Below are 268,383 nucleotides of genomic sequence, written 5' to 3'. Positions count from 1 at the left end.
TAGCCCTGGGCTCTGGCTGTTCACATTCAGCCTCCAGGTACTGAGCCTCTGCGGTCCAGCCCTGAGTGAAGCTTTCACACTTCCCTTCACAAATATTATGGCGTGTACAGCACGTGGCTATAAGCATAGGAATATTGTCATCAGCCAGGTCCAGCTTCCCATAGAAGCAGCACCAACGGGCCTTTAAACAGCCAAATGCACACTCAACAGTCATTCTGCACTTGCTCAGCCTATTGTTGAACCGCTCCTTGCTACTGTCAAGTTGCCCATGTATGGCTTCATGAGCCACAGCATTAAGGGGTAGGTGGGGTCTCCCAGGATCACAATGGGCATTTCGACTTCCCCTACAGTGATCTCCTGGTCTGGGAAGAAAGTCCCTGCTTGCAGCTTCCTGAACAGGCCAGTGTTCCGAAACATGCATGCGTCAGGCACCTTTTCAGACTAGACTGCGTTAACGTCTGTGAAATGCCTATGGCGATCCATAAGTGCCTGGAGAACCATTGAGAAATACCCCTTGCGATTAATGTACTCGGTGGCTAGGTGGTCTGGTGCCAGAATTGGAATATGCGTGCCATCTATAACTCCTCTGCAGTTAGGGAACCCCATTTGCACAAAGCCATCTACAATGTCATGCACATTTCCCAGAGTCACGGTCTTTTGGAGCAGGATGCGATTAATGGCCCTGCACACTTCCGTCAACATGAGTCCAACGGTCGACTTTCCCACTCCGAACTGATTAGCAACCGATCGGTAGCAGTCTGGAGTAGCCAGCTTCCATAGTGCAATCGCCACGCACTTCTCCAATGGCACGGCAGCTCTCATTCTCATGTCCTTGCATTGCCAGGCTGGGGCGAGCTCACCACACAGTCCCATGAATGTGGCTTTCCTTATCTGAAAGGTCTGCTGCCACTGCTCCGCATCCCAGATGTGCATCGTGATGTGATCCCACCACTCAGTGCTTGTTTCCCGATCCCAAAAGCAGCAGTCCACTGTGGGCAGCACCTCTATGAATGCCACAAGCAATCTCGTTTCGTAGCTACTATGCATGGCAAGCTCAATGTCACACTCCTTTTGCCTTTGTAGTTTAAGGAATAACTCTAGTGCCACTCGTGACGTGTTGGTCAGAGCGAGCAGCATGCTGGTCAACAATTCAGGATCCATTCTTGCAACCTAAAGAGGCAGGGCACGCAGTACGCAAACCGTTAAAAGATGGCGCCAAATGCGGACAGAAGCACAGGTATTGCTGGGATGTGAAGCAATGCATCACAGGTAATTGGGACAGGACCCAGGATCCCGTGATCCCCTCCGTCTTCCCACAAGTCTCAGCGGCAGAAGAGAAAGAGGTGCTCTGTGGGATAGCTGCCCAGAGTGCACCACTCTGAATACCGTTGCAAGTGCCGCAAGTGTGAACACACTATTGTGCAGGCAGCTGACGGTGTGAACACACAATAGCAGTTTCCCTTCAGCGTTCTCTAAGCGGCACTGTAACTCCTGGCTCTGTAACTCTGCCAGTGTAGATGTGCCCTGTGTGTGCAATGTGAGTTTATCAGTGGAGAGGTGCTGGGCTCACCTTGTGCTCCAGCGGCAGGGAGTCAGCATTTTGTTTACAAACAAAGGCAGTGTGAATAAGATAAGAAAGGGCTGGCAATTAAATTAAGGCTCTGGAAGTGAAGACAGAATGCAGGGGACTCAGACGAAATACAGCCAAGCCCTCTCTGAGCCAAGATTACATTCAGAAAAGAGGGAGATGTGAGGGGATAGGTGAAAAGAAGGGGCCAAAACCCAGAGAAGGGATAGCAGTAGTATGGACAAGTTCCCTCTCTACCTGTGGTACTTATGTGGCCCCATCACAGTAGTATCTGAGCACCTCAGAATCATTAACCTATTTCTCCTCACAGCTCCTCTGTGAGGTAGAGCAGTGCTGTTATTCCCATTGTACAGATGGGGCACTGAGGCACAGAGGGACTAAAAGTCAGATTTTCAAAGGTTTGTAAGCCCCACTAGATTCCTAGCTGCATCCTTGGATGCCTTTGAAACGCTGTCCCTAAGGCACTGGCCTGAGGTCATACCGGAAGTCCATGGGGTGGCAGGGAGTAGAATCCACATCTCTCAGAGCTATCTCCCTATTCACTGGACCAGCCTTTCTCTGTGCTGCATGTTGCAAAAAATGAGGACTCTGATAGATGGGAGCAAAAGCAAGAAGGCCAGTTCTCTGAGACTCCAGCAAACAGTCCCAGGCAATTGGGAAGGCTGTCTTTGTTGGCAGCATAAAAAGCAGCAAAGTCAGGAAGGATGAAGAATGAGAGTCAGATAAGAGGAGGTCACTTAAACCCCAAGGGGTGGCAGGTTCTGCCCCATGCTGGGCTGTAGAGCAATGGCTGCTTGAAATTTTATATTTTAACTGAAAACCATTTTGTTTTGTCATTTTTTTTATCTGAGTTTGTGAAAAGGAAGGAATGAGAAAGTGTCATATGAGTATGTGTTTATGCCACAAATTCTTAGTGTTTCAGCTGTATTCAAGCCAATTTCAGAACAAAGAATAGAAATTGCATCCATAGCATCCATAAAGTCAATGATTATTGTCATGATTTGTATTATTCATGATATTGTATTATCGTGTTCCTAGCCTCTGTTTGCCAGAAGCTGGGAATGGATGTCGGGATGGATCACTTGATGATTAACTGTTCTGTTAATCCTTCTGAAACACCAGGCATTGGCCACTGTTGGAAGACAGGACAATGGGCTAAATGGACCTTTGGTCTGACCCAGTGTGGCCATTCTTGTGTTCTTATTCAGTGGCACCATCTGTGTGCTCAGCACTGTTCAGAATATGCCAGAAAATATAGTCCCTGAGGCGATGCGTATAAAATGTGTAGCCCTAGATTAGATGGCTCAAAATATTTAAGTATGAAGTGTATAATTATTGAGCACATGTTAATATCCATGGCTGCAGGAGCTGATGGCAATAGAAGTTTTACACGATTAAGGATTAGAAGACTTGACCCTCCGACTTTTTTTCAAGTTCAAGAGCTGCCCAGACATCCTGTGCCTCTTTATTTTCCTTTCCTGCCCGCAGTGGCCCTGATATACCTCAGAAGACTCAATTTTTTACTCAACTTTAAAAAGTGGAATTTTCTTGGTGTAGTGTTTTTTCTTAAGAGCCTTCTGGAAAGTAATTAGCCTTTAAACAGAACTGAAAGCAGTGTTGCCAACTCTCATGATTTTGTCATGAGTCCCATGATGATTGTTTTCCTTAAAGCCCTAGCTCCTGGAGTCAAATGGATATGTGATGATTTCAGCCTTCATTCTTAAAGAAAAAGTAAGTTTCTAGCCCTCTTGGCTGTGTAGAAAGCTTCAAAATGTGATCCCAGTGCACCTTAAAGGCTCAAGAAGCAACAGGCAAATAAAAGGAACACAAAATCTATTATTTTTACATAATCTCTTGATTTTTGGTGAACCTGACTCATGATTTTTGAACATTTGGGGTTGGCAATACTGTGACAGTAACCTGAAAGTGTCAGTTTCACTCCAGTTTAAAGTCAGTTTCTAATCTATTATTTGTAGTATGGTAACACCCAGGACCCCAGGCAGGTGCAGTATAAAGTCACGGGGTCTTGCCCTAGTAGGATGTTTCCAAAAGTTAAATGATCTATTCCAAGCTTGGTAAACTGCAAAAGTAAGTAGCATAAATTATACAAAGCAATCTAGATGTTTCTACAATTTGTTTCAATGGTCATATTCAAGAGTAAGAATTTCTTTAAAAATTGAAACCTAACCAGTGTCCCTTAAGTGACATGACACAAGAAGTCCGAACATGTTAGTATTAGAGTTGAGTATTAGAGATTCTTTATATATGAATTAGATACCGTTCTCCTGTCAGCTAATTTCTAAGTTATTGTCTTCAAAAATAAACAGATTTCTGTTGCCCAAGTAGCACCCGGAATCACAGTTAAAGTTGACCCCTCCTATAAAAATCTGAAATGGTGCCCCCAGGGCCGCCCAGAGGATTCAGGGGGCCTGAGGCCTTTGGCGGCGGGGAGCCCCCACCGCCAAATTGCTGCCGAAGACCCAGCACTTTGGCGGCAGGACCTCCTGCTGCGGGTCTTCGGGGCTCTTCGGCGGCAGGTCCTGGAGCGGAAGGACCCCCCGCCGCCGAATTGCCGCTGAAGACCTGGAGCAGAAGAAGCTCTGGGGGCCCGGGCCACGTGAGAGATTTCTGGGGTCCCCGGAGCGAGTGAAGGACCCCACGCAATGGGCCCTGAAAAACTCTCATGGGGGCCCCTGTGGGGCCTGGGGCCTGAGGCAAATTACCCCACTTGCCCCTCCTCTGGGCAGCCCTGGGTGCCCCTAGTTGTCTCCATTGAATATCTGACCAGAGCACCTCTAGCTGCAAAGAGCAGTTGTCTGACTGCCCAGAAAAGATTAACACTATTTGAGGGAGTCTCTCTGGCTTTCAGAGAACAGATGCAGCAGATGCAGGCAATCATTACATCCTTCTCACGAATTTGGCCCAGACTCCCACTTGTACATCTCTTTAGCAAGTGCAGATGGGGCTGTTTTTCAGCTATCCTGGCGATGTCTGCAGGAAATTGGAGCCATTTTCCCATCCTGTGAGAATTTTTGAGCTTTCAAAATGTTTCCTGTTCTGTGCTGGGATGAACCTTGGACAATTTTAATTAAAAAAAACAAAACAAAAACAAAACCATCCCAGCAAAGCCAATACTCCACTGTTTAGGTCATGTGGGAGACCCACATCAAGGATTTGAAAGTGGGTCTACCATACCCCAGGTGCATGCCATAATCATCAGGCTATAGAGTCAGTCTCTCCTAGTTGACCTGTTTCACTTCGTATAAATAATTAACCATTAATTGAGCCAGAGAGAAAGAGAGAGCAAGACTGACTTTGTAGCCCAGGGGTTAAGGCACAGATACAGGAGACCCAGGTTCAAGTCTCTGTTTCTCCCACATACTACATGAGTGCCCTAACCACCAGCCTATGGAGTCAGGCTCTCGCTCTGGTCCTGTGAATATTTAATTATTTATACAAAATGGAAGAGCTCCAACAGGAGAGTCTGAGGAAGACAGGCCCCAGATGGCCAATGGGTAGGATGCTCACCAGGGGTGTTGCAGACCCAGCTTCAAGTCTCTGTTCTGCCTGGTATGGAGAAGGGACTCAACCATGGTGTCTACATCCCTGGTGAGTGCACGACCCACTGGGTTATTAGCTATTTGGGGGTGGGCTCTAGCTGACCAGAAAGTCATCCTGGACCAGAAAAACCTTCCTGGCTCAAAGCTTTTTCAAAAAAAAAGTTGTGCTGAAAAATTTCTGACCAGCTGTAGAGGAAAGTGGCTGATACAAACGCTCATCTGGGAAAAAAAGAGATGATGGAGCCAGCCCCCCAAGAAATCGGTAGAAGCTGGCTACTCTCACTCTATTGCTGGCATTGGTCCCACTCAGCCTTAAATTGACAAATTGTGTCTTAATGAGCTGGGCGGGGGAGGGAAAGTAAGCCCCCATCTTGACTAACGTCTCTTGTTAAACAAATCAAAGTTGTCAGGACTTTCCTGGGAAGCTGCTAAAGCACTTGGCCCTGCTAACTGTAAATCTATTGGATTCCAGGGTCCACTGACTGTAAATCCATCTGATTCCATTTCACACCACCACTCATGAGTAACACAGATAGTTCTGACTCATGTAAATGGGTCTTGTGTGATAACACTGGCCATTCTATGTGTTATACGTATATTCAGAGCTGGTAGCACTTATATACGTATGTGGGTTTGTCAGTATGTCCATTTTCAACAGTGTTTTTCCTTTTGTATTTTGGGTTTTAACACTTAAATTTAAAAATCTCTGATAATGCAACTGAAATTAGTGCCCTAATCAACTCTTAAGCCTCAGCCCTCTTGATTTCTTTTTTTTTTCTTTCTTAAAGAGAAGAAGTCATGTAATGAGCATGACTTATGGGCAGCCACCAAGGCAGTTTTCTGGAAGCTGTCATCCTTTTTTAATTTTCCAGTAAATGAAATGCCAATAAACATTTCAATAAATGTTTTGCTGATTCCGGTGGACTGGTTCCCGCCAAGTTTTTCAACCACTTTGAAGATGGTGAATTCCTATAAATTATATGGGTTTCATATATCAAGGCAAAGGAAAATCAGGATCTTTATTTTTGTCTGTTTTTGCCTCTGTGTGTGTTCAGGGGTGTTCAGGAACTCTTGGAACATAGAACTAGAAGTGACCCCTGCCTAAGCTCTGTATCCAAACACGTCCATACTTTGAGGAAGTTCAGATTTGGAAATAAATGTTGTACCCTTAAATCAGCTCTACTTATTACCCAACTCAAAAAGGGACAACAGAGCGAACACCTGTTTTTCTTTAAGAAGGAAAGGTTTGAAATCCGTATGGCCAAGATTAATAACCTGGACAGCAGAATTGAAGCAAGTGAGGGCACAAATCTCAAAACAAGATGTCCCATGATATTTTCACAATGAAGAAAATTTAATTATTCTATCAGAGTACATAATCTGACAGAAGCTCTGAAGTGTACAACCAGACCTGGAAGCATGCCAGGGAATCGAGGCACTTGACGAAAATAAGTTTACACTGGAAATAAAAAGCCCCTCTGTACAGTGATCAATTATCTGAACTCCAGGCCAAACAAGCACTATGATTGTGGTTTCATCCAGCAGGGCCGCCCAGAGGATTCCGGGGGCCCGGGGTCTTCGGCGGCGGGGGGCCCTTCCGTTCCGGGACCCGCCGCCGAAGTGCCCGAGACCAGCGGCGGGGCCCCCGCCGCCCGAATTACCGCCGGCGGGACCCGCGCTGAAGTGCAGCCCGGTCTTCGGCGGTAGTCGGTGGCGCGGCCCCACGCGGCTCTTCGGGCACTTCGGCGGCGGGTCCCGGGCGGAAGGCCCCCGCCGCCTACCGCCGAAGACCGGGCTGCGCTTCGGCGGCGGCGGGTCCCGCTTCCCCCGCCCCAACCTCTTACCCCCGGCTCCCTCCTCACCCGGAGTCTCAGCGCCTCGGCTGAACAGCCGCAGCGTGTGGCTGGTGGGGCCTGAGCTCCGTCCCGCTCAGAGCCGCGTGGGGAGGCGGGGCTGGGAGCTCCACGCCGAGCGGAGGGAGCCGAGCTCAGCCCAGAGCTCCCAGCCCCGCCCCCTCCCCACGCGGCTCTGAGCGGGGCAGGGCTCAGGGGCCCCGGCGGAGACTCGGCGCTTGATGCGCTGAGGCTCCAGGAGAGGGGCGGAGGCGGGAGCCTCCGCTGTTCTCTTGGGGGCCCCTGCGGAGCCCGGGGCCCGGGGCAAATTGCCCCCTTTGCCCCCCGCCTCTGGGCGGCCCTGTCATCCAGTGCTTGTGAGACGTAGCTAGGGGTGGCCTTGCTGACAAGAAAAGCATGATTGAAAAGTAACAGCTACATATTAGCTACCCCAATTTAAATGCAATTTCATAGTAAAGGAAAGGAGTATGCATGTAAGTGGCCTTATTCCATGCAGGCCATGAGATCCACTTTTAATTGCCTTGTGGGAGAGAAGACTTTTCTAGAGATGGCTGGTTGTTGATTTGTTCACCAGATTTTTTATTATCTCTGTGCTAAATATCTCTGCGCCTGCTGATTGTGTTGTACTGAATAACCAAGCTACCTTGTTTGGGACTAGGATTTGGAGAAGGTGTCTAACACTGTGTACTTTCCTAAACCCCACCTTAGCAGTACACTGTGAGCTCTAGTCTCAGGATTCCAAAAGACTCTTTGCTGATGCAATTACAACTTCTGTTCTCTTGAGACTCATTTTGTAAAGTTGAGTATGGTATATTCTAGGTTGCTACGTGAGTTTTTCACTTGCTTGGGAATGTTAAACAGGATCCCAGAGCAGAAGGCCAGGACACTGAGGATTCAATCGATGGATGAACATTGCCCAGCTAACATGACAGAGATAGACCGTTGATAAATTCTGCCATTGCACATACTTTCCTAGCTGGTTTGAAAGGTGTGTTTGTTTTTGCTGATAAGTACAGATAGTGCTAGAACTGGCAGCTTAGTACTATGGCAATGGCAAACCCCCCCTCCCCCCAAGGTTAACAGTGATTACTGTTGAAATTAATGATCCAGCTCTGTGATGCCTCTTTTTTCAACATCTAATTTGATAAAATTGCATTGCATTTATACCTTGTATTGCTACTATCTCAAAGGTTACTAAGTGCCTTTTGTAGATTGGCATTTCGTACTTGCTATTATTGCTTGGAAACATGTAGAATCTTATTCTTCAATACATTGCATCTTTATGTAGCCATTTAATCTGTGCAAAACAGATGTAAAATGCTACCAGAGCAGTATTATCTATTCATTCAGACTGGTAGTAGCATTTTATAGCCATCCTGCACTCACTTTACACAGGTGTAAATGACTACACAAGATGTAAGGCAGTGGTCTTTATATACTACAGATCAGCAAAATGAAAATAGTTTGACCTAAAATTATAGAAAGCTGTTTGCTATGAGGCTTTAGTACCAGTACTGAACAGTTATTTAACAGTGAGGGTATAACTATACCCTTGCCTTGTAAGAGGATATGTCGTCTTAGCGCTCTTTGTTTGCTCACACTTGTATAATTATAAATCTTTTTCTATTATGAAGTTTATATATACACACACCTCTGTCTATATGTATATATTTATTTACCATTCGGGTAGGAACACTCCACCACCGAAATAGTTATTCTATTTATAAACACCTCTATTCTGTAGGTTGTAATTTGTTGTCCTGTTGAAATTCTTGCTTATTTTTGTTCGGTTTTCAACTTATGAAAAGATATAATACAATTCATACTTTTAAAATGCTCAAATAACTAGAAACTATTTTTTAATACTTGAAGATTCTCACATACATAGCTACCAAGACGAAATGCATGAATTTAATTTTTACTGAAATTGTCTTCAAGTTAAGTTGGGAGCAATCTAGAATCACATATTGTAAACACAGAACCATATACTGTAATGAAGTAAACCTCACAAATGTGGCATTGAACACATATGCATTGATGATCATGTATCATATCTGGAACCACATGTATTAAAATAAACAGAGCTGTGTTTAATTCAGACTAAAAAGTAGAGATAATAAAAAAGCTGAAATTTTCCTTGTAACAAATGTCAACCATCAATTCTTTGATTTGAAAAACTTCGGCTTTCCCATTGGAAATTTGGAACCAATTCAAAATGTAAATTTTCCAGTTTGAATCCATATTTTTTAAATTAAATGACAATTTTAATTTCAGTGTAAAATGTTTTTGTTTGGGTTGTTTGTTTGTTTTTTGTCATAGTGTTTAAGGCCAGAAGGACCCACCAGATCATCTAGTCTGACCTCCTGTATATCACAGGACACCTCCACATGAAATCCAACAACTGAAATTAGACCAGGTTATTACAGCACTCAGAAAACCAAACAATTATGTGCCACAGACAGGGAATAAGAGGGACCAAGGTACATCACTAGTGCCCAAGGCCCCTGCAATGGCAGGGAAATGATTTAAATGAGAAATACACAGATGAACCTGGCAGGCAACCCAGACCTCCACTGTAAAGGAAAGTGAAAAACCCCCAAGGTCACTGACCTGAGAGCAAATTCACACACATGGTGATATGTTGGAACTAAACAAAAATTAAGCAAGTGCTTAAGTGCTATTCTGAATAGGATTGTTTTTCTGAATCAAGGCCTTGATCCCTCGTGTCTTCTGTGTACACCACAATTTGAGTTCCCAATCTGCAGAAGACAAGATCAAAAATAACACCTCTATATTACATATAGCTTAAATCAATTAATTTGTCATATAATAGCCCTTAAAACAACTTCCATAGCCCTTCCATAACTTACATTATTGATTAGATTTATCATTAGCCTAATGGCTATGGATATCCCTTTCCAGTTACAAAAATACCTATTAATGAAGTTGACAGCTACAGGAATTGAAATTAAAAAAGATTAAAGCTGTCCTTTGTAGTATCTCTCCAACTGTATTAAGGGTAACTTTTTTTTAAGTATTTCCTTTATACCCTTGTGGTTGAGGTGATATTCTCTTACCTAAACTGCTCTTACTAGTTACAGAGCATTCAGAATCACCCCAGTGCACATGTTAATACTGAAAACTGTGAAAGTACTTAATATAGGAAAAATGCAGATAAGAGTGTGGTTTAGGTGTAGTATGTATCCAGATACAAAACATTAGCCAAGATCTGTTTGAATGTAAATGTGAAAGATCAGCAGAACAAGGATATAAAACAAGATATGCTTATCCAACCTTCAAACCTCTTAGCTAATTAAAAATATAGAAGGGGATGCCAATTTTATTACATTATTCTAGTCAGGTTCTTATACATGTTCGTAACAATGTGGTTTGAGCAACTTCCAATTCTGGGTGTTTTTTATAATGGTGAAAAATATCCCCTAAGGATTAGCATCAGGGCTGGCTCCAGGATTTTTGCCACCTCAAGCAGCAAAAAAAAAAAAAGGGGGGGGGGCACGATCGGCGGTAGCTCCACTGCGCCGCTTTCTTCTTCGGCAGCAATTCGGCGGCAGGTCCTTCCCTCTGAGAGGGACTGAGGGACCCACTGCCGAATTGCTGCGGAAGAGCCCGACGTGCTGCCCAACGCACCTGCTTGCTGACCTGGTGCCTGGAGCCAGCCCTGGTTAGCATGAACCCAACCAGCTCACCTTCTCTTGTCACCTAGGCCCTAATTCAGGAAAGGATTTAAGCAGGTGCTTAAATCCCATTTATTTCTGATTGAAACTGAAAATGCAATAGGATTTAAGCATGGGTTAAACTGCTGCCCTGAATCAGAGTGTTAATGACTATTCAGAATTTCTTTCTGGCCTACTGAGGCAGTAGAGGCTGGTTCATTAGCCCTATTACACCATTTAGCATGGCAGTAGTTTTCCCTTTCAGTTACCTTTCTATGGGATTTACTGTTGTTTTTGAAAGAAACAAACCCCCCACACACACACTGGCCAGCAGCCATTCCAGTAACAAGCAAAACAGGGTCAGTTCTTGCTTAGGAACCTCCAAGATTAGAACTTGGCTGCTGTTGGAAGTGGTATTGGTAGATACAAGTGTTCCCTGGCCCCTAGTCAGTATTGGATGGTGATAAGGGCCATTGTGCTGCTGTAAGTGCCATCTTTTGGAAATGGTGTAAAAGTGAGGTCCTAATTTCTCATGGCCATTTTGCAAGTGTTCATGTTGGTTCCAATGTGCTGGCTAATTTTCCATTTCAGCAATTAATTTTAGCATGCCTGAAAAGTTCTCTGCAGGTTCTACTGGATGCAATGTCTTTCTTTCACAGACTACACAAATTGTTGCATAAGCGTGGCGGTTGTGTAGTTGTTGTGTAGATATGGGTGTGTACTGTCAAACTGCTGCTATGTCCCACCCCCAGTGAAGTGATTGTTTTGTTGTAGTCTGATCCTTCAGATTGAAAAACATGTAATTACCAGGCACAGAGGATCATTTAGATTTTAAAATTCCACTTAAGAGATTTACCTGGCAATATTTGTTTGCCTATTTAAGATCCATTTATACATAAGGGCCGGCCTCGTCTCCTACAAAGCTCTTCTGATCTAAATTAAATGGTAAAGACCAGTACAGTTAAGAACACCCTCAACCACAGCCTGCTGCCACAAATCTCCCCCTCCAGCCTAGCAGAGCCTAAAAACCCTCGCTGACAGCCTGCTGCATAGCAGAAAGCCCAGTCTCTGCTGGCTTCACGATGGCAGAGTTTCTAAGGTGCACATGATGCAGTCTCTTTCCTGTGCACTTAAGGAGCTTTTCAGCTGGGGAAGGTTCCTGTTTTGTTGGGTGTCTAAGCACCCCTGGAGCCCACTTTCTTCTCCCCTTGAGAAGCACTTTCTTCAGAACACTCCCCTTAATTTTTACTCTTTCTTCAGCCTCTGCATGGACCCCTTTCCACCAGTCCACCTGACTGGCTATTTAGGCAGCATACAGAATAATTGATGTGCCTGCCTTGACAAAAATGGAGCACGGGGCAGCCGTTTGCAAGACTGCTTAAGTGCATACAGTGTAGGGCTTTGTTTATACCAGACTAATGAAAATACATTTTCAACTAATCGGTACAAGTTGCTACCACTGGAAACGTTTGTAAAATGTCAAAATAAAACCACTGACCCACAAGATGTTCTGAGAAAATGAAATCATCCTGTCAGCTACTTCCTCTGGAATGAAAATGGAAAAAAATGTTAATTTTTAGCAGCATCCACATTACTGAATTGATTCAGTTAGCTGAAGGTCACTGGATTATTCTTAGGTTTTTTTATGCAGCTTCTTGCCTGAATGACTCATTCTCCTTTTTTGTCATCTTAGATGTCTAAAGTTCACAACACATAGATAGACCTGTCTAAACAAGGGCAAGACAGACCTCCCTCTCCCTAGTAGATTGGAAAAATATAAAAAAATCTCCTTTTACAAATACAATGCTGACTACTTAAAAGAGAAATTGTTGCATGTAAATGCAGTCCAACCTTCAACTATTTTCTTGTTCATCGGCATTTGCCATAGAAAGACAAGAAAATTCTGTTAATTTATCAGTTGTAAAGGACATTCCAAGGTTATTCCTGACTTTTGAAGTTAATTCTACATCCTTCTTTTACCTTGAAAGGACAGAGATCTTGGAACAGGACCCAACATTGCATAACTGCCGTAAATCATTATGCAAGGAGACCCAGGGTAGTTATGCAATGCTGGATCTTGTTCCAAACACATCTTCAATTCTGCCTCTTGTGTAACCTCCTCACTGTCATTGGAGTTGCATGGGATGTTAAATAGCACAAAATGCATTCTCATGTGTTTAGTGACCTTGTGACCATTTACGTATCTGTTATGGAGATGGTGATATTTTTTTTAATTGTGCCCATCCATTGCTTACTGAGAAGGCACTAAGCAAGGGGCAGAGCATTTTGATGCTGTCTAGCCAAATAGTTCTAGTTTATGGGATTACCATTTTATTTAAATGCAAACCCTGGAAAACCCCTTTGATAACACTGAGTTAGGAGAACTGTTAAGTCTGTAATCAGGAAATACCTAAAGTAAACTTTCACTGTCTAATTAAATTCTACTCCTTATGCATATGTATGATAAGAATCTTTGATTAATTTCAGATCTATGTGATCATGTAAATTAATAATTAGAGTAACCTAAAGCATCAGATACTGAATTTGCAGAAAATGTTAAGGGAAGTGTGGGGACTGTTGTTTTTTTTTAATTGATTTTCTCTTGTGAACTCTTTTGCTGTCTTTACATATTTGCTGTCCAGTTGATGGTAAATGCTATTTTTTATGTTGTAGACTTGAGAATTTATACTGGATATACAAAACACTTCCTCTACATATTGATCTGTTGGGGAACTGCTTTGTGTGCTTTTTTGTTCATTGTGCATAACTCTTATTGGCCTTGCTCTTCTTCTTGTTCTCATTTTCATGAGTTTACACCTAAAATATTCTTAGTTGCTCTTTCTTCTCTCCCCCCCTTTTCCTCCTTTTTTGCTTTTGGGAGCTTCTAGCTGGGCATCTCTATTATTACTAGTTTCTTTGTCATTATCTTTATAGCAACTTATTAATTTGTTTAAAATACAAACAATTTCAGTCTTATTTTACCCACATTAAGGTTATATCACCTTAGAACAGTGATACTCAGACTGAGGCTTGCAAACCACAAGTAGCTCTTTAATGTGTCTCTTGCATCTCTTTGCAGCACATGAGATGAAAACACTGTGTGACTTAATTATTAACCAATCAGGAGGCTTTTACTGTGTTGTTAACCAAGTGTAGTTGATAAAATAATACTTGGTCAGTCATTTTGCTCTGTGTGTGTGTGTATATATATATATATATATATATATATATATATATATATATCCTAAACCAGAGCTGAAGAATGCCTTTTTGGTCCATACCTAATAGTTCACCAGATTCCATCAAGAGTGCTGCGGTGGGAGGTCTAAGGCAGTGATACTCAGGCCTCAGTGGATCAGGAGCTAAATTAGTAAGTAACATTACTGTGGCTTTTTTGTAATGTTGCCTGTTCATGCCCTCTGGGGCACCTGGCATTGGCCACTGTCGATGGACAGCATACTGGGCTAGATGGACCTTTTGGTCTGACCCAGTATGGCCATTCTTATGTAAAAATTATGAAAAATCTTGAGAAATCATCTGATTTAACAAGGTTGTTGCCAGTCTTGGCAACTTTCCATCCTCTTGTGCTGAACACACCAGTGCGTGCTTGCGTCCCCGGCCCCGCCTCTGCCTCCTCCCTGCCCCATTGGGTGCCAGTGGCTGCTCACATCTCAGCCCCAGCCCAGCCCCATCTCTGCCCCGGCCCCTGTTGGTCCCCTCCCCAAATCAGCTGTTTCATGGGGGAAGCGCTGGGAGGGAGGGGGGGAGCAGGAACTGGTGGTGCACTCAAGGGAGGAGGTGGAGTGGAGGCGGAGATGAGATGAGCTGGGGCAGGGGGGGCAGGGTGAGGAGTTGTCGGTGGGTGCTGAGCAACCACCAATTTTTCCCCATGGGTGCTCCAGTGGCAGTGCACCCATGGAGGCAGCGCCTATGGTGCTGAATGCAAAATGGATCAGGAAAACTGACCCCATCTGATTGTTTTTTATCCAATTTGGAATCCGAAGATTCAGATCTGAAATCCCGTTCTTGTAGCAGGTCTGAGGTTACAGTTTTGAGTCCATTTCTAATGTGTACATAAAGTAGCTTATCAATGTTTTGCAAGCCTGTGTGTGTTCCAAATTGCACAGTTATTGTGCTTGCCTGCCGACCTCCGCTTTGCATTTTTCAGCTGGACAGCTCCTCTCTTGCTGTGCTGCTTGGTAGCTGGAGAAATCTGTAATTGGATGAACAACTCTCCACCAGCTCTCAGCAACTGGACAGCACCTTCTGCAGCTGGATTTTTGCCAGCAGCTTTTGTCAGCCCTGTGAGTCTGTTTCAGTAGCTGAATGACTGTGTGTGTGGTTGGGTGGCACACTTAGAAAAATATGCAGCATGGCCTACTTTAGAAAAAACCACACTGTTTAATAATCAGCTGAATGTTGGAGAAGAGCAGGGGAGATGCTCAAATGGAGAGTAAACAGTTTGCCCCTCACGGCAGCATTTGGGAATAGCAATGTTGTACTGAATCCTGAACATACGACCTAGTAAACGGTCTTCTTTCCTAAGCTGTTTCTCCTGTTATACAGTTTCCTCCTTCACTCCTGACATACCTATGTTAAATCTTTACACTATGAATTCGCTGTCTTATAGCTTAACGTGTCACGCTTTTCTATCATTGCAGCCATCCCTTAGTCTATCTATAGGGGTGCGTGGGCTTATGAATTTACTATGCTATTCTCCTCTTCTTCCCTCCCACCTGCCCCTCTTACAGAGGAATTCTCCTGCATGTCAGTCCTCTTCATGAGTAAGGATTGCAACATTTCCCTTGGCATTCTGCCACTGAGCAGGGGGAGAACATGCCCTTCAGAGCATTAGCTCTTACCCTTTGGGGGGGCACCAGCCTAACCACATCTCTGGTGGGGTATACAAACCCCAGACTGGGCACGAAGGGGTTAAAAGGCAACCACAACTAGCCCCGTCCCTCTGGTCCTGCTGTGCATCCTACAATGGGAGGTGCAGGTTAAAAGGGAGCTGAAAAGCACAGGCAAAGGGTGGACAGGCTGCAGGAAACCAGACAGAAGGTTGAACCTGAGAGGGACCAACAAGGCAGAGTCTTCTGTAATCACCACCCCCTTTGAAATTCTGCAGGGCCCTGCTCATCTGCACTCTTTTGGTTGAGTTCCTCTCTGTTTGGACTATAGGTGTCACACCCCAAATTGAAGGGACCTATTAGTGGGAAGTAGCCCAGGAAAGTGAATGTGAACTTGAGCAGGGAAGACCCTGCTGGGGTTCCTTCCTACTGAGCCATGGACTGGGACCCCCCTGCCACACCCTTGAGGACTGATGCTCAGAGGCAGGTGGAAAGCCAAAGATTCCTGGCTTAATGTCCAAAGGGCACTTCTACCACCCTGAGAGAGGAACAATGGGCTGGAAGTCAGTGTGCTAACCCCTAAGCAGCCCAGCCCTCCAAGCCCCGTATCACACCATCTTTTTTTTGTTTTCTCTATCCTCCTGCACCCTCCACCACCACTATGAATGGCTGTGAAATTCACAGTACCAATTCATGGCTGTGAAAAACGTGTCACAGACCGTGAAATTTGGTCTTTTATGTAATTTTATCCTATACTATACAGATTTCATGGGGCAGACCAGTGTTTCTTTCAAATTGGGGATCCTGACCCAAAAAGGGGTCTGGGGGGAGGGTCACAGAATTGCCACCCTTACTTCTGTGCTGTCTTCGAAGCTGGGTGGCTGGAGAGTGGTGGCTACTGGCCAGGCACCCAGCTCTGAAGGCAGCACCCCACCAGCAGCAGCGCAGAAGTAAGGGTGGCAGTACTATACCATGCCATCCTTACTTCTGCGCTGCTGCTGGTGGCGGCTCTGCCTTCAGAGCTGGGCTCCTGGCCAGCAGCCACCACTCTCCAGCCGCCCAGCTCTGACGGCAGTGCTGCTGCCAGCAGCAGCGCAGAAATAAGGGTGGCAATACTGCAACCCCCCTACTATAACTAAGACCCTCCCCACAATCAGGACCCCTACAGTTACAACACTGTGAAATTTCAGATTTAAGTATCTGAAATCATGAAATTTATGATTTTTAAAATCCTATGACCATGAAATTGACCAAAATGGAGTGTGAATTTGATATGGCCCTATCGATGAGCCTCAGATAAAGGGTTGAGTTTAAAACTCTAATTTGTATTTACTATATCATAGCACAGGGATCAGTAGGAGGAGTGATTGTCTTCAAGTGCCTTAGGATATTTTCAAACATCAACATACAGTCCCCTCATCTTAATTCCTGGCCTTTGCTCGGCTGGCTGGTTATTCAGGCTTGCTACTCTTATTTTACCTGGACAGGGAAGGACCATTAAGAAATGGGTCACAAACCCCCCTTTTAAAAAAACAGACTCTTCCTTTTAAGATATTCAGGATGCATCTTAGGGTTTGTCTACACTTAAATGTTTTGTCACTTTAATGAGACATAGCTAAAATGGCAAAAATAACCCTAGTGTAGATGTGGTTATACCAGTACAAAGGTGTCTCATACCACCAGTATAGTTTATTTTGTTCCCAAATCAAAATAAGCTGTATTGGTACAAAGCATCTTTATACTGTGGTAAATGCATCTACACTAGGACTCTCCCAGTACAACTATGTTGGCAAACATAACCAACCAAGTTATGATGTCAAGTAAAACTTTTTAAATGTAGTTCAGTCCATAACTGGTTGGTGTGTCTGAGAGAATTTGGACTTCACAGCAGAAATATTCTGCCTCACCTTCAATCATGAGTGCAGATTTCAGGGTGCTTCGGGGATAGGGCAGTCATAACAAGGAGAGAAATTGCATTGCTCCATGAATTTGCCTGACAAGCATGTGATCCCATGGCACATATAAATCCCTGCACCTAAAGGAGGCAGTGTAGCCTAATGGAGAAAGTAATACACTTGGATTTAAGAGACCTGGGTTCTTTTCCGAGCTCTGCTACTGCTGGCCTTCTGGGTGACTGGCAAGTCACTTCCCCTCTCTGTGCCTCAGTTTATCTATCTGTAAAATGATGATAAAGATTTGTGAAGTGCTTTTTCAAGTATTGATTTTTAAAAGGTGGTCTTACATTTCTGTGTATGTTTTGTGGTTGCTGCAGGGATATATGTCTCTTTAACAGGTACTCCATAGCACTCAATCTGATACTATGGTGACGAGCATAGAATACAGGCCATCTCAAATTTACTTGGAATTAGGGAGGGGGCTTCTGGGCCATCTTTGATACCTTTCTTTTTGTTATACTCTTTTGTATACACTGTGTTGTATTGTATGGGCAATGCAGCCTATTGGATAGAGACCTGGACTGGGACTCAGGAGACCTGAGTTAGACCTGCAAGTTACTGTGCCTTTGTGCCTCAGTTTTCCCATCTATAAAATGGAGCTAATGATACTACCCTCCTTTTGTAAAGTGCTTTGAGATCTACTGATGAAAAGTGCCATGTAAGAGCTAGGTATTGTTGTTGTTAGTGTGCATGGCACTTTACAATCAAGTAAGGAATAATGTCAGATAAAAGGGAATGAGGGGACAGGAGAACAACTCCTTGCTGCCATGATGTGAAGCCTCTGCTGTATATGCAAGCCAAAAGTAAAAAGTTCTTCACTAGTCAGCTTTGAGACAACAGTTAGAATATAGTATTCACTTATAGAGAAGTACCAGAAAGATATTCATGAATTTGAGAGAACAGAGCAGCAACCAAAATCATTATGGGGCTTGAGGGATAGGGGAAAAAATAAGTAGAATTTAAAGAAACAGTAGCTGTGGCGCATGAGGGAGCATGACATGACTGTTAATAAATATTTGGTGGATGTAATCACCCAGGAGGGAAATTAATTGTTGCAGGTGGCTCAGGCCTGGACTGAAGAGTTATGGGGTGAAAATTTAGGATGAGTATTTAGAAAAACTCTCAAGGGAAATGGAAGAAGCCATACTACTTGGGGCGTTTAAAGTAGACTGGACAAAGCACTAGATAATACTGTATGCCCTAAAGTCTAGAAAGCATATGGACTAGATATTTTAGCAAATCTCTTATGTCCCCGATTCATGTTGAGTAACTACCTGGCTGTCACTGTATAACTGCTGCTAATCACATTCTGAGGAAAGCCCTACATGAAATTTGCATCGTGTTGTTCTGCAAAGAAAAAAAAATCAAAATTACGTGAAGCTTACTTTTTCTAGTCTAACAAATATTATAATTCATTTTAGAAAATGATTTCCACACCATTTAATTCTGTTACAGTTGCCTGTATTCTTTCTCATGATGAAAGAAATTATCCACAGCAACAGAAGCTGGCATGGAATAATTATCCATTATATGTTAATTTATAAGAAGCTATTAATGTAAAATTTTCAAAGCAATTTACAAATAATAAATCTGAAAACATGCCTCTGAGGCTAGTAGCATTATACCCATTTCACTGATGGATAAATGGAGGTACAGAAAGGGCAGCTAACTTGTCTAAGCTCACATAGCATCTCAGTGGAAGACCTGGAAGAGAGAGCCCAGTCCCCTGATTAATACAGGCACAGCAGATCAAAATAATCCAAGATATTCCTTCCCTGCTCCCTGGGGAAAATGAGAACTAGGCCTCCTGTGGGACATTCCTGATAACTTTCTTCATTCTTCACTAAACTTCTCACCTCTCTTTAGAATTTTCTTGAGACAAAATTCAGATAAAATTTAATACCAGAACTTGTTAGACATTGTCCAAATTCCTCCTCATTCTTTTCTCCAGTTTCTAAACTCTTCCTTGGTATATTACCATCCTCACTTCTGAGCTCTCCCTGTGAATCCTTCATTTGTGGCATCACCATTACTTGGGTTTGAGTATTTGCTAAAATTGACTGTGAAGCATAGAGTGCAAACCTGGATCCAATTCATGTTTAATTATTTTGACATCACTGGGAGTTGTCTCAGGCCTGCAATTATATAGTGTTGTCATCACTTGCAGTTTTATCATGAGTCTCATGATATTTGGGTTTTTCTTAATGCTCCCGCTCCTGGAGCTGAGTGAATATGTGAAAATCTCAGTTTTAATTTAAAAATAAAGAAGTAAATAAAACAATCAACTTCTAGCCTTCCTAGTTGCAAAAGAGAAGCTTGAAGACATGACCCAGAGATGACCTGACGGCTCAAAATCCAGAAGGCAAATAAAAAGTACCTAATTTTTTAAAAATTCATAATTTTTAAATGACTCTTATGATCTTTTGGGGGCTGAGTCATGATTTATGGGTGTTTGGGGTTGACAATACTAATTACTGCAGCTGCGGTTACTTTGCTAATTGGAAAACCTGTTGGGTGTGAATCAAGTCAGACTACAGAAATACAGTGAGTGGTATTCTGCTCGTGAGCCTCCCTTGCCAAGCCCAGAGTCCCATCCTTCCCCACTTCCTGTGCCCATCTTGTAAGGGCCGCCTATATTTCATAGATCTATAGGTAGGTAAAATGTTGCATTCAAAATGGGTATTAATATTAAGTATATACTTGCAATTGTTTAATTACAGTAACTTTCACTCATAATTTAGTACATTTTGTCATTTATTTGTATTTTAAAACTAATACTGTAGCTATTTCTTTTTAAATTTCTTGTGCATTGGGTAGAAGAAAATTATAGGATTAATATTGAGGAAAAACTTCCTATCTGTGAGTTAGTTCTTTGTGTAAAATGATATTTATGTGACAGATCTATCACCGGAATAAGTATTTCACACTGTAGTTGGTTTATAGGTCTTTTAAACATGCTCAGCATTAGGAGGTGCCAGAAGTTGACAAAAGCTGTTATTCTGTACTAGAACTGCATGCTGGTATGAATTTATTCTGTGCACAAATATCACGGATGGCTACAATGCCATTGCCCATGACAGGAAACTACGAATACTTCACCTTACTTTCAAATACATCCTGTTGTCTTAGAGTCAGGAGAGTGAGTCAGAAGATCAAACTAGTGAGTGATGCAGATGCAAATACATTAGTGCTCCCACTCTTAGCATCCTTGTAAAGGCAGAACTTTATTCCAATGACAGCAATGCTCATTTACCTTAGATCTACAGGAAGATAGCTACTGTTGTGATGAGTAATATATTGAAGCAGTAAGTGCTTAGTATTTTTAGCATAGCAACATAATTTTCAGTCTAAGTTTTATAAAGGTATTCAGGCTGGCTATGGTATCCTCACTTGGTGCTTACCATTGCTACTATCCCTTCCAAACCAATCCTGAGATAATGGATTGGCACATCTTCCACATAATACTTCCTTTTCTGTGCTCCTTGAAATGTTGTCTTGTTTCTCTTGTTTAATATAACCTGTAAACTATTTGGCCAGGGAATGTATCTTGCTGTGTTTTTTGAAAGGGCCCCATAAACTAACAGCAATGATATTTTCAAAAGTATTTCTGTATTGAAATGAACATACGATGGTTTTCCAGCATATTCCTGCTACGGCTAGGAGAGTGTTTATTCATGCAAATCTAGGCCCTCTTCTTTCAAATGGAGCCATGAAGATAGACCATTGTGATTTTGATTGGACTCCAAGAAGAAACAAAGATCTGCCCACGCTGATCTGATTGCCTGAGTGGGACCACAAACAGTTTGGTACCATGATAACACTTGTCCATTTTATGCCACTGTATCAAGCTAAAGAGCAGAAATTTTAGTCATCTTTTTTTTCCAGCCTGTAAACCAGTTAGTCACGTATGACATTCTATGGAACTTCCAAAGTCCATTCATGGGGACAGACTGAAGAGAGAATCCAGAAGAGAGCAACAAAAATTACGAAAGGTTTAGAAAATGTGACCTGTGAGGAAAGATTTTAAAAACATGGTATGATTAGTCTTGAGAAAAGAAGACTGAGGAGGGAACTGATAACAGAATTCAAATATGTTGTTCAAGGCTGTTATAAAGACAACAGTGACCAATTGTTCTCTGTCCACTGAAGACAGGACAAGAAGTAATCAGCTTAATGTGTAGCATAGGCAATCTAGGTTAGATATTAGGAAAAACATTCTAATTATAAGGATAGTGACTTATTCCTGTAGGTAATTAACAAGGGAGGTTGTGAAATCCCCATCAATGGATGTTTTAAAAAAACAGGTTGAACAAACACCTGTCAGGGATGGTCTAGGTTTACTTGTTCCTGCATCAGTGCAGGGGGCTGGACTAGATGACCTCTCAAGGTCCCTTCCAGCCCTATGTTTCTATGATTCAATGTACCATTGGGACCTTTTTTTATTTCAATTATATAAAAGTGATTTCTTAGTAATGTCCAATACAATATAATTCCTTTTTATAGCTTTGACATCACTGGGATGTGACAATATGAGCAAAGTTTGCTGGAAAAGTATTGCTAGCAATATCAAAACACAAATTTAAATTATTTAAGATCAAAATTGAAAAACTTGGTTATGGTCTCTAATCATGCCTCAGCATGGAGCAGTGGTGAAACACACAACAGAAACACATGCAAGATGTTAAATTCTCTTTCCCTAACTTAATACGATCTAAATTCTATTGTATAAATGTACCATTATACATCTTCCCCTTGAATACTAACTATATCAGAAAGGATATAACAAAAATTGGAAAGGCCTAACAATGGACAATGAAAATTATCAGAGACATAGAAAGATTTCTTTATGAGAAGAGACTAAAAGGATTAAGGCTGGGTAATTTAAAGAGGTGATGTCATAAGGGTAGAAAAAGCAATGTATGTTGCAGGTCACTTCCATTATCTCCCCATTTGTCATTGGTACACAAGATTAAGAGGACACCCAATTAAATTAAGGGCACACTTAAAATTGATGGCAATTATAATTTGTGTAAAATATGTTGTGGAACTCACTGCCACAAGAGATCTGCCTGTGACCATGGGAAGGGAGGAGGTATGACTTGGGGTACATGCTTCGGTCTAACAGGAATGTTTCCACATGTTAGGAGGTCTCAAGTAATGGAGTAACAGGGTAGAGTCAACTGGATGGGAACCAGTCTCTACAATCTCTTTTCCCTTGAAACTTGCATTATTTTACCTTCTTTCCCCCTCTCCACATTGGAACTCAGTGGGAGCAGCCACTAGTAGGATTAAAGCTACTGAAATTACCATCATAGCCAGGAAATTGGATGGAGGGCCTAGGCCTCCATGGATATCCCAAAATCTGTGGGATTTACCTGCTGATACCTGCAGGTTTTAAAGAGTCATACCGCATAGCCATTCTGGAGGAGAGTGGGGAAGAAAGCAAATGGCATTGCCCATTCAGCTGTTGAAAGTCAGAATTTCGTTGTCCTTATCTGGGATTCTGACATAGAAGGAATTAATTGGCTCTAATCCTTCTATTTTTTTTGCTGTGATGTTAATTGGTAGATGAAGGTAGCTAGAGCACTAATCTTTTTCTGTCATTTTTGCCTTTAGGGGACAGAGTATGGCTGTCTAAAAAATATGCTCGAATCACTCGTGGCAAATATGCTGTGTAATATAAATACATCATTTCTGAAGGAACAAAAATGCTACATTTTCTTTTATTTTAGCAATATCTGTTTCTAAAGTGAAGTGGCTGATCTTCAAAGACTATTGTGGGTGATGTCAGGGAAAATAAAGAACTTATTCCCCTTACTTACAAAGCTGATTTTAGATTACTAATAATCAGCATTAAATTCTGGAGCTCCCTTTCAAGGACTTGCTTAAAAATACATTTTTATAAATGAGGATGAGGTTTTTGTTTGTCTTGGATTCAAAGTGTTTTTTTTCTCTCAAAATTGGCAGTAAAACCTTTGGTTTCCAAAAGTTTGCTCCATCATTTTGTATTATCTTCATTTTAGTTTTATCCCCTTCTAACAATAGATCAATTGTCCCTACTATAAAATGAAGGTAATTTATTTTCCAGCAGAGATTGCCGTCAGAAGTCTCCTCATTTTAACAGGTACTGATGGATACAAATTCTGCCTCTGTCCTCTTACTCTGAACCAATATATTAGCTTGCACTATACAATGTGTGTATATGGCTTCCATGAAAAATCCATGCCTAGATTTGGCAGTGCCTAATTCTCTCCCACCTCTGAGTGTTCTCATATCCCAGCAGAAGCTAAATGCAAACCTCCCTTGGAAACAGCTTTTCTCTCTCCAATCTTCCATATTAGTCCTGACACTTGGATTACATTTCCTTCCAACCAGTCTCACATTATATTCAACTATCAAATAGAGGCAGAACACTAAACCTTTGGATGACATCATCCAACACAAATAAGGATTTAGCCATCTCTCAGGCTTCAGTTACTGTCTCCAGCAAGTGGAGGACCTATATAGCAGATAAATGGCTAGGAGAGGGACTACAATCCCTTTAATACATGTATGCACAACTGCAGTTGCAGTCTGCATGAGACACAGGTGACTATGGGCCTTTCATCCCATGTGCTCGGAGATCCCACCACCACTTCCCAGGAACACAGCTGACCCTGTCAAGGGGCTCATGGCCAAATTGTGCTGGCATTGCTATGCCCCAACAGAGTTGAGGCACTTCAGACTATAAAGGATTTGCAGGATAGGTCTCTCTTCAGAGAGTGCCTCCAAGGTAAGTGGGATGGACTCTCTGGCCATGCTAAAGCACTTTGAACTGGTGTATGTATTCTTTCTCACCCTGGCCAGAGTCCAACCAAAGATCGTCAAGTCAAGGAAAACATTGATTCGATTAGTTCTGGAGTGGCTGAGTAGGCCCATGGTAGCTTGAGTTAGTGAACAGGCCTGTGGACAGTTCAATATGACTATCAGTGATAGAAGGCTTCTAATTTAAGATATGAGCTTTCAGCCTTAGGGCTGGAACTCATGAGCCTGAAGAAGAGCAGCATGTCAGACATCTACTGTGCTGCAATCTAGAAAACTAAATGGAGTACAGTAACTCCTCACTTAACATTGTAATGTTCCTGAAAAATGCAACTTTAAGTGAAACGATGTTAAGTGAATCCAATTTCCCCATAAGAATTAATGTAAATGTGGAGGGGTTAGGTTCCAGGGAATTATTTTTTTTTGCCAGACAAAAGGCATTATATACATTTTAAACAATTTTAAACAAGCAATTTAATACAGGTTTAAGTTTTAAACAATTGTAAAGAAACAATTTAATACTACAATCATCACTGCTAAGTATGTAGCTTGGTTGAGGTGGTGGAGTCAGAGGGTGAAAGACGATGGATTGTCCGGCTGCTCCTCTTGCTGTTCTTGCAAGCACAGGCACTGACTTTGCCGGGGGCAGGGGGCTCAACCCTCGGCACATCCACTCCACCTCTTCTCCTCCCCACCTCCTCCCCCTTTACTTCGCACGCTGCGTCCTCGCTCCTCCTCCCTCCCTCCCCCCCTTCTGAACGCTGCAAGCCAGCTGATTGCCACGGGCAGGAGGCAGGGGAGGGAGGGGGCAGGCGCCGAATCCTCGCTCCTGCCCCCTCCCTCCTGCCCCAGGAAATCAGCTGGCTTGTAGCATTTAGGAGGCAGGAGGGAGGGGAGAAAAGCAAGGACTTGGCACGCAGGCTCCCCCTCCCTCTCCCCCCCGCCTGTTGCCCAGGGCAATCAGCTGGCTTGTGGTGTTCAGGAGGCAGGGGAGGGAGGAGGAGTCTGCATGCCGAGTCCTCGCTCCTCCCCCTCCCTCCTGCCTCCTAAATGCTGCAAGCCAGCTGATTGCTGCGGGCAGGAGGCTGGGGGAGGAGGGGGAAGGTGCTGATCTACAGGGTCTGCTGATGGGCAGGAGGCACTGTGTGTGGGGGGGGGCGTAGGGAGGCTGCCAGCTGTGGAGAAAGCAGGCAGCCAAACAACGTCATAGTGGAGCATTGCACAACTTTAAATGAGCATGTTCCCTAATTGATCAGCAACGTAACAACGTTAACCGGGACAACTTTAAGTGAAGAGTTACTGTACTCACGAGGGTACTCAAGAATTTGAAAATCATTATCTGCTTAGTGTGATAAGATGAAGATAGACCCACTAACAACTGCAGTCCCTGCTATCTTCAGGATGGATTGTACATGAGTCTGAGCATCTGCTGCATAAAGTACAATCCACAGTAATGGCAGTGTTTAGAGGTGCAACAGATGCCATCTCCATAGGTGGCCACCCACATATTTCCTGAAAGCCATGGACAACATGTGATCAGTAAAGTAACCCGTCTAGAATTTGCTGAATACTTTCACAATTTCCCCTTTCACCTGATGAAGAGGATTTTGCAATAGTTATTGTCATTAAAGGTTCCATTGTTCAGGGCATTGCTGTCTTGCAGGGGAACCTACATGACTTTCCCTATGTGACGTTATGAGTGTGATATAATATCTCATTGAAAGGTGACAGGGCCAGAAAGAGTTAATTAACTCATAGACTAACCTGACCCATGGGTGAACCTTGAGGACGGGTTAGGAAGATATGTAAATGACTAGAGCTTTGAAATGCAAGTCTGCATTGTTAGAGGTAGAAGGGGAGATGTTTGCTCAGGTCTTGTGATGGCAGCAAACAATTCTTGTCTATTGCTATAGTTTTAATTCAAAGATCAAAAAAGGAATATTAACATTTATGATGATACTTGAGTGAAATAGTATTATTGTCTATGTGTCTCTTTGAAGGTTATGCTAACCTGTATCTGAACTGTTTAATGGATAAATTATTCTGTGCTAATTGCCAGGATATTTGGGAGAAGGAATTAAACCTATTGTTTTCTCAGGCCGAAAGGCTGCTGGAAATGTATAAGAAGCCTGGGACACGGTCCTTCTTCATCTCAGATCTGCTTTGGGTTTCAAGAGGGGGAAACCTTAAGCCATAAGGATTGAGATCCCCAGTCATTGACTGGAGCCATCCTGAATATGGAAATTAGACTATAACCTATGGACTATTTCTAAAAGGACTTTTGGCAACTACAAGCTCATCTCTGCTCTGTATCTGAACCTCAAGAATTGAATTCAAGTCTCTGTAGATTAATCTTTTAACCAACACTCTCTCTCTTTTCTTTGTTAATAAATTTTAGCTTAGTTAATAAGAATTGGCTATAGCGTGTATTTTGGGTAAGATCTAAGTTATAATTGAACCTGGGTATGTGGCTGATCCTTTGGGATTGGAAGAATCTTTTCTTTTATATGATGAAGTAAGATTCTCAGGAATCATCATCATATCTGACAGGTGTGTCTGGACGGAGGCCTGAGGCTGGGCACTTTAAGAGAACTGCGTGGTTTGGACTTCTAAGTGACCAGTGAGGTAGTGTAGAAGCTGTTTTGTGCTGGTTGGTAAATCTAAGTATTGGAATAACCACCAGCATTTGGGGTTTGTCTGCCCCGTTTGGTTTGCAGTTCACCCTGATTGAGTGACCTCAGCTGGCTCCCACAGGCAGCACCGTCACACCCTAGGATGAGGTTGTGCTCAGAACCCTACAAAATTCAAACCAAAGAGAAAACATTTTCTAACTGTTGGAATCAGGAAATTGCCTTTCCTGCTTTGTACCTGAGCCATAATTCACTGAAAGCAGAGTAAGCTTTGTTGCCTGGTCATGCACAAAGGACTGTGGGTTAAAATGGAAAGAGGCGGAATTTAGAGGCTTGACGAGACTGTTTGCTCTGCACATAGGACTAAGCAAAAGCCAAGCAGCATTCCAATTGACTGCCTCTGAGTGCATTAAATAACTGACAAGTGGAAAAGTGGTACCAAAGCCATTTTAAAGGCACATTCAACTTGATGAATGGGATCATCATGGGCAGAAAGAGGGGAAGAGTCTTTGCTAGAGAATTGTAAGGCAGCCAGCTGGATGTTGAGCACAGTTGTTCTAAGCAATGCAGAGTTGATGTACAAGTCTTGGTGGCCGGAGGTTTGTTAGCAGAGATGTATTGCAGGTAGTTATCAGTGCCTCTGAGTCCTGAACTCATGTGCTTTAACTGCTTTGGGAGGTCCCAAATGACTGGTCTGGTATGGAAGGTTGAAAAGAGAGGAAAATTTTCCTATCAGATTTATTTTCTTTGAGATCTTCAATGCCACTCCAATTTCTGTCCCTGTGTAAATTGACCACTCTGTTTATATGTAAGCAGAGTCAGGATGAGCCCCACCCTGACATCTGGTGGTAAATTATGGGGAGTGCGGAAAGTGTTGCATTGGTATTTCGGTTATTTGCATGGGCACTCCCACCCCACTTAGCATACCGCAAAACAGCATGGGATGGTTATTTTCACAGCTGTGGGAGCCCCAATTTCGTTGTTATTGGGGCAGGAGGAATGAAATGTTGTCACCCTGATTGGGTAAATGGGGAACTACAAAATTGTCTTGTGATGGGGGGTTTCATTGTCAGCTGGATAGCGCTTGCTAGATGGGGCACATGGGTTCCAAAACCCATTGAAAAGAGAGAGGCTGGGGACAGATATCTGTACTGGGTGGTGCAGGCTTCTTGTGTGAGCCAGATGCACCAGTTCCATCTGTGCCTCTCTCCACTGTGGAATGTCAGAGTTAATGTTTGATTCCCTTAAGAATCTAGATACTGAGCTGAACTCACTGGGGCTCCCCGACTATGAGCTGGAATCTCTAAGAGCTGAAATCACTAAAGAGCTGGACTTGCTGAGCTGAGAGCACTAAGTACTGTGCTTATGAGTGGGGGAGCCTGAAGAAATACCGTGGAGCAGAGCAGCTGGCAGAGCGGAGTGGAGCAGTTTGTGCAGCCCTGGGTGAGTGGAGCCAAACAGCTCACGAGGACGGCCGGAGCAGATCACAGGACAGCTGGTGGACCCGAGCAGCTGGCAGAGCAGAGCAGCCCACAGAGCCAGCGGAGCTGAGTGGTTGCGGGGACGGCTGGTGGAAGCAGAACCCCATGAAGAGGCAGGGCAGTTGGCCCCGAACCACGTAAGGTGCCCCTTTTCTACCCAGGCTGGGGAGGGGAACCTCTGCGAAGAGACTCTTGAACTCTGGGGCTGCACTGACCCGGGACAGAGACTTTTGGATTGTGGGACTTTTGGGACTGTGGGTGATTTGGGGGTTGCTGGACTCAAGGGCCCCGAGAGAAGGACATGGCCCAATTTGCTGGAGTGGGTCTTTGCTCACGGTTTGACCTATGAACTCTAGCTGAGGTATTTTCCAAGTTTAATGCTTGTTGTTTGTCATGTAATTAAACCTTTTCTGCTACACCAAGACTCTCTGCTTGCGAGAGGGGAAGTATTGCCTCTTCGAGGCGCCCAGGGGTGAGTGTAAGATTTTCCCAGGTCACTGGGTGGGGGCTCGAGCTGGTTTTGCATTATGTTGTGGGGAAGGGACCCCTATGTATTGAACCCAGCCCTTGCTGCTATCGTTTCGGCCCGGCAGAAGGGTTACATATATAATCTTTTCTTGGGAATGTTCATGGCATTATTAAAGTTTATTAGCAAAAATCTTTGAGTACTGCTTTCATAATATTCAGTTGAATGCTGAGAAACAATTAGACTATTGTGGAAAGAATTAAGTCACTAAAAAACAGTGTCCTGTCTTCATCTGCTTTTTGGGAGGAACTGTCACTCAAGTGTCTGGATGGACACCAAGGATCTTGGGGGGAGGGGGGGGGGAAATTCCCTACCTGAATTTTCACTTTTGAAAGCATAAACCCAATGGGTTTACCTCAGTTACCTGAACTGAGACACTTGTATATTAACCAAGATAATCTGTAGCAGCTATTGCCAAAAAAAAGTATGGTAACATTGATTTTTATTTAATTTGGAAGAAAATAAAGATTTTAAATGTGAGCATAAAAATGAGCACACACACTGCTCTCAGCTGTATAAACAGCTGAGATAAATTAACCTCTTAGCAGGTAGCTGTTGTAATTGCCACTAGCTGTAATAATTTGATTGTACTTTTCACCTCATGAGTTTCCAAAGTGACACATATAGGTTGAAAATTATACAAGAAGTTTTGCTCTCTACTGAAGTGCAGCTACCTCAGATATGGAATGCAGCACAGCAGCTGTTTAATAGTGAACAGCAACACTACACCACAGCGTAGGACCGGAAGTGATGAGGAATAATACATCCAACTGAAACTGTAGGAAGAACATAGCTATATTCTGCCTTCCTCCCCAACAGGAATTTGAGCTGCATACTGGTGGATGCTATGGTTGCAGTTATAAACTGGGCACAATAACCTAGATTTTTTCCTTTGTTTTCCTTGGTCCACAGACTGTTATCTGACAGCAGGAATTATTATATGGATGAGATTTTTAAAGGAATTGAAGGGAGTTAGACACCTCTGAAAATCCCAGATTACATATTATGTATCTTTTTTTAAATGTGTATGCTGAAACTATAAGAAGCATTTTGAGTTAAGATCAGTGATGTGTTTCCAACCGATTCTTTCCAAATAGCCTTCTTTACTATTACTTTCTGTATACTTGCTTCCTTCCCTCCCTACCCTTCATATGTTGCTTGTCTTAATAGGCCCCATCTTGAGAATGACTTGTACTTCTGCAGATTTTGAAATCAATGGGGCTCCACGCAGATGCAGGTGTATTCCCATATACACTAAATTTCAGGATTGGAGCCTTAGATTGTAAGTGCTTCAGGGTAGGGGCTGTGACCTTTTTATGTGCCTTTTGACTGGGGCTTTTGGTGCTACTGCTATATGGGGAGGTGGAGGGAAGCATTAGCAACTTGTCAGAAGCCTGAGACTTTGACCAAATTGGTATGTAAGTTTTCATAGTTTAAAAATATTAAATGTGCATGAGTCTAAATTCCTTGAGTTAAAAGGATACTTGTGAACTTAATTTATGGTACACCTCTACCTCAATATAACGCGACCCAATATAACACGAATTACGATATAACGCGGTAAAGCAGTGCTCCGAGTGGGGCGGGGCTGCGCACTCCGGCGGATCAAAGCAAGTTCGATATAACACGGTTTCACCTATAACGCGGTAAGATTTTTTGGCTCCCGAGGACAGCGTTATATCGAGGTAGAGGTGTAATTCACTCATTTGCTAAAAAAGTCTAGCTTTTGACATAGCACTTTTAAATAGTATGTCCTTAATGTTTAAAAATTATGTATTTTATCATGCTTTTCCTCCCCCCCCCCCCCGCTCCCCTGTTTATGCTTGTTTGGAAAAGTCTTTTCAACAAGAGAGAAACTGATACTGCATGGGGAACAGTGAAGGTGACTACACAAAAAGCTGTCCAGCACACCAAGGTGCTACTTGTAACTAAAGCAGTGGTCCTCAACCTTTTTGTGGCCAGTAGCACATTCATATTTTCAGAAGTGTGTGGCGGGCGCCAAAAATTTTTCAAGGCTTATTTTGTATTTGTACATTAAATAATACGAAAAATATCATATTTAATATATGAAACCAGAGAGAAGAGAGAAGCCGGAGAGAAGCTGCGAGGACAGAGAACACAGACGCCTGCAGCCCCGGAGTTCTCTGTCCCCGGAAGGCGCAGGGCTGTGGCTTCTTTCTGGCTTACGCCAAGGCCCCGCACCTGCCAGGGACTGAGAACACCGGCACCCACAGCCTGCAGCCCCGGAGTTCTCTGTCCCCGGCAGGCACGAGGCCACGGCTTGTCTCCCCTGCTGGGCACTAGGTGGGCCCCGCGCCTGCTGGGAACAGAGAACACCGTGCTCACAGCCTGAGTTCTCTGTCCCCATCAGGTGCCAGGCTACGGCTTCTCTACCCTGCTGGGCACTAGGCAGGCGCACATAAATGCCCTGGCAGGTGCCATGGCGCCCACGGGCACCACGTTGGGGACCACTGAACTAAAGTGTTTGCAAAAATTTCAAACAGAAATGAGTCTTCTAGTTCAGTGGTTCTCAAACTGGGGCTGCCGCTTGTGTAGGGAAAGCCCCTGGCAGGCCAGACCAGTTTGTTTACCTGCCCCGTCTGCAGGTCCGGCCGATCGCGGCTTCCACTGGCCACGGTTTACTGCTGCAGGCAAATGGGAGCTGCTGGAAGCGGCGGCTGGTACGTCCCTCGGCCCGCGCCGCTTCCAGCAGCTCCCACTGTCCTGCAGCGGCGAACTGTGGCCAGTGGAAGCCATGATCGGCCGGACCTGCGGACGGGGCAGGTAAACAAACTGGCCCGGCCCGCCAGGAGCTTTCCCTACTCAAGCGGCGGCCCCAGTTTGAGAACCACTGTTCTAGTTGATGGCATCTCTTTAACATTATCCTCTGTGGCTGCAGTCTGTGGGAGAGTAGTATAATACTAACTATTGCTAATGGAGATTATCATTCAGCTTGAGTGAATCAAGAACTGCAGGTTTTGGAGTAGAACATTATGGATTTTATTCCTGCTGCAGATAGAGAATCTCATGAATCCAGGCGTTAGATTTTAGGATGCAGTAAAGTCCTGTAGTCGGAATAGGGTGTCTGAGCAATGAATTCCTGTGGTTTTTAATCCCAGATTTGCCTCTGGCTCTTATTTCAGCCTTGCTTTGTCACCTGGCAGAACTGTCCCCTGAGTTTAGGAAATGTCCTGCAAAATTTGGGATGGGTGACTACCCCACACCAGACTTGCTTTGTGACCTGTAGTAAGTCCTTTAACCTCTCTGTACACCAGTTTTCCCCATCTATAAAAAAGGGGTAGCAGTGAAATTCATTAAATGTGTATAAAGAGCTAAGATAATTGTGTGTCTGTCCCTGTCAGACACACACAGACACAGCTGGAGGGAGGGGGTTGTGGGGACAGACAGATGGAGCCATGGGTAGGGGAAAGGAGCAGTGATGGGCACCCCAGGACTGGCATAAAATACACAGTACAGAGAGGGCTTCCTGAGGGGGCTATCGCAACACTCTCCCGCAAAGCAGACCCGGGCTGCGGCTGGCTCCGTCCATCACTCCCTCCCACCCCACAGAGACCCACACAACCCTCTGCCCCCCCCTTTTGCTTCAGGGCTCCTAGGGTCCAGGGCAGCCTGGGGAGTTAGTGGGGGGCCTGGCGCTGGCAGCAGTGAGTGACCTGGCTCCAGCCCACTCTGCTCCACCTTGCTGGCTCCCGGCATTGCTCAGGGGCGGGAGCTTCGGGGAAGAGGTGGAGTGTGGGTGGGGTGGGAAGAGGTGGTGCGGAGCAGGGTTGCTTGCTGCTGTTGGCACCAGGCACCTTGCTAATCCTCCAGGCCACCCTGGACCCCGCATCCCCTGAAGCGCAGGGCCCTCCAAAGCACGGGGCCCGGGGTGGTTGCCCCGGTCGGTCCTATGGATGGGACAGATCCACTTGGGCACCACCAAAAATTATACAAACCTGCCACCCAGGCACATTGTGCCATGGGGCTTGTAGTGCACAGAGTTATGGTAGGGATGGGGCAGGCCCCATGGAACAGCGAGGCACAAGGTGCACTCTGTGCATGGGGCTCATGGCGGGCTGTGCTGTACATTGTGCTACAGGGCTCCGGGGATGTGACAGAGGCCATGGGTGCCAGGTGCACACTGTGCAGGGGCTCGTGTGGGGATGTGGCAGAGGGCACGGCACAGCAGGGGCCGGGGTGGGCACACTACATGGGGCATACGGCGGGGTGCTGGGTTCACACTGTGCAGGGGCTCGTGTGGAGATGTGTCAGAGGGCATGGCACAGCAGCGGCCAGGGGCGGGCACACTACATTAAAGTGACCATACGTACTGGTTTTACCAGTACAGTACTGGTTTTTTGGACATTGGTCTGGTTAGTCGTGAGATGTAACCAGTACAGTTTAGGACTACAAAATCAAAAATTATTAATTTATCAAAAGATTGAGTACATCAAATCATCCTTGATAAACCAGCCTAAATCAATTTTATTAATTTATCCTAGTTTTAGTTTTATTTTACACGACGGTTCTCGTCGTTGGATCTCGGCAATACTCAGCATTCAGCACATGCACTCTCACTATATTGTGGCCGTGGCGACTCTTCGATAATACTCCCGCGCATTACATACAGCCCGACTCTGGGAACTCGATGATGATGTCATCACACAGAGCCCGCCAAAATCGACCAATTCGGTGTTAGCTTCGGACTATAAAAGGCCCTCCGCAGCACAGGACAGGCACCAGTGATCTGGCAACTTCGGACTGTGACACTGGCCCTCAGAGCTCCGCGCTCTCTCGGTTACTCGAGCTTTTCGCTCCACCGTTTTCACGGCACACCTCGCTGCTTCGCCAGGACCCGATGACTTCGCCCCATTGGACCAGGATCGACGCCTTTGCCCCTTTGGACCAGGACCAGCGTCTTCGCCCCCCTCGATCCTGGACCGGTGACTTCTCCCCCTCGGACCAAGACCGACATCCGACGAAGTTTGTAATAATTGTTTATTTTTGGACACCCATGGCGTCAAAACGATGAAAGTGCGTCTTCAATGACGAGTTGAAATCGAAATATACATTCATCAAAGCAAGTACTAATAATGACAATAGTGAGGTGGAATGTGTAAAATGCAGAAGTATATTTTCTATTGCAAACAGTGGAAAAACTGACATTGAAAACCACATACAAACAGTCAAACATAAACGGGCCGTGTCTGCAGCAATTGCAAGTATGAGTGTGACATCATATTTTAAGAAAAAACAATTTGAAGATGCTGAAAGAAAACTAGCTGCAGCTGTAGGTTTATGGGCGTACCACACAGTAATGCATAATCACTCATTCCGATCAATGGATTGTACCTGCAAACTGATTAAAACATGTTTTGATGCCAGGTTTACATGTTCTAGAACAAAATGCGAGGCAATAGTTACCGATGTGCTGGTGCCTTATGTGAAACAGTTATTGGAAGAGGATTTAGATGCTGCACATTTTATTTCTATTTATTCGGATGCATCAAACCACAAGGAAGTAAAGTTGATTCCCATAATAAGAAGATATTTTTCATACCAGTCTGGAATACACGTCAAAATTTTGGAAGTAAGAGATTTGCCAGTAAACATCTGACATAGTTACTGGTTATATTTTGGAAGTGTTAAAAAAGTATCGTTTAGATACCAAGGTACTTGGATTTTGTGCTGACAACACCAATACTAACTTTGGAGGAATGCGAAGAAGTGGGAAAAATAACATTTTACCAAGCTGAAATCAAATTTGGGTGGAAGAGAGCTTGTGGGAATTGGTTGTGCCGCTCATATTTTGAACAATGCTATACAAACTGCAGCCGACTGTGTACCAATTGATGTGCAAACTTTCATCACCAAGATTTATTCATACTTTTATATATATACAGTGCGCGTTAATGAATTGAAAGAATTTTGTGAATTCGTGGACATCGAATATAAGAAAGTCTTGGGATACAGTGTCACATGATGGTTGGCGTTACGACCCGCGATTGAGCGCGCCCTACAAATATATCCTGCCTTAAAATCATATTTTGCCTCAAACGAGAAGAGCCCCACAATTATCACAAATTATTTTGATAATTCAGAGACAGAGTCTTGGCTTTACTTTTTGCATAACGTGTCATCAATGTTCCACAATGCTATTTTGAAAATAGAAGGACAGGAGATTTCTATTATAGAAACTAGCAATATTTACAGTGACTTAAAAACAAAATTAGCTGACAGAAAAGCAAACGTTTTCTTGCCGTTACAGGTGCGGCAAAATTTGAAGCAGCTTGAGGAAGAAGGCATATTAAAACCTGCTATTTTCAAAGAAAAAGTGGTAGAATTTTATGACACATGTATTCAATATCTAGAAGAATGGGAAGGACCTATTAAGCATACCGAAAAATTCAATTGGGTTTTGTTAAACACTAAACTCACCCATGACAACATTCAAGTTTGCAGTGATTACATTCTTCAGTATTTTTCTGAAATCAATTTAGTAGAAGATGAACTGTTTGATGAAACCTGCTTTGTCCTGCGCTACATTACAGATGAAAAAATTACTCACTGGAGACAAAATTCTGTACCACTATCGAACAGATGGATTGAAATATTCAAAGCCTTCAGTGAAAATGATGTTTCCTACAAAAATATTGGCAAATTGGTAAAATATTGTCTCTGTTTACCAGGAACCAATGCACCTGCCGAACGTCTTTTTTTCTTTGATGAACAATATCTGGTCCAGTGATAAAACTCAAGTACACGTTGAAACTTTGAAATGTTTGCTAATTACTAAATATAATTTTAACCAAACTTGCATGGAATTTTATAAAAACATCCAGGAAAACGAATTATTATTAAAATCAATCCACTCTTCACAAAAATATAAGAAGCAGAATTAGGAATATAGATTAAGTACTTTTGTACCATTTTTTATTAAAACCATTTTGTTTTACTGCTACACTTGTTTCTTTATTACTTGGATCCCAAAATCCTAAATATACAATTATGTACTCATCTACCCATATCAAATTTTTTTTTCCGCAAAATTACTTTCATAATATATAATATAAATAAAAGAAGTACATTTTATTGTATTCTTTCACTTAAAGAAAAAAAAGATAAGCATACTCTGCAATATTTTTTCAACTTATATTCTACGCCAGCGACTATTACTCATGCTGGCTGAGCTATTTTAAATGTCCTGGTTTTAAATTAGAAAAAAATGGTCACCTTACACTACATGGGGCATACGGCGGGGGGCCGGGTGCACACTGTGCAGGGGCTCGTGTGGGGATGTGGCAGAGGGCACGGCACAGCAGGGGCCAGAGGCGGGCACTCTACATGGGGCATTGTGTGGGGATGTGGCAGAGGCACGCACACAGGGGGGGGGGGGTGGGCACACTCCACGGGGCATAGGGCGGGGTGCCGGGTGCACACTGTGCAGGGGCTCGTGTGGGGATGTGGCAGAGGGCACGGCACAGCAGGGGCCAGAGGCGGGCACTCTACATGGGGCATAGGGCGGGGTGCCGGGTGCACACTCTGCAGGGGCTCGTGTGGGGATGTGGCAGAGGGCACGGCACAGCAGGGGCCAGGGGCGGGCACACTACATGGGGCATAGGGCGGGGTGTCGGGTGCACACTGTGCAGGGGCTTGTGTGGGGATGTGGCAGAGGGCACGGCACAGCAGGGGCCAGGGGCGGGCACACTACATGGGGCATAGGGCGGGGTGCCGGGTGCACCCTGTGCCCGGGTGTGGCGGGGATGCGTGACCGTGGGCTGCATGGCACAGCGGGAACCAAGCCGCACGTTGCGCTGTGCCGCTCGGCCCGTGGGTGCGCGTCGGGGAGCACGTGGAGGCGGGGCGCAGCCTTGCGCGCTCCCGCCCGGCAGGCTCAGCCCCGACGCAGAAAGGGTGGGACTGCAGGAGCCGCCCCGCCCCCCGGCCTGGGGCAGAGGGAAAGCCGCGACCGGGTCTCGCGAGAGTTGGGCGATAGCCCCGCGAGATCGCACCGCCTCCCTCCCACGTCATGTTTTCTCTTTGACAAGCTGCCGCCGCTGCGGAAAGAACGAGGCTCCGGGCCGGGACCTGCCACCTCCGGACCCCGAGCAGCTGCCGCTCCGCCTGGACCCTGGTAACTGACTCCCTGCGCCCCTGTGCGCGAGCGCCGCGCGTGCCCGGCCTCGGCGCGTCCCCAGCCGGCAGCGGCGGGGTGGGGAGGCCCGAACCAGGCGAGCCGGGCTCTCCGCGCCGCTTCCGCGGCAGGGTTCAAAGCCCAACTGACTGCAGCCCCCTGGTCCGGAGGGGGCGGGCGCTGTGCCCCTATGGCGCGAGGGGGTGGGGGGCAGAGGGGTTAAGCTGTGTAGAGGGGTGGAGTGAAGGGCACAAAATGAAGCTAAGCCAGATATCCCCCCTTGCGCTCCCCAGTGCCCGGGGCTCAGGGAAGGTAGTTTTCCCTTCCGGACTAGAAGTCTCGTCAAGTCTCTTCTTTTAGACAGTATTAAATATAAGGAACCTTTTTGCTGTATGTTGGGATGAGATCCACAACTCCTCTAAGTCTGCGCTGCTGCCCCGCCGCCCCCACCTCATGGTAACGATGAACTGATTGTAGCATGTGCATTGCCTGTCACTTCCATGTATTTAATTCTGTGTTCTGGGCTGCTCTGGCTGTTGTCATAAAATGAAGGCAGAAATAATTGTGTAGACTTTTGTCAATGACATGTACGACTTTCAGTGTTGTACATATCTCCCGACCTGTTGTCTGAGTTGCATAGCACCCTGTGGCTTGTTGGCTGGCTCCCAACTGCAGTAGAGAGAAAGTATCCACATACTTTTATTTCCAAATTATTTTTTTCATGACCTTAGTTGAATGGTGCCCTAATAGCTCACTTTGGCCTGCATGCAGCTTTTCCTGTGTTCTCTAAATAGACAGACATATTTATCTTCATCTTGCACCCCACTTAGGAGGGAGCAGGGTGTTGAGGTGTAGAGCCTCCTTATCCCTGTTGGACCTATGCTTTCCTGTGTTGATATAACGTGCCTGAGCAGGTTGTTCTTTGCTGGACGGTGTAACTCATGAGTAAGGATATGATTTTGTCATAAATTTTGATTAAATTTCATAGTAGAGGTGCAGGGGGGAAAAATCAAGGAAAGGATGGAGATTGGGGGGCTGGAGAGAAGACCCTGACCCTCACCCTACAGAGGCATCTCCTGTATTGCTAGGCTGGGCCAGGTTTCCCCACTCTGGATGTCCCAATTGGTTGTACTGTTTTATCCTTGAATCCAGTAGCTGTGGAGTTTAGCAGGGGTTACTCAGTGCCTGGGAACTTGCCCAGTGTAACCTCTGGTCATGACTGCCTCTTGTGATTGACCTTCGCATTAAGCCAGTTTAAATGCCTCTATGTGGCTATAGTAGTAGTCCCTTTTTGAAGGTTGGAAATGATTTACTGAAGTTACAAAGAGCCTACAGTATGTGAGGTTTTTTTTAAATAGTAGTGATAGGATACATTGTGAAGATCTTTCATCCTGAAGGATCTCAGTTCTTTAGGAGTCTATACACTAACTTACATGATATAGAGATAAACTTAGTTGTTGTATGAAATATTTGAGGCTGGAAATGCAAAAGTTGAGGTTCATAGTAACCTTAACTTGTCTACATTGTACAAACAGTACCTAATCTATCTCTCAAATACACATGTTCCACACTGAAGTGAATAGGAATAGTGCATATAGGAGGACTGAACTGGGACCCACTGGATCTTAAAGTACAATTAATTACTATTCTAAAATACTGTATAGGTGTAATGTAGGTGAGTAATGATTGCTATGAAAATCGTATCTTTACTGTATGACTCTTGAACTGTTTAAAAGTGTGATTGACATTAGCTTATGTTTTCATGCATTTCAGTTTTTAGGAGGAGGAAAGGGAAAGGAGACTATCTACTGTTTCCTATGCATACTACTGTAGTTGGAAAGCTTTTGACTACGCAGCTGTAGAACCCCACAATGAAACAGGCACAAAAGCGTACAATTCTAAACTTAGTAGCAGTTTCATGCTGCACATGAATATTAGTTTGTCAATTAGTTAAAATTGTTTCAAAATTATCACTCTTATGTAACTTAAATTTTAAAAAAACCTCTTACCTTTCGGATAATGGATGGAAAGTTTCAGCATAAAAGGACCTTTTTTGTTAAAAAACTCTCAACGGGACTTGAAAATTGATGACTCCACTAGCTCCAGGCTGATAAAAGATAAGGGGGTGGGAGGAACCAGTGAATTGTAGTGTGTCTGATTTGATTAAAAGACCAGTTCCCCCGCCTCCAGCTTCTGGGTAGAGCAAGGGTAGTACAATTCTTACTATGGTTTTGTCCTGGGACCCTGCTTAGGGGCTTCATCTTTTGTGTCGGCTTCTGGTTAGTATGTGTCTGATAAACTTGAAGCCCTTTCTAGTTGTTTTCAGGGAACCCCTTGCTTCCTTTCCCCCAGACTTGGGGGCGGGGTGGTGGTGTGTGTATGTGTATGTGTATGGCAGGTATCTCTGCTACTCAACTCTTCTCCCATTCTTCTTGCTGCTACCTTTGGATTTCTGCTACTCCTTTCTGAGTTTCTGTTCTTTGGGTAGTTCCATCACTTTTAGCTTTTCCCAAAAGCAGCAGATTACTTTGAGCTCACTTCCTCCAGTTTTCTATGGGCCGATGGGTTTTTCAAGCCTTGATTATGAGCAGGTGAAAATGAGATTGGGTGTGATAGGAGTGAACTTGAAGATGACACCAAGTTATTTAGGTTAGTCAGGACTAAAGAACTCCAGAGGGACCTTGAAAACTTAGGTGATGGGCCTCGTGAAAGGCAGATGAACTCTTACATTGGTAAGTAGAGGGAATATCTTGAATTGGGATGTCAGTAATTCATCCAATATCTACTGGTCTGTGGACTAAACCTACTAGCCACTGTGAAAAATACCTGGCATTATGCCTTAAGGATACACCCTCTGCAATTTAAACAAATAAAGAACTCTGTGTAAGTCTGGAAACTTGTCTTTCTTACCAAAAGAAGTTGGTCCAATAAAGATATTACCTCACCCATCTTGTCTCTCTAACGATCAATACGGCTACAACAGTAGTGCATACAAATAAAACAATTGTATATTATTATTAAGGCTGTCAAGTGATTAAAAAAATTAATCACGGTTAATTGCACTGTAAAACAATAATAGAATACCATTTATTTAAATATTTTTGGATGTTATCTACATTTTCAAATATATTACTTTCAATTACAACGCAGAATACAAAGTGTACAGTGCTCACTTCATATTTATTTTTGATTACAAGTATTTGCACTGTAAAAAATACTAAAGAAATAGTATTTTTCAATTTACCTAATATAAGCACTGTAGTGCAATCTCTTTGTGATAAAAAGTTTAATTTACAAATGTAGAGTTATGTTAATAAAAAAAATTGCATTCAAAAATAAAACAATGTAAAATTTTAGAGCCTGCATGTCCACTCAGTCCTACTTCTTGTTCAGCCAATCGCTTGGACAAACAAGTCTGGTAACATTTGCAGGAGATAATGCTGCCCACTTCTTGTTTACAATGTCACCTGAAAGTGAGAACTGGTGTTCTCATGGCACCGTAGTAGCTGGCGTCGCAAGATATTTATGTGCCAGATACACTAAAGATTCGTATGTCCCTTCATGCTTCAACCATGATTCCAGGGGACATGCATCCATGCTGATGATGGCTTCTGCTCGATAACGATCCAAAGCAGTGCAGGCTGGTGCATGTTCATTTTCATTATATGAGTCAGATGCCGCTAGCAGAAGGTTGAGTTTCTTTTTGGATGGTTTGGGTTCTGTAGTTTCCACATCCAAGTGTTGCTCCTTTAAGACTTCTGAAAGCATGCTCCACACCTTGTCCCTCTCAGATTTTGGAAGGCACTTCAGTTTCTTAAACCTGGGGTCGAGTGCTGTAGCTATCTTTTTAGAAATCTCACATTGGTACCTTCTTTGTGTTTTTGTCAAATCTGCAGTGAAAGTGTTCTTAAAAATGAACAAAATGTGATGTCATCATCCGAGACTAAACATGAAATATATGGCAAAATGCAGGTAAAACAGAGCAAGGGACATACAATTCTCCCCCAAGGAGTTCAGTCACAAATTTAGTGCATGCGTTATTTTTTAACGAGCGTCATCAGCATGGAAGCATGTCCTCTGAAATGGTGGCTGAAGCATGCAGGGGCATATGACTGTTCAGTGTATCTGGCATGTAAATACCTTCCAGTGCCGGCTACAAAAGTGCCATGCAAATGCCTGTTCTCACTTTCAGGTTACATTGTAAATAAGAAGAGGGCAGCTTTATCTCTGGTAAATGTAAACAAACTTGTTTGTTTTAGCGATTGGCTGAACAAAAAATAGGACTGAGTGAACTTGTAGGCCTTGAAGTTTTACATTGTTTTGTTTTTTGAGTGCGGTTATGTAACAAAAAAAAACATTTGTAAGTGGCACTTTCAAGACAGAGATTGTGCGACAGTACTTGTATGAGGTGAATTGAAAAATACTGTTTCTTTTGTTTATCATTTTACAGTGCAAATATTTGTAATAAAAATAATATACACTTTGATTTCAATTGCAACACAGAATACAATACATATGGAAATGTAGAAAAACATCCAAAATATTTAATACATTTAAATTGGTATTGTATTGTTTAACAGTGCAATTACAATTTTTTTAATTGTGATTAATTTTTTTGAGTTAATCGCGTGATTTAACTGTGATTGACAGCCCTAATGATCGCATTCAGTTATAACATTATCAACTTCGTCTCCTCTTTGTATCTTTCTTTTTCTCTCCCATAATTTCTCCACTGTACTAATCTTTTCTAACATTTTGGAATCAATTGCTCCCTCTTCTGCCCATCTACTTGCCCCTCTAAACTCCCATTACTCAACATTTTACCAGACAACTAATATAGAACTAAAAATATTAGGTAATGATAAGAAAAATGTTGAGGGCAATGCCTGGGAGAGAACCAGAACCCCAGTAACTGGTAACAGATGGGAATCTACTAGGGCAGTGGTTTTCAACCAGGGGTACGGGTACCCCCTGGAGATACGCAGAGAACTTTCGGGGGTACATCAACTCATCTAGATATTTGCCTAATTTTACAACTGGCTACATAAAAAGCACTAGCGGTGTCAGTACAAACAAAAATTTCACACAGACAATGCCTTGTTTATACTGTTCTATATACCATACACTGAAATTTAAGTAATATCTATATTCCAATTGATTTATTTTATAATATGGTAAAAATGAGAAGTGAGCAATTTTATTTTCAGTAACTGTGCTGTGACACTTCTGTTTTTTTGTGTGTGATTTTGTAAGTAAGTAATTTTTAAGTTAGGTGTAACTTGGGATCTGCAAGACAAATCAGATTCCTGAAAGGGGTACAATAGTCTGGAAAAGTTGAGATCCACTGTATTAGGGTTTTATCCCTTTTTGAGCTGACTCCCCTCTTTGAGTTATGCCCCCCAACCTAGATAAAAATAGACACATGCAAAAGTGTGCTTGATAGCCTATTTATAAACCCAACAGAGACTTTAACGTAATTTTATTAAAATTATGTTATACACTTGTAAGTTTTAAATACACAGATACCAGGGTGGATAAAAATCAATGATTTTTTTTAAAACCAAAAAAATTAGGTTTTTTGATAAAAAGGTTTTTTCCCCTCAAAAAGCAATCTAAAGGTAGTTTTAATTAAGATGCATTATAGCTCAAAGATATTTCATCATGGAATAGGCATTATAAATTCTAATTGTGTAGTATGAGACTATATTCATGTAATGTTTAAGAAAAGTTTTGTAAATGAGTTCCAATAGTTCATGGATTAGGGACCCAATCTTATGGGGTTCCAGGGACTTCTGTATAGATTATTTAGGTTAATCTTTCTATCTACCCAATGGGAATCAGTGCGCAGTCTAGAAGATACCATCAGAGATGCTTAATTTTGCAGTTCTTAAACTGTGGATTTGTGTCTCCAGAGATAGCATGCTTGTTAACAGCAAAAATGTTTTTAAATAAATTAAATAATATATAGAGGTGAGAAATAACAGACCTCAACACTATTGTCCCTCTGCAAATTCATGTACACAGAGTCAATCCCTTACCTCTCTCTAAAAGTGCAAAGTTTCAAAACATTCAATGACAAGAAGATTGTTAGGGGCAGAATAAATCTGGACAAGGAGAAGTCTGGAGATAAATGTGAGAAGGGAGGGACAGGCAGTAGAAACAAAATTGAAACTGTTTGAGCAGCATATTCCAGAAATCTTGAGGTCTTTCTGAGTATAGGCTTCATTGATTTGAGATCTACCATACCATTCTCTCACTAGAAGGGAAAACCTATAATGGCAGCAGGCCGTAAAAGAGACCCAGTTTGGGAATATTTTAATGAAGTTCCTTTAACTGTGGGTAAGACAGGCATGCGTGCAAAATGCAAACAGTGCAACAAAGAAATGCAAAGCCTCGTTGCCCAAATGAAACAATGTCATGAGAAGTGTTCCTTCTCCGGAGGACGCTGTGTTGAAGATGATGAAAGGAACATGTCTGAACGTGCAGGATGGTAAACTTTGTTATTTCATACTTCTTTCTTAAGGACTGCTTGTCTTCCTTCTGGACTATTCTTGAATTCTCATGTTTGAGCAAAAAAATAGTTGTTACTCTATGGTACTATCATTTTAGATGCAGTTGTGATAAAAAATAAATAGCTGAAATAGGCAGATCTTCCTTTTACAATTTCACCTTCAAATGAGCAGTATGGTAATAATAATTAAATAACAGCATTGACTTATTTTGTTTAGGAGACTCCATCCTCAGCATACAGGATTCTGAAGACTATCCACTGTCAAGATCACCATAATTTTCTATAGTTTCAGAGTTATCTGCCAATGATAGTGTTTCAGTCATATCGTGTATGTCACATAGCCACAGTACATCACCTGTAGCAAAAAGGAAAAAAAAATCTCCATCATCCAGAAACAACCATAGATAAGTTTGTGATAAGAACCAGCAGATTACAAAAAGAGATAATTTGATGAAAAAATTGCCTGGTTTGTTTATGTAACAAACTCTCCTTTCCGTATGATTAAGAACCTACACTTCATTAACATGGTTCAGTCATTAAGACCAGGATACAGTCTATCCAACAGAGCAGATGTCGCAGGCAAATTGCTGGATAAAGTGTATGAAAGAGAAATTGAGCAGTGAGCAAAAGGTTTAGAGGGTGAAATTGTTAAATTGTTAACCTGAGTCTTGATGGGTGGAGCAATGTCCACAATGATCCTGTTGTATGTACTTGTGTAACAACAGAAGAAGGGAATGTCTTCCTTACAGAAACAATTGATACATCAGGAAATGCACACACAGCAGAATACTTACAAGAACTAGCAGTAAAAGCTATAACAAACTGTGGAAAAAAAATTCAAATATCTAGTACGCAGCTTGGTCACAGACAATGCTGCAAATGTATCCAAGATGAGAAGAAATTTTAAAGAGAGTGAAGAGAGTCCCAAGCTAATAACATATGGTTGCAGTGCTCATTTGATGCACCTCCTAGCCAAAGACTTCAGAAATAAAGGCTAATGTTGATATTGCAAAATACTTCTGTAACAACCACTTTGCAGCAGCTGCTCTGAAAAAAGTGGGAGGAACCAAGCTAAGTCTCCCACAAGATATGCAATGGAACTCAGTAGTGGACTGTTTTGAGCACTATATCAAGAACTGGCCTAATCTGATGACAGTTTGTGAACAAAATCATGAAAAAATAGATGGCACTGTCACAGCCAAAGTTCTCAACATTGGGCTTAAGAGAAATGTTGAACACATGCTGAGTACCCTGAAGTCTATTTCTGTAGCCTTGACCAAAATGTAGGGAAATAGCTGTTTTATTGCTGACGCTGTTGAAATTCGGAGGGAACTGAGTGAGATCTTAAAAAGAGAAATATGCATGACAGAGTTAAATTACAAGCATTAAAGAAACGAATGGGACAAGCACTGTCTCCAGCTCATTTTCTTCAAATATTCTCAATACTCGGTACCAGGGTCAAATCTTAAATGCTGAAGAAGAGGAGTTGGGTTTGACATGGACATCCAGCAATCATCCCTCCTACATTGCTAATAAGTTCAATGTAATCAAGGTGGCCCATTTCAACCAGTTGATAAGAAGGTGTGAGTATCAGCAGGGGGAAATCAGTTTGATTACATTGAACTTATTAGCACTACATAAGTCATTTTCCTCCCTTCTTGACAACTATGAGAATAGCCCTCTTCCACCTTAATTGAGTTGGCTAGTTAGCACTGAGCCCCCACTGATGGGCAACTCCCATCTTCTCATGTCCTGAGTATTTATACCTGCCTCTGTATTTTCATCTCCATGCATCTGATGAAGTGGGTTTTAGCCCAGAAAAGCTTATGCCCAAATACATGTGTTTGTCTCTAAGGTGCCACAAGGACTCCTAGTTTTTTTTGCTGATACAGACTAACATGGCTACCACTCTGAAAGGGTGGGACAAGGTCCATGCTTCAGCTACAAAAGGTTGGAAAATCCAGTCATTCAGGGGTGCATTTTCTTTGGTAAAATATCCAAACTGACTCTGAGACAAGTCAAGTGATTCTTGATTGAGTTCTCAACACTCAGTAGTTCAGATTCTGTTTAGTCAGTAGTGTCAGTTAACAATGGGAATGGACCGCTTAAACCAGTTTCAATCTTTGTTTTCCAGTGAATGTTTCTCTTGAGTGCCGATATCTTGCTGTGCACGTCAAAAATAGTACTTTCTGCTCCTTGCAATGAGACATCTAGAGAATTTAGTTTGTCAAAAATATCAGCAAGATAAACCAAAAACACAAGACAGTTGGGATCATATAGTGTCTGCATTGCTAAAATTCAAATCCACTAGAAAAAAATCAAACTTCGGTTCACAGTTCATAAATAATGTTGCAACACTTTCCATCTGGATAGACACCTGACTTCAATCTGAAACAAAAAGCATCATGCTCCAGTCTCATTTTTGCGCAAAACATTGCAAAGAGACTGTGCCTTTGTGGGCTGTGTTTTGATAAAGTTCACAATTTTAATAGCAGAACTCAGAACATCAGTAAGTTCGTGATTCATGTTTCGAGTTGCAAGAGCTTAGTGGTGTATCATACAATGAGTCCATGATATATGTGGAGCAATTTCAAACACTTTGGCTTTCAAGCCTGTCCTACCTCCAGACATAGAAGAGCTCCATCCATACAGATTCCGATGCAGGCTTCCTACTTCAACTCATGAGAACATTTTAAAATTTACTTTCTAATTTAACAGTTCAGATCCAGTTGCATGCATCTTAATTGGCTTGCAGAACAAAATTCTTCCAATATTTCCTTCATTAAACTGGATTGCAATCAAGAGATCAGCTGTATGTTCATATTTTCTGACATGTCAGAGATTCGACGGCTGACTGTTGTCTGACAGTGGGATCATTTTTAACTTCTCTGCCACACTGTCACCGAGCAGTGACCTGCAAATTTCAATTGCTCTTGGAAGAATCAGTTTTACTCCAGTTGTGTAAGGTTTTACTTTTTGAGAATGTGGTAAACAAACTTGACATGCTTTTTAATGCACTTGCAAGGTGGATACCATTTTTTTTCATTGTGCGTGTGTGTTTAATTTCTTGTAGCTTTTGTTAAAAAATATCTCTGGTCTTTCCTACCAGATCACCATGGTTTGTTTCTAAACGGCATCTTAATTTTGGTGGCTTCAGGCTATCATTTGCTAAAGTTACTATACACACTATACATTGAGGCCTAATTTTTCCATTAACTGCAATGGAAGTGGAAACCAAAATCCAAATATGCTTCATTATATTTTCTTGTTTTTGTAGTTTTTTTCTTGGTAATGACTGTTTCAGCTTCTCCCTTTCGTTTCAGAACATGACTGTCTTTTGACAATATATACCGATCCATTTTTCACCACATAATGATATTAAAAAATATCAAACTCACCAGCGGAATAAGCACAGCAGAACTGCTTGTTATATCATACCCTGTCGTTACATTAAACCAGAAGGTTGGAAAGATGATAGTTGAAATAATGGTGTATTTATAATGCAATTCATTATAACACTCTCCTGTGTACTGTGTCAACGCCTTATATCTGCCAAAAAAGTCGATCTGATGAAATCAGTTGCAAAACACTTTCTCCATGCTATTTCAATGTAATTTCCAGTGTCATATTCTTATTATGTAATAATCATAAAAAATACCTTGTGCATTGTGCCCCCCAATGTTCCTCCACGCACCTTCAGGGAGGCATGCCCCACGGTTGAAAACCTCTGTTGTAGGTACTATTTTAGATGTCTTAGAACTGGTGTGGTTAAACAACACCTATCATTTCATTATATCAATGTAGTTAAAACAGTACAGCCTCCCTCCCACTCCCCAGTGTGGATGCAGTTATATTGGTGTCAAGGTTCGTTAGACTGACATAGCTTATTCCCCTTCCTGTATGTGAATAAAGGCTTGTCCACATGGGAAAGCTTTTTTCTGTATAAGTTTGTGTCCACACAAGATGTTAAAATTTACCTGTCATCTTATCTTATCTTTATTCTGCTTTGCAAGTGACAGAACTATTTTTGAAGGAGTTATGCTGGTATAAGGTTCGTGTGGATGCATCCCTATTTTGGATTAACCATATACTTCTGGCAGTTCTCCCTCTGCTCTATCACGGCATGTTGCTTCACATCTGGATCAGTGTCTTTGTTTACATATGTGTTCTTTGCTGTGCCAGGGTTACCTTGACTGGATGTTGCCTCTCTGTTTAAATGTTGACACACACCAGGGTTTGCCCCTTTTGAGATTCCAGTTTATGGTGAGTTCACACCCCCAGGATCACATACTCATTATAGCAGCCAGGCCCCATGCCTCCACATGGTCCTGTTGGGAGGTTCTGGGCTTCCTTGCCCTTTTAGGAGAGGGGCATGTCCAGTTGTATCTTAACAGCAGTCACCAGAATATCAAGAGAGGAGTGGCTATTTGAGCAACTGTGGGAGAAGGGTCACTCCTGGGACAAGTCCCAAAGCAAAGGAACTCTAGCAGAATTATAAAAAGTCAGACCAAAACAACACCTCCAGTAATGCTCTCACTACCTCCACCTATTCTGAGGAACTGGACTAGATTTTTGCTTTGGTGGACGCAACCAAACCTCGACATGGTGTTCTGGACAGTTTGGTCACAGCACCAGAAGGCCACGTTATGAAATCATGGATCCCAATTGGGAGATTTCCCCAAATAGCCAAGACGTCTCTAGCATGCCAAACCCAGAAGCAGCGACAGTGCCAGAGATGTCTCCCAAAACTCAGGCAGAGAGACAGCCTGAAAGTGCTGTGGAGGGGACTTCTTCTAGTAAGTAAAAGCAGCAAAGAATCTAGTAAGTAGTAGTTGCTGTATTACAATACAACTATATGGGAGAACTAAACAACTTTCGTTCTGGGTACTGGCTGGCCACTATCTTGTTGGGTGAGCTTCACTTGACTGGCTTTTATTCTTCCATCCTACATGTTCAAAATGACATCTGTGCCAGAGACTTTAAGATCAAAAGTATTGTTTTTCTGAAATATCAAATCTCACACCCACTAGCTGAATGTGGTGACATTCCAGATGGCAGTGACCACATGTTCTACACATTTAGGGGAACTCTCATGTTGGTAGTCTACCATTGCAGTTCTCACAGCTTTACAGATCTCACCTGGAAGTAGCTTTCCGCCACCACTGCTTGTTATCCCAGTTCTGCATCACTGTCCAGTCACAGCACTCAGTGCTATTTGGCTGAGCCCAGACACAGTGTTCCAGTGATTGAAGCTGCTCCAGGAAAATGTTGTGCAGAAATAACTGTTCTTTCATCCTACTTCTCTTTTAGCAGTTTCCTTGCGATATTACTGTGGCTGTCTCTTAACTCCTCCATAGCAATCCAGTTGTGTAACTGCCAATATATTCAGAGCAGCCTGTTCATATTAATGACTGTCAGGATCGTGGCATCCAGGAGTTTTAAAATAGTGCTGGCTTGCAAAAGCCAGATGAATTATTGGATGACATGAGGAATCATGGGGGTAAGAGTCCCCAGTCCTGGAATTCCAGCAGGTTCTTGTAGATATCCCAAAATGAACAATGATAAAAATCCCAGAATGCATAGATCCTGGTGGTGGAACATTACATCATGGGATATCTACCCAGAATGCTGGGTACATATTTCAGAAAAATGCAGAGTTGTGTGAACTCAGTGATTCAACAGGGAAGTAGCTTATGCTGACCTAAACAAAGCACTCTTTTGTTTGTGATAGTAATACCTATATTGTTAAAGTGGAAAAACACATACCTATGTATACAGCCCCTAAGTGATACTGGTATAAGGCATCTTTTATGCTGATGTAACTAGGTCCATGCTGGAGGTGGGGGTGGGGGTAGAGGGTTGTACTGGTAGAACTATTTTGGTTTAAAAAAAAACACATTTCTAATCAAAATAGTTATCATGGTACAAAATCTGTGTGTGGACCAGTCTTTAGATCCCCAGCCCCTTTCCCTTTTGGAAGGTGGGAGAAGCAGCATTCGCTTTGCTTCCCCCCCCACCCACTTCAGATCTCTGGACTGCTGGAAGTGTAGATCACACTGTTCTGTCCTTCCTTCTTTCTCATCCTCCTGGCTGCTGCAGGAGGATGTCTTTTTGTTGCTCTGTACCTTTTCCAGTCTGTTTTTAAATCTGCTCCTAGTTTTAGCAACAAGCATCAGTGTGAAATTGACCTGGTTCTTGTTGTTTTCACTGCTGCTACCTTGGTTCTGAAGGGCAGCATAGAAAACAGATATGATTAGTTTTCACATTGCTGCAGCTTGGCAAAGCTATGAGGAGCAGTGACAGTCCTGGAGCTGTCTGAAGAGTATGAAAAATAGTATTAATCAGTTAACTCTTGGTTCACATTTGGAAAACTTATTTGAAGAATTTTTTTTTTAATGAAAGCATAGACCTTAGGTATCTGAGAAGTGCAACTTTTCTGTGTAGACATGGCCTTAGATTTTACACACATTTTTGACACTTATAAGGGAAAGATTGCTACTACTCAAGGGTAAATTGGAGGATGAATTCTTCAGTAACTGATTTGAACTAATCAAACATGTTGTTGGGTTCTGTACTAACAACCATTCAGGAAAAAAACCTGGATGTCATTCTGGATAGCTAACTACAAATATCTGCTCAAAAATAAGAAATCAGTCAATTAATAATGGCTTGTTGGAGGGGTATATGGTTCTCTCACACACTGCAGCTTTTTTATAGCTAACTGTATAACAAATTCCATAACTGATCATATCTCTGTCCTCTGTGTCATTTGTCATCTCAGATGGAAAATCCTTGGAGCAGGGACTGCATAACTTTCCATATTACCACAAGGAGGACCGAATTCTGATTGGGGGCATTTATGCAGTACTGCAGTTTAAAAGCCTAATATGTAATTAGGTGGTATAAAAGGTATATTTTCAAAGCTATTTTCTATCCTACTATCATAAAAACCACTGCTCAGTCTCACTGGAATACTGCATTCAATTTTTTTATGCTATCTTAAATATAACATATAGCATAAAAAGGAGCCCAGAGAGGGCAACCTAAGTGATCAGAGGCTTGGAGAGAATTCCATATGAAGAGAATAATAAGATTTGGACTGTTTAGAGAGAGGAGATGAATAAGAGGGGACATGATTGAAATATATAAAATAATGGTGCCGAAAAAGTAAACGGTGTGCTCCTATTTATCCTGTCTCATCATATAAAAGCAAGGGAATGTTGAATGAAATGAAAAAGCAACAAATATAAAGCTGACAAAAGGAGCTACTTACAACATAACTAGCTGATGGAACTTGTTGCCACAAGAAAGCAATTAGGCCAAGAATTTAGTAAAATCCTAGATAAGGCTTAGACTCCCATTTGATAATGGGATCATCCGTGGTTGTGCTAGTTAAGGTAAAGATATTTTTATAAGGAATATAATCTCATGCTTCAGAGCATAAGACAATTATTGACTGAGGTTGGGGGTCAGGAAGAAATTTTCCTTTTGGGTAGGTTATTCCATAATTGTTCACTTTAAGGGTTCTTGCACCTTCTTCTTACCTGTCAGGTATTGGCCATTGTCAGACATGTTAGATTAAATGGATAACTGGCCTGATCCAATATAGCAGTCTTTTATTTCACTATCATTAGATGTTACTGTTGTATGAAGAAGCTCCTCCAAACCCTGTTTAATGTACAGTATTAAGATTGCATAGTAAAAATGAGTGGGGGAAATGTTAAAATTTGGGTTTCTATTAGAGCAGTCTTTTTCCCAAACTTGGGATGCCGCTTGTGTAGGAAAAGCCCCTGGCGGGCCGGGCCAGTTTGTTTACCTGCCGCATCCGCAGGTCCGGCCAATCGTGGCTCCCACTGGCCGCGGTTCGCTGCTCTGGGCCAACGGGAGCCGCAAGAAGCGGTGGCCAGTATGTCCCTTGGCCCACGCCGCTTCTAGCAGCTCCCATTGGCCCGGAGCAGCGAACCGCAGACAGTGGGAGCCACGATTGGCCGGACCTGCGGATGCGGCAGGTAAACAAACTGGCCCGCCCACCAGGGGCTTTTCCTACACAAGCGGCGTCCCAAGTTTGGGAAACACTGTATTAGAGCATTTCTGTAGAAATGTTAATATAGTCATGTTGCACATCTGTATGCTTTTGGGGACATGAAAAGTGGTAATAAGTTCCTTGTTTTTTCTGATTAAATGTATATAGAAATATTTATTATAGTCAGAAAAGTGACTACAATTGGCCCTTTTTTTTTTTTACTCCAGAGAAACTCTCACCTTTGTGCACTTAATGTCACTGTTTGCTTTAGAGATCAAAAAGAAGCTTTTACCAACTTTTACTCCTATTAGTACTGTAGGTAGGGTGACCAGATCACAGGGATGAAATATCGGGATGCAGTGGGGGAGGGTGCGGAGGGGAAAAAAAAAAAAGGTGGCAGAGCAAAAAAAAAAAAAAAGCAGTTTCGCAGGGGCCGGGGGCATTAGCAGGCCCCAGCCACGCCGCAGGATCGCACACAGCGCCCAGGCCGCGCGTGCTGCATTCCCCATGGAGCCGCCCGCCCTGGGCACATGCAGCGCGTCCCGCCGGCGGCGGGGAGCCCCGCGCCTCTCCTGCTTGGCTGCGCTCCAGTGGCTCCTTCCCGGCGGGGCGGCCGCTGGAGCACAGCCAAGTGGGAGAGGTGCAGGGCTCCCCGGCAGCGGCAGGGAAGTTTATCAGTTTGGGGGACTCCGGGCCACGCCGCCCACCCGGGCCCTGCCCGCTCCGCGCTGCCCTCGGACCCATCGCGCTGCCCCGTGGGCTGCAGGGCTGGAGCAGCCTCTGCGCTGCACTGCAGCGCTCCCGGCCCCAGCCGGCCATGGCCCGTGTGCCCAGGTTGCTGCACAGGGGTGTCTCCTCCCCAGGCCCGGCTTGGGATCCAATGGGGCAGTGAGGGGGCGGGGCTGGGGTGGGGATTTGGGGAGGGATCCAATGGGGGAAGGATGGGGCGGAGTCGGGGGGGGGGGAAGAGCCTGTGCATGGGAGCAGAGGGCAAAATTGTTTGTCCAGTGTCCCAACCGAACATTGGTCGGGACACGGGACAAACAAGCAAATATCGGGACAGTCCTGATAAAATCGGGATGTCTGGTCACCCTAACTGTAGAGTCACTACAGCTTTGGAAGAACGAGTTGGATTGTTAGTGAATCTACAGAATTAACTACATTCTGACTGCAGAATCTTTTTACTCTTGATGTGATAGCCAGAAAGAGCCCAGCCTGACTTTCAGGCCCCATCAGCAAAAAATATTTCTCGCTGTTTCAGACACAAATTAAATTCTACTCTTAGCAACAATAAGAGCTGTCATGCACCCTGGCTGCTGCCTGTTTTAAATAAAATGTCCTCTAATCTTGCTCAGAGCATGACTAATGGACATAGCACTTAAAATACTGGCAACGTGGTCTGCACTAGGACTCCTAATGTTGCCAGCGTTGATGGAGCTGACTTCCATAAGACAAACATAGAATTCAGTCATGTATTTTTCACAGCTACTTTTCAGCATGCAAAATTATGCTTTTAATGTTGGTATTTCCGGCCTTTGATTTTTAGCTATAAGCTTTTAATGCTATTACATTAGCAGTTTTTTGCATTTTTATAAAAAAATAACTTTAAATTTAGGCAGTAATTTTTTTTTTTATCATGCAGTTGTTTGTAGGCTTTGTAATTCTTATCTCATTGAGATGAGATGTTGCGGGAGGGACTCTTCTCTTAAAAATCCTTTTGTATTATTACTTTTCCTTGTTTTGTACCCTTCTTGTTTATATGGGCTTTATCACTTAGTTTAAGTGTGAGCACCTTGCATTACTATTTTAGACACTCAGGCATATTTTGTATGAATACAGAGAGAATGATTTTTTCAATTACGTCTTTGAGAAATAGTCATACAAAATTTGTCAGGAAAAAATACATGACAACCCTTTGCCATGATTGATTGATTTGGGGGAAGTGGGATTTTTCTCTTTTGTAAAAAAGTTACTTTGGGAAAGTGAAACTCTGCAAGTCTGGACTAATTTTAGATACATCTTTTTCATTGAACCTGATATTTAACAAAGTTTGGAATTGCTTAATTTCTTAAGTGTTCCCCAGGAAATCCACTTCATACTTATACTTCCAAAAGCCCATTCTTGTCTGGAACATTTTCAATATAGTCCTTTGAACACCCAGGCCTCATATCACATCTCTGCCTTAGAGAGGTTACATACAATCCTGGCCCACAATAATATATAATTTTTTTCCATTTAATACAAGGGACCCCAAAGATAATTAAACTTATTTCAATAAGGTCTCCCAATGATATTGCAGGAAATCGTCATATCTGTCACAATGATCATCTTAGTTGCAGCACATTAGACTACTACATTATTTTAGCACCTTCCATTCTAGAGGAAAATCACTTCACCTATCAGAAATCCAGCCACTCCTGGGTAAAATGATGCAGTTATCTTTAAATGTGCACAGGGACACTACTTAACAATTTATACAGCAAATGTGAGGTGGTCTTCAGGTATCTGTAAGCTTGAAATCTTGTTTCTCACCAACAGAAGTTGGTCCAGTAAAACATACTACCTCTCCCACCATATCTTTCTCATATTCTGAAAGAGCTGCAACAACACTTTATTCAGTTGACACTGTAAGGCTGTGATACTCATTGGATTTATCTGTGGGCTGATGCGAGAATTTTATGACAAGAGGGTGGCCTAGTTGCATAGAAGGCTGACCAAAAAAAAACCTTCAGCTGCCAATAAAAACCTTGATTGCAACAAATATTAGTGTTTCTGTATCTTAACAAAGGTTATAAATCAAAATTATTACCCGTGTTTGTGGCAGTCTCTTATGGGAGAGGTGACATCAATGGTTTCTGGCAGTGTCCAGGTGAGAAACTGAACGTCTCTCCCTGTTTTGAAGTTGTAACAACCCAAGAGGGCCTGATGGCTTGCTACCTGAAACTGTAAACTGGGTTGGAATAAATTTTCCTCCCAAACAAGTCTAGATGATGCCTCTGTAAGTTTGAGTCCCTCCCACAGGATTTGGCCCAAGAGTTTGATACTCTGGTGCAGGAAGGCAATATGGCGGCTCAGTGCTCCCTGCAAATGGCGTGGGATGTGGTGGACTCGGCAGCCAGGGTGGTAGCGTCTGTGGTGGTAATGATGCACAGCTCCTGGCTTCAAACCGCTGGACGTTCCCAGGAGATGCAGACCTCCATCCAAGACCTCTCATTTGATGGGAATGGTCTGTTCTCTGACCAAATGGATGTGAGACTGCATGGTCTGAAAGACACCAGAGCTACCCTTTGCTTGCTGGGCATACACATACCGCAATCGGCGTGTAAGCAGTTCGAGCCACCTCTGCTGCCAAGGCCATGGCAGCTTTGTCCGGGATCCCCTAGAAGAAGGGACAGAGACACTGACTGGTACCCTTCTCATGAGCAACTCATTCAGGAGGTCAAGAACCTTCTGCGCCTAGGGGAGGTAGAGAAGGTCATGAAAGGGAAGGGGTTCTACTCCTGATGCTTCCTAATCCTGAAAGCAAAAGGAGGCCTTAGACCCATCCTGGACCTGCGTCGCCTCTGTAAGTCTCTCAAGAAGTTGAAGTTTTAGTTTTGCACGGTTTCACTGGCCTCCATCAGCCCCTCACTGGATTCTGGAGCCTGGTATGCTGCTCTCGACTTAAGGACGCTTATTTCCACATTTCTGTATTCCCAGATCACAGGCATTTCCTCCACTTCATAGTGGGCGGGTGCCATTTTCAATTCACTGCGCTGGTCTTTGGCCTGTCTTTGGCTCCAAGGGTGTTCACAAAATGCACTGCGCCAGTGGTGGCTTGTGACCCAGGGTGCCCAGGGCAGCCCTCACTGGCAATGCCAAGGTCAGGGCAGGTGTAAAAAGGAGAGCAGATACTCCCAAGACTGGTGAATAACGTTGACGTTATTCTCCTCAACCAGTCACAGGGCTGGTCTATACTACCCGCTGGATTGGTGGGCAGTGATTGATCCAGCGGGGGTGGATTTATCGCGTGTAGTCTAGATGCAATAAATCGACCGCCGAGCGCTCTCCCATCAACTCCGGTACTCCCACCAGAGCAAGAAGTGCAAGTGAAGTCGACTGGGGAGTGTTAGCAGTCGACTTACCACAGTGAAGACACTGCAGTGAGTAGAGCTAAGTACGTCGACTTCAGCTATGTTTTTCACATTCACAAAAGTCCACATTAATGCCAGTCTAGCTCATAGAATTCATTGGAGCGGTCCTCGTCTCCACATGAGCCAGGGTTTTCCTTCCAGAAGTACGTTTTCAGGCCATGTCAAATTTGATCTCCTGTTTAAAGAACCACTTGCTTACTACAGCCCACACCTGCCTAGGTCTGATGGGACACATGGCCGCGCTCATGTACATGGTCACCCATGCTTTGCTCCATCTATGACCTCTGCAAGAGTGGCTGGCCTTGGTCTATCTCTCCAACAGACATGGTTGGACCGGGTGGTCAGGGTGCTGAGCCACGTCCTGTTATCCCTGTATTGGTGGTTTGGACCCCAAGTCGGTGCTGCAGGGAGTTCCCTTTGCAACCCCATCCCTGTTGCTGACCCTGGTCTGTGATGCTTTGGATGTGGTCTGGGGAGCCCACCTGGGTGAGAGCACCCAGGTGGACTGCTGGCTGCGGGATGATCTAGCCCTCCATATCAATGTCAGGGAGCTCAAGGTGGTTCGCCTGGCTTGCCAGGCTTTCTTGCCCCACCTGAAAGGCAAGGTGGTACAGGTTCTGATGGACAATACCACTGTGATGTATTACATGAACAGGCAGGGTCGTGCCAGGTCCCCGTCCCTTTGTCAAGAGGCGGTCAGTCTTTGGGACTTCTGTGTGCGGCATGCCATTCATCTGGTTGCTGCCTACCTGCCAGGCATCAGGAACGTCTTGGCACATTGCCCCAGCAGGATCTTCTTGTCTTGTCCGAATGGTCGTGCCATCCAGAGGTATTCAACGTAATCTTCCAGAGGTGGGGGACTCCCCAATGGACCTGTTCATGTCCAGATAGAACAAAATGTTAAGTGCTCTGTTCCGTTCTGGGTCTGGACAGAGGTTCCCTTTCGGACACCTTCCTCATTCCATGGTCGGGAGCACTGATGTATGTCTTCCCGCCAGTGCCGTTAATTCGCAGGGTCCTCATGAAGGTCAAGCAGGACAGAGTGACGATTATCCTGGCAGTCTCTGCACGGCTCCATCCACACTGGTTTAGCATGTTGCTGAGCCTTTTGGCAGCCGCCCCTCTTCCACTGCTTCTTTGGACGGATCTGCTGTCCCAGAACTATGGCAATCTGCTGCACCCGTACCTGTCAGCGCTAAGCTTGACAGTTTGGCTACTGAGTGGCTAAGTGCAGATGAGCGGGCGTGCTCGACCCATGTCCAACAAGTCTTGCTGGATAGCAGGAAACCCTCCACCAGGGCAACCTACTTCGCTAAATGGAAATGGTTCATGTGCTGGGCCTTGGAGTGGTGTCTCAGGGCCTCGCTGCAGGACATACTGGATTATCTGCTGCACCTCAGACTCCAAGGGTTGTCCCTCTCTTTGAGCAAGGTCCACCTGGCTGCCATTTCGGCGTTGGATCCTCCATTCCAAGGCAGGTCCCTCTTCGCCCATCCTATGACAGCATGTTTTTTGAAGGGTCTGTAGTGCTTCTATCAGCACGTCTGGGATGTGGTCGCCCCGCCCGGACCTGAACCTTGTGCTATCCAGGATCCTGGAACCTCCATTAGAGCCTCTGGCTTTCTGCTCCCTCCTGCTTCTCTATGGAAGGTTTAGTTCCTGGTTGCCATGTCGGCTCGCCGGATGTCTGAGATCAGGGTGCTCACCTCGGAGCTGCCCTATACAGTCTTCTACAAGGACAAGGTCCAGCTGTGCCCGCATCTGGTGTTTCTGCCCAAGGTTGTTTCTCAATTTCATACTGCCCAGGACATATACTTTATCAGTCTTCTGTCTGAAGCCCCATGCGTCCGACGTGGAACGCAGGCTTCACACCCTGGACATCAGGAGAGCATTGGCATTATACATAGATAGAACGAAGCTGTTCTGTAAGTCAACGCAGTTGTTTGTTGCAGTGGCGGACAGGATGAAATGTTGTCCAGTGTCTGCTCAGAGGATCTCATTCTGGATTATGGCCTACATCAGCTACTGCTCTGAGCTGACAAAGGTGCCTCTGCTGGTGATTGTGACAGTGCACTCAACAAGGACACAGGCGTCATCGGCAGATCCAAGAGATCTGATCCAAGAGATCTGTCGTGTCGCTACCCGGTCATCCATCCACATGTTGGCATCGCATTGTGCGCTGACCCAGCAAGCTTGAGACAATGCTGGCTTTGGCACAGCTGTGCTGCAAGGCACTGAGCTCTGAGGCCAACTTTGTGTCAGCGGTGGGATTTTTTTTAAGAACCAAAGCAGAGAGCTATTGAGAGCTGTTTCTCCTACAGCAGGAAAGCAGGCTGGGAGGGGGAGATTTGTTTTTTTAGGAACCAAAAGCCAGATTTTTTTCCCCTCCTTTAAGATGCTGGGGAAGCAGTGAAGGAGAGAGACCCTGAAGGCAAACAGACAAAGGTTTTTCTAACAAGGCTTGTTAGGAAGGACCCCCACTGAGAGGGCATTAGCAGATTGCTAGAAACAAGTTACAAAACCAGATTTTCTAGTTTCTTGTGAGACAGCAACAATCAGCACCACATTTGCAAATGAAAATTTTTGTTTTCTTTTTATTCTGTCGGGAGTAGAAAGGGGTAGGAACTTGTAATCCAAGCAACTGAACCAAGCAACACAATTCACTGACTGCAGAGAGGTGTGGCCAGCACCAGAAAACAGAAAAAATGAGTGCCAAGGAAGCATCTAAACTGGAAATAAGACAAAGAGAACTACAATTAAAAGAAAAGGAATTGCAATTAAAACTCCAGGAGATGGAAATAACAGAAAAAGCCAGAGAGGCTGACCACAAGAGAGAGATGGAGAAGCAAGAGGCTGACCACAAAAGAGAGATGGAGAAACAACAAGCCAGAGAGGCTGACCACAGGGAGGAGATGACGCTGAGTGGCCTGAAGGTGTCTACTACGAAGGAAAAAGTAATGGTGGTGTGGAAGAGGTGACCCTCTCCACAACCCTGGAACGTCTACAGCCGCAACAGATCAAGGAGCTGCTTCGGCCCTTTGTTCTCAGCCACCCCAGGACGGACTGAACAAACATACCACACCATTGACACAGGTAATGCTCACCCAATTAGAACCCTACCCTACAGGGTGTCTCCTCATGCCCAAGTTGCTATTAAACGGGAGATCCAAAACATGCTAGAGATGGGTATAATCCGCCCCTCTAACAGTGCATGGGCATCTCCAGTGGTTCTAGTTCCCAAACCAGATGGGGAAATACGCTTTTGCGTGGACTACCGTAAGCTGAATGCTGTAACTCGCCCCGACAACTACCCAATGCCACGCACCTATGAGCTATTGGAGAAATTGGGACGTGCCCAGTTCATCTCCACAATAGATTTAACCAAGGGGTACTGGCAAGTCCCACTAGATGAACCCGCTAAAGAAAAGTCAGCTTTCATCACCCATGCAGGGGTATATGAATTTAATGTGCTTCCGTTCGGACTGTGAAATGCACCCGCCACCTTCCAAAGGCTGGTAGATGGTCTACTAGCAGGATTGGGAGAATGTGCAGTTGCCTACCTCGATGATGTGGCCATTTTTTTCTGATTCCTGGCCCGAACACCTAGAACACCTGGAAACGGTCTTTGAGCGCATCAGGCAGGCAGGACTAACTGTTAAGGCCAAAAAGTGTCAAATAGGCCAAAACAGAGTGACTTACCTAGGGCACCAGATGGGTCAAGGAACAATAAACCCCCTACAGGCCAAGGTGGAGGCTATCCAAAAGTGGCCTGTCCCAAGGTCAAAGAAACAGGTCCAATCCTTTTTAGGCTTGGCCGGATATTACAGGCGATTTGTACCACACTACAGCCAAATCACTGCCCCACTAACTGATCTAACCAGAAAAACACAGCCAAATGCAGTTCAGTGGACTGATGAGTGTCAGAAAGCCTTTACCCAGCTTAAGGCGACGCTCATGTCTGACCCTGTGTTAAGGGCCCCGGACTTTGACAAACCCTTCCTAGTAACCACCGATGCATCTGAGCGTGGGGTAGGAGCAGTTCTAATGCAGGAAGGACCGGATCACAACTTCCATCCTGTTGTGTTTCTCAGCAAGAAACTGTCTGAGAGGGAAAGCCACTGGTCCATCAGTGAAAAAGAATGTTACGCCATTCTGTATGCCCTGGAAAAGCTACGCCCATACGTTTGGGGACGGCGGTTCCAGCTACAAACCGACCATGCTGCGCTAAAGTGGCTTCATACTGCCAAGGGAAACAACAAAAAACTTCTCCGATGGAGTTTAGCTCTCCAAGATTTTGATTTTGAAATTCAACACATTTCAGGAGCTTCCAACAAAGTAGCTGATGCACTCTCTCGTGAAAGTTTCCCACAATCAAATGGTTAAAAAGTGTTCTTGAAAAGTGAAAAATCTCGTTGTTTACATACTTAGTAGTATATGTAATAGTGCATGTGTTTTATTAATCTGTTTATTTTAAAGTTCTAAAAGGAAATCACCGCCAGTGTGGTTCCCCCACTGTCTGCGATTTGGGGTGGCAGCAAGAACCAGATCTAAACTAGGATTTTAGTTTAGAGGAGTCCATGCAGGTCCCCATCTTGTGAACGCTAAAGTTCAAAGTGGGGAATAAACCTATGATACGCTTGTCAGTCAACTAGAATGGAGTCAACATGAGAAAGCACTCGAAGAAACAGTTACCCACTTTTTGTAACTATTGTTCTTTGAGATGTGTTGCTCATGTCCATTCCATTACCCGCCCTCCTACCCCTCTGTTGGAGTTGTCAGCAAGAAGGAACCAAGAGGGCGTAGGGCCGGCGGCGCCTGATATACCAGTGCATGGGTGTGACACTCAAGGGGATGCCACACCCGGCCCAACGGCTATTGCTATGGCAAAAATCTCTGCCCGCTCACGTGTGCACGCACACGCCTAGAATGGAATGGACATGAGCAACACATATAGAAGAACAGTTACAAAAGATGAGTAACTATTATTTTTATTCCAGGATAATTACTCTGATTTAGAAGTACATTAGTTATTCTGTAATAAAGTCACTCATTTCAGAATAAAATATCCATACAGAGGCATTTTGGAATAGGTGTGCTGGTCAGTTTCTCTGTGTAGACAAGTGCTCAGGCATTGGTCATACATACAAAAACCAGTCACTGGTTCAGGGCTGGCCTTACCATGAGGCAAACTGAGGCAGTCGCCTCTTGCCAGACTGTGGGGGGGGGGGGGGGCGGTGTGCCACTAGGACCTAGAGTGTAGAAAATTGTGCCTGCTGCTGGTGCATATGTATTTTCTCTGCTCTAAATGCACAGAGAGGGTGGAGTGCTGTGCTGAAGGAAGGAGGGCACAAGAGACATAGCAGGCAGGAGAAAAGGTGAAATAACAGAAAGCAGCAGGAGCTGCAGGGAGAGAGAGGAGGAGGAGGAGCCTTTAATGTACCTCTGTAGCACCCCAGGAGCCTTGATTTAGTAACACCATCTTCTCAGGGAGCTTCTTGTTTCCTGCTGCTTCCCTGAACCCACTTGAGTAGAACAGGCAGTCAACTGAAGTAGTAGGAGCCAGTTAGGCCCTTAAGATGCTGATATCTTCCCTCACTCAGGCTCTCTGCTACCAGCCGGCTTATTTGTCCCCTTTAATTGAGTGTTGAGAGCCACTATAGCAGGCACAGAACAGCAGTCATGAGTGAAAGAAGAAAATGCCCCTCTGGCGCAGCATTCGGAAAAAGAGAGAAGCAAAGGAAGCTTTTCTATCTAAGCAAGAAGGAGCTCTCCTGAGATACATAGACACAAATGTTCACGGTGAGCCTTCCAGCCCCAGTGAGGATGTGAGTGATGACGAGATGCCTGATCTTCCAGTTAGTCAGAGTTCAGGTGACCTGGCAGCTACTGCAGCATCCATATCTCCATCTCAAATGGATGTAACCATGCACATTCCTGAAGAAAAGTGTAGAGAAGAGTGTGGTGGAGGTGCAAGAAACAGCTGTTGCTGAGTTTAGTTCAGGGGTGGGCAAACTGCAGCCTGCGAGCTGGATCCAGCCCCTCAGGGCTTTGGATCCGTCCTGCGGGATTGCCCGCCATGGGCCCCATGCCGCTCTGAGAAGCGGCCGGCACCACGTCCCTGTGGCCCATGGGCGGGGGGGCAGAGGGCTCCATGTGTTGCCCTTGCCTCCAGTCACCACCCCCCACAGCTCCCACTGGCTGGGAACAGGGAACTGCGGCAAATGGAAGTTTTGGGAGAGGAACTTGGAGGCGTAGCAAGGGCAGCTCACGTGGAACCTTCTTCCCCACCCCCCCTGTTCCCCAGGGGCCGCAGTGCTTCCTGGGGCGGCACAGGGCCAGGGACAGAGTAGATATGCAGGGAGCTTGCATTGGCCCCGGTGCGTGCCACTGCCACCCCGGAGCCACTTTAGGTAAGTGGGGCCAGAGCCCGAACCCCTCCTGCACCTTGCCCCCCAACTCCCTGCCCTAAGCCCCCTGCCTGCATTGCGCACCTGTCCTGCACCCCAACTCCCCTGACTCCCCCATACACCCTGCACCCCCTGTACCCCAGCTCCCTGCTCTGAGCTCCCTGCTGCACCCCTGCCTTGAGCCCCCTGCCCCAGTCCGCAGCCCTCCTGCACCCCAGCCCCCTTCCCTAAGCCCCCCATGCACCTTGCACCCCTCCTCTGCCACAATCCCTTGCCCTGAGCCCGTTCCTGCACACCGCACGCCCTTCCGCACCCCAATCCCCTGCCTCGGCCCTGCATACAATTTCCCTACCCAGATGTCGCCCTCAGCCCAAAAAGTTTGCTCACCCCTGCTTTAGTCCCTTAAGCCTAGATAATCCAGGACTGTGGACCCACTTGAGCAGTAGCTTGAGGGACTTCCTTGTACTGCGTGGGCCACAGCATGTGAAAAACTTCATGTTCCCCAAAGACAATGAAAATAGAAGTTTCCATCCAATAGTGACAAAGTGGCATGAAATCCCCAATGGTGACAAAGTGGAGAGGCCATGGCTTATGTATTCAAAAACCCAGAATGCTGCATACTGTTTTTGTTGCAAACTCTTCCAGTCTAATGTTCCAGCCACATTGGGTTCTACAGGAACAAAGGCCTGGAAAAATCTGGCATGCCATGAGAAGGCAGCAAATCACCAGAGAGCATTCCATAGGTGGAAAGAGCTTGAGATGAGAGTAAGGTTAAAGGCCACCATAGATGATCAGCATCAAGAGAAGATTGCATCAGAGTCTCTTTACTGGCAAAATGTTCTGAAGAGGCTCATTGCCATTGTGAGAATGCTTGCTACCCAAAACCTAGCACTGAGTGGCACTTCAGATCAGCTGTATGTGCTAAGCAATGAAAACTTCCTTAAAATTGTGGAGCTGATGGCTGAGTTTGATGCTGTACTCCAGGAGCATCTAAGAAGAATCACCACCCAAGAAATGTGTATACACCACTACCGTGGAAAAACAATTCAAAATGAGATCATAGAATTACTGGCAACAAAAGTCAAACAGAAGATTGTGGCAGATCTGAAGTCAGCAAGATATTATTCTGTTATTCTGGACTACACACCTGACATCAACCATATGGAACAAATGATTTTAATAGTGCATTTTGTAACAGCAACAGAACCTAGTGAAAATGTCCCTGCAAGGGTGACTGTCAGAGAGCATTTTCTAGAATGTATTGACATTGATGATACTACAGGAGCCTATATGACAAATGTGCTACTTAAAAAGCTGGAAGATAAGGGAATTGTAATAGCTGACAAGAGAGGTCAGGGCTATGATAATGGTGCCAACATGAGAGGGAAGAACAGAGGAGTGCAGACACGGATCCAAGAGTTAAACCCTCGAGCTTTTTTTGTCCCATACAGTTCTCATTCATTGAACTTGGTGGTCAATGATGCAGCATCAGGTTCTAGTGAGGCTGCTGAATTTTTAATGTAATCTATGTATTTTTCTCTGCATCAACTCATTGATGGCAAATTTTGAAGCAACATCTGGGAACATCCTCTCTGATGCTGAAAACCACTGAGTGCCGCACAATGGGAAAGTTGAGTAGAGGCGATAAAGTTTATTCAACACCAAATTGGGAAGATAGATGATGCCATAGTTGCCATTATGGAGGATAATGCTATGACATGAACTGTTTGTGGGAGAACAGCGGCAGAGAGAAATGGAATCACCAGAAACATACATAACATCAAATTTTTGTGTGGCTTAGTGTTGTGGCGTGGCATGACATACTGTTTGAAATAAATGTTGAAAGCAAGAGACTCCAAGGTGTTGACCTTGATATATCTGGAGCAATGGAACAACTGGACAAAGCAAAGTCATACCTACAGTCTTACTGGTCAGATGAGGGATTTCAAAACGTTCTGAAGAGTGCACAGAAGTTGGCAGAGGAACTTCACACAAGCTATTTTCCCACCCATTCAAGAATACAAGAGTCACCGAAGAAGAAGACGTTTTGATTACAAAGCACGGGATAATCCCATAAGAGACCCCAAACAACAATTCAAAGTTAAATATTTTAACCAGGTGCTAGATTGTGCAATACAGTCAGTTGAACGTTTCATGTAGCTCAAGGAACACAGCAGTATATTTGGGATGTTGTATATTCCAAAACTCCTCACTATATCTGAAGAAGACCTACACCAGCAATGCAGGGTACTAGAGACAGTGTTTACACATGATGACATACGCGATATTGATGCGAGTGATTTAGGTGATGAACTGAAACCCCTTTCAAGATACATTTCAGCAGGATCAATTCCAAAGGCTGTTCTGGAATATATGTGCACAAATAAGATGACCACCCTCTTTTCAAATGCTTTTGTTGCTCTGCTCATACTTCTAACACTTCCTGTAACAGTTGCCAGTGGAGAACGCAGCTTCTCCAAGCTGAAGTTAGTAAAAACACATCTACGCTTCACAATGACACAGGAGAAGCTGGTCGGCCTTGCAACCATCTCAATAGAGCATGAGCTGGCCCAGACTGTGGACCTTCAGCAGGAAGCAGTTCAAATCTTTGCAACCAAGAAGGCACGGAAAGCACCACTTTAATTATTCAAGCAGATAAAAATGCCAGTGTTTACTATGCAGACAAGAAGAGTTACATTTACTGTTCAGGCGTTTGAAAGTTAAGTGTTACTTAAAATTTTTGAACAAGGCATTTTAAGTTTAGTTCTCCTTTATTGGGGTAGGTAGCAGAGCAGTTCCACGAGAGGAGAAGAACAGGAAGAAGGCAGAATTGAGACCTTTCAAAGTTTTGGCCCAAGTGAGGGGTTGTGGGGGCATCATTTGAGCTCCCCGCCTCAGGTGCCAAAATGTTGTGGGCTGGCCCTGCATTGGTTTCATGAATGTATAAAATAGACAAGCTGAAGTGAATTGGAAAGATATTCCTCTTTCTGCATGTATGGACTTGGGAGGCTGTGGTGAGGAGGCAGGAAAAGAAGAAATATTTACAGCTCGTTGTTTTACAGCTTGCTTCTCCTGCTGTTAAAATAACTTGTTATACCAAATATGTAGTTTTTCAGTGTCTTTTCTGTTATGTTTGAAATCATATGCTGTTTTTTGCTTGATATTGTGCAAATAATGAAGTTTTCTGCTTCCATTTAAGACATATACTGTTAATGTGTTATTAGTGACTTAAACTTTAACTAGAAAGAATGTTAATTTGCACAGTCTGATGCTGAGTTTAAATGTATGCGAGATGCCTGTTGCAGGTAATCCTGTTGCATCTTAAACATTAAATAGCACTAATATTTTAGTTAGGTCTGAATGTTACAATTTACTTCAAAAAGTAACATACAAATGTCAAATATGTTGAGAGCTGGAAAAATAGGATTACGTTACGGTGACTCCTTATTAATTTTTAACTCTTACTGCTTGATTTGCTAAAGCCTGCATGTTTTTCTCTCAAAAAATGCAAACCATTCACTTTTTTGTTTTATCTAAAATTTCAAAATTGAAATAGATGGTTAAAAATGCAGTTTACTTTGTTTGCAGGCAAACACACCGGCATTTGATCCTAGGTCTGCTTTGTCTTGGATATATTCATGACTGTCTAGAAACAAAACTATTGCTAAATCATTGTGTAATCTAGAAAATAAACGTGGTTTGCAGAAATACATGTGAAAAGAGGAAATACTGTGAATTGAGTTTAATGCAGGGATCAGCAACCTTTGGCACATGGCCCACCAGGATAAGCACCCTTGCGGGCCGGGCTGGTTTGTTTATCTGCCGCATCCAGAGGTTTGGCCGATCGCGGCTCCCACTTGCCGTGGTTTGCCGCTCCAGGCCAATGGGGGCTTCGGGAAGCGTCAGCCAGCACATTCCTCGGCCCGCGCCACTTCCCGCAGTCCCCATTGGTCTGGGATGGCGAACCGTGGCCAGTGGGAGCCGCGATCAGCCAAACCTGCAGACGCGGCAGGTAAACAAACCGGCCCGGCCCTCCAGGGGGCTTACCTTGGTGGGCCGCGTGCCAAAGGGTGCCGATCCTTGGTCTAATGTGATGCTTTCTGGTTTATTGGACAAAAAATGTCTGTCGTGTTAACTCTTCAGAATAGTCAAAATGACTGTCAGGCTGATTTATATTCTTGGGAAGTGCAGTCAAATGCCTTTTTTTTCCCCCTTTACGCTACCAATAGAAGAAGTCCTTGATAGAGTGTGTATGCATGTTCCAACTTCAAAAGTACTAATATGGTGGACTTTTTAGTACTGTTTTTGCTTGTGAGGATAGCCTTTTTTTTTAAAAAATTAATGAATTCATTCATTCTTAGTGAAGAAGGCGTGAACTGAACCATATAGGTTGGTTGCTCAGTCCTTGCTCTTTAAAATATATAAACAGGAAAATGTAGGGGGTCACTGTTCAAGGTGGAATTGGGCTGGTGGCCACACTGAGATACACTTTGTGAAGCAGACCTATGTCTGATAACAACAGAGACTAAAAAGCTCTCCTTTACAGTAAAGGACAGTACTATATTATTGAAAAAAACTTTACCCCGCTAATGTGACATACAGCTGTTTAACAGAAAATTATATCACTAGTTTCTGAAGATACTTTCTTATTATTAGGGTTTCTGTCAGGTTAAAAAAAATCAAAACACCTTCGATAGAAGTGTTCTGTTTTAAGAATTTACTTTTTTGCTGCTTAGATGGTCTACTTTCTTTTCTCTGAGTGGGCAATGAAAACAAAAAAAAGTTTCACTGTTGTTTCTATTCTTTTTTTCTAGTAGGTTTCATTTTGAGATTTTCCTGTACAATTCTAGTCCCGCAATGTTTAGGTTTAAATATTCTGGAGGAATTAAAAAAAAAAAAGAATTCAGCTGATATTTTAGTAACAAATCCTGAAAACATTTCTCTTTTAGGACAAGCATATCTCATTCTTTGAGTGATTTGTCCACGCGATTTCCACCTTGGTGCACATGTGCCCCATGTCTGCGAGATCAGATTATCTTTGGCTAGCAGTGTCCCTGCCTGTGGCCAAGGTGTCCTTGCATGGCCCCCTACTCCTGAAAATACACACACATTCCCCGTAAGGGTGGAGCTGTTCAACTATCCCTCAGTTTCTTAACCCTTGTCAATGTCTGCTTCTCATGTGCACTGTCAGATTTTTGGTTTAGTGTAGTGTAATTAGTGTTAATTAAGTTGACACTGACACTTAGTACGTCACAGGCTAGTGCAGGATAGATTAACACTCCAGTTTGCTGTAAACAAAATGTTTGTGTACACAAGCCCTGTGACTTGCTGCTTGGTCAGTCAGTGAGAGGTCGTGAGTTAGAGAAGATCCCCTTTTGGTACCTGATACTAATGTGTAAGGCAGCTCATGCAGTACTGTCGAAATCTAAGGTCTGTGCTAAACAGTGCACCAAATATCAGGAGTCTCTGCAGTGACTGTATCCTCAGCTGTAGTTGTACCCTACACCTCTGCACTGCCTGCCTGTATGGTGCTTGATGTATCATACCAACCACCTTGGCATCCAAACAGTACATGATACCAGATGATCTGTTAGTGGGCCCTGTACTGGAGTCGTCTCTGCAGGAGAGACTTAGATAGATCATCATTATAAAGTCCTCATCTGTAGAACCTCCATACGGGGCAAGACAATTTTCTCCTACACCACTATCCCCTGTGCATAGACAGGGTACACCTGCATCGCCACAGAAGAGGTATACTTCTCCCTTTTGCCTCGCCTTCCTCCTCTGCTGAGCACAGCAGACACTCCTCACTTCCTTGTCCTACATCTTCCCCTTCAGTAGTTCAGTGGGAATCAGGGAGAGATTCTAGGGAGTGATCAAGATTGCAGAGAGATCACCCTACTAGGTATCCCCGATATGCCCTCTACCACACAATTCCTATCCATATCAACCTTGGCCATACTGGATCCCTTGGATATTGAGTCCTAGTCTAGGAAGCCAGCCTCATCCAGTATGTCCAGGGGTAAGCCTCCTTCATGTAGCAGGCACATTTGGCCTCTTGAGGCAACTCAGCTGCTCCACCTACAGCTACTGGTGAGATAAGAGGAGGAGAGTGGAGACAAACATCATTCTCCAGAGGGAGAAATCAAGTTCTGGCTGTAGCAGCCTCATTTCTCAATGAGGTGGTAACTGCACCTACATTATCCTTTTGCGATGAATTCAGGACTTTCCAAGATGTAATAAAATGCATGGCACAGGCCTTATGTGTTTCTCTCAAGATTGTGCAAGAGACACAACAGAAGCTCTTGGCCATATTACATTCCACAACAGCAGGGAGATTAGCCATGCCAATAAAATATTGCCTGCTGAATCTTGCCAAGTCCATCTGGCATACACTTGTTTCTGTCTCAGTCACCTCCAAGAGAATATAAAGAGGATATTGACTACCTGTAAAGTGATTTGGGCCTTTAAACCCTGCACCTTCACCTGGCTCTTTGGTTGTGCAAGCTGTACAGGAGAAGACAAAACAATGAAGTCCTTTGAAATCTACCCCAGAGAATAGGATCTCAAAATATTGAATCTTTTCAGCCAAAAGGTCTGTTCATCTAGAAGTCTGTAAATGAAGGTCACTGACTACCAAGTGCTGGTCTCAAAACATGGTTTCTTAAATTGGGACAAATTATCTAATCTTGTTGATATTTCCCAAGGAACATCAAGGGCTTAAGTTACTTATGGCAAAGGTCCAGCTGACGGCACTACAGGCTATGTCTGAATGTGTCTGACTGTGGGGAATGACAGTGGCCACTGCAGTAGTTATGAGGAGATTGGCTTGGTTCCAGTCATCTGATGTTCCTAGGGAGGTCAAGGAAACAATGAAGGACCTCTCATTTGAGGGCAGTGACTCTTTCAGCAGTGGGACTGATGAAATCTATGATGCTAAAAGATTCCAAGTCAACCCTTTGCTCCTTGGGCCTCTATGTCCCAACTCCTAAAAGGAAGCAGACACAATAGCAAACATTTTAGGCAGTGCATCTTGATGTAATACTATAGTCAACCACCAAGGTCTTCTGAGCCACTGAGGAGAGTCAGAAATTTCAGCAGAGGTGACCCTTTGCTGCCTCCTAAGCTGCCCCACTGTTCAGGGCTTTGAATAGGCAGCAGATTTGATGCAAATGCTGGAAGCCTGCTTGGACTACCACAAGATCTTTTCTGTTACTTCTGGGAGAATTCTGCACAATGCAAAATTTGTGCAGAAATTGATGTTGTGCACACAGAATTTCCTTCCCGCCCCCCTCAGCAATGCGTGGAAGAGCTGCTGGCTGCCACTAGGGGCTGCTGGACCCAGCAGAGCCCAGCTTGCAAATAGGAGACACTGTTGTGGGGAAGGAGCTGGAGGGTTCCTGGCAGCTGGAGTTCTCAGCACATCCTGAAGGAAGGAGACAGCATGCAGGAAACTGCATACACACCTGGGACCTAGCAACAGGTTGTTTCTCCCTCCGAATCCTTGGGCTTTGGGGGTTAGCGGGTACAGGTGTCTGTGCTGGGGGGGGGAGGGTTCAGGTGTCTGGGCGAGCCTGCAGCTGGGCTCTGGCGGGTAGGGGTGTGGGTGTCTGGCCTCGGAGGACCCGCTGCTGATTCTGGGTGGGAAGGGGTGTGGGTGTCTGTTTGGGGGGCGGGGCATGGCAGGGCTCTGAGAGGGCAGGGGGCAGAGAAACAGGAACTGGGTTGTTGTAGCGGTTTCTTTAATTCTCTGTTCCTGGGAGAATTTTTGTGTGTCTGTATTGTTACAGACATACCTGCTGACAGGTATTTTTGAAGTAAATTACCAAAGTAATTGAAACTGTCTTGATTATATAGTGTTGTTTTGACAAATAAAACATGCAAAAGTTTGTAGAATTTTAAAATATTGGGCACAGAATTTTTAATTTTTGGCACAGAATTCCCCCCAGAAGTATTCTATTCTATACCACTTCTTCCCTTCCCCCGCTAAAACAATTTTTTTGGTGTCCTTTTTTATTTTTAAGTTTTGGCTGGGATTACTTGAGCTTGTGTTTCCTCAGGATCATGAGCAAGGATATCATATTCCAACTCCCTCCCCTTTTCCAGGACACTTCTCACAAGATTCTGAAGAATAGTGACAGTAACCTCAGTACTGACTTTATTAGAGCCTATGGGCTGGGTTATAGCTCTCCACCTGCAAGATGCTTGTTTTCATGTCTCCATATATCTGGATTATAGGAAATAGTTTAGTTTCCTGATAGGATGGGCTTTCTATAGTTTGAAGGATTTTCATGAGGTGTCTATCGGTAGTGGCAGCTCATCCAAGGAGATGAAGAATCCAGGTATATTCTTACGTAGACTACTGGCTAATTTGAGGAAGATCACCACAACAGGTGACCAGTTCAGTACACACACTCCTGAAGCACTCTGCCTCACAAAGTCTGAAAGTCAGTAGAGAGAAATCCATGCATATTCCATCTCAGCATAGAGTTCATAGTGTTAACAAAGACCTACCCTATCAGTCAATTTTGAGACCAGCAAAGAACACTAGTGAGGAGGTGTCCTAGACTTTTGGGATACATGGCTATATGTACTTATGACACATAGCATGCCAGACTTCATCTTGGATCCAGGTAAGGACAGTCAAAATCAGTGTAGTTACCCAGCAGATACTGGGTGGACATGATGGTCAAGGCCCACAAGAAGTGGAGGACAGAACCACTTCTGGTGTGCAACAAAGCTTCCTTTTTCCACATCTCTGCTTACAGAGATATTAGTAACTGATGCCTCCACTCAGGGTCAACTGAAATCTGGATCAACTGAAAATTCAGGGACTGTTGTCCTCTCAGGAAGCCTGCTTGCACATAAATCTTGTACATCCATCTCTTATACAATGCTTTCCTGTCTCTCCTTTAGGGATCATCAATTCAGGTATTGACAGACAGCCCTACCACAATGCAGGTACATCAAGAGAAAGGAAGAGTGTAAGATTATTCCCACTTTGTCAGGTGGCCATGTCTGTAGAAGTGGTGTATACTACATCAGATCTTGCCAGTAGCTCTATAGCTGCTGTGATAAAGTTCCTCCTCCACCTTGGTGGGTCCTGCGCTTATTGGCAGATTTGCTCACCTCAGTGATCTTCCCCACCGTCTGGATCAACTTCTCCTGTGTCTGATCAGGAGTTGGGAGCTTTGGGGGGAACCCGGGCCCGCCCTCTACTCTGGGTTCCAGCCCAGGGCCCTGTGGATTGCAGCTGTCTATAGTGCCTCCTGTAACAGCTGCATGACAGCTACAACTCCCTGGGCTACTTCCCCATGGCCTCCTTCAAACACCTTCTTTATCCTCACCACAGGACCTTCCTCCTGGTGTCTGATAATGCTTGTACTCCTTAGTACTCCAGCAGCACACCCTCTCACTCTCAGCTCCTTGCACCTCTTGCTCCCAGCTCCTCACATGCATTTTCTCTCCTCTGGCTCCCCCCAGCCTGACTGGAGTTGAGCTCCTTTTTAAACCCAGGTGCCCTGATTAGCCTGCCTTGATTGGCTGCAGGTGTTCTAATCAGCCTGTCTGCCTTAATTGGTTCTAGCAGGTTCCTGATTACTCTAGTGCAGCCCCTGCTCTGGTCACTCAGGGAACAGAAAACTACTCATCCAGTGACCAGTATATTTGCCCTCTACCAGACTCCTGTACCCCACTGGTTTGGATCTGTCACACTGCTCAGTTTTCGGCACACCTTGGCAGACTAGCTTAGCAGGGGCTTCTGTGAAAACCACAAGTGGTCCCTCAAAAATTCAGGCATACAGAGGATTTTCTGCAAATACAGATTCCCAGAGGTGGATTTGTAGTTAGTTGCAAACAAATGTCAGACATTTAGCATAAGCCCAGACTCTGACAGACTGTTTGCTCACCCCTTGGACACTGGGATTGATATATGCCTTTCTTCCGATCTCCATGACTTATAGGGTCCTGAGGAAAATGAGGCAAGACACAGGGTGAATGACCATGATGGCCCCAGAGTGGGCCAGGTAGTTCTGGAACTTAGATCTGGTGAACCTAGCAACACAGCTACTGATCTCCTTCCCGTTCTCCCAAATTAGTCTCCCAGGACAATGGCCAGATTCTCCATCTGGACCCAACATCTTCACACCTGACAGCCTGGATGCTGGCTGGGTGACCTCCACTGGAAGAGTCTGTTCAGAACATTCTACTCCAGAGCAGGAAAAATTCATGAAGACGGTCTTGCAAAGCTAGAAGGAAGAGATTTTCTATCTTATCAGCACCAATTTTCTCCTCTGATAGCACCAGTTTATTCAGTCCTGGACTGTTTGCTAGCCCTAAAGCAATATGCTCAATAGGAGTCCATCAGCTAGGAGAGATTCAAGCTGTTATGCCTGGTTTTCTAGTGAAAGTGTTTCACAATATCAGAGTTATCCTTAGACTTCACCCTAAGTTCCTGCCTAAGGTGGTCTCAGAATTCCATATAAATCAGGCCATTCACCCGCCAATTTTCTTTCCTAAGCCTTTTGCTAACCCGGTGAAGCAAAGCTTCAGACACTAGATGTTGTGAGAACATTGTCATTTTATTTTGATAGATGCTTCTGCCTATTTTGGGGAACACTTCCATTTAACGTATCTAAAGCAACTATGTGAAACTATCCACGTTTGCCACTCACTATTCCCTAGTGTGTGCTTCCAGATTGAGTGCAGATTTTGGTAGTGCTGTCCTGCAATTATCATTCAAGTAGGGCTCCTTATATACCCCTTTAAAGACAACAGGGATGTATTTTCCCCACTTGACGGGACAGAGGTCCACACACATCCTCCATGAATTTGAACAACAGATAATGTATATTCTTCTAGGAGTCCCAAAGCTTGAAGGGAAAAGAGTAAAGTTTTTCTGGTCCAATGTCACCTCAGAAATGTGCATTCTAACTATCAAAAAGCATCATGAGTTTGGGAACCTCTGCCTCAGATCTACATAGCAATAGCAGTCAAAGTCTACCCTACCTATATGGAAGGGGACATGTTTGTCAAAGACCCATTCAAAAAGCAATGAGCCCAGGGGAGGTCATGAGCCAATACGAAAAGCATCTGGGCTGGCTTTGCTTTAGTGTGATTCTCCAAAACTTTTTGGCAATCTGTGCGTCAGAACTTGGCAGACATAGTTCGAAACAAAGCATAGTAGCTATCCCATTTTAATGGCGAAAAACTGGAGAATTTTTGGAGCAGGCAAGACACGACCTCCATGGCGGTTATACTGCCATGGTTTTACAGAGTCTTCTATTTATCTTCCCTTCCTCCCCACCATGAGGCCCTGGTGTACAGGTTCTTGAAGTCTTATCTGTGCTAACATTCTTAGCAAAAGATTAAAGCCAGTGGTGTCCTCCAAGCCATCTAGGATCTGTTGTGGTGTGTCACTAAATATGTTTATACACTGCTAAGCATAAGGGGAAGATGTAGGAATGGGAAAGCGTGGGTCCAGTGATCACTGTAATGGTAGAGAGTCAGAGGAGAGTGAAGAGTGGCCTCTTACAAAATTTGATTGACAAATTGGACACAAGCTTTCTGGGAAGGGGCACAGTGTTGAAGCCTTGATCAGTCTAGGAAACATTGTCCAGAATGGAGAAACTATTCTAATCAGTTTATTTAAACTCTACTGCAGTGAAACTGGCCCGGTTAGGGTTCAGGGAGCAAGTATAAATTTGTTGACTCCTAATTCACTCCAATACTCCACTTCCTACTCCTGGTACCAGGATTAAAAAGCTGCCTCAGAAGGCAGCAGTCAACACGAACTGGATCCTGTCACCTTTATTGCCTCAAAGTAAACCTTCTAACAGTAGGCTCCTGTGTGCCTTTGGCAAGGGGCAGAGTGTTGTAAGGGGAGTGTCCTTGACTTTGGACACAATTTACTCCTCTTAACTTCACTCCAGTCCTGATAAAGCCTAACTGTCATGTAGCAAATCTTTGCTATTTGTTTTGGCTTGTCTAAGTTACTGTGCTGGACAGGGAGGTTTTTGGGTTTTGCGGCCTGTCTTTTTATGTTGACATTGAGTCAACCTGAATTTTGCTTTAATGATGGACCTATTCATGCACCTAGTGTTTAAAATAGGCATATTGTGTAAGATTGAAATAACAAAACTCTTTGAATCATCTTGCTGTGTGAATCTGTAGCCTTAAGGAAATTTTCTTGTCACCAAACAATGTTCAATCAACTATCCTGGTTAAATCCTAACTAACAAGGGCTGTCTATGTCCACGATTAAAATATTTGCTGTGCTCCTAGTTACTTAAACTGGTTGGTTAATGATTTTACAGTGGAAATCATTTTTTATTATTTAGCTATAACTGAAGTAGCTGAAGGGATTTTTCTCACTGAAGCCCAAAAGGTGTGAAAGTTAAAAGCATGTAAAAATGGGCCAAAGAAGGGGGTTATAAAGGTAACTCCTTTTTTGCAATCATAACTATAACATCTTTTACTGGTACTTGTTAAAATACTTCTGTTCTTGGAGTACAGATCTCACTCAACATTGTCAAAGTACTTTGACAAACATTGTCTTAATATCCCTGTAATTTTAGATTACATATAAACAACAACCCAGACATTTGCTAAAGGCCATACAGCAAATATATAGCATATTTGGCAACAGAACCGAGGAGTTCTAACCTTCAATTTCCTGGTCTACTTACTGTTTCGTCTTGTTTCACTTTGTAGCTCTCCATTAAATTGTATCTGCAGATTTGAATGATTTCTCTCTACAGTGGTCTCTTGAGTGCTTTATCCAGTTTAATTAAATACAGACAAAACTCCAGGAAACATGAAATAGTACACTTTTTTTAATCCTAAAATTTTAAGATTTACTGGTCAGGATGCCCTAAAAGGAGGAAGGATTATTAGTCTCTTGAACACCTGTTATGCTATATTACAAATACCTGTATCTACTTTTCACAGAAGATGTCAAGATCTTGTAGAATCCTTGAAATATGGTGTAGCCCAGCCAATATTAAACAAAATGTTTTTTATTGAACTTCAATAATCTGACTTTCACCTGGTTTCAGAGCTTGATTTCTTGGGTAAGTTGATCAAGAAGACAGCAACAAGCCACATCTTACCTCTGCTGGTCCTCACCCCATAGGTTTAAGACCTGGCAAGGGTACAGAATCTGCACCAGTCACACTAGTAGATGACTTCATAACCATGGAAAGTGGTAAAACATCAGTATTGGATCTGTCTGCTGCTATAAGACTGTTTGCTGGCTCTTGTGGGAATTGACAAATTGTCCTATAATAGTTTCATTCTTTCTTCCTAGAGTCACAATAGAGCAGCTGATTGCCAAGACATCTCACCTATGTTTCAAATTGATTCCCCACCCCGTTCCCCCACAAAATGAAACATCTATAAAAAGATAACCCAGGGACATAAGAAGCTGTAGACTCAAATGTCAGTATTCAGATGACATAGCTGTGTAGCTTTCACCTCTGAGGCAGACAGTGTAGTTGACCAACTTTTCTAGTGTCTGGATGAATAACAGATAAGTTGTAAATAACTTAAAGAAGTCAGAGTTGACCATGTGTTTATATGAAAATCTTTTGATATAGTTAGGTCCACGTTTGTTGTCTCATGGGAGGGTGTCCATACCATAGCTATTTAGAGAGGGCTGCAATCTCAAGTCACTTGAATTCAGCCTTACACCAGCCTGATCAGATTGTAGCAGTGGCCAAGAATGGTCTGTAAACCATCCCAAATGTCAAGAAAATTCTGCCTGCTCCTTATGATCAAAGAACTGGCTGTTGATGGATCTGACACTTGAGGCTGGACTACTGCAGTGCTCTCTACTTAGGACTCTCAGTAGCAGCCTCACAGAAGCTGCAACTAGTACCAAATTCAGAGACCATCCCTTACATGGAAATGGTAGAGCAAACACACACTGCTACATTGGTTTTCCATCGAGTGTCATACCCAAAAGAAGGCTCTGTTACTCATAATAATTTCATGGGATGGATATACTTAAGACCACTTCTTTGCATCACTCGAATAATATTGTGAACAATGACTGTGCTGCAACTGAGTTTATCCAGACAAGGTTCATTGGGGCTGAAAATGAGGCTGTTGGGGGAGACTTTTCAGCAGAAATTAGGATGCAATAAAGATGACTTCTTCAGAGCGCAATGCAACTCCCACCTGTTTTCAGAAGTCTTTTTTCAATAAGATATCAGCACAAGAGCAGGAGTAGCTCTGTCTTTTCAGTTCCCATCACTTTACCTGTCTCAGCTGTTAAGAACATGGCAAATGAAATAGGACTCTTCTGAGGAATGATAAAGGTAATCAGCTACATCAGTGGTTCTCAAACTTTTGTACTGGTGACCCCTTTCACATAGCAAGCCTCTGAGTGCGAACACTCCTTTCTAAACTAAAAACACTTTATGTATTTAACACCATTATAATTCTGGATGCAAAGTGGGGTTTGGGGTGGAGGCTGACCGCTCGCAACCCCACATGTAATACCTTGCGACCCTCTGGGGGGTCCTGACCCCCAGGTTGAGAACCCTTGAGTTACATAATTACACAAACAGAAAACAGTCCTTGCAGCTATTAAGCACCTTGTAATTGCTGGCGTAGAGTACCTTTCTTCCATGTAATTCATCTGTCTAGAAAGAAACTTAAATCTAATTCCGGACTTAAATTACCACTGGACACAAACACCTGCCCCTGATGCAATTCAAAATACTGTATTAATTTACTCTGTGAATTCATAATATTGTTAAATGTAGGGCTGTCGATTAATCGCAGTTAACTCATGCAATTAACTAATTCTGATTTAAAAAATTAATCACATTTTAATCGCATTGTTAAGTAATAGAATACCAATTGAAATGTATTAAATATTTTGGATGTTTTTCTACATTTTCATATGTATTGTATTCTGTGTTGTAACTGAAATCAAAGTGTATATTTTTTATTTCAAATATTTGCACTGTAAAAATGATAAACAAAAGAAATAGTATTTTTCAGTTCACCTCATATAAGTACTGTAGAGCAATCTCTTTATTGTAAAGTGCAACTTACAAATGTAGATTAGATTTTATTTTTTTTGTTACACATCTGCACTCAAAAACAAGACAATGTAAAACTTCAGAGCCTACAGGTTCACTCAGTCCTATTTTTTGTTCAGCCAATCGCTAAGACAAACAAGTTTGTTTACATTTACAGGTGATTATGCTGCCCTCTTCTTATTTACAATGTCACCAGAAAGTGAGAACAGGCATTTGCATGGCACTTTTGTGGTCAGCATTGCAAGGTATTTACGTGCCAGATATGCTAAAGATTCGTATGCCCCTTCATGCTTCGGCCACGATTCCAGAGGACATGCTTCCATGCTGATGATGCTTGTTAAAAATAATGCATGCATTAAATTTGTGACTGAACTCTTTGGGAGAGAATTGTATGTCCCCTGCTCTGTTTTACCTGCATTCTGCCCTATATTTCATGTTATAGCAGTCTCGGATGATGACCCAGCACATGTTTATTTTAAGAACACTTTCACTGCAGATTTGACAAAAGCAAAGAAGGTACCAGTGTGAGATTTCTAAACATAGCTACAGCACTTGACCCATCGTTTAAGAATCTGAAGTTCCTTCCAAAATCTGAGAGGGACGAGGTCTGGAGCATGCTTTCAGAAGTCTTAAAAGAGCAACACTTGGATGCGGAAACTAGAGAACCAGAACCATCAAAAAAGAAACTCAACCTTCTGCTTGTGGCATCTGACTCAGATAATGAAAATGAACATGCGCAGTCCTCACTGCTTTGGATCGTTATTGATCAGAACCCTTCATCAGCATGGATGCATGTGCCCTGGAATGGTGGTTGAAACATGAAGGGACATATGAATCTTTAGTGCATCTGGCATATAAATATATTGCTACGCCAGTTCCTACAGTGCCATGAGAACACCAGTTCTTACTTTCAGGTGACATTGTAAACAAGAAGTGGGCAGCATTATCTCCTGCAAATGTTACCAAACTTGTTTGTCCAAGTGATTGGCTGAACAAGAAGTAGGACTGAGTGGACATGCAGGCTCTAAAATTTTACATTGCTTTATTTTTCAATGCAGTTTTTTGTGCATAATTCTACATTTGTAAATTCAACTTTGATGATAAAGAGATTGCACTACAGTACTTGTATTAATTAGGTGAATTGAAAAATACTATTTTGTGTTTTTTACAGTGCAAATACTTGTAATAAAAAATGAATATAAAGTTAGCACTGTACACTTTGTATTCTGTTATAATTGAAATTAATATATTTGAAAGTGTAGAAAACATCCACAATATTTAAATAAATAGTATTCTGTTGTTTAACAGTGCAGTTAATCATGCAATTAATTTTTTTATTCTTACAACTATTCAATGAATTTTTTTAATCGTTAAAATTTGGCACAAGTGACTAGAAATTAGTTACCATTCAAAGTCTCTATTGAATTGTCTATGGTTAATGATTTGGTTTCTGAGTCTATTTTGTGTAATGTAGATAGTTTTTGTGAGATGGACAACACTCATTACAGCAAATCTCATAAGGAAAACTAAGAACTTAAGTGGCGCAGAACAAACCACTTTCTTTTAAGAGGTGGTCCCATCAGCATAAAGTCAGATACGTTGTGCTGAGCCTGTTCTGCAGAACATGGTGTGAACCTTTGTGGGAACTCTAAAAGAAATCCCAGTCTGAAGCATATTTATTACTCCTTTGACGAGACACACATTTTACAAGAATAGCAGTGTTTTGAAAATTTCTTCTTTTCATATTAGACTTCATGGTTAATTTGAAGTAACAGATCATCAGACCTAAAAACATTTTGAGGAAATTGGAGCCCTGGGTCAGCTGTTTTTCTAGGGAACAAACAACCAACCCCCCTGGCAGCAAGTCTCAGAGCCTGGATCAACTGACTTGGGCTTGAGGGACTTGTGCTACAGGGCTCAAAAACCCCGTGTGGGTCTCAGAGCCTGGGATCCAGCCTGAGTGGGAAAATCTATACTGCTATTTGTAGACGTGTAGCGCGAGCCACTCGAGTCCAAGTCAGTTGACCTAGGCTGTGAAACGTGCTGCTGTGGTGGGATGGTTTGTTTATTTATTTATTTATTGGGGGGGGAGACATGGATGTACCCCGACACATTCTTTCTACCTAAAATTTTGTTTTTGTATAACTTTTTCAATGTTTATTTCATTCAAATTTAGAGTTCAAGATTAGCCCCATTAACTACCGTCTTTAAACTTTCCTGTTGAGAATTTTTCAAGATCAATATTTTTGTCTCCAGAGCCTGAATGTTTCCTCTAAGTCTCTTGTCAATATTTGTAGTTTTACACTAATCAGGCCTTCTCTGAATGAAGCCTAAAGCCTGGTATGAGGTCACTGCTGTATTGCTGTAGTCCCTTGCAGGATTGAAGTCTGGTTTGAAGATGGCTCTTTATTCACCTACCCAGACATTATGGAGGAAGCATCTAAATTTTATCCATCTAGAGCAAATATTGTCATTTCTGATAAGCCAAAAATTTTTAAAGTACACAGTACTCATAAACAGAGCAAAAGAATGGACCAAAACGAACATTTGAAAATGTTTTGTTTTTTTTTACCAGTTTGCTGTGCATGTGTTGAACCCTTATAGTGATTTTAGTGACCCAGAAATACATGTGCAGTGGCTGCCTTTTTTTTACTTCTGGTTTCTTTTAAAAAGTGACGTAATTTACATTCTATGTAATGTTTTATGTTTGGACAAAAATTTCTCTCGTGGTAGGCAGGTAATAGTGAAGAATTAAAGAACCTGTCTCACTGCTTTATAAGGAGTGGAGGATGATAGAGTCCTTAATCCAGCTTTAGGCTGCAAAACACAAAATAACAAAATGTGACTAAAATGCAAGTGAATGAATAAAAATAACAGGATAATAAAGAAAACAATGGAGGTGTGCTGCATGTGGTGGTTTATTTATTTATAAAAAAAACTTTAAGCACAGTTGCTCTACGCATCTTACCGGTACTTCTCCAAAGCTAAACTCGCCTGACTACACTCCTAGCTGGAACAGTGCACATAGGGGCCTTGCTTTATTTCTAATTAACCACTCCAATGAGAAGGGCTCACTTTTAAAAATGCCTTTGCCTTCATTTTGAATTGTGTAATCCCAGCCTTCGACAGAGAGCTAGTAAGATTTCAACCCCAAGAAGAAAAGGGAATATGGTTAGAAAAAACAGATAGTATGTGCATCTCTTGATCCATCTTTCCTGTTCTCAAAGTTCAAAGGAATGTGGGGGGTTGAAAAAAGGAGATACAAAACAGCTAATAATGAGGCCTGAAATGCCCTTAGCCCCTCAAAAATTCCCATGTACTTTACTGCCTTTGCATTGCTTGGGTTGTCAAATCTGTGGTCCAGTCTGGGCGTACTCCCAGATTGTCAGGGTTTGCTCCTGCCTTTCATTTATGGGGTTGATGGAAAATAAAGAGACCCTGTGCTAAGACTGGCATTCTTTTCCTTCATCAAGTGATGCCATTGTAGTATCCTCTAGTTTATCCTTAGGATGAGTTTTTATTTGAGGAGATAATGCTTTTAGCTTTCTAGCTCACTCCTAATTGCCAAACATTTATAATTGCCCAGAGCATACAGTACTTGATATCCTGATGGAAACAGCTTTCAGGGGAGAAAAGTGACTGACTGTTCTTTGCCTGGGCACTACTCCACATCGTATTACTGAGGTATCAGTTTGGTCCTGGATTTGGCTGTTAAAATCCTGTTTAAATAATGATCCTCACACAGGCAGTGTGTGAAAATCCTTTGATCCCTCTTCACTTTATTAGTCTTTACTTCTCTGTCCAAATTTAACAGACCCACAGTAATGCCAAAGTGCAGGATAAATCATCTAGACCAACCCACATGCCTAAGGCAAACTTTGATCATCTGCTTTATCTTTGGGGCTGGTGTCTGGTTGATGACATTGACTCCATCCACCTGTAGTTCACTCACTACTAGTATGCACTGCAGGCACTTTTGTATAATGTTATAGCCAAACATACTCTGTGTTTAGGACAACTAGGCAGATTTTTCTCTAGTTCAGTCTGCAGATGGATTAGGTACTCCTGCTGTGACTCGCTGTAGATGTCATCGACTGTGCAATTGACAAATTAGTACGCTTCTATGAGCCACTAGAATGAGACCAAAGCACTGTGCTAATTGAAATGTTTGTACAGTGGAGAATAGCTGTGAGCTTCTGGAAGATAGTTTAAATTATAAATACTGAATGCACCAGCTGGTAACCCTGACTGGGGGCTGTCCTCTGCCTGGTCTACTCAAGGTGCTTAGTCAGTTTGTTGACATGTTCTGAAATGTAATGCAAAAGCATGTCATGTCGTATCTCTCATGGATATTAAAATAACTGGATTGAACCACTTACTGCTTGAATACTCTTGTATATCATGACCCTTGAGTCCTTTAGAGATCATTGCCTCAACCCCTTCTGTGAGTGCTGGTGCCATTAGTTTTGGGATTTTGTTTGGATACTGGTTTGTAGAAGATGAGCCTTTCATGGGAAGTGTGTGCTATTGATAACAACAAGATATTCCCAGGTTCCAACAATATATTTCGGCCTTCCTGTGACTGCTGATGTGTTGGATGAGAGAACAGCAATCTAATAAGGACTCATTTGTATTTTCCTAATGAAATCTTTCTAGAATCTTACTATTTTATAGGAAATATTGTAGACCTGCTTTGTAGTGCACACTTTTATCTGAAGGTTGTTAATGCTCTGCTGTTAGCATTTTGGTACGAAGATAATCTAATAGGAGCTGAGCCTTCTTTCAAATACATTTGGATTCAGATAATTTTGCATTCACATGTTCACAAATTCAGGAATCTGTTTTCACTCATCAAGCTCTCTAATTTCATTTAGCCTGTCCATTAAAGATGTGCAGTTACACTGTGTGTGAAATAGCAATGGCTAATGTTTAGAGGAGCAATAAACAAGTGATAAATGTTATATTATCTAATATGAAATTACTTTTCTTTAGTTCTGCTGTGCTGAAGAGGGAAGTTAGATAGTGAGGAAGCCTCTAGAGTTACAAACAAAAAGCACCATGTTACTGTATTTACATTAAGACTCCTCCCCCAAAAGACCCAAATGCAGTCCTGATGGAAACTCTGGCAGGGGTGGGTGGGTGCGTGTGTGAGAGAGTGAGCGAGAAAAGGCTGGAACACGTAGCAGAGCGTGAGAGAGAGAGAGAGCCTGAGAGAAGGCTGGAACACATGTAGCAGAGCATGCACCTTTCATGGCAGTAATTATTATAGTAGAGCCGGCCCTGATTGTATGTACACACTACAACTTACATCAATATAAGTTATATGTCGCTCAGGGTGTGAGTAAGCCATCCCCCTCAGCAATGTAAGTTACATCCGCCTAACTGCTGGTGTGGACAGTGCTATGTCAGCAGGAGAGCTTCTCCCACCAACATAGCTATTGCCGCTTGCAGGGGTTGGAATAATTATGTTAATGGGAGACCACTCTCTCATCGGCTTAGAGCATCTGCACTAGCATTGCTGCAGTGGCACAGCTAGTAGAACTGTAAGCTTTGCAGTGTAGCTGTAACCTAAGTCTGCAAATATGATGAAATGGCTCTTTGCTGACCCTTACTAATGCATTCAGAGCCATTTTGAAAACATAATTTTTGCAATGATGCCCAGATTCCCACTCTGAAAAGGAACTGTTACTTGTAGTGGGACTGCTCATAATAGTAAAGTTTAAGCACATGTATGTTTGCAGGATCAGACCCTTTGTTGTGGCATAGATTATTAGGCATGTCCTCAAGTCTGTTTCTTCATTGTAGTAGTGGATGTTGCCACTACTACCCTGTTTATTGATACTATTTGATTTCAAGAATGTCAAAGGTTTAAAGAATTGGGAAGTTTTGTGTTTTGGGGGAAATGAATACAATTGTCATTAATAGTGTGTGCTTCTATATATTGGATTATGATATAAAAACTTCTTGTGCACTAAATGTTTTCATTTTCATTCTTTATCCCCACAGTGTACATTTTCAGAGGCAGAATGGTTTTGTGAATGTAGCACAGAGTTTGTGTATGAACCTCACCTTGCTTCAGTTTTTGTTTATGTAAAATGGGGACATATTTGTCTTAGAGGGGGATGATTACTTTGACTCTACAGTATTTGGATTAAATTTGTTGTAAGAGTGAATAATAACTTGAGTTATAATGGAGATTCTGGCATTTAATTTTTTGTGCAGATTTCTACCATAAAGCCTTTTTGTTAGGGAGTTATTGATGTGTATTTTCAAATGAGGATCAAAATTAGTCTGCAGAATTTCTGTATGTTTTTGCATTGTAATTGGTAGGAACTCTGACAGCTATTTAGGTAGCTGAACTTGGGTAGAAGTGCCTAAATTTAGGCACAAACAAATGGAAATCCCTAGACCCTTATTTATATGTGTGTGTGTGTGTGTGTATATACAATATAAAAATAGATTTGTTTTTAATTGGAGGAACAAGTAATAAGGATGGTTTTGCATACGCCTAAAAATCTTTTTTGCATTTCTAGGACTAATGGCAGAAGAATAAACAAAGATGGCAGCTATGGTGCCACCAGTGAAGCTGAAATGGCTTGAACATCTAAACAGTTCCTGGATCACAGAGGACAGTGAATCTATTGCCACTAGGGAGGGAGTTTCTGTCCTGTATTCTAAATTAGTCAGCAATAAGGAAGTAGTGCCCTTGCCCCAACAGGTTCTGTGCCTCAAAGGACCTCAGTTACCAGATTTTGAACGTGACTCCTTATCCAGTGATGAACAGGACCACTACTTGGATGCCCTTCTTAGCAGCCAGCTGGCACTGGCTAAGATGGTGTGTTCAGATTCTCCATTTGCTGGAGCACTTCGAAAACGTCTGCTTGTGTTGCAGCGTGTCTTTTATGCACTTTCTAATAAATATCATGATAAAGGCAAGGTGAAACAGCAACAGCATTCTCCAGAAAGCAGTTCTGGATCAACAGATGTCCATTCTATCAGTGAGCGTCCCAGGTCAAGTACAGATGCTCTAATAGAAATGGGAGTCCGGACTGGACTAAGCTTGCTATTTGCACTACTAAGACAAAGTTGGATGATGCCTGCTTCAGGACCCGGCCTCAGTCTTTGCAATGATGTCATTCATACTGCAATAGAAGTTGTGAGCTCTTTGCCACCCTTATCTCTAGCAAATGAAAGTAAGATTCCACCAATGGGACTTGACTGTTTATCACAAGTAACGACATTTCTTAAAGGAGTAACTATTCCTAATTCTGGGGCAGATACTTTAGGTCGTAGGCTAGCATCTGAGTTGCTGCTTGGTTTAGCTGCCCAGCGTGGTTCTCTGAGATACCTTCTTGAATGGATAGAGATGGCTCTAGGAGCGTCAGCTGTAGTAAATGCAATGGAGAAAAACAAAATGCTGCAAAGTCAAGAAGGGATGATCAGTTTTGACTGTTTTATGAATATATTAACACAGATGCGGAGATCTTTGGTATGTATCTAAGACTTTTATTTGGAATTTGAGTTCTATTTTGGTTAAATTTTTCATTGTTATTAATTAACAACTTTAAATAAATTCTTACCAATTTGAATCTAAACATATCACCTCAAAACCTGAATGGAATATGTATCCATTTTAAGTAGTAGTAGAATTGCTTTGAAGAGGTTAGAAATTGGATAGAGTATATTCATTAACATCTTGTTTGAATGTCTTGTTGCCTGCCACCCTCAGCCCCCTAAAAAAGCCAACCAAACAAAAATATCTGACACTTCTGGTGTGACTGTACAGAGTATCAAGAACGTACTGTAATTATCCACTTGCAAACACATTTTATTCCAAAATAAATATAGTAAAAAGTACAAAACTGGGTTTTAACGTTTGCTTTCTGTTGGACTCCCTTAGTGTTCAAAGTTGTGTAATATGCTTGGTTCACTGTTGAAATTTGTGTAGCATGTGACATCCCCACCCTCCTAATTAACCCAGACCTCTGCTGCTTGTACCTTTGGGAGAAACAGCAGAATTTACAAGCTGTTGTGTAAGTTCTAAACAAGAGTGAAATTGATGAGATTCTTGTAAATTTAATTGTGCTGTTGGCACTTCCAGAGGGAGGTTCCTTTCCCCACTGGAATATTCTTTAAAGTCTTGAAATCCCAGGGAGATGTGCAGTCAAAGACCTATCAGGCCTAAGCTTAATATGCACAAACTCAAACGGGGGCAGATTTTTCTCCTAAACTGAAAATCAAAAACCTCTGCCCTGCCCATCTGCTAAGAAACCTAAATTATTAAACCTATTTTGAAAGAGATTAAAGGAATAGGATAATTTTTTTGTGTGGGGTGGGGCACAGCATTAAGCCAATAAATGTACTGCAGAAAATCACTATTGTATATGCACAGTACAGACGCCCCCCAACTTACGCAGTCGTTCCATTCCGGAAAGCCTTGCATAACTCGAATTTTGCGTAAATCAGAAATGTATACCCGTATGTTATACAAAAATTTCTGCAACTCAAAAATCCTATTTCTGGCTTATGGAACTTTTTCCTTAAGTGCGAATTTGAGTAAGTTGGGTCTTGCGTAACCCGGGGAGTGTCTGTAATACAATTGGTCATATGGGTATTTTACAGGTTGTGTCAGCTCTATGTTGAAAGGAGGTGAGCTGACCCAGGGATTTATTAGGGACTAGTGCCTTATTTAGGAGGACTTCCATCAGGTTCTGAATCAAACCAGATCCTTTAAAATGCTAATTATAGTGCTTGTCTTTCAGACCCTAGTTACGTGTGACAAATGCACCAGTGAAAGACAAGTGTTTGCATAGAAAACCGCTGCTTATATAGAATTGAAGCTGTCTAATGTTTTTATATTTAATCATAAAAACAAGTTAGACACATCATTGAAACCATTGGAGGATTTGCATCATACAAAAATAATAGTGTGAGTGGTCTGTGGTTTAAGAGAAAAAGCATTCACCTTACAAATGCACACAAACCACTACTTTAAAACAATATTAAGGAAATCAAAACTCAAACTTAAGAATTAATCCACCAGTATTTTTGGAGTGGTTAATTAAAAATTAAAAGTCTTATGAATATATTATATTTCCCATGTTATTGTTTAGTTATTAAAAATTAAATTATTTTGGTTATAGACTGATTTCCAAAAACACATTTGATTTCACTGCACAACTATAGAAGAATAAATGCATCAATAATATGTTGTATAACGTGCTGTTGCTGTGTGTACTTCTCTCTTTCTGACATCACCAATGTTTATTAAATTGTAGGGATCATCTGCTGATCGAAGTCAGTGGAGGGAACCAACTAGAACACCTGATGGTTTATGCTCTCTCTATGAGGCAGCTTTGTGTTTGTTTGAGGAGGTATGTCTTTTAATGAACCTTGAGTTTAGAGTGAAACAGTGCAAAATACAATTCACTTATTTGTTTAGCTCAAATTTTTTTAAAACTGAAATTATTAACTTTGTGGTCCTTCTAAGGATATCCAAGTGTTTTACAAACATTTTATGAATTAAGCTTTACACCTATCCTGTGAAATGGTGGGGGGGACCCCATTTTACAGAAGGAAGACTGAAGCTAAGATACTTGGCCAAGATCATAGTGCAACAAGCCTGTTGGCTGACTGGGCATACAATCCATATATCTCTTGACACCCCAGCCTGCATTTTAACCACCAGATGATTGCTAAAAGTCAGTATTGTGCTTTAGGTAAAAAACTGAATTAATCAGAATGATGGGAATGTAAGAATACACATGTTGGTTGGCCAGTAGGAAAATGCATTGAAAGTTAACTAAAATTCTTGTTTAGTTACCTTGTTAGTGTTTGTTTTTTATTTTATTGTATTAGGTTTGTCGAATGGCATCAGACTATTCTAGAACATGTGCCAGCCCTGACAGTATACAAACTGGTGATGCTCCCATTGTTTCTGAGACTTGTGAAGTATATGTTTGGGGTAGTAACAGCAGCCACCAGCTGGTAGAAGGCACACAAGAGAAAATACTTCAGCCCAAACTAGCACCAAGTTTTTCTGATGCACAAACTGTGAGTGATTTTTGTAGTGGTATCTAATGTACTGTAGTAGTAAACTAAGAAGATGCATATCATGTTTGAGGTTTTTCCAGTTTTTATACTTTAATATATAAGATCTAAAGAGTTTTTGTGATTAGTTTTGACTGTCAAGTCCTAATATTTGAAAAGAGAAAAACATCTGGAAATATATCCTAATTCTTTTTGGGTCTGTGAAGAAATATGATTGTTCTCTACAGTAACACTTAAACATGGATCTGTTTTTTTTCTAAATGACTGTGAACAGGTGTATAAGTAAATTCTCTAGTTCATTATAAAAGCTGTTTGAAAAGAAGCTTATTCTTTGGGTTACTACATTTTTTCTGCTTCACTCTTTACCAAAAAAAAAACCAAAAGAAGCCCCTAGCTGTTAATACTTATTCTCCATCAATTACTTTCACATCAAATTTGCTTAGTTTAAAAGTCAAAGCAGGACCTGTCCAACTGCTGGCACAGCAAGCCCGACTAGCTTTTTGAAAATCAGTTTACAGTATGTTCTTTCTGTTTTCAGTCATGGATTCTGCTGGCACAATTAGTTAGCACTTTTGTTGATACATGACACAAAATAGAAAAGTTTTTTCTTTTGCTGCTATGTTGGCTTTGCAGTGTTCAAGTAGGTAAAAGCTTGTTTTGGTCACAAGATAAAGATGTGATTATGGTCCAGATTCTGCAGTTAATTCTATTGAAGTCAATGAGAATTTTTATATGCCAAAGGACAGTAGATTCAAGTCCCTAATAGGGCAGGCTTATGCATTAGCATAACTACAATTCTAGCAAATATAATATACAAAAGCATAATGTATGTTTTGTGTGTGGTTATTTAAATAATATAGTAAATACCCACACAACGTATTTTGGGTGCTGCATGGTTTGTGTGGAGAAATTCCTTCTTGTGCTATCAAGTAATCTTCTTGTGCCCAGGAACATTTAATCCTTGGTCTTATTTCCCTTAAATACATATTTATTCTGTGTTTTGTGTATTGTTAATAGAACTACACATTTTAATGTTCAGTGAATTAATAATAGTGTATAGAAAGGACAATTTATCGTCAGTTACAGTGAAGCATAACCTACTGTAAGTCTGTTCCATGAAGCTGTTTCTTTGTTTTTTAACCCTGGAAGCAGGGTTGGGATGGCCGAGGTGGCAAAGAAACCTCATTTGAAAGAAATCTCATGTTCATTCATGAATCTGACAGAGCTAAAGGAGGCCCAAATCACCCTCGCAAAACTCATGCAAGAGAGAGTCCCTAGTACCTACGTGATATTTTATTATTCCTGCTTGATTTAGTTATGTGTCTTTAAGGTGAGAATTACAACTTAAACTATGTGAGTGAAGAGGTGCAAATTACTAGGTAAAATAGCTTTATTGGGGTGTATTTATATTATCCATGTAGCAAGAAAATAGCTTTATTTTGGAATTTAAGAATGTTTTTAATTTAAGATTTACATAAGATAAACTTAACCTGCATTCCCATAGCTTGTTCAAGTCCAAATGCCCCTTAATTTTTAGTTTGCATTATTACAAAAGGGATCCATGAAGGAATACAGCATTCTGTTAAAAGTACAAACTTTAAGCTTTGCACAGTTTATTTATCTAATGTATTTCCTTTTGTAATATTTTTATCTTTTTTGCTTATAGATTGAAGCCGGACAATATTGTACGTTTGTCATTTCCACAGATGGTTCTGTCAGAGCCTGTGGTAAAGGCAGCTATGGGAGGCTAGGACTTGGTGACTCCAATAACCAGTCCACACTGAAAAAATTGACTTTTGAGCCTCACAGGTCTATTAAAAAGGTATCATCTTCGAAAGGATCTGATGGTCACACTTTAGCATTTACCACAGAGGGGGAAGTCTTCAGCTGGGGTGATGGTGACTATGGAAAACTGGGACACGGAAATAGTTCAACACAGAAATATCCCAAACTTATTCAGGGTCCTTTACAAGGAAAGGTATGTTTTATGTAATGGAACGTCTTTTTGTTTTCATGCCTTTTTAATTCAATGCTGTTACTTCCATAAGGCTTCAAATATTTCAGTTTGTATGTAAGATTACTCTTTTGGGGAAGCTGGAAGGGTGGAAGTTCCCTGTTTCAGCTAAGCACTTAAACATGCACTCAACTTTAGTCATGTGAGTAGTTCCTTTGGTGGTTAGTGGGTTTAACTCATGTGCGTAAGTGCTTTGCTGAACTGGTACCTAATTTCAGAAGATTACTGATCTTTTAACACAGAATCCTTAACATTGACAGTGCTTTTTCTTTTCAGAGTTCATTAGTTAATCCTCATAACTCCTCGGTGCAGTAGATTAATACTGTATTATTCCCATTTTTTCTAATGAAGAAACAGAGAGAGAGAGAGCGGCTGAATGATTTGTCAAGGCCACAGAGGGAGTCACTTGTAGAGCCAGGAATAGCACATGGGAGTTTCTTGCTCTCAGTTCTCTCTCAGTATTAAATGGCAATACGTACAACTTTAAGTGATTATGTGACTCTCTTGAGATAATTAAGATGAGCCACTCTTACAACTGCTGTACAAGTGGAGGGCAGTGGGGTGGAAGGGAACAGGCCTTTAGGCTCTGTGCACCCTATTTGCCACAGACTTTATCCCTTGTAATGAATGCCTCATTGGACAGTACCCAGACCCTGAAACAGATTGGTCCATCCAGAAGAAGGTGGTGCAATGGTGAAAGTGAGCCTTTTCATGCTTTGCCCTGTGATAGCTCTTCGTTTGCACCTCTAGGGAATGGGGCAGTTGACAGCTGGGTGTGGGTTTTCCTCCCTTCTCTCATTTACTGCTGCCAGACTAGGGTGCCTTGCAGGCATTATCTAGTTTAAATTACTCTTGTTTAAGCTTGCTTGATAAATAAAAGTTGTGGCCACATGGCCACGTTTCAGATTTCTGTCTTTGTTGCCCCCCCTGCAATTTGCAAATGCTTGTTAAATACTAAAAGACAGTTTGTAAGAATAATTTAATGAACACGCTATATTTTATGGGGGCAAACAAATGGATTTATAGTACAGTAGTCCAATGTTATTGAAGGCAAACGTTCATAACTCTGTTCTTGGACGACTCAAAATTCTGTATGATTCCACTACTTGCAACAGCTTCAGTTTTAGAAACTTCTTTTTCTTTGCATGTAATGCAGGTAGTTGTATGCGTGTCAGCTGGATACAGACACAGTGCTGCTGTTACAGAAGATGGAGAGTTGTATACTTGGGGTGAAGGAGACTTTGGAAGACTAGGTAATTTAAAAATTCCTTGTATGAAATTGACATGACCTGTTGCTTTTAAAAAGGGCATATGTTCAGTAATGAGCCTACACATTTATTCAGATTTTTTCCTTGTCTATTAGGGTTTCTGAAGTTTTCATATTTACTTTGCAAAATTAACTATTTCATGTCTGATTGTTTTCAAATAAAATGCTTCTCCCAGTGCTCCAAACTGTCCCCTATGCCTTCCTTGGTGACAAAACCCCCATGCTTCAAATAGTCTAGCTTCCTCAACAACTTCTGTAATAAAAAAAAGAAAAGTTTGTAGAACATTGTAAATTTAAATTAAAATGTAGGTCAAGTTTGTTATAAAGTACTTTGGGTTCTTAAGTGGTAGGATTACATACAGGAAGGACCAATGGGAAGTTAGAAATGCTGGGGGCAATTGTATACATACTCATGGGGGAAATGGAGAGGGAAGAAAAGATTTCTGTTGTTTCTGTTGAGTTGAGGGTAAGTGTACTGTATTCATTTTTCTCTTTCCTTTGATTTGTCTGATTTTGAATTTTCTACTTTTTTATTAAGTTATTTGAGCTATAACTAAGTGACTGATTTTTTTTCTGTTGAACTGTTAATATTAATGGTTCGCTGTATGTAACTGTTATTTGTGGTAAAGAAATTATTATAGTTAAAAATCTACCTCTACTAATTCTTAAAAGTTAAAACAGTAGCACTCCAGTAGTTATCATCTTAAGAAGGATTAATGGTGATTTGTGTGCTAGTTAAGCAAATTAAAATTTGTGTGTTCTATGTTAATTTTGTTAAATGAAAAACATACTTTTCTGTGTTTTGAAATTTCACAGTGTATGCAAATAAGTTCTTGAAAATTGCAGTGAAAATTTTTTTATCAGGAAAAAGGTGCTCAAATAACAGTACCACTAGAACCTCATTAAATCACACTGACAAGAGTGATCCTTTATGAATTACTAAACTTTGCAAAATAGTAAGCGAGGAAACAATTAAAGCCAGTATGCTATATCTAAAACATATTTCATTCATTTATTTGACTATTTCAGTTCATTTGTCCTGTGCCAGACCAGATCTGGGGTAGTGTAGCTTTCCTCCCAGCAGGTGGCAAAAGCAAAACACAGTTGGTACATTTTAAGATTTATTGCAGGGGTCGGCAACCTTTCAGAAGTGCTGTGCCAAGTCTTCATTTATTCACTCTAATTTAAGGTTTCGCATGCCAGTAATACATTTAAATGTTTTTAGAAGGTCTCTTTCTATAAGTCTATAATATATAACTAAACGATTGTTGTATGTAAAATAAATAAGGTTTTTAAAATGTTTAAGAAGCTTCACTTAAATTAAATTAAAATGCAGAGCCCCCTGGACCAGTGGCCAGGACCTGTGCAATGTGAGTACCACGGAAAATCAGCTCGTGTGCCCCCTTTGGCACGTGTGCCATAGGTTGCCTACCTCTGGTTTATTGGATACCTGATTTCAGTTGTTCCTGTTTTCAGTAGGTGCTGCTCTGAGGCTTAGGTCTTTTTGCTGTTAGATATTAGAAAATCAGTCTCATGCTCAGTCTTACTGCTCTATTTTCTCCAGATAAGGAAGATCATAGCATCTATTTAGTTTATGCTATAGTCCCAAAGTCCTCTGGGCTTTCAAGTGTTTACCTGGATCTGAAGTGGGCTGAACAGATTCCTGGATTTGCTGTTCTGACTCAAAGAACTAGTTCTCTGTTCAGGGGCTTTCTGTGATATACTGACTTTTACAGTCCACATTCAGGGAAGTCACTTACCCTATGAGACCACTACGTTTTGGGCTAGCCACAACTGAGCATTAGAAAGGGTACGTTATCCCCATCTAGCCTAGTTTTGGTGACACATCTAATTAGCAGGTAAGAAATTTCCCTAAATTATGATGCTTCATAATGCACTAGTAAAAGTTCTGTAGTACATTTTGTAAAAATAATGAAGCGTTGGTAATTTGAGACCTTACTACAGAACTTAAATCATTGCTGAGAAGTAAGACGAAATATAAATTTTTATGTCAATTACAAGGTGATGAATTAGCAAAGTTCTATTGTAATTATAATGCACAAATGGATCTTAGAATTCATAAACAGGAGCAAGGAAACATATCAAATACATTTATTTTTGTTTTTCCAAGGTCATGGTGACAGCAATAGCCGTAACATTCCAACTTTAGTCAAAGACATTAGCAATGTAGGAGAAGTTTCCTGTGGTAGTTCACACACAATAGCGCTATCCAAAGATGGAAGAACAGTATGGTCATTTGGAGGAGGAGATAATGGTATGTAAAAACTAAAATTTTAATAGTTAGCATGGGTCATTTGTGATCTGAAATATGATGAAGTATTTCTACATTTTTGAAAAACCTATTGCACATCAAATGGACCGAGTTGTTATCCATGGAGAAGCTAAAACTGAAGATTGGTGAGGTAAAAGGTTGTTTGTAGATGCAAATATCTTGTGAAATTGTGTAAAGGTACAGAAAGAAAGATTGTACTTAAGCAGAAGGACTTGTTCAGGGGTGTAAGAGGAGACTTTAGTTCATGTGATACGATGAGGCAAGTCCATGAAGGATTTTTAAAAACAAAAATGACATTTGTATGTATTGATTTTTACCTTAAATCTCAATTATAATGCACTGTCTTTTAGTGTGAGGACTTGTAAACCTACAAGGTCCGCATGATTTTGCCTGACCTTACTGAAGTAGCATTGTACAGGGATTATAGCACAGGACTCGGTCACTGAAGTCATAGTCCTGGTTGCTGTGTGATCTTGCATAGAGAAATTAAGTAACATGCCCATCAGTTTCCATATATGTAATATACTTATAATGAGATTCACCCATTTTTTTCTGAAACACATTGGAATTAAGCTACATAAATTTTTTTTCTATTATTATTATTATTATTATTATTATTTTATTGCTGTACATGTCAATGTGCCTGTGTATGAGAGATCAGAATCTAGTCTGTGATTTGTAGGTGAAATAACTTCTTGTCAGAAGATATAGGGAAACTACGATGTATTTCACAGTCTTCATTTTGGGCTTCAAATCCAATACATTTTGGTGTAACATTCTTCAGTACAAGTATATTTTATGCATTTACATCCTATGGAAGTGATCACTATTAGCTCAATTACCATTCCATATTATTCCAGCCAGAGTACAGTCCGTGTACTTTGACTTCTTTATTTTATTTGGTAGTTCTTAAGACAAAAATGATATAGTGAAGTCAACACACAAATATAAGAATAAGTTTTAATATTAGAACATAGACTTTGTATAAAAATGGACTAAAAGTTTATCTTTTCCGCAGATATGTGGAATGAAATACTTAAATATAGTGTAAAGTTTTTTCAAGTTTGTTCACTTTTTCAACTTATGAGACTCCTGAGCCATGAAGTTCTACATCTATTTTATTTGTTTTTGTCAAAACTTTTAATGATTTTTTTTATATGTATTTGGAATAGTTGCTGTCACTACCACGTCTCGCAGGAAAAGCCTGCTAAACTCAGGGTTGTGAGTTCAGTCCTTGAGGGATCCACGTAGGGATCTGGGGCAAAATCAGTACTTGGTCCTGCTAGTAAAGGCAGGGGGCTGGACTCGATGACCTTTTGGGGTCCCTTCCAGTTCTATGAGATAGGTATATCTTCATATTATTATTAGACCCTGCCATCTCCTGACTTTACAGCTGTTTCAGTGCCAGAAGTGCAAATAGGATTCCTCTCTCTATCATGCTGTTTTACTTAGTCGCTGTCTTGTTTAGAGCAGCTCAGCTGGATTTGATAAGATTAAAGCTGTTACTTTGCCACTTCCTAGCGCAGTGTGTGCGTGTGGAAGGTGAAAAAGCTCAGAGCAGCAGCTCATATTGCAGTCAGTGATTAATAGAGCTAGTTGGGAACTAGAACTTTCATTCCATTTCATTCCATCTGACCCCGGGGCGGGGTAGGCGGAGGGGGAATTGTTCCAAATTGGAATGAAAATCCAAAATTTCCTGTGAAATTAAAATTCAGGAAATTTTCTATGCAAGACCATTGAAATGTTTCATTTTGATTTAATATTACATTAAAATATTAAATGATACATAATATACACATTGATTATAATATAGACTCATAGACTTTAAGGTCAGAAGGGACCATTATGATCATCTAGTCTGACCTCCTGCACAATGCAGGCCACAGAATCTCACCCACCCACTCCTGTAACAAACCCCTAACCTATGTCTGAGTTATTGAAGTCCTCAAATGGTGGTTTAGAGACCTCAAGGTGCAGAGAATCCTCCAGCAAGTGACCCGTGCCCCACGCTGCAGAGGAAGGCGAAAAACCTCCAGGGCCTCTGCCAATCTTCCCTGGAGGAAAATTTCTTCCCGACCCCAAATACGGCGATCAGTTAAACCCTGAGCATGTGGGCAAGACTCACCAGCCAGCACCCAGGAAAGAATTCTCTGTAGTAACTCAGATCCCACCACATCCAACATCCCATTACTGACCATTGGGCATATTTTCCTGCTAGTAATCAAAGATCAATTAATTGCCAAAATTAGGCTATCCCATCATACCATCCCCTCCATAAACTTATCAAGCTTAGTCTTGAAGCCAGATATGTCTTTTGCCCCCTCTACTCCCCTTGGAAGACTGTTCCAGAATTCACTCCTGTAATGGTTAGAAACCTTTGTCTAATTTCAAATCTAAACTTCCTAGTGTCCAGTTTATATCCATTTGTTCTTGTGTCCACATTGGTACTAAGCTTAAATAATTCCTCTCGCGCCCTGATATTTATCCCTCTGATATATTTATAAAGAGCAATCGTATCTCCCCTCAGCCTTCTTTTGGTTAGGCTAAACAAGCCAAGCTCTTTGAGTCTCCTTTCGTAAGACAAGTTTTCCATTCCTCGGATCATCCTAGTAGCTCTTCTCTGTACCTGTTCCAGTTTGAATTCATCCTTCTTGAACATGGGAGACCAGATCTGCACACAATATTCAAGATGAGGTCTCACCAGCGCCTTGTGTAATGGTACTAACACCTCCTTATCTTTACAGGAAATACCTCGTCTGATGCATCCCAAGACCGCATTAGCTTTTTTAACGGCCATATCACATTGGCAGCTCATAGTCATCCTGTGATCAACCAAAACTCCAAGGTCCTTCTCCTCCTCTGTTACTTCCAACTGATGTGTCCCCAATTTATAACCAAAATTCTTGTTATTAACCCCTAAATGCATGACCTTGCACTTTTCACTATTAAATTTCATCCTATTACTGTTACTCCAGTTTACAAAGTCATCCAAATCTCCCTGTATGACATCCTGGTCCTTCTCTGTGTTAGAAATACCTCCCAGCTTTGTGTCATCCGCAAACTTGATTAGCACATTCTCACTTTTTGTGCCAAGGTCAGTAATAAAAAGATTAAATAAGATTGGTCCCAAAACTGATTCCTGAGGAACTCCCCTAGTAACCTCCTTCCAGCCTGACAGTTCACCTTTCAGTATGACCTGTTGCAGTCTCCCCTTTAACCAGTTCCTTATCCACCTTTCAATTTTTATATTGATCTCCATCTTTTCCAATTTAACTAATAATTCCCCATGTGGAATCGTATCAAAAGCCTTACTGAAATCGAGGTAAATTAGATCCACTGCGTTTCCTTTGTCTAAAAAATCTGTTACCTTCTCAAAGAAGGAGATCAGGTTGGTTTGTAAAACCATGTTGTATTTTGTCCCAATTACCATTGACCTCAATGTCCTTAACTGCTTTCTCCTTCAAAATTTTTTCGAAGACCTTGCATACTACAGATGTCAAACTAACAGGCCTATAGTTACTCGGATCACTTTTTTTTCCTTTCTTAAAAATAGGAGCTATGTTAGCAACTTTCCAGTCTTACAGTGCATCCCCTGAGTTTACTGATTCATTAAAAATTCTTGCTAACGGGCTGGCAATTTCATGTGCCAGTTCCTTTAATATTCTTGGATGAAGATTGTCTGGGCCCCCCGATTTAATCCCATTAAGCTGTTCGAGTTTGGCTTCTACCTCGGATGTGGTAATATCTGCCTCCATGTCCTCATTCCCATTTGTCATCCTACCATTATCCCTAAGCTCCTCATTAGCCTCATTAAAGACTGAGGCAAGATATTTGTTTAGATATTGGGCCATACCTAGATTATCCTTAACCTCCATTCCATCCTCAGTGTTTAGCGGTCCCACTTCTTCTTTCTTTGTTTTCTTATTTATATGGCTATAGAAGCTTTTACTATTGGTTTTAATGCCCTTTGCAAGGTCCAACTCTACGTGGCTTTTGGCCTTTCTCACTTTATCCCTCCATGTTCTGACCTCAATGAGGTAGCTTTCCTTGCTAATCCCTCCCATCTTCCACTCCTTGTAGGCTTTCTGCTTTTTCTTAATCACCTCTCTGAGATGCTTGCTCATCCAGCTTGGTCTACAACTCCTGCCTATGAATTTTTCCCCCTTTCTTGGGATGCAGGCTTCTGATAATTTCTGCAACTTTGACTTGAAGTAATTCCAGGCCTCCTCCTGCCTTTAGATCCACAAGTTCTTCAGTCCAATCCACTTCCCTAACTAATTTCCTTAATTCTTTAAAGTTAGACCTTTTGAAATAAAAAACCCTAATCCCAGATCTGTTTTTGTTTATCTTTCCATCCATTTTAATACAAGTCAAAACAAAATGAATGAAAATGTTTTGATGATGTTGAAATGAAAGGTTTTGTCTTTTTTTCCTATAGAAAACTTAGTCAAAATGAACATGTTCCACAAAACATTTTGATTTTTGTGAAACTGCATATTTTGATGGAAAACTGTTCCTTAAAAAAATTTTCAGCCACCCCTATTAACACATATCCATTTCTATTGCTATGATTGGTTAGTGCTGGTTAGTGAGTCATGCCCTCCTTAATGCAGAGTAGGGTTGGTAGAGGAGCCTGTACCCTCTCACTCCACTGGGCTCCAATCCAGGGCCCATGAAAGGATTAGCAAGGGTCTACCACCTGGGAGAGCCTTAAGGCTGCCCTGTCTAGGTCATTTCCTTATCACCCACTCTCTCTAATCCAAGTTTTGCAGTCTGTGGTGGACCGGTAAAAGAGAAAGGTATGGACTGTCCTTCACTCGGGGCACAGCAGTTAAGCTCCTTTTCTCCAGATGAAAGCTCCTGTAGCACCTCTTTTCAGCAGCTTCCAAGGCAGGTCCTTCTCCCTGCCTGTTCAGCCCTGTTCTGAACTGTCTAACTTCCTTTTAAACTCCCTCCTCCATCTGAAACATGCGCTGCAGGTGCAACTCTTAGACTTTAAGGTCAGAAGGGACCATTATGATCATCTAGTCTGACCTCCTGCACAATGCAGGCCACAGAATCTTACCCACCCGCTTCTGTAACTGGGTTGGGTTGTTTGGGCCTACGGTTGCTCTTTAACTCATTCAGGTCTAGTGTGGGATTTATACACCCAGTCACAACTGCTCTTTCACAGAAAATGATGTTACGTGAACTGCTGAGGTCAAAGGGCTGAATCCAAAAGACAAACTTCAAGGAGGAATAAAAGTCAGAAAACCTTAAAATTATGTGAAGGGCTTAAAAACAGACACATTGACATATGAAGGACTGTTAGAAAACTTCAGAAAAGCTTTTCAGGCCATCGTTTAAGTTGAAAAAAAATACAGTTGGATTTTTGTTTTACTAAACATGCTAATGCTTCACATTTAAGAGGACTTATGTAAATGACAGATCACAAAATGAGGAGCTAAGCAACAAACTAGTGAAAAAATATCAATTAGTATGCTAGGTGTGTGTTCAGTAAACATCTCCTACAACCTTTATGCTTCCTTCTACTGAGTAGCAATAAAATAATTTAAAAATAAAGCAAACACTTCCCTACCAAAGAGAAACACTGAGGCAAATGTTTAGAAATCTAAAAGACTTTTGATTGAGAAGTTAAATCTTCACATAAATGTTATAACTGCAGTTTATTTTAGTCTAATATTACCTTATATGTCTGATAGGTAAACTTGGCCATGGTGATACCAATAGAGTGTATAAACCTAAAGTTATAGAAGCTTTACAAGGAATGTTTATTCGGAAAGTGTGTGCTGGGAGCCAATCTTCACTTGCCTTGACATCAACAGGACAGGTAGGCAAAAAGATATTTTCACTTGAACGACAGTCTTAATGTTTGAGAAGATGCCTGAGACTTGTTATTTAAATGTGTATAGTTATTGTTTTGGTTAAAATTATGATTATACCTTTGAGACACTTTAAAACCAAAAAAAATCTTAAATGTTATACAACAGGTATGTAAAATTTTACTTAGCATAGATGCTCTCTTTAGGGAATACAATTTAGAGAAGTATAATTTGTCCCAAACATAGCTGGAAGAAAGACAAGACATCAGGAGTGTGGTTTAACTAGGCCACAACTTTATTAACATATCTAGGAGCTATGCCACAATAACTCATTCAGTGCTGTCATCCTTCCTCAAGATCAAAATTGGTACAAGTGGTAACTAATATGATAGTTTATAATCACAGTTGTCATATAACAATTATTCCTCTTTTCCAATAATGTACTATAGCTGTAGTATAATATTCAAGTGCCACATGACTTCTTCAATCTATAAGGAAAAAATTCCCAAGATTATGATATACACAGAAACATATATTATTTTTATCTTTACAGACTAGAACTACAGTTTATAATTTCTATCTGTATATTTAGTATACATTTCTATATTATAAATGCAAAACACCAAAGGCCCAGTCTTGCAAGTGTTCTCTTTTAAAGGATAATACAGAAATGTGGAGCTATTTTATAGAATATTTCATAGTCTTAATGAACATTACAGCATATATAGTAATAGGTTTGAATACATTGTTTATATAAAGCCATATATGCACATGGGCCCGGATTCAGCAGTCTGTTCCTGTCCATGTCAGATCCTAAAGAAAAGGTCTGGGGCCCAAGGGTCTTAATAATCAAATAAAATAATTTTTTAAGGTTTATACTTATATTTCAGATAAATTTTGATTGCTGCATTGTTTGCTAAATTTCAACAGCTGTGTTTGTCCAAGACCCTTACTAAAATCTCTTTCTACCCCAGTTACTTGGCATGTAATTGCAACTCTTCTAGTATTTGTTTTGATTTGTTTGTAAAGGTATTGTGAGGTGTGATTAAATGAAATTTAAGCCTACAAATGGGAAGGAATTCGGAATTAAATTTATCCACAAGAGGATGGTTTTAGACCAAATAATGTTGGGACTAAAAACAGGAGAATAATCTTGTATAGTTTATATGTTATGATGGTTTTGAAAATTATGGTGGTTTGAGGTCATTTAATCTTTCAAATATTTTTTCTTGTGTTGTGTATTGGAGAATTGTTAGCCTGAAGAATTTTCTGTGGCATAATGTGTATAATTAATTTATGGAGGAGAAGTTAGGGAATTTATATATAAAGAGGTGTATCAGAGCCCAGATTTGTACAGTATGTATAAATACAAATATACATACATAACTTGCTTATGCAATTACAGGTATAATTGCAATAATTACACACACACAATCTTCTGTAGCTCTGTCTCTTGACCAATACCAATAATATTGTGTTGAAAACTTATATGTATATTTGTGTTTTTAGGTATATGCGTGGGGCTGTGGTGCATGCCTAGGCTGTGGTTCTTCAGAAGCTACTGCTCTTAGACCCAAGCTGATTGAAGAGCTGGCTGCTACAAGAATAGTTGATACTTCAATTGGTGACAGCCATTGTTTGGCACTTTCTCATGGTAAAATAAATATGGTATATAGGGTATTTATAATAGTCTTTGATTAAAAGACACTGAGCCTCAAATTTTGTTTCCTTCTTTGATTGTCTCTTTAGATAATGAAGTTTATGCTTGGGGTAACAATTCCATGGGACAGTGCGGTCAGGGAAATTCCACTGGTCCCATTACTAAACCAAAGAAAGTAAGTGGTTTAGACGGAATAGCAATTCAGCAGATTTCAGCTGGCACTTCGCATAGCCTTGCCTGGACAGCCCTTCCAAGGGACAGGTAAAATACTACATTCTATAAAAATACACCAATGTATGGTAAAATTCTTCATTGTGCTTGTTAACAGGATTGTACATTGCAGTATTGTAACAGTTCTGTTTATAATGCTTTAAAGATTTTCTGTTTTGGTTTTTTTAATCATTGTGGTTTATGTGTAACAGTTATAACAGATAGGGATATTGTCAATTCAAAAATATTTTCTCCAAAGGCTTTGTACCTACCATTGGACAAAGAACATTTAAGGTTACTAAAACTGAAAAGTTGAAAAATAATTGTTTTTCAAGTTTGTTTATTTTGTGGCTATGACAGCACTTTGTGTCAGTTACACTGTTTCCCTGTATAATCTGTTAGCAAGGAAAAAATTGTTTAAGGTCTTGTGTAAACAAACCCCATGGATAGACACCCTTCAGTTTGAGAGGCTTTTTTTAGTTTAACGTAATTGGGAATTGGTTTAAGTTAACTGAAATAAGCTATTCTAACATCAAAATAAGTGTGTCCATGTGTGTTTGCTCTGGTTGACCTAAATCACTTTAAAAATTGTTTGTTAGCCCTTGTCTTTGCTTGAAGCTGAAGCACTTTATTGGAGAAGACCCTGATAAAAAGCAATTTTTTTTCAAAACGTTCTGTTTTAAAGGGAGCTATAATAGAAAATGGAATTTTCAAAAATTAGTTAATTTCAAATAACAAATGACTGCATCCCTTCAAACTGTGCCAGTATTATGTCAAAATTTCTGGAGTGAATTAGTAACTTTCATGATGCCAAACTAGCTTTGAGACTGTTTTATAGCTCCTCTAAGAATCAGCTGCAAAAATCCCATGTCCCTATATTTAAGGTACCCATAAAAGCACATCTTTTGTTTTAGTTGTTCAGTGTTTGATTCAGAGAGACATTTACAGAAAAGAGAGAAACTAGCTACAAGCATCAGGAAGATTTTCTGCCCCAATCAGATTATAACTATTTTGTTAGGTCAAGCTGTGAGCCAAAACCTTAGAGTCATAGAGTTTTAGGCCAGAAGGAATCACCGTATCATCTAGTCTAACCTCCTGTATATCACAGGCCACCAACACTATTCAGAATCCACACACTGAACGCAACAACCAAACTTTGACCGAAGTATTACAGCCCACAGGAGACTAAACTGTAATGTGCCACAGGCAGAGAATAGGAGGGGATGAGGTGCATCAATGTCCGAAGTCCCTGCAATGGCAGAGAATTAAGTGAGAGAAACCCAGACAATCCCAGCAAGTGTCTCTGCTGCCAAGGAATGCAATGATACAGTGTCCTTGTCATGACAACCGTATTAACTTACTGTATTTGTTAATTTATTATACAGATAGTTGCATGTTTTACATGTGCATTTATTTCAGTGTACTTCATGCATTTCTTATGTTTGATTCCAGACAAGTTGTTGCATGGCACAGACCTTATTGTGTAGATCTTGAAGAAAGTACCTTCTCCCATCTCCGGTCCTTTCTTGAGCGGTACTGTGATAAAATTAACAGCGAGATTCCCCCTCTTCCTTTCCCTTCATCAAGGTATCTATACAGGATATGCATGTTTAGTTTTGTTTGTTTGTTTGAATAGTGGTATATGGTTTTGTTTTTAATAGTAAAGATTTGGGTTTCCTGGATTAAACAGCCTTTGCATTTCAGGTATATTTTGATTTGCAATACAATATTTTTTTCAATACCAAAAATCAAACTACTCTTCTTTGAGTGATTGCACATATGCATTCCGCTCTTGGTGTGCATACATCCCAAGGACCGTTGTCAAAAAATTTTTCCCCGCGGTACCCATCTGCCTTTTCCAGCAGCAAGCCACTGCATACATGTATACAGGGAGGAGCCACCCCACCTCCCCTCAGTTCCTTCTTCTGCCTGGGATAGTTGTTTTAATCTATTGGCCTTGCTTTAACAAGTGCTCTCAGCTGTTTTTTCTTGTATGTAATTACATATTTGTATAGCTAGTGGAGCGTAGGTATTGTGCTCACTCAGGGTTTTGAGCATTTTTATTCCCATGCCCCTCCAGGGTGACTGGTTGTCTCGGCTGCCAACAAGAGGGAGTGCTAGGGGAATCGGGCATCTACCCCTAAGTCAAGGGATGCAAAAAAGCTGGACTTGTTGAGAAAAAGTTATTCTATGTCAGAGTTATAGCTTAGAATCACCAGCCAACAGGCTTTATTATGATGTCTTTTTTTTTTTTTTTTTTTTGTTCTCAAGGGGGCCTCAGCCCTGATTCACTGACAGATGCTTTCCCCCTAGCCTGATTGCGGGGACTGCTGTGCCTTACCTCCAGTTCCGCTCCTGCCCAAAGTCTTATCCAAAGTTAAGCAAGATTCTGCTCACTTTGTTCTAATAGCCCCGGCATAGCCCAATCAACCTTGGTTTTCAACCTTATTAGTGGCATCAGTTTGACCTCAACTGTTGTTCCTGAGAGAGGTGTATCGTATCTCCCAGCACAATGGTCTCTTTCTTCATCCCAGGCTTCAAGCTCTCTATCTGATTGCGTAGATTCTTTGTGGCTGACAACTTTGGAACAGGGGGATACAGGAAGTCCTGCTGAATAGCAGAAAGCTTTCATTAGATCTGCTTACTTTGCTAAATGGAAGAGATTTTATATCTGGTCCCTACAGAGAGGCATTCCTCCAGCTCAAGCTCCGATTAGCCATGTTTTGGACTATCTTTTGTCCTTAAATAATTGGCTCTTAGTTTAATTAGAGTCCATCTGGGAGTGGTATCAGCTTTCCATCTACCTGTGGATAACGGATCAATTTTTGTCAAACCTCATGTCTATCATGTTTCCGAAGGATTTGTTCTTATTATACCCATAGGTTTATTATATTTCACAGTTGAGCTTAAGTTTAGTACTAGCAAAGTTGATGTTCCCCACGCCTTTGAGCTGCTAGCAACTTGTTCTTGTTACATGTCAGTGAAAGTAGCTTTCCTCGTTGCCCTAACCTTGGCTACGAGCTTTGGTATCAGAGCCTTCCTATACAACTTCCTTTAGGGACAAGGTTTTACGTTGGCTTCACCCTAAATTCCTGTCTAAAGTGGTCTCCAAATTGAATTTAAATCAAGAGATTTATTTAACCAACATTCTTTCCAAAGTCTCATTCCTGTAAAGGAAAAGAAATGCTTCATACCCTTGATGTTAGAAGAGCTTTGACCTTTTACCAAGACTGGATTAGGTCATTCAGGGCTTCGGCTCAACTCTTCACCATTTCAGATAGAATAAAGGGCCAACCAGTCTCAACTTGGAGGATCTCCGCCTGGATCTCGGGCTACATTTGTTTATCTTACCAATTGGCTGACGTCACACCTCTGAATAGAGTGATGGCTCACTCAACCAGGTTGCAGGTTAGGTTTCCCATTCTGGATATTTGTAAGGCAGCTACCTTGTCTTTGCTCCATACATTTGCCTCTCACTATGCCATATCTCATCAATCCAGAGAGGATGCCAGGTTCGGACGAGTTGTCCGTTAATCTTTGTTTAAGTAGACTCTGAGCCCACCACCAGTTTGAACTGCTTGTGAGTCACCTGCAGTAGAATGGACATGTGCAATTACTTGAAGAAGCAAAACCGGTTTTCTGTAACTGTTCTTCAAGATGTTGCACATGTTCATTCCACAACTTGCCTGCCTTCCCCTCTTTATCAGTCTTTCTGGTATGAAGGAACTGAGGAAGGTTGGGGGCAGCGTGCCCCTTTATGCATGCGTGTAGTGGCACAAGGCACCAGAGGGCCCTTGCGCTGCGCTGATGGGTACTGCTAATGGAAAAATCTTTGACAGCTGTGCATGAGGCATGCACAAACCTACAGTGGAATGGACTTGTTCAGCACATCTCAAAGAACAATAGTTACAGAAAGGTAGGTAACCATTTTTTTTCCTTCCAGAGATATGGATTCAGACAACTCAATCCATCATTTTAGATGGATCATTTTACAATCACAACTGTATGGAATTATATGAGGTGTCTGGGACAAACAGCTTCTTGCACATATATAGTCTGGTATGCCAGATTGCATCTGAGGACTCTACAGGGTTGGCTGGCCTCAGTATTTTTGTTGTATTGTCATCATTTGAACACTGTGGTCAAGGGGCCCCGCGCACATTTTAGAGTCTGTAGATTGGTGGACGAACCGTGCTAACATCTGCATAGGAGTTCCATTTGTCCCTCGTCAACCATGGATGGATGTGTCTGCTGTAGATTGAGGGCCTTGTCTGGGTTTCCTTCACTCACAGGGTTTATGGTTCAAAAAGGACCTGACTCTTCACATAAATGTCAGGGGGGTGGCAGCTATCTGGCTGGCATGTCAGGTTTTCTATCCCATATCAAGGGAAGATGCCTACTCACTCTCACAGACAACACAGCAACAATATTCTGTTTCTACAGAAAAGAAGGGGCCCGCTCATCCCTGTTCTGCCAAGATGCAATTTGTGTATGAGACTTTTGCATTGCCAGCGCGATTGATCTCAAAGTCTATTACCTTCTCAGAGTGCAGAATGTGTTGGCAGATTATCTAAGCAGGTCATTTACGAGTCACCATGAGTTGTCCCTTCTTCCAGATGTAGCCAGGTTCATTTTCCAGCTCTAGGGGACTCCCCAGGTAGACCAGTTTGCAATGAGATACAACAGGAAATGCCATCAGTTTTGTTCCCTATAGGGTCAGTCTGGGGTCCCTGGTCGAGCAACCTCCTGTCCCTTTTGGTGAAAGCTGATACCACTTCCATTGGACCCAGATCTAATTTCTCAAAACTCCGGTCGCTTGCGCCGTCCGAACCTGCAAGACACTCAATCCAGCAGCATGGATGCTCCATAGTTAGATTCTAAGGAGCAGTTGTATTCAAAAGAGGTTCAGGATGTACTGTTGAATAGTAGACTACTGTCTACTAAGACTACTGGCCTCTCTAAGTGGAAATGTTTCTCTAGTTGGTTTGGTTCTACAGTTTTGTTGATGCATTCTTCAATCGAGGATATCTTGGTCTATCTTTTGTGCCTAAAACAGCAAGGTTTGGCCATTAGCTCGATAAAGGTCCACCTAGCAGCTATCTCAGCCTCCCACCCTCAGGTGGATAACCAATCTGTCTTTTATATTACAATGTCAATAAGATTTTTGAGAGGCCTGGAAAGATTTTATCCTCATATATAAGATCCTGTTTCCCCATGGGACCTAAACTTGGTATTGTCAAAGCTGATTTACAGGCAAGATTAACAACAACATTTTGTTTTGCAGAGAACATCACAATTTCCTGAAGTTGTGCCTGAAGTTGCTTTCTAATCATCTTGCTCTTGCGTTAGCTGGCGGAGTAGCTACTAGCATTCTTGGAAGACAGGCAGGCCCACTTCGGAATTTGCTGTTTAGGTTGATGGACTCCTCTGTCCCAGATGAAATACAGGAAGTAAGTAATTTTTTTAATTCACATCCAATTCTCTTTGATGTATGGTTATGATCAGAAAAGATATTCTGTAAAAATGGCACTTTAGTACTAGCAATACTTGATTTACTGATAAAAATCCAGTTTTGAGTTGTAAATTGAGCCAGTTTGATAAACAGTTATTGATGGTGAGTAGATATCTGAACTCCAGTATAACTTCAGTCGGCTTTTTTATATATATAAAATTAGGGCTGTTGATTAATCACAGTTAACTCAAAAAAATTAATCGTGATTAATCACAGTTTAAATTGCACTGTTAAACAATAGAATACCAACTGAAATTTATTAAATATTTTTGGATGTTATTCTACATTTTCAAATCTATTGATTTCAATTACAACACAGCATACAAAGTAGACAGTGCTCATTTTATATTTTTTATTACAAATATTTGCGCTGTAAAAAGGCAAACAAAAGAAATAGTATTTTTCAGTTCATCTCATACAAGAACTGTAGTGCAGTCTCTTTATTGTGAAAGTGCAATTACAAATGTAGATTTTTTTTGTTACATAATTGCACTCGAAACAAAACAATGTAAAACTTCAGAGCCTAAAAGTCCACTCAGTTCTACTAAGTTGCGCTTTCACTACAAAGAGATTGCACTACAGTACTTGTATGAGGTGAGTTGAAAAATACTATTTTACCATTTTTACAGTGCAAATATTTGTAATAAAAGTATACACTTTGATTTCAGTTACAACACAGAATACAATTGTGGCGGGGTGAAGACTCACTGGCGCGACGCCTTCTACTGACCATCCAGGGAATTAGCTCTTCCAGTGCTGAGCGCCCTCTGCAGGCCAGTGTCTTGCCTGCTGCTGGCCCCCGTGTCCCTCAGTGTCAGGGTTCTGCCCTGGCAGTAACCCACACTCTGCATCTCCCTACCCAGGGGAACCCCCAACCCTCTATCCCCGCCTTGCTTCAGTGGCTACTGCCAGTCACCATCTAGTCCCCCGCTCCCTGGGGTGGACTGCAGTCTATAAACCACTCATCATCGGCGACGGCAAGGGTGGGGTTGGACCAGCTGCCTCTGCCTATCTCTGGGCTGCCTCTGTGCAGCCCCAATATCCCTTTGTGAGCCCTTAACGAGGCCTGCAGTCTGGGGCTTTGCTAGGCTGGAGCTCCCCAGCTCCCTCTGCCCTTCCCCAGCACTGCTCCACTTCAGGTACCATGCTTGGCTCCCAGGCAGCCAGGTCCTCCTCTCTCTCAAGGCTAGAGAGAGAGTCCTCCTCAGCCTCTGGCCCTCAGCCAATCATACCAAATTGTGTTAATATTTGTGGTGGCTTACTGATGTATTTAGAAAGAACTAGGAAGAAATTAAGTAATTTGCTATTACTTGTGATCAGTTTGGGCTCAGTCAGGGTTTGAACACACACCCCTAGAAAGTAAGGAAAACTAGTGCACTAACCTAATTTACAGTAAAATTAAACTGCTGTATGTGTGTGTCCGTGTATGCTTGTTTTTGGTATCGAATTACATACAGCCCTATTCTGCTCTCTCATAGCTAAAGTTCTGCTCTAAGTTTATCCCAGTGTAACTGAACAGAACTTAACTCTTAGAATTTATCTCCAGAAAGCTACCGCTGCAATCAGCGGATTAATGAGCACTAGAAGTTGAATTGTCATCTCCCATAGCACAAGATGACTATATTACTGCAGCTGTGAGAATGAACATTATTCTAAATTAAATTATTTAGATATGTTAGATATCTTTGATTTAAATCATAGTAATTTTTTTTAAATGCCATTATGTTGATACAAAAATATTTCAAAATATAAAGTTGTCTCCCCCTCTCTTTCATGTTAGGTTGTAATTGAGACGCTGTCTGTAGGTGCAACTATGCTACTGCCTCCATTGCGAGAAAGAATGGAATTGCTGCATTCTCTTCTACCCCAAGGCCCTGATAGATGGGAGAGCTTATCAAAGGGGCAGGTAAGGCCTTGTAAAACTATATGTCACCCTTTGAAACTTATTACGTGAACACCTATATTAGAAGATACCTGGAGCAGCTTGAAGGTCAATTACTGTTGAGAGCCAATCTAATTAAACAAATCTGAATAATGTAAACTTAAAAATCTTACGTTGCCAGTGCCTTAATTTTGTTTTTCAAAAATAAGGAAAAGTGCTGGAATTAGATCTTGTGGTTCTATACTAATAATCAGAATACTTGTATAATGCTTTTTATACATAGATTTTAGAGCATCTTTCACAAGTGGATAAGTATTACTGCCCCTGTTTTTACAAATGTGAGCAACTGAGATCAACACAGAAAGGTTGGATGACTTGCCCAGTGTCATACAGCAAGTCAAATGTAGAATCAGGAACAGAATAAAAAATTTAACTCCCTACCTGGTGCGTAGTCCATAATCACTAGATCACTGCTGTCCAGTGTGTGTGGATGCCTATCCATCCCCAAAATGTTTATAACCCAAACCCCAGTGATAAAGAGCCTGTACGTTCATTAATGAAATGAGTGAGCACAGGCGACAGTGGTATCTTGGAGTAGAATGTGCTTTAGGCCAGGTTCTCTGCATACCTTTCCTTCGTTGCTTGTGGGAAAGAAGAAAAGCCATCCTGGTGAGTCACTGCTGGGCAGAGGAGTTACACTTAGCAGTGCTTCATTTGAGGAGTGGGGAATATCCTGTTGAGACATTCCTCTTGCCCACCCCCATCATAGAGTGGGAAGAGAGAAGAAGTTAAAGACAGACATTTTATTTGTTTGATTATTTATTTATTTATTACTATAGTGCCTCAGAGCCTTAGGGTACGTCTACACTATGGGATTATACCGATTTTACAGAAACCGGTTTTAAAACAGATTGTATAAAGTCAAGTGCACGCAGCCACACTAAGCACATTAATTTGGCGGTGTGCGTCCATGTACCGAGGCTGGTGTCGATTTCCGGAGCGTTGCACTGTGGGTAGCTATCCCATAGTTCCCACAGTCTCCCCTGCCCTTGGAATTCTGGGTTGAGATCCCAGTGCCTGATGGGGCAAAAAACATTGTCGCGGGTGGTTCTGGGTACAGCCTCACCCCTCCCTCCGTGAAAGCAGCAGACAACCGTTTCGTGCCTTTTTTCCTGGGTGAACTGTGCAGACGCCATAGCACAGCAAGCATGGACCCTGCTCAGCTCAAGACAGCAACCATGGACGTTGTAAACACCTCACGCATTCTCGTGCAGTATATGCTGAACCAGGACCTGCAAAACCAGGCGAGGAGGAGGCGGCTACGGCAGCGCGGCGACGAGAGTGATGAGGACATGGACACAGAATTCTCTCAAACCGCGTGCCCCTGTGCTTTGGAGATCCTGCTGGTAATGGGGCAGGTTCAAGCCATTGAACGCTGATTTTGGGCCTGGGAAACAAGCACAGACTGGTGGGACCGCATAGTTTTGCAGGTGTGGGACGATTCCCAGTGGCTGCGAAACTTTTGCATGCGTAAGGGCACTTTCATGGAACTTTGTGACTTGCTTTCCCCTGCCCTGAAACGCCAGAATACCAAGGTGAGAGCAGCCCTCACAGTTGAGAAGCGAGTGGCAATAGCCCTCTGGAAGCTTGCAACGCCAGACAGCTACCGGTCAGTCGGAAATCAATTTGGAGTGGGAAAATCTACTGTGGGGGCTGCTGTGATGCAAGTAGCCAAAGCAATCATTAAGCTGATGCTACGAAAGGTTGTGACTCTGCGAAACGTGCAGGCCATAGTGGATGGCTTTGCTGCACTGGGATTCCCTAACTGTGGAGGGGCGATAGATGGAACCCATATCCCTATCTTGGCACCGGAGCACCAGGGCACCCAGTACGTAAACCGCAAGGGGTACTTTTCAATGGTGCTGCAAGCACTGGTGGATCACAAGGGACGTTTCACCAACATCCACGTGGGATGGCCAGGAAGGGTTCATGACGCTTGCGTCTTCAGGAACGCTACTCTGTTTAAACGGCTGCAGCAAGGGAATTACTTCCCAGACCAGAAAATAACAGTTGGGGATGTTGAAATGCCTGTAGTTATCCTGGGGGACCCAGCCTACCCTTGATGCCATGGCTCATGAAGCCATACACAGGCAGCCTGGACAGTAGTCAGGAGTTGTTCAACTACAGGTTGAGCAAGTGCAGAATGGTGGTAGAATGTGCATTTGGCCGTTTAAAGGCGCGCTGGCGCACATTACTGACTCGCTCAGACCTCAGCCAAACCAATGTCCCCTTTGTTATTGCTGCTTGCTGTGTGCTCCACAATCTCTGTGAGAGTAAGGGGGAGACCTTTATGGCGGGGTGGGAGGCTGAGGCAAATCACCTGGCCACTGATTACGCGCAGCCAGACACCAGGGCGATTAGAAGAGCACACCAGGAAGCAGTGCGCATCAGAGAAGCTTTGAAAACGAGTTTCATCACGGGCCAGGGTACGGTGTGACTGTTGTGTTTGTTTCCCCTTGATGACCCCCCCTGCTCCTTGATAGACTCATTCCCTGTAAACAACCCACCCTCCCCCTTCGATTACATCTTGCTTAAGGAAATAAAGTCACTATCGTTTAAAAATAATGTACTCTTTATTAATTCATTATAAAAAGAGGGAGAGAACTGACAAGGTAGCCCGGGTGTGGTTTGGGAGGAGGATAGGAGGGAAGGAAAAGGCCACTAAAAAAATTTCAAAGTAATGACAGCCTTTTGGTTGGGCTGTCCACGGGGGTGGAGTGGGCGGGTGCACGGAGCCTCCCCCCACGCGTTCTTACACGTCTGGGTGAGGAGGATGTGGAACATGGTGAGGGGTGAGGGTGGTTATACAGGGGCTGCAGCGGCACTCTGTGATCCTGCTGCTGTTCCTGAAGCTCCACCAAACGCCGGAGCATGTCAATTTGATCACGCAGCAGCCCCAGAGTTGCATCCCGCCACCGCTGATCTTCCTGCCGCCACCTCTGATCTTCCTGTCGCCACCTCTCATCTCGAGCGTCCCTCCTGTCCTTCACTGGCATCTTTCCTGTAATTTGATACCACAACCTTCCACTCATTCAGATGAGCTCTTTCATTGCGGGTCACTTCCATGATTTCCGAGAACATTTCATCTCGCGTCTTTTTTTTCTGCCACCTTATCTGAGCTAGCCTTCGGGATGGAGTAGGGAGGCTTGAAAAATTTGCAGCTGCATGAGGGAGGGGAAAAAAGGGAGAGAAATATTTTAAAAGATACATTTTACAGAACAATGCTTATACTCTTTCACGGTGAACAACACTATTCACCTTACATAGCATATGTGATTTGACTACAAGGTCGCATTTTGCATCTTAATATTGAGTGCCTGTGGCTCTGGTGTTAGAAATCTCACAGATGCAGGTCCGGGCAGCAGAATTCAGCTTGCATGCGGCCATGGTAAGCCATTGTCTTCTGCAGCCTTCATATATCCAGCGTCCTCCTTTACCAAATAGCAAGCAAAGCCCGTTCAGTGCTGCTTCTTTCCTGTTAACATGCAGCAGCAGAAACCACCACCCCCCATCCAATTCTCTGGGATGATCACTTTACTCCTCCTCCCACCGCATGGCTGGTAGCAGGGAAGATCCCTGCTACCCAAACACGAAAAAGCTCAGCGCCAATCACCTGCCCCCTGCTTGGCTACTTGCAAGGAAAGATTTTTTTTAAGCAACAGGCAAACAGCCTGGTAGGAATGGCCATCTCTGTCCCCTTAATTAAATTCCGGAATTTCAACCAGGTTACCATGAACGATATCGCTCTCCTGAGGATAACACAGCGAGATAAAGAGCTTGAATGCCAGCAAACACCGGGACCATACGCAGCTAGGCTTTGTCATGCAATGATACCATTACTCGCTACATGCATGGCGTGGTCAAGTGGCCTACCATGGAGGACGGAATAAGGCTGCCCTGCCCAGAAACCTTCTGTAAAGGTTTTTGGAGTACCTCCAGGAGAGCTTCATGGAGATGTCCCTGGAGGATTTCCACTCCATCCCCAGACACGTTAACAGACTTTTCCAGTAACTGTACTGGCCGCGAATGCATCCCAAGTCCTCAGGGCAAATTAATCATTAAAAAACGCTTGCTTTTAAACCATGCCTTATATTTACAAGGTACACTCACCAGAGGTCCCTTCCATGGCTTCATTGTCTGGGATAGTTGCTTGGGAGGGCTGGGATGGTAATTCCATCAGGGTGAGAAAAAGCTCCTGGCTGTTGGGGAGAACGGAGTGCCGTGTGCTCTCTACAAGCTCGTCCTCCTCTTCCTCCTCATCTTCCCCGTCCGCAGAATCCTCAGCCATGGCTGCGATTACCACCCCCACCTCAGAATGCACGGACAGGGGTGGGGTAGTGGTGGCGGACCCCCTTAGAATTGCATGCAGCTCAGCATAGAAGCGGCATGTTTTTGGCCCTGCCCCGGACTTTCCGTTTGCTTCTTTGGTTTTCTGGTAGGCTTGTCTGAGCTCCTTAACTTTCACACGGCACTGTACTGAGTCCCTGGTGTGGCCTCTCTGCATCATGGCCTTGAAAATTTTTTCAAATGTTTTTTCATTTCGTCTTTTGGAACGCAGTTCTGTTAGCATGGAATCCTCTCCCCATACAGCGATCAGATCCAGTACCTCCAGATCCAGTCCATGCTGGAGCTCTTTTTCGATTCTCAGGAGACTGCATTGTTACCTGTGCTGATGAGCTCTGCGTGGTCACCTGTGCTGGTGAGCTCTCCACCCTGGCCAAACCCGGAAATGAAATTCAAAAGTTCGCGGGGCTTTTCCTGTCTACCTGGCAAGTGCATCCGAGTTCAGATGGCTTTCCAGAGCGGTCACAATGGTGCATTGTGGGATAGCTCCCAGAGGCCAATACCATCGATTTGTGGCCACACTAACCCTAATCCGACATGGCAATACCGATTTGAGCGCTACTCCCCTCGTCGGGGAGGAGTACAGATATTGGTTTTAAGAGCCCTTTATATCGATGTAAAGGGCTTCGTTGTGTGGACGGGTGCAGCGTAAAATCGGTTTAACGCTGCTAAATTTGGTATAAACGCGTAGTGTAGACCAGGCCTTAGTCATGGACCAGGACCCCATTGTGTTAGGCACGCTACAGACACAGAACAAAAAGACCTTTCCGTGATTTGAAATGGATGGGAGCTGTGGGTCTTCAGCATTTGAGCCTTAGGTTTAAAATAACATTGGGCAGCTGTCATTTTGATCCATTCACATAGGATAATTCTGGCTTTTAAACTTGCGTACAGTGGAGTATGTAGTGTATTAGAATGATGTCAGGATTATGAGTATGAATTCTAACAAAACTGGAAGATTATTTCTCAAAGTATAGTACATTAGGGTCAGCACAAACTAAGAGCCCTGGTATCTTCATAGATTTATAGATTATAAGGCCAGAAGGCGCCATTGTGACATCTAGCCTTACCTCTTGTATAATAGTTAGTAGACTGGAGCTTTCGCTACTCCCTTATAATTTAACTTATCCTCTGTTAATTGATACTGATTACAGTGCACACTGACAAGCTGTGTGGAGCACCTCAGAACAAGGGCATTGGGATAGGTTTAAAAGATTTCATAAGTATATATCCACATTAGTATACTTTTGTTAATGCAATTCTCACCTTTGGGTCAAAGGAATTAAAACTCAAGTATGAGATTTGTCAAAAGATGTATAGAAGCATGGTATAAGTTAAGATATTGTAGATATTAAGATGAGTGAAGCTTGGCTGGGTTAAATATAGGCAGTTTAATGGGCAGTTTTGGCTTTCAAAAGGCTGCACTGAGTCAAGTGAATAATCTGTGACAAGGTGGATGTTACAGACAGAATAAACTAAAATGGTGGGCATACTGCATGGATACCTTATTTATTAATGCATTAAGAATTGTACAAAACTCTGTAAAATCCATTTCCAACACGCTGAGATGACACCAAGGGTATTTAACAATGTAACTGTTGGTTATGCCCAGAAATTTTCTGACACTGATTATGCAGTTAGCGAAAGTAGTGTGGTCTGTGGACTAAAAGAAGATTATTACATTCTAAATTGTATGACATGATCAGTATACCAAAATGTTGTAGTGAAAATTGTTTTAAAACAATTTCCTTTACCCATTCTGGCTTTTACTAAACCCTTGTGTACCGCAAGAGAAACCACAATACAAAGTTGGAAAAGGTTGACCGTAGGCTATGATGACTCAAAGTTGCTTTTTTCACCTTCTTCCATGAAGTTGTGTGCTCTCTTCTGTGGTTTGTAGTTATTCACTTAAACCACTAGACCTTACAATTACCATAGTGTTAGAAAAAATTCAGTAAATTCGTATTATTTATGCTTGAGCTTCATTTACACTGTCGTTTTGCTAAGTCATTATAAAGAGCATTGGGAATTCGTTAGCCACAGTTTCTGAAGACTGAGTTGGAGAGGACTTTTTAGTCTAGCATCTGTTCTGTCCCCCGAATGATGAGAATATTGAGTTAATTCTCTCTCCTAGGTATCTTTAGACCAGGGGTGGGCAAACTATAGCCCACAGGCCACATCCAGCCCTCCAGCCGGTTTAATCTGGCCCTCGAGCTCCTGCTGGGGAGCTTGCCCTGCTCCCATGCTCCAGCCAGGGAGCAGGGTCGGAGGCTGCTCCGCGCGTGTGTGCTGAGGCTCCCAGAAGCAGCATGTCCCCCCTCCAGCTCCAGGGGCTTCGCGTGCTGCCCCTGCCCCAAGCACCACCCCCACAGCTCCCATTGGCCAGGAACTGCAGCTAATGGGAGCTGCAGGGGCGGCACCTGTGGGCGGGGCAGTGCACAGAGCTGCCTGGCCTCACCTCCAGATAGGAGCTGGAGGGGGGACATGCTGCTGCTTCCAGGAGCTGCTTGAGGTGAGCACCGCCCGAAGCCTGCACCCTTGACCTCCTCCCGTGCCCAAACTCCCTTCCCCAGCCCCCTCCTGCACCCTGAATTCCTCATTTCTGGCCCCACCCCAGAGTCAGCACTCCCAGCCAGAGCCCTCACCCCCTCCTGTACCCCAACCCCAATTTCGTGAGCATTCATGGCCCACCATACAATTTCCATACCCAGATGTGGCCCTCAGGCAAAAAAGTTTGCCCATCCCTGCTTTAGACTATCATCTAGTCCAGTATATATATCTAGTGCCTCTCTTTGAAAATCTGCAGTGAAAACGGGTCATCAAACGTTGTTAGCAGGTGGTTACATTACCCAAGTGTTTTAATAGTTAAAGCATTAGGAAAACATTTCTAACTTTTAAAGTTCATTACTTTGTTGTCTAACAAGAACAATTGTTCCCATCTAATTATTTCCTTTAGAGAATGCAGTTGGATATTATTCTGACGAGTTTGCAAGATCATACCCATGTAGCTTCGCTACTTGGTTATAGTTCACCATCTGATGCAACAGAAGTTTCTTCACTATGTATTGGCTATGGAAACCTCTCTGATCAAACATATGGTATCCAGAGCAGCCATCCAGATACTCATCTAGCTGAAATTTTAATGAAGACTCTGCTAAGAAATTTAGGATTTTACACGGTATGTTTAGGGCTTGTCTTTAATTTTTTATAGTAATAATTAAGTTATTTTTAAAAAACTCTCTTTAGTTTGGGTAAAATAATTATATGTTCCTCCTTTAATGTTTATTCAAGAGATCTGCAACAGGGACCTGCAACCAGCCTCATTTCCCCCCTAAAACAGGACTAAAAGTAATTTACTATCCCTAATACTAAGAGTCCAATATTATTGTTGTAACACTTATTGTTGTATTTGACTTTTGTTTATATATAGTTGCTCCCAGATGCAGGATGGTGCCCCAGGCAGATGAAAAGGGCTCATAAATCCTCCCTCCAGGTTTGTTTGAGCCAGTGGGCTTCCGCTGCACTCTTCTATGCAGCCTATCAGCTGAGAAGCTCCTCTCCCCAAACCCACCAGGAGGCTGAGCACCCACAGGGTGGTGGGGGAGAAGAGATGGGCAATCCTTGAAAGGTTCTTGGAGTTCTTTCCCCTTCTGGCTCATAGCCTTCCTGAGGCTATGGGGTGGACAGATGTTTTTAAGGGTCTTCCCTAAAGGGCTTGTCTAGATAGAGAGTTAGTGCATGCCAAGATGGGATGTAAATCTATAGTGATGAGGGTGCTGTGCACTAACTGTCCATGTGGACCCTGCTACCGCATGGACAGTTAATGCATGGAATGCTAACACTATAGATTTACACCCCAGCTTGCTGTGCACTATCTGTCCATCTAAGACAAGCCCAGAGCAGTTTAGCTTCAAGGTGAATCACTACCAAACTTTGTATCTGAAACTCTGCTAACTTTTTTTTCTTTCTGAATTCTTATGTGAAAATTGAACTGATATTTTTCTTCCATTCCACTCCAGATTAGACAGTGAAAAATACTAATCATGTTAACATGTTCTTCTAAACCATTGTGTCAGTAGTCAGCCCATAACAAATTTTAAAGGGCCAGTTGCATATCTCTGGATATTGTGGTTCATGGGGAAATTTTCAAAGGCACAAAGATGAGTGTTATGTCTAGCTCACATTAATGCCTGTCTGTCCCTTTGTGCTTTTGAAAATCTCCTCCTTAGAATAGAAATACTTGACTGTATAACAGCAGTCACAGTGACTGCTATAAAAATCTCAATGATTGTGATTTCAGATTGTGTCCAAATTTATGTAGACTGGGATTTTCAAAGGAACCTAAGAGAGTAAGGAGCCCAGTTCTCATTGACTTTCTTGGGTTCCTTTGTAAATCCCAGCCGTAAATGTTAGGAGGTGAAAGAGTTTCCTTTTAAGATACTAAGAGTATTATAATATTTGAAAATGGACAACATGTGATTATTCCTTTTGTCTAATTAGGATCAAGCCTTCGGAGAGTTGGAAAAGAATAGTGATAAATTTTTACTTGGGACGTCATCATCTGAAAACAGCCAACCTGCTCATCTTCATGAGCTGTTGTGTTCACTGCAGAAACAATTGCTGGCTTATTGTCATATCAACAGTGTTAGTGAGGTACATGGGGTTTTTGGTCATATCTTCTGGAAATAGAACATTACTCCTCTTCAGTGTGTGAGCATCTACATAGGATAATATTCAAATAATGTGTATTTGAAAGTTACAATCTAATATGTGATGAAACCTTCTAAAATACATTTGTATTATTTTGTTATAAGTCGTTTCTCTTGTTTCCAGAATTCTAGCAGTGTGGCACTGCTACACAAACACCTCCAGCTTTTACTGCCTCATGCTACAGATATCTATTCACGTTCTGCAACTCTTCTTAAGGAAAGTTCTTGGAATGGCAGTGTTGGGGAAAAACTAAGAGGTATATATTGCTAAAAAGGTCAAGTTTAAAGAGGTACCACAAACTTGAAATATACTAATTAAAAAAGTTTAAAGTAACTTCAGGTACCACAACTGCTTCTGAGTTTCCTTGACAATTTTTGTTTACTTAGATTCCAATACATTTAAAATGTTTATCTGTCCCTTGTTGCTGTGAGGGACAAAACCCGGTCAAATGGGAAATTGACTAATTGCACAGATGCAGCAGTCAAACGGATGGTACATTTGATAGCACGTTGTACATAAAGTAAACATGTAGATAAAGTTAAGGAGAATATTTAAATCTCTAACCGCTTTTAGTTATGCTTGTTGTAGTGGTCACAATAGTTGACCAAAGTTCATAAAAATATTTTAGTCAAGTATGATTTTTAAGAGGCTGTATATTAAACAAAAAACCCAACACAGGTACATTTTGAAAACTTTACAAATTAGGGTTTTGTATGCATCTTAGTCTCATGAACACTTGTTAATAAAATATGCTTGAGAAAGACTTTTTAAGGTGATTTTCATAGGACATTTTACTATTTCACAGTATGAAATCATATAGAATAATTAAACTTTTAAGGACAATTGGGATGTTTTTCCTGCCAAAACCATTTAAATATAAAAGGACAGTATTTAATTATGTAATATTTTAAGACATTTTTGGTTGCTGAATTTAAAAAGCATTGTAATTTGTTTAACATAAACACACATCCCCTCCCTTTTCTTCCTTGTAGATGTAGTTTATGTATCTGCAGCTGGCAGTATGCTGTGCCAGATTGTTAACTCATTGTTGTTACTGCCTGTGTCAGTGGCCCGGCCTTTATTGAGTTATCTGCTAGATCTGTTGCCACCTCTTGATCGCCTTAATAGACTGTTACCCGCTGCTGCCCTATTAGAAGATCAGGAATTACAGTGGCCGCTTCATGGTAGGTAACATTTTTCATCTGAAAAAGAAGAAAATAGCAAGTTAAAATTAAAATAGGTAAATATGTTCTATAAATTGGAAACTGTTTATTTTGTGTCCTTTTAATCTCGAAATGTCTCAGTACCCCTCCCCTCTAACCTTTTAAAATTTATTAATGTACCTTGCTGTAAACTAAGTATTTTGCACTACAAACAAATTACTTGATCCTGTGTGTCTATAATTCTTTTTCACTTTAGTGAGAGTTTCAGGTGCACAAGGAATGTAGGATTAGTGCCAAAATACCCAGTCTGTAATGCATGAAAATATTTTGCTTTTGTTGTAAAATGTTATTCCTCATGTGCCTTTATATAGTATACTATCCAGACTTTCAAGTATTATTAATGCTTTCTGGTATGGAGTCTGATAAAATTAATTTTAATAGACAAGATTGCCTACTAACTTTTTTCTGAACAAATGCTCTCAAATATTTATGCTCCTTCCAAAATAGAAAATGGAGGGGAAAATGCAGGGGTTTTGGGAAGGGGAGTTGTTATAGTTATTTGCAAGCCGTTGAATTATTTCCTAATCAGATTATATATGACAATGTTTGCCGCTTTTTGGAGAAGTGCTATTTGTAACATGTGACAAAGGTTTTACTAAAGCAATTTTTTAAATAAATCATGAGTGAGCAGAATATGGGACAAAGTTGTTAGAAGCAGTGGAATCGTATTTTTTAATCAGTTCAACAGACAACTTTATGGAAGGAAATTCAGCCATGTATGGGGTGAAGATGATGATGACATATGAGTACAATATATTTTTTAAAAATTGTCCCAAAACATTCAAAATGTCTTCATAATAAACACACCAAACTGATTTACAGAGGAATATCTTCTGGACTGTGTTAAGGGGAATACAATGGCTAAGAGGCAAAAGGAGTTTTCTCATTACTTTGAAATTAGTTACAAAATTGGAAGACCATTATGAAAGTAATCAATTACTAGCGGAACTAAAAAAGGCTTTTGTACCTGCTCTCACCAGAATCAAACCCAAAAATTCTAAAGTGCATAAATGGAAAGATGATAGTAAACAGCAGTATTTTCAACCATCTTTTTTATACAAGGAAGGTTGGGGAAAAAGTAAGTAATTTGGACATATCCAAGGAGAATGATAAGATCTAAAATATTTACCTCCCAAAAAGTTACCTGAGGATCTACAGCAATATACAGATGTTCTTCGATAGGATTTTGCCAAAGCAATACATTCTGTCAGATTATTGAGTTTTATACCAGTTTGTTTTTCAGAATAGAAAACTAAATCTATTTTGACTAATTATTTATAATACTTTAGGTGGAACTGAACTAATTGATCCTGCTGGAGTGCCCTTACCACAGCCAGCCCAATCTTGGGTATGGCTTGTTGATCTAGAGAGAACGGTAGCTCTGCTTATTGGACGCTGTCTTGGTGGAATGCTTCAGGGATCCCACGTGTCCCCAGAGGAACAGGATACAGCCTATTGGTTGAAAACACCACTGTTCAGTGATGGAGTGGAAATGGACATACCTCATTTAGGTAGTTTGCTAAATTGTTAAATGTAAATTTACTATATGTAGGTTTTTATAATTTTTCATTGCTGCTGTTTAACGTTGCCACGTTTTCAAGCCTGGGTATTGCCATCCTCACAGACTTTTGGAGTTGCTGTAGGAGTAGGCAGTAGGAGATCTAGATCTTTAATTTCCAGCCTTCATGAACTTAAGTATGCACATTTTTTAGTTGTCTTGAAGTGTCTCCCAGTGACTTTAGCAATATTAAGAATCCCTGTATAGGTGATGCCATTTTAAGTAGAGTGTCAGTTACACTTGGTCTAAGCAGGATTAGGAAACACTCTACTTAAAATGGTGGCAGAGCATCTACGTTAGGGCACTCAATATCATAGCAATTGATGGAATGGTCTTAACAATAGTGAGAAACTTTTGAAAAATATCCCTAGAATAGAGAGATCTATAAAAGCGTGTTTCTTTCCAAGCCAATTTATGCTTTTGGCTTCTGGATTGAGATTGACAGTAGGATGGTCTTGGCTATGAGAAGTAAGTCTCATCCTGTGGATTCCTAGGAGTGGATGGAAAGGAAGAAGAAAAGAAGAAAATTTACAGATAGCTACCGTTTTTGTATTCTAAAATATTGGCCTAACTTTTCCATCAGTTAAGCTCTGTACATTTATTCCTTTGTTGTAGTATATTAAATTGTGTATACAGTTTGTAAGATTTGGTGTAACGTGTAATCTTTATATTTCTTTCTTATAAGAAATAATGTATCTTCGTTAGATTTTGCTATACCTCCCTCCCCCTTCCCCCTTTAAGGAGATTCTAGCTAAATGAGCATAAATGACATTTCACCAAAACACATATGGTAAATCTTTTGGGTTCAGTTCTGAAATGTCTAATCAGGTTTAGGAAGATCTGTGCTATATGGTTTGCCATTTGAACTCTCTGATTTATTTATATCTTAATATGAAAAAGTAAGAAATTGGATGTTTATAAGTAAATATAAACTTCAGCATATCATAGACTCATAGGACTGGAAGGGACCTCGAGAGGTCATCTAGTCCAGACTCCTGCACTCATGGCAGGACTGAGTATTATCTAGTCCATTCCTGACAGGTGTTTGTCTAACCTGCTCTTAAAAATCTCCAATGATGGAGATTCCACAACCTCCCTAGGCAGTTTATTCCAGTGCTTAATCAGTGTAGGAGCTTTGATGTTTATAAACAGAAAAATCAACTATTTCAAATTTTCTAAGGGGAAAAAAATAACAAGCTTTCTTTTTTCACTGAGTTGTATCATTTCAACTTGGATGTACTATTTCCCATTTCCATTTGCATTAAACATTCATATTTACTGTCAAAAAGGATCATCTTCCTTGTACATAATTTGTGAAAGGAAAGTACAGTAAAAGCTGTGTTATCTGGCACTCTACCAGCCGGAAAGCTGTATAAACCAGCATTTCTGATCTTAATTGAAAGTCCAGTTTATAGTCCACTTGGCACAGGGCCAGCAGGCTCCCTACCTGGCTCTTTGTGGCTGCCTGGAAGCAGTGACTTATCCTTGCTGCTCCTAGGTGGAGGCATGGCTAGGCGGCTCCTGTGTGCTGCCATCGCCCCAAGCGCTGGCTGCGCAGTTCCCATTGGCTGGGAGCTGTGGGAGTGCGACACCTGCGGGCGGAGGCAGCACACATGCCTAGCCATGCCTCCACACAAGAGCAGCAGGGACATGTTGCCACTTGCAGGGAGCTGCCAGAGGTGAGTGCTGCCTGGATCTGGCACCCCCTCCCACACCCAACCCCCTGCTCTGAGTCCCCTCCTGCACCCAAACTGCCTCCCAGAGCCTGTGCCCCAGCCCTGGGCTCCCTCCCGCACCCAAATTCCCTCCCTTAGTTAACTGGAATTTTTGACTTACCGGCACCCCCCATTCCCTAACATGCTGGATAACTCAGTTTTTACTTTATTATAGTAAAAGCTTTGAGTACCTATATGACTATACAGCAGTAGGAGTAACATATGCAGAGCTCCTGTGGAGTTGCTGGGATGGCTGTCACTCTCCCTGTAAAATTTATGGAGGAGCAGGAATCCTGATACTGAGCCATGACATTGAGTATGGGTGGTGGCCTCTGCACAGTGTGGTCACTTGACAGTTGGGGACAGGGAGATTCCCTGTCCTGAGGAATAGAAAGAGCAGGGGTGATAGGGTTTTTCCTTGTGGGATGTTGGAGTGATCATTGGGATGTCCTTTTTCTACCCCTTCAATAGCTTGCAAAAAGTAGTGAATGTATGTGCTTATCAAAATCAACAGAATCTAAAACCTAAATATTTCCCTTACTTTAGACAAATGCATGAGTTCCCTGTTGGAAGTGGCCCTCTCTGGAAATGAGGAACAGAAGCCATTTGATTATAAGATGCGACCTGAGATTGGTGTCTTCGTTGATTTGGCCTTGGGTTGTACAAAAGAGCCAGCCCGTAGTCTCTGGCTCAGTATGCAAGACTATGCTGTTAGTAAAGGTAAGAAAATGAAAACAGACGTAAGCGACTTCTACAGATCTTGTAAACCTGGAAGATAATTTTATGTGCAGAATAATGACATTACAGTGCTCAGATTATTAACCCTGTTGCCAAGCTACTTGCTTGCTTCAGGTCATCCTCAGCCGGGCCTTGTGTACTCTGTGACAACAGTCTCTAACTTCCATGGCATAAATTTTGTTGCCATGTAATGCCATTCAGTCCAGTCACTACACACTTACACAAACAGACACAGCTATGGCTCATATTTGGAAGTAACCATTGTTATAAAATTAATCTATATTTTCTGGTAAAGTGGGTCAATAAAATTTTGATTATTTTTTTTTTAAGAAAAAACAAGAACAAATACTCCACAAACGTTTGCCACAAAAAATTTACCCTTTTTTTGACACTTTGTATTGCCTAGCTTACGAGCCTACATCTCTGGCAGCCCTTACTTAGTGTTTGCAAACTACACTCCATTACTAGCTCCTGCCAACTAGCTCCATGGAACAGCACATTGAGTATGTGCTATTATCCTGTAACACTTTCTTATGAGGAAAGCTGGATAATAAGAAGCAATTGCAGGCAGAGGCTTGCTGGGCAGGGGACAGAATAAAATATTGGGCATCTGCTTGCAGCAAAATGGAGAATTTGGTTGAAGGAATGCTGAATGCTGAATTCCATGGTGCCTTGGAAAACTAACGAATTCCTGAGCTGGGAAATCCATGGGGTTCTGAGATGAATGGGTCACTTTACACCTCTTAGAGCTATTCTTTCAGGTTGTCTGGGGATTCAGTCAAGCCAGGCTCAGTTCACATTTTCAAGGCTATTGCATTGGAACCATAATGGCTAGAATCATAATTATTTTTAAAAATAAAAGATTCTGAATCATGAGTCTGCAGCAAGATGTGTATACCATCGTTGTGGAAAACTCGGGGCCCTGATCATAAGTTTTGAGATCCAAAAAGACTGCTTTGGTTCCATAACTATATATAACGGGTCAGCAACCTATGGCATGTGTGCCAAAGATGGCACGCGAGCTGATTTTTAATGCCACGCTGCTGCCTGCCGGAGTCCTCGCAGGCAGCAGCGTGCCATTAAAAATCCTGCCCAGCCTGGCCCGGCCCGTTCTTCTCCATCCTCTGCTCTCCCCTCCCTTTCCACCACTGCAGGGGCAGAAGCTTGGTCCTTCCAGCTCCCCTTCCTCTGCCGTAGTGTGCTAGGTTCCTGCCCCTCCTCTGCCTCTCCATCCATCCCTCCCTCCCTGCCAGCCGATCAGCTGATGGCCCTTGTGAGGGAGGGGGTTGGGAAGGAGCAGAGTCAGCGCGCTGCTCCCGGTGGAGGCAGAGAAGAAGCGGGGGCAGGGCCTTGGGGAAGGGTGGTGGTGGAATAGGGACATATGCCCTCCAGCCCCCTGCCTGACCACCCCCCCACACACCCAGCCCTCTGCCCGCAGCCCCGCACACCGCCCAGACCCCTGCCCTGAGCCCTGTAACCCCCTCATACACACCAAGCCCTCTGCTTGACTCCTTCACCCCTGCCCCCAGGGCCCCAGCCCTGATTCTGGCACCCCAACACATACCCAGCCCCCCCTGACACCTGCACCCCCCTCACATGCCCCCAGCCATCTGCCCTGACTCTTGCACCCCCCCAAATACTCAGCCCCCGCACTTGCCATGCACTCCCTCACATCCTGACTCTTGCACCCCCACGTCCCCACCCCCACCCTGAGCATCAAACTAGGGAGCTCCTGCACCCCCCCCCACATTCCCACCTGCACCCCTCGCACCAAATGGGAGCTGCGCAGGTAAGTGCCCCACACCCAAACCTCCTGCCCCAACCCTGAGCCCCCTCCCTCATTCTAGCTCCTGGCCAGACCCTTCACCCCCAGCCCTGTGCTCAGTATTCTCCCACCCTCAGCTCAGTGCAGAGAGAGGAAGAGAATGGGCCAGAACCAGGAAGAAGGTAGGTACCCACTCTGTGTGGGCAAGGCCGGGACCCCAGACCAGCAGCAGGCTGAGCGGGTCCAGCAGCCGGGATCCCGGCTGGCAGGAGCCGGCAGATGGAACCCCTGAGTGGCAGTGGGCTGAGCTGCTCAGTCCACTGCCGGTCTGGGGTTCTGGCCACTGGCCCTGCACAGTCCGCTGCCGGTCTAGGGTTCTGCCTGCTGGACCCTTGCCAGCTGGAGTCGTGGCCACAGGCCCCGCTCAGTCCACTGCCAGCCTAGGTGAACAGAACCCCAGACCAGCAGCGGGCTGAGCAGGCCGGCGGCGTAAGATCAACATTTTAATTTAATTTTAAATGAAGCTTCTTAAATATTTTGAAAATATTGTTGGATTGTAAAATAAACAAGGGTTTAGTTATATAATATATAGACATAGAGAGAGACCTTCTAAAAAACATTAAAATGTATTATCGGCATGCAAAGCCTTAAATTAAAATGAATAAATGAAGACTCGGCACACCACTTCTGAAAGGTTGTCGACCCCTGATATATAACATCATGAGTAGGGCCCTACCAAATTCAGGGTCCATTTTGATTAATTTCACAACTAGGGAGTTTTAAAATTAGTCAGTTTCACATTTTCAGATGTTTACATCTGAAATTTCACGGTGTTGTAACTGGGGGGGGGGGGGTCCCAATCTAAAAGGTGGTTGGAGGGGAGATGGGGGAGGTCGCAAGGCTATGTAGCTGGGTCGTGGGATTGCTACCCTTCTGCCCTTCTGTTGGCTGGGGCGCTGCCTTCAGAGCTGGGCAGCCAGTGAGGAAGGCTGCTGGCTGGGCACCCAGATCTAAAGCCAGCACCACCACAGGCTGTAGCCCAAATGTGAGGTCACAGGGTATAGCGTGGTGGGTTTTCCCGGCAATCTCCCATTCCAGTGGAGGGCTGACAGCTGGAGCCACAGCCTCCCTGGGCGGGGGGGCGGAGCGGGAGGGACAGCTCGAGCTGCGCTTCCTGCAGCTGGGGAAGATCCTGGAGATGGGTCTGACCTGAAGCAGGCCCTGCAGGGGAAGAGGAAGTTTCAATCCCTGGCAGCTAGAGCCTTCTGCAGGGTAGGAGCCCCCTGGCTGCGCTCCAGATTTCATGGGGAAAATCATATTTCACGGTCCGTGATGCGTTTTTCATGGCTGTGAATTTGGTAAGGCCCTAGTCATGAAATAGGTTGCTGTTATATTTAAAGTAGTTTCCAAATATACATGTGAACATTTCCTTTTGTAGATTAGTTTTACTTTTAATATTGAAAGTATGGCTGTATAAATATTTGCAATGGAATTGGAAAAGTTTAAAACGTGGTTTATACATTTTTTTGATTCTGTGGCACTGATCCACTTCTGTGAAAAATACATTAGATTTTGTGGGGTTTGCTTGATAGTAGGGTTGTTTTGTAGCAAAAACGGGCTATTTTCTTCATCGTCCTCTTTTTCAAGTGAGAAATGAAATTTTTAAAATTATGAATTGTCACTGTTTGATGTGAAAATGGGCATTTAATAAAAATGTTGCAAGAAGTTTGATTTTTGGACCTCAAGATGACCTGCAACAATACTGAAGTTTTTCAGAGGTGGGAATTTCACTCAAAACACATTAACAAGATCTGTACAATCCTCAATAAGGCCCTAATTCAGGAAAGCTTCCCTAATAAGGACAGTAATTAAGTACATGAGGTTGATGGGGCTGAAGCACGTGCTTAAATTTTAAGCATATATTTAAATGCTATCTTGAATAGGATTGAATTTAAGCACATGCTTAAGTGACTTCCTGAATCAGGGCCTGAAGCATTTAAAAAGGGCAAGATCATGGCTTGGTGTACGTGCACCTGCATGTGCTTCCTGGACCTTGGGTTTGGGTGTGTAGACATAAGTGAGCCCACTAACTCTCCTGAGCAGGAATGGAGGACATGGGTGCAGCCTTGCCCCTTCTCTCCAGACACACTAGCCTAGGGTACATGTGTCAGGGCTAGCAACAGATTACTCTCCATTTCCCCTTGTTTCTCCATCTTTTCTTTTCCAAGAGCAAATGGGAAGTAACAGGGAAGGAATTGTGATTGGCAGGGTCATGATTTCTTCTCTATGCTGCACACAGGTACATCCCACTACCTTTTTGCAGGGCAGTTTATAAATGCAGTCTAGCCCTAGAGATTTTTAGAAACATGTAAGACTGTAAAGTAGCTGCATTTAGGGTAATAGCTGGTTTTGCAATGATTTTAATTAGTAGAATTTTTGATCTACATACTGGGAGTTTTTTACTGGGTTTGAAATTGCTGTATCTTCATGAGAACAGAGTCTGTTTTAAAAGAACCATTATTTTTCCAATCAGTTTTTGAAAAACACTATGGAGTTTGAAAAATTCAGATACCAACGAGGGAAGGATACTTAAAAAAATAAATACTGGTCTGTTTTAGATTGTCGCAACTGTAACCAAGCTGGGTGATTTCAAAAATGCAGCAGAAAGGCTCATAAGACAGCTCATGAGTTACTAAGTCTGTTGTCAAATTGGGTCATTTGGGACTCCAGAGCAAGCTGTCACTCTACTATGAGTATTAGTAACTTTTGTATTATTCAGGATCCTGTTGTGTGTCAATATTATAAACTTTATATATCTATCTATATAGTATGGAAAATCTTGTTGTTTTCATTGCCCTTTCCTGGGCATATGGATATGAGTGAGGGTTAATTTCAGTGCAGCTGAGTGATCTAAAATTAATGTCTTTGAAACCTTGTTTGCTAGTCAGAATCTCCTTTTATTTAAGCTGTGATCAGTGCAGTTTAATATCTCTGTAGCAGACACAATTTTTGCACTGATAGATTTGAAGATAAGACTAAGTGTCCTTAAGCAGGGACTCTTCCTAATTTAGACTTGGAGTATTCTGATCAGTTTCTGTATTTGTAATTTTCAGGTCAAATCATAAGCAGTTTATCTAAAGATTGAAATTATGTAAACAGGGTGGGCAAGGTCATATCTTTTATTGAACCATCTTCTGTTTGTGAAATAAACCAGCTTTCAAGCTACACAGAACTCTTTTTTAGGTCTGGGAAAGGTACTCAGAATATCACACTAAATACAGGGTGGAACAGATCATTCAGCATAAGTAGTTAACACACATGCTGAGTGAAATAATATATTTTATTGAACCAACTTCTGATGGTCAATGAGACAAGCTTTCAAGTTTACAGAGAGCTCTGAAGAAGACTAACACCTCTCCACTTCCCCTTGAAGAAGAGCTCTATATAGCATGAAAGCTTGTCTCTTTCAGCAAAAGAAGTTGGTCCAATCAAAGATATCTTTCTAATATCCTGGGACCAACATGGCTACAACAGCACTGCAAACAGTCTTTAGATAAGTTATCCAGAAGTAAAACTTCATCTTCATAATGTTCTAATAGAAAATTTTAAGTCAAGAATAATGAAAAGTGTGTGGCTGGAAAGCTCCTTTGAAGCATATTTCAAGTCTATCAACATTTGTTTCAGTTAGTTCTTAAGCAAATGATGCTATAATTATTAACATGATTTATTTAAAATTTCATTGGTGTTTCTAAGGATTTTGTTTTAATCCACCCCTTGTTTGTTGCATTATGTGTTTTGTTAATCACTACTCTTAGTTTATTTCATGAACATTAAATCCATTTATAAATTGGCAAAAAGTTTAGCGCGAAGAAGATTTTAAGTGACTTCGTAACTAATGCTGTTTTAAAATATAGTCAGAATTAGTTTTTGGAAATCCCAGTAAATTTTAATGGTTCATTTTTATTTTCAGATTGGGACAGTGCAACCTTAAGTAACGAGTCACTCTTGGATACTGTGTCTAGATTTGTTCTTTCAGCTCTTTTGAAACACACAAATTTACTTAGTCAAGCTTGTGGTGAGAGCAGGCAAGTAACTTGAAACTATGTTTAAATCTTTACATACTTTTTTTTTTTTTTTTAAATGAAAGGTGTGATTTTTCTATTATGGCTCTTTGTAGATATCAGCCTGGCAAAGCCCTGGCAGAAGTATACCGCTGTGTGTATAAAGTTCGGAGTCGCTTGCTTGCTTGCAAAAACATGGAACTTATTCAAACTAGGTCATCCTCAAGAGACAGATGGGTAAGAATGAAAAATATCTGCTTGATTATAGGATTTTGCTGCATATCGTGAGAAAATATTTATTAATGAAATATTGTATGTACTCTATGTATAATCACTTTCCAATAGTTTCTTCATTCACTCAGATAGAAATTTTGCACTTCATTAAAATTACTTTAAGTTTTTAAAGCATGTTTTCAAATTAAAATGTGGAATATACACCTCTACCCTGATATAACGCGACCCGATATAACACAAATTCGGATATAACGCAGTAAAGCAGTGCACTGGGGTGGGTGGAGGGCTGCGAACTCCAGTGGATCAAAGCAAGTTCAATATAACACGGTTTCACCAATAACGCGGTAAGATTTTTTGGCTCCCGAAGACAGCGTTATATCGAGGTAGAGGTGTATATATACATTTTTAGTAGCCCTCAATTTCAGTAAGTTATTATTCATTATTTATTTAGTACCCATTATTTGAATAAGGTGCCTTACAAAGCTCTTAGCTTAGATAAGACACAGTCTAACTTGGACAAGTTCAGTGCAGGCAATTAAAGATTGAGGCTCAAGGAATGAAAGCAGACAGAATAGTAGTTGTTTAGCAAATGGAGGCTATTTTGAAAAAAAGGATTTAAAATAAGATCTGAAGGCAGAGGAGAAGATGCATAGGAAAAGGAAATGTGGAAAAAATTGTGCAGAATCAAGAGTGGGAGAAGTGGATATAGGAGGAATCAATGGCAGAGATGTAGGCAAGGGCAGACGCTCTAAAATGAAACAAATAATGTTGGGTTGTATATTATATCCTTATTGGTTCTTTTATTTTACTATTCAAGAACAAAGCCAGTTCAACCAATTAATGTTGAAGCCTTTGCTGTCAATGAGTTTTAAGCAGTACGACACTTCAGAATATGCACAGTTTTTGGTAAATCAGATTTTGGACACTTATTACCTTTTGGCAAATTCAGGTTCAGAATGTATCTAGTCTGAATGTTCTTTAACATGGCATAAAATCACAAAGTTTGATTTTCTCTTTAATAAGAAAAATAAATGAAGCTCTTTTAAAATGCAATATAGTTGTAGCCATGTCGGTACCCACCTTGTCACTTTTAAAAGGCAGGCATTGTATGCTTTTTTGTGTTGTGTAGCTGTGGCATGTGCTTCAGGAATGTTCTCAAATCATCAGGTATTTGTAGTAACTTATCCACCTGACAGTAAGTAGCAACTATGAGTTGGAGAGAAAGGGATATGTACACCATGTTATAGCCTCCAACCCATAGATTAATACATTTTAAGGACAGAAGGGACCATTATGATCAAATAGTCTGACCTCTTGCGATAACACAGGCCACAGAACCTCACCCAGTAATTTCTGCATAAAGCTCATAACTTCTGTTTGAGCTTTAGTGTACCTTTTAGAAAGTTATTCAGTCTTGATTTAAAGACTTCAGGGGATGGAGAATCCACCACATCCCTACATAAGTTGTTCCTGTGGTTAATTACTCTCAATTTACACCCTACTTCTAGTCTGAATGTGTTTAGCTTCAGCTGTGAACAGTTGGATCTCTTTTATGCCTTTTTCTGCTGGATTATAGAGCTGTCTACTATCAGAAATCCCTTCCCCGTGTAGGTACTTGTAAATACTCTTAATTTTCTCTTGGGTAAACTAAATAGAATTTCTTAAGTCTTTCACTATAAGAAATATTTTCCAGGTCCTGAATCATTTCTATAACTCTGTTCTGAACCCTTTCCAATTTTTTAACATCCTTTTTCAATTGTGGACACCGGAACTGGTTACAGTACTCCAGTAATGGTCTCACTAATGGGGTTTAGAGAGGTAATACCATCTCTCTGCTCCTACATGATATTTTCCTGTTTATGCATCCGAGGATCCTGTTTGCTCTTTTAGCAGTAGCACCACACTGCGAGCTCTGGTTCAGTTGGCTATCTACCATAACCACTAAATCCTTTTCTGTATTGCTGCATTCCAGGATACTGTCATACTGTTTAGACTTTTTAAATATTCGTCCAACATTAGCTTTTTCCTAGTCCTCTACAACTTCTCCAGTGTTCCAAGATTTGTTAAAAATCAACATTAATTGTTCAGAGAGCTCCTTGTCAATATTTTTTACTCTTTGGTGCAGATTATCTGGTCCTGCTGATTTTAAAAATGATTTTTAATAGCTGCTATTTAAAATCCTCTCTAGTTGCTGATGGACTTGAAAATATTTCCTTATCACTGAAAGATGTGAATATTTCATGCTACTTCTTTCCATGTACAGAATAGAAGTATTTATTGAATACTTAGTTTTACCATCCTTATTTATACCATTGTTAGGGATTTTGTTTGCTCCTGAAACATTTAAAGAATTCCTCATTGTCCTTAACCCTACTGGCCATAGATTTTTCACTGATGCCTTTAAGTTCATTTATCAATTGATTGTTTGTGAACTGGTAATTTGTACTCATTGCTATCTGCTTCCTCTGTTTTCCATTTATTATATATATATATAATTGCTAATTTGACTTCCCTTTTTAACCAGGGTGTTTTTTAAATCAAAGAAGTCGCCTTATGTGATTTCAGAACTGTAGGTGTTTTGGGACATCTAATAAAGCCTTCTTAACGCCCAGTTTTTTCCTTCATTCAGTTTTGTTGATGATTGTTTTCAGCTTTGGGAAACTGGCTCTCTTAAAGTGCAAAGTACATATATAATACTAGTCAAGGCTGTGGTCTATGGTTATCATTATCTCCCTACTATAGTCTTTCATATCCTAAAATTGCTACATTTTGTGTGTGAGAGATAAGTTAACATCTGATCTTGCAGTTCTATGTGTGTTTAACTTCCTAAAAGTGAATGAAAGTTTTGTCAATGTAAGAACTGCAAATTCAGCTCTGTGAATGTGAAAATAAAATGAGTATTTATTGGATGTAATTTTAAACCAACTCAAATACTGGCAATAGAATAAAACCTTATAAGGATCATATGCCATTTAAAGTGAGAGAATTCTTCCCAGTAACGGCATGTTGATGCTATGATGCTGAAGTTTCAAAGTCTGACTCTTGAGCCTAAAACCAAATACCTCATTGTACTATTACATATATACAAAAGAGCTGAGTAACAGTTTCTATAGGAAGCATCACTCTCAATTTCCTAACTTGTATGTATTTAAAGTCTTTGCCATAATATGGCATTAAAGTAGTTTTCTGCATTTGATGTTTGTCGAACTCAATATATACCAATTAATGCCTTCTCATAGGAAAATAACTTTTGTGTTTAATATTTTTTCAACATTACAGTTTTTCATTTGGTGAGAAGTGATTTCACCATGTAACTTAAACAACTTTGTCTAGATGTCAGAAAACCAGGAATCTGCAGATATTGATCCTCAAGAGCATTCTTTTACTCGGACCATTGATGAAGAAGCTGAAATGGAGGAGCAGGCAGAGAGAGACAGAGAAGAGGGGCATCCAGAACAAGAAGATGAAGAGGAGGAAAGAGAGCATGAAGTCATGACAGCCGGAAGTAAGTAGACATTAAATGTAGGAATGCAATTTCATGGTTTCTAGAAAGCACTGTACATTTGTTTAACAAAGGACAAATGAAAAATAAATCTAGAGGTTTTTACTTCAGACATCCAAAATGTCATTGAGTTTATTTGTGTCAAATTTTAGTGTATTCATTGGGTCAAAATATAAGAAATATTCTGCACTTTTTAATAAATGTGTGTGTGTGTATATAGTATCCTTTCTATATGTATATGTATGTAGTAACAGATTGATTTTAAATATCTCTTATTCTAAAGTTTGGAATAAAATTTATTGTTGCTAACATTGGATTGGTTTGGAATTTACTAATGCTGTTGAATGCCTGCTTAAGGAGACCTTTGTAATCACTACTAATGTATGTTTTTCAGTACACTTCATATTTGCACCACCACCTGTAAACTTCATGATAACTGTCTAGATATTTAAATATGGCTTGCAAAGAAAATTGCCAAAATTCCTTCAACTTTGGTAGTTTTTGCTGAATTGGGTTTTGTGCCCAGGCTAAAAGGGATATTCAGCCTGTTAATTAAAAGATTGTGTTTTTTCCTCCTTTGATGAAGCCATATCTAACTGTATTAGAATCACGGAATAGCAGGGTTGGAAGGGACCTCAGGGGGTCATCTAGTCCAACCCCCTGCTCAAAGCAGGACCAATCCCCGGACTGATTTTTGCCCCAGATCACTAAATGGCCCCCTCAAGGATTGAACTCATGACCCTGGATTTAGCAGGCCAATGCTCAAACCACTGAGCTATCCCTCCCCCCTTCAGGGATAGTCAGGTGGCCAGTTTCCATATCAATGTGACATTCCCAATATGCTCTATGCTAGTGACTTATTCCCCTCTCCTCAGGGAGGAGCCTGCCAGGGCTACCCTGACCAAGGGTTAAGTAGAACCTGCATAGCAAACGGCTTCATTTCTGTTCCAGGACTTAACTTTGCTTGAGGGGTGTGGTCTTGGATAAGACTATTTTCTAATTTCTGTTGATTTGTAAGGACTGAGAGGCCTGCCAAACGTCTGGTAGAAGATTCTTCCCAGTGACCCGAAGCTAACAAAAGCCTAGCCTTGTTTTCCTAGAAACAGGCTGGAGCTATAAAGAGACCCCATTTGCTACCAAACCCAGATCCATAGATCCACCAACAGGGTCTTCCAGCTTGCACTGTAGAGGGATAGAGAACTAGACTGGGCCCAACATTTCCCTTAGAAGAACCTACTTGTTTTTGTTTTGCTCCCACAGCACAGGTAGACAGATTAGGATTCTTCTTGGTTTTAAAATAAAAAAGCCCTGTAATTCCTAGACTTCCCATTAAAAGATCCTTCAAAACACGGAGTTTGGGCTATGAAAAGGACCAAGCTTATGGAGGAAAGTGAGACCACAGAGTAGTATTTCCTCTCTGGAGACAAGTCTGAGATTTTGGTCCCAATCCACACAGCTCTAGAGATGTGATTAGAAAAGAATGTCAATAGACAGTTCATCCCAGATGGTTAGAAGAGATGTCCTGAAAATATTACCAGGTGAAGTAATTCAAAACCTGCTATCTGTCTACTTAGATTTCTTTCTTCTGTGGTAAAGGAGCCACAGTCCCTTCTGAAAGGGAGGAGGGGAAGTGGATTCATGTCTCCTGAGGAATTTTGAAGCATCTTCAACAGCCTTGACAGCTTCATGCTCTACCCAAACAATATTAGCATGGACTGATGTACTCCTGAAGATCAGGAAATGTTATAGTCAGGTGGTCTCTCTCTCTAAGATAATTCCAGTAGCTGTTTTTGTTTCCGATTTTTTGCCAGAGCTCTGGGTTTCATCTCTCTTACTTAGACACTGTTGTCTTCAATCCTGGAGTGGTGTTATTCAGGCAAAAACTCTACTACTAGCCTCTAAATATTCGGGAGAAAGATTGTTTGAGAACACCGTAGCAAAGTGACCTCTGAGGAGGCAAGTCCAAAAAGAAATTGGCATCTGCCAAATGATGCTGGAACTGGTACAGGCAATATGGGAGAAAAAAATAGTCCTTTTGTGTCTCCCACTGGAATAGAGATATGACTGAAGGGAAAGCCACTTCTCCAGAGGGAAATGAACAGATCAAAAATCAAATGACCTCGAGAAGATTTTACAGGCTACCCCACTGCCAATACCAGTTCTTCTGCATATCCCCCAGGTGCATACTGCTACACAAATCCCATTGGTTGGTCTGTGGACCTAGATTTGATTGAAAATTGGAAAGTTTATCTTTCTTACTGAAAATTTCTTTTCTCCAAGAATTCAAGTACACAGATGTTGACCAACCAGCACTTGTTTTGGTTAGACTGAAATTTGGTGTGCATTGGAATTTGTGTTGTTTTGGATAATTTGAATGGGATGCATGCTCTGCAGTAAGTTTCACCAGTTTATTGTAAGAATTAGAAATATTTAGTTGGAAGCATTTTCTCTAATTGTCATGCTCTTCTAAGGGACATGGCTAACCCTGCATTGCCACTGATGGACAGTGTTATAGCCAGAAGCAGGCATGCTTAAAAAGCCAGTTATTACTCTTACTTGGTAGCATTTGTTCCTTATTTTCTGAGCCTAACTTTATAATCCCAGGCCATCCTTATACAGTACCATATAAACAGATTTTGTTCTCTAGGAGGTTTCAGCGGTTTGTTTATCATAAGCACAATGCATCCAAGGAATAGCATACTGCCAGCGCCTGCTCTGATCATTGTTATATGGGATGTGTTTTCACCTTAAAAAATAAAATGTGAGTTTTTAAATGGCAGTGTACAAGCTTTCCTGTTTATTCTGGCTCTTTGAAGGTATTCAGTGGAGTGAAAGAATTTTGATCATTCCCTTTCTTGCTCCCTCTTAAGTAATTAGATTACAGTGTACTGCTGAAGGAATTGATTAGCAGCATGTCAGATTTTACTATTCCCTTCATTTTAAATTTAACATTGTAAATGCTAGACTAAGTAATTAGTCTATGTTTGTTAACTTGTTAATGGATCCTTTTTTTACTGTTAGGAAAAAAATTGTTCTATTTTCCACTTGTCGATGCCAATGTTTGGCCTAAACTGAAGATGACTATTTTATTATAATTTAGCTTTGCCTAGAAGTTAAGACCTTGTTTTTGTGTTGCATGTTACAGAAATATTTCAATGTTTCCTATCAGCCCGTGAAGTAGCTCGCAGTCGGGATCGAGATAGGATGAACACTGGAAATGGGACTAGAGTTGATGATCAGCCTCCTCAGTCCCAACAGGAACGGAGAGTTAGCACAGATCTTCCGGAGGGTCAAGATGTGTACACTGCTGCATGCAACTCTGTGATCCATAGATGTGCCTTGTTGATCTTAGGAGTAAGCCCTGTTATTGAAGAGCTCCAAAAACGAAGGGAGGAAGGACAGTTACAGCAACCTTCAACTAGTACACCTGAAGGGATTGGACTCATGACTAGGTGGGATTCATTAACTGTTTAAAGTAGTTAATTTTCCTCTAGTTCTTTCCAAAAATATTTATTAAAATTTAGTAGATAACCCTTGAAGGTAAATTCAGGGTATGACAACAAAGAAAAAGAATTCAAGGCTTTAGATAAAACAACACTGATGCTTGGGTTCAGAGGGAAAGTGGTGTCTCAATTTTTCATAAAAGAACCCAACATGATACGGGCAACCTAGATATAGTACGATATACTTGAAACAGTTTGATTTTTTGAAATTGAGTATAGCTGTGTGGACTCATCATAATGAAATCCAGATCATCTAGGATTTAAAATAATTTGATTTGTTGAAAAATTCATATTCATTAGTTTGACAAGAGTTTTTGTTTTGTTCTTTTGTTTATATTTGTTGTATGTATTGGGATTTTACATATAGTGTTAGCTAAAGATTACACTGCTTATACCCAAAATTTGGGGTTTTAAAAGAAAGTAATAACATAGACAGACCCTAAAAACCCAATGTGAATAGAAATGTTTTTCATGATTTTAAAAAAAAACAAAGTAAATATTTCCTGGAAAACAAAGAATTTTGTTAGCCAGATGCATGAAAACCAGAAAGGAAGGCAACTAGTTTCATTGTCTAAATTGGAGTGAAACAGCATGTGACGTAAACAGTATAAATTCTGGTAGTCGAGTGTATTTTAAAAAATATTTAATTTTAATAATCTAAGGTATTGCTAGTAACACAGATGTAGTTTTTTAATCTATCTTGACTTTGTCCTTTTTAACATCTGTCACACTGCTCAGTATAGTTATACTAAAAGCCTCTCAGTGTTTTTAGCTTTTCTTAGACTGTTTCACATTAAACTGTATTTAAACTGAAATTTTAATAGGAATTTATAAAGAAGACTTTTTAATTTCACTTCCATTTTTATTCTTTTTGACTGTTTGCTGGGAGTCCAGTCATTAAAACATGGGCAGCTGTGTCTGGTGGTGGTGTCAAAGTGGCTTTCATCTTCAGCATATCGACCTTAGGATTCACTTAATGGGTGGGTCTTAAATGAATACAGTGCCTTTCCTTGTCTGTTGCCATGTCCCCTCTGCTAGACATCTAAGTGTTTCTGCATACTGAACATTATTGTATATAACACTTACCGAAGAGCTCAGGGAAATTAATCATCTCAGGCTGCTGTCACATCTGCTGACCAGCAAGAGTGCTGAGGAGCAATAATATATGCTAATAGAGGGTATTAGTAAACATTTGCAAGCCCTTTCACATCTTATTCCTGTCTCCTTTTGGCCTTGAGACAATCCTCGTTAGACTTCTCCCAAATAAAGTTGTGTTGCCAGCTGAATCAATATTTGACTATCAGTGCTTACTTTTGTGTCTGATATAAACATTAATGGTGATACAGGTAGGTAGTATACACACTTTTTATGTTCATATACAAAGTTTAGTTTCTGAATATTATACCCTGAAATTAATATTTGTAGCAGAGACTTTGTACAACAACTTATGGCTGCTAATTTACTTTAGTTTTGTATTCTACAAAGAGCATTTGTGAAATAATTTTCTCTTTTATATGCGTATGTTTGTGAGGCAGGAGTGAAAGTCTTACTGCAGAGAGTCGTTCAACCCATGCTAGTTCAAACTATAGGCTGATCAAATCAAGGAGTGAATCTGATTTATCTCAGCCTGAATCAGATGAAGAGGGTTACTCACTGGTAGGTAAAACTAACTTGATGTTTTATACAGTTTCAGTCTTACATCTGTATTTTTTCAGATATAAAAGATATCTTTAACATGTACCATTTTGCTTAGAAGCATTATGAATTTGCAGTGGATATACAGAGGAGACCACTGCAAACCACCCACATTGCTATTGGGGTAACAAATGATTGCACAAAAATGAACTTTAAAATGATTATAGGTTAGTTTAGGTTGTTTTTCTGTTGTTCATGAGTAAGGCTACATTTTAGTCATGGGTATTTTTATTAAAAGTCACAGACAGGTCATGGGCAGTAAACAAAAATTCACGGCCCGTGACCTGTCCATGACTTTTACTATATACTACTGACTAAAACTTGGGGGTGGTGGTGCTCAGAGGCGCAGCCCGGGAAGAGGGTTGGCAGGGCTGGGGCAGGCTCCCTACCCGGCTCCTGAGCTCCACATGCTGCCTCTGCTCTGCCCCAAGCCCTGGTTCTGCAGCTCCCATTGTCTGGGAAATGCAGCCAATGGCAGCTGCAGGGGCGATGCCTGCTGACAGAGGCAGCACATGGAGCTAGGCACTGAGGGTGGGGAGCGCCCTCCTCCCCTCCAGGTAAGCACCGCCTTGCACCCCAATCCCCAGCCCTGAGCCCCCTCACACCCAAACTCCTGCTGCTGCGGGTGGGGGGAGACTGCCCCAGCAGCAGCCCATGCTCCTGGCCTGGAGGCTGCCAGAGTTGCTCAGGTGGCCCCCAGGCCTGCCACACCAGCCACTGCAGAAGTCACGGAGGTCAGGGAAAGTCACAGAATCCGTGACCTCCCTGACATTCTGACAGGTGTCAGAATCCGTGACACCTCCCTTATTCGTGAGCAGTAGTGACATTTACACAGCCAAAGCTATGCACTACAGTTTTTTTTCCCCCAAAGGCTTAGAAATCTTGTTAAATGAAGAATTGGAGTATTCTGAGGAACATAATTTTAGATTTACATGTCTCCCAGACTAGCATGCTCATGTGGATCATGAAGTTTTCTTAAGAGTCTTTCCCCTTTTTTTTTTAAATTATGGCAGTTACAGTAATTATTTCTTCAGAAATGTGGTATGTTCTCTGTCGTGTTATTTAAAACTCAGATTGTTTTAACTAAAATAAAATGCTTTGCTTTGTCTCGTTTCACTTAGTACTGAAAAGCTTTAAGAAAGCCTAAATCTTGAGATACTTTTTCTTGTACAATTAGATAGAGAAATGAGGTTTTGTATTAATTCTTCTAAATCTAGAGTGGAAGACGAAATGTTGATTTGGATTTGGCATCCTCACATAGAAAGAGGGGTAAGTTTTTATTAATATATTGGTGTAAACTAGTACATTTTAAACTTGCTTTCAGTGTTTTTAAAAGTACCTTTAGATTCACATGAAATAACTTGTTTCTGAAGTATCATATATATGATCTTAGCTCATTAGAATGGTTCATGAAAATTGTTCTCTTATTTTAAAAAAATAAGAATTTTTAAAAATTACTGTTGACCATAAATAACCACTCTTTGATCATGTATTTGTGTGGCAAAGATGTCTGATTGGTAAGTTCTAGAACGCACTGTATATATCTTTTCCTAGTGGGATATTTCTTAGGAGCTAGTGAGAGCTGTTTTATTAATTTAAATGCACTATAGAGGATAAAGGTGTTAGCACAACTCAATTACTGTCCAACGTTAAACAAGGTCTGGGGATTGACATACAGAGTCCTCAGCCTGCTTAATACCGTGCCAAACACATTATAAAACTCAGACCAAACTTAAGAAATTTATTGATTGAAACACACAAAAGGAAAATGAGGTAAAAAGCATTAGAACTTAAATTGATTGTTTATCCAAAACAAACTTAATCAAAACCTATCAAAGTCCTTTCTGGGGACAGTGAATATTGGTTAAAGTCTCTTATGCGGTCTAACAGTCCTTCCTGGTCAAGGAGAAAGTTCTGCTGTTCAGTTCTGAATTGAGAATGATAGTCATTTTCCTGCCTTAGACAAAACAGACACACACAGAAGGGAGAGAATAAATAGGATAGTAAAGATGGGGGAAATATGGATTTTGTTGATGTTCTCAGGGTATAGGGTGGCTGCTCTGTCACAGATGGATGCTTTGGGTTGGTAGGTATGGAGAGTAATGGAAGGTGGAGGCACACATCAGAGCCCTAGGAGGACTCCTGTTAGGGCCTTAGTGGGGCTCCGGGTGATCGCTACTTCCCACCACCCAACACAGATGTAATGAGGTTGAGTGGTGTCCGCAAAAGAGAAACTAACAACTAATTATTTCTTAAGAAAGGTTTTTAATGACTTATGACTATAAAGGCAACACAGACAGAATGTGCCTAATGACAATGTGCCTAATGACTTTAATTTTAGTAGCCTTAACCTATTTATAACTTTATCTAATCAATTTATAAACTTTTATTGACTTTTATGATAACTTGATGGTAACTTATACTGAAGACAGGCACAGCGGCTTGCAAAACTACTATGATTTATAAACTAGTAACTTTACCAACGCTGTACCTGTTTCCAGCAAGGCACAAAACATATACAGTTACTATATATTGATTAAACCTATAGTATTAATACAGACTTAAGATTAACCAGCTCGAGCATCACCAGACCGTTTTAATTCATACCTCACCCTGCTTTCGTCCAAAGATACGTTACCTTTCAGTTGACCATTTCCTGCACTGGCCAGGTACAGATAGTCAGCGAAGCGCAAGTCCCTTTGGTTCAGGGGGTGTATGTGAGCCTGACAAAGAGCAATCTCTTTTAGGTCAACAACACACACACACACTTGCGCCTCTGCATCTTATTTATACGATATTTGCTGGCCGTGCTTCAAAACAAGTCAACCAATCAAGGTGGCCAAATATTCCAGGGTGGCATTTGTGGTTGTTTTGAACTTATGAACTGTGCACCTGTGCCCAGCTCATCTCTTCTGTATGTGGCTAGTTGTGGTCAATTTGCTAGACTCAAAAATGCTTGGTTCAGCTTAAAGAGGTATTTGGTTGCAGAGCATAGTAACCACAAGTCTGTATCTACCTTGACAGAGTTTCCTTTTTGGTCTATAAAGCTTTCTAGATAGATTATGCTTATGCTTGCAGGATTTAACTGTACTCGCTTCTTACAACTTCCGGAAGTTTGAGGCCTAACAGTACTTAGCCTGACACTAATTGACAAGGCTTATGCACATTAATCACAGTAGGTTAATCATGACAGCTGTGGCTGTGGACGCCAGCTCACCAAACTCATCAGGGACATCATCTGATTGGTCTGGTCAGGTCCCTTTCCTTCCCTGGTTCTCAGGCTGAGCAGAGCTGTATGGACCATCTCATCACAGTGCCACAGTGCTGGCACTGTGCAGTACGATTGATTTCAGGATCCAGTTAAAAACGGAGAGAGAGCAGGATAGAGGTAGGACAGGAGGAAGATAAGGAGCAAAAAGGAGCACCTGAGGGAGGAGAAGACAGCGGGATCTAAAGTTTCAGGTTGGCATCCTTTCTGGTGCAGCGATCATGGTCAAGCATGCCCCATGGAATATCAAGGTCTGACGTCATGGCAACAATCCTTCCATCACAGCAGCAGTGATGATAAAAAGTTCTTCTCACTGTTCTTCCTGACAGTGTCTTTTTAAGGGCTTCAGAAAGGAGTGATGAATGAAATAGCCCATCTCATTATTTTCTGGTCCTCTTGTTCACCAGAACTTCTTGCATCCGAAGAAGTGGGTATTCACCCACGAAAGCTCATGCTGCAAAACGTCTGTTAGTCTATAAGGTGCCACAGGATTCTTTGCTGTGTTAAGATTATATCAATAAACTTTTTGTTTAAATTAATTCAGTCTTTCTCTCTCCTTTTCACATCTTTTCTTAAATAGTTTTATATAATAGCTCATTGTGGCAATTCATGAACCTTTATCCATTTTTCACAAGTTGAGCTTACAATTAGGGTAAATTTGTAGGTCCATTTATTACAACATGAATTCAGCCGTTTTTAGAGAGTTTTCATTCTACTTTCATTCTACTTTCACTCACTTTCTGAAACCAGCAAGAAGAAACTAATGAGGGATGTTCATCTTTCTATAGTGAAGTTGTATATCCTGATGCTTATAATAAATTTTTGTCATAGAATGCAGTTCAGAGCCTTCAGAACTCTAACCCAGAAGATGAATGGCACTTGATTTGGAAGAGGTTAGGAGTGCAATTTTCTGTTTACTATAAATGTAAGTCCAAGTATGCGGTTCTTCTAGTTGATATCATATCAGTCTGAAGAATCTTAATGGTTTTCTTTCTCAAGACTATCAAAGAGTCATCTTGGAAGTAATGGAGGGAACAAAGCATATGTCTTGTCTTTAAAGGGGAGAACATAACATAAGAACGGCTGTACCGGGTCAGACCAAAGGTCCATCTAGCCCAGTATCCTGTCTACCAACAGTGGTAGCGATGTATGTGTCACAAGAGTGAACAGCTGAATCTAAAATAATTTTAGTTTAGTGTTTGATCTCTGCTAAGGGCTTGGAAACTAATTTTGTAGTTAAGATGTATGTGGAGTTTGGGGAAGCTTGAATATTCTAGAGAGAGTAAGGTAAACTTTAGTATTATTCTGGTTAGTTGATAGCTCTTTCCTAGTTATGAGGGAGAATATTTAGAGAGATCATTTGTTAGCATGTAGTGTAGATGCGATAAATTGATCCCTGATCGCTTTTCCATCAACTCCTGTACTCCACCGAGGCGAGAGGCGGAAGTGGAGTCGATGGATGAGCGGCGGCAGTCGACCTCGTGCCGTGAGAATGCAAGGTAAGTCGACCTAAGATACTTCGACTTCACCTACGCTATTTTCCGTGCCTCCCCCAAGTGTAGACCAGGCCTAAGTGGGATAAGATTCATATTTGGAATATTGGCATAGATGGGGATGGCTTAATCACGAAAGAGAGGCGCAGAAGAAAAAGGGAGTAAAATATATACAAGAATATATACACTTGTTCTGAGGTCCAGAAGGAGGTCAGAGGCAGACCAGTTAAAAGCCTCTGGGTAAAGATAAAAGGGAAAAAACAGGTGATGTCATGGTAGTGGTCTAACTATAGAATACCAAATCACGGGGATGAGGCACTTCTGGAACAAATAACAGAAATATCCAAAACACAAGACCTTGTAGTAATGGGTGACTTTCACTACCCAAACATCTGTTGGAAAAGTAATACGGCAAAATGCAAAATTTCCAATAAGTTCTTGGTGTGTATTGGGGACAACTTTTTGTTTTAGAAAGTGGAGAAAGTAACCAGGGGGACAGCCCTTTTAGACTTGATTTTGACCAACGGGGAAGAATTGGTAATGAATTTGAAGGTGGAAGGCAATTTGGATGAAAGTGACCATGAAATGATAGATTTCATTGTTTGAAGAAAAAGAAGAAGTGAGAGCAGCAGAATAAGGACAATGGACTTCAAAAAAGCACTCGGAGAACTGGTAACTAAGATCACATGGGAAGAAAATCTAAGGGAAAAAGTTCAGGAGACATTATTAAATGCATAACTGCAAATTATCCCGATGAGAAGGAAAGATAGGAATCGTAAGAGGCCAATGTGGCTACATTAGGTGTTCTTTAATAACTTGAAAATCAAAAAGGAATCCTACAAAAATTGGAAACATGGCTGAATTTTTACGGAGGAGTACAAAAGAATAGCACAAGTATGTAGGGACAAATTCAGAATGGTTGAGGCACAAAATGACTTACATGTACCAAGGGACATAAAAGGCAATAAGAATAGGTTCTTTTAAATACAAGAGAAGCAAGAAAGACTACAGAAAGTGTTGGTCCTCTAGCTAGTGGGTAAGGAGAGCTAACAACTGATGACATTAGGTACTGAACACTTCAGCCATCTTATTTTGCTTCAGTCTTCACTAAAAAGGTTAAAGGTGACCCAGATACTCAACACAATTATTATTAACAACAAGGGGGAAGGAACACAAGCCAGAATTGGGGAAAAATAGCTTAAACAATATTTAGATGTATTCAAGTGAGCAGGACCAGATGGAATTCATCATAGAGTACATAAGGGAACTAGCTGAAGCAATCTCAGAAATGTTAGCAATTATTTTGAGAACACATGCATGACAGTTGAAGTCCTAGAGGACTGGAGGAGGGCAAAAATAATACCTTTCTATAAAAAGGGGAACAAAGAGGACTAAAAAAGAATGAGGAGTACTTGTGGCACCTTAGCCCTGGTCTACACTATGAGTTTAGGTCAAATTTAGCAGCGTTAGGTCAATTTAACTCTGTACCCGTCCACGTGACCAAGCCTATTTTGTCGACTTAAAGGACTTTTAAAATCCATTTCTGTACTCCTCCCTGGTGAGGGGTTTAGCGCTAAAATCAACCTCGCTGGGTCAAATTTGGGGTAATGTGGATGCAATTCAATGGTATTGGCCTCCGGGAGCTATCCCAGAGTACTCCATTGTGACCTCTCTGGTCAGCGCTCTCAACTCAGATGCACTGGCCAGGTAGACAGGAAAAGTCCCAGGAACTTTTGAATTTCATTTCCTGTTTGGCCAGCGTAGCGAACTGATCAGCACAGGTGACCATGGAGTCCCAGAATCGCAAAAGAGCTCCAGCATGGACCAAATGGGAGGTACTGGATCTGATTGCTGTATAGGGAGAAGAATCAGTGCAGGCAGAACTCGGTTCCAAAAGATGAAATGCCAATATATTTGCCAAAATCTCCAAGGGCATGATAGACAGAGGCTACAACAGGGACACACAGCAGTGCCACGTGAAAGTTAAGGAGCAGAGGCGTCCAAAAAACAAAGGATGCAAACGGTCGCTCTGGGTCAGAGACCCATACATGCTGGTTCTATGATGAACTGCATGCAATTCTAGGGGTGACCCCTACTACTACCCCACCACTGTCCATGGACACCTGCAAGGGGGGAGTCTCACGCAACAGGGATGAGGAGTTTGAAGATGAGGAGGAGGAGGAGGAGGTTGAGGATAGCGCACAGCAGGCAAGCGGAGAATCCCTTCTCCCCGGCAGCCAGGAACTGTTCATCACCCTGGAGCCAATACCCTCCCAAGGCGGGCTCCCGGACCATGAAGCCAGAGAAGGCACCTCTGGTGAGTGTACCTTTTGTAAATGTAATACAGGGTTTAAACGCAAGCATGTTTAATGATTAATTTACCATGCCAAGCCAGTAGCAAGTAGTCTGGAATCATTGCAGAACAAAACCTTGCAGTGAATGGGTCCAGACGTTGGTGGCATTCAAGCAACATCCGTTCTTTATCTCTCTCTGTGTTAGCCTCAGGAGAGTGATATCATTCATGGTCACCTGGTTGAAATATGGGAAATTTGTTTAAGGGAACTGTAACCGGGTCCTTTCCTGGGCTGCCCCCCTGCTGAGCTCTGGGCTCCCTCAATAAAGCACTGTGAGGCTTTTCTTGCTGCAGCACCCGTGGCTTTTATTTACATACAGTTCCCACCACCGGCGATACTATTTACAAATACACACAGGTCTTCCTATTTCCTCTGTTACAGGGAGTCTCCCTTCAGCCTGGAGACTGTCCCTTCCCTGGCCATTCCCTGCACTGGCTGCCAGCCAGCCTTTATAGCTCTCCTACTAGCAGGCCCACAGGTGCAGCCAGTTCCAGAGGCCAGGCACCAGACTTCTCCCCAGCCCCAATCTATTTCTGCTGATTGGGGCTGGCTGAGCAGGGGCTAATTAGGTGCCTTTGCACCAGCACCCTGCTACAGGAACGTTCAGAGGTGCCCGTTCCTGCTGGGCTGTTTGTCTTTGGCTGAAAATAAATCAGCCTTGCTGTTAACCATCTGGTGGTGGGGGGGGCTGTTCATGCTGAGCTGTTCGCGTTTGGCTAACAGGGATCTTCCCTGATATTAGCCACGCAAGGGTGTGTGTGTGTGTGTGTGTGTGTGTGTGAAGCGATCATCCCAGAGAATTGGGTGTGTGTGTGGGGGGGTGGATTGTGCTGCACATTCACCCTAAAACTGCAGCCCTTCCTTTTAAATGGCGAACCCAACGGGCTTTGCTTGGTGTCGAAAGGAGGATGCTCCTGTTTGAAACTGTTCCCATGTATTATGAAGGTTGAAGAAGCTGAAACCCTTTGCCTTATCATGGCTGCCTGCAAGCTGAATTCTGTTGCCCAGACAAGCATGTGTGATGTCTCACACCAAACCAGCAGGCATTCAGTATAAGAGGCAAAATGCGACCTTGTACCAAAAGCACATGTGCTATGTAATGTGGATCACTTGATTCAATGTGAAATAGGCTTCCCTTTGTTCTCTAAAATGTATCTTTTTAAATACTACTCTCCCTTTTTTTCCTACCGCAGCTGCAAATGTTTCTGTGCTCCCCCTATCATCTCTGTCCCAGAGGCTAGTGCAGATTAGAAGGTGAAAAAAACGTACTCGCGATGAGATGTTCTCAGAGCTCATTCAGTTCTCCCGCACTGAAAGAGCTCAGCAGAATGTGTGGAGGCAAACAGTGGCAGAGTCCAGGAAAACATTAAATGAACGCGATGAGAGGAGGGAGGAGCATGCTGAGAGGAGGCAGGATGCAATGCTGAGGCTAATGGGGGAAGCAAACTGACATGCTCAGGCATCTGGTGGAGCTGCAGGAAAGGCAGCAAGAGCGCAGACCGCCGCTGCAGCCCCTGTATAACCGCCTTCCGTCCTCCCCAAGTTTCATATCCTCCTCACCCAGATGCCCAAGAATGTATGTGGGAGGGAGGCTACGGGCACCTAGCCACTCCACCCCAGAGGATTACCAAAGCAACAGAAGGCTGGTATTCAATATGTTTTGAACTGTATTGTGGCCTTGTCTTTCCCTCTTTTACTCATCCACCACCCCACCCAGTGCTTCCCTCCTCACCCACCCCTCCCAGGCTACCTGGCGAGTTTTCCCCCTTGTAACAGGGTCGTCGCATCACCCTGCCGCGCCTGCTGGTCGGTCGTCCGTCCCGTCCTCGGTCCGGCCTGGGCGCCCGGCAGGCTGGTGACCCCGCTGGTTCTCTCTGCCCCCCCGCCTCCCTGGACCCGGTGCCCGCTATCTATAATGGGGCCCCCCCCAGGGGACCCCATCGCTACTACCCGCCTTGCTCTCAGTGGTGTGTCATAGCCCAGTCATGGTTCAGCCCACCACCCTGGGCACTGCAGACTGCAGTATCACCACTCATCACAGGTGGGGGTTTGCTACCTGCTGCCCTGCCTTGCCCCCTGCTGCCCCTGCAACCCCCTCAGCCCTCTGCTGGCACTGCTAGGCCCTGGCCTGCTAGGCTGCCTCCCGGCTCCTCCTCCCTCAGCCTGCCAGCCCCCCAGCCAGCCTTCAGCCTCTCAGCAGCCTCTCCCCAGCTCTCTGGCTCTCTCTGGAGCTCTTCTCTTCTTCTGGAGAGAGACTCTCTTCTCCCTCCTCCATCCCCAGGGCTTCAGCCAGCCCAGGCGTCAGCCCAGCCCACCAGGCTCTCCAGCTCCAGCCTTTTACCCCTATTTGTGTGATGATTTAATAAAGAAGGCATGATTTGGATACAATAATGACTTTATTGCCTCTGAAACTGGTGATCAAAGGGCGGAAGGGCTTACAGGGAAGTAGAGTGAACTAAGGGGGCAGGTTTTCATCAGAAGAAACAAAGAGAACTGTCACACCGTAGCCTGGCCAGTCATAGAACTGGTTTTCAAAGCTTCTCTGATGTGCAGGGATCCCAGCTGTGCTCTTCTAATTGCCCTGGTGTCTGGCTGCATGTAATCAGACATCAGGCGATTTGCCTCAACCTCCCACCCCGCCGTAAATGTCTCCCCCTTACTCTCACAGATATTGTGGAGCGCACAGCAAGCAGCAATAACAATGGGAATATTGGTTTCGCTGAGGTCTAACCTAGTCAGTAAACTGCGCCAGCGCGCTTTTACATGTCCAAATGCACATTCTACCACCATTCTGCACTTGCTCAGCCTATAGTTGAACTGCTCCTTACTACTGGCCAGGCTGCCTGTGTATGGCTTCATGAGCCATGGCATCAAGGGGTAGGCTGGGTCCCCAAGGATAACTATAGGCATTTCAACATCCCCAATGGTAATTTTCTGGTCTGGGAAGTAAGTTCCTTCCTGCAGCTGTTCAAACAGACCATAGTTCCTGAAAATGGGAGAATCATGCACCTTTCCCAGCCATCCCACGTTGATGTCTGTGAAACATCCCTTTTGTGATCCACCAGTGCTTGCAGCATCATTGAAAAGTACCCCTTGCGGTTTACGTACTGGCTGCCAAGGTGGTCCGGTGCCAAGATAGGGATATGTGTTCCATCTATCACCCCACCACAGTTAGGGAATCCCATTGCAGCAACGCCATCCACTATGATCTGCATATTTCGAAGAGTCACTATCCTTGATAGCAGCTGGTCAATGATTGCTTTGGCTACTTGCAGCACGGCAGCCCCCACAGTAGATTTGCCCACTCCAAATTGATTCCCAACTGACTGGTAGCTGTCTGGCATTGCAAGCTTCCAGAGAGCTATCACCACTGGCTTCTCAGCTGTGAGGGCAGCTCTCATCTTGGTATTCTTGCACTTTAGGGCAGGGGAAAGCAAGTCACAAAGTTCCATGAAAGTGCCCTTACATATGCGAAAGTTTTGCAGCCACTGGGAATCATCCCAGACCTGCAACATTATGCGGTCCCACCAGTCTGTGCTTGTTTCCCGGTCCAGAATCAGCGTTCCATGGCATGAACCTGCCCCATTACCACCATGATGTCCAAATTGCCAGGGCCCATGCTTTGAGAGAAGTCTGTATCAATGTCCTCATCACTATCGTGATCGCGCTGTCATCGCCTCCTCGCCTGCTTTTGCAGGTTCTGCACATACTGCAGGATAATGCGCGAGGTGTTTACAATGCTCACAGCAGCAATGAGCTGAGCAAGCTCCATGCTTGCTGAGGTATGGCGTCTGAAGGAGCGCAGGAAAGCAGAGTTGCAGCGAAATCGGTGGATAACGACGGATGCCACAAGAATAGATATTTATACAGAATGACGAGAAGACCTGCAAGGTGGATTCATGGCAGCAGGAGGGCAGAGTTGCAGCGGAAGCGGTGGAGGACGACGGTTAGCACCGCGCACATTTTCCAAGGAAGAACACACATACCCGGGATCCCATGACAGACAACATGGAGAAATTTGCTATTGAGGCAATAGCTGCAGAGCAGAGTTGCAACAGAAGCAGTGTCTGATGACGGTTAGCAGTCCTACTGCACCATCTGCTGACAGCAGCACCTAGGACACAACAGTGGCTGTGTTGGTGAGCTGAGCTGAGTGGGCTGCATGCTTGCTGTGGTATGGCGTCTGCGCGGAAAACAGGCGCAAAATGATTGTCTGCCGTTGCTTTCACGGAGGGAGGGGAGACTGACGACATGTACCCAAAACCACCTGCAACAATGTTTTTGCCCCATCAGGTGTTGGGAGCTTAACCCAGAATTCCAATGGGCGGTGAAGACTGCGGGAACTGTGGGATAGCTACCCACAGTGCACCACTCCATAAGTCAATGATAGCCATGGTAGTGAGGACGTACGCCTCCAACTTAATGTGCTTAGTGTGGACATACGCAATTGACTATATAAAATTGATTTCTAAAAATTGACTTCTATAAAATCGACCTAATTTCATAGTGTAGACATACCCTTATAGACTAACAAATTTATTAGGGCGTAAACTTTCGTGGGCTAAAACCCACTTCATCAGCTGCATGCAGTGGAATACAGTAGGAAGATATATAGATAGATAGATAGATATCTATATCTATATCTATATCTATCACCCATTTTTTCAGTGTGTGTGTGTGTGTGTGTGTGTGTGTGTGTATATATATATATATATATATATATATATATATATATATATATATATTTTTCTCCTGCTGATATATATATACACACACACACAGACCATGAAAAAATGGGTGTTGCCCTACCAACCCTAACAAGACTTATCATTTAAGGTGGGCTATTATCAGCAGGAGAAAAAAAAACTTTTGTAGTGATAATCAGGATGGCCCATTTCAAACAGTTGACAAGAAGGTGTGACTAACAGTAGGGGAAAAATTAGCTCAATTTAATGGTGTCCAGTTTGCAAATTAATTCCAGTTCTGCAGTTTCTCATTGGAGTCTGTTTCTGAAGTTTTTTTGTTGAAGGATTACTACTTTTAGGTCTGTAATTGAGTGTCCAGGGAGGTTGAAGTGTTCTCCAACTGGTTTTTTAATGTTATAATTCTTGACGTCTGATTTGTGTTCATTTATTCTTTTGCATAGAGACTGTCTGGTTTGGCCAATGTACATGGCAGAGGGGCAGTGCTGGCACATGATGGCATATATCATATTGGTATATGTGCAGGTGAATAAGCCCCTGATGATGTGGCTGATGTGATTAGGTCCTATGATGGTGTAGCCATTATATGTATGTGCACATATGTGCTGTCGCTTGCCAGATTCCACTTGCTCCCTGTCCAAGTATTATACAAACAAATGAATCACACTCCTGCCCCCATTCATGTGGGAGTTCAAATGGTGACCTTGAACTTGAAAAAGGGGATACTCTTTTCAGTCTCTTTCCCAGCAACAAAGCTGGTCACAGATGCCTTAGGGACAGATTGAGGCACCTACCTGAACCACCTTCAGATGCAAGGCACATGGTCTCATAATCATCTGAAGGACCATATAAACCTCTTGGAACTAAGAGCCATCCGACTAGCCTGCACTGCTTTCCTACTTGTTCTTTGGAACTCTACTCTGCAGATCCTGACGGACAACGCTTCAGCTATGTACTATGTAAACAAACTAAGTGCTCAATTATCCATTTGTCTGGAAGCAGTCGAGTTATGGGAGTAAGTTCCATCAGCACAGAGGGAGGCTGCTAGCTCTACACCTTCCAGTAGTCAGCAATGACCTGGTGCACTTATTGAACAGAAACATAGTAACTAGACATGAGTGGTCACTGCATAAATCCATCTAGGTCCAATATTCTGCCAGTAGGAGACCCCCTCCATAGGTCTGTTCGCTATAGCAGACAATGCCATGTGCTGGGACTTCTGCTCTAGAGGCAGGGTGAGTCCAAGCTCCCTTCCAGATGTCTTTTCTTTGATAGTCTCAAGGACTCCTGTATGCCTTCCCACCTATCTCCCTGATTCCCTGTGATAATATCCAACATCAGATGGGACAAATTTACAGTCATTAAGATAGCTGCCTACTGGCCAAGTCAGTTTGTCTATTGCATTTCCTCCAGATGTCCAGACCACCACCTATATACCTTCCCACCTGTCCAGACATAATATCATAAAACCAGGGTAAAATACTGCACTGAGATCCATAATCTTTACAGATGATAGCCTGGATGTTGGCTGGATAAATAGGACTGAAAGAGACTGCTTCTAACAAGTTCAGGAGATTTCTTTTACTAAGCTGGAAACCTTCTGCCAGGTAAACTTACTCCTCAGAGTGGAAAAGATTCCTATGTGGGCAGCCCAAAACAATATGAATGCAGTAGAGGCCTCAATACCAAAGGTTCTGGAGTAGATGCTGCTCCTGAAGCAGGCAGGACTAGCATTTAGCTGTTTTAGGAAATGTTTACACTGCAGATGAGGTTTCATTCCCAGCACAGGTGGACAAACTCATGCTAGCTCACATTGAGCTAGCTTGCTAAAAATGGTAGTGTGGATGTTGTGGCCTCTGCTGGCTGCTTGAGCCAGCTGCTCGAGGTTGGACTCGTAGGGTTGTGTGGACCTGGTGTTTAGTGGGCTTTGACGTGGGTGGTAGGCTGAACTGCTGCCAGTGCCGCAATGTCCACATAGCTGTATTTATCATGCTAGCTCAAGCTTAGCTAGCACAAGTCTGTCTACCCATGTTGGAATCACACTTGCCAGCTACATTCTAGACATACCCTCAAAGTCCACCTGGCAGCGATATCAGTGTGCTGTGTTCCAAAACGATCACATTTAATCTTCTGACAACCTGTGGGGTTGAGATTCCTCAAGGACCTTCTTCAGATCTGCCCTCCAAGTAGAGACCTGACTCTCGGATGGGACCTCGACATCTTCTTACAGATCATGGAGCCTCCTTTCAGAACATTATCAGATGCTCGATATACCATCTTACCATCAAGATGGTCTTTCTCATGACCATCACATCAGTGTGGAGAGTCAGTAAGCTCCTGGCTCTTAAGTCTGTATATATCCTTCCAAAGGCAAAAGATGTTGATGAAATAACACACTAAGTTCTTCCTTAAAGTGGTTTCAGAATTCCATTGGAATCCGTCTGTCTTCTTACTAGTTTTCTTCCTGAAGCTGCACTCTTTGCCAGGAGAAAAAAAGCCTAATTATCTGGATATTTCCAGGGCCTTGCTCTGTTACCTCAACAGTACCAATCATTTCAGGCTCTCTCCCTCTTTGTGGTCATATCCAGCACATCAAAGGCCAAGCTATTTAATCCCAGAGAATCTTGAAATGAATCACATGGCATATTTCCACCTGCTGTCAATTGGCTGGCAAGCTTCTCTCTCCAAACATCAAGGCTCGCTCCACCATGGCACAAGCAATGTCCTCAGCCTACTGGTCCTGCTAGTGAAGGCAGAGGGCTGGACTCAATGACCTTTCAAGGTCCCTTCCAGTTCTAGGAGATTGGTATATCTCCAATTATTACCTTATTACACTACAAGAGTAGTTCGATTCAACTTAATTCAAATTTGTGGAATCGACCTTACGAAGTCGAATTTGTGTATCCACACTAAGGACAGTAATTCGACTTTGTGATTCCACACTAACGGGTCCAGCGTCGACTTTGGAAGCGGTGCACTGTGGGAAGCTATCCCACAGTTCCCGCAGTCCCCGCTGCCCATTGGAATGCTGGGTAGAGCCCCCAATGCCTGCTGGGGGAAAAAATGTGTCGAGGGTGGTTTTGGGTAACTGTCATCATTGAACCGTCAATCCGTCAATCCCTCCCTCCCCGGAACCGCCTGCGGGCAATCTGTTTGTGCACTTTTCTGGTCAGTGACAGCGCGGACGCCACAGCACTGCGAGCATGGAGCCCGCTGCAATTATGGCCGTTTTCACCACCTCGCACCTTATCGTCCACCTCTTCCACAGTCAGCTGCTGAGAAATCGGGTTAATTTTCAATGGTGCTGCAAGCACTGGTGGACCATAGGGGACGTTTTACCAACATCAACATCGGGTGGCCAGGCAAGGTTCATGACACGCGTGTTTTCAGGAACTGTGGTCTGTTTAGACACCTGCAGGAAGGTAGTTTCTTCCCGGACCACAAAATAACTGTTGGGGATGTGCAGATGCCTATAGTGATCCTCGGGGACCCAGCCTACCCACTAATGCCCTGGCTCATGAAGCCCTATACAGGCGCCCTGGACAGCGACAAGGAACTCTTCAAGTACCAGCGAGCAGCGTGACCTGTGACTGTTCAGTTTCTCTACAGAGAAGCTGAACCTGCCCCTGTTTCTTTACCCAGTTACTGTTGACTATCCTCTGCAGTTACACCCCGTTCACCCCGTTTCCCCCACTTCCAACACATGTGTAAAAATAAAATACATGTTCCATTGTTACTTAAGAAAGGTTTCTTTATTAATGACTTCGCGTTAAAGGGTTGAAACTGGGACGCAGACTGTGCTGGGTAGGGTGTGCGGTGATGTAAAGACCGCCTCTGAACTCGAGGAATGACAGGCTCCTGCTCCTAGAGCAGTCCGCAGTGCCGGACTGGTTGTTTCAACGGAGCCTGCCATCCCTCCTTTTTGGGATTCTGTGTGCGGGGGCTATGTGACCTTGTGGCGGAGGAGGACGGATACAGATTCCTCTGCTGCGTGACTCCGCGGTCCAGGACAAGGACCGCTGCATAAGATCTGTAACCGCCCTCCCCCGCTACAAAGTCACATCCCCCCCACCCACACAGAACCTGGAAACCACCTCCCATACCGACCAGGGTGCCTACTGACTGCACTGTGTGTGTGACCTGCTGCTGATCCTGCCCCCGTCTCTGTACCCTGGTAAAGGTGACTGTCCTGTCCAATTACCAACCCCCTTCCCCTCCTTCAAACACAGTCTCCTCTAAAAGAACATGACGGAAACAGTAATTAACAGAAAAGTATTTTTTATTATCAACTAGCCAGTTAGGGGATGAAACTGGGACGGGGGCTTGGGTGAGGCGGGAAGGAAAGGACTTCTCAAAATTTAGGGTATGAGAGCTTTTGGGTGCTTGAGCACTCTGCTGGGGTGCAGTGACAGTTTTAACGCCCCCTGGCGCCCCTCCTTCTGGTTATTTTGGGTGAGGGGGGTATGGGACTTTGTGGCGGGGGAGGGCGGTTGCAGATACACTGCAGGGGGGTTCTGTCCTCCTGCCTGCGGTCCTGCAGAACATGCACAAGGCACCGGAGCGTGTCTGTTTGCTCCCTCATTAGTCCAAGCAGCGTTTGTCGCCTGCTTGTCTTCCTCACGCCACCTCTCCTCCCGTTCGCTGTGTGAGCGCTGGTACAGAGAGAGGGTCTCCCTCCACTGGCTCTGCTGGTCCGCCTCGTCTCGGGAGCAGCCCATAAGTTCAGCGAACATCTCGTCCCGTGTCTTTTTCTTTCGCCGCCTAACTTTGCCAGTCTCTGTGAGGGGGATGCTGTGGCAGGTCTGGAGACAGTCGAAGCTGTGTGATGGGGAAAAGGGAGTGAATTCCTTGCAAAGATACATTTTTGCGAACAATGAACACAGTCTAGTCTGTGTCTGTGAACAAGAGCATGCACAGCACCTCTCTCGTGCGCACTCCTGCTGCAGGCAATCCGGAAAGCATAAACTCTGCCCCTGTTCCACCCCATCGAAGTGTCCCCCGACCCTTGGAATTCCGGGTTGAGATCCCAGTGCCTGATGGTGCAAATTTCATTGTCGCGGGTGGTTCTGGGTACATGTAGTCACTCATTCCTTCCTCCGGGAAAGCAATGGCAGACAATCATTTCGAGCCCCTTTTCCCTGGATTACCCTGGCAGACGCCATAGGGTGGCAACCATGGAGCCTGTTTTGCCTTTTGTCACTGTCACCGTATGTGTACTAGATGCCGCGGACAGAGGCGATTCAGCAGCGCTACACAGCAACATTCATTTGCTTTTGCATGACAGCAGAGATGGTTATCAGCCATACTGTACCATCTACCATGCCATTGTAAATTGGCAAGGTGATGACGGTTACCAGCCGTATTGCATTATACCTTCTGCTGCTGTCATAGGTGCCCCTGGTCGAGATCAGTCGGGGGCGCAAAAGACAAAACTGGGAATGACTCCCCGAGTCAATCCCTCCTTTATGGTATCTAAAAATAGAATAATTCCTGCATAGAATATGGGGCTAGTGTAGTAGAGCTCCAGTGTTTCAGAGAACCAGAGGGCACAGCCATTCCATGTCAGATTATGCAGGAATGATGAGCTGCATGGTATTCACAGGGGGTGCTCCTGCAACAACCCCACCTGTTGCTTCCCTCCTCCCCCAGCCTTCCCGGGCTACCGTTGCAGTGTCCCCTGATTTGTGTGCTGAAGTAATACAGAATGCAGGAATAAGAAACAGTGACTTGTTACTGAAATGAAATGAGGGGAAGGCAGCCTCCAGCTGCTATGATTGTCCAGACAGGACATTAAGCAGTGTGGGGGAGAGGAAAACAGCATCCTGCTGCTATGACAGTCCAGGCAGTACATAATCTTTTCTTTACACATGAAGGGTGGGGGCTGATGGAGCTCAGCCCCCTGTTGCTATGATGAAGACGGTTAGCAGGCCGTCTACTTATGGGCTGATGACGAGGACGGGTACCAGTCGTATTGCACTACACCATCTACAGCAGGGCTGATGATGACGACGACGGATATCAGTCATACTGCACCATCAGCCACCCATGAGGTGGTGGGGGGGGGGAGGATGCTACAGTACAGTGCCACAGCATCGCGTCTACCAGCAGCATTCAGTACACATAGGGTGACATTTAAAAGAGTCGAGACGATTTTTTTTCCTTTTCCTTCTGAGGGTGGGGGAGGGGGGTACATTGACGAGCTATGCCCTGAACCGCTGCGGACAATGTGTTTGACCGTACAGGTATTGGGAGCTCAGCCAAGAATGCAAATGCTTTTCGGAGACTGCAGGAACTGTGGGATACCTTGCGTCCTCAGTCCCCCCTTCCTCCATGAGCGTCCATTTGATTCTTTGGCTTTCCGTTACGCTTGTCACGCAGCAGCGTGCTGAGTCTCTGCTACGCCGTCTGTCCAGAGATTTTTTAAAAATACTTTGGACCAGGCGTAACATTACAGTAATTCCCCTAATTAGATGCAGGAGTCTCCGAGCGAGATCACCCTGAGGACGGTCACTGAAGGAGATAGAGAGCGCATGCTGCGTGAAAGCCGGCACAAACCAGGGGCCTATGCAGCCGTGCTCGGGGAGGCAATGCTTCCTGAGTACCTCATGAAAGCCTGGCGCGGAAAGGTGTGCTACCATGGAGCACCCAATAAGGAAGCTCTCCCCAGGAACCTCCTGCAGAGGCTTTTCGATTACCTCCAGAAGAGCTTTGTGGAGATCTCCCAGGAGGATTTCTGTTCTATCCCCATATATATAGACCTCCTTTTCACATAGTTCAGATTCCTGCTCCATTAATAATAAAAGTTTACATGTTTTAAGCACTTACCGACTGAGCCTTCCCCTGATTCAGGGTCCAGGTTAACGGACGGGAAGGGTTGGTAGGGGCTCTCCGTGAGGGTGATGAAAAGATCCTGGCTGTCAGGGAAACCAGCGTTGTAAGCGCTGTCGCCTGCCTCGTCCTCCACAAACCCTTCCTCATCTTCCCCGTCCGCGAACATCGCCGAGGCACTGGCCGTCGACACTATCCCATCGTCAGAGTCCACGGTCACTCGTGGGGCAGTGGTGGCAGGCTCCGTAGCGTCCGTTTGCCGCTTTGGTCTTCTGGTAGCCTTGTCTCAGGTCCTTGATTTTCAGGCGGCACTGCGTTGCATCCCAGCTGGATCCTCTGTCTGTCATGGCTTTGGAGACCTTCTCGTAGGTCTTTGCATTCCGTTTGTTGGAGCGCAGCTCCTAAAGCACAGACTCCTCGCCCCACACACCGAGCAGATCCAAGACTTCCTGGTCAGTCTATGCTGGGGCCCTCTTTCTATTCAGAGATTGCCTGGACTCCTCTGCTGGAGAGCTCTGCATCGTTGCCGGTGCTGCTGAGCTCGCCCCGATGTCCAACCAGGAAATGAGATTCAAACTGGCCAGACAGGAAAAGGAATTCAAATTTTCCTGGGGCTTTTCCTGTGTGGCTGATGAGAACATCCAAGCTCGGACTGCTGTCCAGAGCGTCAACAGAGTGGTGCAGTGTGGGATAGCTCCCGGAGCTACTAAGGTCGATTTCCATCCACACCTAGCCTAATTCGACATGGCCATGTCGAATTTAGCGCTACTCCCCTCGTCGGGGAGGAGTACAGAATTCGAACTAAAGAGCCCTCTATGTCGAATTAAATGGCTTCCTGGTGTGGACGGGTGCACGGTTAATTCGAACTAACGCTGCTAAATTCGAATTAAAGTCCTAGTGTGGACCAGGCCTAAGGCAGCCACGTGGAGCAACACACTGGCTCTTGTTAACATTAGGCACTTGACATGTCTGCTATGGCAGGTGCCAAGTTTGCAGAGCAGTATTTTAGTCTCTGACTGATGCAGCTGACATTACTTACTCCCACCACCCAGAGAGGATGCTGCTCTCCAGTCACATATAAGAACATAAGAGTGAGCATACTGGGTCAGACCAAAGGTCCATCCAGCCCGGTATCCGATCTGCTGACAGTGGCCAATGCCAGGTGCCCCAGAGGGAGTGAACCTAACAGGTAATGACCCAAGTGATCTCTCTCCTGCCATCCATCTCCACTCTCTGACAAACAGAGGCTAGGGACACCATTCCTTACCCATCCTGGCTAATAGCCATTCATGGACTTAACCTCCATGAATTTATCTAGTTCTCTTTTAAACCCTGTTATATTCCTAGCCTTCACAACCTCCTCAGGCAAGGAGTTCCAGAGGTTGACTGTGCGCTGTGTGAAGAACTTCCTTTTATTTGTTTTAAACCTGCTGTCCGTTAATTTCATTTGGTGGCCCTTAGTTTTTATATTATGGGAACAAGTAAATAACTTTTCCTTATTCACTTTCTCCACACCACTCATGATTTTATATACCTCTATCATATCCCCCCTTAGTCTCCTCTTTTTCCAAACTGAAAAGTCCTAGTTCTTCTTCGAGTGATTGCTCATATGCATTCCAGTTAGGGTGTGTGCGCGCCGCGTGCACGTTCGTTGGAAGATTTTTACCCTAGCAACACTCGGTGGGTCGGCTGGGCGCCCCCTGGAGTGGCGCCGCCACAGCGCCGAACATATACCCCTGCCGACCCATCCGCTCCTCAGTTCCTTCTTACCGCCCGTGTCGGTCGTTGGAACAGTGGAGTGCGGCTTAGCTGACCTCCACTTCCCTAGCTACTCGTAGTTTCTCTCGTTAATTCTTGTATATATAGTTCAGATTTATATAGTTGTAGTTAACTTTCTTCGTTTGTAGTTTAGTTAGTGTATTTAGTTTACAGGGGTTCAGGGATTATCCCCTTCCCCGCACCCGGTGCCAGGTACTATGCCCGGTTCACAGGGTTTCAAACCGTGCTCGGCCGGCCACTAGCCGATGCCGACAAGAGATCCTCTCCTAAGTGCCTCGAGGAATCTCACCTAACAGATAAGTGCTGCATTTGTAAGGCCTTTAAGCCGAGAACAATAGGGGAGCAAGACTTTCGTCTCAAGCAGCTCCTGAGGGAGGCAGCTCTTACTCCTCTGCTCTCGGCACCGAGCTCTGGTCAGTCTTCAAGAAGCACTCCCTCGGCACCGGATCGCCGGTACCGCCAAGGCCTCTCGGCACCGGCCGTCACCGGCACCGACCTCGGCACGGATCCCTCTCCTGAAGGATGAAGAGGCACAGGACTCCTGCTGCGTCCGAGCCGCCTGCTCCGCAGCCCGAGCGCTATACTAAGTCGGACCGCCTGGCACCGACACCTGCCATGGCACCGACAATATCGACACCGTCGACTCCGGCCACGCAAGAGCCGTCGAGTCTGGTACCTGAACGCTCCCCGGTGCGAGCCGTGGTTGAGCTCACTATTCCCTCCATGCCGGAGACATTTCCACGTCGAGGGAGTTGATTGCAATGACAGCTCCTGCACTGCCTCAACCACCAGTGCGGGTTATATAGTCGATCGGCAAGCCTGCCTTGATCAGACCACCCTGCGTCGGCACCGCAGAGCGGCACAGTTCACGATCGTGGTCCCACAGATGTTCTCAGTCCTGTCGCCAATCCAGGTGCCGACGCTGCTCGCAGTCCCGGCACTGTTCTCCATTTTGGTACCGGTCGTACTCGTGGCACCGATCAGCGTACCGTTCGCCGGCCCAGTACATTTGGTGCCGATCCAGCTCCCGGCACCGCTCCAGGCACTGGACTCCCGTCGCCACTCCCGACGTCGAGCCTCGAGATCTCGGTCGACCTCCCGGCACCGCTCCGGTCGCAGGTCCCATTCTCGCTCCCGGTACCGGTATGTTTCCCAGTACCGATCCCCGGTGCCGCGTTGAGCGACGTCAGCTAGAGAGGGAGACTCTGCCCAGGGCTTTTTAGCTCTTCCATGGCCATCCAAACATGCATCACTGTCATCCTGCGCAGGCAGTTTATACACGCAGGACTGTGATTCGGATGTGCACACCAGAGTCTTCCAGGTGCCCCAGGCCCAGGACCCTGACCCCATCAGTGGTCACCCTGTACATCTTGGGCGTGCCATCAGGCCAAAGGCCTACCTGTGATCCCATCTCGCTCTGTTCCATCAGAGCACTGGGTGCCAGAGGCGACAGTTAGCCGCCCCCCTCCGACCGGTACGGAGGAAGCCCCGGTTCAGCCACCGGACTCCCACATCCCACCGGATCAGGAGGTCGTCCAGGAGCGCGAGCCCACACAGGACCCACTTGTCCCCGGCCTTTCTTCTTCCTCTTCCCCAGATGAGGCTGTGGCAGGAGCGTACTCCTCGGGCCCTCCTCTAATCGACTTGGGGGGCCATCAGGACCTCCTGAGACAGGTGGCACTCAATATGAATCTCCAAGTGGAGGAAGTCTCGGAGATACGGTATCCGGTTGTAGACATTCTGTGGGCTGACACCCCCACTAGAGTGGCCCTACCGTTCATTCCGACGATCAAGGCCAATGCGGATACCATCTGACAGTCTCAAGCTACTATCCCGCCCGCGGGCACGGGAGTCGAACGCATGTACATGGTATCCTCCAGGGGCTACGGGTACCTATATGTACCACCCCCCCCCACCGGCTCCCTTGTCGTCCAGTCCGTCAATGAGACGGAACGCCATGGCCCCCTGGCACCAGCCCCTAAATCCAAGGAGGCTAGGCGAATGGACTTACTGGGCCGTAAGATGTTCTCAGCAGGGGCCCTGCAACTTTGCGTAGCAAACCAGCAAGCCCTGCTTAGCCGCTACTATGGGCGGCGGTGGGCAAATTTACGGGGTTGGTTCCTCAGAACTCCCGTTAAGAGTTTGCTGCCCTCCTGGAAAAAGGGAAGAAGGTGGCGAGAGCTTCCCTCCAGGCCTCGTTGGATGTAGATGACTCCGCAGCCACGACTCTGGCCTCGGGTGTTGCCACGAGGCGCATTTCATGGCTCCAGTTATCGAGCCTTCCCTCGCAGCTGCTGCACACTATACAGGGATTGCCCTTCAATAGCAAAGGCCTGTCCTCCAAAAAAAAAAAAAAAAAAAAAATTTACCCTAGGCTGCAAAGCCTAAAGGACAGGAAGGTCACTGTGCGCTCCCTCTCGGCATGCACACGCTGGTGACTCAGCGCCGACCTTTCCGCCCCCAGCCTCACCGCCCTTACCCTGCGCCTAGACAAAGACAGGACTTTGCCAGCAGGCATGGCCGAGGGAGTCGTAGGCGTCTGTCAGGACCCCAAAGCAATTCCTCTTGCAAGAGGGGCGGACGCTCCTCACCATCGGAGCTATAGAGGAGGTACCAAAGGACGAAAGGGTCGAAGGGTTCTACTCCCACTAATTCCTAATCTCCAAGGCGAAGGGAGGTCTCAGACCTATCCTAGACCTGCGGGAACTCAACAAGTTCATGATACAGCTGAAGTTCCGCATGGTATCCATGGGGACTGTCATCCCATCCTTGGATCCCGGAGACTGGTATGCCGCCCTCGATATGAAGGGCGCGTATTTTCACATCGCCATTTATCCTCCACACAGAAGGTACCTCCGGTTTGTGGCCAACCGTCATCATTTCCAGTTTACGGTCCTCCCGGTTGGCCGCTATACAGCCCCAAGTGTACTCAAAGTGCATGGCTGTAGTCACCGCCTCTCTCCGCCACCGTTGGATACACGTTCTCCGTATCCAGATGATTGGCTCTTTCGAAGGACCACCGGGGCCCAAGTTACCGGTCATGTGGGCGTCGACAAGGGTCTATTCCTGCGTTTAGGCCTGATGATCCATATAGAGAAATCCACTCTGATTCCCACACAGGGAATAGAATTCATTGGGGCCATCCTGGACTCCAGTCTCGCCAGAGCCTGCTTACCTCAGCCTCGGTTTCACGCGATGGTGACAATTATACAAGGTCTACGGACCATTCCGACAACTTTGGCTAGCACTTGCCTAGGTTTCCTGGGTCACATGGCTGCCTGCACATTCGTAACAATCATGCCAGGCTTCGCCTCTGTCCACTTCAATCGTGGCTCACCTCGGTGTACCACCCGGGCAGAGACAGCATACTCATGGTCGCCTCAATCCCCCCGAGCGTCCTAGGCTCCCTCGACTGGGGATCGACGCCCTCCCTGGTGTGTGCAGGGATGCTGTTCCATCCACCTCACCCCTCGGTGTCCCTCATGACGGATGCCCCATCTCTCGGCTGGGGGGGGCCCTGGCCCAGTTCGCGCACTCAGCCCCTTCGGTCTCAAGAGCTGGCCTTGCACACATCATGGAGCTGAGAGCAGCAGTCTGTCTGTGTTGTGTACCAGTTTGCAGCACACTGCAGCGGCCGTGTTGTCCAGTGTTCCAGACACAACACAACGGTGTTACATAAACAAGCACGGAGGAGCACGGTCCTCCCCTCTTTGCAGGGAGCTATCCAACTCCGGGACTTCGGCACAGCCCAGTCGATAGACCTGGTAACGTCTTTTCTCCCAGGAGTCCGGAACACTCTGGCAGATCGCCACAGCAGATCCTTTCCTGTCTCTCAAGTGGTCGATTCCTCCGGACGTTATCCATTCCGTTTTCCGGAAGTGGGGCTTCCCCCGCATAGTCCTCTTCGCTCTCGTGAGAACATAGAGAGAGAGAAGTTCTGCTCATTCCAAGGCCTCTCCCCGGGCTCGATCTTGGAGGCTTTTCTGATGCCGTGGATGGGCTGTCTGCTGTACGCTTTTCCACCGTTCCCGCTGGTTCACAGGGTCCTGCTAAAACTCCGCAGGGACAGAGCGCACCTGATCATGATCGCTCCAGCGTGACCCAGGCAGCACTGGCACACCATGTTGCTAGACCTGTCGGTACCCAACCCAATTCCCCTGCCTCTTTGCCCAGACCTCATAACGCAGGATCTCGGCAAACTTCACCACCCAGACCTGCAATCCCTGCACCTCACAGCATGGTTGCTGCGTGGCTAAACCGATCCAAGTTACATTGTTCTGCCTCGGTTCTACAGGATTCTACTGGGTGGTAGGAAACCTCCACTCTGTTAACGTATCTGGCCAAGTGGAAGCGTTTCTCCTGCAGCTACGAAACGCACAATGTTTCTCTCACCGAGGTTCCGATCCATTCCATCTTGGACTACCTCTGGTCTCTCAAACAGCAGCGCCTGGCGCGGTCATCATTAAGCGTACACTTGGCAGCCATATCTACCTTCCTCCCAGGGGAGAGTGGCCACACCGTATTCTCACACCCTGTGGTTTCTAGGTTCCTCAAGGACTTGGAGCATTTATACCCCCAAGTTCGCCGCTCCGCCAAAACCTGGGTCTTCAACCTGGTTCTAACCAGTCTTATGACTGCCCCATTCGAGCCACTGCCAACATGCTCGCTGATATACCTGTCCTGAAAGACAGTTTTTTCCTTGTAGCCTTTGCATCGGCCAGACGAGTCTCCGAGCTTCAGGCTCTCACGGTGGACCCACGGTATACTGTGTTTCGCAAGGACAAGGTGCGGTTGTGACCACGTCTGGCCTTCCTCCCCAAGGTGCTGTCGACCTTTCATATCAACCAGGATATCTTCCTTCCGGTCTTCTTTCCGAAGCTACACTCATCGCGAAGGGAGCACATTTGTCCTCCCTAGACGTCCGTAGGGTGCTCACATTCTATCTCGAGCGGGTAAAGCCCTTTCGTAACGCCCCAACTCTTCGTCGTACTGGCAGACCGGACGAAGGGCCTACCTGTCTCCTCCCAGAGGATTTCATCTTGGGTGACGTCGTGCATCCGCACCTCCTCTGAGTTGGCCCATGTTCCATCGAGCCACCTTACTGCACATTCCACCAGGGCTCAGGCTTCTTCTGCTGCCTTCCTGGCTCACTTACCCTTCCAGGGGATATGTCGTGCAACTACCTGCTCCTCGGTCGACACCTTTGCCTCATTGGTTCAACAGTCCAGAGATGATGCAGCCTTTGGCTCAGCAGTTTTGCATTCTGCAACATCTCACTCCGACCCCACCGCCTACGTAAGGCTTGGGAATCACCTAACTGGAATGCATATGAGCAATCACTCGAAGAAGAAAAGACGGTTACTCACCGTTGTAACTGTTGTTCTTCGAGATGTGTTGCTCATATCCATTCCAGACCCGCCCTCCTTCCCCACTGTCGGAGTAGCCGGCAAGAAGGAACTGAGGAGCAGATGGGTCGGCAGGGGTATATGTTCGGCGCTGTGGCGGCGCCGCTCCAGGGGGCGCCCAGCTGACCCACCGAGTGTTGCTAGGGTAAAAATCTTCCGACGAACATGCACGCGGCGCGCGCACACCCTAACTGGAATGGATATGAGCAACACATCTTGAAGAACAACAGTTACAACGGTGAGTAACCGTCTTTCTCTTTAATCTCTCCTCATATGGAACCCGTTCCAACCCCCTGATCATTTTAGTTTCCCTTCTTTGAACCTTTTTTAATGCCAGTATATCTTTTTTGCGATGAGGAGACCGCATCTGTACACAGTATTCAAGATGTGGGCGCACCATGGATTTATATAAGGGCATAGAATCATAGAATATCAGAGTTGGAAAGGACTTCAGGAGATCATCTAGTCCAACCCCCTGCTCAAAGCAGGACAAATCCCCAGACTGTTTTGTTTTGGGTTTTTTTACACCCCTGTTCCCTAAATGGCCCCCTCAAGGATTGAACTCACAACCCTGGGTTTAGCAGGCCAATGCTCAAACCACTGAGCTATCCCTCCCCCCCTACAATAATATATTCTCCGTTTTATTCTCTATCCCTTTTTTAATTATTCCTAACATTCTGTTTGCTGTTTTGACTGCCACTGCACACTGCATGGATGTCTTCAGAGAACTATCCACGATGACTCCAAGTTCTCTTTCCTGATTAGTTGTAGCTAAATTAGCCCCCATCATAGTGTATGTATAGTTGAGGTTATTTTTTCCAATGTGCATTACTTTACATTTATCCACATTAGATTTCATTTGCCATTTTGTTGCCCAATCACTTAGTTTTGTGAGATCTTTTTGAAGTTCTTCACAGTCTGCTTTGGTCTTAACTATCTTGAGCAGTTTAGTATCATCTGCAAACTTTGCCACCTCACTGTTTACCCCTTTCTCCAGATCACTTATGAATAAGTTGAATAGGATTGGTCCTAGGACTGACCTTTGAGGAACACCACTAGTTACCCGTCTCCATTCTGAAAATTTACCATTTATTCCTACCCTTTGTTCCCTGTCTTTTAACCAGTTTTCAATTCATGAAAGGATCTTCCCTCTTATCCCATGACAGCTTAATTTACGTAAGAGCCTTTGGTGAGGGACCTTGTCAAGATCTTCCCTCTTAATTTACGTAAGAGCCTTGGCTTTCTGGAAATCTAAGTACACTATGTCCACTGGATCCCCCTTCTCCACATGTTTGTTGACCCCTTCAGAGAACTCTAATAGATTAGTAAGACATGATTTCCCTTTACAGAAACCATGTTGACTTTTGCCCAACAATTTATGTTCTTCTCTGTGTCTGACAATTTTATTATTTACTGTTGTTTCAACTAATTTGCCCGGTACTGACGTTAGACTTACCAGTCTATAATTGCTGGGATCACCTCTGGAGCCTATATAGTGGGATCCACAGACACATTCTTGAAGAACAGTTACTTACCTTACACTAACTGGTTCTTCAATGTGATTTCCATGTGGATTTCATGACCCATCCTGTGTCTCTGCTTTTTAGCGTCCTCTGTAGCAAAGACTGTGGCTTGCAAGGGAAATGAGGTAGGTGATGGCTGTCCCGCCCTTTATCCCTTTGCACAAGGAGACACATGCATGGTCCCAACAGACACTGATAGCCAAAAAGTCCAGCCTTGTGTGCATGAGTTGCATGTGCACCTATAGTGGGGATCCACACTTGCTACAACATCTTGAAGAACTACAGTTACTGTAAGGCAATTAATTATTTTTTTCTCCTCATTGCGGCTCAAGGCAATCAATTATTGTGACTTGTTTAAGGTCTTGGATTTGTTAATTTTGTTATTTTGTAGGGAAGAATATTGTTGATTTAGGGGATTGATAATGGATCTTTAAGACTCTTACTTACTGGTTTGAGTGATGAGTTGGTGCACAGAGCTGTTAATCTTCTGTATGGGAAGGAAAAAGGGCAAATGGAACCATGCACTACCATAGGAAGTATTTTCTGTTCCTTTTGGTTACATTCTTTTACTTTTATTTGAAGAGAAACAAACGTTTCATCATGTAGCCCCATTTGGGGGATGAGAGTTACTGGTAGTATCTCACTTTGGATTTTGCCAGCCCCTTCAAAACAGAGATATTTGCCTCCATCCTAAACATCTCTCCAAACTGGAAAAAATATAAGTCTGGTAAATAATGTTAACTGGGAATTAAGTTTTCTGGAAGAGGTTCCCAGTTGTTACAGTTGTATAAAAACTGTTTCTTATAGGTTATATCTTGGAGGAAGGTGGGGGGCATTGGGATTTAGTGGGAAAACTTCCCTAAAGGAAATTTCTTCAATAAATGGGTGTAATTTTTTTCTTAAAGTGCTTTCTAGCATAGTAACTCTATCACTTTGCTCTACAGAATTAATTATGTGCAACCATGAGGAGAACAGAATTAAAGTTTATCTTGCTGCTTTACAAAGGCATTTCCCTGAATAGATACAGAGCTGCTTGCATCCTTGGTCTTTGTCCTTTTCAATCAGCTCTGGTTTTGTCTTGTTATTTTTCAAATAAATACAATTTCAATCTGTAACAATTTTGCTCTTAAATATTATCATAATAAGTCATTCCAAATATTCTGCTCTTGAAAAAAAATTGCCTCTCTGAACTGAGTTTTTTGTGTGTGTCTCCGTCCGTCCGTCCAATGAAAATGTGCCTAGCAGTCCTGTCCACATGGATTGCTTCTTCCTACATGCAGGGATGAAGGTAATGCAGAGGTGTCAAAGATTATGCCAAGCCATCTGTAACACCTTCCTCGTGTGCAGTTTGTCCCAAAAGTTATGCTTTCATGCCAACAGAGCAGCAAGCTCTTGAGAGGGTTATATCTCTTTAGAAATAGTATATTTAAGATAGTTTTGTTAAATTGTGAGTTACTGAACTGAACACTTTCCCTGCCCAATTCCTCTTTCCCCTGAGCTTAACGCTCACTACTTGACATGGTCAGACTTAGTGTGTGAGCACCACCAGTTAGTGGGCAGTGCAGGAGTTGCTAAAAAGGAGTTTGCCCTGCTTGGTGGTTCTGCAGGCAGGTATGGAAGGAAAGCTTTGCTTTTTCACCTACATGAACCTCAAGTTCTTACTAGATCCAAAAATGCAAGCAGGGACTGAATGGCTAATTCTCCGCTCCCCGTTTCTTCAGATGCTCCACCTGAGCAGTAGCATGACGACAAAGCCCCTTCTTCCACCCTTGGATCCTTTGGAGCTCTTAGACCCACCCCTTACTCAATCAGATCCTAGAGAGCTGCCATTAGCTTCCACCCCAGCAAGGTGGAAATCCCTCCAAAAATCTTCTGTGAAATGCTTTTAGCCAATGGAGATGGAGAGGAGAGATTAGCATCTTCCCTGAGCCTCTCTCAGCCTTCTCTTCTCCTCTCCTCTCTTCTGTCTATTATTGATTCATCATCTTCAGTCTTGCCAGACCAGCGAGAGCCCCCAGCACTGATATAGCTCAGTAGGCAGCATCCAGTCTGCATTCTTTGTTCATATCCCTCAGATCTTTTTCCCTGTTCCTTTAGGGCAGGAAAGAGTGAGTGTTAATGCATCTAAATGGTGGTTTGTGCAAACCCCCCCCCCCCATTTCCGCATATACATTTGTGGTAAATACACACACGTTTAGACATGCAATCACACATACAATTTTGTGGGCAAACAAAACCAAGAGTGTGTCTGTTATGAGTTGGTATGTTGCACAAATGTCTGTGATGAGATGGTATATTGCTCAGATGTTCTTTAGTACAGTTTCTTAAATTTCTAGTAACTTGAATTATAACCAGCAGGATACAATAGTGCAGATACCTTAAATCTAAAATATCTACTATTGCAGTAATAGAAATATTTTTCTGTACCTGTAGTAGTCAGTGTAGTTCTGAATTTTTGAATTAAATGATTGTGTTTAAGTATGGAACATAAATATATACATAAGCACTTAGATATAAATGCAACAGAAGAGGAAACACAAAATCAAAAATTATGATGCAGAGAACTTACAAGGTTTGTGCTGCCTAGATGATACAAACTAATGAATATTGTTACCAAGAAAATGCTTTCTTCAGAGTTTGCTTGTTGATGTTTTTCATGCATGGATGAAATGCAGATAGATCAATTAAATTTGAGCCAGGGTAATATGAAGAAAGAATTTTTTAAATGTTGTCTTTTGTATCAAATGTCTCCTTTTGTCTTCTGATTCTTATGTGGTAGTGTATTTACTCCTTTTTGGCCAGTTGAGCCCCAGAAAAAAGAAGAGCTTCAAGCAAGTACATGATGGCATGTTTATTTTTTTTCCCCCTTTATAGCTTCCCTACATATTTTATGTTTTATAAAGTATGTATTGCAGCTGTGCCACATTCATTTTGAAAACTCCATTATTAAAAGCCAGCTTATAATGACAAGTAAACATTTAATCATTTTTCATGTAAGCTTCAAAATTATTGCTCTGTGGAATTTTTTTTATGTGTAACTGTATTCACATGATCCGAAATGCTCTATAAGAAATCCTTAGTGTAACTGCGTAGGTCCTAAGAGTGCCATCACTATCTCACAGCTAAGCTAATGCAGAGCCAAATATTTCATTGTTTTGAATTTTTACTTTAAACATTTTTCTCAGAACGTGATTTGTTTGCTTGTTTGTTTGTTCATTCATTCTTGCTTTATATATGCTAACCTTTGGAAAATTTGTTTTGTACCAAATCTATCCTATTTTAACATTACATCCATTTAAAAAAAAAATCTGGCTATATTCAGCTGGAATCCTTCTTCATGTTCATTAATTTCATATTGCTTCTCAGAGCCCTTGATTTTTCTCATCCTCTTACACACTTTTTTTTTTTTTTTGGCGCAATAATGGCAGTTAAATTTTTTAATTGGTTTTGAAACTTTTCCATCTATATCAACTTATTTATGTTATGGCTCAGTAATAGCAACTGTTTCTCTCAAATTCTTTTTCTATTAACAAAATTTAAAATTCACGTAATATTTTGTCAGACCTTGATGACAGGGTAGCATCATCCAGTACATGGTTTTAATAAACTGTTTTTCTTCACTGCTTTTTCTGTACCAGCCCTTTGATGTTTGGAGCCATGGGGTGAGAGTCTGTGATGTGCTTTGAAAGGTTCAATGCAGAATTCACCATTTGGGGTGAAGGGGAACTAAGATGCCTCTCGACATTAGAGTGGGCTACCCTGTGGGCCATAGCCCTGTCTGGAATTTCTACAGTGCTATGGCCTTGCCCCCAGCATACCACCTTTTGGGTTTTCAAGGGAGGGCTCAAAAGGCAATCTCATGGTTTTCAACAGTGCTTGTGCCAGCAGCATCCTTCCTTGGTCAGGATCAGGGATTTTAGAGTCCATTTACACCACTCTGACACTTGTGCTTATTGTAAAGGAGCTGGAGCAGAAGTGTGGGTCTCACCTGTAGTTTCCACATATAACTGAGATTAATACTCATGCTAACAGTGGTCACTTTTAGATGTTCTGATAATCTAAGAAGAATAATTATATCTGTCTACACACCAGCCTGATGTCTCTTGTTCTCCTTACTTTCTTGTTTACACAATATGTCACCAAGTACCAAAAAGAAAATTAAAAATTGAGTTAGAAATTTCTGATAGTAGGCATCACAGAATAAATATCAGTAATTTTAATAATTGCATATAAGCCACATCTGCATTTAAATAATAAGGTTGTAACACAACCAGCAAAAGTTAAAACGTTTAAAGACATCTTTTTAACTTTGAATGTTGCTGGTTTTCTCAAAGTGTTTCACAACCATAGTATTCCTGAAATTTAAAGCAACTTTTGATTATGATTTTATGTTGCCAACTATATTGGGTGGCCAAGACATAGTAATGGTTCTTTTTGAAGCCACTGTGGTCTGTTATTTAAATAAGTGTTTAGGCATGTCATGCAAATGCTCATGAAAAGTCTTTACAAAGGGTTAATTGGGACATGTATGATACATTCTCACAGTTCAATGCATTGGCCCATCACATTTTTTCAAAATAAGTTGTGGCTAAACCATATTATGGACCACATTTGGAAAAGGAAATATTTGAAATCTAAGATGTAGTTGTGGTCAGTTGTGTAAGTAAAAAGTTGGATTGTTTTGAAAAGATTGAATTTTCTGATTTAGAATTTGTAGAACTGAGTTTTAAACCCCATCCCCTGCAAATAGAGTATTTAAAACAGAAATGCTGGTGTGGTTTTGTCACAGTTGTGTGAATGCACAATTAACTTAATTTAGCAATAAGGTTGTGACTCTTTAAATTATGTCTATGGTTCCAGGCTCACAAGAGACATTAATACTGAATGATGCCAAGGTAGCTTACTTAGTATAAACTAAACTTTTTAAAATAAGTGTATCAAATAAAACGTAAGCTAGTCCCATTTTCTGGTTATCTCTCGTGTGTCTCCATTCATTGTCTGTCTGTATAGATTGTAAGCTCCTTGGAGTAGGAGCTGTTTTTTGTTTACATCTTGTATTGCACCAAGCACACTAGTGACACTTAGCAAAAAAAATTAATAATAAAAAACTGATTACCAAAGCTAAAGTTATAGGGCTAAATGCCTGAGCAACTGTCACTTTATTTACTTAGTAGAATTGTACCCACTTTTGCCAGAGGGGCATTTCATCCATAATCTTGTAAACTTTGTCTACAATGGAAAATGACACACTGCTGATGAGTACCAGGAACTTCTGCAAGACATGTTTTAACTGCAAATGTAGACAAGGACCAGACAGCATTTTGCTGATCATGGTTTGGTTTGAAATTAAACCATGTTCCACACTGACTCAGCTTTTTCTGGCACTTGTCTTCATTGGGTAAATATCCTAGTGTAGATGTAGTCACACAGTTACTACAGGAAATATCAAGAAGTATTTCAAAGTGGATTTCATGAAATCAAAATTATAGTTTGGAGACATAACATATATGTAGTTATTTTATACATTTAAAATACACCACCCACTGACTCACAATAATTCCAAAGTAAATGTTCTGTATAAGAGTGAAGTATTTTTGTTGGTTTATGTGCCCTTCTTCACTCGTGTATTTGGTAAATATTTAATCTGAAACAAGCTATAAACCACTGTGTAGTTTTGCCTATAGAAAAGATATAATAATGTGAGTAAAATAAAAGTCTTGTTTTATAATCAGATCTTATAAGAAATATCTTAGGATACAGTTTCTTTTGTTGCAGATCTTTTCTTCACCACTGTTTGCCATTTAGCTGCCTACCATTTTTATTCAGTGTTCTAGCTTTAAGCTAAATGGTTTGAGTGGCTTTGCCTTTTCTTTTTTCCTGGGGCAGGGTGTTGCTGTACTGCTTATAGGATATGTAGTAATAGAAACATGGCCTTCCCTTTAGTTTATTATATTGCTATCGTTTAACAGGTGCTTTGCTCTAATTTCCTAATGCATGGTATAATTAAACATCAATGCCCATTTCCCACCTATTTGAACAGCAACAGCTCAGTCTTCACCTACTGTCACAATGCAATTTTCTACTGAATTGGAATTTATGAAATTTTATAATTTATATTTAGGAGCAATGCACAGTCAAGTGGAACCTCTAAGTGACTCATGGGCTCGACTAAAACACAGCAGAGATTGGTTGTACAGCTCCTCTTACTCATTTGTTGAATCTGATTTTGATCTTTCAAAATCCCTTGGAGTTCATACTTTGATTGAAAATGTTGTCAGTTTTGTAAGTGGAGATGTAGGAAACTCACCAGGTTTTAAGGAGCCAGAGGAGAGTATGTCCACTAGCCCCCAGGCTTCAATTATTGCAATGGAACAGCAGCAGCTGAGGGCCGAGGTAAGTTATAGTTACATTATTTTTATATTCCTTGTGTACTAAATCCATGTTATCAATCTTTCCTTTAGAATGAATCAATGTGATGGGACTAACTCTTAAACTTCTACTGGAAATTTTTTTGAACCACAAAGCATTTTATTCATATTTTCTCCCTTCTTTGTTACAAACTTTAATTGAAACTGCTGCTTGTTTCAACATTTTTTATATATATAATAGGGTGAACTTTAAGAGCATTCTTTTCACTTAACATGTTTGAGAGAAGAGAAAGATGTACTTTCTGGAATACATAAAAAATATACAAGAGCTTTTAAAATGCTGTTCTGTGAACTTGAAATATTTCAGACTTGAAGAAAATTATTTCAGGTGTGCTAAATTTATCAATGTTGAAAGTAGACAAGATATTTAAAACTTTCAGTGGAAGCCTGAAAACATTAAATCTTTGACTTTCTTTAAACTATAGCTGTCACTATGCTGCTCCTGGAGTTTAACGCTTCTTAAGCATCATGTTGGACTGGTGGAGCTTAGGTTAGAAACATCTTAGCTGTGACCCAGGGATCAGGAGGCATCAGGGTCAACAGCTCAGAATTTTTTCTTACAAAACCAAAAAAAAAAAAAATCCTACCTCAGGAAATTTAAATGTAAAAAACACAAGAGTTTTATCCCCATGATATACTATGCAAACAAAACTCTTCCATGATTTAATGGCCATGTTACTCACAGTTGACTACTTGCTATTTTATTTATGATTTACAGGTAATCTCATTATCAATTCTTAAGATATTTTAATTATTAAGTACTTCAATTAACAGTCCTTGTTATATAAAATCTATTAAGTGAATTAAATCAGTTTTTATTTCCTTTTTTTCTTTAAGCTTCGTTTGGAAGCACTTCATCAGATCCTAGTATTGCTGTCAGGAATGGAGGAGAAAGGTAGTGCCCCATTAATGGGAAGCCGTCAAGGGCCAGCATTTCAGTCTTCCTCACTGCTTACTTCTGTTAGACTACAGTTTCTAGCTGGATGCTTTGGCTTGGGCACTGTTGGACATGCAGGAGCCAAAGGGGAGAGTGTCCGATTGCATCACTATCAGGTATGAAATATACTTACACAGCTTGAAAAAATAGGTTCTTAAGCAAACTTTTTCATTTAATAAAGCTATTTTAATATACAGACACTTGTGATTCAAAAAGTTTTAATATGAAAATGTTAATGACTCTTATTTTAGTCTGTATCAAAGCCAGTAGGAGAACAAACTAGAATTATGTTCACTTTAGGATATTCACTGTATATTTTATAACTTGAACAATATTTATTTGGAGCCCCAAGCTCTTCCCTATGTAGAAACCATTTTTAAGGGGGACAATGTTTTGTCTCTGATACAGTTTATACCAATGACAAACATTAAGAGCACTCCTGTGAATTTTCTTATCTGATTGTCTCCTGCACCAAATACTAGAGGAAATTCAAACTTGGCCACAATGTTCTGTGGCATGTCTGTATACCTTTCCCCCCTCCAGATTCTCTGTCTCCTGTGGTGCAAACAGAAGTGTGGTTCAGCAATGCCACCTTATTCCTTGCAATCCCAGCTTTTAAAATTGATTTTTTGTTGCAGCAGCAAACAAGATTCCTTCCTTGTGCCCCCATCCCCACATTCTCTGCTGTTCCTTAGGGGGATAAAATTTCCAATACTTTGATCCCTGAATTGGACCATTCACGAGGCTGCTCTGTTTGTTCCACTTCTCCAGTCATAGTAGAGCAGGCCAAATAAAGCAAGCCAAAAGGAAAGATGCTCTTCCTGTGTGGACAGCTTGTGGAGGGCTCTACGTTCCCCCCACATCACCTCCCTCCCCATACACACCAGCTGAGACTCTTCTTGACATGTGTCTGCAAGGGTGGGTGAATCTCTAGCTTTTGGGACTCAGAAAACCAGATCATCATCACTGATCAAAGATCTTCAGGGGTAAGCCTGAAATCGATCCCAAATCTCTCAGTCCAATCCATCACTAAAGAGGAAAACTCTAGAGCCATATTTCAGTTTCCTAAGTGGGTAATTAAGTCATTTGGTAAGGAATCTAGAATGATGGCATCACTGCACTCTTCTCCTTCCCAAGAGAAAGATCTGGAATCTCTTAGGAATATCCCTGTACGCTTCCCCTCTAGATTATATTTTGTAGGATGAAGAGTGCTCCGATGCTATTGATCACAGGAGATAAGACAGCATGGATATTGTGGAGCTTCAAACTTCTGCACATCCCCTTACCAAGTGCAAGAGATGCCCAAAACATCAAACCATTCTGGAGGAGGTTTCCTTCCGAATCTCTTCGGGCAATAGAGTTCTCTCCCTCCAGTGAAAGATCAAACAAACCGAACCTTTTACTGAAATACATGTAGCCCAGTTCCTTGAATTCAGGAGAAAATGCTGTTGTCTTCAAATAACAAAAGTGAAATTAATCTGTTTTAAACTGCACCCGTGAGAAAAGCCTATTGAGGAAGGTGTAGTTTCCATATAGTAAAATTAAACAAGAGGCTGTGTCATACAATTGGAGTGGTCAGTGAAATTCCGTTTAATACTACTAGACCTTCTTCCTTGTGTATGTATTACAATAATAATAATTTGAACTTACATATCATTCTGTATCTGAGGATGTTAAAAGCACTTTGTAAATATTAATGACTCATTTTTGTAAGATAGAGGAAGTATTACTGCTGTTTTACAGGTGAGGAAACTGAGGCAGAACTCCAGGTCGCTAGAGCCTTAGTTCTGTGTTTTAACCACTAGTCTATGCTTCCTGTTCCAATAGTCGAGAAATTAAAACATGTACAATTATTACGGTACTTATTTGTTTGACTCAGGATGGTATCCGAGCAGCCAAGAGAAATATTCAGATTGAAATCCAAGTGGCTGTGCACAAGATTTACCAGCAATTATCTGTTACGTTGGAGAGAGCTCTGCAAGCAAATAAGCACCACATAGGTAAGTGGAGACCACGTTTGGGGAGGGAAAAGTGAATCATGTGAAGGGGTCACAGTGGAACACCAAAAGGACCTGTACACTGTATACAGTGGGATTACAAAAAATGAATTAAAGTTTTAAAAAAAAAAAAAACCCCACCTTACTGCTTATGCTGAATTTGTTGAGGGGATAACTAGTGGGCTTTCATTCTGGCACATTCCTCAAGGACTACATTTTTGCTGTTTAAAGACCTAGCTATTGTTTCAGAGTTATTTAAGTACTTTGATTCTAAAGAGGGTTTTTTTTGTTTTTGTTTTAATTTTAGAAGCACAACAGCGCCTCCTGTTAGTAACTGTCTTTGCTCTAAGTGTACACTATCAGCCTGTTGATGTCTCCTTGGCCATTTCCACTGGTCTACTAAATGTACTATCACAGTTGTGTGGCACAGACACCATGCTGGGACAACCACTGCAATTATTGCCCAAAACTGGTATTTCTCAACTCAGCACTGCTTTGAAAGTGGCTAGTACAAGGTTACTTCAAATCCTTGCCATTACCACAGGGTAAGAATTGAAGCCTTCTTTTTCTAGATGATGATCCACCTGTAGCTCTTTCAACATTTTTTTTAATCAAAAAAATATTTTTTTCAGAAGAATGTCTATTTGATGGAAGAACAGTGTTCAGAAGCACACTAGCTTAAAAAAAAAAAGAAAGATTTGACAAAGATGTTAAACAAGTATTAATCAAATCAATGTGTACCCTTCCGATAAAATAGCTTAACTAGCTGCTATGTAGGGATTTGAGTTTGGATTCAGTGTCCTGTGCCTGCAGGGGCTGCAAGCATGATCATCTTGTATCCTCCTCATTTTTCGCTGCTTGTTCTCGTCATGGGTCCCCTCATTCCAGCTGATGAGGCTTTATATAGCTCTCTGTGAAGGTCATTTGTGCATAATCCCCTTCATTATTACTAGCAAGAGGGAGAGTCTACGCTTCTTCACGGGGTTTAACAGGTTTCCCTGAGTGATGCTAACATTTGCTGCTGGACCAGGGAACAAGGGACCAGCCTTACTCTTACTGAGTTAATTTAAGTGCATAACTAATAAAAAAAAAAAAAAAAAACGGGGAAAAATAAGGGTTTCTGATTTTGATCGAGTATTAATATTCAGTATGTATTACTTTTATTTAAATGTTTATGAAGTGTAAACACTCAGCCGCCAAGTGTAAACTCAGTCATTAAGAAGTGCGGTTGTGGTGGTGGTGTGATTTTTTTGTGCTAAAGGGTTGATCCAGCACCTGTTGAAGTCAATGGAAAGGCTCCCACTATGTTTAGTGGTTATGTGATTGAACTGTAATCACCTTAATTTCTTTAAACTGGGGTTCAGATCCTGGTTTGTCATAAATGAAAATGAGTTGGCTGGTTTCATCTAATCCTCATTTGCCACGCCATGAAACATTAAGTAATTTAACATCACTGGCAGTTTTTGCTAAAATGAGACTGAGGACTGGAATATCAGAGTGCTAAAGTTAGTTGTGAGGTGCACTGGCAGAATATGTAGGAAAGCAATTTGGGAAGTGCCCAACTACACTAGAACTGATTACAGCCCGTGCTACATTAGTGCCTCATTTTCATGTGCACCGAATGTGTGCATAATGAGAGTTTTATAATGTACATGTCTTAAAATGATTTCTACTTGGAATAGCTCTGAAATGTTTTAATCTTTATATTTTTCACAAAGAACTTATGCTGATAAATTGAGTCCCAAAGTGGTTCAGTCTTTGCTGGATCTGCTATGCAGTCAGTTGAAGAACCTGTTATCACAAGCTGGTGTGATGCTTATGGCTTCCTTCGGAGAAGGTGAAGGTGAGGAAGATGAGGAGGAAGAAGAAGAAAAGAAGTTAGATTCAAATGGAGATAATGAGAAGAAAGACTTCAGAGGTGCCACGTTTACACCATTTTTGTTATATTAGAATTAATCTTTTCTTCTTTAAAAAAAAAAAAAAAAAAAGGTGGGGTGGAGTGGAGTGGAGGGGAGACAATAAGAGCCTAACTCTCCACTATCTTGCCTTTTATGTGGTCTTTTCCACCTGTGCAGAATAGAATAAAATGCTACTGAATAAGAATTCTCCACCCACTTAGCGCATATGTAAAGGACTAAACAAGGTGCAAGGCGGTGAAGAATCAGGCCCATTTCCTTCATTTCCATATTTAGGAAGAGAATATTGTTCCCCTCCAGAAAATAAGATTGTTATAGTGGTTGTGTTTTGCGCAACTGTAATTTAAGGAGCCAAATTACTCATAATATAGGCAGAATTCTCCTCTGGGTTCCTCTCTAATTATCGCTATCGCATAGTCCACACTTATTCCACATTCAAAATTTTCTATAGCTATCAACTTATTTCATATTCTGCAGAGAGCTGCAGAGTGATATGATGTGAAAAAACTTAGCCTAACCTTTATATTCAAGGGTCTATAGTTGGTCTTTAAGAAAAAAGCTCCTCTAGTCAGGGGTGGCTCTAGGAATTTTGCCGCCCCAAGCACGGCGGCACGCCGCGGGGGGCGCTCTGGTGATCGCTGGTCCCGCGGCTCCGGTGGAGCATCCGCAGGCATGTCTGCGGGAGGTCCACCGGAGCCGCGGGACCAGCGGACCCTCCGCAGGCATGCCTGCGGGAGGTCCACCGGAGCTGCCTGCCGCCCTCCCGGCGACAGGCAGAGCGCCCCCCGCGGCATGCCGCCCCAAGCACGTGCTTGGCGTGCTGGGTTCTGGAGCCGGCCCTGCCTCTAGTCATCAAATAATGTCCCTTAAGGAACTCATTTTGTATAATATGATATAAAAATACTTAATTTCTAGGGAAATTGTGTGTTTTAAAAAAAGTTTATGGAATTTAACTTACTTTTAGATGTGTGTTAGGTCATTTGACTACTCACAGGAGTTTTTGTTTTTTAAGTAGTAGTTTTGTACCTTATAGATCCTATAACATGGACTAGTACTGTTGGGTGTGTTTTAACATAGAAAACAATTTTAATGTTTTCATTTTTAAGAGTCACCAACTAGTTAAGATAGTAGTATCAGCTTAGGTAAAAGACAGGAAACAAAGGAGGACTTAGTGTTTTGGATCAAAAATCCATTTAAAAGGAAAAAGCTTCTAAGACAATTGGTTACATTTTATGTATGGCTACATTTATAAATGGATAATAATGGATAATCAATTATTACAGGTTGTTATAGAGGCCAGTAGGTCAATAGATTGCTAATAATCATGTCTTAAAACCACTCGTAACACCTTCTACTCAAGTGTCTAACATGCTTAAAACACGTATTAATTATTTATAAATGCTTTGTAAATATACCCTTAATATAAAATATGTCCAAATAATTAAACTGCTACATACAACTTGCAAATACTAAAAGTTTTGTGCCTGATTTTTAAGTAAGGTAGGTGTGCCATTGTTTGCACATACAGAGATCTGATTATGGTCATCTGTATGCCAAATACTCTGTGCAGTTATGGTAAACGTGCATATAGCTGTATACCTAATTTATTTTAAAAAATAGTCTCTCTCTGTTCCACAAGGCACATGTGGCTGATTTTGAGTACAGTAGAACCTCAGAGTTACGAACACCAGAATTATGAACTGACCATTCAACCACACACCTCATTTGGAACCAGAAGTACGCAGGCAGCAGCAGAGACCAAAAAAAAAAAAAGGGCAAATACAGTACTGGATTAAATGTAAACTACTAAAAAAAATAAAGGGAAAGCGGTGTTTTTCTTCTGCATAGTAAAGTTTTAAAGCTGTTTTTAAGTCAATGTTTAGTTGTAAACTTTTTAAAGAACAGCCATAATGTTTTGTTCAGAGTTGCAAACGTTTCAGTTATGAACAGCCTCCAGCTGTCCGTAACTCTGAGGCTCTACTGTAGTTATGATCTGCCAGATGCATGCTGAGGCACATTTTACAGCCTTACAGAATAGCCTGGAAGCTGAAGTTGGTGGCATTCTCACTGTTCTCAAAAACAAATTAAGCCTGCAACCCCAACTTAGTGTCTGTGAATTTTCTGACATTTTTCATGACCTAAATATTGTATATATGTAGGTTGTTTACTGCAGGTATATCAATCAATTAATTGCTCAGAATTTTTAGCAATAACTTTATTTTAATCTTCAGCTGCACTCCGGAAGCAACATGCAGCAGAATTGCACCTGGGAGACTTTTTAGTCTTTCTACGAAGAGTTGTTTCGTCAAAGGCCATTCAGTCAAAAATGGCTTCTCCAAAATGGACAGAGGTGCTTCTTAATATTGCATCTCAAAAGTGTTGTTCAGGTATGATCTATTCAAAATGGATTCGCTCTGTGTCTGTATTTATATGTATGCGTGTGGTGTTTCTAACATATATGTTACACTTATTCAGTGCTCAGCTAAAAAAATTAATTGATTTTTTAGTAAATTTTTATTGTAGTTTTGCTCAGCATGTGTTAGTGGTTGTTAGTAACACACTTTTCCTCTTGAAGGAGTACCCCTAGTGGGCAACCTAAGGACCAGACTCCTTGCACTTCATGTACTAGAAGCTGTGTTGCCTGCTTGTGAATCTGGTGTTGAAGATGATCAGATGGCTCAGGTTTATATATTTTTAAATAAACTTTTTAAGTTGTTGTTTTCTGCAGCAAATCTCATACAATAAAAATTTAAATTAAGCAGTGCTTGTTGAATTTTCAGAATTTTGGCTGCCCAATGCTCACTGTATTTACTTATCTATGAATACTCACTACAGATCTTAAACTAGTTACAAAGTAAACCAAAATAGTTTAAACATATTATTATTTGTTTTCACAAGTTTGGGATTTAAATGATCTGAAGTATGCTCTAATACAACAGGTTGTTGAACGATTGTTCTCACTTCTGTCTGACTGCATGTGGGAGACACCGATAGCTCAGGCTAAATATGCAATTCAAATAAAAGAGAGAGAACAAGAAATGAAGCTGCAGGTAATAGTCCTTTTTAAAATTTTCATTAGATACTTCTGAGTTATATAATTATGAGGTGTTTATTTTGTTCCATTTCTGATAGAAGCAGGGAGAATCTGAAGAAGAGGATGAGAATCTTCCTATACAGGAAGTGTCCTTTGATCCTGAGAAAGCTCAGTGCTGCATAGTGGAGAATGGGCAGATTTTAACTCATGGCAGTGGAGGTAAAGGATACGGATTAGCATCCACAGGAGTCACTTCTGGGTGTTATCAGTGGAAGGTATATGGAATAAAATGCATTATTTTTATTCTGTCTTCAATTCTCTTTCTTTGCTTCAGAAAAATACTGTTTTATAAATAAATATTCAAGAACATACTGTACTATAGAAGAAGCAAAACCTAGTGATTAAAGGACTATTCTCTATCCAAAATAAACTGCACAGTGCTGTATTTTGAGTGCTCCTGTTTATGGTGTCACTGGAGCAGATCTCTTAGTTGCTGCGTCAAACCAAGAACTGATGGCTATGAAGTCCTTTGTTTTTTTCATTGTTGATGGTGATTTCCTTTTAAATCCTCAGTATAAAAGTCATCAATTTTAAACAGCCTTGCAAACAGCCTCCTTCCCCATGGCAAGAAATTTTTTTAGTTCTTTTTTGGTGTGGGGGAGCAGTGGGGAAAGATGCATTTTTCCTTTTTTTTATTTATCAATCAATCAATTATAGTAAAAGGGGGAGTAGATCTTTTACCTGGCCGAGTAAATTTTCATGGTTTTTTTTTTCAAAACTATCTCTTATATAAATCCCATTTTTAGGGTAATTAGACCAAATGTTTTGAAATTGTATTTTGGAGTAAGGCTAGAATTTGGGGTTTGGAATGTGGCTCTATCCCCTTTCTCCAGATTTATCTTCTCTGAAAGTCAAGACCTTTGTGGCAGCCACAGCAAAGTTGGATTATCCATTCTTTCCTCTTGCAAAAATCTTGTCTAAAAATCACCTGCTCATAAAAGAAAATGATCCGTTAAACCAGTCTGGGCCCATCATTCAATTAACTCTCTCCAACATCCTTACCCCAGTCTCTGGTGTCATTCTTCTATTTGATAATGTGTCAGTGTATAGCATAAATTGTTCTTCCTGCTCTTTATTTCAGAAGAACCTTTTTACTGCCATAGACATCTTAGGCCACAATTACCTCACTCAATATGAACTGACTTTAGCCTTTCATTTCAAAGGTCTTTTTCCAGGATCAAGTTCCTAATCAATCTAAAATTCACCCTTGTAGTTTTACCTTTTATGCTTAATTATTACTAACCTTTTGAAGTTGTCCCCTCCACATTGTTCAAAAGACCTAGATTTAATTTGCATTCTGTTAATTGTGTGAATACACAGGATGATGCTAATCAATGGCATCCTGATATACAAAAAACTAAGATAGTGTGTGGAGTGCACCTGGTTTTTGTTTCACTCTTCTGTCAAATTTCTTCAAAAATAGAGGTTGCCAACTCAGAAGACATGCTGTCCCCAAACTGAGTTCCACTGTTGTTAACTGCTCCCCGAAAAACATTTTCCCATGAAGAGCCTATGAATTCTTCTGTTCTTCCTATCTGTTAACCAGCTGTATGCCACCTGCAGACTGTTGAATACTTTATTGAATTTCTCTCATCTTAGTCTAAGATCTATCTCAAGACATTCAGAAGGGACTGATTTTGTACCAAAATACCTGCATAATGCCTTTCTTTATACACATTGGGCCAGATAATAGTAGCTTTGCTCATAATTAGCAGTACCTTAATCTGCAAATAGTCCATTTTGAAATCAATAGGACAACGCATACAGTGTAAGCAATCAGGTATCGGAATATGGCGCTTTGGCTCTGGGCCCAATTAGTGGCTGTGCTAACCTGGACCATATGGCGTTTTGGCTAAAATCCTCGTTCTGAATCCTGTCTCTGTACACTCCTCCCAATGAGCCTCTTTCAAGTGTCCCTCTGTTTTTAATCTTTATTATCACACATTCTCATGATAATTGTCAGATGTTTGAGATTAACAGCCCTTGTATACAGGCTCTCCAAACTTAGTTTATCACTAGGTTGTCTTCCATATTGTGCCACCTTCTGTTTATCAGTGCCCCACTGATTTTCACTTTGAATAATTTTTCCTCTTCAACAAGACTGACAGATGCCTCCTCTTTCTTAATATTGGATGAGCCATAAAGTCCTATGTAAATAGAACTAGCTTTAAAAAAACCTGTTTACTTTTCTCATTAATTTTGAATGGACAAAAAAAAGGCCAAAACATGTTAGCCAAAGATGAGTGTATTGCTCAAGGCCTGCCCTGTCTTACCCAGGTCAGGGTCTATGTCGCAAGAAGCTCTGCCACCTTCTGGATGAGAAAGGCAATGCTTTACTAAATCAGTTACGAAAATTTATTGTGTAGGCCTCCCCACACACTTTCACTAGATCTTACAGATATATGTAGGCTAATGCAAATGCACTATGTAGCTTCTATTTTCAACAAATAAGGCTGCACTGCCATCTGAAGGGAGTACTACACACCAGCCTACGTAGATCTGAATTTCTCCACTCAGAGAATGCAGTTAGACAAGGTCATTCTCTAACAAATCATCCAGAGTAGTTCTGTTACAAACCTAGTTACATATGGAGGTTTTTTTTTCTATATTCTTTCTCTCGGAGGATAGCATATTGTAGCTTGCACTTTTCTGCGTAAATTGTTCACTTTAAACGTGAGTGAAACTCGTTTATTTTGCTGACTAACATCACTTCAACTCTATCTTACCTTCTAACTTGTAAAGGTACATATATACTTCTTAAATTGAAGGTACACCGGTATTTGGTGTGTGTCTGGAAAAGTTAACATGAACTTTTGAGACATCTGTTGGTGTCCAAATACTCAATACTAATGGTTGCTAGTAGACCAGGATAAATCACTCGTTAGAGACTGACCTATAAATATAATTTTAGATGGAAGAAAAGTGTGTTCAACCAATGTGTTAAAGGTATTAATTTATGAAAATTTTGATATCTTACATGTAACATATTTAAAACTCTCCTTAAATTCTTATACTAAGGGTATATTCTCCTCACTGCTTGAATATAATAATTCCTATGCTCAATATTATACTGTTATGTTGAATTATGCCATGGTATTAATTTTTTTTTTAATTCTTCTAGTTCTATATTGTGAAGGAAAATCGAGGCAACGAAGGCACATGCGTGGGCGTGTCTCGCTGGCCAGTACATGACTTTAACCATCGCACTACCTCAGATATGTGGCTGTATAGGGCCTACAGTGGTAACCTGTATCATAATGGGGAACAGACTTTGACTCTGTCCAGTTTTACTCAAGGAGACTTCATCACATGTGTGTTAGATATGGAAGCTAGAACTATTTCCTTTGGTAAAAATGGAGAGGTATTTACCTGTTTTCTGTGTTTCTTTTTTCTTTAATATTTTTCTGTAGTAACTTTGATTGTAAACATTTGGTAACTTACACATGATTCTAAAACCTCAAAAAAAGTTTGTTTTATTACTTGTAAAGATTATAAAGAGGTAAAAATAATGATTTAAAATTGTCTAATTCTAAAAACCTGTTATTTTAAAAGTTTCTATTCCTCCTCTTATTTTTAACTAGGAGCCAAAACTAGCTTTTGAAGATGTGGATGCAGCAGAATTATACCCTTGTGTAATGTTCTATAGCAGTAACCCAGGGGAAAAGGTAACTGAAATTTATATCTGCATTACAGTAACAGGTCTTATGGGATTATTTTTTGCTTCCTGTCCTACCATATGGAAATGTTGACTGATTTTTAGCTGATTTATGGAGAGAACTCCATTGATTGTTCATTATGCTATATTAATTTTGGGTCACTACTACAGTACCAGAAAAATATATAGTAGACCTTAGTTAAATTCCTACATTTTGTAATCTATTGATAGACCTGTACTGTGTCCTATAAGACTGAATCTTGTACCCAGATGTCTGTCAGTAGAATTGGAACAAATTCCAGTATTAGGAATATTTTGGACTACCTACAGTTCTTTTCTTAGAAACCTTGAATTTACTTAGTTCTTGCATTTCAGTTTTACTGGAGTTTGTTGTAAAGGTGCAGGTGAATTTTCTCTTCAATACCAAGAAAACATGATACTGCATTTCACAGGGGACAGACACAAAAAGACAAAAATGTTAGAGCTTTCAGTTCGGCAAGAAAGACTATAGAATTAGAATAAGATTTACAAACATAAGTTGAGAGCATAACTTTTTTTGTTTTGTTTTAACACTAAGGTGAAAATTTGTGATATGCAGATGCGTGGCACACCAAGAGACTTGCTACCTGGTGACCCTATCTGTAGTCCTGTTGCTGCAGTGCTGGCAGAGGCCACTATCCAACTTATCCGCATCCTCCATCGTGCAGACCGTTGGACGCACTGCATCAATAAAAAAATGATGGAACGTCTGCACAAAATCAAAATGTGCCTTAAAGAAGCAGGTCAAAAACTGAAGAAAAGTCGCTCGGTCCAAAGCCGAGATGAGAATGACATGAGAGAGGAGAAAGAGAATAAAGAAGAGGAGAAAAATAAACATAGTAGACATGGTCTTGCTGACCTCTCAGAACTTCAGCTTAAGACTCTCTGTGTAGAGGTGTGGCCTGTGCTTGCAGTAATTGGTGGAGTTGATGCTGGTCTTAGAGTTGGAGGCCGATGTGTACACAAGCAAACTGGACGGCATGCCACTTTACTTGGAGTAGTCAAAGAGGGAAGTACGTCTGCTAAGGTCCAGTGGGATGAAGCAGAGATTACTATCAGGTATAGTGAATTCAGTTATTCTTTGCACCAGTTAGCAATTTTTAGTGCTTAGAAAACTTCGTAAGTAACATACATTTTACATCTGAAACACAAATTTTCAGTCACTAGTAACTTTTAAATTTAAAGTAGATGCTTGGGCATTCAGCTTGTTAAAACAACTTTCAAGAATTCTGATTTGAAAAACAACTCAGTTGAACTTTGAATTTAGAGAAATAAAGTATCTGTCTTGTATAGCCAGTATATAATTGTCATTTGGAAAGCTGGAATTCATTGACATGATTTGATAGTTTTTAAACTGAGTTTTGACTCTAAATTTCCTAAGTTGAGGACATCCGCATGCTTGTGGTGCTTTTGACGTAAGTGTTGCTTATATTTGAAGTTTATATATAGGCTTATTAATATGTTATCTTTCTGAATTTTTATTACAACTTCTTGGATACAAAGTTTTATTGACTAGCTTGCACTTTTGCATTTTTCATGGAGTCATCTAGCCTCTCCTACATTTATCTTTGTGAATTGGCTGAGTGTTTTCTGCAGAAAATTAGATTTCCCTATATTCATAGTTTTTTGGAGATAGCTTGATTCTCAGTCTTCTAAAGAAATTCATCACCACTGATTTCTTTTGACTCTGGGCATAATTAAATTTAAAAGTTTAATTCTTCTTTGAGATGAATGGTGGCTGTTCACACCTCTTAGAACTGTCGTATTAGCCTGTCTGCAAACTAATGCCATGTGTATATACAAAAGTTGTGCCAGTTTAACTAAATCAATTCCACTTAATTCAATTACCAAATTAAATCAGGTGTAAGCAGATTTGAGTGAGTTCACAGAAGGGGATTGCACCAATTTTAAAATCTATTTAAGCAGGTGTGATACTTGTTTATATATAGACAAGGTCTCCGTAACACAACATTCTAAACAATAACCATTACAATGTTTTCATCTCTAGAAGGGTTGGAAACTGAAGCCTGCTTTTTAAAAAAAAAATTTAAGGAAGTCTAAATGCTGAAGAAAATATTGAGGATATAAAAAACTATAGGGAAGATTCTGAATTTGTAAATCTGCTGCATGTGTGGAAAATATATCCCTGCAGGTTTTTTCTATTTGTCCTGTTTATGATGGAGGCAGTGACTCATATGGCAATATTTAATATAAGTGTCTGTCACCAGGGGTAGGAGCTCTTACATACATGGTATGCCTCCATTGAATGGTCATTTTTAGGATGCAGGAATGGATTTCGATGACCTATTTAAGAAAGAAACTAATAGGCTCATATTCAGTGATGGAATCGCTCCCTGCATTTCTAGTGACGCTTTTGCTTCTGGTTATCATTTTTGTGCATTTTGGCAATAAAAAGACAAGCAGTAGAGTGAAATTGATAAAAACTTAAAGCTGCTGCCAATGTAACATTGCAAAAGTTCAGAAGTTTTCATTGTTAAATCTTTGCCTGTGTGTCCTTCATAAACTAAAGATTAAATCTGGCTCAAACCAATTACCAGGTGCTTAAGTGATAATTGTAATAAATTATATTGTAAAGATCTTAAAACATTTAAAATAACGCAGCAGAAACTTGTCATTACCTAAGCAATGGATTATATGAAGTTTTTGGAAATTAACATTCCTTGTTGAAAATGTGTGCATGTCTCACTGACTTTGCGTTGAGTATCATATCTCCCCATTTTCTGATCATAACCTCGTTTCTTTCCCTTGTTTACATTTAATTTTTAGACTGTCAGTTCATTTAAATTATTTTATTAAATATATTTTACGTCTTATTTTGCCTACATTATTTCCTGTACTTTCCTCTTGTCTATCCCTCACTTGCTTCTTCCTGTGTCATTCTGATCTTTATTAAAGCTTCCCAACTTTTTGGTCGCCTAGTGATACTCCATTGTATAATCTGGAGCCCTGTGAACCACTGCCTTTTGATGTTGCAAGATTCCGTGGACTGACAGCTACTGTGTTGCTGGACCTTACCTATCTGACTGGTATTCATGAAGACATGGGGAAACAAAATGCCAAGAGACATGAGAAAAAACACAGACATGAGACTGAAGATAAAGGGGACATTGAACAGAAAACGGAGGGTGACACTGGATCAGATATGCGATCACTGCTGAGTGCTGATGATATCAGAGGACCTATCACCACGTGTTCCAAGTCAGAAAATGAAATAGCTTCCTTCTCTTTAGAATCAACACCACTAGGTATGGAGTCCCAGCATCAACCCATAGAAGGAAAAAGAAAGAATCATGAACACATACCAAGAAATCACGATGTAGTACAGTCAGAAATCAGAGCAGTACAGTTATCCTATCTTTACCTGGGTGCTATGAAATCGCTGAGTGCTCTTCTTAGTTGTAGTAAATATGCTGAGTTACTACTGATACCAAAAGTCCTTGCAGAAAATGGTCACAATTCTGATTGTGCTAGTTCTCCAGTTGTTCATGAAGATGTTGAAATGCGTGCTGCATTGCAATTCCTGATGCGTCACATGGTGAAAAGGGCAGTCATGCGTTCACCAATAAAAAGAGCTCTAGGACTAGCAGATTTGGAACGAGCACAAGCCATGATCTACAAATTAGTGGTTCATGGGCTGTTGGAGGACCAGTTTGGTGGCAAAATTAAACAAGGTACCTTTTTAAAGTTATGATAATGTATAGATTTGTTAAGTTAATTAGAGTTAATTTAAAATTACCTGGAATATGGACATAGATAACATATAGGCTTATATTTCTGCAGTGATTAACACTTGTGATAATCTCAACCAACAAAATTAAGGAAGGTAGCAAATCCTATAAATTCTGTAGAATTTATGGACATTGGTTATTCGCCCCCCCCCATTTGTTTAGCTTATTAAAATAGAGATTGATATTTAGGGTGCACTTTAAGAGCTATATGCAGGAGGAATGCACCTCACTGTAGTCAGAAAAAAATAGATTTATATTTTGTGTTTATACCCAACTTTGAAAGATAGATTCTCTCTTTCTGTATTATATTGTGACACAGGTTTACCTAATTTTAGCATGGTTGTGGTCAGTGTAGATGAAGAATAAATGTGTTGAACATAGTCCACCAATCATGTTTAAATCCTCAATGAGCAGAGTTTTTTTGGAATTAGCTGATGTGCTGTTGACTTTGAAGAGACAAGGAGTTAATACAAATAGTGTTGCTCTTAGTCTTAGAATCTCTGCATGCATGTAGAATGACATTGTCGGAACTTCAGGGAAGCTACTTGTCACACTGTCCCAGTCATAGCCAATTAAATAGCAGAATTTGAACCTCTTTATTTTTGTTTTATTTAAAAATGAACAAATAAATTAAAAATGGCAAAGAACCAACTGGCTCAGATGTAGAAACGTCTTCAATATTCTAGATTCTTTTGCTGTGGGAAGCTATATGGTTTATTTTACATAGTCATTTTTGTAAATAATTATGTTTTCACACCAGAGATTACATGTCTTAATCTCTTAAACTTGATCTCTCAGACAAAAGGGAAAGTTAAAATCTAACTGCTGTAGTTTAGCATCTATAATAAGATCTAATGAAGAAAGGAGCTTTTGTTCTCTCTAACCATCTTTAAAAAAAAATTGTTTATCAACTACTTTTCATCATTATGAGAATAACATGAGTTGACCAACCTATTTTCCTTAGTCAGCAAGATATTGGGCAGAAATATTTTTGTAAACTGTCTGTGCATGTGGATGAGTGAATATTTATAAACACTACTACACAAAACTTAAGGCTAGGGAGAGCCACTCATTCATTCTGTAGCATTATATAAATGTTCCTATAACGTCCTTTTTGCGTTGCAGAAGTAGACCAGCAAGCAGAAGAAAGTGAACAAGCTCAGCAGGCCCAAACACCAGTTACTACCAGTCCTTCTGCTTCTAGTACTACATCTTTCATGAGCAGCTCTCTGGAGGATACTACCACTGCCACTACCCCAGTAACAGATACTGAAACAGTGCCAGCTTCAGAATCACCTGGCGTTATGCCTCTTAGTCTTCTTAGGTAGAGTGCTTGACTTTTATTAATAATAATAATAAAGTACATTTGACTGTTTTTTCTGTCCTAGCTCAAGTGCGTCATATTGATATACTACTTTTTCAAATTTCTGATACTTTTATTCTGCATTATGAATTGCTTCTACCGAGATAGGCTATATGTCTCTCACCATATCTCAGAAGCCACTGGACTTTTAGTAATAGTAAAGCTGCTAAGGGGCACTTGTACACTTAGGATCTTAATGTTCCAGAACTGGAAGCTATTAAAAATACTTTCCCTATATCCTTCCTCATACCCTTCCTCATGTCCTGGTTTTTGTTTATTGGATTCTTTTTTAAAAGGCTGCCAACACTTAACATTTTAATTAATTATTGTTGATTCTGGATCTAGATCAGGCTTTGGTTCAAGAGAGTTGTCCTTCAGACCATGTGTATTGAAACTCTCCTCAGTTGTCATAGTGTGATACTGCTAGTCAGTCTCCTACAGTGTAGATCTGCTATTCATGATGAAGAAGGAACGCTTCTTTGCATTCAGTGGAATTCAATTTTGAGTTATTGCTTCTGCAGATCCATACCAATCTTCCCTCTTCTTAGGACTCTTTAGGGGATGTTTTGAGCCAGATAGGAACTGAGGACTAGTACAGTAGGAGACCTCGCATTCTGAAACATTTAGATCCTAAAGGACAAATCCTCTGGCCAGCATAGCTGGGATGGACACTGAGCAGATGTTCTGGGAGGTTGGAAGGAAGAGTTCTTCTGATGGTGAATATCCTAGTCCAGCCCATACCCTGCCACTACCCACTCCTGTGTGCTGTTGTGCAGAGGCACACTGCAGAACTGAGCTACCCTGTGACAGCATATGGATTATGTTGTCCCTGCAAGGCCCTTCACACCAGAATAATGCCCCCTAAATTATATGAAACTGCACTGGGTTCTGCTGTCGAGGTAGCATGGGCATTTATCTTTAAGTGCCCACCCTCTCTCTAACTAGGTTAGTACTAGCTGATGGTAGGCCTGGTGCAAGACTCCACAGTGTGACAGCGTAGTGTAGTCTAAATACATTTTTCCTTTTTTGAAAGGCAAATGTTCTCAAGTTACCCAACCACTACAGTACTTCCAACAAGACGTGCACAAACGCCTCCAATATCCTCTTTACCAACATCTCCTTCTGATGAAGTGGGAAGGAGGCAAAGTCTGACCTCTCCTGATTCCCAGTCTGCAAGACCTGCCAATCGTACAGGTATACTTGTAAGCAACAAATAACATAGGAAACATAGGAGTTTCATAAATTTAAGTATGTTCAGAGTAGGCTTATAAGGCATCATTAACTAATTTGAAGTCTACATTTTGATAAAATTAAGTATGCATGTAATAACTAAAATCTTATGGTAGAGAGCTTAGTACTAAAAGCCAGCAACTGACTGCTAGGAAAAAAAAAGTTAAAATTTGTGCTTATAAGTAGTTGAATAGAGTGCATACTGATAGCCAGGTACCAGAATGAACAGGTGGTGGTATTAACTATGATAAATAACTCTAGAATATTATTTTAGGGTTTTTTTGGTCTTTGCTCACAGAGTTGCTTAACAGAACAAACGTCGAGTGATCCATCACAAGCTAGAATATATCACTTATAACTCTAGAATGTATTGATTTGTTTCCTAATATCCATCATTACTATATATTTCTGAAATATAGTCTCTCCTGCCTGTGAGTTACAGGGGCAAGCTTCTATTCTGAGTAATATATAAAAAGTTGAAACTGAGTAGAGTAATTAAATAGCACCATTTTTTCTGACTATTTACCCCTTATCTGAGGAATGATGATATCCAGTTGGAAGCACCATTATTAGAATTTGTACATTGCATCAGTAAATCCCTCCTCCTGCTGATGTCAGAGTTAACATTGACATCACTCAGTAAAATGTTCACCTTATAATATAATAGTAGTAATAATATTATAATAAGAAAAAGTCAGCTCATATGTTAGTCACTCAAACATGAAAACTAAATGAACTTCTCTAGATTTGATGTTAAGTGTTGAGGGGGAGAGACTTTTTTCATATTCCAGAATGATGCAGGATAGAGGTATACAACTTATGTTTTCCTCCTTTATAACATCTTTATTAATCTATAGTTCTGGTTGTCTCCTTTCTGCAGTGCTCTTTTTGGCAACTCAGACTGTTGCTTAGCAACTTGTCTGCTCAGCCACTAGACTGCCTCATTTTTTTTTCTCTCCAGATGCATTGCCTCCAACATCAGGATTAGGAGGCAGCAAGTTCTCTTGCTACTTTAGTGCTTTCACACATTAATCCTCACCTTCATGGCAAGTAACGAGTAAATCTTTTTTTCTTTTCTTCTAAGCTGTGGAGCAGCAGTTCTTGGAGAGATGTTGGCCTTTTCAAGCATATAATAATCCTTCTCAATTGGTGATTATTTTTCCTTTGAAAGACTCTGTTGCAGGAAAATAAAACACACCCTTGAAAGGGACTTTGAAGTATCCTCAGCAGCTATGCAAATGTGTCTAGCTGCTACTTATGTCAAAATATCTTGGTGTGATCTCTTCAAGGTTGTTGATCCTCTGAACCAAGTCCAACTAAGCTGGACTTAGTCAACCCAATCTAAGAGTAGCTTGGTAGGGTTTCAACTGGATGTAAATAAATAAATTAATTCAAAATGTTAAAATTGCATTGACCTTAATTGATCAAGTCAATGTTTATATAGTCTTGGAAATTGTCATCTGGCCAATTAAAGGAAGAGGAACTCTCTCTGGTTTTATTATGGAAAGGAGATGATCCAGAGCTGCAAATTAGTAAAGATGTTAGAAGGAAAGTTCTCAGGGAACAAATTTTCTTTAATTCTTAATCCTCAACTAATAATGGAATAAATGATTAAAGAAGCCTAATAAAATGCAAAAGACCAAAGAAAGGCAAAAGCATATTGATAACTTATGCAAACATCAGTTAACTTTTTTCTTTCTTTCTCTTAGCTTTGTCAGATCCAAGTAGTCGGCTCTCAACTTCTCCTCCTCCACCTGCCATTGCTGTTCCATTGTTAGAAATGGGATTCTCTCTCAGGCAAATTGCAAAAGCTATGGAAGCCACAGGTGATCTGTTTGTTGAATAATACCTGTTACACTTGAAAACACAGTTTAATATGAAACAGATTTTTTTAATGGAACACTATATGCTATAAGCTTTGAACTAAAAAATGCCATGACCAATTATGGAAAGAGTAAATGGATTTTTTCATCAACAGTGATATAAAATTATAAGGTAAGATTTTCTTGCCTTTCAGGCGCAAGAGGAGAAGCGGATGCTCAGAATATCACAGTGCTGGCCATGTGGATGATAGAGCATCCTGGGAATGAAGAAGATGAAGAGCCCCAGTCAGAAGGAACTGCAGATTCACATCATGGGACAATAGTTTCTGGAAGCAGTGGAAAATCTAGTGAACAATGTTATTTACAATCACCAGGAGATATCCCTTCAGCTGATGCCACTGAAATGGAGGAAGGTTTCAGTGAAAGGTAAAATGTTGTTCTTTTCTGATTGTATGAACCCTGCTGATGATATTTCAGCAGTTTGGTAGTTGCCAGAAGAAGACTCCAAAATACCACTTTGAATTAATTTTGTACAATGGTATATGCGTAGAAGTGGAGTTATCAGTAAATTAGTTTTTGTTTGTTTATTTACAGTATTGTGTTTATTAAGAAAAAAGTAAACTGAATATATCCCCCTCCAAGATAATTAAACCATATGATATTAATGGTCTGACTACAATGAAAAGAGAAATTTCATTGGATATTTAGTTTATTCATTTTTTTAAACGTAGTGCTCATGCATGTTTTCTCACTAAGCTTTATAATGCGACTGCATTCCTTAATTTCACTTCCTTTTTAAGTTTTTTAAGTTATGGCCCACTCCTGAGGAGAGGGATAATGTTAATACCTGTCAGACAAAAGCACTTTCAGTTGTGCTGGTTATGCTAAATTAGGTGGTGACTTTACGATGAAGAGATACATCAATCAGGAACTAAACTAAAGTCAACAATCTTAATCACATTCTTGACCCCGGTAGATTTAAACTCTGTTCTCTAGAAAGGAAAGAATAGTGTTTTATTTTATATTGATATTTATCTCATAAGAACGATTTTGTCCTTTAAAGAGTAGATATAGCAAATTGTGAGGGGGAAAAACATTTTATATAGAAACAATTGTGCCTTTGTCATAAATCTTAGGCCTATTTATAAGTCCATTCAAATTTTTATTAGTAGGAAGTATTATTTGTGTGAAAAACGTGTCACTTTGTCTTCCGAGTTTATCTTGTTTGGTTCCTTAATCCTGATTCGCTATTCGGCCCTGGGTGTCACAATTACTGGCTCTAGAGATAATTATAATGTCACAGAGACTTAACTTCAGGTGAAGAATAAATATTAGGAGTCACACATTTAAAGATTACTTTTCCATACAAATATCCTTACGTTTATCAAAAAGGGAGAGTGATTGAGGAGATAAACAGATGTTGATATTTCTGTTGTTTCCCAGTTTATGCTATAGTAGTGTGCAGAATGTAAAATGAATACTTTTCTGAGGCTCCTGCAATGTCTAGGCCCCGCAGAGTAAGTCAAGGATGACACGTCAGCCTTCTTGTGTTCTTTTGCGGATGTAACACATGCATGCAACTCCTTCTCACTATTAATGGGCGTTATAGTATACATATGCATAGACACAAGATGATAAATTTCTGAAGTTCCTTTTTTGGAGGGAGAAAATTGAATTTACTACCATCAGTGTTTTCACTTTTTTTTTTTTTTGTACGATCCATGCAAAATGTTTTTTGGCTTACCTGTTGAATATTCAAACTATTCTCCCAGTCCTGATAATATGGATCATGCAGAGAATGCAGCTTCTGGAAGTGGACCCCCTTCAAGAGGTCGGTCAGCAGTAACAAGGAGACACAAATTTGATTTAGCTGCCAGGACATTGCTAGCACGTGCTGGTAAGTGCACTAAAATGGTTCGAACATCTTTGTTCATTTGGTAAATTTGGGAGAAGAAGGTATTTAGCATCTAATATGGAACTTTACAAATATAAATCCTGCTTGTACATATTTCAGTATATATTTAGCTTAATTTCTTTTATACAGCAGTAAATAAAAATATATTAATTTTACTACTAGTATTTTTTTAAAGCTTTTGAATGGGCTATCTTTTTAATTACATGCAAAGTAAAGAATGTTTTCTCTTTGATTTGAGCGGGATTATACCGCTCTGTACAGGCTCACAGAAATCAGAGTCGGAGAGAGGGAATATCTTTGCAGCAAGATCCAGGAGCCTTATATGACTTCAACTTGGATGAAGAGTTAGAAATTGACCTTGATGATGAAGCAATGGAAGCAATGTTTGGACAGGATCTGGCCAGTGATAATGATATTCTGGGAATGTGGATCCCAGAGGTATTGGATTGGCCTACTTGGGTGTGTGTGACTGCAGCTGGGGCTGCTTTTACTTACATACTGCTTTTTGCAAAATCATATTTTACAAATAAAATAACACATTGCATTAATAGCTTTCTGCTTGGACATAATGAGTTTCTAAACCATAATAGTGCCTAAAGCTACTTTGATGTTTGTAGCATCACTTTAATGAGAAGAGAGCTGTACATAACTAATTTATTCTGTTGATTCTTGCTGTGTTCATCTGCACATACTTCATTAGTTTCTTCTCTAAGAAAAGAAATAAGTCGTACATTAGCTAATTTATTTTGATCGTGACATCCAATTTTAGAAAACAAACGCCTGTACTAGATTGCTAAATTTATGTGGGATAAAGCAGTAGAAGGATAAAACAATTGCTAACCATTCTTCAGTTAGAACAAACAAAGCAAACAAACGAAACTGACACTGGAATAAAGTTCCTGTTCATCATTCAGTTGTATCTTCGTTATAGCAGTGAAAGTTTGTTTTCTGTATTTAGCGGGAACCATTAGTCCAGATTAGCTTTTTCCCCCTTCATTGTAGTCATATAAAGAGGATTGAGAGGCTTTGTTGTTTTTGTGACAGTATCCTATAATAATACTACTACCTCTAAGGCCTTGTCTATACTACGCGTTTATACCGAATTTAGCAGTGTTAAACCGATTTAACCCTGCACCCATCCGCACAACGAAGCCCTTTATATCGATATAAAGGGCTCTTAAAACCGATTTCTGTACTCCTCCCCGACGAGGGGAGTAGCGCTGAAATCGGTATTGCCATGTCAGATTAGGGTTAATGTGGCTGCAATTCGACGGTATTGGCCTCCGGGCGGTATCCCACAGTGCACCATTGTGACCACTCTGGAAAGCAATCTGAACTCGGATGCATTGGCCAGGTAGACAGGAAAAGCCCCGCGAACTTTTGAATTTCATTTCCTGCTTGCCCAGCGTGGAGCACTGATCAGCACGGGTGGCCATGCAGTCCCAAATCCAAAAAGAGCTCCAGCATGGACCGTACGGGAGATACTGGATCTGATCGCTGTATGGGGAGACAAATCTGTTCTATCAGAGCTCCGTTCCAGAAGACAAAATGCCAAAGCATTTGAAAAAATCTCCAGGCTATGATAAACAGAGGCCACAGCAGGGACTCAATGCAGTGCTGTGTGACAAGTGTAACGGAGGGAGGGAGGGGAGACTGAGGACTCGAGCTATCCCACAGTTCCTGCAGTCTCCGAAAAGCATTTGCATTCTTGGCTGAGCTCCCAATGCCTGAAGGGTTAAAAACATTGTCGCCAGTGGTTCAGAGAATATGTCGTCAATTTACTCCCCCTCCCCCCCTCAAAGAAAAGGGAAAAAAATTGTTTCTTGCCTCTTTTCAATGTCACCATATGTCTACTGGATGCTGCTGGTAGACGGGGTGCTGCAGCGCTAAACAGCAGCATCTTCTCCCTTCCCCTCCCTGGTGGCAGACGGTACGGTACAAAATGACTGATAGCCGTCCTCGTCGTCATCCTGTGAGTGCTCCTGGCTGGCCTCGGAAAGGTCGGCCAGGGGCGCCTGGGCAAAAATGGGAATGACTCCCGGTCATTCCCTTCTTTAAGCTTTGTGTCCTGGAGATTCAGTCCTAGCAGATGGTGCAATAGGGCTGGTAACCGTCCTCATGATAGCAGCTGGAGGCTGAGCTCCTCTTCCCCCACCCCCTTTCATGTCTAATGGAGATTCTGGACTATCATAGCAGTGGGAGGCTGTGCTCCTCTCCCCCCACACCCTTTAATGAGTAATGGAGATGTCCTGCCTGGAATATCATAGCAGCTGGAGGCTGCCTCCCCCTCATTTTATCTCACTAAAAAGTCAGTGTTTCTTATTCCTGCATTCTTTATTACTTCATCACACAAATGGGGGGATAACTGCCACGGTAGCCCAGGAGGGGTGTGGGAGGAGGGAAGCAATGGGTGGGGTGGTTGCAGGGGCACCCCCTAGAATGGCATGCAGCTCATCATTTCTGCAGGATATCTGGGGCTCCGACCCGGAGCGGCTGTGCTCTCTGGTTCTCTAGTAGACTTGCCTCATATTCTAGGCAGGACTGACTCTATTTTTAGACAAAACATAAAGAAGAGAATGACCTGGGAAGTCATTCCCATTTTTGTCCATGCGCCCCTGGCCGACCTCAGCGAGGCCAGCTAGGAGCACCCATGACAGCAGCAGCATCAGCAAGACGGTACAATATGACTGGTAATATGACCATCATCACCAATTTCCAAAGCAGCAGATGGTGCAATAGGGCTGGTAACCATCTCTGCTACCTTGCAAAGTCAAATGAATGCTGCTGTGTAGCACTGCAGTACCGCCTCTGTCAGCAGCATCCAGTACACATACGGTGACAGTGAAAAAAGGCTAAACAGGCTACATGGTTGCCATGCTATGGCGTCTGCCAGGGCAATCCAGAGAAAAAGGGCGCAAAATGATTGTCTGCCGTTGCTTTCACGGAGGAAGGATTGAGTGACGACATTTACCCAGACTCACCCGTGACACTGTTTTAGCTCCACCATGCATTGTGATCTCAACCCAAAATTCCAATGGGCGGGGGAGACTGCGGGAACTATGGGATAGCTATGGGATAGCTACCCACAATGCAACGCTCTGGAAATCAACGCTAGCCTCGGTACATGGACGCACACCGCCGAATTAATGTGCTTAGTGTGGCCGCGTGCACTCGACTTTATACAATCTTTTTTAAAAAAACGGTTTCTGTAAAATCGGAATAATCCCGTAGTGTAGACATACCCTCAGTTTTGCAAAAGTTGATATAGTTGGCTCTGTTCTCCTATCATCTGTGTAACTCCATTGACTTCAGTGGAGTTAGTCCTGATTTACAACAGTGTAATTTACAGGTGCATTAGACTTGCTATCTTAGTGTGACTGTGTTCAGTGTTGCTATGCATGTTACAGTAGGTTCTGTTAAAACATTAGTATTACTAGCTCACATACAGTATTTGCCTTTATTGTGGTATTTTCAGTGTTCCCTATAATTAGAATGGGATTGATAAATTTAATAACTGCAGCTTCCTTAGACGTTGTGTATACAGCTTTATTGGCTGATTTCACAAATTAGTACGCTCAGTCGAAACTTGTGGGGGTTTTTGTAATGCACAGTTACCTGATTGTCAGACGATATGAACATGTTTTCATGTGCAGTTTTAAAGGCAGAATTTGAAAATTTGGCCGTGTGTATTTAAGTTCCTAGTAAGTCTGTTTAAATTGAGATTCTTGACAGTACTACCAGGTTTTGGTAGAATTGCCATCTTCAATCAGTGAGTTCCAAATTCAGACACTTTGGTGTACGGTGTATGTAGACTTGAGCAGTAATCAGTGTCACTCACTGAATGTAGTAGCCAACAGTCTGAAAAATTATTACGTTTTTTCCCTGTTCTGTATCCAGACTCTGCCAATGAATGAATAAATGAATAACTCATACAGTCTTTGGTAGGCTGAAGCAGAATGATTCTTGAGGACTAGATTGTAAGGAATTTAGAGGCAGAAGTTCTGATAATGTGACACATTGGGACAGATTCCCCCCCATCCCTTTTTTTTTTAAATCATCCTTTCTATACTTTGTGAAAGCATAAATTGAAAGATCTACTACTTATACTTGTTTTGAAGAACAAGTTATTACACATGAGAAGGTCGGGCTAGCTAAACTGGGCTTGATCAAGGTGAGAGAGTGCACAAACATAAGATTTTTTTAATGGAAATGTATTACAATCAAAAAGGGAAGGACACCTGCCACCTTCCCCCACCCACAATAACTTAGCCACCTCCGGTCTGCTTCTAAGTAAAACCTACAGCACAAATACTGTCATGCATGCTTAACAGACATAAATAGAAAAACCCACTTAAAAATAGAAATACTCATTTCTAATATGAGCATAATTATTCTATATCTAGTCATTTCATATGAAAATTATATTATACAGCATGTTTGTGAGTCTGAAGACAGAGAAGAAGTGGTAGTTTGTGAATTGTGTGAATCCAGTGTTGTCAGCTTCAATCAACACATGAAAAGAAATCACCCTGGTTGTGGACGTAGTGCAAATCGACAAGGCTATCGTAGCAATGGTTCCTATGTGGATGGATGGTTTGGTGGTGAATGTGGAAGTGGAAATCCATACTACCTATTGTGTGGCAGCTGCAGAGAGAAATATTTGGCCTTGAAAAGTAAATCCAAGACATCAACATCAGAAAGGTACAAAAGAAGATTGTTGTGGGAGATTTCGTAAGGTTTGGGAAATTTCATTAAGAGGGAAAATTGCAAACATTGATGGACGTTTTCATCTTAAGAAGAGTTTGGTTTGCTGGCTTTACAGTTTGTACCAGTATTGTTGGTGGTAACTGAGATTAAAAATCTTTCTAAAATCACACCTTTTGTGGAAAGGGAAAATTAAATCCTTTCATCTTCTAATAATTTTCCAAAATACATGTAATAAACAAGTCTTGGAGCCTAGATTCAAGCCCTGTTAAATCCATTTTACTAAGAAACAAGTAAGTAGTTTGATTGGCACAGCAGCTTTAAAAATGAAGCTATTACAGTATTTTTTAGGAGTACTAGCACTGGATCCTTCTTTCAGTATCACAAAATGGAGGATGTATGTTATAAGACTCCCACTCTTAACAGGCCTTTTATTAAATATAGACTATTGTTCCTGAGTAGGAATCCTCAGAAAACATTTTACATATTACCTAACTGTAATATAGTTCTATTTTTAAATATGTGTGCGTATATCATTGTTCTTTTGAGACATTTTGTTACTTAGTATGCTGTTAATAAAATATTCTTGTTGTTTGGTGCAGGTACAAAGGCCAGGCTCCTGACTTAATAGGCAAGCAAGACAGTGTCTATGAAGGTATTTCTTTACTCTTGAGTTTTTGAAGATACATATTACTTTTATGAAACTTTTGTTACATGTTTTTTCAATACTTCATAAATGTACTACTTTGTAACATGTTACAACTACTTTGTAACATGGAACACCCCTGGGGACACTACTCCAAGTGTGCAGACAGTGCACTCTTCATCAGAGATTTTTGTCAGCAGTGTCCACAAGTCCGTGCCTACCTCACATCCCAATATTGGTGCCACTGAGGCTCCCATTCCCTCTAGGACTGTGTCCAGAGTACCAGCTAAGACGACCATTTGCATACTGAAAAGCTGTCTAGGCGGCACGAACACTGGGCTTAGTGCCTCCCAAGTCCAGAGCTATGGTGCAGTCTTCATTGTTACTGTCTTCTGTAGCCAGAAGCAAAAGTTGTACTGATCACACTTTGGTACAGTCTTCAGTACGACCTGACATTCTGACACCTGAGGAACCCAATCCAGAGTCCCTGGTACAGTCCAGGCTCCTATCTCATGAAGACCTGCAGATCCTTAAAGAGCCCAAATCACTGGTACCTCCAAGAGCCTACTTGCCCTTCGTATTCATCTTTGGTGACTGGCCTACTGCTACCAACACGGTCTCCATGCAGCCTCTTTGAGGGTACTGAGGTTTATTTCTGGATGGTAGTGATACAACATTATCTGGCACTGTCTCACCGTCCTCTTTTTCAAACCTCTGTACCGATGCAAGTACAGGTTTCTTGCAGGGGCCTGGTGCCAATCTGCCAACTGGGTACTGGCACTACTCCATACTTCCCTCATTTGACTCAGAGTTGGCTGTACAAGGGTCCTCTCCCTTCCAGCCTTTTTCTTTTGAGGTTACCACTGAAGGGGGAGGCTCTTAGCAGGAAGCACACCTGGCTATGCTGGCAAGGTCACCCTTGGAGTCCTGCCTGTTTCCCTTATGCTGCACATCAGTGGGCTTAGTGGAATCCATGGGGCTCTTTATGGCAACCCTCAAAAGAGGACTTGTCAGGAGCATTAACTGATGCCCTAAGGCCCTGCCCCACAGATACATCTCTCAGAGGAGGAACCAACAGAAAAGTAAGAAACTCCACCTTGTTACAAGTCTTCATCCTTACCATATGAGGCTGCCAGGGCTCTCCAGTTTTCTTATACTGATGACTTTTAAGGCTTTCCAAGACCTTATAAAAAGGGTAGCAGATCTTTCCCACCAACGATGCTCTGTTTAACCTAGCCTGCACCATGTAGCAAACCCCAGCTACTGTCCCATCCATGTGTAAACAAGCTGACAAAAGGTACTACATCCCATCCCATCAAGAGGCTTGGAGTATATTTTTCCTTCCACTGTCCTCTCCTCTCAGGTTTTTTATCACTAAAATCATACTTTTAAATTATTCTTTTTAAATATATATATATATATATATCCTCTGAAAAGGGAAAAGAGTAAAAATGGCCCTGTAACTGCACAAAGCCCAAACCCACATTCATAATACAGTAACTCCTCACTTAAAGTTGTTTCGTTGTTACATTGCTGATCAATTAGGGAACATGCTCGTTTAAAGTTGTGTAATGCTCTCTTCTAACATTGTTTGGCAGCCACCTGCTTTGTCAATTGTTTGCTGGAAGAGCAGCCCATTGCAGCTAGCTGGTGGGGACTTGGAACCAGGGTGGCCCAGTAGCCCCCCTATCAGCTCCCCCTATCAGGTCCCCACTCCCCTAAGTTCCCTGTACAGCAGCGGCCCAGCAGGCTAGCAATTGCAGCTGTCCCTCCCCCACTGCCATGTGCTGCTCCTGCCCTCTGCCTTGGAGCTGCTCCCCGAGACTCCTGCTTGCTGTGCAGGGGGGAGGGAAGGAAGAGGGGGGCTAATGTCAGGGTGTCCCCCTTCCCCCCTGCTCCTGTACCCCACCTTCCATAGAGCAGGGGGACACACCAGGGCTCAAGACAGAGGGAACTTGCAGCAGCTGCCGTCTCAGCAAGCTGATCTAATTAATAAGGCCGTGTACTTAAAGGGGAAATGTGCACATCTCCCTCTATTCCTGCTGCCTTGTAGGGTGAGAGAGTTAACCCTTGAGTGCTCAGCCAATTGCTAGTTCATCATTTAACTTTAAGGGAAATATCCCACCCTCTGACTCCTCCACCTCAACCAAGCTTCACAATCATCATCACTGTGTACCAGTATTAAATTGTTTAAAGTGTGTGTGTGTGTGTGTGTGTGTGTGTGTATGTATGTATATATATATAAAATAAAAAATATATAGTCTTTTGTCTGGTGAAAAAAATTTCCCTGGAACCTAACCCCCTCATTTACATTAATTCTTATGGGGAAATTGAATTTACCTAACTTTGTTTCGCTTAGTCGCATTTTTCAGGAACTTAACTACAACATTAAGTGAGGAGTTACTGTACTTTGTAATGAATATGGGGGCAAGGCATTCCGAGTGACTGCCTCTAGAACTCACTCTCTTTGAATATATATCTGAGGATGAGTCTGGACATTTTTACTGCATTATTTAAAACCCACCTCTTGGTGTAGGCTTTTCACTAACTGCAGCATTTGGAATCTTCTGGCACTAAACCTGCTGGTTCTTCTTGGAGGAGTGTCCCTGTGGGTGCTCCACTTTAGGTGTCCTGGCGCTCTGCGCTTCTAATTGGAGGTTTGTAGTAGCAGTGCCCCAGCTGGCTGCGCACGTGCAGCAGCCATCTTGCGCCACTCCGAGCGGTTACCCCATGTGCGCAGCCAGCTGTCTCAAAGTTCTTTCTCTACCACCCCTGGCTTCTGTTGGGACAACAGCAGCACCCTCAACAGCTTTAGCTATTCCTTATTATTTTAGTTTTTTCCAACTAGTACCCTTTCTTTATTTATTTCTCTCTAAAATGTCTTTCCCATTTACCAAACAAATAAGAGAGAAGAGAGGATTTTTTCCCCTTTTCCCCCTGCCTCTGGTGGGCCGTCGCCTACCAAGAGAGGCATTAGAACAGGACTACCCTATTCCTTCTCCAGCATAGCCTCTCAGACATGACCTGCTCACTGTTACATCTCTCCATGAAGGTCGCCTTCCTCATAGCCATCATGTCAGCAAGAAGGGTGGGAGAGCGCCCTACTGGCACACCCACCTTATACCATATTCCTCAAAGACAAAGTAATCTTGCGACCACATCCCAAATTCATGCCCAAGGTTGCCTCCCCCTTCCACCTCAATCAGCCCATTTACTTATCGGAGTGGTGTGAGATGGCTGCCACGCGTGAGCGGCCAACAGGGTACTGCTACTACAAATCTCTGATTAGAATTCAGGTCTCCAAGACACCTACAGTGGAGCACCCACAGGTACAACCATCTCGAAGAACCTCAGTTACTGCACCAGGTGAGTAACCTTCTCTTTGAGTTTCCCGTTTCTGTACATTAAAGGATATAAAGGATAACTAGTTAGTTCGATGCTACAAGTGGTCACATAACATATGGCACTTACTTTTGAGAAATGTTATCCATACAACTTTTTTATACAAGAAATACAGAAATTGTACAAATGTAGCAATTTTAGATTTTTTAAATTTCAGTTGTACTGTATCTATACAAGCCTTTAAAGATGAGGGTTGTTTTTAATAAAAATCAGGATATGGATTGCAATTCATATTTTATGACACTAGGCCTAGGTTCTTAAATCCATTGAAATTATTTAAATGCACAAATGCACTAGTTTGATTTTGTGCCTAACCCTTGTTTATTTCTCCAATTTTAGAAGACTGGGATATGTTGGATGTTGATGAAGATGAAAAGCTGACAGGAGAAGAGGAATTTGAGTTACTGGCTGGCCCCCTGGGGTTAAATGATCGCCATATTGTACCTGAGGCAGTTCAGTTCCCTGACAGCGATCCACTAGGAGCATCAGTTGCAATGGTCACAGCCACCAACAATATGGAGGAGACTTTGATGCAGATAGGTAAATTTGAGTGAAGGAGGTATATTTCAAGTCTAATTTAAAGTATAGACATTTTGTTTTCTTTGGTGTGTGCTTATAGGGGCAGTTATGATATCATGGGTCAGTCAGTCTGCCCAGCCTCCCCAGATCAGGAAATGTGGTCAGGCCTTAATTTTTCCTATTTTTTAGAGAAGCTGTAGTGATGGAGGGATAAGACGCTTTATATTGACAAAAGAACTTCAACCTGTGATTTTCTGTTAACATCTATTGCCCCAGTCCTGCAATGGCCTTCACTATCATGGACCTCTGAGCCCCTGGGGGAGTTACAGTAACTTAAATGAACTTCTCACAGGGGGCCATGCTAGGAGATCAGATTGTCTGTCTCTAGCCCACTGTTTTTGAAGGGTTTTTGTAATGCATTTTGGCTCTTGTCAAATTGTTCCCAATCTGCTGAAAATTAAAAGAGGCTAAATTGGGTGTAGAAATTTAGGAGTATACAAAAAATGCTTAGTTCTTATAAGGACTCACAAACTGAAATCTGCAACATTTGTATTAATTTGTATACAGTAGTTTTGTGTTTAATAGCACACTATAATTGTCCCTTTTTGTTTAACTCTAATTCAAATCATTTTTACGTTTAAGGCTGTCATGGCTCCATAGAAAAAAGTTCGTCTGGCAGGATAACCCTGGGGGAACAAGCTGCTGCTCTAGTAAATCCACATGACCGTGTTATGGCACTAAGAAGAGTGACAGCAGCAGCCCAAGTGCTTCTTTCAAGAACCATGGTTATGAGAGCACTCTCACTATTGTCTGTTAGGTTTGTGACATTCTTTATTTCCTCTGGATTTAATTATCAACTTGTATTTGCTAGGGCTTCAATGTTGTTATCTGGTGGGGCCAGTGTTACTTATTTTAAATAATTTGATGCTGCTTTTATGAGGAGGGCTTTCTTTTGAGTGCCATCTCTTACCCCAGTCTGCCATGCCTCTTCACTTTCCTTCCCTAAAAGACACTTCTTCCTTTATATATAATGGTTAATGCTTAGAGGACCCAACTGAGATTAGTGCCCAATTGTGCTGCACATTGTAGAAACACATAGTGTAAGATGATCCCTTCCCTGGAATGCTTACAGTCTTCACAGTCTAATAGACAAGACAGATGTTAGAATTTCTAAAGCTAAATCAGTAAAGGAAGGGTAGTCTTGTGGTTATGGCACTTGATATGGAGTGAAGAGATCAGGGTTAAATTCTTGCCTCTGTACAGGGGTCTTTTATGCCCTCATACCACAGCATGGGGGTATTTAGGATGCAGATGTGGATGTTAAGAAGTTACTTAGTCCGCAGTATTGCGCATACTTATCTCTGTGGTTAACTGTAAGCATGCGTAGTCCCTTCTTCTGAAGTTCAACTGCACACATTCTTAAAATTTAGCACATTCGTGTTTGCAAGATCAGCACTCTTTCTCAGTTCCCCATCTGTAAACTGGGGGTAATACTTCCTTTCTCCTACCCTTTTCTAGGGAAATAATTTCCCACTAATCAAGCAAGCAGTATTCTATTTATTAATGGCTCTTAGTCATAGTTACATTGTATGCAAGATGAAATTTCCTACTATGTACCTAACATTTAAAAAAAACCAACCACCTAAACTAAAGCTATTTTTTTTTTGACAGTGGGTCCAGTTGTAGTCTTGCGGCTGGTCTTGAGTCCTTGGGTTTAACAGATATCCGAACTTTGGTTCGACTAATGTGCCTGGCTGCTGCAGGGAGAGCAGGCCTTTCAACAAGTCCATCCACTATGTCCAGTTCTACAGAGCGTTCTAGAGGAGTACATAGTAAAACAAGCAAGCCTATATCTTGCCTGGCGTACCTGAGTACAGCCGTAGGCTGTTTGGCATCAAATACTCCTAGTGCTGCAAAACTGCTGGTACAGTTGTGTACACAGGTAGGATTGTTATTTCTATACAAACATTTGCCTAAAACTCTGGTATTTTACCCTTGAAATTTTTATATGAGAGTTGAAGTGGTAAATTTTGTGGAAAATGGTTTACATAAAAAAGGCACTAACATGCTCCACCATACAATGTGCAACTGGATGTGAAAAGTTATTTCCATGACAAAGGACTGCTTGAAAAATGTAGCTGAAACTTGTTTATGTTTATCACCTTACTTTTTATAAAAGAATCAAGATGAAAGTAAAATGGAAGAGATTATTCCCTTTTTGGAGTTTTCCCTCATGTTTCAGCACAAGTTTGTTTTATTGTTGGTAACTTCGTGTATCTTTATTTGGATGCTAGGGATGTATATCTGCCAAGGAAAACATGAATCTGTTGGGGGTTTTTTAAATTGCTGCTGCTTAATCAGGTTACTCTAAAAGGGAACAATCTTTGGTTACACAAATTACCTACATTTTATTGAGTCGACTATACGCACTGCTGTACATTCAAATTTGAAAAAAGGTAAAAAAGCGGATATATGTAGCAAGGTGTCATGTATATCTATAACCTCTGTAGCACACAATCTCATGATTGATTTGCTTTTACTGACTGTGAAGTGTATGCAAGTGAAGGAATTATAACTACTCTGAGATGAAGTAATTGATTTTATTACATACCTTGTTTTTGCTTCTCCTACCCACAACTTTCTAAGCTTTCAAAATTCTCCAATAGATTAAATTCCCTAGCTGACATTAATGACAATAACAACACATTCAACTCTTTGTCCCTGAACCAGCAAGCAACAAACAACCTGTTTCACGCTGGCACAGGAGTCCATTCAGTCCAATTAGCTTGTGGGATACAGGTCTTGAATTATGTTTTGTATGTAATATTTGCATAATTAGAGAATGTTGATTAGCAAATGATAATCTCTACAAATAAACTGCAGTTCTTGAAAAATCTATACATTTTAGATTTTATTTTTGTTTGACTAAAAACATTTGGATAAATTTAATTTTTTCACTTGATTGCCTTTCTCTTAGAACTTGATTTCTGCTGCGACTGGTGTAAATTTGACTACAGTTGATGATCCAATTCAAAGAAAATTTTTGCCAAGCTTTCTGCGAGGAATTGCAAAAGAAAACAAGCTTGTAACATCACCCAACTTTGTGGTAACTCAGGCACTTGTAGCATTGTTGGCAGACAAAGGGGCCAAATTGAGGCCGAACTATGATAAAGCAGAAATTGAAAAGAAAGGTATTTTTTGTATTTAAAATAATAGTTTGTCAGTATAATTCACAAAAATCTGCACTTTCTCATTTATAGTCCCAGATAGATTTGTTAAACTGGAGTTAAGCTTGAGAGCACATAAGAGAACTATATGGTTTTTTTAAAAAACCCTGCAAGAGTTTTTTGTAATTGTTCATAAAAATCACCATTATAAACCCAGGAAATTCATTCAGATTGGAACTTGAATTTACATTGTCACCTTAATTTTTAAAAAATAGATTAATTTAAAAAATCCAGTTTTTGACAGAGCACCCTTTATATGGTATGTCCTGAATTTTTAAATTATTTTAAGAGGTTTGTGCTCCCTGTTGATGTTTACAAGAGTAAAACTGTTTATACACAGGACACTGCGAAACTGCCTATACATAAATTGCTGTCACATTCACAAAATAAATGAAAGATTAGATGTTTTTTCACTAATTGATTTCAATGAGAGTAATCTGAGGTGTTACTTAACTAGAGGTGCAACTATAGTTGCAACTAGAGATGCAAAATTTTCAGGCAGAAATGTGATTTTCAAGTTGCTGGTTGTTCCTTGGAAAGAAACCCAAATATTTGAAAGTATAAAAATCCACAGCTTAGGCATTCAGTTCTAACTCTGCCCCTATAGTGAGGCAGTGGAGCGGGGAGAAAAGCCCTCAGGAGATTTTATTCATGTCAAAACTTCATCTCTTTAGGGACCACAGAAAGTAAAATGCTTCACTCTTAATCACAGTGATTGCTCCAGCTCTAGCCTTTTTTATGGGCATACACAGTCCACAGTAAAAGATGTACTTTACTAATTCCTGATTAGATACATAGCATACTCAAAGCAATCATTACCCACTTTTCATTACTATTCCACATGCCACCAAACACAGAAGTGTCATTAGGCACAGAGCTAAGGATCTAACCCTCTTAAATGAAAGAACAAAAGTTAATGTGGTTGTTAGCATCATACCTCACGCTAATAGATCCCAGTGCAGGATTGGGGCCTTAAAAAGCCTGGTGTTTTAGGATGAAATCCTGGCCTAGTGATGTTAATTGGAGTTTCCCTATTGACTTTAATGGGGACAATATTTCGCCCTTAATCTAAAGGGTTTCTGAAGGGCTTTGTGGAAAAAAAGATTAGAGGATGGCTGGTTTTCAGTCTGTTTCAGAACAGTTTTTCCAAATTTAAGATGGCTCTGTGGTATTTTTAGTTTAAAAAAAAACAATCTTTTTGCAGAAATTTTGTTCTTTCTGGAAATTGTGGGTAATGTTTTATTGGCTTGTTTAATACTATCAATATTCATTTGGACATCATCTCATTGTTTTGTTTAAGCAGGTTTAATTGCCCATTTGTATGCCCATCCTCCCTATGATCCTTCTGCTGTAGGCCCTCTGGAGCTGGCTAATGCATTAGCAGCTTGCTGCCTTTCCTCAAGGTTGTCGTCACAACATAGGCAGTGGGCTGCACAGCAGCTTGTGCGAACTCTTGCAGCACATGACCGAGACAACCAAATTAGCCCTCAGACCCTTGCTGATATGGGTGGAGATCTACGAAAATGCTCCTTCATAAAACTGGAGGCTCATCAGAACAGGGTAAGCATTATTCCTCCCAAAATAGATTTTTTAATGTATAATTTATTCTGTATTGGCCTCTTTCTTTAGAACACAGAAAAAATGCAAGTAATTAAATAACTGTATAAGCTAAGCAAAGCAACAGACTTCTGGTATTTTATAAAAAAAAAGTCTTTTCCCACAAAAGATAAATAACATTTTGTAGTGATAAATACTGTTTGGTACATCTTATGCCATAAAACATTTAACCTATTGCTGCTGTGCAGCTTACTTTTATCAAAGGTTTTGGCCTTCTGCTACTAATTTTGTTGTTGTAGCTACAAATGTTTTAAAATTAAGATTTAACATTGCTTAATCCCTCTTTTTACAAAAGAAACGAATGGGAAGAGGATCACAGTAAGTTGTAGCCCAAAATACGACAAATTAAATGAGTTGGAAGATGGGTGGGGAATGAGGGTAACTACATTTCAAATTCCTTATTCTAGTGTCGGCTTCAATAAGTAAGGCACTGATCTTGCAAAAATGGCTTTGCATGAGCAGCATCTTGTTGACATCACTAGATTTCCATGCAGGGGGATCTGCCAACATAGAGCCCGTTGCAGAATTGAGACCTTTTGAAATCTGTAGGATTCATGAAACTGATCTAAAAAAATAAACACACAAAGTCAATTGAATTATTACAAGTCTTTTCTTATACATTTGTTTTAAAAGCACACATGTAATAATTTGTTTTGGCATAATAGATAATCTGTCTCGTTTACTATTTTGTTTGACAGTGGCCTATGGAAGATGATTCACAGCAGTGTGCAGTACTCCTAATAATGCGCCTAATTATGCAATACTGTATGATGAAAAGAAATTTCTTCTTGGGCACTGTTGAATTCTGTTTAGTATAATTGATTTAAATAATATGGCTAATGCTTTGTCCATATCAGGCAAACTTAATGAGTTGCATGAGATGAATGTGTCTATCCTTAAATTTTAAACTCTGGTTTTACACTTGTTAATTTAATTTCTGCAGGTGATGACATGTGTTTGGTGCAATAAAAAGGGACTTTTGGCAACTAGTGGGAATGATGGGACTATAAGAGTGTGGAATGTAACAAAGAAGCAATATTCATTGCAGCAAACATGTGTATTCAACAAATTGTAAGTTGTTTCTTTATGGAAGTCAGTTATTAATTGCTCCACAATGGCAATCCTATGGGTATTCCCATGAGCACAGGAAACTGCCTGAGCGTAGGATGCTCTTATTCTTCTTTGGGATGTTTACGGTATTTAAAATAACAAAAATGATCAAAAGTAAATTATTTAAAACTGAGAAGAGATCCTAAAATTTAAGGTGGAGGTAGTAGTCCAGGTAAGGAGATTAAAAATTTTTTTGTTAACCTGAGAATGGTAAATTTATTATGAAATAATACATAAAAAAACAAAGAACAAACAAAGATTAGCAAGAAAAATATAAGTTTAAAGAGGGACTGTCATACTGAGGGTAACTTACAAATACATTGACTTAAATGTACTTTTCAATGAATTTAATTTTGTTTTCCTAATTGCTGTGACATCTTGGGCAAGTCTCTGAACTTCTTAAATGCTTATTCTTCCTTATTTGTAAAGTTGGGATATATCAAATTATATTTACCTGTTTCATAGGGATGTTAAGAAGCCTAACGAAGGGCCTGATGCCCATTCAATCAGTGGGAGCCTTTCCTTTGATTTCAAAGAGCAATAGATATGGCCCAAAAAAATGTTTATAATGTACTAAGTATTAAGGTAATTTTTGGGTTAATTGTGGGAATAGAATTCAGGACTTGTGGGCTTGCATTCCACTGCTTATTTCTCTAGGCCGTTTGGCCTTGCAGGAAGTGGTACTCCCTTCTCCTCATGGCATTTATGTATTTTAGGTACTTGTATGTACTGGTTGCAAGTTTCTTGAAGTATGTATTTGTTATGGGCTTTAGCAAACTTGCGTTAGAGCTGTCTCCTGGCGGGTTTTTTTTACACACACACACACACACACACTTTTGTACAGTTCAAAAATTCGGCAGCAGCTCAATCTCTGCCGTGGAAGAAGGGCCCTCCACCAACGTGCCACTGAAGGCACCGGCAGCCAGTTGAGCTGCCACCAAAGTCCCGCCGCTGTCCTTGGCAGCAGCTCTTTAAAATCGTGCCCCGCAGTGCCTAAAGCCGGCCTGGTGGGGAGGGTCAATGATGGCTTAAAGCCATCATTTCACTGTCTTATCTTGGTGTCGTTGTGCTACTGAGCTGTTCCCTCAGCATAAATTAGAACAGCTTGAGGAATACTGCAACTTGCATTGGCTGCCAGTGGCCCCAACGGGTTGATAGGATATGTGAGGTGTGGGGATACCCTGATCGCACCCTCTGCACTAGTCACAGAGAAGTGGAGGTCACAAGAGCTGCTATAGCAGTTCTGCACTCTAAAAAAAAATCCTGTTACGCTAAGGTGATCATAAAATCATAGGACTAGAAGGGACCTCGAGAGTTCATCTAGTCCAGTCCCCTGCACTCATGGCAGGACTAAGTATTATTTAGACCAGTGTTTCCCAACTTGGGATGCCGCTTGTGTAGGGAAAGCCCTTGGCGGGCCAGGCCGGTTTGTTTACCTGCCGCGTCCGCAGGTCCGGCCGATCATGGCTCCCACTGTCCGCAGTTCGCTGCTCCAGGCCAATAGGAGCTGCTGCGATTTGTTTACCTGCCGCGATCGGCCGGCTTTCCCTACACAAGCGGCATCCCAAGTTTGGGAAACACTGATCTAGACCATCCCTGACAGGTATTTGTATAACTTGCTCTTAAAAATCTCCAATAATGGAGATTTCACAACCTCCCTGGGCAATTTATTCCATTGCTTAACTATCCTGACAGGAATTTTTTCCTAATGTCCAACCTAAACCGCCCTCACTGCAGTTGAAGCCCATTGCTTCTTGTCTATCCTAGGGGTTAAGGAGGACAATTTTCCTCCCTCCTTTTAAGAATCTTTTATGTAGTTGAAAACTGTTATCATGTTTCCTCTGTTATCTCTTCTCCATACTAAACAAACACGATTTTTTCAATCTTCTCTCATAGGTCATGTTTTCTAGACCTTTAATCAGTGATCCTACTGTGGTTGGCTAAACTGGCTTTAAAATAGCTTTACTCTAGTTGAGCCGTGCAAAGCTGCCCCAGTGCGGGGTAGAATTGGGGCTAGAAATCGAGACGAGAGAGTACCTCTTCTAACTTTTGTTCTTAGACCTCATCTTCCCTGTTGGTTTTCCTGAGACTTCCCAGAAAACTCTACTTTGGCATAAGATAAAGTTTGTGATGTTTCAGGCAGGTTGGTTTAGTTTGGCAATGTCAGAGGTAGTCAGAATTAGGACTATTATAGAAAGCTAGCTGCAAAATTTAACTACAGAGAGAGTCTCTCTGATAACTTTACTAGGGGATGAAGTGGAATGAAAAATTGAGAAAATATGCTTTGGTTGTATGTCTGCAATAACAGCAAGGGGAGTACAGAGAATGACTCAGATCTTTAATAGATTAAACTTTTTCTCATTTTCTCCAGTTGGAAATACCTACTTTAAGTGCACTGTTTTGTTTTATTGTAGAGAAGGTGATTCAGAAGAAAGTCTGGGGTCACCCAGTGACCCTAGCTTGTCTCTTATCTGTTGGAGCATCAGTGGCAAGTATCTGGCTGGAGCTTTGGAAAAAATGGTGAACATATGGCAAGTCAATGGTATGATGCACATGTTTATTTATTTATTTTTAATAGTATAACCTGTGTCTGACAGCTATTTAAAAACTGCTGAGAATGGCACTTTTGTATAGGTAGGTGTTTTAGCAGATTTATTTGCCAATTAATATGCCAACCATCCTTCATTAGGTGCTCTGAACCCAGCTAATTCACTAGCACCTTAGTGCCTTTTTTCAACATTTGTTACAACATAGGTATTGGAAACTCAGTAGTTAACATGAATCCTTCTAGCCTATCATTGAACCAGAAAAGAGTCATAGAAATTTTTGCTGGGCTTTAGACTTGCCTACTGCAATAGCAATCATTGCCTATAAATACTATTCTTTTTATAGGGTGTAAAATATATTTGACATTTAAACAAGGTATCTCTAAAAGTTTGTATAAATAGTTTCTTTTAAAAGCAGTTCAAAAAGATTCCGTTTTCCTTCCATAGGTGCACTAGAATGCTCAAAATGGTACATTTGAGACTAACTCTGAAAGGAGAAGAGCATTGATCCTTTTGACAGCTGTAGGATCCCTAGCTAACTCCTAATGTTTACAAAAATCAATGGTTACAGTCCTTGACAATCTTGAATGTTTCCACAGAGATCTGTTCCTATGTGCTTGACGCATGCTTGGTTCAGTGTATTGTTTCATTTATATGGTTACTGGCATTCCATAGGAGAAAGCATCGTTGTCTGCATGCTGCAGTCTTTCATAAAATTTAACTTCCTTCTTCTCTGAATTACTTTTTCTGGAGTAATTTGTTTGAAGATTAGTTCAATATGTGATGCTGTTAGAGACATTATATTGATTTTTGTTTCATGGCAGGTTAGTAACCAGTTACTTTTGCAATCATATACCATATGTCTGTTTAAAAGATTTTAAGGATCATCAGTAGTATATGTCCCAGTTGTATACATAGTTTTTCAACATTGTCCTCTGAAAGGTACTCTTTGGTCTTTCAATGTGTAGTAAAATGAAATATTATAGTAACAGATTTTTTGCGGTTTTAGGAGGAAAAGGATTATTAGACCTTCAGCCACACTGGGTATCTGCTCTTGCTTGGCCAGAAGAAGGGCCATCTGCAACATGGACAGGAGACACTCCAGAAGTATTATTAGTAGGTCGTATGGATGGATCTCTTGGGCTTATTGAAGTTATAGATGTTTCAACCATGCATCGATTAGAACTGGAGCATTGCTACAGAAAGGATGGTAGGTGATCATGCTGATACTTCTAAAGAAAACTTGTAAGTTGCAAACTTAGAATTTTTTGTCATCTATATTTAAAATGCAGAGTGTACTTCAGTTTTATGAAGAACTGTCCTCATGGATTCCAGTTCTAGTGCGCATATGCCCCATAAACACAAGATTGGATTCTTTTTGTCCAGCAGTCTCTGTTAGAACTGTGTTTACACACTGGATACTCTAGCCTTATCCCCAACTGCCCCCCCCAGTCCCCCAAGGGCATAAGAGGTGTAGCAGGCTCAGCTGTCCTTTGGTTCCTTCTTATTGTCCGTGGCATCAAGATGGTACCACTGAACTGGCCACTTTGGTCAGGCAATATCCAGCCAAAGATTGTCTAAATGGGTATCTAATTATATTAAATACAGCACCCATACAGATTAGAGCCCATTCCACCAGGATTCGGAAAGGTGTACACCATACTATCTTGTGTGTGATGTTGGACAGTACTTCATAATGCACTACCTTATCATAGGGGAAGAGACTTCTTCCTGATCTCAGTTGCAGACCAGTTAATGCCTTAAAGCATGATGATTGATGTTACTGATGTACATGGTGCAGGGAGCCTGGACTCCTGATTTCTGTTCCGAACTCTGACACTGACTCTGTGTGATGTTTGGCAAGTCACTTAACCTCTGCATGCTTCAGTTTATCTCTGTTTTTAATACACACCACACAGGAAATTGTGTGGCTTAGTCAATTAACATATAAAGTGCTAGAATATCCTTCCATATAGGGTGCAACATTAAAGTCCAAAGTCTAATGTTGCCCAGCTGTGTTGAAGGAAGTATGTGACTTCTCTAAGAAGCATCCCTGTCAGAAATGTGCAACTACATGGGGATTAGTCCACCTTTCATCCAGCATTATTCATCAGTTGAGGCCTCAAGAGCTGATGCTGTCTTGGGCAGTGATATTCTGCAGTCATTATTTCAATAGAACGCCTAGCATCCACCTTCTGATTTGATCAGAGCTTGCAAGTCATCAGAAGTGAAATCCATGTGAACAATCACTCAGAGGAAAAACAGCAACTATCATTTTTCAAGATGTGCTGTCCACATATAGTCTATGCCTAACTCTCCTTTCCCTGCTACTCTGGAGTCCTAGGCCATCTGGGCTCCATATTGGCAAAGGAATTGAGGGACAGTTGGCCCATTCTGTTCTTTATGCCCTCGGGTGGAAGGACATGCAGGCATCCAAAGTGCAGGCACAGCACCAGTATACAGTACTGGTCAAAAGAATATCATCTTGTGTGCATGGGATGCATGCACACTAGAAGTGGAACCTATGTGGACTACACATCTTGAAGATCTGCAGTTGCTGTAGAATAGGTAACCATTTTCATTCTTTTAATGCCTAAACTTCCAACAGGGATATTTTTACAACTACAAATGCTGCTTCTTCAAAAGAACACTTAAAAAACAGTGTAATTGTTATTGTTAAATTGCTGTTTGTGCAACGTAGGATTCAAGACTCCCTTTCCTAACAGTTACAGTTTGGATGTGTGAAAAAAGACATACATACCCTCTCATCTTATCTACATTAGCGATTTGGGTGGTGGTGGTGGGGGGGGAAACAGTGCTACTGTAACTGGTGCACTTCCATTAGTGACAGTGAAATCGTAAGAGACTTCCCAAAAGAAAACACAAACTTTGTGAGGAAAAGCATAGAAGTAATCAGGACTAGAACAGGAAAGCTAGTTGCCTCCCTCTTTAGGATAGACTGTTAGCAAATGCATGAATTAAAAAAAATCGTATGAATAGTGACTTGAATAAAAGGCATGCAGTGGGAAGTTCATGGTTTCTGGCCGTAAGTACTGTGGCATGACTTGCGACTGCAATTTTTTGGTCATTAACTTATTCAAAGTAGACAAGGACTGTCCATTTTGAATCCCACTTAAAATGTAGAAGAAGAAAAAAGTGGCAATACTATATTAAATAAAACTTGAAGGGTAGCTGGGTAAATATGTAGGTTATGCTGATTCTATTGAAATGTATATTTAGAATTCCATTTATATCTAAACTACTACAAAAAGCTTTTACCAATACTGTCTCCTATAAAATAGCTATGTTGATAGAAGTGTATGACTACAGTGGTACTTAAATATCTAAGGTGATAGGCATAGAATAAAAACATAAAGTAAACAGCTGTATTAACTTTCATTAAGCTGTATTTTTTTGTGTCATTTTTGTTTTCTGAAAGTAATTACAATACAAAAAGTTCTTCGAGTGCTTGCTCATGTCGATTTCCTTCTAGGTGTGTGCGCGCCCTCATGCACGATTGTTGGAGATTTTTGCCTTAGTGGTATCCATAGGGTCCCTTTGGAGTTCCTCTGGCCCTGTGCCCTCTCCGGTCCTTCTTACTGCCAGTGGTGGTTATCAGAGTGCTTTTCCTTGCATAGCAAAACCTAACGGTTTCATCTCTTCTGACTTTGAGCCTTAGGGCCATGTAAATAGTTTGTTTATAGTAGTTAGTGTTAAGTGTAGTTAGAAGTTAGAGTCCCATCAGGGACTTTGCCCCAGGCAGAGCATGCCCTGGTCTCCTGGGTTTAAGCCCTGCTCAGACTGCAACAGGCCTATGCCTGTTAGGGACCCACACAGCAGCTGCCTCAAGTGCTTGGGGGAATCATATGTGAAGGACAAGTGTTGTATCTGTGAAATCTTTTGACCCAGGACCCAGAGAGAGTGTGATATCCGTTTGAGGGCTCTCCTCATGGAGACTGCCCTCCCAACTGGCTTCCGAGACGTCCTGGCCGGACTCTACCCCTTGTACCTTGGCCTCTGTGCATAGTGCACCGCTCTCCATTGCCAGTGCCCAAAAAGAAGACTAAGAAATACGGCTCCCCAGCACCCGGCAAGAAAGGCCATGGGCTATCAGGCAAAGGACCCAATTCGGGCTGCCTGTCCACTCTGGAGCCACATGGATGTGACTCCTCATTTGGGGCCTGAGCCCCCCACCGCTGACTCCCAGGAGCAGTAGGGGACCCAGACTTGTGGCAGGCCCAGCCAGTATGAAATCCAGGGCTGCTGGTTGCAGGATGATCTGGCCCTCTCTGTCAATGTCAGGGAGCTCAGAGAGGTTTGCCTGGCCTTCCAGACTTTCTTGCCCCACCTGAAGGGCAAGGTGGTGCAGGTCCTGATAGACAATACCGCCGCGATGTATTACATCAACAGGCAGGTTAGAGCCAGGTTGTTGCCCTTTGCCAAGAACCTCTCCACCTTTGGGACTTTTGTGTGTGGCATGCCATTCATCTGGTAGCTGTGCACCTGCCTGGGACCAGGAACATATTAGCAGATCACCTCAGCAGGACCTTCTCATTTAGCCAGGAGTGGTCACTCCAGCTGGAGGCGGTCAGTACAATCTTCCAGAGATGGGGAACTCCCTAGGTGGACCTGTTAGTGTCCAGGCAGAACAGGAAATGTCATGTTCTGTTCGTTCCGGGGGATGGACAGGGGCTCAGTGTCAGATGTGTTTCTCCTCCCGTAGTCGGGGGCTGTAATGTACACCTTCCCGCCAGTGCCATTGATTCACTGAGTCTGCATGAAGATCAAACAGGACAGGATGAAGATTATCCTAATAGCCCCCGCATGGCCTCGCCAGTACTGGTTCAGCACGCTGCTGGACCTTTTGGTAGCCGCCTCGCTGCAGCTACCTCTTTGGCCAGATCTGCTGTCCCAGAACAATGGTAGTCTTCTGCACCCAAACCTGGCGGCACTGACACTTGACTGCATGGCTAATCGCCGACGAACAGGAATGCGTGCCCCGGATTCAGCTGGTCTTGTTGGGTAGCAAAAAACCCCCTACCAGAGCGACTTAGTTGGCCAAGTGGAAAAGGTTCATGTGCTGGGCCTCAGAACAGCGTATCCAAGACTCACAGGCCTCGATGAAGATCCTGGATTATCTTCTGCACCTCAAACTCCAAGGTTTGTACCTGACATTGATCAAGGTCCACCTGGCCACTATTTCAGCTTTCCACCCTCCGTTGCAAGGCAGGTCGGTCTTAGTTCACGACATGACGGCCCAGTTTTTGTAAGATCTAGAGCATCTCTATCCGCACCTCCGGGATCCCATCCCTCCCTGGGACCTGAATCTCGTGCTGTCGAGGCTCATAGGGCCTCTCTTCGTGCCTCTGGCTTCCTGCTCTCTCCTGGCTTTGTTCCTGATTGCAGTAACATCAGTCCACAGAGTGTCTGAGATCAGGGCGCTTACTTCAGAACCTCTCTGTGTTATTCTACAAGGATAAGGTCCTCCCTATACAGTATTCTACAAGGATAAGGTCCATCTGCGACCATACACGGCATTTCTGCCCAAGGTAGTTTCCCAGTTTCATACTGGCTGGGACATATACTTACCTGTCTTCTTTCCAAAGACTCATATGTCAGATGAGGAACGCAGGCTGCCACCCTGGATGTTAGGAGGGCACTGGCCTTCTACATAGATAGGACAAAGCTGTTCCATAAATCGATGCAGTGTCTGCTCAAAGGATTTTGTCCTGGATCACTGTCTGCATCCGTTACTGCTGTGAGCTGGCAAAAGTGCCTCCGCTGATAGTCGTGACGGCACACTCGACTAGGGCACAAGAGTAATCAGCAGTCTTCCTGGCGCAGGCATCAGGCCAAGAGATCTGTAGGGCCGCTACCTGGTCATCTGTCCACATGTTCGCATCACATTATGCACTTACCCAGCAGGCTCGAGATGACGCTGGTTTGGCAGAGCAGTGCTGCAAGCTGCACAACTGTGAACTCTGAGCCCACCTAGAATGGAATCGACAGGAGCAAGCACTCGAAGAAGAAAAAACGGTTACCTACCTTTTTGTAACTGTTGTACTTCGAGATGAGTTGCTCAAGGCCTTTCCATTACCCCGCCCTTCTTCCCCTCTGTTGGAGTTGCCGGCAAGAAGGAACTGAGAGGACATAGGGTCGGCGGTGCCTGATATACCAATGCGTGAGTGCGGCAGTCAAGGGGGTGCCACAGCTGACCCTATGGATACTGCTAAGGCAAAAATCTCCCGACAACCACACACGCACACTTAGAATGGAATGGACATGAGCAACACCTCTCAAAGAACAACAGTTATGAAAAGGTAAGTACCTTTTTTTTCTGATGAGCTAAATGCAATGGGAATTGAACAGTTTAGCTTGTAATTTAATATATTTTATTTGTACTTATTATTCCAATAGTTTCTGTCACATGCCTTGCGTGGTTCAGTGAAGACAGACCATTTGCAGTTGGCTATTCAGATGGAAAATTGCTGATAGGTACAAAGGAGCCACTTGAAAAAGGAGGAATTGTTCTAGTTGATGCACACAAGGTAGAGTTTTAATTTTCTTGGAAACTAATTCATACTCTCCTAGTTTCCCAAAGATAATTCAGGATTTAAACTATAGTCTTCATTTCAAAATTTTGTATAAAAACGACTTAAAAGATAATAGGCCATTTTTTAAAGAAAGCCACAGGAAAGCAAAAAGAGTTCTTCCAGTAGGGTTCTTCAAATTTATGTTGTTTATACTGTAGCTGAAGTGCATTTCCAGATTTGATCTGATCTAAAAAAGATGTAGTTCTCTATTAACAATTTGATAAATTATACTAGCCTGTTATTAAATTTTCTTACGTAGAATGTATCATTTAGATGTTTTTTTTTCCCTGAACTAAAAAAGTAATTGTGAAGTGTAAAAGATGTTTCTCAAAATACTCAAGCACTGCCGATGTATGCCAGTCCAGTGGCCAATAAAGTCCATAAATAATTTGCAAAGAGACTTTCCCCCCAGTGCAGTGGTGGATTAACAAATTTGGCGCCCCTAGGCCCTCAAAAAATTCCCACCCCCCTCCACGCTCCCCGCCAGCTCACTTCTGCTCCCCCGCGGTAAACCTGGGGGCGGGGGGAGAAGGGGAGTTGTGGCGCTCAGGAGATGGCAGTGGTGGAGTGGAGGTGAGCTGGGGCAGGGAGCGGTTCCCTGCCCCCACCCCAAGAGTTACTCCCCGCGCCCGCCGGCCCCAGCTCACCTTTGCTCTGAGTCCATCTCCTCCAATCGTGCCGCTATTCGCTTCTCCCTCCCTCCCTCACAGCGCTTTTGCGCAGCCTGGGAGGGAGGGGGGAGAAGGGGAGTTGTGGCGCGCTCGGGGGATGGCAGCGGTGGAGCGGAGGTGAGCTGAGGCGGGGAGCGGTTCCCGCCCCACCCCCCGGTTACTTCCCGCACCCGCGGGTCCCAGTTCACTTCTGCTCTGCCTCCTCCGAGTGCCGCTACTTGCTTCTCCCTCCCTCCCAGCACTTTCGCGCAGCAAGCCTGGGAGGGAGGTGGAAGGAGGGAAGTGCAGCGCGCCTGGGGGAGGAGGCAGGCCGGGCATTTGGGGAAGAGGCGGAGTTGGGGAGTTGGGGCATGAGCAAATTTGCCGCCCCTGCAAATTTGCTGCCCTAGGCCTAAGCCTTATTGGCCTAGGTGATAATATGCTGCTGCCCCAGTGAAGGGCTGATGTAAGCAGACCCAGTGCTGTTCCACTCACAAGTCCCATTGTATGGAGCATGCCAAGCACAGGAGGGGGCAAGTTGGAAGCAGAAGGAGAAATATCTGCAGTGCAACCCATAAACAGCCTGGAAATGGCTGCCATAAATTGCAGAATTTCCTGGGCTGTTCTAATTTATGCAATGATCCATTTTGGCCCTGACATAAGGCTAGAATCCAAGAATGAAAAGGTGACATAAAGTCTCCTTTGCTCTGTCTTCTGGGCTGCATCTTTTGTGCTGCATCTTTCAGGAGGCACAGCGCAGAATGTGGCCCGTTATCTACAGATTCAGGTAAGTACTTTAAGTGTCCCTGGAGTAATTCCATATTACAACTCCATAACTAAAAAGTTGCATAAAGCCTCACAGGATACTATGAAAAACATTTTATAGAAAGAGAATTCTGCTTTCTATGACTCTTTCCCCATATTCTTTATTATTAGTAATTATTCTGTTTTCATTAAACTTTTTTTTTTTGTTCTTCGAGTGCTTGTTCATGTCAATTCCAATCAGGTATGCGTGTGCGCATGTGCGCAGTAGCCAGAAGATTTTTCCCCTAGAAGCATCTCTGGGGTTGGCCTGGGTGCCCCCTGGGGAGTCACGCCTTCATGGTGCCCAATAAAGGGCCCTGCTGACCCGCCACCCCCTCAGTTCCTTCTTACCACCAGTGACGGTAGCTGGAACTTCCCCTTGTTCTTGCTTCGGCAAGCAGCTTAGCAGTACGTTCAGTTTTCACTGTAGATAGATAGTTCTAGTTGGCTAGTACAGAGTAGCTAGTTCACTTAAAAGTTTCAGTTATGGGGGGGTCCCCCTGTTTTCTCTTCCTCCCCTTTATTTGTCACCGGGGCATGCCACGATCCCGAGGCTTCATGAGTTGCCAGGACTGCACGAAGCGCATGCCTAAAAGTGACCCCCACACACATACTTCCTGTTTACAGTGTCTGGGCAAGGGTCACCAAAAAGACCACTGCAAACTCTGTCTGGAATTCTGACTGAGAACTCTTAAAGAGAGGGAGCAGTGGCTTAAAGTCCTCCTCCCAGTGCGTTGTCTTCTGCACAGAGCGCTCCAGCACCATCTTCGGTCAAAGGGAGACACCACCAAGGAGGCTCAGCACTGTCATGGAGCCTCTTGGGGGCACTCCAGCCTTTGGCACTGGTCCCAATCACTAGCGCAGAAGAAGAAGAAGATGGAAAGAGGCCGATCCTCCTCGGCAAAATCCAGGGGACCAGCCATCAGTGGCACTTCAGTTGGGCCACAGCTCCGAGGCTCAGAGTGGAGCTACGTCGATTCCTGCCCAAGTGAGGCAGTTGAGTCCAGGCCCTTGGAGCATTTGCCACACCTGTCCACCCTAGAGGCTTTTGAGGCGGTGCATCACCTGCTGATGGTATGTCTACACTACGCACCGAATTGGCGGGCAGCGATCGATCCAGTGGGGGTCGATTTATCACGTCTAGTCTAGACATGATAAATCAACCCCCGAGCACTCTCCCATCGACTCCTGTACTCCACTGCCGCAAGAGGCACAGGCGGAGTTGACGGGGTAGCGGTAACAGTCGACTCACCGCAGTGAAGACACCACCGTAAGTCTATCCAATTACATCAACTTCAGCTACCTTATTCACGTAGTTGAAGTTGCGTAACTTAGATCGATTTCTTCCCGTCCCCCACCACCCTCCCTGAGTGTAGACCAGGCCCGAGACTCACAGCACCATTCTTGTCCCCAAGGCAGGAAGATGCACCAGCACTGCAGGCTCCATCCTGGCACCCCGTTCAGTCAAAGGGAAAGCCGGCAATGATGTCATGCCGATCCCTGTCACCTCGGCACCCTCCCCCGCTGAAGCCAACGCCTCCATCCAGGGAGTGCAGTTGATCCCCAGGTTCCCAACGCTCTATGTCAAGAGGTGCAGCGCCACCCTGGTCCTCCTATTCTGAAACATCAGAGTCAGAGTTGAACTTGTACCGCTCTGACTATAGCAGGAGCAGAAGGTCCAGCTCAAGATGCAGTAGAGGGTCCCACCCAATGCAGTGGCCTTCACAGTGGCAGAACCCAGCTCAGTGGCCCTTTTGGACTCCGTGGGCTTTCCATCAAGCCCAGAGTTGGAGCCAAGGATCCCACTTGGGAGCTGCATCATTGGTGTCCACGACATTTATTCCGCCACGACCAGCGACTGAGCCATTACCTCCAGAGTCAACGCCGGTGGCCATGGCACCATCACCAGCAGGAACCGTGGCGCCACCCGCAACAACACCTTCGGCACTGGAGGCGTCAGTGGCTCAGATTGCTGCTATGGTGCCGGCTGCACCTTCGGCACCGACGATGGCACTGGCACCGACATCGTCATCGACACCAGCTGTGACTGCGTCCATGAAGACCCTGATACAGATGCTACCCTAGATGTCTATACCAGCACTGGCGTGGGACCTAATGTCAGCATCAGTACCCGTGCCCTTTGCGGGACTGGGCCAACCGATCACAGTCTCCCCCAGGGTTACAAGATCCCTTGGATGGGGACGGTAGAGGGTGGCCTCCTCCTCTTCACCAGATGAGGCGCAGGCAGGCACTTCCGTAGCCCCAGCTCTGGAAGACTCCAGGGTGTTGCAGCGGTTGCTGCGTCAGTTTGCCCAGTTTCTGGGCATTAAGGCAGAGGAAGTGGTAGATGATGCAGGCCCTATGGCTGACATCCTGGCCCCCTTGCACTCTTTCTGTGTCGCCTTACCATTTATAAAGACAATTAAGGACATGACTAAGACCCTGTGGCAGACCCAGGCCTTGCTGCCACCCACTGCCAAGCGTAACAAACGCCGGTACTTTGTGCCCTCCAGGGGTTATGAACATCTATATTCCCACCCCCAGCCTGACTCTTTGGTGGTGCACGCTGCTAATCAGTGGGAGAGGCAAGGCTTTCAGGACCCTTCTCCCAGGAATAGGGATGCTAAAAAATTAGACCTATTTGGGCAAAAGGTGTACTCAACGGAGGGACAACAACTCCGAATATCTAACCAGCAGGCCATCATCATCAGGTACTCCTGCTTGGCGATGGCTAAATTCATGGAGTTCCTCCCCTCGGATTCCCGTGCCAAATTTTCAGCTTTGGTTGAGGAGGGAAGACTGATCTCCAGGGCATCCCTGCAGGCGGCACTTGACGGGTTGTGCTGCCACCAGGGTTATGGCTACAGGAGTAGCCATGAGAAGGGGCTCATGGCTCCAGGTTTCGGATCTCCCCTATAACGTCCAGCAAATCATACAAGACCTGCCTTTTGAGGGTCAGACTCCTTTTTTTCAGAGAAAATGTACAAGAGGCTAAACAGCCTAAAGGACTCCAGAACCACCCTCAGGTCTCTGGGCCTCTATACACCGTCAGTTCAGCAGAGACACTTCCATCCTTAGTCTTCTCAGCAGTTCTGTCACCAGAACCACCAGGACGGATCCTGAAGGAGAAACAGGACCGGCAGGAGAAGGCCGTGTCAACCCTCTGGCTGGGCTCGGGACAACCCAAGCCGCCTTCAGGGCCCAAACTGGTCTTTTGAAGGCATGGTTGAGGACGGTGTACCACACTAAAGACTGGATCCACCCCCGCCTTACCTTCTTATCCCAACTATCTCCTTTCTACCGTGCATAGTCCCATATCACCTTGGACCGCTGGGTGCTCCTCACGATAGAGAGGGGATATTCCATCCAATTTTGTGCCCTCCTGCCCTTCCACTCCCCTTCCCCGTCCCTCTTCAGGGACCCTTCTCATGAGCAACTCTTTATCCAGGAGCTGCAGTCGCTCCTATCGTTAGGGGCAGTGGAGGAGGTTCCTCAGGAGCACCGGGGCAAGGGCTTTTATTCTCAGTATTTCCTAATACCAAAAGCCAAAGGCGGCCTCACGCCTATCCTGAACCTGCGAGAACTCAACAAGTTTGTAAAGAAACTCAGGTTCGGCATGGCCTCATTGGCCTCCATCATCCCCTCACTGGTCCAGCAGACTGGTATGCCACCCTTGACTTGAAGTATGCTTACATTAATATTGCAGTCACTCAGTTCCACAGGAAGTACCTCAGGTTTGTGGTGAACAGTACCCACTACCAATTTACAGTTCTTCCGTTCAGCCTGTCAGCAGCATGTCGAGTCTTCACCAAGTGCATGGCAGTCATCGCTGTGTTCCTGCGCAGGCACCGGGTACAGGTATTTCCATACCTCGATGACTGGCTGATCAAGGGTTGCTTCAGGACCCAAGTGGAAGCTCAAGTCAAATTCATCAGGGCCACCTTTGATAACCTGGGTCTCCTTCTAAACGAAGCAAAATCGACTCTGCCCTGTTCAGAGGATAGTTGATAGGGGCAGTACTGGACTCGACCCAAGCCAGGGCATACCTTCCGGAAGTGAGGTTCCAGACCCTGGCCGGTTTCATTCGAGGTCTCAGACAGTTTCTCACCACCACAGCAAAAAACTGCCTGAAGCTTCTGGGACACATGGCTGCCTGTACCTACGTGGTGCAGCATGCCAGATTCAGGCTTTGACTGCTCCGGTCATAGTTAACATCGACTAGCCCAAGACAGCTTGGACAAGATCATGACCCTGCCTCGCCAGGTCCTTGACTCCCTCCTGTGGTGGCTCATCCCTCAGGAAGTGTGCTCAGGGATCCCCTTCGCCAGTCCACAGCCATCTCTTTTACTAGTGACAGACGCATCAGACTTGGGCTGAGGAGCACATCTAGGAGACCACAGGACTCAGGGTCCCTGGTCTCAGGCAGATCTGGCTCTCCACCTCAATGTCAGAGAGATGAGAGCGGTGTGTCTGGTGTGCCAGACCTTCCAGGCACACATTGTCCCATTAAGTATATCAGTTATGACAGACAACACCACGGCAATGTTCTATATCAACCAACAAGGGGGTGCACACTCCTCTCCCCCTGTGCCAGGAAGCCCTCATGCTGTGGGACTTCTGTGTAGAACATTCAGTGCACCTGCAAGCATTGTGCCTCCCCGGGGTACAGAGCAAGTTGGCAGACCACCTCAGCAGGTCTTTTCAGGGCCACGAGTGGTCCCTTCATCCAGATGTCACAAATTCAGTCTTCCAGAGGTGGGGGTTTCCCCAGATAGACCTATTTGCCACACAAGGCAACAGGAAGTGCCAGCAGTTCTACTCCTTCAAAAATCACAGCCTAGGTGTGGCTGGGCTCCAGCGTGGATGCCTTCCTCCTCCCATGGGGAGGTTGTCTCCTATACGCCTTGCTGCCCATACCGCTTGTTCACAAGGTACTCCTCAAGATCTGGAGGGAACAAGCTCAGGTCATATTGATAGCTCCAGCCTGCCCCCACCTGGTACACATCTCTCCTAGACATGTCCGTGGAAGCTCTAGTCACCCTGCCACTCTTCCCGGACCTTCTGACACAAGATCACAGTTGTCTCCAACACCTTGAGTCGCTGCACCTTGCGGCGTGGAAGCTCCGTGGTTGAACCCTATGGAGCTTTCCTGTTCAGACCATGTTAGACAAGTCCTCTTTGGCAGCAGAAAACCTTCTCCGAGAGCTACCTACCTTGCCAAGTGGAAGAGATTTTCAGTCTGGTTGGCACAGTGCCATTGGTTCCCAATGCTAGCCTCAGTGCTGTTTATTCTGAACTACCTCCTCCATTTGAAGCAGCAGGGGCTTTCAGTGTTGTCAATAAGGGTTCATTTGGCCACCATCTCAGCCTTCCACCCAGGTGTGGAGGGCCGCTCTGTCTTTGCTAACCCAATGGTCACTGGTTTCTAAAAGGTCTCAACAGGCTATACCCTCACGTCTAGCAGCCTGTCCTGGCTTGGGACCTCAGCCTGGTCCTTCCTAGACTCATGGTCCTTCCTAGACTTTGAACCCTTGGTGTCGTGCTCCCTGCTCTACCTCTCTTACAAGGTGGCGTTCCTGGTGGCAATAACCTCAGCCAGGAGGGTGTCTGAACGTAAAGCCATAACATCTGAGCCCCCTTACACAGTGTTCTATAAGGACAAGGTTTAGCTCAGACCTCATCCTGCTTTCCTACCGAAAGTTTTATCGCCATTTCACATTAACCACGACATCTTCCTCCCGATATTCTACCCTAAGCCGCATTCCAGCGGCAGGGAACAGAGACTTCACTCACTGAATGTCCATAGGGCACTAGCCTTCTACGTTGAGAGAACGAAGCCGTTCAGAAAGTCGGTCCAGTTATTCGTAGCAGTGGCGGACAGAATGAAAGGTCTGCCTGTGTCATCACAATGCATTTCGTCATGGATCATGTCCTGCATTCATGAGTGTCACAACCTGGCAGGGGTTCCTGCACCTCCAATCACTGCGCACTCCACCAGGGTGCAGGCTTCATCAACAGCGTTCCTGGCTCAGGTTCCCACTCAGGAAATCTGCAGAGCGGCTACGTGGTCCTCCATTCATACATTCACGACACACTATGCAATTACCCAGCAAGCCAGAGACGATTTGGCCTTCGGACAAGCAATACTCCAGTTAGTGGACAACTCCGACCCCACCTCCTGAACTTGGGCTTGTCAGTCACCTGATTGGAATTGACATGAACAAGCACTTGAAGAAGAAAAAACAGTTACTAACCTTCTCGTAACTGTTGTTCTTCCAGATGTGGTGTTCATGTCCATTCCAATACCCACCCTCCTACCCCTCTGTTGCAGTAGCCGGCAAGAAGGAGCAGGGGGTGGCAGGTTGGCAGGGCCCTTTATTGGGCTCCATGAAGGTGCAACTCCAGGGGACACCCAGGCTGACCCCACGGATGCTGCTGGGGGGAAATCTTCCGGCTACTGTGGATGTGCGCTCGCACACACCTTATTGGAATGGACATGAATAACACATCTCAAAGAACAACAGTTACGAGAAGGTGAGTAACCATTCTTTTTCTCGCACTCGTAGAACTGTGATAACCACCAGATCTGACTTCATTTGTGTCATAAATTGCGGCATCAAATCATCAACATAGTTCTTTTTTTGTGGTTTATATGACGATGCATATGAAGTTCAAATGCTTAATACTTTTGTGCTGGAAGGAAGTTTCGTTTTATTTGTGTGATGTTCATATTTGTAAGTCACATTATGAAGACACTGAATGTTGTAATCTTTTTGTTTGTTTGTTTGAATCCTTTAGGACACCATTGTTAGTGTGAAGTGGGATCCAACTGGTAAGATTCTCATGACATGTGCCAAAGAGGAAACGGTGAAACTCTGGAGATGTGTGGGGGGATGCTGGAGGCGTTTGCATTCACTCTCCCATCCAGCTATTGTGAATAGTATTACCTGGTGCAACCTTCCAGGGAAAGGACCCAAGCTGCAGCTGTTACTAGCTACGTATGTTAACATTTTTGCTTTAATACTTCCTGTGTAGTCTTTGTACTGGTTATTAATACTTACAGCAACTGTATATGTAGCATCTTTCATCCTAAACAAAAAACAAACAAACAAAATTCAACACGCTGTTCATTGTGGGCATAGTAGAACACTGGTTCAGCACTGACTTAAATACAAAAAGTGCCCATTACTGAATCACCAACAGCTTTCCCCCTCCACCTAGGCTTTTCTCTGGAGGGTTCTACGCCAAGTACTGACCAGGGGTGATCTTAGTTAATTAACTTGAATTAGTCACAGTGAAAACTTAATGTGGTATGTTTTCATGTTACTGGAAACATCAACTAATCATTGTTGTGAAATGTGCCAGTTATGTCCATAGTTGCAAATACTTCCTATGCTGATAAATATACCTGGGACCTATACATTATGATGGCACAATGATTGCAAGGGGGTATTAGGTTAAAAATGAAAATATTTAACGTGAAAAATAGAGTGAAAACCTATGGAGAATATTCCTAAATATTTTGAGTAGGAATTTAAAAAAATCACTGTCAATATGCATATTTTATTTAAAAATAAGTGAATTAAAGAATATAGTAAAATTTCAAACAGTACAATGAAAAACAAGTTTTTCCTTTTTCCAGTCTGCCTCAGCTTTCCTTTTATATTGGAGATACTACTTCACTAACTTCCTTTTAAACGTAGTGATGCTGACAAAATAGTTTTGGCAAAATTTAATATTAAGAAAGAGTTAAAGAAAAAATGCATTTTTTAAATGAGTATTACTACTAAATCTGTATACAACTTTTAAAAAATTATCTGCTGCCCTTGGACTTTGTTTTTAAGCAGATCTTTCTTAATCACCTTGCTCTAAATGTATATCATAACAGACTGACATACTTTTAGAGCATTTGTTGATTGGTGCTGTATTTTAATAACTTTATTTTGTTTTCATGTGATTTATTCTAACTTTCTTCAGAGGATGCCAGAATGGCTTAGTGTGTGTTTGGAGTGTTCCCCAGGATATGCTGATCATGTTGCAGTCCAGCTCAAGTAGTTCAGAAGGATGGTGGGAACAGGAAACAAGTAGCAAGGTAAAGACAGTTCAGCAAATGTTAGGAAATCTTAACTCAATTATATCCATGGTTTTCTCTACGATTATAGGAAAAGATGGGAGCAAAATATTTAAATATCTACATGAGTGGAGATGGAGAAGAAGGAAATATTTGAAAACCATTACATTTTAAAAAGTTACATTTATTTTAATTTGTCTGTGCTTACACACATGCAGGTGTTTCCAGGGCAGGAAATGGTTCTTGCTCACATGCTCAGGAATTTTCCCCCAGGTTCATTGGCAGTGACCTGGGGTGGGTTTGCCCTCCTCTGTAGCATTAGAGTACAGGTCGCTTGCCAGGATTATCTGGGAATACTTCCCTTAATCAATTCCTTTGCCATTGCAGGTACTTGGGGCATTGGTGCACCTCGGTTCCTCCTATTCTCTGCCTAATAGTATTATTTCCTGTGGGTTGTAATTCTTGGTCTAATTTTGGATGTTGAGTTTAGTGTGTGGGTGCTGGGTGCTGTCAGTGGCCTGTTGTTACATACAGGAAGTCAGACTAGATGATCTGGTGGTCCATTATGGTCTTGCGGTCTATGACTCTAAATGGGAGGTCAAGGTTTCAAAACAACTTATTTGCAAGAGCTATTGATCTTGGCTAAATTTTGGTAATGCTATCTAGTTCTTTTAAAATTATGCAGTTATTTCCAAAAGAGAAAACTAAAATAATACTGGAAATTTCTTAGCATATATATTTGCCTTGACTTAATTTTAACTAAAATGTTCTTTAAAAAGGTAAGATCCAGCCGTAATGTGGTCTTGAATGCGTATGGTATTTTGAAGAGGAAAATATAGATGGTAGTAAGTTAATGGCATCCTTATAAAACATGACTAAAATAATTACAAATAAAACTAAGGTCTATTAAGTAAATATGCATTTAGATATATTTACTTAGAGAGGATCGTCACTGTAGGTGCTCATAGTCTGTTGTATCAGCTTGAATGCTTCAATAAGGCCTTTTTTTTATGGTGCCTTATTCTTCTTTCCTTGATAAAACAAAAGTAATTGTACCAAGAAAATCTATACACTGGTTGCAAAGAAGTCTAAATCTGAAACACTTTTCTGTTCACAATTTTCTATGTATGTAGTCCAGGGTATGTCATAATGATGAAATAATTTGCAGGATGGATACAGAAAAGCAGTAGATGCCAAGTGCATTTATCAGCTGAGAGGACATATTACTCCTGTTCGGACTGTGGCCTTCAGCTCTGATGGACTGGTATTAGTGTCTGGTGGGCTCGGTGGGCTCATGAACATTTGGTCTTTACGGGTAAGGTTGTCTTTGAGTTATATTAAAGATTACCCAAAGATTATGTCATGGATGTCACAGAATTCATGGATTCTAGAGTGGCGGCAGCACCCAGAGATCCCTGCCGCTGACACCCGGAACAGTTAGCCCTTGTAGCTTGGGCTCTCCTCTCCCATACTTGGTCTTCAGTCATCCCCCCCATCAGCTCTTCCCCCCACATTATTTTTAGTAAAAGTCATGGATGGTCAAGGGCTTCTGTGAATTTTTGTTTATTACCTGTACATGACTTTTACTACAAATAACTGTGATAAAATCTTAGTTATATTTCTTACTTTGTTAAAATAGGTGCATTTAAGATCAAAAGCTGAAGGATAATTTTATGTCTTCATAGTTTTCTTTGATAAATACTTTATAAAAATTAGAGGAAGTGTAGTCAAGAATAATGAATACAAGATTTGGGAAAAAAATACCTGATTTCTAATCCTGGCTCTGCAATTGATTAATTATGTGCCTGGTTAAGTCATTTATGACCTCAGGTACTTAGCCAGTTTATGCTTTTGTTTCTCCCCACTGAAAAAAGGGAGTAATACTTGCCTTCTTCACAGGCTGTTGAGATTGTGTAAAACACTTTGAAGATGTTATATCAATGCTAATTTTAACTTTTAATAATCTCTTTCGGAAAATGCATATGCCTTTCTGACTATCGTGTACGAATTTTAGTTCAAGGGGGTTTAAAGTATTTTAACTTTAAACAATCATTAATTGAAATGTTTGTGGGTGTTTATGGTACTACAGGATAATAAATTCACATGTTTAAATAACTAAATGTGTTAATGTGTATTGATTAAAAGATTTCTGATTTTAGGATGGCTCTGTATTACAAAGTGTTGTGATCGGTTCTGGAGCTATTCAGACTGCAGTATGGATCCCTGATGTTGGAGTAGCTGCTTGCTCAAATAGATCAAAGGTATTATTGTATATTAAAGTGCTGTTCTTTTGAGTTAAATTTGTGAGTATTAAGGGAAGGTTCTTATTACAAAAAGAAGCCCATTTATCCAAACCTTTCTTTCTAACAAACTGCTAGCATATTTCTCTCCTTGTTCTGCTTATTCCATGTTATCCACACACATTTGCTGTCAATTAAAGGAGCTTGAGTAATTAAAATTCTGCTGTACATAGTTTGTCTATTTACATGCAGAATACATTGTTTTGACTCTCAACTGCCATCTTATCTTTAAAAAAGAGTTTAAAAGCTTAGTTTAGTTTTCAGACTTCCTGTATGAGAAAGAGAGAAATAGGGAAATTAATTTAAAAAATATGCACCCAGGTGACTACTTTGTCATTTTGAAATTTGTGTGTGAGAAATGTCACCCCTCTTTATGGGAGAGATGTGAAATGTGTCTATCTCAGAAGAAATATCTGCTTCAGAAGGTTAAAATAGTCTTTGTGTTAAGATTGAAAATGTAGAATTTAACGTTGTACAGTACCTTTCTTCACTGTCCTATTGCAAATAGAACTGGGTGATTTTTTTTTCTTTTTGGCCTATCGTGAAATTTGAAAAATGCATTTTTCAGTTAGCCAAAACTATTTGTGAATTTTACATGAATTTGCCAAATAGTTCTTGTCAAAAAGGCACCAGTCACAAAATGAGGAGGTAGTGGTTCCTCCCTTTTGATCTTTAGCCCAGTGGTTAGAACACTCACCTGGGATGTGGGAGACCCGAAGTAAATTCCCCTCTCTGGCTAATGTGGATTTGAACTAGGGTCTTCCACATTGCAGGAGAGTGCCCTACCCACTGGACTATGAGATGATATGCTGGGGGGGGCTCTCTCAATTGTTGAAGTTGTTCCACTATGTATAAATAATTAAATAGTAATTGTAATAGGAACATGAACTGGAGTCTTCCACTTCCCAAGTGAGTCCTCTAATCACCAGTCTATAGAGTCATTCTTTCTTGCTCTCTCCGGCCTAATGACTAATTACTTATGCAAAACAGAACAGCTTCAAAGGAGAGACTGAGAAAGATCCACCCTAGAATATCTTAGAGACAAGGTCTTAGGCCTAGTGAATATCTGTCCATCAGTCAAAGATACACCTTCATCCTGGGTCCTTAACTAGTCCTTACTCAGTTTATGAAGATTTCCTTTGAGCATCTGAATAAATGTTCATGGTTTTATCTGTTAATCTAAACAGCATTTTTTATAGCCATAACATCTGCCAGAAGAGTGAGTAAACAAACTTCAGGCCATGATGGCTGATCCCACTTCTCATTATTTTCTACAAGGACAGAGTGATTTTTCCACCCCTACCTGTAATTCTTATTCTAGGTGGTAACCGATTTTCATCTCATCCAATCAGTTAATCTGCCAGTATTCTTTCCTAGGTCCTTTGCTCATTGAGGCAAAGCAAAGATTCACACACTAGATGCTAAAAGGGCTTTAGCTTTCTATCTAAATATAACTAAAGAGTTTAGAAAGTTACCAGATCTTTTTTCTTATGCGCAGAATAATAAAGGACAGGCATTTACTTCACAAAGACTATCTAAATGGCTTAGGCAATGCAGTGAAGAGAGCTACAAATTAGTCTCTGTCCCTGCCCCAGTAGGGATTAGATCCCATGCCACAAGGGCAAAGGCAGCCTCCTTGGCATACTGCTTTAGGCATATTCCCATTGCAGAAATTTGCAGAGCTGCTACATGGAGTTTTATTCTTACATTAACAAAACATTATGTATCCTGCTCAGATGTTCAGTTTGGTACAGTGGTACTTCAGTCACTGTTTAATTAGAAACCCACATCCTACCTTCCTTGGAAGATAGTTCTATTTATCAAACTATCGAAAATGCTGAGGTGATTTGAAGAAGAAATGAAGGTTACTCACCTGTAAGTGGTACTGCTGAGTAACCTTCATTTTTCATGGGCTTATAATTTTACTAAATTTTTAACCATTTGGGCTGAAATTTTATATGCTGGGTGTTTTTATGTCTGACAGTCTGACAGTGAACTGTTGAAACTACTTTCAGTATAGTATTTCATCCAGTTGTGCACCCGCTTCATACCAATTTCACCTAGACCACATTTCCCTAGTTTGTATATGAAAATGTCATGTAGGACGGAGTCAAAACCCTTACTAAAATCAATATATACTGCTTTCCCCCAGCCACGAGGCCCGGTAACCCTGTCAAAGAAGGAAATTAGTTTGGTTTGGCATGATTTGTTCTTGATGTATTTTTCCCTAGCCTTGTTTTTGGAAAATGGCTGAACCATTTTGGTTGAAATTTAAAAAAAATAATTGAGCTTGCGGATGACACCCAGCATAGAAAACTTCAGCTCAAACATCTAAAGTTTAGCAAAGTTATAAGAAACTGAAAATGGTTTTAAAATGAGAAATATCAGGCAACCTCAATAATCATAGGTGCTACCAGCCCATCTTATAATGCTGTCTAAGAAGAATCATTTTAAGTGTTATATAAATACAAAGATGATAGGGGTACACCTCTACCCCGATATAACGCGGTCCTTGGGAGCCAAAAAAATCTCACCGCCTTATAGGTGAGACCGCATTATATCGGGTTTGGTCCGATACGGCATACTGGCAAGAACCGGTACGCTGTGCTGGACTGGACCGGCTTCCCCAGCGGTGATTTAGGGCCCGGTGCTCCAGCCGCTGCGGGGAGCCCTGGTCCCTTTAAATCACTGCCAGAGCTCCAGCAGCGGGGCTCAGGCGGAGATTTAAAGGGCTCGGGGTTCCAGCTGCTGTGGGGAGCCCTGGTCCCTATAAATCACTGCCGGAGCTCTGGCAGCGGGGCTCGGGTGATGATTTAAAGGGCCCGGCGCTCCACACGTATTTGGATATAACGCGGTAAAGCAGCGGGGGGGTCGAGTGGCACTTTAAAGGGCCCAGGGCTCCCTGCTGCTTTACCGCGATATATCTGAATTCGTGTTGTATTGGGTCACGTTCTGTCGGGGTAGATGTGTACATAATTTTTCTTTCCACTCAGCATTGTTACTTACTCACACTGATACTTTTAGGTGTTGAGCAGTGTTGGGACGAAGACAATTAGTGAGAGTAGTCAGACTGATCTGAATAAGCATGTTTCCTGTGTTTAATTTCTGGTATATAAAATGTATCTGTGATTGTATTATTGAACAGGATGTGCTGGTGGTGAATTGCACATCAGAGTGGATATCTTCCAATCATGTCCTTGCAACATGTAGGACTGCACTGAAACAGCAGGGAGTTTTAGGATTAAATATGGCCCCTTGCATGAGGGCTTTCTTGGAACGTTTGCCAATAATGCTTCAGGAGCAGTATGCGTATGAAAAGGTAAGAATAGTTGAATGCAGAACGTCAAATACTGACATATGTAACATGAGATGTCTGTCTTGAATTACAACTGTCTTAAACTTTTGACAGTCAACCCAAGAAACCTTTGTTGAGGTTCAATCCCGCCTTTGGACATCAGATTTACAGTTACTCTTTTGAGTACTCTAGCAGAACCACATTTTCCTGATGTCAGGCTGTTTCTGATCTTTCTCTTGTTTTGTCACCGACCACAAGATCCTGGTCTCTTGTGGCCTTATCTAGGTGTTTTGGCTATCCTAGAAGTTTCTGCTTTGTTAACTCACTTTGACCTCACCACTACACACGCACTGCTGTATTGCTTTAACTGCAGCACTTGGATAAAGCAGCCTCAAACTGATGCTTCATTAGGTTGGTGTCTCCTCTTCCCTCCCCTTCCCCCCCAGTCCCTTAAAACCAACCAAAAAAACCCCCAAGAAGTTAGGCTTTTTTCACCCTTGTTTGTTTTAATTTCTGTGGTAGCCACATGTTTTTTCAAAATGGTTGTTTTGAGGCCTAATTTGAATGATCTTAAACATGGTGTTAAACTTGTCCCCATTACTTTGCATCCTCCTCCAGAATAAGAAATGATAAGGCTAGGAAATTGCTCTCATGTCTCAGAAAACAATTTGTTGCATATATATAAAATGTTTCCTTTGTGCAAAATCCACTCAGAATCTCATTCTTTTAGCTTCTTTATGACTGTAAGGGCTGGTATACAAATAATCTTCACAAAATCTCTTGCAAGGCCTTGTTATGAATTATAACCAGTGTTTCCTTTTTAATACAGGAACTTACCGATTTCTCTGGAAGTGTTTATTCAGATCCCCGGTTCTGGTGCTGGTATTAATATCTGCATCTCTTTGTGGAATTAACATATGGTCCTGATGCAAATAATGTGATTTTGCCTACTGAACTACTCCATTAGCGCTTTCCATGCCCTTACTTACTCTCGCTCCAATGTATTCAGTTGTATAGCTGGAGTTAATTCACAGAAATCACTGTGTGCCTGAGCAGTCAATAGAATAAATGTCCTAAAGAATTTTAGAAATTACAAAAATTGTGAACTAACCTTCCTGAGTTGGGAACTGATATACCAAGAAGGATATAGGATCCTGTGTATACTTCTCAGAAAACCAGTTGTGAGGAAAGAAAGTACATCTACTCAAACAAATAGATGAGAGAGACACTATTCTGCTCCGTCTCTTTAAAAATAAGAAACCAACTGCCTTAACTAAAAACCAAGGATTCTGATCCTATTGCTATTGCCAGTCCTGTGTCATGTCCCTCCCATCAGTGTGAGTAGTATAAATGATGGGGGCAGTGTAGATAGATTTATTGTTACACACTGAAATCTAGATCTGTTCTACCCATGACATCTGTTGTTGACACAAAACAATGTCTGGATTGTTATTGAATTACCTAACAAATTGGGTACTGGATTCAGGCTATTTTGATTTCCTGAACTGCAACCAGACATTATCCTACAAGACATCCATCACTTACTTTAATCACCTTTTCTCTGGCTTGACTCTGATATAGTTCTTAACAACGGCTAACCAAGACACTCTCTCTTTAGAATATGTGGACTTTGGAAAAAAAAACATATTTGATTGGATGTCTAAATCATATTTGTGAAGTCCTTTTTCTGTCTACTACAGACTCTCTGAGAGATTAGTTATAGGAAACGCTGCAAAACTTATCTGACTTTTTTTTATCAGTCATCTTTTGTAATGACCTTTAATAACAAAACCTCATTGCAGATTTCCATACAAACTAGGATGCTGCTCTATTTTTAGCAGTAAGCAATTTGGAGTAAGGATGTAAAAACAATAACCGTGTAACCAGTTAAAATTCTATCAATTACACAGTTAAACGTTTAACCGGGGAGCTAATGGTGGGGGGGTGCTGAAGCGCCCCCACATTTTGATGGGGCTCCACTGCCAGATCCACCCCAGAGGCTCTGCTCAGGTGGAGTTTAATAGTTAACAGAAACTGATAAGCATCAAGTTTATCGGTTAACCGGTTAAACTTTTACATCCCTAATTTGGAGTCCAAGGTACATTTTTTCCATTTAGACCTATCCAGTTCTCTCCAGCTGGGTACAATACAGCTCTCCATGCAGCGGGCAGCTAAGTCTGCTACATATCCTTTTCCCGAACACATCTCCAAATTCTGTCCACTCGTTTGAGGCCTTTAAGCCTAGGAGCACAGAGATATGTCGCAAGTACTTTATTTTGCTGGTACTCTGATGCGTTCCCTCATCTGTTTATGGCTACAGCATTCGTCACCATCAATAGTTTTCTCAGTCTCTATTCATCATGTGTTGTAATGCCATAGTAACCTCAGGCGTGTAATAATGCTCACTTCCCCACTTCTGCTTTTCATTCTTCAGAACATCCCAACCAAAGAGAAACAAAACCATGTCTGAAAGCTGGATTTTGTGTCTTCCTTAACATGCAAAAGAAAATGAAGAGAAAATTTTTGTATGCTTTTCAGAGAATTATTTAAACTGTTTATAAATGACATCAAATTATTGTAAATTTGCTGTTTAGGTTAAAGAATTATTCCAGTATGTATTGTATTCTACTTAAAAAGAAGAAAGGGAAAAAAAGAAAGAGAGAAAACCAAATGAAAAAAAATTGTTTTATATTGTAATATATTGAGTGATGCACCTTGTTTAAAAAATGGTAATTTCTGATAATATGCTGAAGTGCATTTGCTAGTGAAATCATGTTAATATGTTTCATTCAGTATTTGAAACAGAAATACTGCAGAGTGAAGTCTGGTACTTTGACAAATGGTCTCGGCTCATTGTGAGGGAAATTAATGAAAATTTATTGAAAAGGGGTTTTTCTGGGAAAAAATTTTTCTACAGAAAGAGATTTGAAGAATTACTGTTTCTGAAGTGATGAAAGTATGCCTCTAGCTTCATATGTTGACCTTCCATTTTTTCCTTCTAGCCCCATGTGGTCTGTGGAGATCAGCTTGTTCATAGCCCTTATATGCAGTGCCTGGCTTCACTTGCTGTGGGGCTTCACCTCGATCAGCTTTTGTGCAATCCACCAATACCGCCTCATCACCAGAACTGCCTCCCTGATCCCTCAGCTTGGAATCCTACAGAGTGGGCCTGGTTAGAATGTTTTTCAACTACTATAAAAGCTGCTGAAGCTCTGACCAAAGGAGCACAGTTTCCAGAATCCTTTACTGTTCCAGATCTGGAGCCTGTGCCAGAGGATGAGCTTACACTTCTAATGGTAATATGCACTGCATTCTGCCAGTTATTAAGTATATGTATAGAATGCACTGTATTGTGCGGATAACATCTGTAATAATTAGCTGAAAAAATTGAAAAGCTCGTAAAGAGTAAATTGTTATGCTTTGCTTAATGGAAATACGAAGAGAGTACGGAGATTTTATTTTAATTGATATAAAATGTGGCAATTGATGCCATTTAAATGTTTGTAATAGAAGTAATAGTGTGAAAGTGGCTTCCTGTTTAGCAGATCTGCTCCCTCTGTGTGTATTCGGAGTCATATCCACTTGCTTTACTAACTACAGCAAGTTTTTGTTATATTGTCTTAGGCTGCAGAGTTGACACAGGGAAAAGCGAGCTGGGCTAATTCTGGTTTACAAATCAACAGAATTAACAAAGTTCCATTTGCAGACCCTCTATTGTTACATAAACCAGTGAGAATTTGTCTTGAGTGTGACATTCCAAGGGGAGCTTGCAGGGCTGACAATTAATTCATTTTTTTAACATGCAGACAGAGTAAATTCTATATGGAGTCATTGAAAGGCAATGGCACCCTATTATGCCATCTTTAAAGTTGTTTTTCAGAGTAGTCCTACACTTTAACTATATTGGCACTACCAAATGCCAATATAATGGGTTGTGATAGGTGAACCTAAAGTGGAAACTTTTTATTTATTGGATTTTATCTGTATAATTCTGTAAATAAATACTTTCACTTGTATACTCCTAAAATTAAGGCTGCATGGGGAAAACACAACTATGTCTCTTCCCAGTTGCTTTCCTTGCTATATACCTATTGACCTCACATATACTATAGTCCTTTATTTTTAAATACTCACATAGATTATCAGAGTGATCAGGAAGGATTCCCTTCTGTGTACAAGAGCACTATGGGCTTTTGCCTTTTTCTGAAGCATTGGGCGTATGCCAGTGCAAGATGCATGCTATTAGACTTGGCCAGTTGTTGGTCCAAATCTGCATGGCAGATTTTATGTTTCTATACATCTCTTGAACCCATTGTCACATCTTCTTCTACTAGCCTATTTTGAGTGGCACACTTTGCTTGTTTTCCACTGCAAGAGTTAAAAGCAACCCTTTTTACCATAAGTAGTTTTAGACACTCATGAGTCAGAATTTTTTCTTATGGTAACAATATTAAATGTTAGATTCCAGTATTAAGAAAAATAGGTCTACCCCAAGGACAAAAATGATGCATTCAAGTTTACATGAGCAATATTGACTATGAATTAATTTATAAAAATAATTTGTACATACATTTTGCTTTAGTCACAGTTAAAACTATTTTACATTTATGTTCAAAAGCAGTTTGTTGTTCAGTAGTAGACCCATATAACAGTTTTTCAGCTAGGAAAAGGCTTGCCATTTCCAAGTGACTATTTGAAGGGAAATCAAGATTATTAACTGAAAGAATAATGTACAAGTGATGGGCTGACCCTAATATATCTGTTTTTAATTATTCAGGATAACAGTAAATGGATTAATGGTATGGATGAGCAGATTATGTCCTGGGCAACATCAAGGCCTGAGGTTAGTAAAATTGATTATTTTTAAATTTAAAATACTAAAATTATCAATATAATTCTCAAGTGCTCCTTTATGATGTTTCATAGGATTGGCACCTTGGTGGCAAATGTGATATGTATCTATGGGGAGCAGGGCGCCATGGGCAGCTAGCAGAAGCTGGTAGAAATGTCATGATACCGGTAGCAGCACCTTCATTCTCACAGGCTCAACAGGTAACAGTGTTAGGAGAGATTTACATTTTATTCTTCACACATTGCCTTATTTTCAATTGTTAGTTACAAAATGTCTATCAATATCCCTTTTGGACTTGGTGCTAATTTTCCAAAAAAACAAAAGAACTACGGAATGTGTAAGGTACTTTTCCCCAGTTATAGAGTTTTTATTAGGTTTGCTCTAGTTTTTGCCAAATTCACACCAAGAAACTGTTCAAAACTTGCAAAATCATTTCTTAGGGTTAGAGTGAGTACAATGTAAAAAAATATCTGCACGGTTTTGATATAATCCATATTGCACAATTGCTTTCTCAAATAATGTGATGCTGGAGTATAGGGTGAAATAATGACAGCCAAATTGCTGCAAGAAATACATTGAGAATCTCACTGAAGAACATGCTACCAGACCAAATAGTTTTGCAGAAAAAGGGAAAGTCTTTGTAGCTAGATCATGAAGAGAGCTCTTTGTGTATGGTGCCATTTTTAGATCTCCAGGGGCCAGCTTCACGCAAAACACTGAATGAAGAAATTTTATTGTGATGTGATTATGTGGTAAAACCCCCTTAGTTTAAAACATATTTTTCTGCTAAATTCAGAATAAGTTAAGTAACAGTGAAGTGATTAAACCAAGAAATATGTTGGTAGTTGTCCCAAACCTGTTGTTTTCAGCTTTGTAGTCTCATTGTTCATTGTTTGTGATGTAATTTCATTAAAAAAAACACTAATTTCTTTCTTTAACCAGGTTATTTGTGGTCAGAACTGTACTTTTGTCATTCAAGCTAATGGTACAGTTTTGGCTTGTGGAGAAGGGAGTTATGGCCGATTGGGACAAGGAAATTCTGATGATCTTCATGTGTTAACTGTTATTTCAGCACTTCAGGGTAAAATTGTCTTAATTTTTTTGAGTTGTTCTATTAGGAGGCAGAAGTTTGCATTTCAAAAACTAAAAGGACAATTGTCTAAGTCTTTACACAGATTTACTGAATAAAATAATTTACTTTACTCTCTTTAATAAAGATCTTATATTCATGTTAATTTGAACAAATAAACCATATGTTGTTAGTCTCTTTTGATGCATTTATTCAAGCTATACTTAATGTTTTTAAACTATTATTTATCATTTTAAGTAGGACTGAAAAAGGAAATACATTTATGTAACTGAACACCTAAACAAACTTAATAGACTGTCACAGTAGAATTAGATAATTATTAATAACATATTTGTTACTGCAGCAGTTCAAGCATAAGTTATATCTTAAAGGAAAAGGAAGACTTTATACAGAGTTATATATATACAGAGCTGATTCCATTCACAAGCTTGTAATTGTTATTATTATGGACTATTTTGTACAATGCACAATAATTGTATTTATATTTCTAACTTATTCTGATTTTGTTTTTCATTTTGTTGAAGGTTTTGTTGTAACACAGCTAGTGACCTCTTGTGGATCTGATGGACATTCCATGGCTTTGACAGAAAGTGGTGAGGTCTTTAGCTGGGGAGACGGAGATTATGGTAAACTGGGCCATGGGAACAGTGACAGACAGCGCAGACCCAGGCAAATAGAGGCCTTACAAGGAGAAGAAGTGGCACAGGTTCAAGAACAATTTTTTTTTCACCTATTAAATGCAGATATGATAGTTGCTGCTAGGAACATTAGCTAGGGGTCATTAATAAATGCTGGTGGGCAAATGGGTGGCTCACACAGGGACTGTGGGATGTGGAGCCTTTCTCTTCAGTGTCACAAAATTGAATTCAGCATAGGTAAGTAATGAATAAAAGTCATCATCAGCTCATGGTTCTCTGGCCATTGTGGAATGAGTCAGTGGTTTCAGTCAAGTTCCCAGCTAAGAGTGTCAACAGCACAAAACTCACCATTGCATTTCATGCTAATTGACTTTCTTGTTTGAACTGTTGATAGTCTCAGGAAGACTGAAAAGTAGAATGAGAATGGAAACTGAAATATCTTCTCAATACTGGGGTGTGTGTGTCAAAGTTTAGGTGGACTAGTAGAGTAGTGTTGGTGAAGCTTCCATTGCTACTGTATAAATCCATGTTATGTCCACACCTGGAATATTGCGTGGAAAAAGTACAGAAAAGGGCTACCAAAATGATTAGGGATATGGAACAGCTTCCATGTAAGGAAAGATGTAAAAGACTACTACTCTTCACCTTGGAAAAAAGATAACTGAGGGGGCTATGATCATGGTCTATAAAATTATGAGAAAGTGCATGGAAAAAGTGAATAGGGAAAGTTATTTACTCCTTCCCACAAGAACCAAGGGTCACCAAATTAAATTCATAGGCAGAAGGTTTAATACAAACAAAAGGAAGTACTGCATCATACAACACAGTCAACCTGTTAAACTCATTGTTGCGACTGTTGTGAAGGCCAAAAGCATAAAGGGGTTTGAAAAAGAATTAGATAAATTCATTGGTCCATCAATGTCTGTTAGCCAAGACAGTCAGGGACGCAATCCCATGCCGTGGGTGTCCATGAACCTGTTACCACTAGAATCTGGGCTAAACGACAAGGGATGAATCACTATATAAATTGCCCTGTTCTGTTCACTCTCTCTGAAGAATCTGGCACTTACCACTCTTGTAAGACAGGATATTGTGCTAGGTAGATCATTGGTCTGATCCAATATGGCCGTTCTTATGTCAAACTAGCCTTTTTCACTAGCTCTAAATTTGCTTAAATAGTGAAATACAGTACTGGTACTGACGTGTATTGTAACACTATATAAAAAAGTGCCTGTCTTTGGCTGTTGGTGTCTTTAACCAAAATTAAAACTATAATTAAATTTTAAAAGCAAAGCCGGCAGCTAGTCTGCACCCACACACAAACAATAACAAATGTAATAAAATCAATCTCAATAATATTTTTATGGCCACACAAATATCAGCCCCTTTTCATGACCTTCACTCCTGAAAACCCTGGGTAGATAAGCAAGGTTGCAGCATGCCCTGGGGGTCAAGAAATTCAGGCTGTTTCATACCAATTTGGGGAGCTGGTTCCAAAATTGAGGGCACTTTGTGGAGAATGCACTGAGGCAGCTCCCTCTTCTATACTAAGGAACTTCAGCCCAAGCATTTATGCTGATGGCAACTGTGCAATATATCTGTATTGGCTTGAATAGTTGACAGTACATAATTTTAATCTCAATTACCATTATATATGCTATCATTTGGTTCAGTTTCAGTTTGAAGATGTCATTAAATATGACTGACGTACTGTGTTGATTGTCGTAAGGCAACCACTGTATCTTCATGCTTAGCTGCATCTATGTTCAAATATTAGAACACTACAAATTTGTTTTTGTCTGCATTCTCCATGGATAAATAGGACACCATTGATTTTTCCATATACTTGCAATATAAAATAAATTTGTACATCTATGTGCTAGTGACTGGCTAATGATTACTACTGCAGTTTTACATCACTAAAGTAAGGACTGTTTTGCTGAAGATACCATTAGAAAAATACCGTCTTTTTAACATTATGCTTAGTTTTGGAAAAACTATAAATTTCCTGTAGTTAATATTGCACATTTTACAAATTTAAAATAAAAGTTTAAAACATTCTGCATTCAAACATGCTGTAATATGTAGGCAGTTATTAATTTTTAGGTCGTTGATACTTATATGAGCAGGAATAATATTGTAAATGGAGGGGGAGGCATTTTATCTTTCATAGTGTGGTTCATTAGAAAACTTCTCTATCTTTATATTTGTGGTGTAACCAGGGGATGAGCTGACTTATCAGACATAGTGTACCTGGTGATCTCATATTTTATGCACTGTATTGTGATATTATTTGAGAAACATGGGATAATGGAGTCTAAATTCTTTACTAAGAGAGAGAATTCTTTTCTTCCCTTTGATAAGGCCCTTCATTTTAAGTTTTTACTTATTTTCACTAAAAAAATTCTTGGGTTTTACAAAAGCTATTATTTGGTTTTTACTAGTTTTCGTCCAAATTTTGGGCCACTGAAACTACTGATTATATTAAGAAAATCCAGTACATTACACTAGGTAAATCTGTGCTTTTTATCTGTCCTATCATCCAACAATATTTACCTAGAAAACTCTGAAGTTAATTTTTTGCTCCGATTTTCACCCTTTTTAAAAAAAAACTGATAAATTCCTGGGAAATTTTAAAATAAAAACTGAAACAAAGATCTTTGCTATAAATAATTCTTTTGAGACTAAGATGGGAAAAAGAAGACAGAGGTGGGGAATTTGCACAGTATATAATTGACCTGGTAATGTAATACTGGAAAGCAAGGCAAATCGTTTAGCATGCTTTTTTAAAGAATTCAGTAATCACAGAAATATGAATAAGAATCCCAGCTAGGTGTGCTGGTACAAATTGAAGCAAGTGAACTCAAACTCCTTTCTTTACTGTGTAACCTGATTGAGAGGGTTGGGGGGGAGAACTCTTCTGTCTGGCTTTGGTTATGATTTGATTCCCCATGTCATCGTGTATTCAGACTTTTTAATTGTTTTATAACATTGTTATTGAAATACAAGAAGAGTGTAAAACAGTTAATTTATTCAGCCAGTCTAGTTTTTAATTATCGTCTTAAACTATAAGGAGTGACTAGGTCAGAAAGTTCTGTTCTCCTCTTTCTTGAATTGTATGGTGCTAATATTCCATTTTAAAATTAATATTAATTCTGGCTTCTAGATGTCATGTGGCTTTAAACACTCAGCAGTGGTGACCGCAGATGGCAAACTGTTTACATTTGGAAATGGTGACTATGGTCGACTGGGTCTAGGAAACACTTCCAACAAGAAACTTCCTGAAAGAGTGACAGCACTGGAGGGTTATCAAATTGGACAGGCATGGTTTATCTAGTGTTACTTACATGCAATTATGTAACAAAATGTATTTTGTTAGTAACTGTTCTGTCTGAGGATGTTCAGTTGCTATATGATTCTTAGTAGTGTCAGTTTAAGAATTCTCTTTATAACTTTTGTTGATGGTTTTTACTGCCTCTGCATTTTTAATACACTCTCTAACCATAATAATCTCTCATTATTTTTTTATTGAATAATCTGATCCTTTTGCTGCAATGGTGTGTCCCCATTTTAAACATTTATAAACATTGAATTGTGAAAAAGAGTGATAAAATTAGCCTTTGTTGTTTTAGCCCTAACCATTACTGAATTAATGTTTAAAGAGCTTCAATGAGGATATATAATTTGAAAGCTGTTCTACAGTTTAGGTAAGGGAAGAACTGTCTAAAGAATGTTATTTAAGGGTGTTAATGTATAAACGCTGCTGTATTCCATCAGTATAAAATTTTAAACAAAGGTTTTTAACATTTAACATTTTTTTCTAAATGTTTAGAAAAGGGTTTCAGGTTTTTTTATTTTGTTTTTCAGAATATGGCTTTTTATTTTTTGTATCAGTAAGTTGACGAAAAACTAATTAAAACTGTATTGCACTTACCAGGTGGCCTGTGGACTAAACCATACTGTAGTTATGTCCACAGATGGCTCAATGGTGTGGGCTTTTGGAGATGGAGATTATGGAAAACTTGGTCTGGGAAATTCCACAGCAAAATCCTCACCACAGGTTAGAATTCATACTGAAATTATCCTTTGAATAAGGATTTAGTTTAGTGTCTGTAAATGTGTTTTTGCAAATTTTCAACTTCTTATTTTGTTTAATTTTTTATATGATGTAAATTTTTAAAAAGACATAAGTAACTTTCAGTGGGACTTAGCTGCTTTTGAAAATTTTACTAAGGCAATATATTGACTAGTATAGTTACATGAATCACTAGCTGGTATTTTTACAACACTGGTATCTGAGGGTTGGGTTTTCAAAGAAGCCTGTGGGAATTAGGCACCCAGCTTACATTGAAAATTCCTACCTGAGTGCTTAGCGTGCAAACAATTATCCATTGTTCTGGTAAACTGAGACTAATAATTGCCACAATGGTCTCTATAAACCATAGCAATCAGCCTTCTACAACTCTAGAAATAGTAGAAACCTGAAGGCTAGCTTGAAGGAGAGAGGTTTTTACCTCAGTATAGAGATGCATTCAGACTCATTTAATGTGGACTAATATGTTAATATAATTAAATTTTACAAGAAATTAGTGTCTTTGTTTAATACATTCAAGTTTAATACAAGAACAACACTAAAACTATAACATATAAATTGTCTTTCTGAGAATTATAAACCACTTTTTGGGGGAAGGGGGAAATGGAGGAGTTTTTGTCTACTTTCCATATACATACTCATAGAACAGTATTTAGCTCTTTCTTTCTTATTCTCAGAAAGTAGATATTCTTTGTGGAATTGGAATAAAGAAAGTTGCCTGTGGAACGCAGTTTTCTGTTGCATTGACAAAAGACGGTCATGTATATACTTTTGGACAAGGTAAGTTGTCCATATAGAGGGATTTCTATATTGTAGGCTTTCATACATTTAAAGATATATAGAAGCCAATAATGTTTTAGATAATTGACCCCACCATATGATACTTACCCAACCATACAGTACATAAGTGATCATTTATAGGCTTGGCAATTATTACTCCATAATTCCCACCACTGTTGCATAACCACTAATATAATCATTAAAAGTAAAAAGGAAGAATATTAGATATAAAATATATGAAATCACAATACAGTGTTACTCTACAGATTGTGCTAGAGCCTCATGTAAATGTGACCTTCTGAAGCAAATTACGTTTTGACGCATTCTTAAAGTCCAAATTAATAGTTGTGTATTTATTTTTCAAGGAAGACAAACTTAATATAAACACTAACCTCATTTACCTGTAACCTTACAGATTTTTTTCCTGAATCTTGATTAAATTTGATATGAACAGAGGTAATAGATGGTACCCATGTTTAATTACTGTCATTAACCAGGGACTTACAGAGGCTGTGTAGAAATCTATAGAACTGAGGCTCCAAGTGAAATTAGTTGAATGTTTTTCATTTACCTCCTTGTGGACATCAGCCTTAATCACAAAATCACTGTAAAGTCTAGCACCAAAAGGTGTGATTGGTGAATCAGGCTTAAAACACAAATAGCAGGAACTTCAGATCAGTACTGAGGGGTACTGACAAAGCTTTTCAGGGACATAAATGCCCACTAGATCTGTCTCTAGCCAATGCCATTAGTGTCCACTTACATGAATACTGTCTTTCTCTCCCCATAATAAAATTAACCCTTAGAAAGGACTGTGGTGTATATGTACTACATGAGAATTTTTTGTGCAATTTTAGATCGACTGATTGGCTTGCCTGAGGGCCGAGCTCGAAATCACAACAGACCACAGCAAGTTCCAGTGCTGTCAGGAATCTTCATTGAAGATATAGCTGTAGGAGCAGAGCATACACTAGCTTTATCATCATCTGGTGATGTGTATGCCTGGGGTAGCAACTCAGAAGGGCAGGTGTGTACAATATCATGTTTATTTCAGGTGTTCATGAGAATAAGTATAGCTTCCTAGATGCTCTTGGAATCTTTTAGTGAAGAGTAAGTAAAGAAAAATATGATGCAGTATTGGCACTTTTCCGCTCTCCCCCAAATTAAAAATGTTATAATAGAGATTATTGAAAACATGGTGAAAATGTCACAAATTTTTTGAAACTTTTTTACTAATTTCTCAAAATTTCATCTAATTTTTTTAAACAAAAAACTTTTACAACGAATTTGAAACTTGAAAACAATCTGTAAAAATTTAATCAATTTTTTTTCCATTTGGAAAAATCTAAATTCCAACAAAAAATGTCAAATTTGAACATTTTGACCAGCTGTCTTCATGGTCTGCTATCAGCTATCAGCAAGTCTTCATGGTCTGTTGCAGTAGTTATTGGCCTGTTTTGGTCCATGACCCAATGGTACCTGTCAAACCATTGCAGATTCATGGATTGTTGGATTTGGGTTATGGGATGGCATTTTGACCATTTTGTGGATTGCAGATTTAAGCAGGAGGCTCGAAGTGTGTGCAACTGGTGTTCCGAGGATAGTGGAGGGATTGGTACATCAGCATTGTTGGGGTGAGCAGGCTATTTTGAATTAATCCCTAGAGGAAAAGCCTTGGACTTCCTCTGTAGTGAAAGTATTGTATTTTTATGGCAGGGTAAACATTTGTTTGGTTTAAAAAAATAGTCTGGATTCTAAAAGACTGTTAGTTTTATATGTCCTCCACTGCAACGTCAATGATTTATAACTTTTATACAGTTATTTATATCTTTTGGTTTTAGAATATGAAATTCAAATGGGATTTAGCAGGAAAAACTAATACATGTAATAAATGTTTTTCTTTTACAGAGGATACATTTTAAAAGCCTATTGTGGGAGTTTATATATTAGAACAAAAAAAACCCCCAACTTTAAATGGCAAACACAGAAATAATAACACACTAATAATCATTATTAAACAGTCATTATGAGCCATTGAGTCACAAAATATATATATTTTTTTTATTCTGCAAAACACCAAGTACAAAGTTGGTCCAAATCATAAACCATTAGTCAGTCTAAAAGTTATCAGGTATTTAGGTCACAATTATGTGGAATAGCTTATCCATTTTGTATTTAAATGTCATTTTATTCATTAAATGTGATTTAGCTGATGTAGGCAGCTATTTTCTTTAATCATAGGTGTAATATATTAGAGGAATATAGCTAGTAAATGCTATATCATGTTCTCTAGTAAAAGTTTTCTCTCCCAGCATATGCTGAGAGTGTCATCTTACCAGTTTTCATCTCCTGTTCCTTTTGAACTTCTGCTTAGAGAATTTTGCAAATAATAAAGCTAATTTTTGGTCCTATTAATAGAACCTCATGATGCATCCTTTTTTAAATCTGTTGTAAATTGCTAGCTTGGACTGGGCCATACCAACCATGTCAGAGAACCAACCTTAATAACTGTTCTACAAGGAAAGAATATTCGACAGATCTCAGCAGGACGTTGTCACAGTGCTGCCTGGACTGCCCCACCTGTCCCACCGAGAGCTCCAGGTGAAGAATAGATGATTGATTGTACTATAATTTTATTCCGTTTTTATGAGCTTTTAGTGCATGTCCCTGTACGCAGTATAATACAGCAAGAACCTATTAAAATTTGTATGCAATGTTGTTATAGCTGTGTCAGTCCCAGGATATTATTAGAGAGACAAGGTGGGTAAGGTGTAATATCTTTTATTGTCTATTAAAATTTGTTTCACTATAGGCCAAAAACTGCTTCCACTGCAGCCCACAGAAATTTTGCCATTAGCTTAAAGAGGAGCAAGATCAGGCACTTTATGAAATAATTTCTTGTTTTCTGTGGTAGGTGTGTCAGTGCCTTTACAGCTTGGTTTACCTGATGCCATTCCACCACAGTATGGGGCACTGAAGGAAGTGAGCATTCATACAGTGAGAGCCAGACTCAGACTGCTGTACCATTTTTCAGACCTCATGTACTCTTCATGGAGATTACTTAATCTCAGCCCCAATAACCAGGTAAAACATTATTTTGAAATGAGTTAGCAAATTTATTTTTGTGCCTTGTCACCAAAGTGTACTCCCCCAAAATCCAATTCTGGTAATAGTGCTCTATTGTCTTTGTGTCTGTAGAATAAAAACTTCATTAAATCAATCTCTCCCAAAAATAGTTTAAATACATTCTGATTTATGTGAACCTTGACGTTTCAGTATCTTAATGTCATAAACCCATTAGCCTAACATCTATAATTGGTGAGAAACATTTTGTAAGATTCTGGTAAGACTAAAATCCCTTTTTATGTAGTTCTTTTTGTATATTTTCATCAGTTTCTGAACTATTATGAGGAAAGTTCAGGTAGTATTTAATTATGGAGATTCTTATTCCAGAAATATTGGAATTAATATGAATAAACTAAAGCATTTTATGTTTATGCATCTGCTGCTGTATTACAGAACAGCACATCTCATTACAATGCTGGAACATGGGGAATAGTCCAAGGCCAACTAAGACCATTATTGGCACCAAGAGTCTACACACTTCCCATGGTACGCTCCATTGGAAAAACCATGGTTCAGGGGAAAAACTACGGGCCTCAAATTACTGTAAAAAGAATATCGACCAGGTCAGTATTGGCTCCTTTGTGTTTGTGAAAGATTTGATGTCAAGCCCTAAGTCAGCCCACCCAGTGGGTTAATACATGGTATGGGGATGTGATTTCTAAAGCATGCTAATATATTGTGCATTCAGGGCCAGCTCTAGGCACCAGCATCCCAAGCATGTACTCCGGGCGGCACTTTTCAAGGGGCAGCACTCTGGATTTTTTTTATTTATTTATTTATTTTTGCTTGGGGTGGCAAAAAACCTGGAGCTGGCCCTGTGTGCATTAATTCGTCTATGTAGACCCTGCTATAACGTACCAAACGCTCTCTCTCATGCGCTTTCCATTAAAGTGCACTCTGGAGCCTCTAGTGCGCACCACGAAGGCTCTGTTTGGACCAATTAACACACAATATTTTAGTGTGCTTTAGAAATCACCCCTGTAATGCGCGTTACCCTACTGTGTAGACAAGCCTTTAGAGTATACAAAAGTGATCTTTCTGTGAATTACATTTTCTGTCACTTTCTTTTTCATTGAAGAGGTCGGAAATGTAAGCCTATTTTTGTACAAATAGCAAGACAAGTGGTAAAGCTGAATGCTTCAGATCTTCGCCTACCTTCCCGTGCCTGGAAAGTGAAATTGGTTGGAGAAGGGGCTGATGACGCTGGGGGCGTGTTTGATGACACTATTACAGAAATGTGCCAGGTATGACAAATATTTTAAATATCTCAAAGCACACGATTTTTTTTTCAATTCCTATGATCACTTCCTGTTGTGCAGCACTTTGGCCCAGGTCTTCTCATCTGATTCCCAGCCTGTGTACTAGTGTGTGCACTGGGTGCCTGCATGAAGGAAAGAAATCTTTCTCCTTGGCCATGCCTTCGAGTGGCCGCAGTTCTCAGGCTACACTAGGGCCACCATGCATCTTTCACAACGTGGGAGGAGGACAGCAGGTCTTACATACCATGTTAACGCTTGATGATGGTGCCATTAAATGCTGTTACTATAGTATGTACATAGCTATTCTGTGCTAGCCTCAGAAATGCAGCAAAATCAATTTAAATAAAATACCATCACAAATCAGACACAGATTTCTGGTTCTTAGATTATTCTGTTATTTTCTTCTAGTTTTATCATGGTAAAAATATATACCGTGTGCTGATTTCCTACAAAAAAATTCAAAATGCTTCTTCCGGCAAAATTATCATTAAGATAATACAATGTGCTGAACTATAATGTTTAAGTACTACTTTTCTTTTTATTGTTAAGGAACTTGAAACTGGTGTGGTAGACCTGCTTATTCCTTCTCCAAATGCTACTGCTGAAGTAGGCTACAATAGGGATAGGTAAGTTGGACGGCATTTCATCTTATTACATCTTATTAGCTGACAAAATGGAAGAAAAAATTTCCTGTACAGCTGTTTTGACAAATGTTGAGGCTTCTTGATTGCTTCATCCTGGGCACTCTTCTTTCTCACCCTTGTTATGTAGGGGTTATTTCAAGGTGAGGGAGGGGCAAGGCCAGAGCACGATGCACCTGCAGGTAATGGTTCCCAAGGGGCAGCTCTAGCAGCTAGGTTTGCTGGAGCATAAATTAAAGCAACACTGAAGGTGCTCTAGCTCAGTGGCTCTCAACCAGGGGTCCAGGTTTTGGGGTCCTCGAAGCAGGGCCCGCGTTAGACTCACATGGGGCTGAAGCCTGGAGCCCTGAGCCCTACCACTCTGGGGCTGAAGCCAAAGCCTGAGCAACTTAGCTTTTCAGGGGCCCCTGTGGCATGGGGTGCAGGCAGTTGCCCTTCTTGCTACTCCCTAACACCAGCCCTGGCTTTTATATGCAGAAACCAGTTGTTGTGGCACAGGTGGGCCATGGAGTTCTTATATGATGCAGGGAGGCCTCAGAAAGAAAAAGGTTGAGCGTCCCTGATCTAGCTTGTGGCTGGAGCCAATTGGCTCTGGCAACTTTCTGGATTTGGGAAGAGAGGGCAGAAAGATAACATCAATCTACCTATTCTCTCCTTCTCCAGATTTGCTGAATACTGCTATGGTAAACTTGGGGATCTTGCGCTGCATATAGCTGCCTTTTAACTTGTAGCCATATGAAGAAGTGAGAGGTTGATTTTATTGAAGCCTTTACATTGTTTCTGTTTTCTTTTAGGTTTCTTTTTAACTCTTCAGCCTGTTTAGATGAACATCTGATGCAGTTTAAGTTCTTAGGCATTCTGATGGGCGTGGCGATTCGTACCAAGAAGCCTTTAGATCTTCATTTGGCCCCAATGGTTTGGAAGCAACTTTGTTGTATCCCACTTACTTTGGAAGATTTAGAGGAGGTGGACTTGCTGTATGTGCAGACCCTCAACAGCATTCTTCACATTGAAGACAGTGGGATTACTGAAGAGAATTTCCATGAGGTAAGATATGGAAATATGCTTCCTCCCTCTCCCCCACAAATATTCTGAATCCAGTTGTTTTTGTAGACTGACCTTAATTTAAAAAAAATAGAGGTAGCATTTATACTTTAATGTAACAGACACCTCATAACTGCCTCAGATGAATATAATCTGATATTCATAGTTATTGCTAAGTGATTTATGGTAATTTTTAATTCAATACTTTACCCAAATATCTTATCCTGCACGATACTTTTTCTTTTCTGTTAATAGATGATTCCTCTAGATTCCTTTGTCGGACAAAGTGCTGATGGTAAAATGGTTCCCATAATTCCTGGTGGGAACAGTATCCCACTTACCTTTTCAAACAGGAAAGAATATGTGGAGAGAGCAATTGAGTACAGACTTCATGAAATTGACCGTCAGGTGAGAATCTCACTGAACTCTACCTATTTTGTTAACTGGATGGTGACGATTTCAAAATGCCAAAAATAACAAAGATTTTGGTTTACACATTTATTGGATTTTTCCTCTGTGTTTTTTCAAATAATTTGTGAATCATTTTTAAATTAAATCTGATTCACAGCGCAGTTGTTACCCAGCTGTCTAGAATGTTAAGAAAGACCACAAGAGTACTGAAAAACTGAGGACTTGCTTTATATTCATCAGAATTGCCTCACTGAGATCATTAAACTGACTGGGAAACAAAACGGGGATCACACAGAAAGCTGAGCACCTTTAACCCTGCATTTACAGCAGCACATAATCTGGCAGTACATGTCATTGGGAAGCAATTATATTTGTTTCAGAGTAGCAGCCGTGTTAGTCTGTAGCCGCAAAAAGAACAGGAGTACTTGTGGCACCTTAGAGACTAACAAATTTATTTGAGCATGAGCTTTCGTGGATATATTTTTGCTTAATATTTACCTTACCTGCTTTTGAATAGTAACTGTAAACACTTTAATAAGTGGATTGAAAAAGTATGTAGTAATCTATGTAAATACCTTTGTATCATCTGCTGAAATGCTATTTTGTCACTTATACAATAGCATTATACAAATCAAATGAGGGCCTTGTATCTTAATACATTAACCTTACACTAGAGAACTAATTTTCCTCTTTCTCCAAAGATAGATGCACACAAGGTCACATGGCTGTTCCACTTTAGGGCAGTAGCCCTCTCAATACTGACCCCAAGACCTTGAGTCTTTCAGATCAGAGATAGACCCTTTTTTTAACATGGTTTCATCCCAGTCCTAGCAGTATTCTGGCAACAAAGTTTTTGGTTTAGCAGATGCTCATTTGTGTTGATAACTCTTCCACTTTTTTTAGATGGTTTTATTGAGGTGTTTTCTTAGCATGAAAGTACTATAAAATCATTTTGGTGAAAGATAATTCTCTGCAACAAGTCAACAGTTTTTGAGGGGAAATGTTATCCTTTGAAGGGAGACATATGCATTACTACATGGTTTTTTGTTTTTAGGTGATGACTTAAACTGTACCCTTAGCCCAGGGGTCAGCAGTCTTTCAGAAGTGGTGTGCCAAGTCTTCATTTATTCACTGTAATTTAAGGTTTCGCGTGCCAGTAATACATTTTACATTTACAGGGGCCAGTGGACAGAACCCCAGACTGGCAGCGAGCTGAACCACTCAGCCTGCTGCTGGTCTGGGGTTCTGTCCACCAGCCCTTGCCAGCTGGGGTCCCGGCTGCCGGCCCCGCTTAGCCCGCTGCCAGCCTGGGGTTCCGTCCATCCAGGTCAGCAGCGGGCTGAGCAGGGCCGGCTGCCAGGACCCCGGCTGGCAAGGGGCTTATGGCCGGAACCCCAGACCAGCAGCGGGCTGAGCGGGGCTGGCAGCCGGGACCCCGGCTGGCAGGGGGACGGTGGACAGAACCCCAGACTGGCAGTAGGCTGAGAGGGGCCGGCAGCCGGTACCCCAGACCAGCAGCAGAGCCCCCCGGGCTGGCAACAGAGTGCTACTGAAAATCAGCTCGTGTGCCGCCTTTGGCACGCATGCCATAGGTTGCTGACCCCTGTCTTAGCTTGTTTGTCCACATGTGTATTCATTCTCAAAGTCTTATCTTTGCATACAGGTTGTGTGCTAAGGATCCAAAATAAGTGTAATGACTCTTTTAATAACTATTCTTTTTGGGTTAAAGGTGGCTGCTGTGAGAGAAGGAATGTCTTGGATTGTTCCAGTTCCCTTGTTGTCTCTTCTGACGGCTAAGCAATTGGAACAGATGGTTTGTGGAATGCCAGAAATCTCAGTTGAGGTCCTGAAGAAAGTTGTGCGGTACAGAGAGGTTGATGAGCAGCATCAACTAGTTCAGTGGTTCTGGCACACCCTCGAAGAGTTTTCAAATGAGGAAAGAGTCCTTTTCATGAGGTTTGTGTCAGGAAGATCTCGATTGCCAGCAAACACTGCTGATATCTCTCAGCGATTCCAAATAATGAAGGTTGATAGGGTAAGATGGTATTTTCTTAATATGTTGTTCATTTCTGTCCATTTTAATCAATCCTTTGGCAAAAAGCGCTAAATTTCACTAACATTAAGCCCAGAGGCACTGTGCATTATGGAATGAACTTCTGACTGCTAGAGCCATAGGATTTAATTATATAATGGTGCCTAACATTGCGTGAATTATAGTGTAATTCACTCAGCACTTTGAACATATAAGGTGTAAATGTAATTATTAGGTGGAGTTCAGGCTGGTGTCTAAACAACACAGTGTGAATTATTGCACCATGTTTAATCTACAGTAATTTCCTACTACAGTACATTTTCTGATTTAGTATTTTAAAGATTTAAAAAAAAAAAACAAAAAAACCTAATGAAGTCTTGTTGCGTCTCTATGACAGAGTTCTCAATATACTACATTATAGAATGACTTGGGGAAATGGAAAATAGAAATGGAGCTGCTGAAACTGTTGGCATGTCAATTGCCACCAAATATCACCCTCTTACCCATGTGGAAACCCACTAGATTCAGACACTACCCCAAGAAATACAGTTGCAGCTCACTGGCTTCTAATGCATTAGTTGAAAACTGCAGCTATTTCTTAAGATTTAGAACAAATTTAACTGTGTTTAAAACTACCTTATGGATATAGCTTCATGAAAATTAAGTATTCACATTACAGTTGGAACACTCCTCCTCCATATTATCATAATATGAAAAGAACCTTGAAAGGGATATTCATGATATTTTGAAAGCTAGATAGCAAGTAGAAACTGATAATATTTTGCTGCTCCTAATAATTAAGCTCTGCACTTTAAGAAGTTATTTTCTAAACAGAAATTAATCATACTTTTTAATTTGGGATAATTGTAATATGTCTACCTGCATGCCTCCTGTAGTTTCAATTGGATACAAAATTTTTACTGCTTGGTCTAAATGATTATTTAATATATTGCAGTAGACAAACACCTGGAAGTTCCACTCTTAAAATAGATGCATGTCATTGGTGGTTGAAATCATTTATTGGGTGGACGGTAGTGGTGGTGTGTTAATTATTTTGGGCTGAAAAATTTTATAAAAATGTAAGATGGTACTAGTCTTGTCTTTTTGTTAAGAGGAATTATTTACTCCTTGTTGGCTTGATTAATGAGACCTTATTGTGGATGAGAGAGGGGTGCTTTTTTTAGTTATTTTTTGGGCAGGGAAAAATAGTGAATTTGCTACACCTTTTAATGTCCTTTGCAGTTTTATCCATGTCCTACTTTTTGTCTGTTTCCACAGCCTTATGACAGCTTGCCTACCTCACAGACTTGTTTCTTTCAACTGAGGCTTCCACCATACTCCAGTCAACTAATCATGGCAGAGCGTTTGCGGTATGCAATCAATAATTGCAGGTCTATAGATATGGACAATTACATGCTCTCACGCAATGTGGACAATGCGGAGGGCTCGGACACAGATTATTAACTTTCTGTGAACAAAATCATCTTCCTTTTATTACAAATAGTGCCCTAAGTCCAATTCAATGTTGACACAATTTTATGGTAACCATAGATGTTTTAGGAGCATAAACAGACATTAATAAGCAGTGGCCACATTTTAGTTACTCTAAATGTAACAACAAATTAGATGTTTTTATTTTTTGGTGATTGTTTAAAAAAAAAAAAGGGCAAAAACCCCCCAAAAAGTGCAGTCAGTAAGTTGTTTTTTTTCCATATTTTGGTCACTTTTGATGATTTTGCATGGAGCCATTTTGGTGCATTTTTTGTTGGGAATGGTACATTTGTAAGCCCTCCCAGTGAACATGAAGAGTTGTACATTGTGTATAATTGTTCATTAGCAAGGACAGTTTTACATGAATAGTCCTATATTTATTTTGTTTTAATTTGAATTGCCTGTGCAGGGTTCCTTATGCAGAGAAAATAAAGCAAATACAAGAATGAGTGGGGGGGATTTTGTGTGTGTTTTCAACTGTTTACAGAGTTTATTCAACATTTATAAATTTAGACTTTTAAACTTCTCAGCAAATCTGTTAGGATGTTTGAAAAAGTGTCAGATAGCTTATTTGCAGATGAATACCCATTGTATATGTGGTTACTGTGCATTGCATGTTGAACAGTATACCAGCATTTTAATAACATTGCAACATTGACTTACATCTTGTCTATACACAGTTTTGTCAACAAAAGTCAGTTTTTGTTGACAAAAGAGTGGAGGTGTATACACTGAAGTGCTCCTCACGCCGATACAACTCCCCTGCTATACTGACATCATAAAACCACCTCCACAAGTGGCATAGAGCTTTTTGCGACGTAGTTAGAGTGACGCAGCGTCAGTGTAGGCACCTCACTTGGTTATGTTGCCCTAATTGGCTTCCAGGAGGTGTCCCATGATGCTTATCATGACTGCTCTGGTCAGCAGTTTGAACTCTGCTGCCCTGCAGGGACACAGGTATGCGCCCCCTCCCTTTTTAAAGCCCAGGAATTTTTGAAATTCCTCTTCCTGTTTGCTCAGCATGCACAGTTCACACAGCCTGTTCCCAGCTGATCACGCCAGCTTTACGCAGCAGACATGCTCCTGTGTGGAGCACACCGGAGCTGTTGGATCTGCTAAATATATGGGGAGAGGAGGCTGTGCAGTTGGACCTTCGCACCAGCCGTAGGAATTTTTATACCTACGAGCTGATTGCTAGTGGCATGCAGGAAAAGAGGCATGGAAGGGACATGCAGCAGTGTCATGCTAAAATCAAGAGGCTGAGGCAGGCATATCAGAAGGCAAAGGAGGCCAACCGTTGCTTTGGTGTGGCACTGAAAACATGCCGCTTCTATAAAGAGCTGCATGCCATCCTCGGCGGTAACCCCACCTCCACCACCAAGAGCCCCATCGATACTTCTGGGGGACTGGAGGCAGCGGCCACCAGACTCAACCCCAGTGAGGAAGTGCTGGAGAGGAGGTGGAGCTGGATGACGATGTGGAGCACATGGCAGGGTTGTCCGGTGGTGCGGCGAGTCAGGACCTCATTACCACTCCTGAGGGGTCTAGCCAGTTCCAGCACTCCAGCTCTGGCACACAGGATGCAGGAGAGGGGAGCGCCGGTATGTGCTCATTTTGCTTTGATACTACATGGTAAGAGGAGACTGAGTTCTCATGTACATTATTATATGATAGAGGAGGGATAAGGGACAGAAATTAACAACAGAGCCTGTCCAGCTACGCAGTGGGGCCACATCAGAAACGTTTGTTAATGTACACGGGGATGTCTCTGGAATCCTCCCTAATGGTCTCTAGGAAACTTTCCTGTAGGGATTCTGCAATCCTCTGCCGAAGGTTCCTTGGGAGAGCTGCCTTGTTTCTTCCTCCACTGTAGGAAACTTTGCTGCACCACCTGGCAATTATTTCTGCAGGGACCAGAGCAGCACACAGGCGAGCAGCATATGGAGCCGGTCTGAAGCCACATGCATGCCGGAGATGCTCCCTTGCGTTTTGGGTTACCTTTAGGAGTGAGATGTTGGGTTCGATTACCCTAGCGTATGGAAAAGAGTACCAATATTCAGAATGAGCTCCCTAGTCACTTATAGTAACCACCCTTTGCCCACCCCCACCCCCAGCGAACTCCCCATAATTGGGACTCTCGGCAACCTGTGTGCTAGCCCAGGGACAGTGAGAAAGAGGTGTGTATAACTTTTGTGATTCATGACTGAGCTCACTCATTGTTTCTTTGCCTTCTGCAGATGTGCCCTTGAGAACATACTCCTCCACACCAGCAGTGCACCTCCATCAGATAAGGGAGCAACCCAGGAGGAGTAAGGAGGATATGTTTTGCAAAGTATTGCAGTCAACAGATGCAGCACGTAGCGAAACAAGAGTGTAGAGGGCGACAGTTAATGAAAGCCTGAGGCTGGATAGCCAGGAAAAGACACAGGTGCAGGAGCAGATAAAACTCCTGGAGGACCAGACAAATGTTGACATCTGTCATTAGCCTGCAATCAGAACTAATCCATGCTCGACTCCCCGTCCAGCCACTACAGAACTCCAGTCCATTCCCTCCCCAAACTCCCGCGCCACATTCATCGCATGTTCTTGGTCCCTAACAGTACCCCGGGCACTCCACGCCTGGGGACTGGTTTTCCAATGAAAACTGGAATTGCACCCAGCTGTGAGAGCCCTAACTGTGAGACGGTTCCTCATTTTCATGTTCCTTTTGTCCAAAGTTTGTTTTACCCCATTATTAAACTTGAATCTTTGTTTGTGACCTACATACATCGCTCAGTGCTAACACTGAAACACAGTGACTATAGGTGGGAATATTAGCTCCTTTCAAATAACCCGCTCCTGAAGCAAGCATAACAGGGCATGGCAGGAAGCAGGGCCATCCTTACACATATGCAACCAAATTGCCCCAAATTTCCTGGTGCCCTACGCAGCTGCGTGCTGCTCCAGAGACCAGCCCGATCCCCCAGATGGCTGAGCTGGCCAGGAAAGCTGCCCCCGCTCCCACTCCACCCCTTTCCCATAGCCTCCGCCCCCGCCCCTCTTCCCATCCCTGCTGGAGTCACCTACGTTGAATGGGGTTAGCCCACTGTCCCTGAGCTGAGAGTCCAATTATGGTGAGTTCACAGGGGGTGGGGGGAGCCAGCGGCACCCTGTATACCACAGCATGTGCATGCCACTCCAGGGGGCGCTGGAGCTGGTCCCTTACAGATACTGCTGCAGGAAAAATTTCCGGCACCGGGGCATGTGGCGAGCAAACACACCCAAGTTGAATGGACAAGAGCAAAACATCTCAAAGAACACCAGTTCTGGAAAAAGGTAACTGCCTTTTCTCGGGTCTTGCTTACAACACTTCTCCTAATACATCCCAGAATGATGTTGGATTTTTTTTGCAACATTGTTGCACCGTTGGCTCATATTTAGCTTGTGTTCCACTATGACCCCAGATCCCTTTGCACAGTTCTCCTTCCTAGGCAGTCATTTCCCATTTTGTATGTGTGCAACTGATTGTTCCTTCCTGACTGGAGTACTTTGCATTTGTCTTTATTGATTTTCATCCTATTTACTTGAGACCATTTCTCCAGTTTGTCCAGATCATTTTGAATTGTAATCCTATCTTCCAAAGCACTTGCAACCCCTCCCAGCTTGGCACCGTCTGCAAACTTTACCATCTACTTTACTTTTGAAGAAAGCTCAGGCATTCCTACTTGACATAAGCTTTTAAAGGAAAGTCTTACAATAGATATATTTCGTAATATATTAGGTGGGGAATCCAGTTGTTCACTTGGTGTTTGGTGTACTGATGACATTCAAACTAATTTTTGCAGTTTTATTGTTTGTCAGTGTTTTGAGATGCATTTTGTATTAAATGGAAATGAAAGGCAAGCGTGTGTGTGTATACGTATATGGAATCATAGAATATTAGAGTTGGAAGAGACCTCAGGAGGTCATCTAGACCAATTCCCTGCTCAAAGCAGGACCAATCCCCAGCTAAATCATTCCAGCCAGGGCTTTGTCAAGTTGGGCCTTAAAACCTCTAAGGATGGCGATTCCACCACCTCCCTAGGTAACCCATGCCAGTGCTTCACCACCCTCCTAGTGAAATAGTGTTTCCTAATATCCAACATAGACCTCCCCCACTGCAACTTGAGACCACTGCTTCTTGTTCTGTCATCTGCCACCACTGAGAACAGCCTAGCTCCATCCTCTTTGGAACCCCCCCTTCACTTAGTTGAAGGCTGCTATCAAATCCCTCCTCACTCTTCTGCAGACTAAATAACGCTAGTTCCCTTGGCCTCTCTCCATAAGTCATGTGCCCCAGCCCTCAATCATTTTAGTTGCCCTCCGCTGGACTCTCTCCAATTTGTCCACATCCTTTCTGTAGTGGGGGGGAGGCCAAAACTGGACGCAGTACTCCAGATGAGGCCTCACCAATGCCGAATAGAGGGGAATAATCACTTCCCTCGATCTCCTGGCAATGCTCCTACTAATACAGCCCAATATGCCGTTGGCCTTCTTGGCAATAAGGGCACACTGCTGACTCATATCCAGCTTCTCGTCCACTGTAATCCCCAGGTCCTTTTCTGCAGAACTGCTGCTTAGCCAGTCAGTCCCCAGCCTGTAGCAGTGCATGGGATTCTTCCTTCCTAAGTGCAGGACTCTGCACTTGTCTTTGTTGAACCTCATCCGATTTCTTTTGGCCCAATCCTCCAATTTGTCAAGGTCACTCTGGACCCTATCCCTACCCTCCAGCTTATCTACCTCTCCTCACAGCTTAGTGTCATCTGTGAACTTGCTGACGGTGCAATTCATCCCATCATCCAGATCACTAATAAAGATGTTGAACAAAACTGGCCCCAGGACCTACCCCTGGGGTACTCTGCTTGATACTGGCTGCCAACTAGACATCGAGCCATTGATCACTACCTGTTAAGCCTGACAATCTATCCAGCTTTCTATCCATCTTATAGTCCATTCATCCAATCCATGCTTCTTTAACTTGCTGGCATGAATACTGTGGGAGACAGTATCAAAAGCTTTGCTAAAGTCAAGGTATATCACATCCACCGCTTTCCCCATATCCACAGAGCCAGTTATCTCATCATAGAAGGCAATTAGGTTAGTCAGGCATGACTTGCCCTTGGTGAATCCAGGTCAACTGTTCCTGATCACCTTCCTCTCCTCCAAGTGCTTCAAAATGGATTCCTTGAGGACCTGCTCCATGATTTTGCTGGGGACTGAAGTGAGGCTGACTGGTCTGTAGTTCCCCGGGTTCTCTTTCTTCCCTTTTTTTTAAATATGGGCACTATATTTGCCTTTTTCCAATCATCCAGGACCTCCCCTAATCACCACAAATTTTCAAAGATAATGGCCAATGGCTCTGCAATCACATCAGCCAACTCCCTCAGCACCCTTGGATGCATTAGATTTGGACCCATGGACTTGTGCATGTCCAGTTTTTCTAAATAGTCCTTAATCTGTTCTTTCACCACTGACGGCTGGTCACCTCCCCATACTGTGTTGCCCAGTGCAGCAGTCTGGGAGCTGACCTAGTTTGTGAAGACCAAGGCAAAAAAAGCATTAAGTACTTCAACTTTTACCACATCATCTGTCACTAGGTTGCCTCTTCCATTCAGTAAGGGTCCCACACTTTCCCTGACCACCTTCTTGTTGCTAACATACTTATAGAAACCCTTATTGTTACCTTTCACATCCCCCGCTAGTTGCAACTCCAATTGTACCTTGGCCTTCCTGATTACACCCTTGGATGCTCTAGCAATATTTTTATACTCCTCCCTAGTCATCTGTCCAAATTTCCACTTCTTGTACGCTTCCTTTTTTAGTTTAAGCTCACTGAAGATTTTCACTGTTAAGCCAAGCTGGTCACCTGCCATATTTACTATTCTTTCTGCACATCGGGATAGTTTGTTCCTGCACCCTCAATAAGGCTTCTTTAAAATACAACCAGCTCTCCTGGACTCCTTGCCCCCTCGTATTAGCCGCCCAGGGGATGCCCATCAGTTTCCTAAGGGAGTCTTAAGTCTGCTTTTCTAAAATCCAGGATCCGTATTTTGCTACTCTCCTTTCTTCCTTTTGTCAGGATCCTGAACTCAACCATCTCATGGTCACTGCTGCCTTGGTTGCCACTCACTTCTACTTCCCCTACCAATTCTTCCCTGTTTGTGAGCAGCAGGTCAAGAGGAGCACGGCCCCTAGTTGGTTCCTCCAGCACTTGTACCAGGAAATTGTCCCCAACACTCTCCAGAAACTTCCTGGATTGTCTGCGCACTGCTGTATTGCTCTCCCAGCAGATGTCAGGGTGATTGAAGTCCCCAATTAGAACCAGGGCTTGTGATCTGGAAACGTCAGTTGTCCGAAGAAAGCCTCGTCTGCCTCATCCTAATATAGGCTGCTAGCTTCTCATCGTTGAATAAGAGTGCATTTTGAATTAGTTTGTGGTAATATCCTGGTTTTCATTTGTACAAATCACTGTCTCTATGCAGTTTACTGGACTAATCTTTGCAGTCTTGAGATAAGCAGGATGTTGAAAGGAGACCTGAGGTTCATTGGCAGAGCTGTGCTAGGGAACCTTGGACAGCCCTGCACCACTACAGTTGAGACAAGACCAGACTTGTCAATTGCCAAGGAAGATGTTTGACTCCCCATTCAGGAACACGGGACTAGCACCTTGGCTAAGCTTTTACACCAAAAGCTACTAGCACTGTTTTACAGCTCTTGGGAGAGAGTTCTGCTTTTATTCTGCAGCATATTCAATATCCCAAGGAAAAACCCTGGTACACGTTAGAACCTGCCAAAGCTGTTTTGATCCACTTGGCAAGAACTCTGGAATCTAGGGCTCTTTGTTCTGACTCTCCCAAGAGCAAGAGAGTGGCTAAAGTATAGCATTAAATAGGAGCATAAAGCTATTTGTAAGCAATATGATTTACTTCAGAACCTAGAACAATGGGGCCCAACCTTTAGACAGTACTGCAATATAAATGTAAACAATAGAATGCTCTTCCCTGTAAGATTTTTCTCTGTGATGGGCAGAAAAGCCGTTCATATCCTAAAAAATAATCTGCAAGGCAGCAGCTTGCTCATCTTGTCACTCATTTGCTAAACACTAGGTGAAGCAGATGGACACTGCTTTTGGTAGGAGGGTCTTGGATACTGTGGTAGCACCGTGAGCCTTTGAAAGATATTGCACACCTGGATTTGGGAGGATGGGGAAGAGGAAAAGATCATTTTGCTATCCTAAGGATTTCTCTTCTGTGACTACACAATGCTCTTCATTCTAACCCACTGTATACTTAAAAGGACAAAGTTACTATGCTCTGTAGATGGCTTTAATCAGGAGAAGCTAATGATTAGTTAATTATCTGATAAAGTAAAGCTATTTTTTCCAACTTTAAAGCATGCAGACTGGATTGTGTTTCCAAGCGAGCAGTCCAGCCTCCTTCCTTGTCATTTAGAAGTCTAGTTATGTAGAAAAAGATAAATGATGAGGTATTAATTTTATCCATCCATCATTATCATAAGCACAAAGTTCTTAAGAGGCTTATGATGGGTGAGGAGAGAAAATTTGAGGCAAACAGGTAGAGATGTGGGATTAGTCGCAACTGGTGTGTGTTATTGATATAATTCTTTTGGAATATAACATTTCTTGACAAATTTAAAGTTTCAGTTGCCTTAGATAAGTTACCTCCAGTATTGCCGTGTTCCCGGATATGTTTAGTATGAAGTATAACAATAATTGCAAGTTCTGAGGTAATGTTACCCGAAGCAAAAGTTGAAGGCTTTTAATGGCAACCGGTGGCTGGTCTTATGCAATAAACTGAGCATCAGGAAGATTAAAGTTGGTTTATCTGTACCCAAATGTACAGAGGTGGACATACGTCTTGAAAGCTGGCAAGATACAAACCTCAGTTGTTTAAGAATCTGACCTATATTACAGTGTATTTTGTCTAAGGCAGTGGTTCTCAAACTTTTTTTTTCAAGGACCACTTGAAAATTGCTGAGGGTCTCGGCAGACCAATTAATGATCTTCCCAAATGTTGTTTGTACCATTAGCTAACTATTATAAAGCACTTTAGATAAAAGTGCCATATAAAAAACCCTTAATAATAATTAACGTTTTTTTGTTCTACAAATAAAAGTACACAACTCATATATTAGTAGTCTTACCTTTCTAATGCGCTGGATGTGCCCTGTCTCCCCTGATGCGGCAGCCCCCGAGCTGGGGCTGGGAAGGAGGGGGGGGTCTCCCCTGCCATAGCAACCCCTGAGCTGGGGCTGGGAAAAGGGGTGGGGGGTCTCCCCTGCCACAGCAGTCACAGAGCTGAGGCTGGGAAGGAGGGCCGTCTCTCTCCAGCAGCCGCAGCCCTGGAGCTGGGGAAAGTCGCCTCTTTCTCTGGCCACTACAGCCCTGCACGTCCCAAATTCCCCGCACCCCCCTTCTCACCCTGCTGTCCTCTCCCACCTACCCCTTATTTCCCCCAAGGCCACCACCTCACCTTACATGTGCATCTTCTCCAGGGTCCAGGCACCTAATTAGTGGAGCCACACCTGCATGGCTCCACTAATTAGGTGGGTGGCCTTTCATTCTCTTGTGTGTGGCCATCCAGGCGCACGTCTTAGAGGGAACTATCTGCGAACCACCTGCATGGAGCTCGCAGACCACAGTTTGAGAACCTCTGGTCTAAGGCCAATTTTAGACAAGAGATAAAGATAGTGTTGGCCACTTCAGTGTAATCTTTCAGTATAATACAAATATGTGGCAGCAAAACCACATAGGGTAGTACTGTGCTCTACATGTGTTACTGTAACAGTCTGATTGCTGCACGCTGCCCTCCATGTGTTATATTACTGCACATGGGTGGGGCTGGGTGTATAAAATCCTCCTCTGATTTAGACAAATATATCGTTGCTGTAGAAGGCTTTCGAAAAGAGGGTTTATGGGCACTTTTTGTAAATCAGTGCCTTCTCAGCTCTGCCTTCTCAGCTCGGACAGTCGTGTAAACAAGCTTGTGTTAATGTTAAACTTACATTTACAGTGATGTAAACTGAAGCATAAATTGTCAGTGTACATTATGTAAATAATGTTAAAAGCTTGGTTTGCACACATTTTCATAGCACTTATGGTTTAAATAAAGTATACTAACAGATCACGTGTAAAGTACAGTAAGTGACATTTGTCAGGAGTGAGATCTGCCTTAGCAGAAAAGGTGAACGTGTGACAGAGAGAGGCTAGTTACCTACTTAGAATTCATGATCCTTCTCTGAGAGAACAGGCACATGCATGATATTTCCTTGGGAATAAAAAGTTTGTTATCCATCCCCTTGGGCCCTGAGATTTGGATACATCATCATACATGTTAGACAAGCAAAATATACCACAGACTTCCCCACAAGACTCTCAGCAGGATCATCATCAGCTAGTCAGGATTTACCATCTCCTTTGTGCCAGCACAGGGAATTTTCCAGTATGAAGGACCAGTGGTGCCAGACCATCACCATCAAGGTAAACTCCTTACCCAGGTGAAACAGGAGTATTTGTGAAATTTATAAAATATTCTTTTATAAACAAAGCCAATATGCATATAGATAGGCTTAATTGCAAACTGGGTGGAACCTCAAAATGTCAGTCTCTCTTCACATATATTGAATTTCTGGAATCGGTCCCTCTTAGTACAGTACCAGTTTTCTCACTGCTCTTTCAAGCATCAATTTTTCCCCTGGTTCGTTGTCTGGAATCATGTCTGCACTTCTCTCTGCTTTCAGCATTACTGAAGGACATTTTTCCTGGACTGTCTCCAGACCAGCCTGAGTTATGTTCCGGCAGAAATCCACATGGAGGGTTTGTAAAGAGCCCCCATAGAGGGTCACAGCTTCCAGAGTCCGGTCAGTGATCCGCACACAGTTTTCCAGTTTCAGTATCTTGAGGTTTGGGCAGCTCTTGAGAAGCAACAACAGGTAATCATCTGTGACATGGCCACATCCAGAAAGGGTCAGGGACAGCAAGTTTGGGCACCTGAAAACATGGTCATTGTATATGAGACAGAAGAATAATGTGTAGAATCTGCAAAAGCAATTCCCACTTAGAGATTCCCAAAATCAAGTTCTGAAAAGCAAGCTCTTCCAGCAATGATCTGGGAATCAAGACATTTGGGTTATAAAGCCTGAATCTACCACTGACTTGCTGTGCGACCTCGCAGAAGTCACTTGACTTCTTTCTGCCTCAGCCCATCTATTCAGGTCAACAACAACCTCTGAACCCTGCTCCTAGTGCCCTGGCACATTAGGGAATTCCAGCATCAGGTCCTGGGCAGAGATTTTAATGGATACCTGCTCTGAAAGGACTTAAGTTGGCTGATACTGCAAGAGTGAAGGAGCCTGCTTGGCCCATCCTGCATGCTGGACGATAAGTATTGTGACTGCACCTCAGAGAAATGGTCATCCCCCAGAATTTAGGAGCAGGGATAAATACGGACTGATATTAAGTTGGGGCCAACTTAACTGAGTAATTCATTGGATTTGATCAAAACTGCTTGGTTTTACTTAATATGTACACATCCGTTATCCTCCCCAATAGCCACAATATTGAACCACCTGCAAATATTAACACACACTCCGCAAAGGGAGGAAAGGAGCACAGAGTAGTTTTGTTTTTATACTGCATAACAGATAAAAGACCAGGTCTAATAACTAGATGTATGGAATCCACTCTCCTAATAAGCTTCATTTAAACCCTGCCCAGAGGCAAATGCAGAATCTTATGAGGACAGTTGTGCCAAATGCTAACGAAAAGGATCAGTGTCATTTTTCCTGTTTCCTTCTACTAGCTTGAGAGTGACTTGTGCTAAATGTATGTAAAAATGGGCAGGACTGGCAGCTTCAGGATCAGAAGTTGGTGGGAGATCTGGCCTCTTTGCAGACATACAACCCTTCCATCCGAACTGATTTTTGTCTTTCTGACAGCTTCCTTGGGGAAGCAGTTTTAAAAGCAGTGGTTTTACTTCTAATTTATTCAACTAAATCAGTTTTGAGATGGAGCTCCTATAGGAGTGTTTGCATGGAATCTGACTACAGCAGTGCTTAATGCAACCTCTGATGGGGTTGATATGCAATTCTGCAGCCAGAGTGGATGCTATTGGAATCTCTAGAATTGAAGAATACACACCCACTCCATTTCCCGCTCCCCTTCTCAACAATCATTTAAAACCAAAATTAACTGGAAAAACTTTTCTTTAAAACTAGTTCTATCAACAGTCACTTTTGTGATACAAGTACAGCCATAGATATACATGGCTTGAAGAGACCCACCGTTTCCAACTCTGCCTGCCTCTGCGAAGAAAAAAAAAGTTATCAGTCTGAGCCTGTACCTTCATCCATTTGATTCCCTGTTGCTCTGACCATCTTTTGCACCTGGCCAACAGGTGTTTATGTACAATACAGGTCCAGAGCTAGTGCAAGCTAAAAGGCTGCAAATGTTAAAGTATTTCTAGCACTCACGCTGTCGTTCTTGTCCCATTGGACACCTAGAACTGCAGGTTCTGCAGCATAAGCATGCAGTTTAAGGTGCAGGTGGTGGAAATCTTAGTTTTTAATCTAGCAGCAGCAATTTTCTGTTGCTAAATTGTACAAGAAATCGCTGTGCCTCCGCATTGTTTGCTGTTTTCATTGGTGTTAGCTTTTGTCTTTGAAATTTACTTTAGCTAGCACAGCTCAAAGCTGCTGATGCAGTTGGTTTGCACTAAGGTCTGCTTTTCCTCACTGTACTGTCTCCTTGTCTGTATGACCCCCAAAGTAGTTTATATTTATAATCACTCAACCTCAGCATAGATAACATGGGCATTATCAATTTACAGAGAAATAAAGTTAGGCTGCTCAAACACAGAATAAAATGATGTAAACCTTAGATCCAGTCTACCTTCACATGTGTCTGCCTGTTACTTGTGAGGAAAAGTGGAATTTGAGCTTACCAGCATGTTTAGGGAGATGACGGTTTTTTTTATAGAAAAGAATCTCCCTTTCTCAGAGATTCAATCTCTTGCTCCATTTCTGAGGATATTTTTGTCCTGCACAGAATGGTGCTATTAAATAGTTCCTTAGTCACATTTTTTTTAGATGGAATTGTCACTAATACCCTGGGAATGTCACATGCATTTGTCAAGCAAATGAGGGCTGCGGGAAGCCCAGTAAAATGCAACAGAGAGACGCACTACATTTTTGCTAAAACTAAATAATGGTGCTCCAAAGCCAAAATGTTTTGGTATTCAGTGTTCTGATCCAGAAAGGATGTGTAAACAGTTAAAAGCTCCAATGCTTTCAATTTAATGACCTTAAGCTTTACATTAGATGTAAAATTTCACACCCCAAGAACATACCTGTTGCAGACTTGTATTAAAAAATCATTGACAGCATTTTCATGCTTACGACAGATGTCTTTCTGGAATGTGTTTTTCATCCAGTCCTCAATGTTACACACCTTGACTCTGCTTGAATGCCAGCAGATGGACAGGTACCTTAAAGCTGGTCCCAAGAGAAAATTATCCTTCTTTAGTTCCACAGGAGAATGGAAATTCAGTACAGGCCACAGAAAAGGATCCTGAAACACTTCTAGCAATTTGTGACATGTCTGGGCTAAACTCTTTCTACTGTTTTTGTCCAGGAAAGAAAATAGGTGCAACAGACATTCCCGATTAAGCTGGGTTATATGCATAGCCCATGCAGAGCCGTGCTCCTAGGAAAGAGGATTGTATATTCTGGCAGAGTGGACTAACAGCAATACTGGAGGGGCCTGACCAGCCTCAGAATCACCACTGGGCTGTTGAACATATATGGTTGTGGAATGGTGTTTATTTTTGGTCAACAACTGGTGCAGGAGTTAAAAAAAGGAAGCAGCTCAGAGTCCCATGTGCACCAGGCTGTTGCTCCATTTCTTGTCCAGGGGAATGGCCTGGCCAAGCAGAAAAGTAGCAATTGAGTTAAATCAAATGTTTCCTTAAAAGGAATTATTTTCCTTTTGTCAATCCTGATGTTTAGCAAAGGGCTTGAAGCAGTTTAAATGAACGTGTAGTAGCCACAGCTGCAAAGGAAAAGCTGTGCAGGCCTCTGCTTTGGGTGAAAACCATGATAGTCTCAATGCTATTATTTTAGCCTTGTTAGAAAATATTGACTATTCTAGGGGGTCTTGCTTATATCCTAACAGGCCCAAGGATCATTTTAAAATGTGGTGTTCAATAAGCATCTAGTAAAACCCACTTGAGCAAAGCAAACCTTAAGTGATTGGAAGCATGTATTTAGTGTGACTCTCTAAGCCAAACAGGCACAATGAGAGCTTTAAATACAGCAGAGGGTTTTAAGGGTTCCATTTACCTGAATTGAGCACCAGTGTAATTCCCTGCTTGCTGCCACTTTAATTATAACAATTACAACAGGCAATGGCATTTAATAGCTCAGCAATTCTCAAAAGTGGGCTTTTAGCGAGGGAGTCCACATGAAGTATCCTACATGGATGTAGTCATGACCCTGATCTAAAACTTACCTTGACGAGAACTACAGAAAATGCTTGCCGTTCTCTCTCAGGTTCATGCCTGTCCTGCTGGCCAGTCTCAAGCTGGTGCGTTAGCCACTTTCCTGCTGCGTCATTGCATTTTAAGATACAGAATTTGTGATGTAGCCATGTTAGCTAGTACGTAAATTGTTCTGAACACCTCCAGGCACGCTATTAGTCTCCATTTAATTAAGTTAAAAAGTTTTACCATCTATATAACCATGACAGAAATTTTTTCTAAGCCCTTTTCAGACACTGTAGCAATTTTTGTCTGAGTTAATGAAACTAGTGTCTAGATTATTTTCCGTTTCATTAATGGAATAACCTCCTTGCTAATTTTATGCTTTTTGTCTTTATGTGGCAATTACCAGATAAATATTAATGTACCTTGTGAGGTAATGGGATAAATTACTCAGCCTAGTAACTGGCTGAAGCAGTTCAGTGGTGTTGATGAGCATAGGCTGAAGCTGTTGCTAGTGCCCTTGATCTAGGCATGGGAGACTGTTGTAAAGTGGAGAAAAGTACTGTAACATGGCACTTAGGTGATGTCTAATCTCCAACAACAAAAAGGCTAAGGGCTTGGCTACACTTGAGAGTTGCAGCGCTGGTGGAGGCTTTCCAGCGCTGCAACTTAGTAACTGTCTACACCTGCAAGGCACATCCAGTGCTGCAACTCCCTGGCTGCAGCACTGGCTGTACACCTGGTCTGCTTGGGGTGTAACGAGTGCAGCGCTGCTTGTCAGGTGTGGCCACACATGAGCGCTGTTATTGGCTTCCAGGGTATTAGGAGATATCCCAGAATGCTTTTAACTAAATTACTCTTGTGAACTCAGGGCACAGGGAGCTGCTTATCTAAAAAACAAACACCGCTCCTGTTTGCTGTGATCAATCTGTAAATGAGAGAACCCCTGTGAATGAGGCAGGCAGAGGGATGAGTGTTTGCTTGGAGAGAAACAGCTGCTTATCTGGTCTGCAGGCTGGTTGCAGTTAAGAGTAAGGGGTGAGGAAAACTTTCTGATTTTGCAAGGCAGGGAGCTGATACACAGTGTCGGTTCCAAAAATCCTCTCTCTCTCTCTCTCTCTCTCTCCCCCATCCCTGTCACACTACACCTCCCTCTTTTGAAAAGCACGTTGCTGCCACTTGAATGCTGGGATAGCTGCCCATAATGCATCACTCCCAACAGCGCTGCAAATGTGGCCACACTGCAGCGCTGGTAGCTGTGAGTGTGGCCACACACCAGCGCTTTCCCTACACAGCTGTACGACCAGCGCTGCAACTACCAGTGCTGCAACTCTCAAGTGTAGCCAAGCCCTGGGGTTGGGTTTACAGCTGGTACTAGGCAGCAATAGCACCCTCGCTCTAAGGTGTGACCCAGCCTTTACTTAAGTAGATTTTT

General features: G+C 42.1%; 2 protein-coding genes and 1 long non-coding RNA gene across 12 annotated transcripts; 1 reads left to right on the top strand and 2 right to left on the bottom strand.

The window, feature by feature from the left end:
* The first annotated feature begins 36,924 nt into the window (after positions 1 to 36,924).
* HERC1 (HECT and RLD domain containing E3 ubiquitin protein ligase family member 1) lies at positions 36,925 to 253,883 on the top strand. Of its 9 annotated transcripts, XM_039490816.1 has the most exons (79): positions 36,945 to 37,052; positions 50,345 to 50,472; positions 83,710 to 84,665; positions 86,455 to 86,550; positions 87,035 to 87,229; positions 88,893 to 89,204; positions 90,397 to 90,493; positions 92,639 to 92,782; positions 98,503 to 98,630; positions 100,132 to 100,276; positions 100,372 to 100,543; positions 101,945 to 102,079; positions 105,777 to 105,942; positions 107,785 to 107,910; positions 115,247 to 115,468; positions 116,791 to 116,943; positions 117,124 to 117,256; positions 117,993 to 118,184; positions 119,513 to 119,734; positions 122,043 to 122,216; positions 127,970 to 128,084; positions 128,177 to 128,297; positions 131,628 to 131,799; positions 134,942 to 135,248; positions 136,835 to 136,955; positions 138,212 to 138,263; positions 170,469 to 170,740; positions 171,613 to 171,828; positions 173,592 to 173,712; positions 174,017 to 174,254; positions 175,428 to 175,627; positions 177,857 to 178,012; positions 178,201 to 178,307; positions 178,565 to 178,675; positions 178,758 to 178,934; positions 181,841 to 182,080; positions 182,301 to 182,384; positions 182,952 to 183,472; positions 185,330 to 186,105; positions 187,288 to 187,486; positions 188,559 to 188,719; positions 190,465 to 190,581; positions 190,773 to 191,004; positions 192,351 to 192,475; positions 192,732 to 192,952; positions 196,926 to 197,194; positions 197,800 to 197,852; positions 201,585 to 201,785; positions 202,407 to 202,581; positions 203,436 to 203,706; positions 204,742 to 204,955; positions 206,292 to 206,551; positions 207,552 to 207,679; positions 210,133 to 210,260; positions 211,274 to 211,474; positions 216,682 to 216,812; positions 225,110 to 225,309; positions 226,289 to 226,403; positions 227,551 to 227,697; positions 228,542 to 228,643; positions 231,828 to 232,001; positions 234,980 to 235,273; positions 236,755 to 236,820; positions 236,904 to 237,029; positions 237,772 to 237,910; positions 238,444 to 238,625; positions 241,724 to 241,879; positions 242,495 to 242,617; positions 243,328 to 243,430; positions 244,288 to 244,457; positions 245,893 to 246,031; positions 246,345 to 246,514; positions 246,950 to 247,119; positions 247,635 to 247,800; positions 248,365 to 248,441; positions 249,251 to 249,503; positions 249,756 to 249,908; positions 251,641 to 251,946; positions 253,222 to 253,883. In XM_039490816.1, the coding sequence occupies exons 3-79, from the start codon at positions 83,736 to 83,738 to the stop codon at positions 253,405 to 253,407; spliced, it is 14,652 nt and encodes a 4,883-aa protein (XP_039346750.1). In that variant the 5' UTR covers positions 36,945 to 37,052; positions 50,345 to 50,472; positions 83,710 to 83,735; the 3' UTR covers positions 253,408 to 253,883. The 9 variants fall into 9 exon arrangements, with proteins under 9 accessions (XP_039346756.1, XP_039346753.1, XP_039346755.1 ...); XM_039490822.1 differs by lacking the exon at positions 50,345 to 50,472 and having other exon boundaries at positions 36,925 to 37,052; positions 134,966 to 135,248; XM_039490819.1 differs by lacking the exon at positions 50,345 to 50,472 and having other exon boundaries at positions 36,925 to 37,052; positions 178,761 to 178,934.
* Positions 118,066 to 140,498, bottom strand: LOC120373031. 2 transcript variants are annotated; one of them, XR_005585338.1, is made up of 4 exons: positions 140,420 to 140,498; positions 122,038 to 122,204; positions 119,552 to 119,675; positions 118,069 to 118,202 (listed from the first exon to the last, which is right to left on the bottom strand). It is a non-coding gene; the product is annotated as an uncharacterized LOC120373031 (long non-coding RNA). The 2 variants fall into 2 exon arrangements; XR_005585337.1 differs by lacking the exon at positions 119,552 to 119,675 and having other exon boundaries at positions 118,066 to 118,202.
* A 9,174-nt stretch (positions 253,884 to 263,057) lies between the features above and the next one.
* Positions 263,058 to 266,168, bottom strand: FBXL22 (F-box and leucine rich repeat protein 22). The gene is made up of 2 exons (XM_039490825.1): positions 265,818 to 266,168; positions 263,058 to 263,461 (listed from the first exon to the last, which is right to left on the bottom strand). The coding sequence occupies exons 1-2, from the start codon at positions 266,150 to 266,152 to the stop codon at positions 263,116 to 263,118; spliced, it is 681 nt and encodes a 226-aa protein (XP_039346759.1). The 5' UTR covers positions 266,153 to 266,168; the 3' UTR covers positions 263,058 to 263,115.
* Between the last annotated feature and the right edge of the window lie 2,215 nt (positions 266,169 to 268,383).

This window comes from Mauremys reevesii, linkage group 10 (genome assembly GCF_016161935.1).
Source record: "Mauremys reevesii isolate NIE-2019 linkage group 10, ASM1616193v1, whole genome shotgun sequence".
NCBI lineage: Eukaryota > Metazoa > Chordata > Testudines > Geoemydidae > Mauremys > Mauremys reevesii.
The sequence above is the reverse complement of the archived record's forward strand: the minus strand, read 5'-3'. Positions and strand labels throughout refer to the sequence as shown.

Bases quoted from the DNA above. Each gene is read 5' to 3' on its own strand.
- FBXL22 (XM_039490825.1), bottom strand. From the start codon at position 266,152: ATGCATATAACCCAGCTTAATCGGGAATGTCTGTTGCACCTATTTTCT. The intron at 263,462-265,817 runs GTATGTTCTTGG...CCATGTTTTCAG, and splicing joins TTAATACAAGTCTGCAACAG to GTGCCCAAACTTGCTGTCCC.
- HERC1 (XM_039490815.1), top strand. From the start codon at position 83,736: ATGGCAGCTATGGTGCCACCAGTGAAGCTGAAATGGCTTGAACATCTA. The intron at 92,783-98,502 runs GTATGTAAAAAC...TATGTCTGATAG, and splicing joins ATTTGGAGGAGGAGATAATG to GTAAACTTGGCCATGGTGAT. The intron at 118,185-119,512 runs GTAGGTAACATT...ATAATACTTTAG, and splicing joins ATTACAGTGGCCGCTTCATG to GTGGAACTGAACTAATTGAT.